The sequence below is a fragment of the Leuresthes tenuis genome, unplaced genomic scaffold (assembly GCF_036924035.1).
Source record: "Leuresthes tenuis unplaced genomic scaffold, fLeuTen1.0.hap1 SCAF_5, whole genome shotgun sequence".
In the NCBI taxonomy this organism is placed as follows: domain Eukaryota; kingdom Metazoa; phylum Chordata; class Actinopteri; order Atheriniformes; family Atherinopsidae; genus Leuresthes; species Leuresthes tenuis.
This window is the reverse complement of record NW_027325359.1, coordinates 217018-498657: the sequence shown is the minus strand read 5'-3', so window position 1 is coordinate 498657 and position 281640 is coordinate 217018. Positions and strand designations below refer to the sequence as shown.

Genomic DNA, 281640 nt, shown 5'->3' with positions numbered 1-281640 from the left:
TCACCTCATCATCTTTGGGCTGAATAACAAGCTGAGGCATCTTCAGACCCAGTCCCGACACGAACCAGTCGACCACGCTGTGGAGAGACGACACAATGAGCTGAAAGAGCTCAGCAGGGGAGCTTTGAGCTTTATTCTCCTCCTCACTTTATTTCATGGAGTCCTGGATGAATGTTTGAAGGGTGGTAATAGAGTTTATTATCTCCTTAAAGATGCTTCTGTTGTTTGTAACAGATATAAAAGCCTCTCTATGGGCTTTTAAAGCACAAGGAGGCTGATTTATTCACTGATATTATCGCCAATATGATCTCCTTGCAATTAAACATGAGAAAATAGTCTGTTTTAAGCTGCCAGACTCCTCCTTCAACACCGAAATTCTGCAATAATGATTAAAGAGATGCATTTATAGATCTGGGACCCTGATATTTCCAGGTTTCCAAGGTGATGCAAATCCAAAATGACCCAATGGCCCTCAAACAGACATACCCAGAGGTTTTGCTGTCAGTGTCCAGTGCGATTCCACTGAGAGATTCAGGTGGTGGAGATAAAACTGCAATGAAGAGAACGACTTTCAACATTAGTGTAAATATAGCGCTAAACATGCATGCTCAAAAAAAAAAAAAGTCCTTGGTGCAACTGCAATGGTTGGGCTTTTTGTACTTTTCTCCAGAGAAGAGCAGGTGGCTTTGGGTTGTGGTTCTATGGGTACGGCACCAGGGGGCAGTATCACCGGCTGAGGGATTATGTGCTTAATCCAGTTCACCACACTGCAACAAAGACGGAGAAAGGTCAGAGTTTGCATGCTCGCTGGACGTTTAATTCCATGAACTGGTGTTTGTGCGTTTCTTAGAGTCAGTGAGTGAAGCGAGGCATGAAAACTCAAGCTTTAGCTGCCGTAAAAGAGGTTTTCAGCAGGGAAGGCTGTTTAAACTCACTTGGGAGGAAACTGTGGCGTCGCAGTCTCCACTTCTGACGCTTCGTCCTCTGAAACCATCTCCACCACCGGGATGTGTGGAAGGGGGTCATAGTCTGGACAAATAAACCAACCATTTCATCTCTGCCTGTGATTTAAGGTGAAATATTCACTCTTTATGAAAAGGTGAGACACATTTGATGAGTTAAAAAGCCTACCTGGTATTGCTGCTACCTCGTACACCTGTGAGCACAAAAAAAGTGACTTTTTTATCCTTTTTCTCCATTAAAAACAGAAATAGACTGTTGCTTTTGACTAAATGCATTGCCTCTTTAACAAACCACCCCCCCCAACAGATGAAGATACTCAATTATCCTCCTTAGAAACGTTTAACATCGATCAGAACTGATCAGAACTGATCAGAACAGGCAGCATCAAAGCCTCCAGGAGGGATGGTTGTCCTGCTCAGAACCTGCTTTGTGAAGCAGTAAAGTTTGTGGAGGGGTTTAACGTGGATAAGCCCCCCCTCTAAATGCCTTTACAGGCTTAATCCTTACACATGATTAGCATTATAAGCCTTTGGAACCGTATTAAGTTGCTGCAGTCAAGCATCACAGGGCAGAGATGTAGATTCTCCTGATGATTAAACGGCCGGTTGCTCTTATTCTGGAGGATAACTCTCACCTCTGTGTGTTCCTCTGTGATGACGGTGGTGGAAGTGTTGGCCACGTTGTTGGTGTCAGTAGCTTCTTTGTATTTCTCGTCAGGCTGAGGCAGCACTTTGGTCAGACCCTGAGTGACCCAGCCCATCACTCCAGTCCTGGCAGAACAAAGTCTGTGAATTTACCCTCATGGTGCACAGCTTTAAATATTCACCAGTTGTGTGATGCTGTACCTTTCTCCATCCTCTCCTGACTGCATGTTTGGGTGGGGGGGGGGAAGAGAAATCACTTTATATGTTAGCAACAACAGTGATAATTAAGCGTTCAGTATGGATGTTTTTGTTGAGGAATTTAAACTCATTTAACTTGACTGTTAATTTGAAGAATAACGTCCCTCAAAGGTCCAGCTCAGAAATGAGAAACTTTGAGAATCTGCTAAACTTTTCCAAACACGTAGCCTCGGTGCTTTTATTGATTTCTACCAGATAGGCAGCCGTTTCCTAGGAAACAGCCTCCTAGATGCTTAGAGACTGTTGTCAGGGGAAAAAAACCTGATATTCTGTCAAAGCTCTTGATTTGAAACACATGCTAGATCAGTGCAGAGGTTTTTAGACTCACCCTGGCGTCAGAGTTGGCCCTGGCGAGTCGAGGGGAGCCAGGAGGCTGCGGCAGGGCGCTGACGAACCCGTTGGACAGCCAGCCGATCACGCCACTCTGGGCCTGGCTGTAGAGGAAGTGAACGCAGACAGACGGACGTCAGCATCTCGAAGAAACACTTCCACTCATTCAAATCAAGTGGATGGTTAACTAAAGGCTTTACCTTTCCTCTGAAACCTCCTCTGGGTTTGTCTCTATGTTGCACTTTGCTGTAAGAAATCATTCAAGATATTAAAATCATTCATGATATTAAGACAAATAAACTATCAGCAGATATGAGGCACATATCTATCTGTCACAAATCATCTCACCTTCTTTAGCTGCAGTGATCTTGGTGCCTTCAACAGTCCCAGAAGCTTCAATGGGTTGAGGAACCACTTTCACCACCCAGTTAAACATCCTGCTGGGCAAACACACACATGGACAACCTCTTAAAAAGCCCTTCATCGCTAATAATGCTGCTGATAATAATGATAATAATAATAACTCATTTCCAGGGTCCTCATCAAAGCAGCCACTTCATATGTCAGACAGAGGGCCCTTATCTGGAGCTAATGATGTCTGATGGAGGACACTCACCTGCTTCATTTATGCTTTCATCTCTTATGAGAAAACTTTTGGTTCAACCTATTTTTTTGCATCCTCATCTTGCAAAAAATCCTCAAGTTGTCACTCAAACAATGAACTTAAAGCAGGGATGTCAAACTCCGGTCCTCGAGGGCCACTGTCCTGCAGGTTTTCGATGTTTCCCTGCAGGTTTTAGATGTTTCCCTGCAGGTTTTAGATGTTTCCCTGCTTCAACGCAGCTGAATCAGATCAATGCATCTTTAGCCGGCTGCTGCAGAACTTAATCTTTTGAGAGATCCATTTAATCTGAATCAGGTGCTTTGAAGCAGGGAAACATCTAAAACCTGCAGGAAACATCTAAAACCTGCAGTGAAACATCTAAAACCTGCAGGAAAACATCTAAAACCTGCAGGGAAACATCTAAAACCTGCAGGAAAACATCTAAAACCTGCAGGGAAACATCTAAAACCTGCAGGAAAACATCTAAAACCTGCAGGAAACATCTAAAACCTGCAGGGAAACATCTAAAACCCGCAGTGAAACATCTAAAACCTGCAGGGAAACATCTAAAACCTGCAGGGAAACATCTAAAACCTGCAGGGAAACATCTAAAACCTGCAGGAAAACATCTAAAACCTGCAGGAAAACATCTAAAACCTGCAGGGAAACATCTAAAACCTGCAGGGAAACATCTAAAACCTGCAGGGAAACATCTAAAACCTGCAGGGAAACATCTAAAACCTGCAGGGAAACATCTAAAACCCGCAGTGAAACATCTAAAACCTGCAGGGAAACATCTAAAACCTGCAGGGAAACATCTAAAACCTGCAGGAAAACATCTAAAACCTGCAGGAAAACATCTAAAACCTGCAGGAAACATCTAAAACCTGCAGGGAAACATCTAAAACCTGCAGGAAAACATCTAAAACCTGCAGGAAAACATCTAAAACCTGCAGGAAACATCTAAAACCTGCAGGAAAACATCTAAAACCTGCAGGGAAACATCTAAAACCTGCAGGGAAACATCTAAAACCTGCAGGAAACATCTAAAACCTGCAGGGAAACATCTAAAACCTGCAGGGAAACATCTAAAACCTGCAGGACAGCGGCCCTCCAGGACCGGAGTTTGACATCCCTGGTATAAGATAAATAAGACGTTCAAAATCTATAATCTTAAGGTTCTCACATTGGGATTTGTTCATCTCATTCGGAGCCTGATGTCTAGAAAAAAAACCTTGTTTGAGATGTTTCCCAGCATCAATACACCTGATTCAGATCAATGCCTCATTTTATGGTTTGTGCAGAATTCAACAATCTTTTGAAGCTATTTAATCTGAATCAGGTGTGTTGAAGCAGGAAAACATCTAAAACCTGCAGGAAAACATCTAAAACCTGCAGGACAGCGGCCCTCCAGGACCGGAGTTTGACATATGTGGTTTAACTAATGCAACATCAGGCCAAATGACAGCAGAAATGCAGATCTTTGATGTATTTTTAGGTGGAAAGTTGCAATATTTAGCTGTTTTTCACAGGGCGATAAGGGTCCCAGGTTTACCCGGACCTTCGGTAACATGGGCATCATTAGCAGGCTGCTGCAGAACTTAACAATCTTTCAAAGAGATCCATTTAATCTGAATCAGGTGTGTTGAAGCAGGGAATCATCTAAAACCTGCAGGAAAACATCTAAAACCTGCAGGGAAACGTCTAAAACCTGCAGGACAGCTGCCCTCGAGGACCGGACTTAAAGTAAAGACATACAAACCGCAAACAGATGTCAAAAGTTAGAGGCCACACGAAGGCAGAGATTTAAGCTCAGATACGGAGCAGTAAGCTTCTTTACCAAGAGGCACTCCAGGTGGGGCTCAATCAGTTAAATCAGTGGCCAATGCACAGGAAGAGGACCAAGCTCTGCACCCTGCCTCAAGACAGAGGGCCACTCGTCTGACTTAATCTCAAATGTGCATATTATCCTCTGAGAGTTCATCATGGCATTGAGATAATCTGCTTCAGCAAAGGGACAAAGAGCCGATGAACCTGCAAGACGTCCTGCAGCTTCATCTGACCAGAGATGATCGTATTCAGGCTGAAAAACCAAGAAGTCTGCCTGTTAGATTGAACCGATGCACTACTTCCTAAAGACAGACTAACAACTCAGAGGGTAACTGAAGGAAGTAAATGTAAAGGAAGGTCGTGTTAGAGTCGAGGTGCAGGTTCTGACAGAAGTTTCATGGTTATCTGTGAGGGATCCTCTCTCCGATAATCCAAATACAAAACAGAGATTATCTTAATCACATATTTCTGGTATGGGATTAAATCGTTCAGCTCTGCCCCATCAACTAATCAACATTTATTCTCACTGCTTATGAGCTGGATTAGCTTTTAACACATGCTCTCCTCAGATATTTTCATTCATTTAGCAAATACAAAACCAGAGGAGGACATCAAAACTAATTAATGGAAGGCTTCTGTTCCCCTGTCCTTAAAAAAAACCTCAAATACTTCTGTATTTCTGATCTAAATTGCTTGATTCTGCAGAAGCTTCACCATCCTCCCCACAAGCTTGTTTTCCTTACCTGCCGTCTACAGGTGGTTCTGCATGCCGGTGGCGTAGAGCTCCAGAGTGTGGCTCAGCCAGCACAGATCTGTGGAGATTTTCACAGCGGCTGCCTGCAGCTAACAGGATTAACCTGCAGCACCTGAAGGTCAGGGCACAATCCCGTGCTGTGAGCAATTAACAGCTTAACTGTGGAGAAATGCCTCGTGGAAGAAAGTGAAATCTCTCTCTGTTTCTGGCAGGTTGCACCTGACCGAACCTGCAGGGGATCCAGTGATGAAATGCTATGTCCATCCATAGAAAATGGAAGATTCAAACCAACTCTCAGGGAGGTGATCGCCGTTTGTAGCTTTCTGTTTTCAGACTTTCAGCATTTATTGAAATCAAACCATGTGAGGACATCAGAAGCCAAAAAGGTCAGAAACCACCGGTTTAGCCAGTGTTTTACATTTGGATTTCCATCCAATCTCAGGACTAAAAGTAATTAAAGCTGTTGAATTAGAGTAGAAAGTAAATAACTTTAACCCTCAGTTAAAGTGAAAAGAAGAATAAAATGGAAAAGGTTCAGCTCTTAATTAGAGACACGACCACTGGTTAGAGGTGAGGAAAGAGGGATGAGGAGGAGAAGAGGCGTGGCCTGATGCCAGGGAGTGATTAAGGATTTAGGGCGGGCCTTTAGTGGTAAACAGGATTTGGCGTATTTGCCGTTGCTTTGCGAACCTGCAGGTAAAAGCAAATATCTGCTATAGTGAAAGTTTGGTGAGACGCTAACGAGCAACAACAGGTAGATGCAGACAGAACCAGCAGGTGGACACGGGCCACAGGTGGGTGGGAAACCATGAGGCAGATCGCTCCACTCATGGTGGGGCCTGCGGCTGGATTTGAGAATCGAGAACAATTTCTGGTTGCTGAGGAGGCAGGAGGCAGTGGGCAGATCCCATTATCAGCTCAGCGCAGGATAAGCTGAGAGAACAGGTTGGTGACACAGACCCGTGGGCCTTGGCTGGAATATGGCAGCACGACGCTGGCCTCAATCCTGACTCAACATCTGGATAAAAGCTGCCGACGGGCGCAGGTAAAAGAGAAGGAAACTGAACACAAGCCGTCTCCAGATGTTGGGAGACTGTGCCGTAAAAACACCTCATGAATCATTTAATATATTTAAATGTTACCAACGAGAATGAGCTGCGTGGGAGAGATTCAAGAGAAGCTGAAAGAGAAGAAGGTAGAAGATTCAAGAGAAGAAGAGGTAGAAGATTCAAGAGAAGAAGAGGTAGAAGATTCAAGAGAAGAAGCTGAAAGAGAAGAAGCTGAAAGAGAAGAAGAAGAAGCTGAAAGAGAAGAAGTAGAAGCTGAAAGAGAAGAAGAGGTAGAAGCTGAAAGAGAAGAAGAAGAAGCTGAAAGAGAAGAAGTAGAAGCTGAAAGAGAAGAAGAGGTAGAAGCTGAAAGAGAAGAGGTAGAAGCTGAAAGAGAAAGCGGGCTGCAGTGGATGATCTGTGATGGAGGCTAATCCTGATTACCTTCGACATAAAGACCAGCAGAAGGCTGCTCTCACTCACTCACTCACAGCAGGCTGTAAAAGTTATGTGATAAAAATCAGCCTTTAAACAGACCAAAGATTACAGATTACTGTAGCTAGAGCTGATAAATCACTTCATCCACTGTCTGATTCAATCATTTCTCATAACACAAAGACATTTATTGATTGGAGTCATAATTATTAACTTAAGCTGTGAATAAAAGCAGGAAAAACAACTTGAGATGAGTTCGGTTGCACAGAAGAACAAAATGCTAACGCTAATGCTAATGCTAATCTAATTTAGTCTCCGTGCATTCAGCACAATACACAGCAGATTTCAAATGATGCAATCCAGATGTGACTGGGCTTTATTTAAAGGTTATTAACTCAAATGTTGATTCAGTTGTTTCCAGGAACTTTTCTAAACAGATTAAATGCGATCAGACAACTGTCTGAGGAGCAGTTTCACAGCCAGGTGTCTTCTTCTTATTTTCTGACACGATAAAACATCTGGAGTGAATCCCGAGGGTCCAAACTCTCGCTATGCAGTCCAAAGAAATGTTGATGCAAGTGTGGAGGCTGAAAAACACAAGGCAGACCTACCAATAGAGAAAGCAGATCATTCAAGAGTCGCCATTTGGTGCCTTTATTAAAAGGAGAGAACGGCAGGGAGCTCAGCAGCATCAGGAGGCCTGAAATAAGACGGCCAACATGGGCCTTCTGAGGGTGAAAATCACCTTTAGACCCAGCTCAGTCAGAACATCCTCCATGAGGTCATGGTATCATGGACATAGACAGTCAAGAGACACACTGACATCTGTAAATACAAAGTATTTTGAGTCTCATCTGCTGCATCGGTGATGGCACGGAGCGACATGTGACCGCTGATAAAAGAAAAAAGGTGAATTATGAGGTCATTTCTGCTCATTATTCAGTCAAAAACTGATTAGAAAGTAACCTGGGGAATGTTTTAAAGAGTGTTTTTAAAAGCCGGAGTCAAAGAAGCATGCAGCAACACAGCAGCTGCACAAAAGGCCTGACAAAGACCTCAAAGCATTTGGTGATTTCCACAGTTTCCAGACTTTTGGCAGTCCCTGAGAAAGAAATTTCAAAATAATAAATGCAACATTAAACGCTGAAAGTCACATAAAAAACAATGCATTGGTGAACAAAGGCTAAGCAGCAGAGGTTTTATTCTTCTCCACATTCTCACGGACCTTTATTTCTTCTGCTTTACTTAATTTTACTCTCATTCTGTGGTTTGTTTGAAGTTGGTTTTCAATATTCCCGAAGCAACGACTCCCCCTTGTGGTCAAAAGTGGAATCAACTCCTGAACCGTGCCAGAGTGAAAACATGAAACTAAGACAAAGAAGATTTCATCTGTGAGTTTTATTGTGAAACCTATAAAGTACTCTACACAAGAGTGCACAGGCCTTACAGAACATGCCCTGCATGCATCAACATTTTCATTATAATCTACTGCTCCTCTTAAAAAGAATCAACGGAAACAAAATGTACAAAATTAAAGTTATAAGTAGAGTAAGAAAGGCAAGTAAAAGATTTGTAAAAACTTTTCCTAATGCTATTTATTATAAAGAATGATCACAGAAAAAAGAGAAACTGTAACTTATTAATACAATTTTACAGAGAGAAGCAAAGTAAAGACAGACTGACAGATAGTGGAATGCCCTACAGAGAAATATACAATAAGTCCAGAACAAATCACATCCTGTAGATGTTTCTTTGCATCCATTATCTTTAAAATGCTTGAGCAGACTCTCTGCAGAAGGGGGAGGAAAAAATTAACACTGAAACACAGCAAGGTACAGCAAGAAAAGCAGAAAAACACAGGAAACAAAGGGAAGAAGAAGGCTGGAGGAAAAGCACAGAGAGGAAGAAAGAATAGCCAAGGAAGTCACCTCCAGCTCATGACAACAAGCAGAAAAACTAGAGCTGAGGAGGAGAAATGGACTCAGTGGCCCAATCTAGGTCAGGAGGCACAATGCCAGCATTGCCCCTCCTCAAAATCCTTCCATCCTCCCCTTTTCCTTTCTTCCTTCCTTCCCTCGCTCCTCCTTTTCGTCAGAATTCTGCACCTCCTTCTCTCTCATTTCCCCTTTTCTCCTTATTACCATGCTTTTTTTTTTTAAAAAGCCTCCTCCCTCCTCCTCTCATGCCTGACACTATTAAATCAGCAACATGTGGGCTTAATGGAAACCAGACCTTGACCCATTCTTCTGCAGCCTACACTCTTTTCCCTGCTACTTATAATTAGCTTAAACTCTATTTATTTCATATACAGAGAGGTGATTCTGTCAGGATGCTGTTTTCAACCCAGTAACAAAGCAGAGATTTTGAAAACTCTTCTTGATTCTTGTCATAAAAAGGGGAATAATTGCCAGAACTGGCACCGGTCGTATATCAATATGCCTCCGCTGGGATTGTGTTTTTAGTGTTTTTGAGCAGTTAGCATGGATGTGGTGGGAGGAGGGGGGGCTGGAGCCTGAGTGTCTGTGCACCAAAGCTCTATGTGCCTCTGTAAGGCTCACATGTGGACATGTATGCACAAATGAGTACAGAAAGGGGCTTTTTGGGATCATGTGACGCAAAAGCAGGGGTGGGGGGGGGCATAAAGGGCTCAGTGGGAGACGGACAGTCGCAGCTGTCCAGCATTCCTGCACTAGATGGAGCTTCACTGCAAGAGCTCTGCTTTGCACATGCATGACTGCAGAGAGGCAACAGCAGCACAAAGGCAACAAAAACAGAATTAAAAAGTGCAAATTATCTGTTCTAAACAGAGTAAAAAGAGTCACGATTGGTTGAAGCACCTTAGTCAAACATATGGAAGACTTGCTCATATTAACATGGACTAATTCTAATGTGTCTGTGTGTATGTGCTCCATCGACTTTGTCTGCAATTGTGCTACAAAAAATGAAAAAAAACGACCCTCCTGTCATACTAGAATTGATAAAACGGACATTTCAAGTGTTTACAGTACACCCAAAGTCAGTAAAAGATCATACTTCCATGATGTGATGGATATACAGTCACTGGAAAAAGGTACACCCTCTATCAGCTGTAGGTTTGACGTATCTGGACATTAAAAACTAACAAAAAGGTCTTAAAATGGGTAAATCCAACCTAAGATGAACAACAACAAATGATTTATTGCAATATGTCATCATTTGTTTAACAGAAACTGTGCCAAAGTGTAAAAGCTGCATGTGGAAAAACGTAGTCCAGCAATACTACTTCCTGGAATTAGGAGGAAAAGGAGCAGCCAAGGAGCTGCTGATCCAATACGTTTGATTCATTTACCATCAGGAAGAATGAGCACCTCCATAAAAACAGATGTTTCTGCTCATCTGGAGCAATCAGGAGTGTTTAAGGCAGATTATTCACCAGGTTTACATTCACTTTCCTTTTCAAACTCTCTCTTTTATTTAGAAGTCTCATTTTTCTGTCCTTTTTTGCTTCATCATAGAAGACAGCAGGGATGTTCTGGTTCTTTTAGTCTGAACTGAAACAATCATCGTAAGAAACTAACAACTTACAGTGAGATAAGAGTGGGCTGGTTTAAGTCTTACTGCTGGTCATGAACTCAGATGCCTTCACATGTGCACACTTATGTTGAGCTGAGTTTCTGTACGACATAAGCTGCAGCCACAGTGGGACCGATACAAGCTTTTCACTTATCGGTTCAGAAGAAGAGCTACAAGTTCTGCTAAATTAGCAATGCTGCTATCAGTCTTTATCAGGCTGTTTTCAGACTATCTGGAGTAGATTCTGTTGCCAATCTTCCCAGGAGTGGAAGTCCCCAGAGCTACATCTCAGACTCTACAGGCCTCAGTTAGCATGTTAAAGGTTAAAGGTCACCCCAAGGTGAAAAAGCCAAGAGCTACATCTCAGACTCTACAGGCCTCAGTTAGCATGCTAAAGGTTAAAGTTCACCCCAAGGTGAAAAAGCCCAGAGCTACATCTCAGACTCTACAGGCCTCAGTTAGCATGTTAAAGGTTAAAGGTCACCACAAGGTGAAAAAGCCCAGAGCTACATCTCAGACTCTACAGGCCTCAGTTAGCATGTTAAAGGTTAAAGGTCACCCCAAGGTGAAGAAGCCCAGAGCTACATCTCAGACTCTACAGGCCTCAGTTAGCATGCTAAAGGTTAAAGGTCACCACAAGGTGAAAAAGCCCAGAGCTACATCTCAGACTCTACAGGCCTCAGTTAGCATGTTAAAGGTTAAAGGTCACCCCAAGGTGAAGAAGCCCAGAGCTACATCTCAGACTCTGCAGGCCTCAGTTAGCATGCTAAAGGTTAAAGTTCACCCCAAGGTGAAAAAGCCCAGAGCTACATCTCAGACTCCACAGGCCTCAGTTAGCATGTTAAAGGTTAAAGGTCATGACAGCACAGTTAGAAAAAGACTGAACAAGGATGGCTTGTTTGGAAGGGCTGCAGGAGAAAGCCTCTTCTCTCTAAAAAGAACATGGCAGCACAGCTTAGGTTTGCAAAGCTGCATCTGAACAAAGCTCAAGACTTCTGGAACAATGTCCTTTGGACAGACCAGAGCAAAGTGGAGATGTTTGGTCCTAATGCACAGCAGCACGTTTGGAGGAAACCAAACACAGCATATCAGCACAAACACCTCATACCAGCTGTCAAGCACGGTGGTGGAGGGCTGATGATCTGGGCTGGTTCTGCAGCCACAGGGAAAGTCCAGACCTTAAACATGCTGTGGTGGGACCTTAAGAGAGCTGTGCAGAAAAGACTGATAACGTCTTCAAGTTAATGCTGCAAAACACGGTTTTATGATGAGGTTTTCTAGTTTTTCACACACTGCTTCCATGTTTTGGCTCAGATTTAGAATAGAAATGAATAAGGTCACGGTGTCATTGTTCATTTACAGACCTGGAATGGACCGGATCATCGTTAGCCGCCCTGATACGTAAAAACTTAGACCTGAATGAGGGTTTTCCTTCTTTTCCATGACTGTTTTCATAAGAAAAGACTGCTTCAGACATTTGGAAGGCACAGAAAAAACAAAAAAAAAAACTTGGCAAAGCTACATTCAAGGGCAGAATGAGGGAAACTTTGGCCCCACAGACGCTGACTTCACCACTTTTTAGCATTTCACATGAGCAATAAAAACTCTCACAACGAATAACAAGGCCCACAACATTGAGGTAACTCATCATCAGCTTTCTGAAGCCCCAGCATTGTGTAAATCTTCCTTAAGTAGGAATCCGACTGACCCAGACAAATGATGAATACCCGTTCTATCTCTTCTAATTCTACGCCTCACACCCAGTCCTGCATTGACCGTTTGCAGTGCACCAGGGCCCTGGGAGTCTCTTTGTTCTGCAGAGTCCTGAGGATCACATAGATGAGCACCAGGATGCACAGGATGAGCACCAGAGGAACAGTCACCATGATCAGAGTCATGACTTTCGACTCGCTGTCGGCCACGGTTACGACCACATTCACCTCCTTGTCCTCCTCTTCCTCCGTGCTGTCAGGCTCAGCGGTTTTCTCCTCCTCCGACTTGGTGTCTTTGTCTGGCTTCTTGCCTCGGTCTGAGGGGTCGACTGGTTTATCCTCAGGCTGCTGCTCAGGGTCGATGTCGGGCTTTGGGTCGGGGGCCCCCACACAGCCCATGAAATCCTTCAGGATAGAACGAGGATAGCCTTTGTCTGCTTCTTTTCTGCGGTTGTCAAACCTCCAATAATTGGCACCTTTGTAGAAATATGTGTAAGCTGCAAGCAAGGAAGATGCAAAAGGTTATAGAGATCGAGTAAATTTAAATATAGAGCATGTGCAGCATTAAAAAGTCCATATTATTCTCATTTGTGGCGGTTAATTCTATTTCTGGTGTCTTATACAGTAAAATTACTTTATTTTCCTCATCCTGTGCATTCCTGCAGCTTCTTTTTTCTCTGTTGGGTTTGAAATTGGCCCCATTTTAGTGTTTAAATCTGTTAAATCTGTTTAACACTGAACTTTGACAAAGATAAGTGTTGATATTAGACAGACAAATTCGGTAAAATCCACTAAATTCGTCTTTCGATGCTGGTTTGCTATTTTTGGAAAAAGGTCTTCAAGGTGCAAAACCAAGATAATAACTAACAGACCTCAAAACACTAAATTAAACTCCTTGTTAAATTAAAAGCTGTTTTGTGAGAGGATTTAAAACTAAATCATATCAGTCTTTTAAACTTAAGCTATTAGCTTATTTAGCTTATTTTAGCTAAAAGGAGTGAAAACAAGAGGATACAGCAAGTCTGGTTCTGCTCAAAGATACAGAAATATACCTACGAGCAGCTTTACAACTAGATTTATTCATACATATTAAACTTATATCTGTGTCTAAACTATAGTTTTAGATGTGCAGGCACCTGGGATCTGGTTTCCCCCAGTTTCTGCTCTTTATGCTAAACTAATTTAGCTTCTCAGGCATCGGTCATCAGCGAAGTTCCTTCAAAACTTCCTCATTTACTAAACTACATGTAGTTATTATTCAAACAAATAGCACTGAAAGGTTTCTTTAGAGAGTGGTTTAGCCTTCTCACCCACGACTTTTGTTAAAGTCAGACATTACACCACACATTTGTCTATATAAAACCATAAAATTGTCACAAAAGCCTTCATGCTGCCAGTGTGAAGCAGCTAAAACCCACTCTTTGTGAGGTAAATTCTGCCTGAACACATGGTTCTGCGGTGGAAACCGGCTGCTTGCAGAGACAGTTTGGGTGGAGATGAGATCTGACTGCTACTGAGTGCATTTAGAACAGCTCTGCTTCAAATCTAATTTCCAAAGGAAGGACGGGCCAACCCTCAAACCAGAGCTCTCATTCCACTCTATCCGTCTCACCCTTCTTGCTTCAGCCTAACTCGCCTCCTGTGGGTTTTATTTACTTCTTTACACATTTTATTTACTTCTTTAATATTATATAATAAAATATATAATAATAAAATAATATATAATAATATATAATAATAATATAGTATATAATAATAATAATAATATAATATTATATAATAATAATAATATAATAGTTGTGGTTTTATTCATAAAAAAATTAACCTAAAGTGCTTCATATTCCCATTTTTGAACAGTTTAATTCACCTGTAATCATCATAAACAGCAGCTTTTCCTGCTTTACTCTAAAACTCGCCTAATTTTATTATAACATCATATAATAAAATATTATATAATAGTAATATCATAAAATATAATAATGATATATAATAAAAAATATATAATAATAATAAAATAATATAATAAAATAATAATACAATAATATTATATATAATAATAATATCATATGATAAAATAATATATAATAATTATAATATTATATAATAAAGAAAAATATTTTACTCCTAAATAATCAGGTTAAAGTAACTTTATTGAACTAATTATGGTTTTATTCATAAAAAAAATGAACCTAAAGTGCTTCATATTCCCATTTTTGAACAGTTTAATTCACCTGTAATCATCATAAACAGCAGCTTTTCCTGCTTTACTCTAAAACTCGCCTAATTTTATTATAACATCATATAATAAAATATTATATAATAGTAATAATATCATAAAATATAATAATGATATATAATAAAAAATATATAATAATAATAAAATAATAAAACAATAATATATATAATAATAATATCATATGATAAAATAATATATAATAATTATAAAATAATATTATATAATAAAGAAAAATATTTTACTCCTAAATAATCAGGTTAAAGTAACTTTATTGAAATAAAAAAATGAACCTAAAGTGCTTCATATTCCCATTTTTGGACAGTTTAATTCACCTGTAATCATAACAAACAGCAGCTTTGTCGCTGCGCTGCTTTTCCTGCTTTACTCTAAAACTCCTCACCATGTCTCGGTCCCCCGCGGTGCTGCTCTGATGCCCCCTTCTCCAAAATAAGGGCCCTAAACTGCTCAGTTTAAAGGGATTACGTACCACCGTCATCACTGAGGAAGGCTCCCTTGGGCGAGGGAGGGATCCTCCCCCATTTGCTGATTGATTGGGGGAAGTTGCTGTCTGCAGTCCGAGTTTTCTCATTATAACTCCAGTACCTGCAAACAAGATTCATCAAGAAGTCTTCTAATAAATCTAAAAAGCTCTAAAGAAAACTATCTTTCTGTTCCTCATATCTTGTTTCCAGATTATTATACCTGTCTCCTGTGAAGAAGTACGAGTATCCATTGGGCTCCCACCAGATAGCTGTATCGATCTTATGTGTAGGAAGTCCTCGTCCATATTCATACAAGGGCTGAGGGTACCCTGGCAGCACATCAGCCTCCCTGAACACCCAGTATCTATCATCTGTGGTGGCAAAGAGACGGTTACTGCTCTAATGAGACAAACCAGCCCAAATAGGGAAGAAATGGGTAATAAATACAAGACAAAACGAAATAAGTAAGAAAAAGCAAGCCCAGATGAAAGAAAGTAACAGCCAGAACACATTTATGTGTCATTGGGTTTATTCACTCCAGAGGAAAAAGAAAAAAGAGTGAATTGGTAGGAATAAGACAAATTTTCCAAGATTTCCTTATGTGAAAGCTAATTTCTCCCCTAAAGCTAACCTTTGGACACACTTTCAGCCACTTTCCACTTCCACTGCCAACAGACTGCAAAATGCTGAACTGAACCTCTGCTGATAGGAGTTAGAAAACAGGATCTAAAAGCCTCTAAAAAAGGTAGAAGCATGCATTTGTTGCATTGAGTTTGAATGGTTTAATCAGCTTTTTACGTCAGGTGATGCAAGTTTAGAAGCTTGATAAAAGCTCAGGTTCCTCAAACTTTGTGCAAATAATCAACAGCAAGAAGCTCCTCCAAGAATGTGACTGAGAAACAGCGGTTAACAGAAATGGTAGAGGTCAAGCTGAGGTCTGGGAGAATGGAAAAACTGCTCATGGGATCAATTAAAAGGCTAATTAAAGGCCTTGTTCAACCCGAAGGACGATAAGGATCATTTAGCAGAGTCTGGAGAGGTGGTGCTGTGTTCCAATCAGCAGCAACACCAACAAAAATCAGCATCTTAAAGCCATAACTACAGCAAAAGATGTTTGCGAATCAACTTTTAAACAAGAAACATGGATTTTTGCCAACTGGTCACTTGGATTTATGAAATTAAAGACAAAAAAGGGATGTCTGGAGATAAATATGAGCATGCTTTTATGTTAATGAGCTCATGAGCCAGAAGTGACCATATTTGGACATAAGAATTAACTTTATGCATCTCTGAGGTCCAGCATCTACTTTAATTGTGAATCATTTTAAAAACAGGGAATCTAGTTCATGACTTAATACATAAAGGACCATCTTATATTTAGTTTAAAAGTGGATTGATTGTGTTGTTATGCTCTGAATAATAGTAGAAGGAATAATGGCTTCAATACCACCGAGTGACAACCAAGAGTTAAGTTAAATGAGAGCTAACCAATAGATAATGTTTTGGTACCTAAGTCTTATGAATTCAGGTTATGCCGTTAATTAATCACATTTTGGTCTTGCTTTGGTCGTGCTGCAGCCAGTGGTTTGGGGAACATTTCCCTAGAAGAAGGAAGAATAGATTAAGTACCAGGAAAGTCTCAAAGTGACACTAATAAAAAGCTCTGACCCCGACCTAAACAGAGCTTCACAGTCTTAACCCGTAGAGCTTCACAGTCTTAACCCGTAGAGCTTCACAGTCTTAACCCATAGAGCTTCACAGTCTTAACCCATAGAGCTTCACAGTCTTAACCCATAGAGCTTCAGTCTTAACCCATAGAGCTTCACAGTCTTAACCCATAGAGCTTCACAGTCTTAACCCATAGAGCTTCACAGTCTTAACCCATAGAGCTTCAGTCTTAACCCATAGAGCTTCAGTCTTAACCCATAGAGCTTCACAGTCTTAACCCATAGAGCTTCACAGTCTTAACCCATAGAGCTTCACAGTCTTAACCCATAGAGCTTCAGTCTTAACCCATAGAGCTTCAGTCTTAACCCATAGAGCTTCAGTCTTAACCCATAGAGCTTCAGTCTTAACCCATAGAGCTTCACAGTCTTAACCCATAGAGCTTCACAGTCTTAACCCGTAGAGCTTCACAGTCTTAACCCGTAGAGCTTCACAGTCTTAACCCGTAGAGCTTCAGTCTTAACCCATAGAGCTTCAGTCTTAACCCATAGAGCTTCAGTCTTAACCCATAGAGCTTCAGTCTTAACCCATAGAGCTTCACAGTCTTAACCCATAGAGCTTCACAGTCTTAACCCGTAGAGCTTCACAGTCTTAACCCGTAGAGCTTCACAGTCTTAACCCATAGAGCTTCACAGTCTTAACCCATAGAGCTTCACAGTCTTAACCCATAGAGCTTCACAGTCTTAACCCATAGAGCTTCACAGTCTTAACCCATAGAGCTTCAGTCTTAACCCATAGAGCTTCAGTCTTAACCCATAGAGCTTCACAGTCTTAACCCATAGAGCTTCACAGTCTTAACCCGTAGAGCTTCACAGTCTTAACCCGTAGAGCTTCACAGTCTTAACCCGTAGAGCTTCACAGTCTTAACCCATAGAGCTTCACAGTCTTAACCCATAGAGCTTCACAGTCTTAACCCATAGAGCTTCACAGTCTTAACCCATAGAGCTTCAGTCTTAACCCATAGAGCTTCAGTCTTAACCCATAGAGCTTCAGTCTTAACCCATAGAGCTTCACAGTCTTAACCCATAGAGCTTCACAGTCTTAACCCGTAGAGCTTCACAGTCTTAACCCGTAGAGCTTCACAGTCTTAACCCGTAGAGCTTCACAGTCTTAACCCATAGAGCTTCAGTCTTAACCCATAGAGCTTCAGTCTTAACCCATAGAGCTTCAGTCTTAACCCATAGAGCTTCACAGTCTTAACCCATAGAGCTTCACAGTCTTAACCCGTAGAGCTTCACAGTCTTAACCCGTAGAGCTTCACAGTCTTAACCCGTAGAGCTTCACAGTCTTAACCCGTAGAGCTTCACAGTCTTAACCCATAGAGCTTCACAGTCTTAACCCATAGAGCTTCAGTCTTAACCCATAGAGCTTCAGTCTTAACCCATAGAGCTTCACAGTCTTAACCCATAGAGCTTCACAGTCTTAACCCATAGAGCTTCACAGTCTTAACCCATAGAGCTTCAGTCTTAACCCATAGAGCTTCAGTCTTAACCCATAGAGCTTCAGTCTTAACCCATAGAGCTTCACAGTCTTAACCCATAGAGCTTCACAGTCTTAACCCATAGAGCTTCACAGTCTTAAGTAACCCGTAGAGCTTCTTTATTGATGCGATCCCCTTTCAGAGTGATTTTCTGTTCTACCTTTCCGATAGTCATAGATTTAACTTGTGTGTTTTTTCGTTTATATCCTTAAAGTTTACAGAAACTCCATTAGAAAGAGTCTCTTTCTGTTTTTGTCTTGTTAAACTTCCATAGCGCCTCCGTCGGTTCGGAGAGCGGAAAGTTTAAATTGTAAAATTTCTACAGCTTTTTCTACAGTTTTTTCCTCCTGGCGTGGAGAGAATTTTTCATTTGATAAGTTTTATAGTCACACTCTCCTCTTCATAGATATTAAGGAGAGAGTGTTTTAGGAATTTATAGCCCGTTGTTTTGCTCTGAAAAAGAGAATATCAGTGATTATTGTATAAATAAAATACTTTAAATAGAATAAAATGCTTTGCAGCTCCACTGGAAGCCTATCACTAGAAGCCTTTTAAGGGAAGAATGGATAAGAATCCTCTGAGCTGTGCACAAAGAGCGTTTACAAAGCATGATGCTTGCTAAATGTCCTTAAAAATCAACTTCAGCTCCTTTTAAACCCCTCAAGAATGTGACCAAACCACAAAAGCAGGTATCAGGTAACAGTATAACTCTTCCACGGCTCAGTGAGTTTAAATCTGTGATCAAAAGCTCCAGAAATCTCCACAAAGCATGACAAATAAGCGTGAGGCCTTGGTGTAAAAGAATAAGCAGCCCAGCTGTTTGCATCTGGAGCAGAGAAGGCTGATGCAATCCTCCTCCTTCCTCATGAAGCCTTCTGGGGCTCAGCTGGAGCGCACTGGGCCAACAACAGCTGCCACGTTCATGACACCCAGGGACCCCGTAAACACATTAAAACGCACAAAAGTCGTGATGCAAACACACACAAACATAAAACTACCTCTAAATCTGCAGCTGGAGTGTCATAATGTTTAAACAGTGAATCACTGGGCAAAAGGGAGCGTTTTTATTCTTTTTCATAGCACTTTTAATGCTTCAGACATTTCTGTGGGTCTCTGTCAGATATGAAAAACTGTAGCTGTGCTGAATTATTACCATTTCCTCATAAATCAAGCTGTGTGGTGAAAAAATGCAGCTTTCTATCTGACCAGCTTAAATCAAAGCACAGGCTTGTGTTTCCCTCCTCATGTTGTGTTTATAGCTGTGACGGCTGCACCTACAGCTAAATTCATATCATTTTGTTTGCATATTTGTTTAAACTAAGTTGAAATCCATTATTTCTGTTTGTCAGCGCGCACATTTAGATCTAATTGTATTTTCAACTTTGTTAAACTTGTTTTATATGTTAAATCTGTTTTCTTTTCTTCTATCGGTGCTGGGGGGGGGATATGAGAGCTGGGGGGGGGCAAAAGTGCACAGGAAGTGCAATGAGCCTGTACCAAGGCAGCTTCATCAGGGGGGGAGACATGGTGTAGTTTACATCCTTTAGATGTTAAGATGTATTCCTTTAGATTTAAAAGTAATTTGTTTATTTAGTTAAGTCTTTGTTTGAGTGATTATTAACTGTTAGGTTCTGTTTCTTTATTTGTTAGTATGTGTTCAAACTTGGTCTGATCAGCCAGTATTTAAGTTCTCCTTTGTTTCCTGTTTGTTAGGTTAGCGCCGTTTCTGCGTCACGTCAGCACGGTTTCTGCGCCAAGTTTCTTATCATTTGAACAGTTGGTTTGAAGTTATTATGACTTTACTTTATTTTGTTCATTTGACCTCTTTTAAGGGCCCTGATATTATGTTCTTTGGGTAAATAAAACCCGTTTCTTTTTGAATCTATCTGGGTCCTCGTGCTCGACCAGCTCGGTCCCTCACAGTAGGTTAAAGCAATAGTGCCTTTCAGCGAGGGGCTTTATTATCAGAGAGGTTAAATCTGGGGGTGCTGTGCTTGTGAACTGACAGATTTTATTGGTAAAAAACAGTCGTGACATACCTTTAAAGAAGACAAATTTGCCATCGTGGCGTTCGTAGGCTGCGTCAATGTCACTGGGGAGACCGATCCAGAAGACCGATATCGGCATTGGGTAATTATCCAGGACTCGGTTCCTACGAACCCGCCAGAACCAGCGACTCTGTAAAAGCCAGCAAGATAATGAGGTCTGGAATTCTAAGCAGTCTGAGGAGCTTTTCCTGCTTTATTCACCTTGAAAACAAACATCTCCCCCCTCAGCATGGTCACTGTGTCAAAGTCTCCATCACAGATGTTCGGGGGCTGGTTGTCCGGCAGCTTGGGAGGCCTGGGTGGAGGAGGGGTGTCCTTTCTGACGGGCGGGGTGACAGGTTCTGGCTCAGGCTGCGAGTCGGTGGGGGTGGAGGTGGGGAGGGAAGGAGGTGAGGTGGGGCTCGGTTCTCCTGGGGGATCCAGGCTGCCCTCAGTGGGCAGATCAGCTGGAGGGTCGGTGGGTGAGGAGGAGGTGGGCTCACCTTCAGGAGCAGGGGGGGAGGCGGGGGGGTCATCATTGGGTGCGTCGTCAGGGGCGAGAGGAGAAGTGGGTGAAGCATCAGTGATTAGTGGAGGACCTGAGAAAGAAAAGATGGGGGGTGCAGACTGAAGCTCACAGTTACAGCCAAAAACAGCTCCATTCTGAATGAAAGAATCCCTGCAGGCTGGCTGTGGAACTTAATTAATCATTTCTTTTATACTCTTGTCCCTTTCCCTCACAATATCCCCTCTATCAAAGCGAGCCCAATGCTCCATTTTGTGGAGTGACTTAAAGCTCATTTGACTGACTGTCACTGGAAAAAACCCCAGCTCTGCTGGTTGCTAGGAGAAGAAAACACACAGATACAGCCGGTTGCATAACATGTGTGGACAGCTGATGGGCTTGAAGGTGTATTGTGTTACACTGAGGCAAAAATATAGCAAGGAATAAATCAAAGTCAATCTTGGCCAGCAACTATCACTGAATTTCAGCCTTTGCAGCACTTTAGTCTTAATTTTTGGACAGCAATAGTGTTCATGATGTTTTTATTTCCAAGAGTCCTCATTTTCCAGTGACTTCTTCGCATCTTAAAGTGTCACAATGTGCATTAAAGTGTTCAAATAACTTTTTATAGTCCCTAATCTCACTTGAAATGTCCATTTTTTTGGTTAATTACTGAAATCTTGGTTGTATTCGACTTGCTGGATACACACACACAAAGGAATTTTTGTATAAACTAAATAGTTTAGATGCCTTGGAAAAGATCCCAAAGGGATGAAGTGATGGCAGAATATATCCATCACAGACAAAGGAGATGTGTCAGTGGCTCACAGTGGAAGTTGGTCATCGTTTCCATACAAAGAAAGAACCTGCTTATGTTTCAGTGTCAGAAAGTCTACAATCCAAACACCACAAATGCACATCAGTCCAATTCATTTCATCTAAACTTTGGGGAAAAAGGGAAAATCTGTTGAGAGGACACCGAATATGTTCTAATAAACTTGACTGACACATAAATGTGTCAGAAACAGGACATTAGCATGAGTTAGTTACAGTAAGTAGGGTCAGTGTGACTTGGTTAACACTGAGCATGTGCAGAAATACCCATTTCTGGACTGTGGACCATTTTCTAAGTGTTCTGCATTACTAAGAACAAATAGGAGCCTGAAGCCCACAGTTGGCCTGTGTTTCTTGTCCAGGGGAAAATATCCGTCTCATCAGCAGCTAAATGCTTCAAGATATCCAACAGTTAGCTGCTTGCTTCATCTGCCTCTTGTTTGGGGCTGTGAAAGGTGGGGAAAGCTAGCTAGCTGCTAACAGCAGCCATGCGATGGGTGAAAAACGGCCGATGACAGGAGGGAGAGAAGCAAGAAGGTAGCCAAAGTGTTCTGTAGAGGTGAGACAACAACTGCATTTTGTATTTTATGGGGATTTATTACAGTTGTTTGAGCCTTTTTTTGTGTTAAAGTTGCTGAACTTTGTTTCTACTTGATTTCTGAAATGTTTTAAATCTAGTTCTACATATAATTCTGGTGCATTTACATGGCTCCTGTTTCAGGGAACCATCACTTATCTGGAATATGCAAACTGTTCCCAGTAAATCTGATTTGTAGGTAAGCAGATGAGTTGTTTACAAAGGAAAACTGATCCGGTCGGCAGAAAACAGCAAAGCTTTTGGTTCCTCTGTGAAGAACTTCTACAGAAAAACCCAAATGTTTATTTCCACCAATAAAGTTTACGTCAGTTTCTATTTACAGCCATCAGAGCCTTGGCTCTCCCAGTCATGGATTTCCTCCATCAGACTGCATTAGATCTGTTTAATAAAGGAAACTACTGCATGATTTCAGGGAAAACGCTTGCTTCCTGATATTCTCCTTTGCCAGAACTCAGTTTTATTCTGATGCAACTGTAAGTATTGATGAGCCAGAACTGTGTGGGTGTGGAAAGATCTCCGTTAAAACTAAGGAAACATTCCCAAACTGAAGACTTTTGGGCCTAATATTTAGACCGAGTTGTGACCAGAACAAAGCAGCGTGCAGTTAAAAGGAAAAGGAGCGACACAAAGGAAACATGAACCCAAATCTGAAATCTGAAACATGCAAAACACTCACAAATATCTCATGTGTTAATTAACAATAGCATCCATTCAGAGGGAAAAGATGAGTGCATGTCAGCAGCATGCATGACATGAGTGAGGTCCACTGTCTGCTGCAGATGCTCATGTGAACAAAGCTTCTTTTCAAACCTTCTCGTCTTCATTTGACAAATTTCCAGATGTAATATACAAGTATGAGTTTGACGCCCCCCCCCAGAACTACAGCTGACAGTCTGCCCTCTGACCTCCCAGTGGTTTCACAGCCAAAGAGTCTCGAGTGCGAAGCCAAAACGTGGCGTTTGTTTTCTCTTCTTTGTTCTGCCGTCTGTCCCCTGCAGGCAGGGTGAGGCTTTTTGTGTGACCCTGCAGAAAAATGGCTGCGGGACGGTTCCAGTGGTTGAAAAGGCTGTTGTTGAGCCGATTGAATTGATCTTAAATGTTAATCATGACTGATAAAATTAGATCTGAATAATGAGAACAGAAAAAGGCAAACGCAACGTGTTGTTTTCATGGAAGTTCCAGTCTGAGTCCAACAGGTGGCATGGCAACGTTTCAGCCAGATAGCATCAGTCAAAGTTAATAAAAGTGTTCAGATGGAAAGAAATCCCAACAAAAATGTTACTCATACTGAGCAGTGCCAGAATGCTTTTGTAACACCAAAAAAAAAACACACTGGAAAGTTGCACAAGCACATTTTACCATGAGAATAATGAGCTGAATTTGATGAAAACTTGGCTCCTGATGAACACAGGCTAATAAATTTACATCAGTTAGTATGTCCACAATGTGACCAATGTGGCTCCTCTCATTCCACAGAGCAAGAGGAATATTTCTGCAATGCATCATTTAAAACATGGTCCTGAATGAAATGGATTGTATTAATATAGAGCTCTTATGGTTTAATGGACCACCTAATGTGTTTCATTCGTTCTCTACAGAAATACAGAACTCTTTCTATCACAAACACCCACACAGCAGAGGCACTTTAAGGGTTCAGCATCTTAACCAAGAACAGTTCAACATATCCACAGGAGTTAATGGATGATCCGCTCTGCCTCTTAAGCCCAAACTCTGGTGGTAGAACATTATGTGCTTCTCACCATATATGTACTGTATTCCTCTGATGTCGTCATCATGCAGTGTGAAGTTTTGTATGTGAATCCACTGGTAAAAAGGAGCCATGGTGGCGCTGGGGTTATCAGAGTGCTCCAGACCCAGAGCATGACCGAGCTCATGGACCGCAACCAGGAAGAGGTCAATACCTGCGAGACAAGAGAGGCTTGAACCAAAGAGTCAAAGAGTTCTGTGCATTTCCTGCACAGATACTGTAAAAACATGCCCAACAAAGAGAACGTTTCAGTTAAATCATGGGAATAACTTATGCAAACACAGTCAGATCACGTCAGCAAGAGAAGCTGCAGCTGCAGAAGAATTACATCTGTTCAGAAAACCTTTTAGGCTGCAGCACAGTTAATCAAAAAGAAACAGAGCAAATAATGACAAAAACAGAAAAATGAGCCCACTGACCCTCTGGATTCTCATTGTCCAGTGTCCACGGCTCATCAGCATCAAAGTGTGTATCCCCACCTATTCCTGGTCCAGGATAGTAAGCATGGGCCAGCGACCCGCCCTCACCGTCAAACAGTGACATATCACCATGGAAACCAGAGGCAAACAGCATCAGGATGTCGCTGAGCTCCGCCTGGCTGCCATTGACGTTGCTTTCAGCGGGCAGCTCCTTGAAGGTGAGCGGCGTGACCCGTCTCCACATTTCGAAGGCCCTGCGGATCGCATCGTGGGTCCGCTCCTCTCCCAGCGAGGAGGGCATGCGTTGGTTCATGATGCTGGAACCAGAAGAGCAAACCTATCAGAGCTGGAACGGGAAACCTTCTGCTTAACGGTCGTTTTACGTCTCTGTGACAGCGTCAGAAACCTGTAAGTGATGTGATCTTTGTCCCACTGCTTCCCGGTGAGGGCGTAGCGCTTCTTCCTCGATGCACGAAACATGGCCGCTGGGTTTCGGTCAGGGAGGCCACAGCGAGGCCTACGCATCGCCCTGCGTGGCACAAACAGGCTATTAAATGCAAGGCAGGTCACTTCCATTCATGCAGCTTTGGTCAAAGCAGAACAGACACAAGTAGATCTGATGTTATTCTTTAAAAAAGACAGCAGCCATAATGATACAATAACAAACTACACATATATATACATAACTACCAGGAACCAAACCGTGTGGAGAGAGAACTGTTCCTTTTACTTTTACTTTGTTTCTCAGCTCCCTAAAAACCTCACATGCACCAGAAAATAACATTTAGCCAAAATATAAGATGACACAAAACAAAAATGACTGCAGTTATTGCTGAGATTGATTCTGTTTGAGTCCTAAAATGTGTCTGATTACTTATTTCTTCTTTTTTTTGTCCAAACGGTTAATGAGTTTGGGAAACAAGTTGATTTCCAGATGTCTCACATGTCTATACAGCAAATACAGCATAAAACCATCACCAGGCAGCTGCTTAGCTGAGCTTGAGTGAGGCTGGTTCCTGTCCAAAGGTGTTAATTAAGCAGTTTTTTAAGCATGGACAACAGAGAATGTCCAGATAATAACGTCCATACTTTGTTGGCAGCAGGCAGTTCACACGGGTTCTAAAATGCAGCATATTGTTAGTGTGAGATGCGATATCTCTCCTCTAACTACTCCGCAGGCATCAGGGTACAAGAGGAATGTTTGCTGCAGAAATCGCAGTATTTTGCTGTTAATATCAGTATTGTATGAATCTTTTAAACAACTTTTTGCTCTATTGACAGAAGCCCATGCGGATCTATATTCTGGACTTCAAACTAACAAGCTAACAGGCTAAAACAGCTAGGCTAAACTCCACACAATGCTTGGTCTCTCATGCTAACACCAGATGATGTCCAGACAGTTTCATGGCTGCTTTGCACCAGTGAGAGCAGCTTCAGTGAGTTTTAGGGTGGCGGTAGGTTTTGTTACCTTTATTTCCAACTGTTTCCAGCCTTGATGCTAAATGCTAAATGATGAAGCTAAAGCAACTAGCTCATATTAGCCTAGCTTGGTGTATTCTGTACAGGCTCAAGAGGGAGTGAGCTCAATATTTGCATCTAACGCTCCACATTAAAACAACAAAGCATATTTCACAAACTTTATTTCAATTTTACAAGCTAGTTATAGTAGTATGGAAGCAAAACCTCATAAACAAAAAAATTATGCAAAGATATGGCAAAATCGTCTCATCGGTGATACAGATGTGATATACCCAAAGTGAGACCTTATCGCAACAAAAATATTCCTATAATCTGAGACCATTTCTATAAAAACACAATTTAATGAGATGGAAGACTCATTAAATGTTGGTACAGATCTTTTAGAGGGGAGCACTTCCCTTGGCTCCTCTCAGTTTGGTATCATTACCATGTGTCGGGGGGGAATTACTCCAAGACATTTAGCTGGGATTCATTGCTCTGTATTCTCAAAGCTTAAATCAATCATCCCTGAATTTGCACAATAAAATGAGAAAGATGAGTTTTAACTATGAGAATAATTTGTACAAGTTTTCAAACACTCTTCAGCATCCATTGATTCTCTTTTTTTTTCCAAATTTAAATGGATTATTATGATTTTTTAGAAGTAGGAAAGTGATCAACTTTGGCTTGAATGATGGCATCTGTTGGGTGCTGATCTAAATAGCAGCTGGTCTGAATTGTACTTTGTTTTATTTTGATTTCCTGGATAAATCAGGGATTATTTTTCTATAATATTAGTAGAAACATGCGTGGACATCACATTTCCCCTCTCTGAGAGGGAAACAACGCAGCAACCGAGGGAGGTGAGACTTACGCGATAGTAGCAGGGTTCATCTCACCAGTCACCTCCAGCCCGTAGACACGCTGCATGTCGCTGATGGCTTTAGACAGAATCTGAGCCGACTGCATGGTGGACATCTGTCTGCTCGCCTGGGACAGGTAGCCGAACTGCCGAAGCCACGCCTGTGTGGTCAGAGGGATACTTTTACATCAGCAAGTGATGCAAATGCATGAGTCTGACAGTAACAGAAGCATTTATTTAACCAGGAAATAAAAACTCTGGAGATTTAGAAGCATTTTTCCACGACTGGCCAAGATAAAAAGCAGAATAAATCTATGGAGATAATACAATATACAGAAAAATACATGCAAATATCACCAAAAAGGAACCAAACATCAAAATGTAACACATGAAAAGCTTCCAAATAGTTAAATCACAATATCATTGCAGGCCAAGCATTTTTCAACCAGACATATGTTTAAAATCAGCTTAAATTCATCCAGCGAAACCTTTGGATTCAGTTAGTTCTGCTCCTGAATCCAAGCAGAGAGAGCGACATGAACTTAAAAACGTCTCTAATTCAGTACAGGCATTAGAGATGGATCAAAAGAAGACTTCAGAACAAAGTCAATCGTTTCCAGGACTTGTTAGAAGGATGTGGGTCTGGAGATGGCTTTTTTACAGCAATGTTTGAGTCTATGGGACAACAAAGAAGACCATTTCATTCCTAGATATATGCTGTTATCTAAAGACTCACATATCCCAGAATAATGATAACAGACAGAAGAATTCAGTGCTTTGCTCTTGCATTTGAGAACATTGTGAGTTTTGTTTTGCTGGCATTCAAAACAGGTTTTAAATCACACAAAGTAGGCTGAACAGGGTCGAAAACTCTTTGCAGCTGACAGAGAGTCTTAATGGTTTAGTTGCAGCACAGAAGAGCAAAAAAATGAAAATACGTGGTCCCAGGACTAAGCCTTGAGGTACACCCTCAGAAGTAATAACTTTTACACTGAGCTGGAACTCTACATTCAGACAGTCCTAGGCTGATTATATTTCGTTATATTAGTTACTAGAAACTCATTTGTTCACCAACAAGTGATTCAAGAGAAGGACAGACAACTTGTAGATGGACCTATTGTTGTTTAGCTCTCCAGGAGAGAAAAAGGGAAGATTTCCACAAAGAAAAATACTTGTTTGCGAGTCAGTACGGCTCCAGATTAACTGGACCTGCTGCCTTTGTAATATCCAGGAGTTTGAGCGCTTTATGCACCTCTGAACTGAGAGAAAGAGTGACTCACATGTGGATCATCTAAGCGAGGACCTCATGGGTAACAATGAGAGACTCAAACAAGAAACCACATGCAATAAAAAGGCTTGTTAAAGCAACCAAGCATCTCGGCTTTATTACAAATGTTTGGTGAGTGCTTAACAATACAGGCTGGAAGCTCCAACATTATTATGTCCAGAGAACCATTTAATCGTTTTTCCAAATTTAAAAGGATTATTATGATTTTTTTAGAAGTAGGAAAGTGATCAACTTTGGCTTGAATGATGGCATCTGTTGGGTACTGATCTAAAAAGCAGCTGGTCTGAATTGTACTTTGTTTCCTTTTGTTTTCCTGGATAAATCAGGGATTATTTTTCTATAATATCAGTAGAGACATGCGTGGACATCACATTTTGGGTTAAATTACCACAGTAGTTAATTCTGCTTAACTGTAGTTTCTCTAAAACTACATCATATCAAAAGATGATGCTTAGCTTTTATACTTCTGAGGTTCCAATAAGCAAAGAGAAACAAAAAAATAATATGAAACAAGAGCTCAGGTCCATCTTTCTGGAGTCTATCCCAGCCATCAGGGACCAAACAGACAGTTACTTAGGATTAGATCAATTAACGTTATGATTACCCAGAAATAAGCTCTGGTCTAATAACATAAGAGCATCTTAGGAGTTAAAACAAAAGAGAAAGAGGAGATATAAAACAGATGGCTTGCATTAACATTACGACATTCCTGCTCCTTCATTCCTGCACTGACAGCCAAGATGAGGAGAAGATGGAAACTGGAAAACTAAAAGCTTCTTCACCATTTTTAAGATAAATGCGAGTCTGTGGTATAAAAGACAAACACGCAGCTCTGCTGTCACAAAACACACAGAAACGTGTTGAAACGTCCCTCATTCCGAGCGTTTAGAGCCACGATGGCTCCTGGGGGGGAAGGAATCTGTCAAGTGTTAATATCTGCCCTTAAAGAAACCTCAGCTGCAGAGCTGGAAAACAACACCGCAGGCTGTTTCTCACAGCTGGATCTCCAACTTTCATGTATGAACACACATGTAACACAGACCTGCGCACGCAAAGGAAGAAAAGCCTGGGAGATGTTTCAGAAAGTCTAAAACTGACGTGAGAGAAGGTTTACTGAGACAAGAAGGCGGTAGAACACCTTTATAAAGAAGGACAATGCTAAATACATACACTTAAATACTATATTATGGCCCCAAAATTACATAAATACTGTAAAACACGGTATTCAATCGATAAAAACAACTATTAAAACTTTAAATCCTTCCACTATCGTGTTTTTTTTACATTTTCTTTTCACTTTCTAAGTAACCAACAGCTGTCAGATGCTTCTTAAATTCCACGAACAAGCCTTTTGTCTCTGTCTTTGTGACAGTCAGAGTTTTAAAGGTTCACCTTTAGTTCTCCACACAGGGTGAAAAACCGAGAAGTCTGCAGGAAAAACGTGTTAATGTGCAGCAACGGAGCTGGAAGCAACCAAAGGAGGTCGATAAGGGTTCATAGTAAACATTTTGATGGTCCAGACCTGACAACAAGTCCAAAGTCTGATCTTTAGATGCGAAACAGACATCATTTCTATCATTTCCTCTTAGACAACAGGTTTTATACTGACTTATATTGAAATGGAGCTGAAACATGACTAATTTGTGGCAAAAAACACAAAGAAACACGACTTTACCTCAGCTTTGTAGCCTTCCTCCACATCCGACACCAAGCCGCAGACCACCGGGGAAAAGAAATAAACTGCGGGGATGAGGATCTGAATCCACATCTTTCCTCTGACCACAGATGAAGATGAAGGTGATAAACACACCAAGTGCGGAAGAGTTTCTCGTCTCCTCCTCCTGTATTTATTCACAAACTGAGCTTTAAACTCATGTCTCGAAGATGTCCGACAATAAAGAGAAAGCGACGCACTAAAGTGCAATAAGAAAGATAAAGAACATCCAAGGGATTGTTGGTCGCAGCAGCCTCGTGGCTCATCCAAACTTTCACACCACCGTTTCTCTCGTGCACGCAGAGAACGCAGCTGGCACGTGAAGAAGTCCTTTCCTTTCCTTTCTCTGCGGCTCCACAATGGCTGATCAGCCGCAGAAAGCAGTTAGAAATCCTGCTTCTGCAACCGCAAGCATCCGAGCTCAGGAATTAACCACGAAAACTTTATTAAGTTGCCGCAAAAACGCAAGAAATGTGACATCTGAAGCGCACGAGGCAAATATCAGGCTTTTCCCCGCGGTGTCGCGCACAGAAAGCCCCCCTAAGCCTTTAAAAAGAAGACCGAAAAGCACTCCGAGGCCATCAGGAAACCCGCTGAACAGTTACAGGATCCTTCTGTAAAAGACTCCCAGTGAGGAGGGCGTCCTCCCCCCGATATTAGAGGGCCAGATAAGGCGAAGCCATCTGCTGTTTATGACGGAAAACTGCAGCTGGATTTTAAAAATACATCTTTAAAAATAGTTTAACCCTCCTTAAAACAGGTGAAGTTGCTTTAATGCTTAAAAATCAAATGTGATGTAGAGGTGGGGGTGGAAGGAGTCAGAGGGCAAGGTGACCCACCCTCTGTATCCTGGCAACCGTGCACTTTTATTGTCACGTGACCATTCATTATGGAAGCATCCGTAACAGCACGTGCGAGGAGTGATGAGCGCCTTTATTTAAAAGATAAATGTTTCTCCGGATCTATTTATTCTATTTAAGTATTTATTTATGATCTATTAGTTTAATTCCAGTTATTTAAATTGATAAGACATCCTGAGATTTGATTTGAGGCTTTCTTTTTACATTTTTTCTCATCTTGAGGCCCACAATAAGTGAAAATATTACCCTGTGGCTCTGGTGTAAGATTATTTTTCCTTTAAAGCTTGGAAAACGTCACTATTTCAAATGCAATATTCTGGACTAATTTATGTTAACGACTTCTTTCAGACAACAGAAGAGAAAAATATCTAAATCATATCGGTGTAAACTTTGCTTATTCAGCCAATCAAGTCATTCCTAATTTGTCTATTTGATAAAACTCTAAGGTTTCCTCTTAATAAAAACTGAAAACATGATTCTTTTAAGGGCCTCTTTGTTCCTTTTCTGACTTTCATAGATTAATAGACTTCCTGCTTTTCATCATGTCTTATGAAACAAAATGCCTCAGAGTTGGGATCTGAGTATTACTCATCATGTACAATTTAGTTTTCCCTGCTTCAATGCAGCTGAATCAGATCAATGCATCATTAGCAGGCTGCTGCAGAACTTAATCTTTCAAAAGGATCAATTTCATCTGAATCAGCTGCTTTGAAGCAGGGAAACATCTAAAACCTGCAGGAAAACGTCTAAAACCTGCAGGGAAACGTCTAAAACCTGCAGGGAAACGTCTAAAACCTGCAGGGAAACGTCTAAAACCTGCAGGGAAACGTCTAAAACCTGCAGGGAAACGTCTAAAACCTGCAGGGAAACGTCTAAAACCTGCAGGGAAACGTCTAAAACCTGCAGGGAAACATCTAAAACCTGCAGGGAAACATCTAAAACCTGCAGGGAAACATCTAAAACCTGCAGGGAAACATCTAAAACCTGCAGGGAAACATCTAAAACCTGCAGGGAAACATCTAAAACCTGCAGGGAAACATCTAAAACCTGCAGGGAAACATCTAAAACCTGCAGGGAAACATCTAAAACCTGCAGGGAAACATCTAAAACCTGCAGGGAAACATCTAAAACCTGCAGGGAAACATCTAAAACCTGCAGGGAAACATCTAAAACCTGCAGGGAAACATCTAAAACCTGCAGGGAAACATCTAAAACCTGCAGGGAAACATCTAAAACCTGCAGGGAAACATCTAAAACCTGCAGGGAAACATCTAAAACCTGCAGGGAAACATCTAAAACCTGCAGGGAAACATCTAAAACCTGCAGGGAAACATCTAAAACCTGCAGGGAAACATCTAAAACCTGCAGGGAAACATCTAAAACCTGCAGGGAAACATCTAAAACCTGCAGGGAAACATCTAAAACCTGCAGGGAAACATCTAAAACCTGCAGGGAAACATCTAAAACCTGCAGGGAAACATCTAAAACCTGCAGGGAAACATCTAAAACCTGCAGGGAAACATCTAAAACCTGCAGGGAAACATCTAAAACCTGCAGGGAAACATCTAAAACCTGCAGGGAAACATCTAAAACCTGCAGGGAAACATCTAAAACCTGCAGGAAAACATCTAAAACCTGCAGAGAAACATCTAAAACCTGCAGGGAAACATCTAAAACCTGCAGGAAAACATCTAAAACCTGCAGGGAAACATCTAAAACCTGCAGGAGTTTGACATCCCTGCTATAAGATAAATAAGACGTTCAAAATCTGTAATCTTAAGGTTCTCACATTAGGATTTGTAGAAAAAAAACTGGTGCAATTTGACTTTTTCCTGGATTTTCAGAATAAAACGTTTGCAACTCGAGTAAAAAATAAACAAAAATAACTTTTTGCCTGCTGTACGACTGAATATCTTCTTTAAAATGTGTAAAAACAGTCAACATGAAACTGAGCTGGATTAAAATAAAACTCCATTATTTAAAAAGGAGAACTTATGTTTTAGTAAAAGTCTCCTAACTTTGCCCACTTTAGAGTCTACAAACCAAGTCTATTTGAGGAAACTCCATCCAGGGTGAGAAACACAGAGGGGAGTTTTCATTGATTAAAGGTTTATTAACGCTGCCAATAGCAGCTTCCTGGGGTCAGTGCTCCTCCATCTTTACGGTCCTCCTGCTGCCTGCCTTGGCCACAGCGATGAGGACGGTGAGGAAGAAGCCCACAGTGCAGACTCCGGCTATCGGCAGCACCACTGCCGTCAGTATGCCTGAAACAAAGGTTCAAAGACGATGTAGTGGCAGCTGGAAAGCCTGAAACAACATCTGTGGTCATATCAGGGCAGGAAGAGAAAGAAAAGCATGGAGCAGGCCTCACTGGACTGGGGTCTGGGAGGCATTTCGATCCTGATGGGCCCATAAGACAGGAGGCCCTGGCTGGGACCTGCCCTCACTGCCTCCCTCTTACTGATCGAGTTGCAGTTCTGGGAAGAAATGTACAAAAATCCATGTTGGAATACTTCAAAAAGCAAATATAAAAAAGGTCTTAATAGTTATTAGTCAAGACTTGACCAACAGGGAGTGTAAAGCTCACAGGAACGCAGGACTGCTGGTCCTCTGGCTCACACAGCTGCACAGTGCAGTGCAGATAAAGCTCGTGAGGGTCGGTGGTGAAGCGAAACATGTCGAAGGTGTAGCGAACGGTGGAGCTCTGGCCGTTATATTTGGACTTCCCCTGATCCACGCCGAGGAAGGAAACGGTGTGGTCGTCCACACACCTGGGAGTTTAGAGGTGGAGGGACAGGTGTGAGTGGAGAGCAGAGTACAGACTGATTTAAGGGTAAAAAACACAGTTCAGACCGATTTAAGGGTAAAAAAAAACACAGTTCAGACTGATTTAAGGGTAAAAAGAGCAGAGTTCAGACTGATTTAAGGGTAAAAAGAGCAGAGTTCAGACCCATTTAAGGGTAAAAAGAGCAGAGTTCAGACATATTTAAGGGTAAAAAGAGCAGAGTTCAGACATATTTAAGGGTAAAAAGCACAGTTCAGACGGATTTAAGGGTAAAAAGAGCAGAGTTCAGACCCATTTAAGGGTAAAAAACACAGTTCAGACCGATTTAAGGGTAAAAAACACAGTTCAGACTGATTTAAGGGTAAAAAGAGCAGAGTTCAGACATATTTAAGGGTAAAAAGAGCAGAGTTCAGACATATTTAAGGGTAAAAAGCACAGTTCAGACGGATTTAAGGGTAAAAAGAGCAGAGTTCAGACCCATTTAAGGGTAAAAAACACAGTTCAGACCGATTTAAGGGTAAAAAACACAGTTCAGACTGATTTAAGGGTAAAAAGAGCAGAGTTCAGACCCATTTAAGGGTAAAAAGAGCAGAGTTCAGAGCGATTTAAGGGTAAAAAGCACACAGTTCAGACTGATTTAAGGGTAAAAAGAGCAGAGTTCAGAGCGATTTAAGGGTAAAAAGAGCAGAGTTCAGACCGATTTAAGGGTAAAAAGAGCAGAGTTCAGACCGATTTAAGGGTAAAAAACACAGTTCAGAGCGATTTAAGGGTAAAAAGAGCAGAGTTCAGACTGATTTAAGGGTAAAAAGAGCAGAGTTCAGACCGATTTAAGGGTAAAAAGAGCAAAGTTCAGACCGATTTAAGGGTAAAAAGAGCAGAGTTCAGAGCGATTTAAGGGTAAAAAACACAGTTCAGAGCGATTTAAGGGTAAAAAGAGCACAGTTCAGATCGATTTAAGGGTAAAAAGAGCAGAGTTCAGAGCGATTTAAGGGTAAAAAGAGCACAGTTCAGACCCAATTAAGGGTAAAAAACATGGTTCAGACCGATTTAAGGGTAAAAAACACAGTTCAGACCGATTTAAGGGTAAAAAACACAGTTCAGACCGATTTAAGGGTAAAAAACAGTTCAGACCGATTTAAGGGTAAAAAACACAGTTCAGACCGATTTAAGGGTAAAAAACACAGTTCAGACCGATTTAAGGGTAAAAAACACAGTTCAGACCGATTTAAGGGTAAAAAACACAGTTCAGACTGATTTAAGGGTAAAAAACACAGTTCAGACTGATTTAAGGGTAAAAAACACAGTTCAGACTGATTTAAGGGTAAAAAACAAAGTTCAGACCCATTTAAGTGTAAAAAGCAAAGTTCAGACCCATTTAAGTGTAAAAAGCAAAGTTCAGACCCATTTAAGTGTAAAAAGCAAAGTTCAGACCCATTTAAGTGTAAAAAGCAAAGTTCAGACTGATTTAAGGGTAAAAAACACAGTTCAGACTGATTTAAGGGTAAAAAGCACAGTTCAGACCAATTTAAGGGTAAAAAGTGCACAGTTCAGACCGATTTAAGGGTAAAAAGCGCACAGTTCAGACCAATTTAAGGGTAAAAAGCACACAGTTCAGACCAATTTAAGGGTAAAAAGCACACAGTTCAGACCAATTTAAGGGTAAAAAGCACACAGTTCAGACCAATTTAAGGGTAAAAAGCACACAGTTCAGACCAATTTAAGGGTAAAAAGCGTACATTTCAGACGGATTTAAGGGTAAAAAGAGATGTTCTCACCCATTATGAATCAGAGTGTGGACTAATCCCTCTGTAGAGTTGGGCTGAGGAGTCTGTGTGGCCCAACACTCATTAACCCGAAGCAGGAAGTAATCCTCCGGCTCGGTCACAGTCAGCTCCACGTGAACCTACAGAAAAACTGGTTCAGGTCCTTCAGGCCGACATGGAGTCATGACACCAAGTTACAACTCATTCATCTACTTAGATCCTTACAAAAGGCAGAAAACAGACCTGAGTGAAGTCATTTCTAAACAGCACAACAAGGCGCTTTACATCTTAAACAAGGGAAAGAAGATGAAATATTACATCACTGAGTTTGTTTCATTCAGCATAAAGAGGGTAGAAAACGGTGAGATTTTACAGGCTTTCTGCAGATTCAGTTTCTTCTTTCTGCAGCTGGTTGTCTTCTCATTCCAGCCATACCTTCAGGATGTGTGCTTCCTGTTATTTTACACTTTTTAAGATGATATCTGCACATATCATTTGAGTATTTCAGGTCTTAGCATTTCCTTATTGACGTATTGTTTTCTCAGCTGTGGAGTTCAGGTCCAATACTAATCAAATGCTTCTATTGACATTTCTTTATATATCAGTGATGTTTGGGGCATTTGAGAAGAGAAAATCAGAGGGTGTTACATCTTTATAGCTCCCCTGTTTGATTCTATGACTGTTGAAAGTAGATTTCTTTAGAAATGCCTTGTATATTTGCAGAAAACCTGATTAAATTAGAGCAAAAACAAAAATTAGAGCTTAAAAGCTGAAGAATACAGTCAGGAAATTGTTGTGTTTTACATGTAATCCGTTTTAGTTTAACTATATAGAATCTCAACACAAATGTTCAGCGAATAGACAATCAGTGTAAAGTCGATAAATTGATGTTTTATTAGTATATTCGATCATTTTTCATGTGAAAATGACATTTTCTGCTCAAGCTTCTCAAATGTGAGGATTTACAACTGTTCACTGTCATGATATAAGTTGTATATAACGGAGGTGGAGCCGATTTCTTTGGAAATGGCTTGTATATTTGCAGAAAACCTGATTAAATTAGAGCAAAAACATCTAACTGATGATGACCTTGAGGATGTGTGCTTCCTGTTATAGTTTGTTTTTTATATATATATATATATATATATATATATATATATACTGTTTTATCATGATTTTTAAGTTGCTTTGGGTAAAATCGTCTGATAAATACATAAAAACCAAACTGAAACAATGCAACTTTTCAGATTAAAATACATAACACTTTTTTTTCTTCCAATAGATAAAAACAGCTGACCACATATTTTAGTTTCAGTCTTTTTGGTCTTGGTTCACTAACATTTTGCATCTTATTTTGTCCCATTTTATCTCTTTTTTTAGGTTGTTTTGTGCCCATTTGCACATATTTGTCCCATGTTTTTAATTCCTTGCTCATTATCTCATTTGTTTCATTTTATCTCCTTTTTTTTAATCTCCATTTCATATTATCCAATTTGTTTGTGCTGACTGTTTTGACCCGTTTCATCTCAGCCGACCACACATTTAGAAACAACCAAAAGGTGCAGATTTAATTGAAAAATGTCTCATTTGGACCAGTCAGCGGGCCCTGGCCTACCTTGTCTCTGAGCTCTATGGTCGGAGCGCTGGTGAAGGGCTTTGAATATGTGAGGTCTGAGTACAGCATCATCTGCACGGTGGCATCCATTTCATCTGCATGCATCACCATCTCACTGTCCGCACACAGCAGAGAACACTGCTTTAAAAGGTTTTCACCCACATATCAGAGAGTAAAGGACGCAATAACAAGCTATTTATCATTTTAATTCATATTTTCCTACCTGGAAATGGGGAGAACTGGAAAAGGCAAACTGACCGTCCTGACGTAAGGATAAATGCAGGTGAAGTCCATCTTAATGGCTGAATTTCTGATGATGTTTCCCGTTCCCTGAGGGTCTGATTTCACACTCAGGGAATATGCAAAGTGAGTGGAATTCTTCTGGAAGGGGAGAACAGAGAGATTTGAAAGCTTTGCAGAGTTTTAGACCAACCTGGAGACACTGAGCTGTACCTTGAGCGGTTTCCCTCCACACATCAGATACTTCTCTTTGGAGATCCTGAACATGTAGTAGGGCACGCCGTCGATGATCTCCCTCTCAGCTCGACACTGTTTGTTGGGCAAATGCAGGGACTCCAGCGGCACTTTATGATACTTGAAAAAATCTTCCGAGGCTCTGATGGCGATGTAGTCACTGCCACACATGACTCTGACCTGTGCACCTGCAGGAAAAGAGAAGAGAGGTTCCCTTTTATCATTTCTGACTGTTACGGCCTCAAAAAATACAAATATTACAACATATTAGGGCGCCACACAATGTTTGCAAAAAAATTTATTAAGGGGAAAGAAAAGTTAATGGTTAACCCATGAAGTTATGAACCAAAACGAGATGGAGACCAGGGCCGTGGCACCCTGCGTTTTCCCCACTTACTGAAGAAAAAACCCAAATATAACCTGAAAAACAGGTCAAAACAGGACGACCGGCAGTCTCCAACTGTCTCAAACTCACATAAAAACATAAAAACAAACTGTCATCTAAGACAGAAGAATAATAAGAAGAAAGAAAACAAGGGTTAACTATTAAATCAGAAGAAAGAAAACCATCAGTGTAGCTGCTGCCCCCAGAGTGAGACCCCAGCCTTCCTCTTTATCCTCCACCTGATTACCGATTGGCTATTAGCCTGTGGGGGAAGGAGAGGGGGGGGAGACACTCCAGGTGTGCCATTACCTGGCCACACATGACTCTGACCTGTGCACCTGCAGGAAAAAGAAAAGGAATGTTCCCTTTTATCATTTCTGACTGTTACGGCAAAATAGAAATAATTCATAGGCTCAATGAGACCATAAGATATGAGGGCGCCACACAATGTTTGCAAAAAAAGGAACAATATTTATAATTTATTAAGGGGAAAGAAAAGTTAATGGTTAACCCATGAAGTTATGAACCAAAACGAGATGGAGACAAAAGGGGGAAACAGGGCCGTGGCACCCTGCGTTTTCCCCACTTACTGAAGAAAAAACCCAAATATAACCTGAAAAACAGGTCAAAACAGGACGACCGGCAGTCTCCAACTGTCTCAAACTCACATAAAAACATAAAAACAAACTGTCATCTAAGACAGAAGAATAATAAGAAGAAAGAAAACAAGGGTTAACTATTAAATCAGAAGAAAGAAAACCATCAGTGTAGCTGCTGCCCCCAGAGTGAGACCCCAGCCTTCCTCTTTATCCTCCACCTGATTACCGATTGGCTATTAGCCTGTGGGGGAAGGAGAGGGGGGGGAGACACTCCAGGTGTGCCATTACCTGGCCACACATGACTCTGACCTGTGCACCTGCAGGAAAAAGAAAAGGAATGTTCCCTTTTATCATTTCTGACTGTTACGGCAAAATAGAAATAATTCATAGGCTCAATGAGACCATAAGATATGAGGGCGCCACACAATGTTTGCAAAAAAAGGAACAATATTTATAATTTATTAAGGGGAAAGAAAAGTTAATGGTTAACCCATGAAGTTATGAACCAAAACGAGATGGAGACAAAAGGGGGAAACAGGGCCGTGGCACCCTGCGTTTTCCCCACTTACTGAAGAAAAAACCCAAATATAACCTGAAAAACAGGTCAAAACAGGACGACCGGCAGTCTCAAACTGTCTCAAACTCACATAAAAACAAACTGTCATCTAAGACAGAAGAATAATAAGAAGAAAGAACACAAGGGTTAACTATTAAATCAGAAGAAAGAAAACCATCAGTGTAGCTGCTGCCCCCAGAGTGAGACCCCGGCCTTCCTCTTTATCCCTCTTTATCCTCCACCTGATTACCGATTGGCTACTGGCCTGTGGGGGAAGGAGAGGGGGGGGGGGGGCACTCCAGGTGTGCCAGTACCTGGCCACACATAACAGTAACAACAACAGACTAAATAACAGATAAATCAGCTTCTTCCTCTCTAATAATCTCACTCATGAGCAGCATTCCTCTCTTCCTTCTCCACCTGATTTCAGAGGAAGACGACATCAATATCAGCTGCAGACTTTAGATTAATGAGACTCACAATCTGAAGAATAAAGCCACAGTAAACTGTTGCTAGTTTCAAAGATTTGCTTTTTTTCCTTCTTCCTTCTTATTAAAAGCTCCAAATATGCTAATTTTCCAGTTGTGGTCCCATTTAAAACAAAAGCATGATGAAGCAGGGTCTGAATAAGCACAGTTTCTTTGCTCAAATGACACAAATCACAACATAAATGATCAAAAGAGCAAGACGGCGACTTTCAGAATTCAAAACTGTAAACAGTCCATCTTATTTATGGTCTAAAAATGAGGCACTGCTTTGAAAATCTACCTGTCGGCTGCAAACAAAGGCCTCTGCTCAGCTTCTGCATGATCCCACCAGCTTATGTGCAGCTGGAGGTCATAAAAGAAGGTTTTCCTTGAGTTTTGTCCCTTTGTTTGACAAAGCTTGCCCTGTTGAAGTGACTTGCAGCTATTTTTAATCGTTAGAAATAGAAATATACACCGAGTTTGCATGAGAAAAGCATTGATTTTACTGCCCTTCACAAAATGAGGCTGTTTCAGCATCACATCCAAGCTCCGTTCACAGAGAAGAATCAGAAATATGAGATCATGGTTCAATATCTGCAGCAGCTACAGAGAAGCTTGCATGGACATCAGCCAGAAAGACCCTTCCACTGACATGTGGTCAAACCTGTGGCTGTTTGGCTCCGAATCAACTCCATGCAGATGGAAAACTCTAGTTTGCATTTTTATGAAGGCACACAGCAGCAGGAAAAGTCCAAAACCAGCTCAAAATGTCACAGGAATCATTTTAAAACCAAACAGTCTGTCATAGACTTTTTAAATGGAGCACTTTTAGATAAAGGAGGAGTCCCCACATGTTAAATAAAGTTAATTAAATTAAACACAATCAGTTTCACTCAAGCTACTAAACCAAAGCTAACAAAGACCTTTAATAAAAAGGTGAAACTTTACAGATTATACATCTTTTTGATCTTAAAGTCCAGAAACAGGGATATTTATTTGGTCTTTCAGCCAGAATCAAACGGTAAAATCATTCTTAAAGACCTACTTTTGTCACACTGGGGGGAATAAAACCCGGCGGCACACTTGCAGCTTTTCTGGTCTTCAGACAGGACGCATCTCATGGGGTCAGAACAATGCTCCACACTGCAGGTTCCTACGAATAAACCACAGAGAAGAACTAAATCACGGCCCAAACGACCACAAACACAACATTTAATCGCTCTCTTCTTACCTTCTACGCTGCGGCACGTGACACCGAAGAAAAGCACGAGGACCAGCTGATTTGAGGAATGAATGTTTCTATTTAAGCTTTTTTTAGGCTAATGACACAGAAAAAGAACCTCTACAACAACTACACCCACCTTCAAGTCGATTAGGCTCATTTCCGTAAAATATAAATTCATATATCTGGACTTTAAATGTAATTTATTTAAAAGTCAAACGGGACTCTGGCCTCCGTCCTCGTCTTTTTCAACACCTGCAGCTTTCCAATCAGTAACACCTGTGGTGGTTTTTCAAGGCCACGAGGAGCTTCTCATATACAGATTCTGATTGGCTGGATAAAAAGGAACATTTCACTGTTTTTATGGAAGGTAAACCGCCTTAAACCAGGTCCAGGTGAAAAACCACAATACTTAGGCTGCTCTAATCTGACCCAGTTTATCATATCTTTACTAAATACCTTTTTAATGGCTTTTTAATGGCACATCTAGCACATTTTACTCCATATTCTGATCAAAAACCAGTGTTAGACGGGTCAGTCAGGACTATCCCACAGAATAAACTCATAAAAAAAGAGATAATGGTTTGTGAAACCAGTTCTAATCTAGTCCAGATTTGACAGGTCCAAGCTGGTCTGAATGCTATAATAAAGGAGTTAAAAATCCATATCCCACCTAAGATATTCTAGCTCATAACTGACCTATCAATGTGTTGTTGTTCTTAAACTGGACCTGGTCTAAAGTGCTTTATATGCCCGAAAAGCAGTGAAATTGTCTGTTTTTTGCATTGTAAAAAGAGATAAAATGTCTCACAAAGCTCAAAGTATTTAGCATTAGCATTAGCATAGTAATGTAGTTCAGACTGAATTATATATACAAATACATATTCATTTTCGATTAATTTATTTTCTGCAGCTTGGTATGGACAGTTAAATGTGATATTTATAGATGCATTTCCTTTTTAACCTGATCTAAAAGCTCTGGATCCACTTCTATGAATGACTATTTAATCAAAAAGAACTCATCTTGAGTGATTTTAACATTTTTTTCACAGTTTTCTGACATTTTAATGACAATTTATTCAAATGAAATCAGTTCTATTGTAGTCTTCTTTAAATTAGCTTTTTATTATCTTTTTTTTAAATGATTTCCAGCATAGACTGATTAATAAACAACATAATAAACTTGCTTCACCTGTTTCAGCACCAGCTCTGTCTGTAATGCCAACATTTCCCCACCAGGTGTCACTATTGTCACCTGAAAGTGATTCAGTGCTTCCTAAAGGTCACCGAAGCATCTTTTAGTCTAATATAACAACCCTAAAAATCAATCAGGGGCAATATTTATAATAAAGATCAACTACAGTAGAAACTAAACCTGCAACCAGGTCTGAAAAAACCACTGCTAAACACTTCAATCCCATTTTAAAAACCACTAATGCAAAGATAAGAAAGGAGTCGGGGCATTTAAATGTCAGCAGGTCAGAACAGTGTGTGTGTGGGGGGGGGGGTTTGTTCTCTTTTCATGGGTCCATAGAGGGAATTTAGTGTCTTGTGGGAATTCCATAAGTAGGTCACTGTATTCTCTCTGTGCCAAATCATCACACCCAGAGGGTGGAGTCCATTTTTCTCCAGCATCCCTCTTCTATCAGAGCGAGGACCATCTGCTTTAGAGGAGGCTGAGCAGAGCCAGAGCGCCAAATGATGAGGAGTTCATTTCTGATGTGCATCCTCCTTCTTTAATAGACAAACTCCCATGTGATAAAGAGCTGGAAGCACAAGAGGTAACAATGGCTGAGGTGCCAAATCACTTACTGATATCTTACACAGCATCAAAAATGTTAAATTATTGGGAGTAAAAGTCAAGCTGCACCACTGGCCTTCAGAAAACTACAACTTTAAGCTGTAATATATTGGCTAAAATAACAATTAAAATATCCAAACCTCCACTTTTGTGATGCTGAATAGCAGAAATACTGGGAAAAAGGAGAGGAAAACCACCTCCAAGCACAGCAAAATGTTTCAAATCTTTGTTGAAAGCCATCAGATGGTAAATGGACTTGTACTTGTACAGCGCTTTTCTAGTCTAGCTGACCACTCAAACGCTCAAAGCGAGATCTGCTGCAGGTTAACGCCTGATAACACCTCATAAAGCTCAGTTATTTACATCTTTAAAGATGAGATAATTCAACTTTTTTAAAACCAGGAGCTCAGGAGAGCCTCACACCAAAGTTCCAGTTCTTGTTTTATAAAGTAAATCTGTGAAATGAAGCGGAAACATTTGAATAAAAGGACATTTTTAAGGAGCCAGAACGTGAGAAAACTGTTGTAAAATTTACTTTAATGAGCTGCTGCAACTCAACCCAAAAACCAGCACAAATCTACAGGGAAAATCCAGGTAATATAGTTTATTAACACATTAGTAAGAGAAAAAAAAGAAGTTTGTGCTTCAGAGACTGCAGGAATCATTAAAAATAACCTGAAAACGTAGTTAGTTTCTGTCCTGGAGTCCAAAATAAACTGATTTCTGTTAATTCAAGTGGAAAAAATACAGAAAAGATCAAGAAGCACAGAAAGCTCAGTTATTTACATCTTTAAAGATGAGATAATTCTACTTTTTTAAAACCAGGAGCTCAGGAGAGCCTCACACCAAAGTTCCAGTCTTGTTTTATAAAGTAAATCTGTGAAATGAAGCGGAAACATTTGAATAAAAGGACATTTTTAAGGAGCCAGAACGTGAGAAAACTGTTGTAAGATTTACTTTCATGAGTGTTGAGGAGCTTCTGTGTTCAAGCTTAAAGATTTGAGCTGGATTTAATCAGATTTGAAACTGTTAAACCTCATTTCATGACCTCTGCTGATGCTTTGGTTCTGTTTTCTGCAGCCCAATCATTTCAAATCATCATCATAGTCATTCTTTCATTGATCTGCTGCAACTCAACCCAAAAAAACAGCACAAATCTACAGGGAAAATCCAGGTAATATAGTTTATTAACACATTAGTAAGAGAAAAAAAGAAGTTTGTGCTTCAGAGACTGCAGGAATCATTAAAAATAACCTGAAAACGTAGTTAGTTTCTGTCCTGGAGTCCAAAATAAACTGATTTCTGTTCATTCAAGTGGAAAAAAATACAGAAAAGATCAAGAAGCACAGAAAGCTCAGTTATTTACATCTTTAAAGATGAGATAATTCTACTTTTTTAAAACCAGGAGCTCAGGAGAGCCTCACACCAAAGTTCCAGTTCTTGTTTATTTCTGTCCTGGAGTCCAAAATAAACTGATTTCTGTTCATTCAAGAGGAAAAAGAACAGAAAAGATCAAGAAGCACAGAAAGAAAAGGTAGAAACCCTGTTTCCTCGTCTCTTCGGGGCTCGTCAGTCCTGATGTCAGTGGGGCGGTGCCACCCTGGTGTTGTGAAATAGCCGGCTTATAGAAGGTGTTTGTCATCGGCCTGATTCACAACACCAGCTGCGGCACACACACCGAGGTCTGCTGCTGCTGCTGGAAATCAGATTTACTCCATCTAAGGACAAATGCCTGTCAAATAATAAGAATAAGGATTAAAAAATAAATAAATCAGCAACAATTTGACCGGTGACTGAGACACTTTGACAACTTAAAGCAACATGCCTGAAAAAAGACGAATAAGACAAAATGGAGGCCTTTAGTAGAGCTAAACCTGAATGAGCCTCCATCTGAGGGAGAGTGAGTGGGCCTGAGGGGGGGGGTTTCTATTAAACTTCAGCTGAGAAATGAAGGACCAGCTGTTAATCCTCTGCTTCAGGTGGGCTGGGGGGGGGTAGCTTCCTGTAAATGGCTGCTGAAGCGTGGCCAGATAACTGGGATGTGTGGCGGCTGTGAGCTGAAAGGACTTTTCTAAATTAAACTTCAAGACAAATGTGTGACAAAGTTCAGGGGGGGGGGGGGGGGGGGGGGGGGTTAGATCTTATTCTACAAAGTCAAACACTGTGGAACCTAATATGACCGTTTCTATTAAAAAATAACATCTCAGCCGCCCTGCACCTCCTGGCACAAAGGCAGAAATTGCCCCCCAGTCCAACCATCTGCCCCCTCACAGACAGCACCGCCTGCAGCCCTGAAATATTGAGCAACGTCCATGTTGTCTGAGCTGAAAAACAGGTTTCATCCCACTTTCTGCCCCCAGAAACACAAAAAATGGCTCAAAAACACATTTTAACCAGAATATTGAGGGTTTTTTTGTATGTAGCTCATGTAATTTCTGTCTAAATCCTATTAATAGTTCATTCTTCAGCCCTTATATGCAGAGAAAATAACCCAGTCATGGGAAGAAATGATGCAAAGCACACAAATTAATGAGAGAAATCAGTCTGACGGTCTTCTGAGTCACGATCTTTGGTGTTTAAAGCTTTAAAACTTATATATATGCGTATAAAAAGCTCCAGATTGAGCCAACGAACCCGAACAAATGCAGAATTATGTGAAAACACAAATGTTTCTGATGTTTCAAAGCATCGAGGACAGCAAAAAGAACACAAGGTCAAATGAAAATGTGATGGATGTTTCAAAGGAAATAAAAAGACAACTGAAAAGTAAACCTATTCTTTTTTATTCAAATCATTAAAAAGGTACAAATATGAAACAACAAAAAGGAAAAAGAAGGCAGACCGACAGGTGACAGGAACTCAGAGGATGGAACAACGAAGCAGCAGCTTCTACGAGACAAAATGAGTCCAAACCCAGACGGGTCGGTGTGTTTTAGGCGTTTCTAGTTCATCAACAGCTCCATCTGCACCAGGCGAGCGTTGGTGTCCCCCGCCATGTTGTACGGGATCATGCCGGCGAAGGTGATCAGGGCTCTGGCCTGGCTGCGCAGCTCCTGTTTGCAGCAGAAGAAGAAGAAGAAGAAGAAGAGCGTTAAAACCCTGCCCTGTGACCCTGGCAGGCTTCGGGGGACGCTTTAAGCTGCGAGTCGCCGTGGAAACGGCTGTAAGAGACGCCGTCCATGTGGGCGATTTATGGAGAAACCGTGATTTGCATCTTTTTAAATCTTATATGTCGAAGTATTGTTGCAACCAGAGTTAAATACTATGTTTCTGTCTGTGTTTGATCTAAATAACGTGTTAAAAGTGCAGTTTATGAGCTTTAAAGCAGATGGAACCGAGTAAAATGGCACGTTTCCAGCGTTTTACCTGCACCTGAGGTGACATGAACCATCGTTTCCAGAGAGTAAACACGGCCTGTGCTTGGCTGGAGAGATTAAACTAAGACAGATGCATCAAACTGCTGAAAAACACTAAGGATTAAAGGATATGTGGGGCGACATTTAAAAAAATCTGCTTAAATTAAAACAAGTTAGAATAAACTGCAGCTCAACGAACCAATTTAGCTAATTTACTCAGTTTCAAGGACAAAACCTCACCTAAAAATATTATATAATAAAATTATATTATATTATAATAATAATATTATATATTAATATATAATAATAATAATAACATCATATAATAGAATAATATTAAATAATAATAATTATAATATCATATAATTTAATAATATTAAATAATAATAAAATAATATCATATAATAATAATAATAAAAAAATATATAATATTAAAATAATATTATATAATAATAAAATAATATTATATACAATAATAATATGATATAATAAAATAATATTATATAATAGTAATAATATCATAAAATATAATAATATATAATAATAAAAAATATTATATATAATAATAATAATATCATATAATAAAATAATATAATAATAATAATATAATAAAAGAATAATATTTTACTCCTAAATAATCAGGTTAAAGTAACTTTATTGAACTAATTATGGTTTTATTCATAAAAATTAACCTAAAGTGCTTCATATTCCCATTTTTGGACAGTTTAATTCACCTGTAATCGTCACAAACAGCAGCTTTTCCTGCTTTACTCTAAAACTCCTCACCATGTCTCGGTCCTCCGCGGCCCGCTGTGGCCGCCCGGCTGTGCCCGCCGGCGCCCCCTTCAGGCGCTTGTGCTGGGTGAACAGGATGTTCATGGTGGCCAGCAGGATTTCCGACAGGTTGTGCCGCACCTAGAGGCAGAGAGAAAAGGTCCAAATCCAGCGTTTTTACACAGATTTGACAGAAAAGCGTCTCCAGAGGACCTTCACCTCGTCGCTGAAGTTCCTGAAAGCGGCCACTCTCTCCTCCACGCCGTCCTGACTGAGAGGAAGCAGCTTTAATCGCTCCATCACCTGTCAGAGAACCAGAAATAACCACCAGCACCAAAACAAGCCCCTCCCCCTCCCACAGCGCAGCCGCACTCACATCATAGGCTCTGTCCACGTGGCCGGCGTGGTACTCGTCAAAGAAGGTCATCAGGTCCAAAAGCAGGTAGAAGGTACCGTCCACCGACTTCTCTCCGGCGACGCCCTGAGAGCGATACCTGCGGCGGAGACAGGCTTTAATGAGCAGCTCTTAGCCGGGGGAGCCGGGCGCCGGCGTGCGTTTACCTCTCAGCGATGGCCACGGCTGTGGCTTTGAGCCTCTCCTTGTTGGACTGAGGCGCGCTGACCTGGGCAATGACCGGACTCAGCAGCCTGTTCATCAGCTCCAGCACCTTATCTGGGCTCTGAGCAGGTGAAGAGACAACGAGAGGCTCTAAAACCCGCAGCTCTGCAGGGAACGGAGCAGCGGAAAGAAGCAAAGAGGCCAGCTCACCTTGGCCAGCTCGTAGAGTCGCACCGCCTCCTCAAACAGGCCTTTGTTCTCAGCCTCTAAAGCCACTTTACTGATGATTATTCTGGTGTCGCCGGCAAATTTATCAATGACTCCGGGCTGGGGAAGAGATAAGAGATGAGAGAGAGTATTTATCCGTTTCTAAGAGCCAGATACAGATGAAAAGTAAGTATTTATCTGTTTCTAAGAGCCAGATACAGATGAAAAGTAAGTATTTATCTGTTTCTAAGAGCCAGATACAGATGAAAAGTAAGTATTTATCTGTTTCTAAGAGCCAGATACAGATGAAAAGTAAGTATTTATCTGTTTCTAAGAGCCAGATACAGATGAAAAGTAAGTATTTATCTGTTTCTAAGAGCCAGATACAGATGAAAAGTAAGTATTTATCTGTTTCTAAGAGCCAGATACAGATGAAAAGTAAGTATTTATTTGTTTCTAAGAGCCAGATACAGATGAAAAGTAAGTATTTATCTGTTTCTAAGAGCTTTAAGTGAGCTTTCAGACACACTTTAGGTGAAAGAATTACAGATCTATGAAAGAGAAGAGGGCAGCGGACCCATTATTGGTTTAATTCTATCATTTTTTAAAGAAAATACAGTTTTAATAAGAATCTGCACCGGCAGCCATTTTAACTGCCTTCAGTTTTTTTTTTTAAATTAATTTTTTTATCTATTGTTGAGGTGCAAAAGAAACAAAGAAAGAGGGGAAATGGAAGCAATCAGGAGGCTTTTCCTACTGTTTCCTTCAAAGTATCAGTAATAAGATGCTAAACACCCATCAGTTAAGGGACTTTTGCTCCTTTACAAACACACTTTACTCCTTCTTTTCCTTTTATCTCGTCTTCTATGTGTATATTTAGTGATAAAACCTCCCTGAAAACCTGAATATACACATATATTCTTCTTTTACAGCAAATAAAACTGTAAAACCTTCCATTAGACGGCATGCAGGTGCCTCGCAGCATCTCTGAATGCATGAAACAGAGTGATCTGAGCCTCAAACGGATGTGAGAAAAGTAAAGAAACTGAATCAGGAGGAGGTTTCTGATGCGTGGCGGCTGAGCGGCGCTGCTTAACAGGGCGTGTTGGAACATGTAAGGAAGACAAAGAGTGAGAAGAGGAAAGGAGCAGAAAGGTGAAGAGGATGAAGAGGAAGACCAGGGGAAATGGAGAGTCTTCTTACCTTCCTGCTGCCGTCCTTCTCTAACCTTCCCAACAGCATGTCAAACTGCAGGAAACAACGTCAAAAACACGTTAAATATACGCTGAAATGTCAAATAAATACAACCCAGACAGATATCTAACCTGGTTCCAGGATTATTTCTCATGCAAATCCAATAAAAACACCTGAAACAGTTTATTCAAGTTAATATTTTACATAATTACTGTCAAACTGCAGGAAACAACGCCAAAAACACGTCAAATATACGCTGAAATGTCAAATAAATACAACCCAGACATAGATATAACCTGGTTCCAGGATCATTTCTCATGCATATCCAATAAAAACACCTGAAACAGTTTATTCAAGTTAATATTTTACATAATTACTGTCAAACTGCAAGAAACGACGCCAAAAACACGTCAAATATACGCTGAAATGTCAAATAAATACAACCCAGACATATATCTAACCTGGTTCCAGGATTATTTCTCATGCAAATCCCATAAAAACACCTGAAACAGTTTATTCAAGTTAATATTTTACATAATTACTGTCAAACTGCAGGAAACAACGCCAAAAACACGTTAAATATACGCTGAAATGGCAAATAAATACAACCCAGACATATATCTAACCTGGTTCCAGGATTATTTCTCATGCAAATCCCATAAAAACACCTGAAACAGTTTATTCAAGTTAATATTTTACATAATTACTGTCAAACTGCAGGAAACAACGCCAAAAACACGTCAAATATACGCTGAAATGTCAAATAAATACAACCCAGACATATATCTAACCTGGTTCCAGGATTATTTCTCATGCAAATCCCATAAAAACACCTGAAACAGTTTATTCAAGTTAATATTTTACATAATTACTGTCAAACTGCAGGAAACAACGCCAAAAACACGTCAAATATACGCTGAAATGTCAAATAAATACAACCCAGACAGATATCTAACCTGGTTCCAGGATTATTTCTCATGCAAATCCAATAAAAACACCTGAAACAGTTTATTCAAGTTAATATTTTACATAATTACTGTCAAACTGCAGGAAACAACGCCAAAAACACGTCAAATATACGCTGAAATGTCAAATAAATACAACCCAGACATATATCTAACCTGGTTCCAGGATTATTTCTCATGCAAATCCAATAAAAACACCTGAAACAGTTTATTCAAGTTAATATTTCACATAATTACTGTCAAACTGCAGGAAACAACGCCAAAAACACGTTAAATATACGCTGAAATGTCAAATAAATACAACCCAGACATATATCTAACCTGGTTCCAGGATTATTTCTCATGCAAATCCAATAAAAACACCTAAAACAGTTTATTCAAGTTAATATTTTACATAATTACTGTCAAACTGCAGGAAACAACGCCAAAAACACGTTAAATATACGCTGAAATGTCAAATAAATACAACCCAGACATAGATCTAACCTGGTTCCAGGATTATTTCTCATGCAAATCCAATAAAAACACCTGAAACAGTTTATTCAAGTTAATATTTCACATAATTACTGTCAAACTGCAGGAAACAACGCCAAAAACACGTTAAATATACGCTGAAATGTCAAATAAATACAACCCAGACATATATCTAACCTGGTTCCAGGATTATTTCTCATGCAAATCCAATAAAAACACCTAAAACAGTTTATTCAAGTTAATATTTTACATAATTACTGTCAAACTGCAGGAAACAACGCCAAAAACACGTTAAATATACGCTGAAATGTCAAATAAATACAACCCAGACATATATCTAACCTGGTTCCAGGATTATTTCTCATGCAAATCCAATAAAAACACCTGAAACAGTTTATTCAAGTTAATATTTCACATAATTACTGTCAAACTGCAGGAAACAACGCCAAAAACACGTTAAATATACGCTGAAATGTCAAATAAATACAACCCAGACATATATCTAACCTGGTTCCAGGATTATTTCTCATGCAAATCCAATCAAAACACCTGAAACAGTTTATTCAAGTTAATATTTTACATAATTACTGTCAAACTGCAGGAAACAACGCCAAAAACACGTCAAATATACGCTGAAATGTCAAATAAATACAACCCAGACAGATATCCAACCTGGTTACAGGATTATTTCTCATGCAAATCCCATAAAAACACCTGAAACAGTTTATTCAAGTTAATATTTTACATAATTACTGTCAAACTGCAGGAAACAACGCCAAAAACACGTTAAATATACGCTGAAATGTCAAATAAATACAACCCAGACATAGATCTAACCTGGTTCCAGGATTATTTCTCATGCAAATCCCATAAAAACACCTGAAACAGTTTATTCAAGTTAATATTTTACATAATTACTGTCAAACTGCAGGAAACAACGCCAAAAACACGTTAAATATAAGCTGAAATGGCAAATAAATACAACCCAGACATAGATCTAACCTGGTTCCAGGATTATTTCTCATGCAAATCCAATAAAAAGACCTAAAACAGTTTATTCAAGTTAATATTTTACATAATTACTGTCAAACTGCAGGAAACAACGCCAAAAACACGTTAAATATACGTTGAAATGTCAAATAAATACAACCCAGACAGATATCTAACCTGGTTCCAGGATTATTTCTCATGCAAATCCAATAAAAAAACCTAAAACAGTTTATTCAAGTTAATATTTTACATAATTACTGTCAAACTGCAGGAAACAACGCCAAAAACACGTTAAATATACGCTGAAATGGCAAATAAATACAACCCAGACATAGATCTAACCTGGTTCCAGGATTATTTCTCATGCAAATCCAATAAAAAGACCTGAAACAGTTTATTCAAGTTAATATTTTACATAATTACTGTCAAACTGCAGGAAACAACGCCAAAAACACGTCAAATATACGCTGAAATGTCAAATAAATACAACCCAGACATAGATCTAACCTGGTTCCAGGATTATTTCTCATGCAAATCCAATAAAAACACCTGAAACAGTTTATTCAAGTTAATATTTTACATAATTACTGTCAAACTGCAGGAAACAACGCCAAAAACACGTCAAATATACGCTGAAATGTCAAATAAATACAACCCAGACATATATCTAACCTGGTTCCAGGATTATTTCTCATGCAAATCCCATAAAAACACCTGAAACAGTTTATTCAAGTTAATATTTTACATAATTACTGTCAAACTGCAGGAAACAACGCCAAAAACACGTCAAATATACGCTGAAATGTCAAATAAATACAACCCAGACATAGATCTAACCTGGTTCCAGGATTATTTCTCATGCAAATCCAATAAAAACACCTGAAACAGTTTATTCAAGTTAATATTTTACATAATTACTGTCAAACTGCAGGAAACAACGCCAAAAACACGTCAAATATACGCTGAAATGTCAAATAAATACAACCCAGACATAGATCTAACCTGGTTCCAGGATTATTTCTCATGCAAATCCAATAAAAACACCTGAAACAGTTTATTCAAGTTAATATTTTACATAATTACTGTCAAACTGCAGGAAACAACGCCAAAAACACGTCAAATATACGCTGAAATGTCAAATAAATACAACCCAGACATAGATCTAACCTGGTTACAGGATTATTTCTCATGCAAATCCCATAAAAACACCTGAAAATGTTTATTCAAGTTAATATTTTACATAATTACTGTCAAACTGCAGGAAACAACACCAAAAACACGTTAAATATACGCTGAAATGTCAAATAAATACAACCCAGACATAGATCTAACCTGGTTCCAGGATTATTTCTCATGCAAATCCAATAAAAACACCTAAAACAGTTTATTCAAGTTAATATTTCACATAATTACGCAGCATAAGATGCGTTTTACCTTCTCAGTCTTATAAAAACCTCATAAAAATGCTCCTTAATGTAATAAATTAGCTTTGCACAGCAATTCTTAATCATTGCAGAGTTCTGATGAACCAAAAGGGATGAAGAGCCCAATTTAATGTGCTGCTTTGACCCTTTTTAAAGGACCAAAGCTCTCCAAAGTATTAAACCCAGCTGTATTAACTGTGCTGCGAGGCCTTTTCTGCAGGCCTCACACTGAAAGCGGGTCACTCACCTCTCGACTCTCGATAACGAGTTCACTGACGCAGCGCAGGAACATGTTCTCTCCCTGGCTGTCCTTCTCATTCCTGCAGAGCGACACGGAGCAGGAGGTGGATTACAGTAATTAGCATCTAAGTTTAGTGAGGAAATGACCCAATGGGGCGTGGCTCGGTGAGTTAAGGTGTTTACCGGAGGAAGTAGAAGTACTGCAGAGCTTCCCGGGGATCGGTGGACTCAAACTTCCGGGTGTAAAGCATCAGCAGACGGATGAAGTTGAGGCGGCGCACCATAGGAGGGTCGCCAGGCTCCTGACTCACTGTAAAGCAAACGCAGATTTAACTGGAATCTCTCAGGGCTCTGGAACGTGGGTCAGCAGGTAAAACGAAGGCGATTAGACTCACAGAGCTGAGCGCTTTGACCTGAGGACTTCAGCAGCAGCCGCAGCTCGTAGAGGACCAACGCCACGTGAACGGCGTGGCTGCGAAGCCTCTCCACCCGAAACAGGAACGCCACCGCCGCCTCAAACTGAGCCGTCAGGAACAGCACCTGGAAGTACAGGAAGGGCTGCTGGCTGGCAGAGAAATGGGACTCACCTGTGGAGAAGGAAGATTACAGCAGGTTAAGGACAAGAAGTTAAGGAGATCTGACCAGTTTCACCTCCAGGATCACCTAAACCTGTCAGTAAACTCAGGAAGAAGTCACTCTCCAGCTGTTTCTGCTTAAATTTGACCAGTTTCACCTCCAGGATCACCTAAACCTGTCAGTAAACTCAGGAAGAAGTCACTCTCCAGCTGTTTCTGCTTAAATTTGACCAGGATCACCTCCAGGATCACCTAAACCTGTCAGTAAACTCAGGAAGAAGTCACTCTCCAGCTGTTTCTGCTTAAATTTGACCAGTTTCACCTCCAGGATCACCTAAACCTGTCAGTAAACTCAGGAAGAAGTCCCTCTCCAGCTGTTTCTGCTTAAATTTGACCAGTTTCACCTCAAGGATCACCTAAACCTGTCAGTAAACTCAGGAAGAAGTCACTCTCCAGCTGTTTCTGCTTAAATTTGACCAGTTTCACCTCCAGGATCACCTAAACCTGTCAGTAAACTCAGGAAGAAGTCACTCTCCAGCTGTTTCTGCTTAAATTTGACCAGTTTCACCTCCAGGATCACCTAAACCTGTCAGTAAACTCAGGAAGAAGTCACTCTCCAGCTGTTTCTGCTTAAATTTGACCAGTTTCACCTCCAGGATCACCTAAACCTGTCAGTAAACTCAGGAAGAAGCCACTCTCCAGCTGTTTCTGCTTAAATTTGACCAGTTTCACCCCCAGGATCACCTAAACCTGTCAGTAAACTCAGGAAGAGTCACTCTCCAGCTGTTTCTGCTTAAATTTGACCAGTTTCACCTCCAGGATCACCTAAACCTGTCAGTAAACTCAGGAAGAAGTCACTCTCCAGCTGTTTCTGCTTAAATTTGACCAGTTTCACCCCCAGGATCATCTAAACCTGTCAGTAAACCCAGGAAGAAGTCTCACTCCAGCTGTTTCTGCTTAAATTTGACCAGTTTCACCTCCAGGATCACCTAAACCTGTCAGTAAACTCAAGAAGAAGCCACTCTCCAGCTGTTTCTGCTTAAATTTGACCAGTTTCACCTCCAGGATCACCTAAACCTGTCAGTAAACTCAAGAAGAAGTCACTCTCCAGCTGTTTCTGCTTAAATTTGACCAGTTTCACCTCCAGGATCACCTAAAGCTGTCAGTAAACTCAGGAAGAAGTCACTCTCCAGCTGTTTCTGCTTAAATTTGACCAGTTTCACCTCCAGGATCACCTAAACCTGTCAGTAAACTCAGGAAGAAGTCACTCTCCAGCTGTTTCTGCTTAAATTTGACCAGGATCACCTCCAGGATCACCTAAAGCTGTCAGTAAACTCAGGAAGAAGTCACTCTCCAGCTGTTTCTGCTTAAATTTGACCAGTTTCACCTCCAGGATCACCTAAACCTGTCAGTAAACTCAGGAAGAAGTCACTCTCCAGCTGTTTCTGCTTAAATTTGACCAGTTTCACCTCCAGGATCACCTAAACCTGTCAGTAAACTCAGGAAGAAGTCACTCTCCAGCTGTTTCTGCTTAAATTTGACCAGTTTCACCTCCAGGATCACCTAAACCTGTAATTAAACTCAGGAAGAAGTCACTCTCCAGCTGTTTCTGCTTAAATTTGACCAGTTTCACCTCCAGGATCACCTAAACCTGTCAGTAAACTCAGGAAGAAGTCACTCTCCAGCTGTTTCTGCTTAAATTTGACCAGTTTCACCTCCAGGATCACCTAAACCTGTCAGTAAACTCAGGAAGAAGTCACTCTCCAGCTGTTTCTGCTTAAATTTGACCAGGATCACCTCCAGGATCACCTAAAGCTGTCAGTAAACTCAGGAAGAAGTCACTCTCCAGCTGTTTCTGCTTAAATTTGACCAGTTTCACCTCCAGGATCACCTAAACCTGTCAGTAAACTCAGGAAGAAGTCACTCTCCAGCTGTTTCTGCTTAAATTTGACCAGTTTCACCTCCAGGATCACCTAAACCTGTCAGTAAACTCAGGAAGAAGTCACTCTCCAGCTGTTTCTGCTTAAATTTGACCAGTTTCACCTCCAGGATCACCTAAACCTGTCAGTAAACCCAGGAAGAAGTCACTCTCCAGCTGTTTCTGCTTAAATTTGACCAGTTTCACCTCCAGGATCACCTAAACCTGTCAGTAAACTCAGGAAGAAGTCACTCTCCAGCTGTTTCTGCTTAAATTTGACCAGTTTCACCTCCAGGATCACCTAAACCTGTCAGTAAACTCAGGAAGAAGTCACCCTCCAGCTGTTTCTGCTTAAATTTGACCAGTTTCACCTCCAGGATCACCTAAACCTGTCAGTAAACTCAGGAAGAAGTCACTCTCCAGCTGTTTCTGCTTAAATTTGACCAGTTAAATGTAATTTTCAGTCGATAAAGGTGGCTGTGAAACATTTAGAGCAGCATCTCAGGCCCTAAGAGGCCGATGGCAAAGGTTTGTCCAGATTAAACATGCAATAAACTAACATTAACAAACTATTAAAATGTATAAAATGTAAAAAAGTAACAAACGCTACTTCTCCTGGGGACAAAAGTTTGATTATTGATCTGAAAAGAGTACGAATATTTGCCAAAATCAAACCCAAACCACCAGGAAATCCACAGAAAGTGACTGTAAATACTTTACTTCAACTAAAACCATCCCCGTTTAAACGCTGTTTCGCAGGTTTGCTCCTTAAATATCAGCTTTTCTTTGTCCCTCCTTCATCTACTATGCTTTAATGTCTCCTGAGCAGAGCGCTGGCGCCACTTTCCATTCATCTTCCATTCATTTGACTTCTAAAAGCAGAGCGATCACATCTCGGCACTCGGCAAACATCACAACAGGACTGTGGACAGTTTTACCAAGAATAATGGCATCAAATGATCAAAAGACAACATTTTTAATCACAGTTATCTAAATTTAACTAAATGAAAGCCGAAGCCTCGACTTCTCTCAGACTCTGACATCACAGCTCATTAAAAGCTACTTTAAAGAGTCTTTAAAGGACCTGGAATCTGATTAGATCTCTGCTTTAAGTTCAATTTGAGCTGAAACTCAAGTGAACTGAACAAACTTCATGAGCTGCAGGTAAAAGTAAAGATAAATGTGTGAGTTTTTAAACCCGAATAGATTTAACTGGGAGAAATTCAGCATTCTGCAACTTAAAAGAAAGTGATTTTATTCAACAGCGGACGCTTATAGACCCAGTTTTACCCAAGGTCTGAATAGGTTTTGTTGTTCTTTTTTCCCCCAAGAAATCAGAGGAAAAAGTGCAGGTACTTAGTCATCAAGTTTACTTTTTAATTACAATTCTTAATCCTCTTGTTGGCTGAAAGTTTGAGGAGCAGAGCAGGGTGGACCATGTCAGCCATTTTATAGCCTTATCTCAGACTTACAGCGTTTTAGTTCAAAAAGCGAGAGCGCATGAGGGAGAGGGAGCGATGAAGAGAAGAAAAAAGGATGGAGGAGGCGAGATAGGAGTGTGGGGGAGGGAGGGAGGGAGGCTGCAGCCCGGTGTGCAACAAGAACCGACAAAGAAATGCAAGGAGAGCACGTTAAAGAGGACAAGAATCTGTGGGAGGGAAAAGGGACGAGAAAGAAAGAAAGAGGGATGAAATAGAAAAGGATGCAGCAAAGGAGGAGGCTGGTTTTTAGGCTTTATATCCTGCTGCGAAGCAAGATGGAGGACAACAAAGAACACTGCGCCAGACACCCGAACGAGCCGAGCAGCAGAGAGGAAACAGAACGAGGCTTCGGGCAGAGCGGCGAGAGTCCGACAGTCGGCTGCCTTATCTGAAGGAGGCAGCCTCGGCCCACAGAGGGGGCAACACTCGGGAGAAAACGGCTCTTTTCTCAGCCTCCAGGAGCCCCAATGCTCCCACACTCCTGTGCTAGTGCATCAGGGGTTGTTTCTGCTTTGTTTTTGTATTTTTAATTGATTTTGGTTGAAGAATCAAAGTCTGTCGGATAGTTTGAGGCTTAGATAAGCTAAGCCTGTTTATAGCTTAGAAAGCTGCTGGAGATGCTGAGATGAGATGCTTAAACTCTCTTCTCAGCTCTCATGCAACTACCTCCAACAACATGTCCAACACCAAGAGATGCCCTGTGGGAGGATGCATCTGAAAGTGTGCCCTTAGTCCCTTTTTGTAATATTCATTGCTCTGAGACATGAAGGAGAGAGATTAGGGCCGCAGCGGGATGCAGCCGGGAGGTTTGCATTGTATGACCTGGTTTTATCCTCTCAGTTACTCCTACTTCCCAGCAGTTAACTGAAGAAAATGGAGGGGATTGTTTCATTTTCTGCTGACGGCAGGTGACCGACTGCTGCAAAAATAAAAGATAACTCGAGACCTATAAAGGACGAGCAGCTCTGTGTCAGAATGAGTTAGCAGCTGAGGAAAATCCATTATTCCACAGACACCAGAACTTTTGTTCCAGCCGACTATGACAAACCTCTGAGTCACACTTGGCTGGGTGTCCATAGCAACGGCTGCTGAGGTTCACGGGTACTGTAGTATCTGAAGCTGTAAACTACGCCAAAGTGAAGCAAATGTTCAGAAACAAAGTTGAAATATTCATCCTGCATTTCTCTGAAAGTTACCCAGAGAAGAGTTTGTAAAATGAAAAAATTAACAACTGCTGACGCATCCTGCTGCTTTGCTTCTGGAATTTGGGAGAATACGACGTAGCATTTTGGGAATATGAATAATTCAAGCTAAGAGTGAGTAAAATGCACCAATACAGCAGACAGGTGAAGCTGTAACCGGGGCTCACACCAAAAGCATCGTGAGCGGCCAGCTGCCGTTCATTTTCAATGTAAGCTGGCGTTGTGAGCTTCAAGAGCTTCAAGAGGTGAGAAAGACTCAACTTTATGCAAATGAGCAGTGATGCGACGCGACGACAGCCAATTAGGGCCGATCTGGATTCCGAAGGCGGAAAAAAGGCGGGAAAAAGGCTAAAAAAAAAAGGTGGAAAAAGGCGGGAAAAAAGGTGAAAAAAGGCGGAAAAAAGGTGGAAAAAAAGGTGAAAAAAGGCGAAAAAAGGTGGAAAAAAGGCTAAAAAAAGGTGGAAAAAGGCGGAAAAAAAGCGAAAAAAAGGTGGAAAAAGGCGGGAAAAAAGGCGGAAAACGGCAGAGCGCAAACACAAAGAAACACAAAGAAGGCTGCCAAGAGTACGATCCATGGTGAAAGAGGGAACCGATGTATGGATGGATTATTATATATATATGCTAGTTGCTATACATATATGCCCCGCCCCTTTGGACGCTTCCGGCGGCAGAAGAAGTACAAGCGGCGGGTTGTGAGTGTCGTGAGCGGCAAGCTGCCATTCATTTTCAATGTAAGCTGGCGTTGTGAGCTTCAAGAGGTGAGAAAGGCTCAACTTTATGCAAATGAGCAGTGATGCTACGCGACAACAGCCAATTAGGGCCGATCTGGATTCCAAAGGCGGAAAAAAGGCGGAAAAAAAGGGAAAAAAGAGGAAAACGGCAGAGCGCAAACACAAAGAAACACAAAGAAGGCTGCCAAGAGTACGATCCATGGTGAAAGAAGGAACCGATGTATGGATGGATTATTATATATATATGCTAGTTGCTATACATATAAGCCCCGCCCCTTTGGCCGCTTCCGGCGGCAGAAGAAGTACAAGCGGCGGGTTGTGAGCTTTTGGTGTGAGCCCCCGGTTAGCTAAATAAGTGAACCATAACATAGGCTCGAATGATGTGGCTGATCCAGTTTTCCTGTCAATCCACTGAATCCTGCTGCTTTGCTTCTGGAATTTGGGAGAATACGACGTAGCATTTTGGGAATATGAATGATTCAAGCTTAGAGTGAGTAAAATGCACCAATACAGCAGACAGGTATGTGAAGCTGTAAGCTAAATAAGTGAACCATAACATAAGCTCAAATGATGTGGCTGATCCAGTTTTCCTGTCAGTTGAGGTCGTGAAACACCTCCTCAGGAGATAAAACGCTGCATCGGTCTGTTCTTAAACAATTTAGAAGAAAGATGCAACGGAAATCTGGAAAAAGGACGCTATTTTCTATGTGTTTCTATTTGAACTCTTACTGGAATCATCTTGCAGAAGGTTGAAGGCTTACAGCAATAAGTAGAATGTGAGGAAATGAGTGAAACAAAGCCCAGTAAAGCCCAGGCATAGCATGAAAAGAGGAAGGCGATCAGCATCCATCACAGAAGCTTTAACTGATATGTTTGCAGTTGCATACCATAGTCTTCCAGCAGCTGTTTCTGTAACTGTGGCAGAGTGAGCCTGTCCTGAGGAGAGCTGCTGCCGTCATCATCAAAGCACACCTGGTTGAGCTGCAGGGAGGAAACAAGGCAAAATATCAGGCTGTAAATATTCAACAGAGCCAGAAGGAAGGCAAAGAGGGACGCCATTAAAGATTGAAGACCGACTTCTGCCAAAGCTAGAAATAACACAGAAAGAATCAGGTGGAGCACCTTCAGCCAGAGGTAGTCTTCGGTTTTGTCTGCCACCTCGCCGTGGTTATCGTTGATGTCGCACTTTCCGATCAGGCAGTAGACGGCTCTCTTGTACGGGTCGGCGCTGTTCCTCAGCACTCTGCGGTAGTGAAGCCGGAGTTTGTTCTCTGAGGTCGGGGAGAGGCTGAAGGGATGAAGGAGGCAGATATTAGCGACGGCATTTTTAAGTGTGCACAAACCGATGTGAGGCGTTCTCACCGCCTGTCGGGGCTGTTCATGTACTCCTGAAACCAGGTCTTGAAGTCTCCCAGCTGGTACTGGACTCGGTTCACGACCTGCATGGCTGCATTCAGATCACCGCAGCGCAGGCAGTAGTAGATCACTGCCCACACAGGGTGGCCCTCTATCTCTCCATCCTATTGCAAACACATTTAATACACTTATTTAACTGAGGTTTATTAATGTTTCAGCAAAGATTTCAATCAGGATTCTGCCCCCATATTGAAAGCACTTCCAGTGCATCCAGCCTTTTTGTTGAATGCATATAAGCATGTGTGCATGTTTTATTTAGACCAGGGGGGTCAAACTCAAATACACAGTGGGCCGAAATTTTAAATTGAACAAAGCAAATTAACCTTTTAATATGGAACCCAACAAGTTGAACAATGAATACTGAACCAGCAAGGCTTAACTTTAAAGTCCAGGGGGGCAAAACTGCTAATAATAACAATAATAAAAACATATCAATGGCATATTAAATTAAAATTAAAATTTAATGCCTCCTTTCTGTTTGCAGCCTTCTGATTTATGTCAAAATTAGCTTCTTTCACAGGCTAATAAATTTGAAAATAAAATAACATAAACCTCTTTTCATCTCCTTTACTTTCTGGCTCCTTTGAGCTGTGTTCAGGTCCTTATATTTGTCCTGGTGTTTCGTTTCATAGTGTCGTCTGATATTATGTCCTTAGTTACTCCTTAGTTACTCCTTAGTTACTCCTTAGTTACTGTCGCGGTGGCTCCACAAACAGGACAAACAGGTCTGTCTTTTACATAAACAGATATTCTGTCTCCCACCTGTCCAGAAAAGTTCTATTTTCTGCCTTTCTTTTGGCCATTTTTAGCTAGGGTAACAGTGACAGCTGTGGTTTGAGGTCGAAGTCGGATCTGGGGGAGAAGCACGGGGCTTTCAGACGAAGGAGTGCGCAAGAAGACCGCTAGCATAGATGCTAATGACACGAAGGAGGGGGCGTGTCTGCCTCTGTTCTAATTGACGCGCCAAAACAACAGCAAAGCATTATGGGATTTGTAGTATAAGCGGTGAATGCGCTGCCGCCGTATAATACTGGCGGGCCAACTCTAATATTAATTTAAATTGCCTCGCGGGCCAAATATAATTACACTGCGGGCCAGAGTTTGACACCTATGATTTAGACCCTGATTGTGCCCCTCATGCAGGTTTCTGATCCTTTTTGGAAATTAAATGTAAATGTAAATGTAATTTATTTCTACAGCCCTTTACAACAATCCATTTCGGTACCAAAGTGCTTTACATCAGATAATAAATAAAGAAAAGAATAAGTACAAAACAATAAAATAACAGTAAATGCAATCAAATAAAATACAGCAAAATTGAATAAGATAATATAAACATATTAACACCAACGCAAGGCTTAAATCAACTCATATGGGATCTTAATAACTAATCACTAGTTCCAGGTCATGTTGTCTTTTAGCACTGAGTGAGTGAGTGTTACCTGCATGCCAGGTAGGGGCCCGGGTAGTTTGATGTTAAGGAAACTGCGAACGAGTTGGTATGTTCCAGGCACACCTCCAAGTTGGGCCTGATGGAGGTTCCCAAAGACGGTCACCATGGTGTAGTTCTTATAGCTGCAAACGAGGAGTTTAGCACGGTTTAGCAAAACCTGACCAACTGCACCTTCATTTCAGGCCACAGCTTTCAAGTTTGATATACAGAGCAGGCATTGGGAGACCCGAGGCCCGGTTACCTGTTCTCAAGGAAGTTGAGCGCCTGACGTACGAAGGCCATTTGCATTTCCACTGAGGTGCGGCTCTTGATGGTGTCTTTGGCTGGAACCAGCAACACGTCTGTCATCTGCTTCACCATCAGCCACAAGTCTGATACGTTCTGGGGGCCAGAGAGCGCGATTCGTGGATTAACAGGCTGCCAAATGGCTTCCCCGACTTATCAAACACCAAATATATATGATCAAGTAAAACATTTAAGACTTTGGAAAAGTCATTTTCATTCACAATAATCAGATTTTCCCATTTTTTTCCATCTAAATTTCAAAACAGCTGTTTGCCGCTGGATTTCAAGTGAAAAGGACAATAATATGCAGTTTTAACTGTATTATCAACTGCTTTCCTGCATGTATAAATCAACCGTTTAGTAAAAGATGGCTTGATGTCTGCCTGCTCAAACCAAAAAAAAGTGGAAATATTTCGCTTAATGGTGCATTTCTGAAACAGTGCAGACATTCCCTTCTCAAATCATCCATAAGACATAAGTCATGTGTTGCTATAAACTAAAACTGAAGCCCAGAATGATCTTTTTTTTACCAGGAATTTACTCAAAAGGATCAAATTATGTGCCAACAGCTACAGAAATACAGGTTTAAACACAGCAAAACGTCACATGGAGACTCAGTTTCCAGTTTTATTACAGACAAGAAAAAGAAAGCTTTCATTAAATGGTTTTGAAAAAGGTTTTTCCTGCCTGTGTGCAGATAAAAAAGTGCTACATATGAAGCTAACAGCACACATGACAGATCAATGTTCTTACCTTATCATCCAGACTTTCTGCCACTGAAGCACATAAATCTCCCAGATTAGGCTGAATGTGCCCGTTCACTATCTTCTCGTTGAAAATGTAGATCTAAAGGAGGCAGAAGTGATGAAAAAAGTAAGAAAAACACTAATAATTCTCAGTTTTCGAGGCTCCATCTGCATCCTCGGCTTCCAAAAGGTAAAAGCAGGACTTATGTCCACCGAGTGAGATGATTCACGATGAAAAACAGCACAAAAAGAATCAAAACATTCAAAAGGTCATCAAAGAAGACGACGAAAATCAGACAAACGACGCCACACGCGATGTGTCGACACATGGTGGGAAAGGAGGCACCGAGAGGCAAATCAGAGGCAAAACAGGGTGGAAAAGAGAAGGTCAGACAGGATGGAGAGGGGAGCTTTACCCTCGCTACAGCCCAGGAATCAATATCTTTGATCTGCCATTTCCTGGCTCTTTTGACCTGGTTTCAACCAAACGATTTGGCTGACGGCTTCACAGACTCCAACTGGGCTCAACAAAACCGACAGAAAGGGATTTTTATCTAATTCCACAGTTATTAGAAAAAGAAATGCGAAAAAAGGCCAAACTGCCAAAGACAATTACTTTAAATAAGATGGATTTCTCTGGTAAAAACGTACGATAATACTGTGGAACTGATGCAAATCAAACTAGATAATAATTACAAAAACATGTCTTAGTATTCTGTCTGCCAATAAGTAAAAAATGGTAATAAAAACCATAATAAAGCTTATTAAAATCATTCATTTAGGACACTGCAATGCTTTTTGTAACAGTCAGAAAACAATAATAAAGCTTATTTAAAATAATTTATTTTTAGGACACTGCAATCCTTTTTGTAACATTCAGAAAACCATAATAAAGCTTATTTAAAATCATTTATTTAGGACACTGCAATGCTTTTTGTAACATTCAGAAAACCATAATAAAGCTTATTTAAAATCATTTATTTAGGACACTGCAATGCTTTTTGTAACATTCAGAAAACCATAATAAAGCTTATTTAAAATCATTTATTTAGGACACTGCAATGCTTTTTGTAACATTCAGAAAACCATAATAAAGCTTATTAAAACCTTTCATTTAGGACACTGCAATGCTTTTTGTAACATTCAGAAAACCATAATAAAGCTTATTAAAATAATTTATTTTTAGGACACTGCAATGCTTTTTGTAACATTCAGAAAACCATAATAAAGCTTATTAAACTCATTTATTTTTAGGACACTGCAATGCTTTTTGTAACATTCAGAAAACCATAATAAAGCTTATTTAAAATCATTTATTTTTAGGACACCGCAATGCTTTTTGTAACATTCAGAAAACCATAATAAAGCTTATTAAAATCATTTATTTTTAGGACACTGCAATGCTTTTTGTAACATTCAGAAAACCATAATAAAGCTTATTAAAATCATTCATTTAGGACACTGCAATGCTTTTTGTAACATTCAGAAAACCATAATAAAGCTTATTTAAATAATTTATTTTTAGGACACTGCAATGCTTTTTGTAACATTCAGAAAACCATAATAAAGCTTATTAAAATCATTTATTTTTAGGACACTGCAATGCTTTTTGTAACAGTCAGAAAACCATAATAAAGCTTATTAAAATCATTCATTTAGGACACTGCAATGCTTTTTGTAACATTCAGAAAACCATAATAAAGCTTATTTAAAATCATTCATTTAGGACACTGCAATGCTTTTTGTAACATTCAGAAAACCATAATAAAGCTTATTAAAATAATTTATTTTTAGGACACTGCAATGCTTTTTGTAACATTCAGAAAACCATAATAAAGCTTATTAAACTCATTTATTTTTAGGACACTGCAATGCTTTTTGTAACATTCAGAAAACCATAATAAAGCTTATTAAAATAATTTATTTTTAGGACACTGCAATGCTTTTTGTAACATTCAGAAAACCATAATAAAGCTTATTAAAATCATTCATTTTTAGGACACTGCAAAGCTTTTTGTAACATTCAGAAAACCATAATAAAGCTTATTAAAACCTTTCATTTAGGACACTGCAATGCTTTTTGTAACATTCAGAAAACCATAATAAAGCTTATTAAAATAATTTATTTTTAGGACACTGCAATGCTTTTTGTAACATTCAGAAAACCATAATAAAGCTTATTAAACTCATTTATTTTTAGGACACTGCAATGCTTTTTGTAACATTCAGAAAACCATAATAAAGCTTATTTAAAATCATTTATTTTTAGGACACCGCAAAGCTTTTTGTAACATTCAGAAAACCATAATAAAGCTTATTAAAACCTTTCATTTAGGACACTGCAATGCTTTTTGTAACATTCAGAAAACCATAATAAAGCTTATTAAAATAATTTATTTTTAGGACACTGCAATGCTTTTTGTAACATTCAGAAAACCATAATAAAGCTTATTAAAATCATTCATTTAGGACACTGCAATGCTTTTTGTAACATTCAGAAAACCATAATAAAGCTTATTTAAAATCATTAATTTAGGACACTGCAATGCTTTTTGTAACATTCAGAAAACCATAATAAAGCTTATTAAACTCGATCTGATGCCGACTCACCTGCCGTCCGTAGGCCACCTCCACACTGTCCAAAGCACTCCGCCCTGGAGCCGTCACTTCACTCACAAAGCTGGGCTGGAACAGAGAAGAGAGACTTAGCAGCTGCCCTGAACTCAGCCGAACGGCTTTAAACCGCCTGCATGCAAGTCATGTCCTGCAGGAGCCGTCAGCTGACTCTACAGCATCTTTCCTGCATCTTTCCTGCATCTTTCCTGCATCTTTCCCCTGCTAAATAATCTGTATTTTCAGAATCCAGCCCAAGTAGAAGGTCACCTCAATCAGCGAGTTTACGTGGCTTTTGCCAAATGCATGCTGGGATATCTCCCGTGGGACGACACGCAGGATGAAAGGCTTATTTTACACACAGCGAGCACAAAAATAGCATCTGTGAGTCTTAGATGAAACTGCTATTTTGGTTAGTTTAGACGAGTTGGCGCAGAGTTAAAAGTACGCAGTGACAGGAGATCTATCTGAAAGATTTGAGCAGACATATTCAGCCCAAGTGTGATACAAAATGGATGCTTTTCGAGTGACTCAATAAGTCCTTTCTACAGTTTACAGCTAAAGTCACTCAAATTAGATCAATATTACTGAAAAACAGTAGAGTTTTTAAAACATCAGACAGGAAACAGCTGATTTTTTTGTTATTAAAAGCTTGAAACAGGTGGAATTAAGTCTTTCTGTAAGGAAACCTGCAGTGATTGAGGATGTAATTAACAAAAAAACAGCCATAAATTCCAAAGTCTGAGCAAAATCAGCGTTTTTATTGAGCAAAACTGTGATATTTGAGGTCTCAAACAGCCTGAGACAGCATGTCATCTGGATAAAAAGCCTCCTTTGAAGCAGCTCTCTTACCTCCACATCCTGGCTGAAGTCCAGAGCATCTTCTCCGGCTCCGAGGAGCGTGTGCAGCACTCGCTGCTTCACCTGCTCCCACTGAACCAACATGGACTCACGGTGGTACTCTTCAGCCAGCAGGAAGGTCTGAAGCGTGTGTGATGGAGGGAAGAAAGGTTCACATGGACACTTAGAACAGCTGTTTTCACAGGCTGACACCATTTCCTGACGTCTTACTTTGGTCAAAGCAACAGAGAGACAATGCAGCAACTCATATTTCTTATAATTGGACTCTATTCCGCCCTTCTGTGGATCTGTAGCTCCTAAAAACTCTGAGGTAGCCGGAGAGCTCAGAACAAACCCCAAAATGAACAAAAAATACTTTAAATTTGACTAAAACACTTTTATTTCCCTTAGACCATCGACAGCTGATTGGCTACTTCTTTTAGTCTCTTAGTATATCATGTTGAATGGCCCAAATCGTTAGAATAATAGCTGTTTAATTGGTTAATAATCTTCCATCACATATTGATCCATAAGCTTTGGATTACAGTGTTTTATTAAAGCATTTTAGCAATATTTTGGGCAATAATTCACCAGTTAAGTTAACTGGATTTCCTTATCAGGGTAAAAAGAACTGTTGGAGTGTTATTAGCTCAGAAACTATACAACTAATCATAAGATTTTATGTTAAACGAGTTTAAACGAGTTTATGATGAGAAACTGGGTTGGATAAAGTTTTCCCTGCAAATCTGAGGGGACAGCGAACGCCACAATGTCTGATATCATGTTGAATGGCCCAAATCGTTAGAATAATAGCTGTTTAATTGGTTAATAACTCTTCCATCACATATTGAGTCCATAAGCTTTGGATTCCAGTGTTTTCTTAAAGCATTTTAGCGATATTTTGGGCAATAATTCACCAGTTAAGTTCACTGGTTTTCCTTATCAGGGTAGAAAGCTCTACAAAGTACTGTTGGAGTGTTTTTAGCTCAGAAACTATGAAACTAATCATAAGATTTTATGTTAAAAGAGTTTAAACGAGTTTAAAAGAGTTTAAAAGAGTTTATGATGAGAAACTGGGTTGGATAAAGTTTTCCCTGCAAATCTGAGGGGACAGCGAACGCCACAATGTCAGATATCATGTTGAATGGCCCAAATCGTTAGAATAATAGCTGTTTAATTGGTTAATAACTCTTCCATCACATATCGATCCATAAGCTTTGGATTACAGTGTTTTATTAAAGCATTTTAGCAATATTTTGGGCAATAATTCACCAGTTAAGTTAACTGGATTTCCTTATCAGTGTAGAAAGCTCTACAAAGAACTGTTGGAGTGTTATTAGCTCAGAAACTATATAACTAATCATTTTATAAAAGATTTTATGTTAAAAGAGTTTAAACGAGTTTATGATGAGAAACTGGGTTGGATAAAGTTTTCCCTGCAAATCTGAGGGGACAGCGAACGCCACAATGTCAGATATCATGTTGAATGGCCCAAATCGTTAGAATAATAGCTGTTTAATTGGTTAATAACTCTTCCATCACATATTGATCCATAAGCTTTGGATTACAGTGTTTTATTAAAGCATTTTAGCAATATTTTGGGCAATAATTCACCAGTTAAGTTAACTGGATTTCCTTATCAGGGTAAAAAGAACTGTTGGAGTGTTATTAGCTCAGAAACTATGAAACTAATCATAAGATTTTATGTTAAAAAAAGAGTTTAAACGAGTTTAAAAGAGTTTATGATGAGAAACTGGGTTGGATAAAGTTTTCCCTGCAAATCTGAGGGGACAGCGAACGCCACAATGTCAGATATCATGTTGAATGGCCCAAATCGTTAGAATAATAGCTGTTTAATTGGTTAATAACTCTTCCATCACATATTGAGTCATAAGCTTTGGATTACAGTGTTTTATTAAAGCATTTTAGCAATATTTTGGGCAATAATTCACCAGTTAAGTTAACTGGATTTCCTTATCAGGGTAGAAAGCTCTAAAAAGAACTGTTGGGAGTGTTATTAGCTCAGAAACTATTAAACTAATCATTTAATAAAAGATTTTATGTTAAACGAGTTTAAAAGAGTTTATGATGAGAAACTGGGCTGAATAAAGTTTTCCCTGCAAATCTGAGGGGACAGCGAACGCCACAATGTCAGATATCATGTTGAATGGCCCAAATCGTTAGAATAATAGCTGTTTAATTGGTTAATAACTCTTCCATCACATATTGATCCATAAGCTTTGGATTCCAGTGTTTTATTAAAGCATTTTAGCAATATTTTGGGCAATAATTCACCAGTTAAGTTAACTGGATTTCCTTATCAGTGTAGAAAGCTCTACAAAGTACTGTTTGGAGTGTTTTTAGCTCAGAAACTATATAACTAATCATTTAATCAAAGATTTTATGTTAAACGAGTTTAAAAGAGCTTATGATGAGAAACTGGGCTGGATAAAGTTTTCCCTGCAAATCTGAGGGGACAGCGAACGCCACAATGTCAGATATCATGTTGAATGGCCCAAATCGTTAGAATAATAGCTGTTTAATTGGTTAATAACTCTTCCATCACATGTTGAGTCCATAAGCTTTGGATTCCAGTGTTTTATTAAAGCATTTTAGCATTTTATTAACAGAAAATAAGCTATTTCTCCATATGACCTCCTTCAGTTACTGGAACGGCAAAGAGGGAAGCCATTTATGTGTAAAAAAGTCTCATTTATAGGCCAGTTGTATTAACCTGTTATCGTTTAACCTACATGAGCCAAAGTCAAGGTAAAAGCACTAAACCGCCTTAGACACACACCGGATTTAGCAGCAGACCCCCGTGAAGATTGCTGTACTCCACCAGGACACGGCCAAGTCTATTTTAACCTTCCACAGAGAATAAAGTGAGATAATGGGAACGCGAGATAATTGAATCTCCAGCTCTGGGAGACACGAATCTAGACTGAAGACTTAAAAATAAAAGCTTTTTAAACTTTTCTGAGCTTTAAAATCACGGTGCAAAAAGGAAAATTCCCACAGATGAATTAGGGTTAAGCAAGAAAACAAGATTATGTTTCTTTTAAGGAGCAGAGATCATCGACAGTTTTTATAAAAACGAAAACAGCGAGAGGAAGGCGGCTCAATTATGACGAACATTTCCTGTTAAGCTAAAGCAGTCGGATAGAAATCTGTGAGAACATCTGCTTTCTTTTTAATCCCCAACGCTTTTGTTTTTCCACCCTTGCACAGGCGTCTTTTCTGCCTCTCAGAAGGGGAGATAATGGGACTGGCAGCTAATTAAACTCAGGGCCTATTAACTCCGCACATCAGGGAGGCCGCTTCAAAACCGTTCCCAAAAGGCTCGCACCAGAAGGACTTTCAGATCACAGCGAGCGTGAACTCCTAAAAAGTGAAGTGAAGTGCTGATCTTCACACACGGTCAAGTGTTCAAAAGGCACGAATTTGTAAAACTGAACAAGGAAACGCGAGTAATAACTGCATCCTGCCCTTGGTTCTGTAACTTATCCATTTTCGGCTGAACAGAACGGGTTTGCAGGCCTTCCTCACTCCAGAGGCACCCCTGAACTGGTTTCCGACACAGCAGGAATCAAATTAAGTTGCTCTTTTTTGAGCCGAGCGGTAATCAGACCGGGCAGATACTGACCCTGCGGCGAGACTCCTCGATGGCTGACAGGAGGGCGTTGTCCCTCTCGTTCTTCAAGAAGCCCTGAGAACGAGGCAGAGGCAGACAAACAAGGAAGGAGAAAAGACAGAGATGGAAATCAGAGATATTATCTCCACCAGTTTGGTGCAACATCATTTGTCCCTCTGGAGACAGTCGCTGCCTCTCAATTTTCCCTCTTATTTATTCAGCCCTCGTCAGTCATATTTAGTACAGTTGCTTTCTTATATGGATGCAGCGTGCATGCAGAGGTGTGCATGCTCTTTGCAGGCAATTCTGCAAAGAAACAGCAGCCGACATGGCCTCCATTTTGGTTTAAACTCAAGATGGCTGCTGCTGCTGCTGCTGTAAAAATACGCACCCTGTTCCATGAGAAAGATCATCTTAAAAGACTACTTTCACAGGATGTGAGAGTAGGAAAAAACACACAGTTTACAGGTGAGAACGTGGCAAAAGTCAAACTTTACAGAGCATTAGAATATGTTCAGAAAGCATCTGAGCAGCCATCTCTTTTTAACACTCAATAAAAATCAATCTAATGCTATTAAAATGTGTTTATGGGGAGGAAAACCAGCCAAAATTGCATGTCCTCCTCTGGGAATATTGAAAAAAAAGGCAGAATATCCATTTTCTTTCTGCAGAAAGAAGACTTAACTGTGTAAGATGCACTGTTTTAGCTGCAGTAGAATATCAGAGAGCTTTGAGGTCAACACCCCAGCCCCAAACTGCCGAGTCCTGCCACTCGGTATCATACAGCAGCTACAGTTTAGCCTCTTAAGTTGGAGAAAGGTTGTCCCCCTGTCAGTTGATGGCATATTAATCTACTGAGGACAGTTCTGGCAGCTTGTGCTGCTGGTTAGAGGCGTAGCTTTCACCACAGCCAGCCTGAGACTGCACTGCCCTGCAGGGGTGTGGGTGCACTCTCCTCCTTTTATTTCCTTTGTGCATCCATGTTGTAGCGCCTGCTTCAGCCTGATTTCTACCTCGTCTTTTCTTCCCGAGCCCTCAGACTTCACCTGTCCGTCACAGAGTTCCTTTCATCCTCTTTCACTCGTCTCTCTGAACTGACTAAATGAGAGCAAACTGGGGCCACAAAGGGTTCCCGCTGAGAATGAATAACATCGTGGAAAAGAGGTTAATTACGGCATTAGAAAACATGTGAAAAGCTCACACTTATTCTTCAGAAAGAACAACATGATCTCGCTTAGTCAACGTGGAATTTAGACATTTAGCCTGAAAATGACGAGAATAAATGATCGATTGTGTGTTTGAATGCTAAAGTCAGCTGGTATTTTCATGGGAAAGCCTTCTGTTGTGTTCAGTCCAGCTCACACCACTACAGGAGCAGGCTGGTGAACAGAGACTGGATGCATAAAGCAAATATGGTGGAGTGTCTATGACTTCTGTGTCTTTATTGCACTCAAATTCCTCTCTGAAATCACTAAAGGGGATCACTAAAGGACTCCAGGAGAAGCCGTCCGAAAGGAGAGGAAGTCAAAGTACAACCGGCTGGGTTTGACACACAATCCTTGGCCCACGCTCCAGAAAATAGGACAGAAATGTCTTCTGCTGCAGCACAATTGCTCCAGTTGTTTGAGTTCATGTAAAGAATAAAAAATGAAGACTGGCTGGTGGTGAATTTGGTTTTGTGCTGCACTCGTTTGGCCATAGAGGACACCACCCTGCGAGCTGGAAACCGTGCAGATAACGCGGCGCTCTTTTCGTAAAACAAAGAAAGACGAGACCAGTCAGGCATCCTTACATTGTGGAATAAAGTGAAAGCATTGTTTTATTGGTATATAATGAAAAATAATACAATAAAACCAGCCCCTTTACCCTTAGCTCTCCTCCACCTGCTCTGTCCCTTTTATTCTTCACCACACAGAGATTAGGTCTATATTTAACCACTCAAACCAAAGAGGAGCTCAGGTCAACGCTCACTGGAAATATGAGAAGAGAGGAGAAGAGAAGGGGTTAATCTTACTATCAGGAGGCTGTATTAGTCATGGCAAAGCTCTCACCGTTCCAGTAAATTGGAGAAAGGGAGATGAGACTGACATCTTTTCCAGAAAAAGCCAGGAGGTGGGGAGGAGCTGCTCTTTTCAAAGCCAGATAAACCAGTGGAGGCACTAGACCTCTGAGAAGTTGCCTCAGCATTTTTGTCATTTTGTTGCCCAGTGGCAGCTGAATTTCTGCCGATACACAGATTTTACAGACAACTTGGCTGATAGCCGTGGCCAAAACTCCGCAAATACTTCTCAATTTAAATTAAAATGTCTTTCTGGCACCTTAGGATTACCAGAACTTTACGGACATTTTCTACCTCAAAGAAGACAGTTTTATTAATTCTTTCTTCTCAAGCAAGAACTACATTTTTGTTGCCAAGATACCGGTTCCAGACTGTTTTTTTTTGCTAGCATTAAACAGCTGACAGACTTGCTATATTTGTCAAGAGACACCAGCAATTCCCACAGACTAAACACTGCCAGCGTTTCAATTCCTCCCAAAAAGGTAAAAATAAAGGCGTCAACAGCCACATTACAGCATTCATACCAAATATTTCCGATCGGGCTGCTTGGTCATCACCCTCAGAGATCAATCCAGCGCTGGGAAATTGGTCTAGATGTACATTTTAGTTGCCCCACCCCTGTATTGTGTATCCTGAGAGATCTGCAACCCACTGTGAAAACCTCCAGCCTGCCGGCCAGACAGCCCAGAAGCTTCTCCAGAAATAAGAACAACCACATGAATTTATGTTGGATATTTTAGGAAATGCAAATAATTACTGATGACAGCGATTAGCAGACGTTAAACTGGAGAGAAAGATGGAAACGAATGAAAATACAGCTGATATATATATAAATAAATACAAAAAAAGGTTCGGTATCACGAAAAATGACACATAATTAAAGTTTTTCAGGAGAATCCCATAAAATTGATCCTTAAAATGAATATTTCTTTTTGATGTGCGTGTGAAAATGTATAAATACACCCCTTTTCTGTGTTTGCATTCTTTCCATTACCCTTCGTCAATATACTCGCCCGAATCCAAGCAATTTTATTACATTTTCAGGTATTTGGAGCATCATTCGGAGCCTGGAATCTTGAAGTTGCGTCAGGATAAAGCCACAAAGTAGTGAAAAAGGTAAAGGGAAGGAGTCCTGCTAGCTTTGCAGGTCATTGTCAATGCAAAAGTAGGAGGTTTCTGGCATAAACTGAGTGCATATGTGTAAGAGAAACCCCACCCTTCCATCTTTCACTTCCTGCGTAGCTTCCAGAAAACACTCCCCACATATCAAATCTTCACATAAATTCATTCGGGATCATCAGAGCAATGTCTAACCGGCATAAATGACTCATGTCCAGTGTTGCATCGTACGATAAGCTGAAGTGAGACAGACAGGTGAGGAGAGAGAGTGACGGACATGTGAGTGATACTCACTCAAGCAGGGAGCCTTCATGCCTGCGTGGCAGACAGATGTGAGGTTTAAAAAACAAAAAAACCTGGGCTTTGACAGTCTGGGAGACCTGCGGCGCCCTCCGTCCGACTGCGTCCCCGTGGCAGAGGCCGCCATGCCGGGGCGTGTTCCCCGTGGAGCCGGCATGGCGGCCGGGTTGCAGCCTCCCTTCATGCGACGGCAGGCCGGAGGCGCTTGTGTTCGAGCTGGAAAACCGAGTGAAAGTGCCACATCAAGACTAACTGGAGGTGGTTTTATTGTGGGAGGGCTGTACCAACTGAGAGCTCAGACACGGGGGGGATCCATGAGAAGAAGTATAGATTCATATAGAATATCCGTTCATACCACCAGTCGTCACCCCCCCTGTTCTCAGCCATCATCCTCCCTCTCTCTCCCTTACTCTCCTTCCTTCACTCCAGTCCTTCTGACTCCCTCTGCCTCCCCCCTCCCTCAGTCCCAATCATTTTCTTCCTTTTTTATCCATCCATGTATCCTTCGTTTCTTCCATCCTTTTCTCCTCCCTCCCTCAGCTCAATGCAATTATAGTAATGGATTTTTCCCCCCTCGGATGATGGCTTCCGACATCCTGTCTTGAAATGAGGCTAATCATGCTCTTAAGGGTCATGTTTAGTTAATGAAGGCTTTGGGAGGCACATAGGGGAGGTTGGAGGGTGGAGGGCATTCCTATATGAAGACACACTCAAAACGGCGTCATATAGCTGCAGTTTTCGTGTTCAGGCCAACTGAGACGAGGACGCTGGCAGCCACGTGCACAAATGCACGCCACGCACTCATAAGCACAGGCTGCGATCAATAGCAACCGCCACAGACATGCAAACACACCACAACACACACGCTTACCCTGTGAAGCTATGTCAGGAGCGTTCATTTATCTCAGCAGATGCTCTGGGCTCAGCCAACTGCATCCGCCAAATGCAAGCCATTACTGCTGAGAGATATGTGTGCGAGCAAGAGGCAGAAGAATGGGACGAGGGCAGAGAATTGCAGAGGCAGGAGAGGCAGCATAATGTTAAAGAGAAAGGAGTTGAAAGAGAGGTTAGGAAAAGGGGAGAAACAATGACGGGTAGAGCGAGATGAAGAGTGAGATGAGGACATGAAGGTGGAAAAAAAACACAGTCGGTCGCCATTTTTCCACCGGTGCTGCTTCTCTACGGCTTCATTTCTCTGTTCATCTCATAAAATCCCCTTTTTCACGCTCTCATATGTCTGATTCATGCATTCATCTCTCTGCACATGTGCCACAACAACAGATAACACAGAAAGACATAAAGTACAAATGGAAAGATCAGGAAATGTAAATGCAAACTCAGCTCCCAGCAAAAATGTGGTTAGGATGTGTGCAACTAGCCCTTTTTCTGCCCTTTTATTCTTTTTTTAGTCTAATCTTCCTTAATAAAAGAGCTTTATGAAATGCCGTGTTTTGGTATTAACATATTTAACATGTTTTTCTTCCTTCTAACCAACAAACAACCCTGTAAAATGTGCCGGATTATAACTTCCTAATCAGTAGAATATAATTGTGTGCTGTTCCTGTGGCTGGGAAATTATCTCCAGCAACATTATCTGAAATGTTCACTGTACAAACCCTCAAAAAATCTTGCATATTCACTCCTCATTACACCAACAGACTAATTGAACCTCACACGATATTATCAGCCCGATATCTTCAGATTTAAATAAGCAGCCCTATAATAATCCTCTCTAAATGGCACTCAACCATACATACAGGCATCATTCACCCACTGAAGGCATGTGCTTGTGTGGAGGCATGCATCAGCTCACTCATTCATAAATTAAAGCTGCACGTTTGCATTTATTTTGCCCCGTTTATCAACCTCAAACCCAAAGGCATCCAGGAGTTACACCAAAATTAAACCAGTCACTGCAGACTGAGGCAGAGCTAAGACACTGTGCACGTGAGGAGGGTGCACGCCAATCTGATAAGCTGCATCAGTGCTGGTCCCAAAGCCTTATTAAGCGGATCAGTTTTCATCCAGATATGACAGATGCACAGAGAATAGAGGCTCTGTGTCCCATGCACTCTAATATTTACCTTATTAAATCATGGTTGACAGTTTTTATCACCCCAGAATGTGGGATATGCCAAATTTAAACGTGCACAATAAGGGTTAATAAATATGAGTTAATAATAGTGGATTCAAGGGAAAAAAAAAATCTAAAAATGTTAGGATAAGATGATGCAAAAATTTAAACGTGGACAATAAGGGTTAAATATGAGTTAATAATAGTAGATTCAAGGGAAAAAATCTAAAAATGTTAGAATAAGATGACGCAAAAATTTAAACGTGGACAATAAGGGTTAAATATTAGTTAATAATAGCGGATTCAAGGGAAAAAATCTAAAAATGTTAGAATAAGATGATAAAAAATTTAAACGTGGACAATAAGGGTTAAATATGAGTTAATAATAGTGGATTCAAGGGAAAAAAATCTAAAAATGTTAGAATAAGATGACGCAAAAACTTAAACGTGGACAATAAGGGTTAAATATGAGTTAATAATAGTGGATTCAAGGTAAAAAATAAAAAAATGTTAGAATAAGATGACGCAAAAATTTAAACGTGCAAAATAAGGGTTAATAAATATGAGTTAATAATAGCGGATTCAAGGGAAAAAATCTAAAAATGTTAGAATAAGATGACGCAAAAATTTAAACGTGGACAATAAGGGTTAAATATGAGTTAATAATAGAGGATTCAAGGGAAAAAATCTAAAAATGTTAGAATAAGATGATGCAAAATAGCTTATCTTAAATAATTCTTCATGCAACATAAGTATAAATAGAGAAAATAAATCTGTGCTGAGGTTTCAATCTCCCCATCAAACATTTGCAGCTTCACTTCTTTTCAGGTGTTTCACACTAAGTTAAAAGCACAAAAAACACAATATTTCCAAAAGAGACTCATTAACTCTCCGAGTCAATGTTAAATCAGAGCTGCGGCCGCTTCGGTGTACCGTTAAGCTGCGTTTGCACGCTCTGCCTGACCTGCAGTGCGTTCCCTTCTCCTGAAGTCACAGGACTCCAAAGAGCAGCCAGAGAGGCAGGCATCTGGCTCAGATACAGGGAGGTCTCGCCTTTTTGCAGATGATGTTGCCCTTCTGGTTCGGCAACAGAAGCTCTGGTTTCAGGGGTTCACAGCAGGGAGCGGTGCTGCCAGACAGCAAATCAGCATCTTTAAATCTGAGGCCACCGTTGCAAAAAAGATTGCAAGAGTTTACCTCAGATAGAGGAGCTCAAGCAAATGTTCCTTTGCTCAGGAGTAAAGGAAAACGGGTCTTGGGGTAAAAAAGGAGCCGAGCCATCAGACACAGCTCTTAAGAAACCTTCTCCAATAACTAATGAACTCGGGGTGATGAGCAAAAGATCAAAATCCCCAAAAATCAAGTGGCTGAAAATCATTTTCCGCGCAGCAGGACTGGGTTCTGAATTTTTAAGTTCAAGAGGAGTTCAGAGACGTCCTGCTGCTCCTCATCACTGACAGAAGCCAGTTGTGATGGTTTGGGCTCCAGGAAAATGCCTCCAGGGCGCCTCCTTTAAGCCATTTAGTCTAACAGGCACATCAGTTGCCCCGGGCTCAACTTTGGACCGACTCCAGGGATTTTTTTACTTCCCAGCTGCCATAAGAGCATCTGGGGAAGCCTCACAGAATAGAATAGAACTTTATTCATCCCAAATAAAATAAAATGAGGAGGTAAGAGTAAGTTGTTGCAAACAGGAAGGCCTGGGATTCTTTTCTTCTTGCTGCTTCCACAGCCGGACATGGACTAAGTGTTTGGAAGATGGAGAGTTTGGTTAAACTGAGTTCAGTGTGGAGCAAAGGAGACGATTTGTGAGAGGAGTGAATGTGTCCTGATAGAAATGAAGGAGAAGTGCATCCTCATTCATTCTTTACAGTCTTCTTCTTCTTCTACAGTTCTACTTCTTTAGAAATCGTCTTCTATACAGTCTTCTTCTACAGTTCTACTTCTTTAGAGATCGTCTTCTTTACAGTCTTTTTCTTCTTCTACAGTTCTACTTCTTTAGAGATAGTCTTCTTTACAGTCTTCTTCTTCTTCTACAGTTCTACTTCTTTAGAGATAGTCTTCTTTACAGTCTTCTTCTTCTTCTACAGTTCTACTTCTTTAGAGATCGTCTTCTTCTTCTACAGTTCTACTTCTTTAGAGATCGTCTTCTTTACAGTCTTCTTCTTCTACAGTTCTACTTCTTTAGAGATTGTCTTCTTTACAGTCTTTTTCTTCTTCTACAGTTCTACTTCTTTAGAGATCGTCTTCTTTACAGTCTTTTTCTTCTTCTACAGTTCTACTTCTTTAGGGATCGTCTTCTTTACAGTCTTTTTCTTCTTCTACAGTTCTACTTCTTTAGAAATCGTCTTCTATATAGTCTTCTTCTACAGTTCTACTTCTTTAGAGATCGTCTTCTTTACAGTCTTTTTCTTCTTCTACAGTTCTACTTCTTTAGAGATAGTCTTCTTTACAGTCTTCTTCTTCTTCTACAGTTCTACTTCTTTAGAGATCGTCTTCTTCTTCTACAGTTCTACTTCTTTAGAGATCGTCTTCTTCTACAGTTCTACTTCTTTAGAGATCGTCTTCTTTACAGTCTTTTTCTTCTTCTACAGTTCTACTTCTTTAGAGATCGTCTTCTTCTACAGTTCTACTTCTTTAGAGATCGTCTTCTTTACAGTCTTGCTGAATGTAATTTCTAACACCAGATCTGCATTTTCACATCTTTAATAAACAAAGAAGAACATTTCTCCCTGATAAGTCGTTTATTCGCCTGGTTGCTCTCCTGATGGCATCCATCAGTATGATTCAGCACTTCACCTTTTATCTCTAACATTCCACCATCACAGCGTTATCTAACAGGAGCCATTTTGGAGGCAGGTTAATATTTCTGTAACACGTCTTGTTTTTACATGAAGCATCACTTTAATGCAGCTACTGTCTTAATTTCAGCACAAAATGTCCTCTTTTCTTTCCACGGCGTAGCTGATTTTGTTAAGTGACTCAGACTTTCCCAGCAGGACATTTAATAGAGATCTGGGGGGGGGGGGGGGGACTTGTTTTGTTAATTCTGGCTGAATGAGCATCTTGACTCTGATTTATTTTTTGGCTCCTTGTCATTGAGCCAAACACAAACAGTTAGATTCGACTCACAATTAGGAATTACAGCCAACAGTGTGCAAATGATCTCATGATCTTCATTAAAATATTATTCCCAACACAGTTTTAGAAAGCCTATTAAGTGACTAATCACCACTGCCTGGCCAGCGAGTTTTAATATACTGACAGTAATGAGAAAAGCATCACTTTTTTATTTGTTTTGACTTATAGATTTTCATAATGACATTTACATTTACCTCCACAGTCACTGGAACATTCTCACTTAGGCTAAATACAAATATTCTAAAGAGCAACCAAAGCCTGAATTAAAGCATGCAATGGATTCAGCTTATTTTATTAGCTGTATGTGCAAGAAAAACAACAATAAAGACGACTGTGCAGTTAATTCTTCTATAAGAATTACTCATAAACAGCGCTGTTGAACACAGGGTGTGCACAACAGAGCTGGCTGTTTAAATGGAGCTGGAGCTCTGAAATACCAGTGGGATTATTCTATCAAATTTCTTCTGAAATGCAACTCTGCAGAGCTCTCTGTCTTCTTATAGACCAATAAGGGGAAACGAACCAGGGCTGAGAGGCAGAGGGAGTGCGTGTTCACCAACTCTGAGAGAAGCTAAGTGCTCTTCCAGTCAGTCTGTCAAACCCACCCAGACCGGCTCACATCCGGCTGACCGAGAAGAATAAAAGGACTGTCCATTAGACGGAGAAGTAGCAGCAAAAGAAGGAGAAAAACAGGACTGTAGAGGATATGGTGTTAAACTAGTGGCACAGCAATGGATAAACAGGATAGAGCAGTGAGGAGATGCAGAAAGATGAATGACAGATGCAAAAAGGGGGTTAAGCAGGACATAAAAGGGGGATGAAGAGAGCCGGGAGCCGAGTGTTATGAACCATTTGTAATTCAGTAACCAACTGAGCTGATTTAATATTGTACGTTTACAATATTTTAAGACTCACAGCTGACTGGAACGTTTGCAGCTGGACTAAATATATATATATATATAGATAGATAGATTATATATACACATGTACTGGATAGTAGTTGTATGATTGCCACCTTTCATGTGGGTGACCTGGGTTAAAATCCCCTGCATGAAAGGTACAAATACCTCCAGTAGGGGTCCTTAGGCAAGGCCCTATCTGCCTACCTTTAAGTCGCTTTGGATAAAAGCTAAATGCAGAAACATAAACATAAATGTTAAGCTCATAACTTTGTATCCTAAAAGACAAGCAAACCAAAGACAGTTTAAGAAAGTAAAGCTAATTCAGTAACCAACTGAGCTGATTTAATATTGTACTTTTACAATATTTTAAGAGTCACAGACTGGAACCTATGCAGCTGGACTAAATATATATATGTATATATATATATATATAGATAGATTATATATACATGTATATGTTAAGCTCAGAACTTTGTACCCTAAAAGACAAGCAAACCAAAGACAGTTTAAGACAGTAAAGCTGCATCTATTTTCCATGAGAACAACCAACACAATGCTATGCTTTCTCACCTATTAGAGCTGTTTGATAGCCACTCTTTTGGAATGTATGCAGCTGGACTAAATATAGATAGATAGATAGATAGATAGATAGATAGATAGATAAATAGATAGATTATATATACACATGTACTGGATAGTAGTGGTACGATTGCCACCTTTCATGTGGGTGACCTGGGTTAAAATCCCCTGCATGAAAGGTACAAATACCTCCAGTAGGGGTCCTTAGGCAAGACCCTATCTGCCTACCTGTAAGTCGCTTTGGATAAAAGCTAAATGCAGAAACATAAATGTTAAGCTCAGAACTTTGTATCCTAAAAGACAAGCAAACCAAAGACAGTTTAAGACAGTAAAGCTGCATCTATTTTCCATGAGAACAACCAACACAATGCTGTGCTTTCTCACCTATTACCTGTTTGATAGCCACTCTTTCTCCTACAAACCACCAGTAACATGTTCTAATCACCTCCAGCTCTTAAAAGAGCACACCTTGTAGGAAATGTTTGTCCGTGTCGGGCTCTGCCCGTCGGGAGGCGACGTACAGATGTTATCATCTATCTTTCTCAACAATCAATACTCCACAATGACAAAGCAAAACAGGCTGAAAAACAGAAGACTGACATTTAAAATTGGAATAAATACTGAACATTAACATTCTTCTTGTTTTTTTAATTACTTAGTGTGACCCAAAACCTCCTAAAAGCAGGTTCTTGCACATCTTCAGCTGAGGCTCGTGGCCATTTAAACGGATATTAAACAGTATCCAACTGGAAAAATAGGCTGGTCAGAGATAATCTTTGCCTGAGGGCATTAAACAACATCTCTTCTGTAGCACTGAAGCTCGCCACATACCAGCATACTTTCTTATCCTCTGATAGACTCCAAATCCATTTCACAGTTTATATGTCTGCAGGCACGGACAGAAAATATCACAGATATCCAAGTGAATGAATTAAAGAGTTCCAGGGCATGGTTTCTAAACAGAGAGTACAGATTAACATGCTTTTTCCCCCCGCTTTGACCGGGAGGAAGCGGTTAAACTCACACTTCTAAGATGTAAAACGCTTTAAATACTGCAGCATAACTAACATTTATGCCTTTTTTTTTTGCTTTGTAAACAACAAATAAAGAAAAGAAGAGAAGACACCATCTCAAGAGCATCAACTCTATCAATGACTCAGCTGTCAAACAGTGGAAAATACAAGTGAATAACAACAATTTAGCAAAATGATCCCAATCATATTGAACAATTGCTATTATACAGTCATTATATAACTGTAACAGGCCTAAAATAACCACTCTACACACACAGTAACTCACAGAAGATCAGTGGATCTCACTCATGTTGAGAGGATGCATAAGACACTTATTTTCTAATACATTCAGAAAACACTCCAAAGGCCAGTTTTAGCTCCTTCTTTGTGGATTTCTGTGTAAATATATATATGAAGAGGAGTCTGAAAGCTATATAATCCTACTGAATGTGTACATACTGAGAGCTGAGGCACAGTATGTGTCATAACCTTGCATTAGCAGCTTGCTAGCAGCTGCCACAGTCCTTATTATTTAATTCATACCTGAATGTCAGTGTCTTTGACCGGCTCCAGGGGCTCAAAGGTGGTGGCAGCACTAAGACTTTCCAGTCTCTGAGAAATGTGGAAGATGTCTAAACCTCTGGAGCCGAGGAGGATAGATCTGACAGAGAAGCAGAAAGGTTGTTTAAGAACCTGAGATCATAAGTGACAGAAAGCAGGGATTCCGCTTCATTACCACTAGGAGGCACAAGAGTATTGGCCATTTTTATAGTATAATAATAATCTGAAAAACCTTTTTAAGCATTTAGGAAAAAATAACAGAAACTAGATGAATGAATCTCGGCTTATTTCTTAAGCAAAAACCGCAGGTGCTGATATTTTCACAATTAAGCAAATAACATTTAATCATGGGGCCAAGTTAAGACTACTTATTTATGTCAAAAATAATGTTTATTAAGCATAAAGTGCCATAATCTGAGGAAATGCAGGAGATCTAGAACACACAAGTTAAGTCCTTACGCTTTTACGTCTGCTGCATCTTGGGAGGTGCGGGTCAAGGTGCGGGATCGAAGCCTCTCCCCGGCCTGCTGGATCTCCTGGAGGTTCCTTTCAACGTGCGGCAGCTCAGACACAGCTTCTGTCTCAGCAGCCAGCTGTTCGGCCTGCTGCAGAAGCTCCCCGAAACCTTCTGCATCCATACCGCTGCGTGGAGACAGAAGAACACGACAGATGGAACTCTGGTGCAATTAGATCTGCGAGATGTCAGCAGTTCACTGTGATAGTTTCTGCTGCTTCGGCTCGGTTTCATGACAAACTGGATTTAGTTAAGTTAAGCAATTACTATGAGAGTTTATTTCCAGGAAAATGGGAAATTAGTCCATTGATTTTTTGAGATGTGCAGACATTAAACTAAATTAAGGTATAAGACGCAAAAACAGAGTTTGTACAGTTCTAACGAGCATCCCAAAGCTCTTCTTTAAAAGTACTATCAAAGGATGAATAAAATGAGTCAAAACAGTCATCCAGCACTTGTGCCTGGTTCTGCTGACACCTGAACTGAGCCAAACATTAAAAATCATGAAACATAAACCCAGAATCTGAGGCAGAAACAAAGTTTTTTATCAGTTCTCAGCAGCTTTAAAGTGAATCTCTGGTCTGAGCTCCTTTATTCTCCAACACAGCCTGAACCCTCTGAGACAAGCTTTCTGTCATTTCTTTAAGGAGTCTTCAGGAATAGTTCTCCAGGCTTCTTGAAGGACATCCCAAAGCTCTTCTTTGGATGTGGGCTGCCTTTTGTTCCGTTCTCTGTCAGATGATCCCACACTGCTTCAATAATGTTGAGGTCCGGGCTCTGGGGAGGATTCATCCCTCCATAAGACCTGTTGCCACTGATTTTCAGTCCACTTCTTGTGTCATTTGGCACAGCTCAGCCTTTTCTCCCTGTTTCCCTTCCTTAAGAACGGCTTCTTGACAGCCACCCTTCCATGGAGACCATTTCTGATGAGGCTTGGGCCAACAGTAGATGGATCAGCTGAAGGTCCAGATGCATCTCTCAGGTCCTGTCAGGTCACAGCTGGATTTTTTCCTCTTTCTTAAGGACATCACTTTCAGAAACTTTCAGGGTTTTTTTTGGCCTTAGCATGTCTTTTTAGTCCTCTGAGATAATAAACATTGTTTAATAAAATATAATTTATACTTCTACAAAAGTATAAACCAAATGTTTGTGATGCAATTGAGGAGCTAATAAAAATCAGTCAATCGGAAAAGTAGCTGTTTTCCAAATGGATGAAAACCTCAGGACATACCATTTGAATCTGTTGGAGATTGGATATAGAAATAAACATTGAACCACATAATCATGATCAGATAAATATTGGACTAAACAGATCTAATTGGAAGCCTGATGAGAAGGCTTGCTGTCTGAAAACATCTGTTTTAGGCTATTCCTTTCACTATAAGTGTCACTATATCACAGCTAGCGTAAATGTTCAAAAACAGTCATTTTCTGGTACATACACCCAAATAAATATGTATTCAGATGTCTAAATGACACACAGGTATCCCATGACAGGTGACATATCAACAAACAGTTACAGCCCGCGCATGGAGTGCTGCTGTTAGCTTAGCTTTAGTATAAAGCTAACAAGTAAGACACTTGTTAGCGACAACGAGAAAATACCATTTGAGAAGTTAATTCAGTAACTTACAATCACAGAAACCATTATAAACACATGTTTGGACTATTTTCTCGGTGCTACCCTCCCGGCCTAGTTCTTTTAGCATGCTACAAGTTACCCACCAATACAAATGAATGAACGGCGGTGCTATAGTGCTAACTAGCAAGCTACGATGCTAACGGTCCCTCACATGCTTGCATTTTAGCTAACGTCAAAAGCTTTATTTCTCGTTATTGGAGTAGGACAAACGTCATACCTGTTGTGAAAGGTAGATAAAAGTATGCTCCTTATTGTTCTCCTCGGGTGAGTGCCTGTGTTCTATTACCACCTAGTTTCGTTCAGAATAAAAATATAGTCCATAGAAAGTATATTATTTGCCCCGGTATTTCTGAACTCGATGGTGATTGGTTGTTACCCGACCGGAACCGGAAGTACTTCTTCCTTAGACTATACGTTAAATGAATATGTTGACACCTGTTGAACAGGAGGGAAAGAAAATTATATTGCTGCAGTATAAATCATTGTTATACTATGCTATTGTTTAATAAAGATTTTTAAAAAAATTGTGTATCAAATGTGTCAAAAAATATATAATAGCCTAATTCTTTTTATGTTTACATGTTGCATTTAATGATTACTACTTGACTAAGAGTAGAAGGACTGAGTATCCGTAGGTGTGATGTTATCACTTCATCAGCTTGCATTAAATTTATTTAAATTTAGGGAAACTCCGCTCGTTTGAGAGTTTGACACACAAATTCACTATAAAACTGGTGATTAATTTTTACACATTAGATACCAAAACTCTTCATGTAAGACAACAGCCTCGTAGTCTCATTACTTACTGAGTTTAGTAAAAAGTTAGTTAGGGAATGAGCATCTCTGCTGAATAGAAATTGTCTGCAGGCAATCAGTACCCTTTAAAGATTGAAATTTTGTTAATCTCGTGTCAGATTTCTCATCCCAATATGCTATGATGAGAGAATAAACCACCATTGCCTTCCTGTATTTTTAAAAATGGGTGTGAAATTACAGATTTACAGCTCTGCATTGTCTTGTAAGTTAAAACTCTTATTGATTTAGATTGAAATACCAATGAAACATTTTAAGACTGGAGGCCTTAAAAGTTTTACATTTTTCCAATACGGCTTCAACTAATTTAACTTATTTAAGTCACGTAAAAGATATTGTGGAAACACGTGGAAACAATGCATCTCTGGCTCTTCTCAACATTATCAGTTCAACTTAATATAAACTATTCAGCATATCACAATCCGCTGTGTGATCGAGATCAGGTCAGTTGTCTTTGCAGAGAGAGAAGGTCAGTCAGACATCAATATGGGGAAAATAATTCACATATGTTTAGCTTTTTTTGTTTCTCTCTCCATTGTTTCATGTGAGGAAACCTCTGGCAGAAGTTTGAATCACAAAGACCAGATGATTGATGAATGCCTGTTTCCAGGCTTCAGTCTGTTGCACTGACCTGGTCATGTGGAGCACAAGCCCCCAAACTACGTTGTTATATAATACAAAATGTCAGACTGTTCCCTGAGTTGTACGGTAGAGAGAGTGGAGGTAGAAGCAGTGCTTGTTTGTCTGTTTACAACAAATCACAGACATCTTCACCAAACCTGCTCTACTTTTGGTTCCAGGGGCTTTTCTATGGCCAGTTAACCCTGTGATGAGTTTCAGTGGGAGTGTTTCCATAGCACCAAACTGGAAATGGAAACATAAACACTTAACAAAGGTTTGCACATTTCTAACTGGAGATTTGGTTGTAAAATAGGAGCAGATAACGCCTGGCAATAAAAGGTGATCTAATTCCCCAAAATCAAGCTTTACAGATTCCAATTTAGCATGAAAACACGGGACTAAATACACAAGTGTAACGAGGTACCTCTCACACGTTTAACATGTGACTGAAAGCCTAAAAGCAATGAGCTTTTAGGCTCATTTTGCTTTGCAATGAGCTTTTAGGCATTGTTAGTTTGTTTTCCAAATTTCCCATTTCTTATATCCTTTTTCTTTTACCTCGAAGTAAAACAATCTAACAAAGTTCAGCTCTTTACAGACAGAAAGCTGCAATCCTGGCTTGTGTTTCTATCAGATGTGGTTGCTGTGATCCAGTCTATGAAGCACATTGTTCTCTTTTTTGTGACCTACTTTGAGGGGTTTGACCTGCTGTTTATACACTGTCCTACTTTCCCAATTATCTCATGAATCATTATATGACACAGAAAAAAATGAAAAGGTTATTCTTACATTGTGAACGCCATTTTTCTGACTAAATTACAAACTATTTCTGAAAAAGTAGAGATGCTGTGTAAAAATGTAACATAAAAACTGATCAGCAAACATTTAAAATTCAATATTTAATAGAAAAATGTTACAAAAAGAAAGCATCAAATCCTGGAACTTGGCTTGTTAGTGTTTTTTGTTTGTTTTAAAAGCTGCTTAAAAAATCTGGAACAGTTTTAAGTTTAAGTTTTTTTACATTCTCTTTTGCTGTATTTTTGTGTTACAGAGCATCAAATGTTTTAGTAGATCTCAGGTCTACAAAATGTCATTTTGCATGAAATAACAAAGACCTGAAATGAAAAACACATCATCTGGGCAGCGAAATGCTGCTCCAAAACCTCATTCAGTATTTATGGTGCAAGGTTGTCGTGCTCTAATGCACCCCCACAGCATCACGGATGCTGCTTTAACTGCATGGATTCAGCTTCAATGATTTCTAAAAAGATTCTGAATTGTTTTCTTCTTCTGGCCACATGTTCTGTGGTTTTCCACTTCATCTCAGTCCATCTGAAGCATGAGAAGAAGGTGGCGACATTTATGGATCTTCCTAACACTCAGCTTCTCAGGTCCAGAATGAGCTGCTTTGTATAGTTTAAATGGTTTGCAAATCACAGCATTCTGATCCTTCATGATTGTCTTCGAATAAATTGTGATGAGAAATGATCTTGAAAAAATGTCTCCCAGAAATAGCAGATAATTTATTTGCTTATTTGAAGATTAATCTTACAGTTTTTCTGTAAAACAAAGTGACTCACCGCTTTTCTCACTACACTTGGGTGAGCTTACGGTTAAGACCATCAAAAACCTTCCAGTCACCGCTTCAAACAGGCGAAGACTTCAGCCTCCCAGACATTTATGACGCAACAAATGCTTTTAAGAAAAATACCTCACATTTATTTGGCCTTTGTCATAGAAAATAACATTACAAACAGGCTTAAATATCTGTCGCCTCATTCTAAAACCTAAATAAACAACAGTTAGCCCTGTTTTTTGCATCTGTCCCACTCAGACTACATTCAGTCTATTTGAACTGGTTATCGATGAGCGTGCCCTTCATCTTCGCCTTCTTGGCCTCCAGCTCCGCCAGCTCCTGCAGCCTCCTCTTGCTCATGCCCTTCCTCTCCAGCTGCTTCTCGATCACCTTTGCATTTTGGGCGTACGAGTCCGCCACCTCCCTGGCCTCGATCTCCTCCTCCTCCTCGTCGATGGTGGAAACGGTGACGGAGCTGAACTTGCCCATGTCTTTGGTCCTCTTGGTCATCATCACACGCACCTTCTTGGGAGCCTCCGGTTGCTTCTGACTGTAGACGCTGGTGTTGCCAAAGCCCTGACCGAACTTGACGACGGCTCCGTCCACGATGAAGGTGGCCGGATTGTTCTTCTCCTGGTGCTGGTAGAAGAGCAGCAGGCCGCACTTTCCGCACTTCTTGCGGCATTGCTTTTCGATGCCATCGGCTCTCTTGATGTAGGTGTTTTCGTCGACCTCCACGTTGCAGAACTTGTGAGCGTGTTTGGCCGCATCAATCACCCTGGCTCGGTCCCGGGGCCTCATGGGCAACTTTTCCAGCTGGCAGTCCAGAACCAAAACCATCTGACCGCACAGGCAGTAATAGACATGAAGAGGCTTCTCTCCGTCGTCGTACTCCTCCCGATCCCTGGTGTCCGAACACACCACACTCCTGGACACGACCTTAGGCATGTCCGGACACTGGAAAGTGTTTTAACTTAACTGTTTTAAGTTAACTGTGTCACATAAGCGCCGCAGCCACAAACAAACCTCTGCTTCTGTTAATAATTTCAACCCCGGAAGCAACGCAGCAGTTCCGGTGTGCGTCGCTGCTACTGTTCCCTACAGAAACACGCGCGTTTTATTTAGTTCCGCAGGGCCACGATCAATTTTGTGCCGAATATGAAAATAGTCAGTATCCTGACTTTAAAAGATGCTACAATAGTACCGTTTAACATCTTTTCCCTTTAAGGTTTAACCCCCTGGAATATCCGAGTCAGTACGGGGATATGTTTGTTTAAACCCGAGACAGTCCAACAGTTAATCCCGTTTTCTTATTTTTTAAGGTTAAGTCTCTTCCGGACTGTGGCCTTTCAAATAATAAAGGGAAATAGAGTCCTTGGGAGGTTCAGCTTTGTCCTTGCTTCCTGCGGTAGAGTCACTGATCAAATAACGCTGCAGTAGCAGTTCCGAGCTACCCAGATATCATTTTTCCACGCCAATATTAACGCTGCTTTTCATCTTCACTCCAAAAAACACCACAAGACCCAACTCGTGCATTAAATCACATGTTTATTTCAACACCTTGGGCAATTACAAAATTTCATTTTCCAGCCCTGTGCAACGTGCAAAAGCATTCACTTTTTAGAGGCTCCATTGGAATGTGGAGGCTGCAGGCTCCTCACTGGCAGCAACTCTTGTCGCAGGTCTTGCCTTTGCAGACGCAGCCGGAGGCACATTTACTGCAGCCGGATGGGCAGCAAGGGCAGCAGCCTGCAAACAGAGAGGCATTTAGTGATGTGCAGCATCCCCAATATACATCCTCTGAAGAGGGACACTGAAGCTCAAGAAGTAGTCGGTTTGTTTAACTCGTAGCATTAACATTTCTAACGCAAAGCGTTAATTAAACCAATTAGAGCCACCTGTGCAACACATGATTACAAGGTCGTGACGTCAAGACTGAATTATTAAGAGATTCACGGTGATTTTATTAGCAAGAACGCTTAGTCTACAGGCTGGAGATCTATACTTGCTTGGTTAGAAGCATAATTAGAAGGTAACTGAGGGAGAGTTGAGCTTACTCTTCTTGCAGGTCTTGCATGAGCAGTTGGTGCACGTGCAGGATCCTCCGCAGTTGCAGGTTCCAGCTAAGACACAAACAAGCCACATCACTTTCATGCAGGAACAGTGGAGAAGCAGCCTCCCACAACCGTGAACAACGTCCCCAACCAAATAAACCAGAACAAGACACTTACTCTTGGAGCAATCGCAAGGGTCCATCTTTCAGCGGGTGAATCGTTCGTCTTCAGACAGATAGGATGGTTAGTCGTATGTTTTCTCAGAGAGAAGTCGTGTTGTGAATGATAGCGAAGGGGCGGCTCTTTTATAGCCCTCTGAGTACAACAGAACCGGGTGCAAAACACGCCTGTCACGCTACACGCAGGCCAGTGGCTGATGATTACAAAGAGGTTTGTGCACACGATTTTATTTTATTAACCACTGTGCAGCGACAACACATTTCCATGCGGGGACGCCTTGTCTGAGCATTATGTAAGACAACCGAGTCCGTTTTCTCTCTGGACAAATATAAAATCGAAATAATGAACATACACAAGAGTTCAGAGCTCCGTCCTGCTTATAAATATTCACCAGTTTGATTTTTAGATGTTTTGGGGCACTATATTTCGCACGAATGTGGGAAAAAGTTAGTCGATACAGATCAACTTTAATAATATTGGAAAAGTAAGAGCGTACAAATCAATTCGGCCAAACATAAAGTAAAAACTGCGCTATTTAATAAAAAAAAATCATTAGTCCTTTATTTCAATCCACATTACATTAGCTACTTTGTATGAATTAGTCGGTGTTGGAAACAAACCCCTGGATTTTTAATTTAAAAGTTTCAAGATGGCGTAAACTGCATCTTCATGCTATTTAGTTTTTATGATATAAATCTTAACTTTAATACTAATTTCGAGATAAATAGATATTTTAAAACAGCATCTAAAACAGCTTCCCTGTGTCTGTGCACACGGTACAGACAAACTGTCATCCGCTGGCCTCGCGCCGCTCTGCACGCGGCAGCTTCTTCACACTGCGCTGTTTAGCAAACAGGCTATTGTAAAGTGCTGCCTTCACGGACCGTGTGCTGTCGAAACATAAATAACCGGGTGGGCTGAGCGCAAATCTCACGTGAGATCACGCTCGATGCCGCACGGGCCACCCAAATCTATTTATTTATATATATATATATTTAAAGTCAAACTTTAATCGTCACGTGTTAATGTGCCTTTAGCTCCGAAGAGCTCAGAGAAAGTCACCGTAAAGTTTGAAGATGTTTGTGAGATCATTTGCTATTAATTATCCTGAAATGTCAAAAATAGACAACATACTTTTGGTTAAAGTACAATCAAAAGCTCATAGAATTCTGGTTAATTAATCGCTCTTTATTCGAGTACTTTTTCTTTTTTTTTTACTATTAAATATCTACATTCGCAGTTCTTGGAACACCTTGTCATGGGACCTGAAGGCAGCATTGTCCTTTTTTGCACCCGCCACTGTCCGGATGCACATGACAGTTTTCCCATTCTGTTAATTTCCAGTATTGGCTTATCGCAATGAGCTGTGTCATTGGGAAGTGTGCTTATTGTAAACCACAATGTGACGAGCTTTGATAGGGCTTTAATCACATTACTCATGGTGACATTAAATTACACTGACAAGCATTGAAATTAGTATTTTAACACGAGAAGGTCTGAAACCCTCAATAGACATTATGTTATTTAGAAAAGTGTCAAAGTGACACTAATATCAGTGTAATTTGCTAAATCTAACCACAAAAGGTTTGCCCAACTTCCTTAGAGAATACAGCCCTGTTTCCAAAAAAAGTAGAAAATGAACATACAAATTAGAATAGAATTTCAAATTTCTATTCTAAACTAGTACATTGACATTGTATTAATTAATAATAAAAAACTCTTAATATATGCCCCTTTTTAATAGTTCATAATCTAGTGAACACAATGCCATTAAATGGTTCAGAGAATCCAAAAAGTAAACCTGGGATGAGGCCAAAAATAGCTGTGGGATTGCTGTGGTTTTCAGGAGCACCATAAAAAGCTCAATAGATTTCAAAACCATAGCGATTAGTGTCCTTTTTTTCCCAAACATAGCATTGTAAAGAGATGACACAACTTTTTTTTATCTAAAACAATCTGTTGATTACATTCAGTTTGTTATAAGTGGCTTTGTTCTTAGACATTATGTATTCATATTCTGTATTTCACTAAACAATCTATGTTCCTATTTTGTACTTGTACACTCTGCTCATACTACTCCAGACTTTAAGATAGCATAACTGGGTCAGATGAAGCTTTTCAGATAGGTCTGGTGTCACCAATAACTGGCCAATTATACTTGTGTGTGAATACAACCTCTGTAAGATAAATATTTCCAGATATTGGGGCTCGGGCTGATGGATTTCCTGCAGCAGCAGCTGCACAGTCACATGATAAAGATCCATGCTGGACTTGGTTAGGTTTTAAATAAAAAGGCTTCTGTGAATGAATTGTCTCAACTCTCTTGAAAAGAAGCAATATCTGCTTCCATGTATGTATGCTCAGCAGAGAGCAGTGCATCTTAATATGGTTAAATGTTCTTTACAGAGTAAATAACTTGAAAAACAGGTCAAAATGCAATTAAGATGCAATTAATTATCTGGTACTGAAGCAACACAGTGTTGGAAGTTATGAGATGATTTCTACATTCATCTGAATACAAGCATTTTGTTTTCCATAAATATCAATATGTCCCATCTAAAGTGTCTTTAGATATCTTTGTCTTTAGTGTCTTCTTTTGTGTATACACACATGTAACGTGTACACTGACATATTTCAGTTTTTCAAAATGGAAACTAATGGTGCGTTTATTTTTCCTGAAAAAGTTCATTTCCAAATAATTTTTTAAAAGAGTTTAATTTAAAATATAGTGTTGTGTAGCATCAGAACAGCAGGTCAGGATCTGGATGCTATGAACATGATAACAGTGCACAAAATGTGGTGTTTACAAGAATTAAAGTAACATTTTTATATTTCAGGGCTTAAATTAACGTGTTAATTAATGTGTTTTATACACAGGATTCTAAAGATACAGATAAAGATGGGATGGGTTTGTCCTGTGGCTCACTACTCAGCAGATATGTACAGCTTATAAATAGTGTAAGAAGGCACTCTTCCTTAAGTCCTATCGGGACATCTAGTGGTCACAAATCATAAAAATAGCTTGACTGGAATGCCTGAAACATGGTGACATTTCAGAGACTTCAGTTACCTTCTCTAAATATACACTAGAACCCCAGTGCTGCTCATCCCTGAATGAGCAGCATCATGATCACATATAATGCAGCCACAAAGTAAATGGGATTACAGGAAATAGTTTTAGGAGCTTTTTTTCCTGAGAATAAACACACGCTTCATAAATAATGAGGGAGGGGGGGGATCTGAAGCCTATCCCAGCTGACATTGGTTGAGATGCAGGGTAAACCCTGGATAGGTGTGTCGAAAACAACTAACTTGTCTCAAACTTGGGTTTGAGATGTTTATTCATCTGATGCCACACTGCTTCGATTTATTATCACAGTTTCACAAAATGAGAACAAGGTTTTTCTTTTAAGATTGATGGATAACAAGCGAGTTTAAAATAACATTGTGCTGACAGAAAATAGTTACATTCAAATCATTTAATACAGAGCATCAAAATGCTTTCAAATCAGCCAAAACTAATCCTAAAAGGCGATGAAATACTGAACCCATACTGTCCATATACGCGTGTATTTTGTTCTTCAGTCCAGTTTACTCTTTCAGCTTCCAGTACTCGGTGTGTTTTCATGCAGGCTCTGCAGGGCAAGGTCTGTCCACTTCATCTCCTGTTCTTTCACAGATTCTGTTGAACCGCCGTTGTCCTGCTCCGCCTCAGGAAGCTCGCTCTGAAAAAAGAATAGAGTGGACAAAATGACCAAAACAGCTGAAATATGTTTTTTCTTCTTCTTTCTAAAAGCTGCTTAGGCAGGAGAAAACAGCTGTTCACTGTTGACGCAACTAATAACGGTGAAGAATGGAAATTTAGATTTTTTATAGCACCAACTGCGCCAATAAATGTGTTCAGTATTGTTTCAAATCACTGTATGAAAGCCTTTACTGTAATTCACTTGCTTTGGACACTTCACATCAAAATATTCTATAGACTTACATTGTTTACGTTTGTTTCTTAAAATTCTGTGCTTATAAATCAGCAAATTAAAAGAAAATATTTTCATTTTGTTTGAAGACCTAATTATCAACCTAATTACATGTGATATTACTGAATCTTAATGAAGTAGCATGTGTTGGATTGACAGAAAACTGTGATAAAATTGACTGTGACTCAGTCCTGTAAAGCTTAAATCCTGTGATGCTTGAGCTCATTTTGATGACAGCATTTACCAAAGGGACGGTAACATCTTCATACGGTAGCCTGTCTTCCCTCCAGGCATCATCAGTGAGATCCAGAACCCTTCCATCTCGTTGGATTTCGCTGTCCATCCTCCTTTGAGGAAGATCCCGAATTTAGGCGCTGTTGTGGTTGTAACACCTTGCAGAAAAAACGTACCAACGGGTACTTAGCAACTTCTGCTAGCCACAGAAATTTATTAACTACCCTCACAAAACATAAAAGGACACCGGTAACAAACTTTACCAAAATAAATGTGAAACACAGCCTGACTTCAACTGCTTTCTTCCGTTTGAGAAAGTGGCCGCGGGAATAATGCGTAGACTGTGTCGCTTTGTGATGACGTCACCAAACGTGTATCTGATTGTATTTCTGTGGGTTTCATACTAATTTCTCATTCTTTTCCTTTATAAGATAAGCACAGATGTATATCAAAATACTGCCTACATCAAGTAACAACAGGAGCTTTAAAAACTGTGAACAGGTGCTCCAAGTTGTTTTAATTTGATTTGTATTTATTAATTTATGTATATCTCTTTATTTATTGGAAAGATTCTTTACAGTTTTTGTTAATGATTTTTACTTTGTCGTCTTTGAGTTATGTTTGCCCTTTGTTAAAACAGCCCATGTTGTCTTTAAATTTGTTCATGTGCTCCCTCTAAGTTCGTGACTTTACTTTTACTTCCTGCATATTTATATCTCTGTTGAATTGTACTTGTTTCGTTGGTTAGCAACAAGCATTGAGGTTAATTGAATTAGTGCATTAAACAGTTTGGCCTTAAAAGCCAAAAAAAAACAAAAAAAAAAACATTTTATTCATTCACTTTTTGGTGCAATTGAACTTATTTTACTTATATATCCCGCCTGTTTAGCTACTTTATACATAGTTCTTTGTGTGTCATTTCACTAATATAGACATGTTCTTCTTTAAGTAAAGTTTTCTTTTTCTTTTTAATGTTTCCTTTTATTTGGAGCAAACCATTGGTAAATACAGTCACAAGTGGTTGAAAAGTCACAAACTATTCCATCGGTCTTACTGTGTCGTGGTTTCCATGGTAACCGGACGCTGTGGACAGGCTAACCAGATCAAAACAACGCGGCTTGTTTCGTTCGTTTTTTTGGCATTTTAAGGTAAATGAACTGATAGTATATTTTGAAAAGAGGCTCCCACGGACAGTTTTTAAGTAGCTAAACAATAAAACTGGACATATAACGCGAACTAACGTTCATCGGTGGTAGGTTAGCAAGACTTTATAGGACAGCATAGACTTACAAAAACCCATTTATACGCAGAAACAAGACGCTGGGACTTAATAAAATACAGATATTTAGCTTTTAGAGTGTTTTGTGAAGTCTTTTGCTATTGTCTTGAGTCATTTAGCATCTTTTTGTCATTGTTTTCTGTCTCTGTGATGGTTTAAATGACTAATAACGAATGAGGGGCCACTGACTCATTGGCCCCGGGGGCTGTGTTCAGTCATCCTTCCATGAGCGTACACATCTTTGATTAATATCCTACATAAGTAAGACAAGAACACTTATATAAAACTTTTTCTTTTAAAAACACATGTCTAATTGTTTTACAGGCACTGTGATGGCGTCCCACTCCCAAACGCAGCAGGCAGACGATACAAATCCCTGCGTCAACCCTGGAAATCCAGTTTTCTCCTGCATGATCAACCCCAAAGTTAAAGGTGTGGAATTAATGGCGGTACCAAAGCCCCAGAGTGTCTTCTACAGGACGACATCCAGTGACTATGGTCTTCATCCTCCCACCTACGAGAGCTCACCCTGTTCATACTACCCAAAATCACAGAGATTCTCAAAAGACCTGAGCCGGGGTGGGATGTATTGTGACAACTGCTTCAATACATCTCTTGACAGAAGCAGGGTGTATGACTTACCCAATTTACAGCACACCATCTAAATGTGTGCCTCACCTATGTAAATCCCACATGTTTTAAAGCTGGATGTACCCAGCTTTTCCCTGAGCTCTAACTCAAAGCTATCAAATCATATTTTACCACAGTCTGAAACATGTGCTGCAAGAGTTAACTGTATTATTCCCTACTCAAGAATAACTTTAATTACTATTGTTGTGTTGGTGTTAATAAATATGGTCTCTTGACAACAATTGTCCTCAATTTCAACTTCTTTTAGACACTCATTTGTAAGTCGCTTTGGATAAAAGCGTCTGCTAAATACATAAACAGAAACTCTTGATCTAGATCTCTCTCTTTACATTTCTTAAAAGCTAGCTTTAATATAAAATATATCTATATTGTGGGATGATATCTTGTTCTCCTGGGATATCATTGGAACATGTATAGACTTAAGTTTTCAGTTATAAAACAACATCTTTTACAGGTACAATTCTGAATTTGAAACATGTTCTGCCTTTCTTTTGCTCTTGTTTTTATTCTGTGACTTTTGCAGATTGTAGTCTGACTTTTCCACGTAGTTTTTACAGCTTTCACCCAAGTTTGGTTAAAGTGTTGCAGAGGAGAAATTGTAGTTCATGCAATCTTACGAACACAACGCTCTTTTACCCTTTTCTTTCTTTCTTTAATTGTTTTATTTCATGGTAGGACCGATCATAAAGGGTGGCGAGATGGACACAAAACAAACGGGAAACTGTTTCTAGATTCAACAGGCTATAGATTAATCACGGATACTGAAAGAACGAGACAAGGGATTATTAGAGCAGAAAATAAGGTGACTTTCTTGTCTTTTTTTGGTAGAATTATTCAGACGCCCCCCTTCTTCCTCCCTCCTCTTTTACCTTCGCCTCCACATTCACAGCTGATGATGACCAACCTTTTAGCTGCCAACGCTACGGAACTTAGCACGCAGCTAGCGTAGTGGCAGCGTCGTTAAAATGTGTAACCATCTGTTAGCCGTGACTGTGCCGCTTTACAGTTCAGCATAGGTCTGTTGCGGAACATAGACGGGCTGTGTAGATGTATCCCAATACTACGCTGAGGTCTGAGTACCACGTTTACTTTGTTGCTATTCACTTGTGTTGTCTGACAGGGGAACCAAAGGTGTGTTTAGCTAGGCTAGCAGCTAGCACGTTAGCTCCAACACAACGTAACTGCTCAGTTCGCTCTGTGTTGTGTTAACTACTTCTGTCTGAATTGACAGCGTATTAATGCTGTTGCTGTTGAAGTGGGAGCACCGTGAGTATGCTTTTATGTTACAACTGAATCAGTATACAGCGATAGTTTAGTGACAAGTGCGAGTTAGTTAAACTTGGCTTTCTTTTGGTAACGGCACAGTACTGCTTTGTGGGTGGCTAGCTTGCTAGCCAGCTAACTAAAAAAAATCTGCTGTTTGTCAACATCACTGCAATGTGTCCTTATTGATAATTCTACACTGACCTCATTGTTGATGCACTGCTTATGCAAAACAATACTGTTGAAGACGAATGAGGACTATATTTTCCTTTTAGAGGTGTTAGTTTATTTTGTATTAATCAAGGTGTAAAAACTAATCCTTTATGTGGATATTTCCCTCTATCAGTACATTTGGACGATGTCGAAGGTCAAAAGATGGGAAACGGAACTGTTTTGTTAAGGACGTTTGTGACACTAAATTCTGTCGGTTGTGTAAAATCCTCACAACAGTAGCAAGTAGCTAAAACTGTCAATTAATGTGGTGTAGGATGTAATCTGTCCACACTTCCCCTGTCAGCTGGAGTAGATTTGAAGCATAAAATGCCACTAAACTGAATTACTCAAGTAAACTGCAAGTACTATGAAACTGTAATGAGTTACAGCACTTAAGCTAAATACTTTTTTACTTTTTGCTACTGATTGACAAACAATTTAAAAGAGGGAAACCTGCAAATCGTCTTTTTAGTAGTTTTCACCTGTTTATTCCTGACATATCTGTACATTTACCTGTTTATTCCTGACATATCTGGACATTTACCTGTTTATTCCTGACATATCTGTACATTTACCTGTTTATTCCTGACATATCTGGACATTTACCTGTTTATTCCTGACATATCTGGACTTTTACCTGTTTATTCCTGACATATCTGGACATTTACCTGTTTATTCCTGACATATCTGGACTTTTACCTGTTTATTCCTGACATATCTGGACATTTACCTGTTTATTCCTGACGTATCTGGACATTTACCTGTTTATTCCTGACGTATCTGGGCATTTACCTGTTTATTCCTGACATATCTGGACATTTAGCTGTTTATTCCTGATATATCTGGACATTTACCTGTTTATTCCTGACGTATCTGGACATTTACCTGTTTATTCCTGACGTATCTGGACATTTACCTGTTTATTCCTGACCTATCTGGACATTTACCTGTTTATTCCTGACATATCTGGACATTTACCTGTTTATTCCTGACGTATCTGGACATTTAGCTGTTTATTCCTGACGTATCTGGACATTTACCTGTTTATTCCTGACCTATCTGGACATTTACCTGTTTATTCCTGACATATCGTGACATTTACCTGTTTATTCCTGACCTATCTGGACATTTACCTGTTTATTCCTGACGTATCTGGACATTTAGCTGTTTATTCCTGACGTATCGGGACATTTAGCTGTTTATTCCTGACGTATCTGGACATTTACCTGTTTATTCCTGACATATCTGGACATTTACCTGTTTATTCCTGACATATCGTGACATTTACCTGTTTATTCCTGACCTATCTGGACATTTACCTGTTTATTCCTGACGTATCTGGACATTTAGCTGTTTATTCCTGACGTATCTGGACATTTACCTGTTTATTCCTGACCTATCTGGACATTTACCTGTTTATTCCTGACGTATCTGGACATTTACCTGTTTATTCCTGACGTATCGGGACATTTAGCTGTTTATTCCTGACGTATCTGGACATTTACCTGTTTATTCCTGACATATCTGGACATTTACCTGTTTATTCCTGACATATCGTGACATTTACCTGTTTATTCCTGACCTATCTGGACATTTACCTGTTTATTCCTGACGTATCTGGACATTTAGCTGTTTATTCCTGACGTATCTGGACATTTACCTGTTTATTCCTGACCTATCTGGACATTTACCTGTTTATTCCTGACGTATCTGGACATTTACCTGTTTATTCCTGACCTATCTGGACATTTACCTGTTTATTCCTGACGTATCAGGACATTTACCTGTTTATTCCTGACATATCAGGACATTTAGCTGTTTATTCCTGACGTATCTGGACATTTAGCTGTTTATTCCTGACATATCTGGACATTTACCTGTTTATTCCTGACGTATCTGGACATTTAGCTGTTTATTCCTGACGTATCTGGACATTTAGCTGTTTATTCCTGACATATCTGGACATTTACCTGTTTATTCCTGACGTATCTGGACATTTACCTGTTTATTCCTGACGTATCTGGACATTTACCTGTTTATTCCTGACGTATCTGGACATTTACCTGTTTATTCCTGACGTATCAGGACATTTACCTGTTTATTCCTGACCTATCTGGACATTTACCTGTTTATTCCTGACCTATCTGGACATTTACCTGTTTATTCCTGACCTATCTGGACATTTACCTGTTTATTCCTGACGTATCTGGACATTTACCTGTTTATTCCTGACATATCTGGACATTTACCTGTTTATTCCTGACATATCAGGACATTTAGCTGTTTATTCCTGACGTATCTGGACATTTAGCTGTTTATTCCTGACATATCTGGACATTTACCTGTTTATTCCTGACGTATCTGGACATTTAGCTGTTTATTCCTGACGTATCTGGACATTTACCTGTTTATTCCTGACGTATCTGGACATTTAGCTGTTTATTCCTGACATATCTGGACATTTACCTGTTTATTCCTGACGTATCTGGACATTTACCTGTTTATTCCTGACGTATCTGGACATTTACCTGTTTATTCCTGACGTATCTGGACATTTACCTGTTTATTCCTGACGTATCAGGACATTTACCTGTTTATTCCTGACGTATCAGGACATTTACCTGTTTATTCCTGACGTATCTGGACATTTACCTGTTTATTCCTGACATATCAGGACATTTACCTGTTTATTCCTGACCTATCTGGACATTTACCTGTTTATTCCTGACGTATCTGGACATTTACCTGTTTATTCCTGACATATCAGGACATTTAGCTGTTTATTCCTGACGTATCTGGACATTTAGCTGTTTATTCCTGACATATCTGGACATTTACCTGTTTATTCCTGACGTATCTGGACATTTAGCTGTTTATTCCTGACGTATCTGGACATTTACCTGTTTATTCCTGACGTATCTGGACATTTAGCTGTTTATTCCTGACATATCTGGACATTTACCTGTTTATTCCTGACGTATCTGGACATTTACCTGTTTATTCCTGACGTATCTGGACATTTACCTGTTTATTCCTGACGTATCTGGACATTTACCTGTTTATTCCTGACGTATCAGGACATTTACCTGTTTATTCCTGACGTATCAGGACATTTACCTGTTTATTCCTGACATATCTGGACATTTACCTGTTTATTCCTGACATATCTGGACATTTACCTGTTTATTCCTGACGTATCGGGACTTTTACCTCTTTATTCCTGACGTATTTATCTCAGCGGGTGAATCATTCCAGCAGGTTTTAACAGCAAACTGATGCCGAAACACAATCCGGTGTTGCACAATGTAATTTCCAGCTCTGACAGACTTAACCCCTGAGGCAGAGTTTCACATTTTCTGTTCTCTTTCTGTTGCTTTTACAGCTATGCGAGCCCTAGATGAGAGCTTGACCTGAACCTGGGGTTGCAGCACCTGACCCCCACTGATCCGTTTAACCAGCCAAACATTGTTACTCCCAAGCAAATCTCCTCTTGGCAACATTATGATAATTTATGTTGACCCCACACAGCCGACAGGGACAAGAATCCCCCAAAACCAACTTCTCCAAATGATATGATAGTAGCTGCCTGGATCGCTTTCTGTGCCTGCAGGAGCCTTGCACAGGTTCTGCTCTTCCTCTCCTCCTCAAACTCCCTTCCTCCATTCTGGGAGGCCCTTGCTAGTGTGGTCTCCGGCACCGGAACCATGGGTAACAGCTGTGTGTGCCGGGAGGATAGCGACTTGGAGGACCATCATCATGGGTCGTCGAGGGCGACTCGAGGGCAAGCCAGACGAGTGGATCAGAGCACAGCTGTTGATGCCGGAGAGGCGCGAAGCAGTCGGCCAAGAGACCCGGTGAGGCCGCCACGCAGAGGGCGAGGGCCGCATGAGCCCAGGCGGAAGAAGCAGAATGTGGATGGCCTGGTGCTGGACACGCTGGCTGTCATCAGGACGCTTGTAGACAAGTAAGTCTGTTCAGGAAATGAACGATTCAAGAGTGAAAATGGGTCGAATAATCAGTTTATGAATGAAAGTCTGGTGGATTTATGTATTCTATCTCTCTCTCTGTGCTGTCCTTTTAAGACACAATATCATTCCCTTTGGTTCATGTTACTGCAGTGGTGTTTGGCTTATTATATCATGTTTTATTTGTGCTTATGTTTGTTTGTTTATGTTTGTTTGTTTATGTTTGTTCGTTTATGTTTGTTCGTTCATGTTTGCTTGTTTGTTTAGGTTTATGTTTGTTTGTTTATAGTTATGTTTGTTTGTTTGTTTATGTTTATGTTTGTTTGCTTGTTTATGTTTGTTTATTTATGGTTACGTTTGTTTGTTTATGTTTATGTTTGTTTGTTTATGTTAGTTTATTTATGTTTATGTTTGTTTGTTTGTTTATTTATGGTTACGTTTGTTTGCTTGTTTATGTTTGTTTATTTATGGCATATTCATGCCCCTCTCAGACATTTTCACTTCAGAAACACACCAGTAACAGAAAACACTAGCATCTTTGTTGCTTGAGGTCGTCTTTTTGTACTTTTAGATGAGTAATTGTTACATTTTCAAGGAAACCACGATTCCTTGAAGCCAGATTTAATCTGCAGAATATCACGAGTAAAGTGCCTCAAGCAGCAGCTGAAGGCGTAGAGTCATTACCTCTGGCTTTACAGCAGCTAAACTTTCAAGAGAAAACTTTATGCTGCTCTCTTTCCTGTTACATTTCCTTTTTTAATGCAGTTTTAATGAGTTGCTGTAATGATTTAGCTAAATTTGTGTCGCCTGTGCTGATGCTGGATCTTCCTTTTCTGTTTTTTCATTATCTCCAAAGAAAAGCTCTTCACCTTGGAACAATATAACGCATTTATGATGACTTTTTGGTACTTTTTGGATGACATTATCCTAAATGTGTTAACCTGAGCCCATGTAATTTGGTGATTATTTGTTTGAATGCAGCAGTCGGGTCGTATTCTCTGACTTTCATTGTGCTTTTATACCTCTGTGTCATTTTGTTGTTTAAAGCAGTTTCAGCTTAAGTTCCTTTCAAAGTCCTTAAGTCACAAGACTATTGGCTTTTTGTCCCTGAAACATGATTTTGCAGATTTTTCTTGAGGTGAAAGTCGATGCAGCCATTATGCAGTTAAAAGAAAACCTTCAACACTTACATAGGTTCGATTAGCAGTGTTTTCTCACACAGATCAGCTATAATTTAAATCTTTAGAAGAATAAATGGTGAACTGAGGAGACACCAGGCCCAGAAGTTGACCCACTGGCTTCTCAAGTAGGCAATTAGTGAGTGCAGATGAGAGAAGGTGTTAAATATTAAAGCTCATTTCTACCTTAATGTCAACTTGATGCCAGATGTGTGACTGGAGTAAGTTCATGCTTCATAGGGCTGCATGCTGAAGACTTGTGACTATCCCACACAGTTCTGTTGGGCTTTCTGCTCTAAAACTCTCAGAATAAGCAGGCAGATGACTGTCACACACAGTTCTGTTGGGCTTTCTGCTCTAAAACTCTCAGAATAAGCAGGCAGATGACTGTCCCACACAGTTCTGTTGGGCTTTCTGCTCTAAAACTCTCAGAATAAGCAGGCAGATGACTGTCTCACACAGTTCTGTTGGGCTTTCTGCTCTAAAACTCTCAGAATAAGCAGGCAGATGACTGTCCCACACAGTTCTGTTGGGCTTTCTGCTCTAAAACTCTCAGAATAAGCAGGCAGATGACTGTCTCACACAGTTCTGTTGGGCTTTCTGCTTTGAAACTCTCAGAATAAGCAGGCAGATGACTGTCCCACACAGTTCTGTTGGGCTTTCTGCTCTAAAACTCTCAGAATAAGCAGGCAGATGACTGTCTCACACAGTTCTGTTGGGCTTTCTGCTTTGAAACTCTCAGAATAAGCAGGCAGATGACTGTCACACACAGTTCTGTTGGGCTTTCTGCTCTAAAACTCTCAGAATAAGCAGGCAGATGACTGTCTCACACAGTTCTGTTGGGCTTTCTGCTTTGAAACTCTCAGAATAAGCAGGCAGATGACTGTCCCACACAGTTCTGTTGGGCTTTCTGCTCTAAAACTCTTAGAATAAGCAGGCAGATGACTGTCCCACACAGTTCTGTTGGGCTTTCTGCTCTAAAACTCTCAGAATAAGCAGGCAGATGACTGTCCCACACAGTTCTGTTGGGCTTTCTGCTCTAAAACTCTCAGAATAAGCAGGCAGATGACTGTCCCACACAGTTCTGTTGGGCTTTCTGCTTTAAAACTCTCAGAATAAGCAGGCAGATGACTGTCCCACACAGTTCTGTTGGGCTTTCTGCTCTAAAACTCTCAGAATAAGCAGGCAGATGACTGTCCCACACAGTTCTGTTGGGTTTTCTGCTTTGAAACTCTCAGAATAAGCAGGCAGATGACTGTCCCACACAGTTCTGTTGGGCTTTCTGCTTTGAAACTGTCAGAATAAGCAGGCAGATGACTGTCCCACACAGTTCTGTTGGGCTTTCTGCTTTGAAACTGTCAGAATAAGCAGGCAGATGACTGTCCCACACAGTTCTGTTGGGCTTTCTGCTCTAAAACTCTCAGAATAAGCAGGCAGATGACTGTCCCACACAGTTCTGTTGGGTTTTCTGCTTTGAAACTCTCAGAATAAGCAGGCAGATGACTGTCCCACACAGTTCTGTTGGGCTTTCTGCTTTGAAACTGTCAGAATAAGCAGGCAGATGACTGTCCCACACAGTTCTGTTGGGCTTTCTGCTTTGAAACTGTCAGAATAAGCAGGCAGATGACTGTCCCACACAGTTCTGTTGGGCTTTCTGCTTTGAAACTGTCAGAATAAGCAGGCAGATGACTGTCCCACACAGTTCTGTTGGGCTTTCTGCTCTAAAACTCTCAGAATAAGCAGGCAGATGACTGTCCCACACAGTTCTGTTGGGCTTTCTGCTCTAAAACTCTCAGAATAAGCAGGCAGATGACTGTCCCACACAGTTCTGTTGGGCTTTCTGCTCTAAAACTCTCAGAATAAGCAGGCAGATGACTGTCCCACACAGTTCTGTTGGGCTTTCTGCTCTAAAACTCTCAGAATAAGCAGGCAGAAAATGGAAAAAACTGACCATAAGTTGCAATTTGATCCAGCTCGCTCCAGAAATGTCTACCTTTGCCAACCTTCAGTTTAACTCTTTATGAGATGAATTTTACATCAGTATGAATTAAAATCTCAATATTCATTTAAAGGAATAAGATGATGTTGTGTTTTAACCAGATGTTAAAGTGTTAAAGTGGTTAGATTTGATTTCTCACACAGTAAAGATGTGCCTTTCCATCACTGTTGATACAGTTTGAGTATGTACTGTCATAACTCTTTATGAGACTGTAAATTTTGTGATGATACATGAATTTTACATCAGTATGAATTCAAATCTCAATATTAATTTTAAGATTTCACACAAAGGAATGAGATGATGTTGTTTTAACCAGATGTTAAAGTGTTAAAGTGGTTAGATTTGATTTCTCTCACAGTAACAGTCACAGTATTGGTGGTTTTCAGGCCATAACAAGCAGCAGTAACAGCAGCGTGCACGTCTGTCACCGTGCGCTTGCCTCAGCCTTTCCACAGCATTCATTACTGAACATGACTAAACACATAAGGCTGGGAATCAGGTTTTTGCAACACCACTGATGCATAAATCACAGTCATAACCACTCTTTTTACTGGAAAACATGCAGAAAAACAGATAAATCTGACATTCGGGTGAAGTGACTCAGCTTTTATAATGTTCTGTGCAATCTGTGCTTCTCTGTTTCAGCGACCAAGAGCCGCCTTACTCCATGATCACCCTGCATGAGATGGCAGAGACGGGTAACTTTAACACCGAGAGCGTTGACCTCAGAGCCAAAAGTCTCTTAGTGAACTCACAAAGCAACGAAACGCACAAAAGTGCTTCTGATGTGTTTAATCACAAATTATCAAGGGGATCTGTGAGTTCCACAGACTGGGGATAGTTCCAGGATTGGGGCTTGTTGAAATGTGAAGTGAAAGTAGGACTGGAAGCGGTTCAGGATTTTTAGTTTTCTTATAACTGGATAGTTTGACGCCTTATTGGCACCAGTTGGACTCCTGTAAGATTTCCTTCTCAACACCTGTGATGCAGTCTGTGTCTGCATAAAAATATGCTGTTGAAATGCTTCCTTGTTTCGCTTTGATCTGGTTTCTTTCTGCACATTGCTTAGAAGAGTTGGCTTTAAGTTTGGTGCATCCAAGGCCAACATTATCAGTGCTACCTGAAGCTTTTGTTGGCTTAGGAATAAGGAGCGTTAAGTGGCTGAAAGCTAATCGCTAATCGTAGCTTGACCATCTCAGAATATTGTCTGGACTTTCCCACATCCAGATAATCTCACCCGATACAGATAAGATGGAAACTTCAGTTTTTGAATCATGCAGGATTAAAAACATTGAAAGATCCCTCATAAAGGAGATGGTTGGATTCGAGAGGCTTACATGAAGCAGAAGAAGAGGCAGAAACATCTCCGGCCTGCTGCTGTTACAGTTTGGATCACGACTTACACGATATGCATGATGGGTAAACTGCTCCATATTATGAAGGGATTAAATGTTAGAATATTTCCACGTTTGTGCAGCAAGTGAAGGAAGCTTTGATGGTTTCTTCTGTGCATTTTGGATGTGTTGTGCCTGGGATTTCTTTTGCACCTCGATGCCCTGAAGCTGGGCGCGTTTTCACACTTTCAGACTTTGAATTCCCGTGTTTCGGCCTTGTGTCACGGATGGATGGCGTTTGACGCTCACGGGGCACAGCGTTGTGTGGCCTGACAGCAGCCAGGTTGGGCATTGACTTGCAGACGCCGAACCTCGAAGGTAGCCAAGCAGCAAGTCAGTCAGTCAAGCAGCAATTCACTTTCAGTTTGAGCTGCAGCGTTGCATTATTCAGAGGCCTGTTGGCTCGCATCAGAGAGCGAGAAGGAGAGGGTTATTATTTTTAAAGAGTCCCCTTAATGGACAGGAATCTGCATCAAGCTGCTCACAAAGTCAGGAGCTAAAGAAGTCGGGATAGTTCACTTTCTGTCAGTTATCTGGTGTTATTATCACAGCAACATGTGAAGAACATAAACAGGTAAAATGTAAAGAAAGCATTTATATGGAAGAAATAAAAGTGTCACAGAATTATGAAGAATCCACGGAGGCTTTTGTCAAAAACTTGTCTTTTTAAATGGTTTTAGTTTTAAGAACTGTGAGAAATCCTTTTTTAAAGCACTTAAATACAACCTTGTTATTAAAATGAAAGCTTTCTTAATGTCTTCTGGAGCCAGGCACAGTTTGTTGTGAGTTTCCTTGTGAACTCAGTCCTGTTTCTCTCTCCCTTAGATGACGGTTGGTTGGAGGTTGTGCAGTCTTTGATACGAGTGATCCCCCTGGATGATCCTCTGGGCCCTGCGGTCATCACACTTTTACTGGATGAGTGCCCTCTCCCAACCAAGGTCTGCCCTTTAACCCCTGGGAACCTCCCGTTTTTGTATTCTGATGCCTGTGTTTGAACTCGAGCTGTTTCTCCTCCTTCCTCACAAACTAACTCATCCAGTTTTAGTTCAGCCTGGAAGAATAATGAGTTCCACTGTCTGCATTTTCTTTAACTCTAGATGCAAACATGCGGTTCTTTCATGCATTACAAGATAAACAGCTTCTGTTTTGTGTGCTTTTCATCTTTTAAGAGGGTTTTAAACCCCTTAACCCTTAAAACACGAGCGTGTTAACACTGATATCCTGCTCTCCTGGCCTTTGCTTTCCGCTCTCTCCCCAGCTGATTTATTTATTTCGGTTTAATTTTGGCACAAAGCAGGATGACCCACCTTCCCGACTGACACTCTGAGCAGAATAAACCTTGATTCAATTCTCCTCACTGCCGTTTCACATGAATCTTTGAGATTTTATTGGATTCTGGTGACCTTATTCAGCTCTGAGACAGGCATGCTGCACAGTGCACTTCAGGTTAGGACTTGAATGCGGGCCGACTGCAGGGAGGACTTCCTCCTCCTCAGTTTAACCACTTGACTTTACTCCTATGTGCACAGCCTCTTCCATCAGAATCATGCATGAATACTTTACCGTGTCCGTGTTTTCTCTCCAGGACGCTCTCCAGAAGCTCTCTGACATGTTGATGCTGAGCTCGGCTGTTGCACGACAGGATGCTCTGAACCCTGCTAAACACAGAAACACCACAGCTGTCCTGGGATGCCTGGCTGAGAAACTGGCAGGTACAGTCCACATTTACAGCTTCCACACATGCAGTTTGGTTGTAATAAAGCTACCAGGTTAGATTAGCTTTGTGCAGTGAGTCTGCTTTCCTGTAATCAAGGCCAGGAACACACTGATGTTTATACCTTTTGTCTTTATGTGTTATAGCAACTTCTTCTTTGAATAAATAGTCTTTTTCTGTCATTTTACATCTGTTTTGTAGGTCCTGCCAGTATTGGATTGTTGAGCCCTGGAACCCTTGAGTATCTCCTCGAGAGTCTGGTGAGCAAACACTGATGCCTGGTTTCTAACTGAGGGATATGTTGCATCCATTTTAAAACTTTAGACCTTCTGAGGCATTATGTGCTCATTTGATGAGATGACAGCTCGAGTTTTTCAGCTGTGTAATCGGCAAAAAAACGTGCAAGTGCAGCTTTAAAGGTTGGATTTACCTGAAATGCATGAATGCTGCTAACTTTACCAGATTGATTGGCTCCAAACAATATTGGTGAAAAGGGTTAAATTGAATAGATATGAGCTTCAGTTTTCTTTTTCCCAGCTGATATTTCTTTGTTTGTCTCACTGTGAAATGAGAAGGGTCCACAGACTGATTTATACCATTTATTCCTGCTTTTTTTTTGGTTTATCCCTCGGCCTCCAGAGCTCTGAGGCCCACCCGACTGTCATGCTGTTTGCTCTCATCGCTCTGGAGAAGTTCTCCCAGACAAGTAGGTTCACGACTCAGCTTGTTATTTACCGTTTCCACGGCAGCAAGTCTTTAGTGTTACTCTCTCTCACTTTTCTTATACTTGTGTTGCAATTGTACTTGGTTGTGGGTGGAATATAAATGATGAAGTTTGTGTGTTCAGTCAGAAAAAGCACAAGTATTTGAACGTCTTAGCATCCCCACAACTGCAGCTCTTGTGGGATACTCTCGGTCTGCAGTGGTTGGGATCAACCAAAGTTCTCCAGGGAAGGCTGGCCCATACTAACCAGTCCAAAAGAAGAACTTCTGTTGCTCACATTGCTGAAAAAGCTCATTCTGCATCCATGCATTGGGAAGAACTGAAGCCTGCAGGCGTGCCACAGCAGGGGCTCCTTTCAGCAGGATAAAGGCACCTCGCCACCCTGCAGAAATGGTTCAGGAAAGAGTTGAGGAACACAGCAACAGTTTGATGTGTTGACTTGGCCTCCAGGTTCTGTGTAAGGCCTGACTGCCTGATCCGTGCAGGCCTCACCTCGCAGCTTACAGGGCTTAAAGGATCTGCTGCTGAGGCCTTGCTGTGAGGTCCCACTGCAGAGGTTTAGTGGAGGCCGTGTCTCAGTGGGTCAGGACTGTTCAGGCTCAGCTCATAATGTTGCTGCTGATTGACGAGTGCTTTTATGTCATTTCTTTGATTTAATCAGCTCGGTTTTCAGTACAGACCACTGAAGACTTGTTATTTACAGCGCTGTGGTGGGACATGATCTGTGGAGTCTCTTTATTTGTGCCTGAATGCCTGCTGTGCCGTGAGGAGTAAACACAGAAGCTGCTACTGCTGACATGCTTCTGATGCCAAGCCTCCTCCGAGTCTGTTTCCTGTTCACAACTGAGTCTTCCTGCTTTCAGGCGAGAACAAACTGACTGTGTCTGAGTCGTCTATCAGCAATCGGCTCTCTGTCCTGGAGTCCTGGGCAGACCATCCCGACTATCTGAAGAGGCAGGTTGGCTTTTGTTCACAGTGGAGCCTTGACAACCTGTGTGAGTAGATGTCCATTTTAACCAAGCCTGTGCACCACTGGGCTTAAAGAAAGTCCTTTTTTTATATTCGGTGCATCTTTGAGCCTCTTAGTGACAGAAAGTGATGTTTCTCCTGTTTTCTTCTGCCCAGTCTTAAAGGAGGGTCGTCAGTTTACTTATGAGAAAGTTAACCTCACCAATATCAATGCCATGCTCAACAGCAACGATGTCAGCGAATACCTCAAAATCTCCCCAACTGGGCTGGAGGTAAGTCTGCGTTCAGCTGCAGCCTTTCTAGCATGAAGGCTTTGATAATAATAATAAAATAACATTTCTACTCTCTCTTTTGCTCTTCAGGCACGATGTGATGCCTCCTCTTTTGAGAGTGTGCGCTGTACGTTCTGCGTGGATTCGGGTGTTTGGTACTATGAGGTGACAGTTATCACATCTGGGGTGATGCAGATCGGCTGGGCCACCAAGGACAGCAAGTTCCTGAACCACGTAGGCACCAGGGTTTTTACTGCTCTGCTGATCCACTTTTTATCCCGACTGTGCTGCTTATTCACAGGCACCTTCTCCCTTCTCCCACAGGAGGGGTATGGCATAGGAGACGATGAATATTCATGTGCGTACGATGGCTGCAGGCAGCTCATCTGGTACAACGCTCGCAGTAAACCTCATTCTCACCCCTGCTGGAAGGAGGGTAGGTGCTACTTATCCATGCACCTGCAAACTTACAGCTTCATGTAGTTTTCTTCATTTTTTTTCCCCAAGAAATTCAGAAATCATGTGCGTCAGCTGGAAAAAAGAGGGGGGGACACCTGATTTTAAATGTTGGACCCATTTGGTTTCATAATGCACTGTTTTTGAGTGTTTTTGGGATGTAAACATCCACCTTCTCTCAGCACCAGCAGCCAAGCCTCGACTTAACTCCCACGTGGAGTGAAAATAGTTCTGACAACATGCCGGTGCCTCATTCTTTTTTCATTTATGCGTCCTCTTCAGGAGATGCCATTGGCTTCCTGTTGGACCTCAGCAAAAAGCAGATGATCTTTTATCTTAATGGACACCCGCTGCCTCCAGAGAAACAGGTCTTCTCATCAGCCACGTAGGTTCAGGCACACAGAAACCACTTCTGCCACTCGCTGTGTGGGTTGAGAAGCTCTTTTATTCATCGTCTCCTTTTCGTCTGTCCTCATTTCCACCTCCGCTTCTCTTCTGCTGTGCCTCCCTCTTTTCAGGTCTGGCTTCTTCGCGGCAGCCAGCTTCATGTCATACCAGCAGTGCGAGTTCAACTTTGGGGCCAAGCCTTTCCGTCACCCCCCTTCTGTCAAGTTCAGCACCTTCAACGACTTCGCCTCGCTGCTGCCCAGTGAGAAGATCATCCTGCCGAGGTAAGAGCAGAAAGGCAGGCTGTGATCTGCTGTCTTACCCAACTGTCCTCTGCCTGGTGACTCATGTGTTTGAACACAGTGTTCGGTGCGTAGGTGTGGCAGCAATCATCAGACATGACTCATCATTTCACGTTGCAGCACTTTTCCTGGTTAGATAAAGGTTGACAGTTTAAAATCACATCAAACCTTTCTCAGGGTCATTGGTAGTTATGGTTTTATTCACTCATTTCCCAGCTGTGTGATAAATGATTCTGTACCAGCAGAACCTTGTTCTTTGTAATTGGATCGTTACGTCTCTAACTAAATAAATAAATAATAAATGCTGGATAGTGATATATGATTGCCACCTTCCATGTGGGAGATCTGGGTTTAAATCCCCTGCATCACTCCAGTAGGGGTCCTTAGGCAAGGCCCCCTTACCCTACCTGTAAGTTGCTTTGGATAAAAGAATCTGCTAAATGCAGGAACAGAAAGATAAATATCAAGAAAACCTGAACGCTCTAATTATTAACCCCTCAGAGGTTTTGCTGAAGTGTGTGTATTTATTTATTTATGGATTTAACTGGTTTACCTTTTGTGATCAATCTGAAATAGGAAAAGAAGTTAAAGCGTTTCACTCGCTCTACTTAGTGCGCTTTGAGCTGAGAATTTTGAGTAAACGAAGGGATTATTTTTGCAATAAAACCATGAAGAACAGAATCCTTTTTTAGAACATATTTGTTAAAGAACTGATTGTGAACTGATACTAACAGGACAGTTACCCTGTGAGTGCTATACATCTGTATCAGTTTGTTAAAGATTTGATTTTTAATTGGTAACTGGAATAAAAATGTATTAAAATAAACAGACCTTCTGTCATTTTAAGCAGTTCAGTGATTAAATACCAGGTGATAAGTAGTTAAATTACTGCAGATGAATTGTGAAACTCTTGCTTTAAATAATCAGACGCATTTTTTCCTCCATCCTGCAAACGTCAGCAGCAGCAATGTAAGGTTCAATTTCATGCCACAACCTTCTGAAACTCACAAAATAAAGTCCCACCACCTGAAGGAATTGCATGAATTAGACTGAATAATCTGGATTTTGACTAAAGTGACCCGGTGCTGAAGTTTTCTTGACGCCACCTCTGTCTTCCTGTGAATTTTTTGGATGTATGCATCGGTTTCCAGGCGTTTTGTTGTGCCGTAATGCATCGTTGGAAACCTCTTTGCTCTGTGTGTGTTTCCCAGACACCGGCGTCTGGCCTTACTGAAGCAGGTTAGCATCCGAGACAACTGCTGCACGCTGTGTTGTGACGTGATGGCCGACACAGAGCTGCGGCCCTGTGGACATGGGTACGTGACTGCAGCTTGTCCCACTGAGTCCTGTCTGGCATCTTCTATGAAAGGATGATGAGATTTTCCTGTCTTTCTCCTACCTTCTTGCAGCGGTATGTGTATGGAGTGTGCCTTACAGTTGGAGACGTGTCCTCTGTGCCGCCAAGACATCCAGACGCGTGTCAGACTCATCGCACATGTCTCCTGACACACTTTCTGCCCTTCCTCCTTTAAAGAGAGACACACAAGGCCTACAGGTTCCTCCACTTCCTCTTATCCCTTCTCACCCAACAGGACTGCGAGGAAGGTGCCACAATTTTGCGATGACAGCAGAGCAGTAAGTTCTGGTCAGAGGAGGCGGCGATGGAGGGCTCCAGAGAATAAAGACAGGAGATGTGAGGAGGAGGAACTCATTTGCCTAAATCTCCTCTTTTGTATCCTTCTGACAACTCGTAGCAGAAGCTGCGCCAAGAATCAACAACTTTCTACTAACATTTTCCAGACAAAAAGCGTGGAAGCAGAGACGATTCGCCCAGATTACAGACCCAACCAACTTCTCATTTGTGTAAAATTATAATGTAACATCCTCCCAGATCTGAGGATTCCCACTGCGCATTCAGTCAAGAGGCTCCTTCTATTTAATCCCATCGCCATCGTGCACGTGTCTGCATTTGTTAGGGCTGGGTGCACAAAACGCAGCCTGTGTTAGTACAGTATTAAACCCAAGGTACTGATAAATCTAAGATGTCTCATTTTCTTGTTTTTGGCTATAGATATATGCGAAGTATTGTACTCTCAAGGTAGCATTTCCACTCTTCTCCAGGACCTATATTTGGGCAGCTTTACTGTCTGTATTGATTTGTAGCCCACAATTTCAGTTTCTTAGAGGTAACGCTGTCAGGGAAAATATCAGATTTTGCTATTGAAAAGTTGAAAAGATGTTTAAAATCAATCAGCTGTCTTAAATGAGCGAAGTTAACGTGACGTTATTAATGTTAAACAACCGGAAAAGGAGAAAGCTACGCTCTTCAGTGTGTATTGGACTGATTTTCATTGTGATCCTTCTGCTTTCTGTGCTTGGTCTTGCCTCAGATGTTGGTCTTTCTTCAGTCTAAATCATTTAAAGCAGCAAACAGGGATTCAGACTCGCATAAATTTCATGTGTAACAGATACCAAATTCAGAGTTTTATATTTAGATGTTAAATTTCCACCTGGATTTATTTACCTGGCATTCTTCGGTGCTAATGATTTGGCAGCAGTCTGTAATTTAGCTCCACGGCGAGTAGAGCTAAATGTCAGGGGTTGCATTAGTAACTATGTCTTAATTTTTTTGTTTGACAAACACATGCGTCTGAGTAAAGATGGCGATTTTCAGTCCTCGAGATGTGATTGAATTTTTTCTTACAAATCAGGAGTTGTTGACTGGAAGTACTGTTATTTTGTTGTTTTTTTTTTTCTCTCCTTCAGACTGACATTGTTTTATGAACTGAGTCGAACAGTAAATCGCTTGAAGCAAATGTGAAATGTTTTAGTTGTTTTTCCTCTCTTTTCAGGGTCATCCTTAAAGTTTGTATGATATTAGGCTCTGATTTGGCGAAGGAAAACGTGACAAATCAGGAAAAATATTCAAAAAGCACCACATCAGTGATGTTATGTGGGCTTTATTTTTTTACTGAGGGATTTCTTCCATACACTTTTTGTTTTTTCAGTTGACTGGGTCAGACTGAGAACATCTGATTTCCCTCTTCGTGCTCTGAACACGACGTGCGCCCCTTTCACAGCTCCTCCATCTTTTCCACTCTGTCTGCAGCCTTGTGTTTTCTGTTTATTCTTTACTTGAAGCATCTCTGGGTTTACTGAACTGTATTTTGGAAACGGGTGACAAAACTAATGTATGAGAGATCGTGATTCAGAAAAAGTGTTTGTACAAGTTGAGCTCAATTGCTTTTGAAATTTCAACTCTGAATAATTATAGATGTATCACTATTTATCAAAGAGTCCCTTCTCAGCCAAATAGCATGAGCAGAATATATGAAATCATTCAGATTATACTCTGAAATAACACGCATATCTCAGTTCAACAGATGACTGGTCAACGTTGTTACCTTGTATTTCCTGGAGCACCTTACACAGAGAGACACAAGTTGTGTCTGTGGTTGGAGATGAAGTTCAGGATTGTAAAGAATAAGTTGTGAGTTGTATTTAAAACTTCTATAAAGGAAATATGCCCCAGAGTTCCCAAAGATGTGATTTATTGAATTGTTGTTTCCTTATTTTTTTTTGTGATATTTGTAATAAATGTATGTTAATGTGGTTCTTTTGTTTGACCGCTTGGTGCAATTTTTAATGCTTTGTCTCACACTCGAGTGATAATGGGAGCCACTGACTTGATAACAAAAGGTGTGGAAATGTTAACACATACCTTGAAATAACTGCTGATAGTTGTATTTTAAGTATCAAAGACATTAAAGGTTACATTTAAGCTATTTAAGTGATGCTCCAGCATCATAAACTCAAAAGTCCTCGTAATATAACGGATTTGAGTTTTGTATCATTGATCGTTGTCAGATAGGAACCAAAGCGCAGTTATTTTGTTCTACCGGACGGGACATAATGCGGCACATGTAATCGCTGTTTCCCTGGCAACAACTTTACGTTCGCTTTTAAGCATCCAACGACTTAACCTTTTAATTGTTACGATATGGACGTCCAGGAAAGAAGTAAGTGACTCTGTGTAGCTTAAGAAATGTGTAAATATTTAAAATAGGAAAATCTATCCGATAGCTCGCGTTTAATTGAATAAAATCAGGAAACGTTAGCAAGCCCGTCACTAGCAGCGACACCTAAGAAACGTTATTATTCAGCAACGACGGAAGAAGTAAATTTAGCCTGACTGAGTGGTTGGTGCTGGAGTGTTAATATAACCTGTATTGTTTAATGTAAGCCGTTTTATTTTAGAGCTCCGGTGTTGTCTCTTCTCTCTCAACAGGTGTCCAAAGCTGTGCGGAAAACATCGTGGAAATGGTCGATGTCAACGAAGAACTCTTTGCTGCCTCCAGGTGAGTTTTCCGGTGCTGCTTTTGAGCACTTTGGGGTGAGTCCAGGTCTGTTGACCATATTATCTTCCTGTAGCTTTAATGCTTTAAGGCTTTAATGTTTTAAGGCATTCTCATTATAGTTTTCCTGTTTCTCTTTATTATTATTATTCCGTACGCTTTTTACACTTAACTAGTCCTACAATCTTTCACTGATTTCTACTAATTTGGTATCAAAACGTTCAGCTCGTTCAGGAGATTACGGCTTTTACTTCTGGTGTTTATAACTTTTATACTTTTTTAACTATTTAACTTGTATTTAAATTTCCCCGTCATTCAAATGAATGGGAAATGCTTTAAACTCTTCCTCCTCTTTCCAACCTAACCTGCAACATACGTTCAGCTAGAGACACCATTCAAACTTTAAAATGTCCACAAGACATTCAGCTATTACCAAATGATTCAGCTTTTTAAAATATTAAGCCAATTTTGAAATATGACAGTTTAAAAAACACGAAATTTTTGCTCCTTGATTTTTATGAATGAGAAGATTAGAGTGGCAGACTGATCATTTTCAGCTTTTTCTGATATTCAAACAAATTCCTCTAACTTTCATGCTGTTTAACTCAGACAAACAAATTATACCTTAAAATGTAGGTACACTTGTCCTCTTTCAGCTGATGTAACTACTAAAGAGCTCACATTTACAGAATTTCAGCTATGAGCCTTGAAGCCAGAGAAACCTTTCAATTTCTCTCACTAACTCCAATGGAAACTTGGTCTGACACCAGAGACAGGTTCAACTGTGTTCAACTAGCTGCCGTTTAAATTTTTTTCACTCCATTGAAATAAAAACTACATTGCCGCGTTCCTCCAAGCCTTCTGCTTCTTACGGTCTTCAAATTATTTTCCTCGCTCTTCCGGTTTTCTCACAGGAGGTCATAGTATCCAAAAAAGCCATTTCTGCAGGTTAATCCGTGAAGCCGCAGCTGTTTACAAACATTCCTGTCACTGATGACGTCACTGATGACATCACTGATGACATCACTCTTCCACTCCCTGCTGTATATTACACTGAAGCCATTTTAACTATTAATCACTTGATTTCTGCTAAATTTTCACTATTTTCAGCTTTTTGAGCATGTTAAACTAATCCCATTCAACTTAAAAAGAATTCTCACTTTTATCTAGTTTACAGCCATTTAAGCTTTTGCCCAATCAAAATGAATACCGGGTATTGATAAGGTATTGGAACTTATTTTCCTATCGGGCCTTTCAAGACTTAGTTATCCATCCATTTTCTATAGCTGCTTACTGCAGTTCAGGGTCGTGGGGGGTGAGAGCCGGGGTCACCAGTCCATCACACCTTGATAAACAACCATCCACACTCACCCTTACGGTCAGTTTAGAGACACCAATGAACCTAACATGCATGTTTTTGGATGGTGGGAGGAAGCCAGAGTACCCGGAGAGAACAGTGTGGACATACAAACTCCACCCTGCAGGGTTTTATGGTGTCCTGGGGCTCAGTAAAGGCACCTCACACCACCAGTATCACTTAAACTCCTCATATTGGTACAGATTATTTTCTGGGTGGGTTAAATACTCCGCTACAGACTCAGATAGCAGCTAGACTTTGATTAGACTTTGTTTCTGCTTTCTCTGTTCAGTTCCTCAGCTGCAGACACGGCTTTCGATGCCGTTATTGGCTGCATAGAAGACATCATCATGGGTAGGATTACTGATTATTTCAGTCCTGCTACTAGGTGTGAGTAAACTACAATTTCCTTGCATGTATTATGCAGATTAATTAAGATTTGGGTTCAGAATAACTGAATCTGAGGCATGTGAAGGAAAATAAAGCACATTAAGTTAGAAATGCACGGCACAGAAAATGCTTCTATAGTAAATATAAAATACATATTTTCATTAAATTAATAGACAGCATAGAAATCTTCAGTGTGTCACCGGTAAATAGTGAAGTTATGCATTATTCCACATCTTAGAGGAAGAGTTCCAGCAGCTTCAGCAGGGTTTCATGGACAAACACTACCTGGAGTTCGATGACTCCGATGAGAACAAGCTCTGCTACACTCCCATCTTTAACGAATACGTGAGTGGCTGACCATCCCAACCAGCTCCAGTTATGCACCTTCTAGTCTTTAAAATGTCTCCTACAGTGAGGAGGTAAATGTGAAGGCTTGGCTTGTGCAGGTAGAGCTGCTGGAGAAACACCTGGAGCAGCATCTGATGGAGAGGATCGTCGGCTTCAACATGAACACCTTCATCGAGCTTCTCATGTAAGCTGTGACAACACAAGCTGTTTCCCTCTCCGAACACCTCAGTCATATAGATTTATTTAGTGAGACAAAATGGTGTCATTGACGGCCGCTGATTGGTTTATGCACCTGTTGCTCACGAGAAGTGTTATTTCCCAAGTGGCCACTAGGGGGCACACATTCACAGAAAATGAAATTGCGTCCATTTGAATAGTGTTTTTCACTTATTATTCACTTATTTTCACAATTAGGAAGGTTCCTAATGGGGGGAAATCACCCATAAATACCTAAATGGGAGCCACAATGAGAGCTGGTTGAATTTTTATCCTTACATGCTAAGGAAATAAGCTTTAATGCTTCTTTTATTAGCTTCTTTAGCAAAGAAACACTGGAGTCCTTTCGAAGATTGAAGGAGATAATTCTGTCCAACAAAATCTTTTGGCCTGAACAGTTAAAGTGACATTCAACTGTTTTCATGCTGATGGGATGTATGTAGTACAGCTGCCATGAAACAACATGATAACAAAGCACAGGGGGCTGTATTTAATGCACGGTTTGTAGAATTTCCTCTTGTCTCCTTCCTCTGCAGGCAGCACAAAGACGAAGTCTCGGGGGACATCTTTGACATGCTGCTGACGTTCACAGACTTCATGGCCTTCAAAGAGATGTTTCTAGAATACAGAGCTGTGAGTATACGGTTAAAAGATGACACAAGTCTGAGTCTGATAGGTTAGTTTCTTTGTTATACGTCAGCCTGAGATCAATCTTGAGTAATTATTGGCTGAATTAAGCTGATATCGAACCAATAAAACTGTAATTATTGGTTCTATTTGATCACCACTTTAACCCAGACACATTAAACTGAGTTCCTGTCCTGCATGATACCAAAAGAAGGTTTTTAGACTCTTTTTCATCTTATATTAACTGCTTGTTTTTCTTAATTTAAACACAATACTTCATAAACATATAACTTGAGTGTATTTTGATGGACTCTGACACTCTGGTCCCATCGATGGTCGTCTTCTATAACTTGGCTGGAGCTCAGAGACGCCTAATATCTGATTAACTGGACCTGCAGTAAGGCACAGAGCTGTGTTTGTACAAATGAAAACCTACACATTAGATACAGAAAACTGTCCACTGAAGAAGCTTCATGTCTGGCACAGATCTGAGAAAGAATACAGGAACATTTAAGTTCTTTATTACGCTCAGATGGAGGTAGCTGGCTAACAGCAGGCTTTATGGGTCTGTTTGCCCAGTTAAATGAAACAATTGGGGCAAAAAAAAGTATCAAAAAGACGACTGAATGAGCCAAATTCACAAGGACTTCTTGGAGATAACAGAAGTTGTGCATCATGCAATTATTCAGGTCAGCAGATGGAGGCCTTTCCTCTGTAAGACCTCGAAGGTTGAGCTATTTGTTTTCAAACTGGGACGTTTTTCTGCAGCAGGAACTGTGAGGCTAACGTATGAAACCGTCCTGAACCTAAATGTTTCCAAAGTTCTGCTCCTGCTGCCACCAGAAGACCTTCAACCGGCACAAAGTGACGGGTCTGAAGGCCTCAGAACATCCCAGAAACCTGTTTCTGTGCAGGAATGAGGGTCTAAGAGCTTTCACTGCATGTGTGTGTCGTACTTTGGTCTAATTCTGGCTGCTTTAACCTTTCTCTCCAGTCCAAAGAAGGCCGGGGGCTGGACCTGAGTCAGGGGCTGGTGGTCACATCTCTGATCCCTGCAGGCTGCAAACACGCCGGCGCCACTCACAGCCAGTGAGTTACGGTCCGGATCCGAGCCGCTGTGCAGTTATTACTGTCAGATGAAAGGTTTTAGGCTTTTTCTAAGAAACATCCAAACAATTCCATATAAAAACAACATTTGTTCAACTGGGATTTGCACGAGACTCGGTGTGAATCCTGACTTTCATCCTCTGAGTCGCCTGTAATCCAATAATAAGACTTTTCCTTCTTTCCTTTTGGTGCATCGAAGCACATCAACAAATCCCTTTAAAGCAGGTTTAAAATCTCTTTTTGTCAATAGTAGAATTAATATATGGAATATGGACCTTTAATGTAAATATTCTGCTTATATATGTGTCTAAAATTACTTTTCAGTCCCGTGTCAAGGTGGTTTTTTTTACTGTAACTTTGCATATTTCATTCTTTTAAAACGGTTTACGTCAGCGGTGAAATGCTGTTTTTGTCATGATGTTTGTAAAGAAAAATAATTTTCCAATAAACAAATAAAATCCTCACATTGAAGCCTTTTATCTTTTCATTAGGAGGGCCTGAAATCTGTTGGGAGCCGGACTCCATCCTCCATCAAAAACCCTACAAACGAGCCTTTTAAATGCTTTTAATCGATATTTTCATCACTTTGTCACACTGGGAGTCAATGATTTCCCTCCAAAGACTGAAGGAGCTTCACTCAGGGACACTTGTGTCAAAAAAACTTAGCATTTATTGAAAATGGTGGCTGTAAACAAAAAAAATACAACTTAAACACATTTTGAGTCCACATAACATCCAAGTCCTTGAAGTGTAAATTCAAAGAAGTTTTAAATGAGTTCCAGTAACCGGAGGCTTGAATTCACCCCCCCACCCACTCAAAGTTTCATTTCAGGGTGCAAATGTGATGTTTTTGCTCTTTAATTCCCTTTTAGTTTTCTAACCCACATTCATTGTTTGGATTTCTGAACATTTTACCATCTTTGGAAGATAAAAATCAACTTGAACTTGCTTTCAGGCAGAAGTTTGTTTGTTTTTCAGACTTAAATGTGAAGATTTCTGCCTCTTATCAGTGAAACAAAGACGATAAATTCAACCTACCAGCACCTCTCGTTTGTCTTATCTGCAGTAAAACCAGGTTGTAATTTTACAGGATATTTACCAGCTTTGTTCCTGGGACAAGCCTCCAGGAGGCAGAAGTTTTCTCAGCACTTAACGCCTCGTAAAACACCAACTTCTGCTCTAACAGCTTAATAAGAGAGTTTTTAAGGGTTTTTATTCACCTTTCTGTCCAGTTTTCATTCTAAGCCACGAAGCTGCCTCCAAATATCTCCATTTAAGGGGAATTTTAAGACTTTTATCTAACTATTGCTTAACCAAAGATTATTAAAGGCCACAGAGAAGAGTCCCCTGCATTGACTTTGGCATTGACATCGTGTTTGTTGATGCTGTCATTCAGCTAAGATGGAGGTTTGGTTTGCAGAGTATTGATGGTCAACGCTGAACTGTTCTTCCAGGAGCGGCACGGTGGCTTCTGCAGAGTCCTAGGTCGGCACTGTGCTGGTGGCGGCGTTTCCTCCATCGCCGTTCCAGTCCAAATAGGAGAAATATGCACTGGCACCATACACCAGAGTCACCACAGCGCCAAAGAACTGAGGAGAAAAGGCACAAAGAGGACGTTACGGCTCTTATTTTACACCCGGAAGCAGAGAAAAAGTCATAAATCACAGATATATTAGATCTTTGTGCTCTCATATCTATTTACGCTTCCAGTTCCTTGTGATTTGAAAGCGTTTAACCATCAGCTAATGAGTCTTTATCTCCAGGAAAATGTTAGCGTCTCTCAATTTTTGTGCCTCGGAGACAGTAAAATCTGACAAGAGAAGCTGAGATATGAAGGGGTCCAGGGCTGTGGGTGTAGCTAAATGCTAAAAGCTGTAAATCAGGTGGACTTCAGTCTGAAAAAGCACATTAGTTGGTTTCCTCCATCCACCTGACTGTGGATGACTCTGTCTTAAAGTTTCTTTGTTATATCTGTGAATAACTCAACTTTAATTGGATATTTTTAGTCGTACTCTGTCTCTCACATGCTTTTATTTCAGGTGTCTGCAGCTGCTGAAGCTCAGATGAGCAGAAACACGCCCCACCACCAGTTAAAACTATGATGGATGACTGTTTTCTGCTTTGTTTGTCTGTTACAGGTTCATTATCTGACTGTTTTCTGCTTTGTTTGTCTGTTACAGGTTCATTATCGGACTGTTTTCTGCTTTGTTTGTCTGTTACAGGTTCATTATCTGACTGTTTTCTGCTTTGTTTGTCTGTTACAGGTTCATTATCTGACTGTTTTCTGCTTTGTTTGTCTGTTACAGGTTCATTATCTGACTGTTTTCTGCTTTGTTTGTCTGTTACAGGTTCATTATCTGACTGTTTTCTGCTTTGTTTGTCTGTTACAGGTTCATTATCTGACTGTTTTCTGCTTTGTTTGTCTGTTACAGGTTCATTATCTGACTGTTTTCTGCTTTGTTTGTCTGTTACAGGTTCATTATCTGACTGTTTTCTGCTTTGTTTGTCTGTTACAGGTTCATTATCTGACTGTTTTCTGCTTTGTTTGTCTGTTACAGGTTCATTATCTGACTGTTTTCTGCTTTGTTTGTCTGTTACAGGTTCATTATCTGACTGTTTTCTGCTTTGTTTGTCTGTTACAGGTTCATTATCTGACTGTTTTCTGCTTTGTTTGTCTGTTACAGGTTCATTATCTGACTGTTTTCTGCTTTGTTTGTCTGTTACAGGTTCATTATCTGACTGTTTTCTGCTTTGTTTGTCTGTTACAGGTTCATTATCTGACTGTTTTCTGCTTTGTTTGTCTGTTACAGGTTCATTATCTGACTGTTTTCTGCTTTGTTTGTCTGTTACAGGTTCATTATCTGACTGTTTTCTGCTTTGTTTGTCTGTTACAGGTTCATTATCTGACTGTTTTCTGCTTTGTTTGTCTGTTACAGGTTCATTATCTGACTGTTTTCTGCTTTGTTTGTCTGTTACAGGTTCATTATCCGACTGTTTTCTGCTTTGTTTGTCTGTTACAGGTTCATTATATGACTGTTTTCTGCTTTGTTTGTCTGTTACAGGTTCATTATCTGACTGTTTTCTGCTTTGTTTGTCTGTTACAGGTTCATTATCCGACTGTTTTCTGCTTTGTTTGTCTGTTACAGGTTCATTATCTGACTGTTTTCTGCTTTGTTTGTCTGTTACAGGTTCATTATCTGACTGTTTTCTGCTTTGTTTGTCTGTTACAGGTTCATTATCTGACTGTTTAATGCTTTGTTTGTCTGTTACAGGTTAATTATCTGACTGTTTTCTGCTTTGTTTGTCTGTTACAGGTTCGTTATCTGACTGTTTTCTGCTTTGTTTGTCTGTTACAGGTTCATTATCCGACTGTTTTCTGCTTTGTTTGTCTGTTACAGGTTCATTATCTGACTGTTTTCTGCTTTGTTTGTCTGTTACAGGTTCATTATCCGACTGTTTTCTGCTTTGTTTGTCTGTTACAGGTTCATTATCCGACTGTTTTCTGCTTTGTTTGTCTGTTACAGGTTCATTATCTGACTGTTTTCTGCTTTGTTTGTCTGTTACAGGTTCATTATCTGACTGTTTTTGCCTGTTTAACCTCTTTCTGTGGGTGAGTTGGTGTGAGAGGTGTTGGCTTCTTACCGAAGCGGCTGCTATGTGTCCGTAGAAATAAGCAAAGTGCCTCACAGTAGCTGCGTTAGTCAGGAAAGCGGTGAGATAGAGAACCGTGGCGACGCCATTATACACCATCACCTATCAGAAGAGGAGAAACACACACATTAGGTCACATCTTTTATTCTTTTCCACTTTTACAAATCCTTCGGGTTTTGATGCCTCCCAAGTTGAGTTATATTCAAATCATTATTGTTCTCTGATAGTAAAAATGTTCTTCTGTGTTCATGCACCATATTTCAGATGCACAATGACTTAAATTCCAGTTACATCTCATGAAAGAAGACTTTATTCTCCCTTCCAGCTCATCACACATTGACATTTTCTCTATTTCAAGCCAAACTATGAGTTTAATGTTAACAACCAACCAAACAACAAGTTAAAATGGGATAAAACAACTCGTATCCATGTCAATTTTTAGTTTAAAGTAAGCTCTTGGCTGGTAGCAGTTAATAAACCTGCAGGAATCTATTGTAAGTTGATTTAATAACTGTCACGATCTACATTCTGTTCCATGTCGTGTCGTCATTTCCTGTTTTATTTTGAAAAATCACTGACTTTCTCCTCCCGTGTCAGGCGTCTCATCGTCTTCCCTGATTCCCAGGTGTTTCCACCTGTTCCCTTTGGTCCCTCATGTGTTCAAATAGTCTGTGTTTCCCTTTTGTTTGTAGTTTTTTCCATAGCCACAGTTTATTTATTGTGGAAGGTAAGTTTCATAGAGCCTGTTTTGGAAGAGCGTCTTTTGTTTTATTCCGCCTCATTAGGAGAGTTTTGCTAACTATTCATAGCCTTTCTGTTTTCCTCCCAGCGTGGAGAGTTTTATGTCTTGTAAATTTCAGAGCTGCTCTCCTTCTCCACCACAGATACGGAGGAGAGCTCTTAGGGGTTTCATAGCCTTTTATTTATTTTTATTTTGGCTCGTCATTTCCTGTTTTATTTTGAAAAATCACCGACCTTCTCCTCTCGTTTCCGGTATCTTGCTCTTCCTCTCGTGTCATTCGTCTGATTGTCTTCCCTGATTCAAAGTGTTTCCACCTGTTCCCCTCGGTCCCTCATGTGTTTAAATAGTCTGTTTCCCTTGTCTTGTCGCCAGTATTTTGTCTCTTTTGAGTTTCACTACCAGCCATCTGTCTGTCCTCATGTTCCACAGAAACCAGGAGCCTGCAGCGAGCATTTCTCCTTTATTTTTGTATTTGTTAACCTTCAGAGCTCATTTTTTTGCCTCCTTTCAGTTGTTTCATGCCTCTTTGGGGTAATTTTATGTCTCATACATGTTTTTTTGTGTCTCTTGTGTCATCAGTGTGTGAATTTTAGTTGTTATTTTGTTCTAGTGTGAATGATTTGTCTCACGTTTGTCCATAGCCACAGTTTATCTATTGTAAGTTTCATAGCCTTGTGTGTTCCTCCATTTTTAAGGAGAGATTTTTGTTCTAACCTGTCATAGTTGCCCCCGTTAAAGGTGTGTTTTTAAGTTAAAGTTTCATAGAGTCTCTGTTTTGGAAGAGTGCCTCTTTTGTTTTATTCCGCCTCATTAGGAGAGTTTTGTTAACTATTCATAGCCTTTCTGCTTTCCTCCCAGCGTGGAGAGTTTTATCTCTTGTAAATTTCAGAGCTGCTCTCCTTCTCCACCACAGATACGGAGGAGAGCGCTTAGGGCTTTCATGGCCTTTTATTTTGTGTTCTTATAATAAAACCTTCTGAACCCAGAGACCCTGCATCTGTGTCCTAAGTCCCTCGAGGTACCTGACATACATATTGACATTTTCTCTATTTCAAGCCAAACTATGAGTTTAATGTTAACAACCAACCAAACAACAAGTTAAAATGGGATAAAACAACTCGTATCCATGTCAGTTTTTCTTTTTTAAAACTGTTTTAATTAAACGACAGTTTTTTTTTCCTACCGTCATCAACCAGGGGACAAAAACCAGCCTCCGTGGGACGTTGAACAGGATCATGAAGAAGAGGATGGTGGTGAGGAGCCACAGAGTAACGGCCACAAACATCACCCAGCCATAGGCTGGCACCCTGGTGTAGTCTGAGCCGGCTATCAGCGCCCAGTGGAGCAACCCCAGCAGCTAAAGAGGTGAGACAGACCAAGTAAGGTGGAAAAGCAGCATTAAAGACATTTTAAAACACAGTGGGGTGAGGATACGAACTGATCCCCTTTACCTCAGACAACTGCATGCTAATAAAAAGCATTCCTGCATCCTAAAGCAATATTATCACATATGATCGGTACTTATATAGTGCCTATAAGAACATTTATTGTCCTCTTTCTGTGGAAAAGAGCAAAAGCACACTGCAAAAACTAGCTGATGCAGTGTTTATTATTATTGGGAGCTTATAATACGTTTAAATATTCATGATAAGTCTTCATAAGCTGATTTACTGCTGTTCTTAAAGTGCTAAAGAGCTAAATATTTCTTTAAGAATAGGAGCTCATCTTAAATTTCAAGGCAGCAACACATCTTAAAAAAGTCCAGCAAGAAAAAGCTATAAAGAAGCAAGAAGAGGAACGTTTTTAAGCCAACTGGTTGGAAACAGATCAGTAAAGAGCACCTCAGAGAGGCAGAGTCTCTCAGAGGCTCAGCAATCTGCAAAAATATGCGTCTACAATGAGGTTTGTAACAGAATTATAAAGAATACAGTACATATTATCACTCAAAAAATCTAAATTTGAGTTAAACACTGCAATATGAGTCAGATTACAAAGATTTTTGTGCTTTATGAAGAAAGTAGAGACAATATGAATAGAAAGAATAGCTAAAAAGTCCTGAAATGTTCCTTTAACTCAGTCAGTTTTATTGTTATTGTCTGCATAACCTTAGAATAAAATGTCACCACAACAGACTGAGAGACTCAGACTGAAGCCACACAGGGCTTCTCCATTTTCCTCCATGCTTCAGGCCTGAAAGAACAGTCCATCATGTATGCAGAGCTCCTGTTTCACTTTGATACGAACACAGTGGGCTTTTAAAGATGACCTTTATAAGGCATCTATCTTAATAAGAGTGCCTGTTCTGCACAGCAGGAACAGCAGATTAAAAAAGTTAATATGAAACTGTTATAAACAGATTATCGTCATGCTTTAAACCTGCTAAAGTTTTTAAAAACCAATTAGGACTCAGTGGACTCTGAACAACAGATATGACCAACCTTTTACTGCTTTGTGCCATAAAACAGTCTCAAGTGGGTGAAACGCTGAGTGAGATAAGCCTTGAATTCCAACGTTTGTCCCAGTTTGCAGGTGGATTTTATGACTTATGACTGATGAATATTACATGAGGAGCTGGAGGACTGAAACTGGAGACTAATCGCTGTTTCACGAATTAAACACTGAAGGCAAACGACTGCATGTAGATAAAAAGACACTTTTGGTCTCTTTGTTCTGTACTTTTGTATTTAAATGATTTATCTTTTGGCTACAGGATGCAAATAAACAGTTTATTACTGTTAAATTGTACACAATACAGTTAATTCTGTAATTTCTTGATATAATTTGCATGTTTTACTCTTCAGATTGTTGTAAGTTTGTCATTTTGCACTTATATTGAGCTGCTTTGTACTGTAAAAACCTGGCATCATAAACAGTTTCCGAGCTGGATTTATATGATTGAGACACACTGAGTGAAGCATCCACACCTTTCCCTTTTATTTCATCCAGTTAAAGGTGTTGGAATAGATTTAGCACTTATATACCAGGGTTTCTTCCTGTTGTTACTTTGAATAAAAGCTTCTGCTGAATGACTAAATACAGAGAAAATGTACTGGTGCTGCTAAGTAATTAAGCCCAAATAATGGAGGAAATTTAGTTGATAAACCCTTTAATTCTGCCCCATAGGTCACATGGAACAGAGCGGCTGCATTTAAACCGATGGAGGATGCCTGAGAGGATTTATATCGATGCTCATCTACACCAAAGGTCAAAGGTCAGGAGCCAGAAAGTTTGAATAATGACGGCAGCACTTAGAAATAATCTCTCAAAAGCAAAACTCTGCTATAATAATCTTTATTATTTAGCTTTATCATCCATCAGGTGCTTTTCTTAAAGAGACCCACACTCTTACAGGAGCATTCAGCTGTTAAAGAGACCAAAACAGAGCTAAAACAGGCTGAATATCAGACTTGGTTTGGTCAGGTTTCCAGAAACTTGAATCCAAATGAATTCTGCAGCAGCTCCAGGTGTGAAACTTGCCTCCATTTTACTTTTATTTTATTCCTCATACAGCGTTGAGTTGATTTACATCCAAGTCGCCAACGTAAAACTGCAGATTTAGGAAGCTAATAAAGGCAGAGGTCAGAGTTCATTCTCTTTTATGGCCCTGAGGCCTAACCCTAAGCCTGTTTAAATTACTCACTAACTTGTTTTACAGTCATGAGGTAATATTCACTTCCTATTAACCTTTTGGACAGTGTGAGTCCATTATATCTGCTTCAGAGTAACAAATAAACTCCTATTTAAGTTGATAAGGTGCCACCTGTTCTTGCCATTTGTAAAACAGCTGTTTAAAAATGACTAAATTAAGCTTAAATAAGCCCTGCAAATAGATACAACCCTGGATACAACGAATATAAAGATCCTTTTCATGAAAGTTCTGTAAATTACAACAAAAATTGAAGTAAACACGAGTTCAAAGCAAATTACTTTTGATGTATTTACAAAAATTAGACAAATCTACAGAATATAAAAGCAGAAACACGTAAGAAAGTTCAGAAAGAGGCAAAGAAAGTTTATGGAATAAACAAGCAGCACCGAAGTGGTCCAGGTGAAGGTGTCTGGGTGTAAAGGGGGGGGGGTTTCCACTGAAGGCTTGCTGCTTTGGACCAAACTCTTTGAGGGGATTATCGATCAGTTGAATAAAAATGATTATATACCTATATGCAAAGCTGAAAAGGAGCCTTTCAGCAGCTACTGAGCACAATAAAGTGAGAAGATTAGGAGAGTTTAGGTAAATCTCACTGTGATGGGGAACCTCTGAGGCCTCAGGTGGTGATAAATATAAGCACATATGAGCCAGAGGTATGAAAGGCTGCTGTCAGTTAAAGGCACAGGTGCTGAAGCCATCTATTGATCCATTATCTGAGACTTATCCTGGACCAGGTCAGAGGTCACCAGCTCCCCATCCACCTCCAGCTCCTTCACAGGACTGTGGAGACTGGATAGTTTGGTGTGATTTCCACCTTTTGTGTGGGAAATCTGGGTTCAAATCCCCTGAATGATAGATACTGTCTCCAGTAGGGGTCCTTAGGCCAGACCCCCTTCCCCTCTCTTCATATCTGTAAGTCATTTTGGATAAAAGCGTCTTAAATACATAAAAACATAACTGCTGAGCTGCTCTAAAGTCAGCCAGGATATAACTCCTGGGCCTGCAGAAACCATCTGAAGGCTGTATTTACAGCTCATTTACAGCTCATTCCCTCAGTCACTACTCAAAGCTGGTGACCATAAGTGAGGGCTGTAAAATAAATCAACAACTTCGTCCCTTTACAACAGACTGGTTCAGCAGTGATGCATTCAAGGACCTTTTTAAGGAGAGACACGTGTTCCCAGTGCTTTCGGTCCATATCGATCTCCCACTTTTCCTCTAAACTATGTTCAATTTTTCATATATAAATAAAGAATTGTAGATAATGCACTCAACAATTTTGTTTTTCTTGGACCCCCCCCCATGTCTAAACCATGGTTACGCCCTTGGATCTCCCTCTTAAAATGTGTGGAGTAGAATCAGCTCGAATGGACCCAGATTCCTCTTATAAAACTGGAGGAAACTGTGTCCAAAACAGTTCAAAAGTCTGATTTAAAAGAGATATAACAAGCTTTTCTAATTAGAACGGAGTTCTGAGGAGACTGAAAACCATTTCAAAGGCTCAAACGAATTAATAATACGTTTAAGTTTGTGTTGCAGCTTGGAAAACTTTCCCGTAAATCAGGTTTGTAAAATGGGTTTGAATCTTATCTCGGTGGTTAAACAAAGCGCTGCTATCGGCACATAAAACAGGGTCAGCTGACAGCCGGGTGACAGCCGGGTGGTGCACGCTGAACATTAACTACAGCAGCTGTAGTCTGTCCTGGAAGCCTGAGCTGGAGCAGCTTTAGTGTAATAATGGGAGGGAACGGCGGGTCACGTGTCCTCTGTGTGGACCACAGCGAATGCATCTCTGCAGAGGGGAAACCCGGACAAAACGCTGCTCTTTGCTGCTTATATCCTGCTGCTTCCAGCCTCTTTTTCTTTATTTAACGATAGATAAACTGACATTAAAGGTGCAAAAAGACGGCTTGTTGACACACATTCAAATTCCGTATCACCAGAGGAAGAGTGCAAATATTTTTATGGCAGCCATATACCTGATAGGAAGGCTTAATATAAAGTGTAGCCTCCCTTTAAATAAGGAAAGGATCACCTGGATGACAGATTCTCTTTATAACAGTTAAATATGACATTAAAGTTAGATTAAAAACTATCAGTGAACCAAATATGATATGAATTTAGTTTTATTTTGGGGTTTATCAGCAAAAATGTGTTCAATACTCATTATTTATCTGATAATCCTGCATTATTTCAGCATCTCTTTTCCCCTTCTGTCTGATTTTGTCTCTTTTTTTCTTTAAATAAACATAAACGCATACGCCCAGCCGGCTCTGATTGGTCAATAAGCTCCAGAATAAATTAATCAAATTCATTTTTAGACTTTGTAGAAACAAAATGGCCACTTTTAGTTATCATACTGCACAAAAGACTAGATTCTGATTCACCTCAAAGACTTCTGAGGAAATATCGGACAATTTTAGTCAATTAAGAGGGTTTTTAAAGAAGAACTGAGGCAAATCGGAGCCCAATTTTGATGTTTTCACACCAATATGCACCATAAACGAGTCAATGGCCTGATTTTATACAGACTAACAGTTTAATAAAGGTTTTATTTCCAATCCTACTTTGACTCAGTGCTCTTCTTCTTGGTTTAATGAAGGTTATTTTAGTTGAAATCATGAATCTAACTATAAATTCACTACATTTTATTGATAGAAATTAGGAAAAAAGGAAATATATCTCAATTGGGCTCAAATAAGACCAAAAACAAGGATAAAGATATGGATTTAAATGTTTTTAGCTCCAACTCAACCAGATCAAAGGTAATTAAAGGATCACCTGGATGACAGATTCTCTTTATAACAGTTAAATATGACATTAAAGTTAGATTAAAAACTATCAGTGAACCAAATATGATATGAATTTAGTTTTATTTTGGGGTTTATTAGCAAAAATGTGTTCAATACTCATTATTTATCTGATAATCATGCATTATTTCAGCATCTCTTTCCCCTTCTGTCTGATTTTGTCTCTTTTTTTTCTTTAAATAAACATAAACACATACGCCCAGCCTGCTCTGATTGGTCAATAAGCTCCAGAATAAATGAATCAAATTCATTTTTAGACTTTTTAGAAACAAAAGGGCCACTTTTAGTTATCATACTGCTCAAAAGACTAGATTCTGATTCACCTCAAAGACTTCTGAGGAAATATCAGACAATTTTAGTCAATTAAGAGGGTTTTTAAAGAAGAACTGAGGCAAATCGGAGCCCAATTTTGATGTTTTCACACCAATATGCACCATAAACGAGTCAATGTCCTGCTTTTATACAGACTAACAGTTTAATAAAGGTTTTATTTCCAATCCTACTTTGACTCAGTGCTCTTCTTCTTGGTTTAATGAAGGTTATTTTAGTTGAAATCATGAATCTAACTATAAATTCACTACATTTTATTGATAGAAATTAGGAAGAAAGGAAATATATCTCAATTGGGCTCAAATAAGACCAAAAACAAGGATAAAGACATGGATTTAAATGTTTTTAGCTCCAACTCAACCAGATCGAAGGTAATTACAGGATCTGCTTTGTTCTCAAAGATTTATGACCTCACAGCTTGGTTTAGAGCACCAACTTTGGTCATATTATATACAGCAAAGTCCATGAAAGGCCTATTAAATGTGTTATAAAGTCACAAAAATACTTTTTTATTTCCCTGAATGATTTGTTATTAACAGACAACTGAACTGCATTTTAAAGTATTTGAATTACACCAACCTTCTTGTGTCTTAATACGTATTAAACTGAAGAGAACCACACAAATCCATCCCAAACATTCATTTAGCACAGTTTGTAATTTGCCATTTATGATGAGAAACTTTCAGCTTCCAGTCTCTACATTAAATATAAACAAAAGGCTTCAAGGTTCAAAGAGTAAAGCCGATTCAGAAGAGTCTTAAAGAGTCTTAAACCTACATTTTTGGATGAATCCAATTCTTTATATTCGGTTTATGGCCATAAAACCAGATTCTGTGAGAACTGCTGGTTTAACTCAGGAGTTTATCTATAAGTTTAAACCAGAATCTGACCCAGAAAAAAAGACTTCTTTCTATCTCACTGGGATTAAAACGTAGCGTAAATAGAAGTTTGACATCTCTCCGGCCAAAGGGAAAACAAATAAAGATAAAGTTTGGCCTAATTAGCTGCACAGCATGCAGATACTTTCTATTTTTGGAAGAGAAATCCACTAAATGAATGAAAACCAAAACATTTCAGGCTCCAGCTGAAGCTGCTTGTATTCCCTCTTGGATCTGGAAACTTAACCTTAACTTAACTTAAACTTAAACTGACTTTTTCAGGTGTTAATATGTGTAACCCTGAGAAAAACTACAGAAATACAGCCTTTTGGGCAGCTTGGAAGCAGTGTTTGCTGTGGTAAAGAACCGACTCTTTGGACTTTGTAACCTCCGCTTCACCCACATAAAACACACTGAAAGAACGGTTTCTCATGCTCGAAACGGTGGAAAACACATCAATTCGAGACAGTTTATGCAGAGTTATGCACTTTAGAGCAGCTGAAACTACACCTCAGTTACTTCTATTCGCGCCACATTTGCTAAAAACTCGAGTTTTTAAACTCATCGAGTGTTTTTTCCTCTTTAAAATGACCGTATTCTATAAAGGTTTGAGTGTTTTTGGGTTTTTGAACGAGAGAAGAAGGCAGAAAACAGCTGGAGTAGAGACAGAAGCTTTAACAGTGAAGGTGGAACATACTATTTCAATCATCATGAGGATGGCGGGGACGCTGCGGATAAAGGACATGTCCATCATGGTGGTGGCGTTGGCAGCCATCCCGCGGAGTCTGCTTCCCCCGTGCTGGGAGCTCTGGGAGCTGGGGGAGCTGGTCTCTGTCGTGACCTTGGACGGGAAGTCTGCCATGATCCCACAGCTGATCCCAAGGCGATTCTCTCAGAAACGGCAACGACAAACTCCTCAAGGCAAGGATTCGGCCTCGGAGTAAAAGGTTTTCACGACTCTTAATCTTCTAATTCTAGTTAAAGTCGCTTCCAAAGTCCTAAATAAGGAAAAAGCAGGAGATCCTTGTGGTTAGACCTCAGATGTCCATCTGCCAGTCCTCCCACCTGCACTGACAGATGTCTAATGGTGGCGTTGAGTCTCTCCTTCCTTCACTCCCCCCCCCACACATATATGAAGTGTTTCATTATCTCCTCCCTGGCCACCGGTACTTCGGTCTCTCTCTGTTTCACCGTCTCTGGCACCTCCCATAAAGCTCTGAGGCCGCTCACCTGGGTGACTCAGTAACATATCTGACAACTGGGAGGACAAACCGAGGTAAAACCGAGTCAGTGGCGCCCTCTGGCTGTAAGAGACTCACTTTGGGAATTAACTGCGTTGTTTCAAAGTAAAACTTCCTTTATCCTCATTTCTTTTCTTCTGTAAAGCTTTAAAGTACTTTGGGTCGACTGTGTTGAGTGTTAAAGGCTAAATGAGCAGTGCTGTGATGAGTTAAATCTTATATGGATCATTTGAAGGCAAAAGAAAATGTAGAAATCGAAAGTAACCATTTAATCGTGTGAAAATAAACCCTCTTTCAGTGATAAGAACTCATCTGGTCCTCACAAGATCTTACAATTTAGATAAATAAAACCGAACTGATAAATTTCCTGCAAATGTTTCGATAAACTCACGACAGCTGCTCTATTTAGAGAAGAAAGTAGCATGAAAATAATATTATTTCTGCATATTTTATCATTTATACGGTTTCTACAAGGTTATTTTTCAGGTTTTTGTTAAACATTAGTTTGAAATTGACCATCTTTTATCCTCATCCTGTCTTGGAGGTGACCTGATTCACTTTTACTCCAGTAGGAATGAGTTAGAATAGCCTAGAACGGCCTTTTATTGTCTTTTCACTGGAGGAAGGTGCTCCTGCAGAGCCGTCCTGCACCACTGTGGTGGGAGAGGATTCAGGGATGTTTGGAGGCAGGGTGTGAGGGTCTCCTGGTTTTCCTGAGGCAGCAGGAGGTGGAGAAACAGGATTTAAACCCACACCTCCACCCTGGAGGAACACAGCAACTTGAATATGACACTTTTACCCGCTTAACTATCCTGGGGTACAGTAAAATAAAAGATTATCGTCTTTTCCTAAACTCTTTGACCTTGTTGGAAAGCATCATGGGTGCAAGAAGTCCAGCCTATGACTTTTCCTGTTGCTGTGATGTGGGTTTTCAGCTCTAAAGCTACAAATGTGCAACAAACATTAAGCAAAAATGGCTTTGGATGCTTTGGAAAAAGTGTTTTAAAAAAAAAAAAGATCTTTTCTTTTATATTTTAGAGGATTTGAAGAACTCTGCTCAGAAACTTCTGGTGCATTTCTCTTAATTAGGAATCTTCCTGAGCAAAAAAGCCTATTAAACCGGATCCCTGAACTCTTTAATTTGGTTCCTATGCATGCTGGACACAAACTGGAGCTGCGTATCTGCAGATTTTCAGCTCGGCCCCTGCTGTTTTCAGCCAGAACCTGAAGGCTCCATGTTAAGAAGCAGCTTTTAACTTAAGAAGTGAAAAGAAAAAGGCAAATTTACATCAAGCACACTTTATTCAGGACTCAGTTCAGGACAAAGTCTCAGAGGAATTAAGGAAGATCTATAAACACGATCCACTCTCATTTAAATATCGGAAACATTCTCATCGGATCTCATTAAATCAGATTTCACCTTCAAATAAAAACATTGAAAACAAAATGATGGTGAAACAACAGCAGAAACGGCTCCCAGTGCCATCCTCAACATGTCAAATAAAGCATGAATTCAAGCATTCACAAGCTCCCTGGCAGCAGAAACGGCTCACTGCAACGCAGCAAAGTGATTACGCCACTTAAAAGATGCTTTTATTTTGAAAATAAATACCATCCGTGTAACACGATGCAGTTTGATTACAGGTTGAATGCGGACTTATGCTGGCTGTCTGGGTAGAAAACAGTAGATTTCTCTCTAATATTTCCACACCTGGGAAAATATCAATGCCATAAAAGGTTTTTTAAATTCTAAATAAATAGTATTTCTAGGTAACATTAGATTATTGCCATTTTTTTGATGCATTACTAGCTGGAAAGCCTCAGACTGCAGGTCCTTTAATAAGCATCGTACAGGTGGACAGGTGAGGCCTCAGGAGTAGAACTTGCTGTTGTTTAACTTCTTCACTTTTGTCCTGCGGTGAAAAGAAACCACAGAAGAAATATTATTTAAACACATATTTCACATTATATAGCCTTTAATTGTCTGTGGAGCTGCAAAAGTGTTAATTGTGAAATATCAACCCATTAAGACCTGATGCAACACTGGCAACTATCTCCCTGTCAGACCTGGAGATGCTTTTTCTTTTTATTCATAGTTTCTTCAGTGCTTTTAAAGGGCAGTGACATTAAAAAGACTTTTGTTCAGCAAATTCTCTGATTTTAGGAGCCAGAGGAGACAAGATATGAGAGAAATTAGAGAAATTAATGCATGATATATAATATTTGTTTCGTTTATATTCCAGGACGCCTAGTTTTATTATATTTGTAAGTATTTTTTTCTTTTATTTATACATAAATTGTTTCGGGCAGATCAGAGACACAGATATTAATATTCACTTTGTTCAGTTTCAGCCCAAAAGGAAGTTGTCAGAAGTGGGATTCGAACCCACGCCTCCAGAGGAGACTGCGACCTGAACGCAGCGCCTTAGACCGCTCGGCCATCCTGACTGAAAAACTACACATCTAACAGCAAGAAAGCTTTCTGGAGCTCAAGATAGGAGAAGAAAACTACAGTAATTTCAGTTATAAGAGAGAAAAAGTCATATATATATATATATATATATGTATCCTAAATGGTATTTCTGAGATTGGAGACATTTCGTGGAAAAAAGCTTAAAGATATCCACAACTCATCCTCGGCGTTCCCATTCCCAGTTCAGAGAAAATATACAATCCTTCCATCAAGTTCTGGGTCTGCCTCAGGTTCTCCTCCAGGTTGGATGTGCCTAAAAATCCTCCACAGGGAGGTGACCAGGAGGCATTTTAATCAGATGCCTGAACCACCTCAGCTGACTCCTTTCAATGCAGAGGAGCAGCGGCTCTACTCTGAGCTTCCCAAGGATTTAAAAGCCCCCCCCCCCCGCCCCCCCCCCCCCCCCCCCCCCCCCCCCCCGCCCCCCCCCCCCCCCCCCCTATCTTTAAGGCTCCGAAAGAAGCTCATTTCAGCCGCTTGTATCCACGATCTTATTCTTTCGGTCACTGCCTGAATCTCGTATAACTGAGGAACAAAGATGGGCCGGTAGAGCCCAAGCTTCACCTTTTGGCTCAAACAGGACAAACAGACTGATCTTTACCCAAGTGGAGCTGCACGGGATCAACCAGTCTACAAGTGTTTATGGATGTGTTAATCAGGGGAAACTGTGTGGGTCCTAAAGCCACCGCTGCAGGCTTTTAGGTATAAACTGTATAAACCAAACTAGAGCTGTGTCCACATCCTTGGTACAAAGTCTAAGGTTTACAAGCTCCCAGTTCATGGAGACCCTAGACCACATATGTCAAAGTCCGGTCCTGGAGGGCCGCTGTCCTGCAGGTTTTAGATGTTTCCCTGCAGGTTTTAGATGTTTTCCTGCAGGTTTTAGATGTTTTCCTGCAGGTTTTAGATGTTTCCCTGCAGGTTTTAGACGTTTCCCTGCTTCAACACACCTGATTCAGATGAAATGGATCTCTTTGAAAGATTGTTAAGTTCTGCAGCAGCCTGCTGATGATGCATTGATCTGAATCAGGTGCGTTGGAGCAGGGAAACGTCTAAAACCTGCAGGACAGCGACCCTCCAGGACCGGAGTTTGACATCCCTGGTATAAGATAAATAAGACATTCAAAATCTATAATCTTAAGGTTCTCACATTGGGATTTGTTCATCTCATTCGGAGCCTGATGTCTAGAAAAAAACCTTCTTTGAGATGTTTCCCAGCATCAATACACCTGATTCAGATCAATGCCTCATTTTATGGTTTGTGCAGAATTCAACAATCTTTCGAAGAGATCCATTTAATCTGAATCAGGTGTGTTGGAGCAGGGAAACATCTAAAACCTGGAGGGAAACATCTAAAACCTGCAGGGAAACATCTAAAACCTGCAGGAAAACATCTAAAACCTGCAGGGAAACATCTAAAACCTGCAGGAAAACATCTAAAACCTGCAGGGAAACATCTAAAACCTGCAGGAAAACATCTAAAACCTGCAGGGAAACATCTAAAACCTGCAGGAAAACATCTAAAACCTGCAGGGAAACATCTAAAACCTGCAGGGAAACATCTAAAACCTGCAGGGAAACATCTAAAACTTGCAGGGAAACATCTAAAACCTGCAGGGAAACATCTAAAACTTGCAGGGAAACATCTAAAACCTGCAGTGAAACATCTAAAACCTGCAGTGAAACATCTAAAACCTGCAGGAAAACATCTAAAACCTGCAGGAAAACATCTAAAACCTGCAGGGAAACATCTAAAACCTGCAGGGAAACATCTAAAACCTGCAGGGAAACATCTAAAACCTGCAGGGAAACATATAAAACCTGCAGGAAACATCTAAAACCTGCAGGAAAACATCTAAAACCTGCAGGGAAACATCTAAAACCTGCAGGAAAACATCTAAAACCTGCAGGGAAACATCTAAAACCTGCAGGGAAACGTCTAAAACCTGCAGGGAAACGTCTAAAACCTGCAGGGAAACATCTAAAACCTGCAGGGATACATCTAAAACCTGCAGGGAAACATCTAAAACCTGCAGGGAAACGTCTAAAACCTGCAGGAAAACATCTAAAACCTGCAGGGAAACATCTAAAACCTGCAGGACAGCGGCCCTCCAGGACCAGAGTTTGACATCCCTGCTTTAGACAATGAAAGGGGGCTTTGAAATTAAAAAAAGAAGCTCAAAGTAGCATAAGGAAATGTAAAAATACTATTCTTAAAATCAATAATCGCATTAAAAGGTGCTGCTATGAAATTGTCAGTGGCGTCACATCAGTGTAATTCAGACAAAGTGACTTTTAGAAACGTAGAAGCCAAACTGTGCCTCTTCTCGCTGGACTCCCTCATGAGGTTGTTCTGCTGCCGAGGCAGAGTGGAGCGCTGGATGTTGCTGTGCGTGTCGTACAGGAAGGGCTCGCTGTGCTGGGCCTGCGTCTTCTTCAGCTGGCTGGAGGACGAGTACAGGTCCTCCTCTGGTTTCTGAAACGCACAGGTGAGTCACACAAATAGCTCTGAAACCCGACACTGAGGCGCTCAGAGTGCGTCCGCTCACCCCCGCCGGCTGCACATTAATGTAGACCAGCAGCGACGCCAGCTCCAAGTCTTCATTGTAGCCGTTCTTCAGAGGAACGGAGCGGTAGCCTGGGGAGAAAACAGATAATGACACAAGTTAAGCTACACTGAAACGAACAATTTCTAGATTTTCAAGCTTTTCAGCAGTGATGCTGAGCTGAAACATTCAGAACTAAATGAATACATGAAGAAAATCATGTAGAGAAACTGTGATAAAAGCATTTAACCATCCTTAGTTTTACTGTTTTCATAATTTACTGAATAACTTTATTTATACCGTCTGTTTCACGCACCTCTTTCAATATAATATTGTGACTTTTCATCTTGTCATGAAACTTTCTTATTTTATGTGTTTACTTCCCTTTCAGTTCGTCATAATTCACAGTCCCTGAACGTCTCATTCAGACACTTTAAAAGAGACATAAAGAGACAAAACCAGTACAAAACCCGGCTATAGTTTACTCAAAAAGCATGTAATATAACCGTAACAATTAGCATTAGTCTGCCTACAGCTCAGGGGCGTATAAAGCAGCAGAGATGGATGGAAGCAGCTGAAAGAATCACTTTTCTACATGTTTATGTTTATGCATTCAGCATAAGTTTGCCTTTTCCAGTTCTCCCCATTTCCAGGTAGGAAAATATGAATTAAAATGATAAATAGCTTGTTATTTCGTCCTTTACTCTCTGATATGTGGGTGAAAACCTTCTTAAAGCAGTGTTCTCTGCTGTGTGCGGACAGTGAGATGGTGATGCATGCAGATGAAATGGATGCCACCGTGCAGTTGATGCTGTACTCAGACCTCACATATTCAAAGCCCTTCACCAGCGCTCCGACCATAGAGCTCAGAGACAAGGTAGGCCAGGGCCCGCTGACTGGTCCAAATGAGACATTTTTCATTTAAATCTGCACTTTTTGGTTGTTTCGAAATGTGTGGTCAGCTGTTTTTATCTATTGGAAGAAAAAAAAGTGTATATGTTTATGTATTTTAATCTGAAAAGTTGCATTGTTTCAGTTTGGTTTCTGTATTTATCAGACTATTTTATCCAAAGCGACTTACAAATGAAGATATAACAGCTATATAAAAAGCTAACAATAAGCTAACGATAAGCTAACAAAAAGCTAACAATAAGCTAACAATAAGCTAACGATAAGCTAACAAAAAGCTAACAATAAGCTAACGATAAGCTAACAAAAAGCTAACAATAAGCTAACAAAAAGCTAACAATAAGCTAACAAAAAGCTAACAAAAAGCTAACAATAAGCTAACAATAAGCTAACAAAAAGCTAACAATAAGCTCCATAGAAGGAACCCAGGAGTCCGACTCTGTCAGAGGGGACAGAGTAGAGATAGGGTGCAGGCATAGAAGGAAGTGCAGAAAGATAAAGTGCAGAGATAGAGGGGGGAGGGAAGTACAAGGTAAGTGCTGGGATAGGAGATGCTCTCTGAAGAGCTGGGTTTTCAGGAGCTTCTTGAAGATAGACAGGGACGCCCCTGTTCTGGTAGCGCTCGGTAGGTCATTCCACCATCGTGGGACGACACATGAACAGAGTTTGGATTGTCTTAGGCGTGGTGTAGGAGCTGCTAGACGACAATCCTGGGACCAACGGAGGGACCCAGTTGGGACAGAAGCCTTTGCAAGAGCATTCAAGTAGATGGAGCCGTTCCATTAAGCTCTTTGTAGCTAACATCAGGGACTTGGATCTGATGCTAAGGGCAGCCAGAGGAGTTCAATGAACAGAGGGGGGACGTGAGGCCATATTGAACAGGTTCTACTCATGAGGGTGGAGTTGAGCTACAGACTCTATAAGGAGACAGAGCAGCTCTGCCTCTGTGTGTGTTTGTGTAGCTCCACCTGAGCGGATGCCTTTGACAGGAAACGTGGCCTGAGCCAGGAAGTTGGGGTCTGAGAACATGTCCTCCTCGTTGACCACGAAGCGTAGAAAGGTGAGTTCAGGCTCCCACACGGTAAACTCCAGAGTCTCTGCCTGGGATTTCCACGTGGGGTTCAGACCATTGTCACCTGCAGCCATCAGACGCAATCAAAGATTTAGAAAAAGAGTTAGTCCGGCCTAGAAAACAGTCCCCCAACCTTCAGGTTCTAACAACCACAGCAGCCTGAGGGGTTTAAAAGACACACCATGGATTAACACCACAATTTCCCTTCAAAAACCGTTGGTTCAGTGATAGAATTTACACAATTTATTGATATTTAGCACTTTAATCAATGCTGAGCGCATATTTTTGCGTGCAACTACCCTTGGCGTCTGTCCTGTTTTCTCTGAAAACATGCAGCTCAATTTAACAAGCTGCAATAAAAAAAAAGGTGTGAATGTGAGTGTGAATGTTTATCTGCATTTGGGTTTTTTTTCCTGGCAGCAGCAGGTGGTTTTGGGTGTGCAACAGTGATGGATTCTAAAAAAAGTTAGCATAAATGCTGCAGTAGCATCAGTTGAGCCAGAGCTGCAGAGTATTTTCTCATGGAAAGAAGAAGAAAGAGCAACACTGAAGGCTTTTTCAAGGAAACAAAGGTGGTATTTGCTCTTCTCCTGATTGGCTGCAGTGTATAAACAGATAACTATGGTGTTAGATAGTGATAGAAACATAAATCCTACAGTTAGCCCTCGTAAAATATTAGCCGTAAGGCATCAGAAAAAATGTTTTGAAGGCTTTTACCGTCCAGCAGTCCCAGAACAGTTTTATCTAACATCTACTGTACTGCTGCACCCTCTCCCCCCCGATCCCCTTACGATAGACGGTAGTCTTGAACTTCTCCTCTGAGTGCCCACACAGCTCGATCTCCACAAATGGGCTGGCGATGCTGCGCCCCGGTTTGGGAAGATGTCTCGCAGCAATCACCTGCGGACAATTCAATTCAATTCAATTTTATTTATAAAGCGCCAGATTACAACAAATGTCATCATCTCAAGGCACTTAAGTAATAAAGTCCGATTGGAATTCAATTCATTGTAATCATATAAGATAAGAACTCTTCTAATCAGGCAGCATGTCAGCTGGTAATACAGTTTCCACAGTACGTTACCTCATGCCTATGTTTAAAAGCTAAGTACCTTGACTTTAATGTTGTACTGGATCATCTTCTTCTCCTGATGGGGATCATAGCTATCGGAGCGCATGAACTCGGGCTGCAGCATGTAACCAGTGCGTCCATTCAGACTGAAGAGGGCGCTGTTCAGCTGGGTGTATTTATCTGGGTGGAAAGGCACGCATTATTAAACCACCACGTTACATGTAGTTTTACCACTCTGTTATCGGATATTTCCCTTGTTGTGAAGTACCTGAACAGTTATAATACACCTTTAAGCCTCTTTAACTAAAAATGTTTGTGGATTTTTTGCTTAGAAGAAGTAATACTCAGAAGTTGCTTTAGGTTAAATTCATTTTTAAGTGGCGCAATGTGAGGTTAAATGTGAGAAAATGAAAAGTGTGAAAAGAAATGGAGGCCACAGAAACAGACACACATAAAAAACAACTTCCCCACCTCATTGCTCTGTATAGCTATAAAAAAACACAAATCAGCCATATTTTTTTTTCTTTTGCTGTCAGGAGGTAAACTTTCAGTTTTAAAACAAGTCGACTGCCTTCACATTAATTTTAGAGCAAATTTGGGACCAATTGGGTCCAATATTATGCAGCTGTCTGCAGAATTTCTCCTGCATTGAGGAGCAGAAATGGTACAAACACACCCTATGAAAAAAGTTGCCTTCTTTATAAATGTTTTAATAAATTAATTAATCTATTTCCTGTCCAGCATTATGGCAGCAGAATTCTAATCTGAATGCAGTTTTATGCCAAACACATTTGCTTTGAGAAGAGAAGCTTTATGAATGTAAAAAAACTGTTTATTTATTGACTTTTGTTGCAATACTTTATATATATTAGTGCTGAACCTGACGGGGAAAGAGGGAAAGAGGGAGGGGAAAGAAAAAGAAAGAGAAACGAGACAAAGATAGAAAGAAATGATCGGAGAAGACAACGAAAAACAAGACAAAACCAAACAACGAGCTGCTATATCTGCTAAAACCAGAAAGTACAGCCTCTGTGGGGAAACCAGGCGGAAAATCATCAGGAACATCTGCAAGTTGACTAATGGAAAAGAAAAAAGCACAAGCAGCAACAACACCAGAAGCAAGAACATATAACTGTGGATACAGATGGTTTGAAACCACAGAACGACGCAGCAACTGCATGATAAGAGTGTGACTGAGTGAATGTGTGAACATGCTAAATATATGGTACAGGTTTTAAATGAATTGGGCTCAGTTATGAGTGCAATGCCCCTAAGATTAAACCTAAAGAATAAACTAAACTTGTATTGGTCCTAATGTATGTATTGTAAGTATTACTGAGCTGAGCCCCTAAGATAAAGTTGTACCTGCAGTCTGGAAGTTGAGAGCCACCATGTGACAGCCGACAGCCCACAGGGGGTAAGGGTCGTAGTTGGAGGACTCCACACGCTGGCCTTTTGGATAGATCCGACTCAGAGCTTTGCGGTTGTACTGCAGGAAGTCCTTGGTGCGGCTCTTTCCCGGTATCTTGTTCTCCCCAAAGGAGCGGATCTCCTTGTAGTTGTAATTCTCTACAGAGACAGGAAGGAGCAGACGTCAGCTTGCCAATAAACTGGAGAGAACGGGTCACTCCACCCACCTTTAATGCTTGTTAAATTGAGGTAGTTTGGTAGTTTTGGTTAGTAGATTGCTGGGTAAAGCATGTTCTTAGGCTGTTACAAACTGATGATGTTATCTGATGACAGAAGTAAATGCTCTTTGCTTCTGTGGTCCATCAGTTACTAAGCTAATAGTAAAGTTAATAAGCAGAATATTAGTTCTCTCTGTGTATCCAGATGTTGTCATTCAGATCATTTTCTGATATCAGACAGAATTGTCAACTTAATACACTCTTTCTGCTATTGGAGTAAAGGAATGAACTGGCACTAAAGTCTGGAAAAAGTCTTTTAAGTTTATGAAACTTCAAAAAGTAACTCCTCAGAGAGCTTTTCAGGGTTAAACTATCAGCCTGGAGTTTAGTTTTTAGAGTAATGTGGGGGAAAAGCTGGGCACCTTGTAACTAAACAAGCTAAAGAAATATTAGGTCAGTATTAGACCCAGTTTGAGTTAATCTATTAGCGTGAATTCAACCCACTGAGTTAAAAGTTAACAGGTGTTTTATTTTTATTTTTTAAATCCAATGTGTGCCAATCATTTTCTACGAATCAGCTGGCAGATTATTGTTGTTCACCCAGATAGCTTGAAAGGTAATTTGAGCTAAGATAAGAAGATTTATTCACATATTAACATTGTCATTAAGGAAATATCATTATTTTTTCTGTCACATTGTTTAATTCATAGACTCCATTAATGCTCCATTAAGCAAAGTTATTATTTTTCAAGTTGACATATCATAAAGTATCTTTGCACTACTGTCCCTTGTAAATACTAGTAGTTAGTTTATTCCTTAATCACTTTGTCTTTTCTTTCTTTATGCTTGTACAGAGAGCAAACCGGTGTCACATTCCTTGTATATGTGCACCTGGGCAAAAAAGTTGGTTCTGATTATAGGTATTCTCCAAATACTTTTAGATGTAGCAGGTTATTTTTTCTTTCAGATAAACAATGATTAGCTCAGCTATCAGAATGTACTGTAACACACTCTGGGATAACCCTGTTAGGGCTAACTAACCCTGTTAGGGCTAACTAACCCTGTTTGGGCTCACTAGCCCTGTTAGGGCTAACTAACCCTGTTAGGGCTCGCTAACCCTGTTAGGGCTCACTAACCCTGTTAAGGCTAACTAACCCTGTTAGGGCTCGCTAACCCTGTTAGGGCTAGCTAATCCTGTTAGGGCCAGATAACCCTGTTAGGACTAACTAACCCTGTTAGGACTAGCTAACCCTGTTAGGGCTCGCTAATCCTGTTGGGGCTAGCTAACCCTGTTAGGACTAGCTAACCCTGTTAGGGCTAACTAATCCTGTTAGGGCTAACTAACCCTGTTAGGACTAGCTAACCCTGTTAGGGCTAACTAACCCTGTTAGGGCTAACTAACCCTGTTAGGGCTAGCTAATCCTGTTAGGACTCGCTAACCCTGTTAGGGCTCGCTAACCCTGTTAGGGCTAGCTAACCCTGTTAGGACTAGCTAATTCCGTTAGGGCTAGCTAACCCGGTTAGGACTAGCTAATCCTGTTAGGACTAACTAACCCTGTTAGGGCTAGCTAACCCTGTTAGGACTAGCTAATCCTGTTAGGACTAACTAACCCTGTTAGGACTAGCTAATCCTGTTAGGACTAACTAACCCTGTTAGGACTAGCTAACCCTGTTAGGGCTCGCTAACCCTGTTAGGACTAGCTAACCCTGTTAGGGCTAACTAACCCTGTTAGGGCTAGCTAACCCTGTTAGGACTAGCTAACCCTGTTAGAGCCTGAGAGAGCCCACTTAAGAGTCAAAAGATGAGTTAAATATGATTTTTTTTTATTGCTACACTTTACAAAATTCACCACTGGATGTGTATTAACACTTTAGACTTAGAATGCTCTTTATTTCCTAAGAAACTGAAATATTTGACATCACAATGGATATGTACTCTGATGTAGGTTACATAAAGATTTGCATTGCCACGTCTGACAGGAAACCGTCTGGTCTTTAGATCTTTTCCTTTGGCCACGTCCTGTTTTCTGAACAACTTGTGGTGTAGAAAAGCAATACCAGCCCCTCTTTGAATGAACTGAGATGACTGACTTACAAGCTTTAAGACTTTCCATTGCGGTAAACAACTGCAGCTGCACAGTATGCTGGAACCAATGAGTGTACCGGTCTGCATTTCCACAAAGCACTTTCAGAATCTCACAAGATCTTTTCAACCCTTCACCAGTCAACAGAAAAAACCCTCCAGCTTTCTTTATGCTCATTAGGATGCAAATTATGGTTACTTCTCAGTTATAATATGAAGTTTTTCTGTCCTAAATCATATTAAATGTAATGTAATTCTCTTTAACTTGCCTTAAACATTAAGGAGAGGTCCGACCTCTGTTAGGTTTTTGAAACATAAACTTAATTTAGTCTCCTGCTGTCCTCTCTATCTTCATCCCAAAATCAAAGTTCTTTAAAATAAAACAACTTAGAATGAAAGCAACTTCTTGCTAATTGAAATAATTAATTAATAAATTATTATTATCCATTAAGCAAAGTTTTTATTAAATTATTATTAAATTATTCTTATCCATTAAGCAAAGTTTTTATTAAATTATTATTAAATTATTCTTATCCATTAAGCAAAGTTTTTATTAAATTATTATTAAATTATTATTATCCATTAAGCAAAGTTTTTATTAAATTATTATTAAATTATTCTTATCCATTAAGCAAAGTTTTTATTAAATTATTATTAAATTATTATTATCCATTAAGCAAAGTTTTTATTAAATTATTATTAAATTATTATTATCCATTAAGCAAAGTTTTTATTAAATTATTATTAAATTATTCTTATCCATTAAGCAAAGTTTTTATTAAATTATTATTATTATCCATTAAGCAAAGTTTTTATTAAATTATTATTAAATTATTCTTATCCATTAAGCAAAGTTTTTATTAAATTATTATTATTATCCATTAAGCAAAGTTTTTATTAAATTATTATTAAATTATTATTATCAACTTGCTAATTGAAAAGGCGGAGGAGTAAAATTAAGTCAAACTTTAGCGTGTAACATAATTTAAATGACGAATCATGGTAGTATATGTAATAATCTTGCCATGTTCTGCTTGAAAACCTCGTGTGGATCCACCTAAACTCTGGATCTGCTGCCTGTCACCGTGTGACTCTGAACAAACACAATAACCGGCAGCAGCTATTAATATTGTGGCTGCTGTGGCCAAATAATTCAAATGTTTTCTTTCATAAGTGGGCGGTTCAGAGGTTTGTGGTTCAAGTACAAAGCTTTTGTTCGTTTACATGAACAATAAGATCCCGTTTTAATTTAGAGCATCAAAGAGACCTTCTGTTTCATTTTAAAGTGAGCCCCTGAAATCCTGGAGAACGAGCTGCTTACGTTCCCCTTGGTGTACAGTATGAGCATCTGGATGAGTTTACCGAAGCGGTCCTTCTCCTTGCTGCGGGGCTGACAGTAGACCACCAGGTCTGACATCTCCATGGCAACCTCTGCCTTCTTCTCCACTTCCTCCTGCTGTCTCATCTGAGATTGGACAGAAAAACAGCCACTTCCTGTTTGCACAGTGATGCTAACAGACCACCAGTCAAACAACTCTCTGTGGTTCAGCAACACCAGCTCTGTTTCCAACTCTCTGTTGCCGACTTGTTACAAAGACTGTGTGCTGACAGAAATATCTGTCTTTATCAGGTCTTTATCAGGTCTTTATCAGGTCTTTATCAGGTCTTTATCAGGTCTTTATCAGGTCTTTATCAGGTCTTTATCAGGTCTTTATCAGGTCTTTATCAGGTCTTTATCAGGTCTGTATCAGGTCTTTATCAGGTCTTTATCAGGTCTGTATCAGGTCTTTATCAGGTCTTTATCAGGTCTGTATCAGGTCTTTATCAGGTCTTTATCAGGTCTTTATCAGGTCTTTATCAGGTCTGTATCAGGTCTTTATCAGGTCTTTATCAGGTCTTTATCAGGTCTGTATCAGGTCTTTATCAGGTCTTTATCAGGTCTTTATCAGGTCTTTATCAGGTCTTTATCAGGTCTTTATCAGGTCTTTATCAGGTCTGTATCAGGTCTTTATCAGGTCTTTATCAGGTCTTTATCAGGTCTTTATCAGGTCTTACATCCTCATGGATGGATTATGAGATGGTGGGACCCTTGGCTTCACCATGTAAATGTAAATATAATTTATTTATAAAGCCATTTCGGTACCAAAGTGCTTTACAGCAGATAATAAATAAAGAAAAGAATAAGTACAAAACAATAAAATAACAGTAAAAGCAATAAAATACAGCAAAATTGAATAAGATAATATAAAAGTGTCACCATACTACTGGGTATTAAAAGCCATCTGAAATAAGTATGTTTTTAGCCTAAATATACTGTTAATGCTCCATTAAGCAAAGTTTTTATTAAATTATTATTAAATTATTCTTATCCATTAAGCAACGTTTTTATTAAATTATTCTTATCCATTAAGCAAAGTTTTTATTAAATTATTAATAAATTATTATTATCCATTAAGCAAAGTTTTTATCAAATTATTATTAAATTATTATTATCCATTAAGCAAAGTTTTTAGCCTAGATTTAAAGATTTTAATGGTCCGATCAGTGTTCTTATAGCCTCTTTTTTAGTCATTTTAGACTAATTATTCAAAATTTCTTCCATTTACTGTTTTTTAATGCAGTCAACTTGCACATCATTGATGTTATTTTGCGTCTTGCAGTCACTTTATTTCTTTTTGCTGATGGTTTGTCTCTCATTGGACTCATCCTGCATATATTTTAAGCATTTGTGCCACTCCACAGTCTCTTTATAGTCTCTCTGCAGTCCTTTTGTGATTCTTTGGGGTTTTCTTCATCCCTGTAATATTTTTTTCATTCGCTTACAGTTTGGATTCATCTGTTTTCTCTTTTCTTAGCAGTTGTTTGGTGTGTTTCTTTTAATTTTGTGTTCCTCTGCTGACATTTTTTAAAGATTATTACATTATTTAGTCTCTGAAGTTGCTTTTTTGGTTTCTTTTTTCAGATGTTTTCTGTCTTTGTTATAATTTCGATTCATGTGCCACTTTTTTGGGTCTTTATTATAATAATTCTGTTTCCCTGTAGTTTTTTTGTTTTTTTGCTGTTTTCAGCTGTTGTTCTGAGTCTCTTTCTGTTACAGTTTGGTGAAGCTGGACGTTTTTATGCTGCTATCAGTAGGAAACATTAAACATAAAATGGCCGCTATCTGTGATATTTGTGATACTATATATTTGAGTATTTTAAATACTGGCTTGTGCCCAATAGTCCGACTCAATAATCCATCCATGAAGACATTTCTGTGTTAAAGCCTCTAAGTTTTTGAATTACTGACGAAGGCATGAGATGCTGACCTCTTGTTCCCGGTTGTACTGCTTGCTCATCTCTCTCTGAGTAATGTCCCAGGCCACCTGGTACCATTCAAACAGCTCCTCCAGAGTGTCTGTGGCGAGGTCAAACTGCACACTGTCCTGCTCTACGTCCTGCAGGGCTAACACATGGGGCTTCCCATTTTTACCGCTCCGCACTACAAGTAAGAAGTGAAAGAGGCGCAGTGAGGCAAAGAGGGATGCACAGCTCTTAAATTTGGTGTCAAACAATCACAACTCCACACTACGAGTTGATATAGACAGCAGGTAAATGAGATCAAAGCCCAGTGATTACACATTAGGTGAGAAATTAGTTGACAATAGTATGAATACACTCATATCTGGAAATGTAAAGACATGTAAAAAGACCACAAAGACGTGTAAAAAGACTACAAAGACGTGTAAAAAGACCACAAAGATATGTAAAAAGACCACAAAGACGTGTAAAAAGACCACAAAGACATGTAAATAGACCACAAATATATGTAAAAAGACCACAAAGACGTGTAAAAAGACCACAAAGACGTGTAAAAAGACTACAGAGACATGTAAAAAGACTACAGAGACATGTAAAAAGACCACAAAGACGTGTAAAAAGACCACAAAGACATGTAAAAAGACCACAAAGACGTGTAAAAAGACTACAGAGACATGTAAAAAGACCACAGAGACGTGTAAAAAGACCACAAAGACGTGTAAAAAGACCACAAAGACATGTAAAAAGACCACAGAGACATGTAAAAAGACCACAGAGACGTGTAAAAAGACCACAAAGACATGTAAAAAGACCACAAAGACATGTAAAAAGACCACACTATGAGTTGATATAGACAGCAGGTAAATGAGATAAAAGCCCAGTGATTACACATTAGGTGAGAAATTAGTTGACGATAGTATGAATACACTCAAAATCATATCTGGAAATTACACCTTGACAGGATTTCATTATTTAAGAGAGAAACAAATAAGGTTTCAGATTTCAAATGATAATTTATCTTTGATAAAGTTTTAGGGGACACCCAGCTGCAGTTTTATTGTTTGAGAGCAACATTAATACAGCGAGGAGTTAAAAACTCTGCAAAACACTTCACTGTAAAATAACTCACAGTTTTGAATGTTGCACTTGGAGATATCCACAACACCCTTACATAGCTCCCCAAGAGGATTGTCTTCCATGTCCTGTTTTAAAGCACATCACAAACATAGAAACATGTTATTTAAACTTATTCTACCTCCAGTTTAAATGTAACCTGAGCTCTGAACTGCACCTGTGATCGAGTGTCAGGGAGGGTGCTGTTGGACACTTCCTCTACGTAGTTTGCAGGAAAGAACAGCTGTATCTTTCCACCATAGTCACCCTTCCACCTAGAATGATAAGAATCAGAGGAAAAGGTGAATAGCTGCTTGTTCTGTGAGTGTCTGCAACAGACCAAACTCAAAAGAATCAGATCGCCCCAGAGCAGTGTCTTTATGTATGTAACATGTATGTTTTTGGGCGGTGGGAGGAAGCCGGAGAACCGGAGAGAACCCAGGAAAACACGGGGAGAACATGCAGCCTCCACACAGAAAGAACCAGACTCCAGACAACTGAATAATGACAGTGAGGCAAAGAATATCCATAAACAGATAGAACAACAGAAGACACGCAAAAGAAGGCAAGACTGCTAAGAAATGCATTATGCTAACAAAAAAAATGCAACAAACAGACACAACCACTGCGGAGAAAAAGGACACCGCATAAAAATGAACAGGACAAATATACAGAGTCCCAAAGTGGCAACAGGATGCAACATGACTACAAAGACATGTAAAAAGACCACAAAGACATGTAAAAAAGACCACAGAGATGTGTAAAAAGACCACAAAGACGTGTAAAAAGACCACAAAGACATGTAAAAAGACCACAAAGACATGTAAAAAAAGACCACAGAGACGTGTAAAAAAGACCACAGAGACGTGTAAAAAGACCACAAATACATGTAAAAAAGACCACAGAGACGTGTAAAAAAGACCAGAGACGTGTAAAAAGGCCACAAAGACGTGTAAAAAGACCACAAAGACGTGTAAAAAGACCACAGAGGCGTGTAAAAAGACCAGAGACGTGTAAAAAGACCACATAGACGTGTAAAAAGACCACAGAGACGTGTAAAAAGACCACATAGACGTGTAAAAAGACCACATAGACGTGTAAAAAGACCACAGAGGCGTGTAAAAAGACCACATAGACGTGTAAAAAGACCACAGAGGCGTGTAAAAAGACCAGAGACGTGTAAAAAGACCACAAAGACGTGTAAAAAGACCACAAAGACGTGTAAAAAGACCACAAAGACGTGTAAAAAGACCACAAAGACATGTAAAAAGACCACAAAGACATGTAAAAAAGACCACAGAGACGTGTAAAAAAGACCACAGAGACGTGTAAAAAGACCACAAAGACGTGTAAAAAGACCACAAATACATGTAAAAAAGACCACAAAGACGTGTAAAAAGACCACAAAGACGTGTAAAAAGACCACTGAGACATGTAAAAAGACCTCAAAGACGTGTAAAAAGACCACAAAGATGTGTAAAAAGACCACAAAGACGTGTAAAAAGACCACAAAGACATGTAAAAAAGACCACAGAGACGTGTAAAAAGACCACAAAGACGTGTAAATAGACCTCAAAGACGTGTAAAAAGACCACAAAGACGTGTAAAAAGACCACAAAGACGTGTAAAAAGACCACAAAGACATGTAAAAAGACCTCAAAGACGTGTAAAAAGACCACAAAGACGTGTAAAAAGACCACTGAGACATGTAAAAAGACCTCAAAGACGTGTAAAAAGACCACAAAGACGTGTAAAAAGACCACAAAGACGTGTAAAAAGACCACAAAGACGTGTAAAAAGACCACAAAGACGTGTAAAAAGACCACAAAGACATGTAAAAAAGACCACAAAGACGTGTAAAAAGACCACACAGACGTGTAAAAAGACCAAAGAGACATGTAAAAAGACCACAAAGACGTGTAAAAAGACCACAAAGACATGTAAAAAGACCACAAAGAAATGTAAAAAGACCACAAAGACGTGTAAAAAGACCACAAAGACGTGTAAAAAGACCACAAAGATATGTAAAAAGACCACAGAGACAGCTGACTGTGTGTCAGTGTCTTATTTCTCGGTAGGAAAGTCGAGAAGCAAACACAGTTCTGTGAATATGTGTCATTACCATCCATTGCACACACAGATATAACGATATAAAACTATATCAGATATAAAGAGGTGTGCACACACCATCCATCGACCTCTTTGGACACGTTGTGTATCAAAGCTCCTTTGGTGAAGCTGAGCTCATCCACCCTCTTTGCCTGGTAGCTGTATAAAGCCCGAACTGTATTCTGAGGCTAAAACAGACAAAGTCAAGCTGTCAGTAAAAAGCTCTCAGGAAACAGCAGGAGTTTAGCTGCATACACACCGGTGAGGGTTCGATCTCATTGGGCTCCACGTATGTCTTCGCCTCATACAGAGAAGCACAGTTCTTCTCCTGAGAAGCACAGTCCACTGTTAGCATGAACCTTTAATATCAGCAGTGGTATTAAAGCAATGAGCAAAATAAAGACACTTCAGTGGCTAATTTCCAGGTGAAAACGCTTCAGATTGAGCCGTTCTTTACATTTATTTCTATCTGCAGGAGTTGCTGATAAAAAAAGGATAATCCAGAGATGTATAAACACATAAAAGAGCTGCTAAAGCAGCAGTTTCCTCTGATCTTCACCACGAAACTCACTGCGCTGAAGCGGTCAACCAGCTCCGGGGTCACCGGGTAGCGTAGCTTCAGCTTGCGATACAGAGGCTTCTTCTTGAAGTAGTTGACCAGCTCCACCAGGCTCTCAAACTCTGTCGTGGTGCCCAGCAGGTACATGTTGCCCTCCTTCTGGATCCGGCAGTGCTTTACTTTACCGTCACCTCTGAAGGAGAGAAGCTGGTTAAGCGTCACTCTCCAAAAGCACAAATCATCATATCAGTGAGCGAAACAGCCCATAGACTGAAGATAAGTCATTTTAATGCAATATTATGTGTCTGTAACACTACAGTTTATGTTTTATGTCTTGAAACTACAAAGAAAGGCTTCTAGAGCTTGAAATTCTGAAATAAGACAGTCATTTGTTGCATATAATCTGATTGTAAGCAGTGGAGAGGCTGTCTGGTGCTGCTATGATTAAAATAAATCATCAAAAGTCATCAAATGTGGCAGAGCTGCAGTTAAAAACCTTTAGAGGATATGCGTCTCCGTGTCACTCAGGTCTGGTGCTGGTGGACTTATCTTTTTAAACTGAATTGTTGTTCATTTTGGCTTCATGTTGCAGAGCCGTTATCCACTGAATTACAGTGTTTTGAGCCTTTAACTCCACCAGAGTCCCTCTTATTGCACTTGAGTAGTTGGATAAAGTTAAATTCCCTTCAATTAAATGAAGTAAATACAGAAAATAAAGAATAAAAGTAGCTTGTAGCTTTACTTGACTCAGTCCTGACCTTTAACAGCTGTGACCAAATCAGCTTTTTATCATCTTAAACAAATATCAAGAGTCAAAGATTTACAGAGGCTGCTTTAATGCTCTTTTCTCTGGTTTTCCCTAAAAGTATCTTCAGCTCCTTCAGAAAGCTGCTGCAGGTCTAACCAGAACCAGGAAACTGAGCGCTTCACTTCCAGTTACCTGCAGAAGACACTTTAAATCGTCTTCAGGGGTCATTCAGGGTGAAAATGCATTGAGCTGCTATGGATTAAACTTCCTGTTGATATTAAATATGCTCCAACTATAGCAGCTTTTAAGGTTAAACTGAAAACTGTTATTTTGCCTTTGTTTAAATCTAAAGTGGTGAAGTTTGGAAGTGGAGGGCTTCTGATTTGGGAACCTCAGGGTCGCATTTCTGCTTTTAGCGCATGATATTGATCTGTTGGCTTCTTTAAACCCCCGGCCTCAGGGGGAGGAGTTTAAGTATCTCTGGACCTCCTTCAGAGATACTTTTCAGGGTGATATCAGGTTGGAGTGAGAGACGGACAGATGGACTGGGCTTCATCAGCAGTAATGAGGGTGAAGAGGGAGGTGAGGTGGAGGCCAAACTGTTCACTTTACCGGCCCATCTTTGGTCACTGGATCTGGGTAGTGACTCAAAGAAGGAGGCTACTGAAATGAGTTTCAGCAGCAGAGATAGTAGAGTAGAACCGCTGCTCCTCTACATCGAAAGGAGTCAGCTGAGGTGGTTCAGGCACCTAATTAGGAGGAGGCCAGCTGGCAGGACTGTTGGAGGGATTATATGTCCCTTCAGGCCTGGGAACAACCTCAGGATCCCCCAGGAGGAGGAGGATGTCTGAGTTTCTCTCCTGAACCTGTTGCCTCCAACAGGTCCAGCCCAACTTCAACCCAACTTCAACCCAACTTCAGCCCAACTTCAGCCCAACTTCAGCCCAACTCCAGCCCAACTTCAGTCCAACTTCAGCCCAACTCCAGCCCAACTTCAGCCCAACTTCAGCCCAACTTCAGCCCAACTTCAGATAAGGCAAGACAACGGATGGATGGATTTATTGTTCTTAAACACCTACCGTGTGTTTAAAAGCATCTTAATGCCTTTTGTACGGCACTTTAAGTTGCCTTTGTGCATGTGAGCTATTCAAATAAAGGAAAAACATTACCGATGACCTTTTATTTGACCCAGATCAGACCGCAGCTACCAGCATTAGTCATACAAAAGCTAAACAATCAGTGAAGAGGAAACATTTTTATCAGTCATAGATGCTCTACATCTCTCGTTTGGCAGATGCTAATAGACCTGTGCAGATTGTTCCTGGGAAACCTGACTTTCCTTTTATTAGTGTGCTGTGAAACCTCTGCAGATGGTCCAGAACGCGGCGGTGCGTCTGGTCTTGGATCAGCCTAAAAGAACACGCCCCCCCTCTGTTCATTGAGCTCCTCTGGCTGCCCTTAGCCGTCCGCCTCAGATCCAAGTCCCTGATGTTAGCTACAAAGAGCTTAATGGAACGGCTCCATCTACTTGAAGGCTCTTGCAAAGGCTTCTGTCCCAACTGGGTCCCTCCGTTGGTCCCAGGATTGTCGTCTAGCAGCTCCTACACCACGCCTAAGACAATCCAAACTCTGTTCATGTGTCGTCCCACGATGGTGGAATGACCTACCGAGCTCTACCAGAACAGGGGCGTCCCTGTCTATCTTCAAGAAGCTCCTGAAAACCCAGCTCTTCAGAGAGCATCTCCTATCCCAGCACTTACCTTGTACTTCCCTCCCCCCTCTATCTCTGCTCTTTATCTTTCTGCACTTCCTTCTATGCCTGCACCCTATCTCTACTCTGTCCCCTCTGACAGAGTCGGACTCCTGGGTTCCTTCTATGGAGCTTATTGTTAGCTTATTGTTAGCTTATTGTTAGCTTATTGTTAGCTTTTTGTTAGCTTTTTGTTAGCTTATTGTTAGCTTTTTGTTAGCTTATTGTTAGCTTTTTGTTAGCTTTTTGTTAGCTTATTGTTAGCTTATTGTTAGCTTTTATAAAGCTGTTATATCTTCATTTGTAAGTCGCTTTGGATAAAAGCGTCTGATAAATACAGAAACAGAAACCTGAATGTAATGGCGAAGGAGTCCAGCTCTCCTTCTCTCTGTCGGATGAGGAAAGCTCCATCTCTGGGGATCCTCAGCAGGTAATCCTCTGCTTGACCTCTGCTCAGGTTGCTGTAGAACCACCTGCACAACAAGGACAGTTATATCATGTATCCACGCTCTTGGTTACAGAATTAACTCAGTTATACGACTGAAATGCAAAAGCAAAGTGTTTTCCTTTCATGGAAAACATGATTAAATGGAACAGATACCAGATTTCTGCTGGTGTGTAGAAGTGAAAGTGTGAAAATGAAAGTGAAAACATGCGGTTGATTGAAATGAGTGTTAAAAAAGCTTCACTGAGCAAATATCAGTGACTTAAATGTTCATGAATAGGTCATATATTCGATGATTGTGCAGTAATTTTCAAGCTAAAAGCCCATGATTTGTTCTTTGTGTCCTGGGACAAACCCTTCTTGCAGATGAGGGTCAGGCTTAGGCACAGCATCAGTGAGGCGCATCTCGAAGTCCTGGCAGCGCAGCGGGCTTTCTCTGTAGTGCTGGATCAGAGAGTAGACGCTGGGAAAGTGCAGGTTTGGGGTCAGGAAGAAGTAAGTGTGTGGCCCCTCCGAACCGGAGCGAATACGACAGTGTTGGACTCTCCCACTGCGCCTGAAGGAGGCGAGATTTAAAACCTCGGTTACAAAGCACGAAAAGCAAGAAACGAGCAAAAACAAGACAGGAGGAAGCTCTCCGGCAGATTAAAATGGATTAAAACTCCTTGTGCTCTCAGAGGAGAGTGAGGAGCAACTCGTAGATCTTTTTGAGGGGACCTTAGATGTCAATATTAAGAGTTTAAAGTCCAGTTCTGTATTTTGTAGGCTGAAGTTTCATAAACAGGGTTTTGAATGGCCACCTGAATCTGGCTGGAAACCACTGAAGTCAGCTCAGACAGGAATAAACAGGGCTGCATTCGTCTTGTTAATCTGAATCAGGTGTGTTGAAGCAGAAAAACATCTAAAACCTGCAGGACAACGGCCCTCGAGGACCAGCTTTGGACCAGCTTTGGACCAGCTTTGGACATCCCTGTCTGTCTGATATTTGGAGATGAGTCCCGGGAGCCTTTACCAGAAGGAGAGGGTGAAGTCCGTGACATATCTGTCGCTCCCCCGGACCAAGAAGGTGCCATCTTGTCCTCCTGTCTCTGCGCAGAAGTCATGGATCAGTCGCTCAGCCATTTGTCTGCCCTCCTTCATGCGGCCGTGGAACCAGGGCTCTGCACAGTGCAGCTCCTGATACTGAGAAAACAACACATGCATGTTTCAGCACGGCTCAGCTAGTATCAGTTAGCTCAGCTAACAGATACAGGGGATGTGTAGACTGAGTTCTTTTGCTTTTACTTCTTTCAGTACATACTCCTGATGATGATTATTCCTGAATTACTCCGATTACTCAACATTTAAAGGATCCGAATGGCTAAACATGACCATTTTAACTTTACCTTCCTGGGATCTTCCTCTTCCTCTTCGTACTCCTCTGCGTAGTACAGCTTGTCTTCAGAGATCACACAGTAGTGCTTGTTCCACCGCTGACAGAAAAAAAGGACATTTTCTCACAAAACGAGCCACATTTTCCCAAAGAAGTTCAAATTTTTAACTACATCATGGAAGCTTCACCAAATGGGCCTTCTGGTAACAGACCCAGGGCCCATTTGGTGCCTTTTATTACTACAGAGACACAAAAAAACTACAACGAGATGAAAAAAATAACCACAAAGAAACACAAAATGACTACATGGAGACAGAAAATAGCTAAAAAGACACCACACATATAGAAACTAAACCACAATTAAACGTAGAACCATAAAAACTAAAAATATATCCAAAGAAAACAGAGAAACTACAGATAAAATAACTGCAAAATTATCTCAAAAGCCAAATAAGTCAACTAATTCACAGCCTTTGATCCAATTATGATCAAAAATAAAGATTTGATGTGAAATCGTTGCTGTAATTAACACTTTAATGGAGCTGATTAGCTCTTGTATCGCCTCTTATTTGTAATCCAACTCTTTTTTCTTACCTCCACAGGGTCTTTTGCTCTGAAATTGCACATTTTTGGCAAAAATTGAGCTTCTTCTTGGCTTTTATTGTCATTTCTATGTAGTTGTGGTGCAAATGGAAAATGTTCTTATATGCAGTAGAAACCAGGCCTAAATCTAATGGAAAGATGCACATTTCTATCTGTTTTAGTTGTGAAACCACAATTTTATGTTCTCAGGAACATTTTAGAGCTCAAACTCTCATTACACCAGATGGAGCGTATCGTAGAGAACAGCTGGTAAGGTTTTAGATTCAGATTGGTCACATAGTCCCACCTGGGGTCATATTTAGTTAATTAAACATAGAACCATAAAAACTAAAAATATATCCAAAGAAAACAGAGAAACTACAGATAAAATAACTGCAAAATTATCTCAAAAGCCAAATAAGTCAACTAATTCACAGCCTTTGATACAATTATGATTAAAATTAAAGATTTGATGTGAAATCGTTGCTGTAATTAACACTTTAATGGATAATCCCATCTGGGGTCATATTTAGTTAATTAAACATAGAACCATAAAAACTAAAAATATATCCAAAGAAAACAGAGAAACTACAGATAAAATATCTGCAAAATTATCTCAAAAACCAAATAAATCAACTAATTCACAGCCTTTGATCCAATTATCATCACATTTAGTTAGCTGGTGGACAAAAACTAGTCATATCGATGTGTTTTAAGCTAAAATATTACTTTAAGTGCCTCAAATTCTTGCAAAGCACTAAATACACGAGAGGACAGCATGATTCTGAATAGTTCTGCACTTTTTCTGTGGACTTTCACAGCTGTATTGAATTATTACTGCATCTACCAGTACAGAAAATAACAGTTTGGCTGTTATTTAGGTTCCAAACCTTCATTTCCAACATGTTCTGACTCTACCTGGTCCACAGGATCCCAGATCTCCAGGTCTCCCTGTTTCTGGCCCTTCCTGAAGTCTTTACTGGTCCCACATCCCTCCACACTGAGCTTCTTGTGCTGCTCGAGGACGACAGGAGAGTCATCGTATCTCACAGATTAAACACCTTCCTCTGACGCAGCAGCACGGTCAGATGCTGTACCTTGAGTATGATCTTTCCCTTCAGCTGTGTGGGTGAAGGCAGCTGCTCAGCCATGTGCTCCACAGGTTCGGTCAGGAGTTTGTCTCCAAACACGTCCTTGAAGATCCGAGCCATCTGCCGTTGCTGCTCTATGGGACAGTGCTCCTCTATGGACAGGATCACCGGGAACCTGGCATGGAAGATGACAGAATCAAGATGTGTTTCAGGAAAAATGACAGTAAGTGGATGTTAAATTTTTAAAGACTTAATGCTGATATATAATGTGTGAAAATATTCTGATAATATTTCATTTAGAATACATTTATAGAAGTTTTGGGGGGTTTTTTTGCCTATAAAATTCTTATTTAATCATAAAGGAAAAGTATAAATGCCTTAAAATAATTTAGTTTTTAATGTTTAATCCTGATCTGTAGTTTTTGGGTTGTAGAAAAACTGAATCCATCGATCAGTGGCCCCCGATCTAGAGCCTTTAAAGGATCACAAAAAGACACAAAACAAGCACAATGTGGCACAAAATGGCAACTACAAGAAGACATGAAACAAATGTGAGAGAAATCACTTACACTAGAACAAAATAAGAACTAAAATTCACACAAGAGACAAAAAAAAACATGTATGAGACATAAAATTACCCCAAAGAGGCAATAATCCACAAAGAAAACAAGACAACACACAAGCTAAAGGGGACAAACGACACATTTTACCACAAAGAGCCATGAAACAACTGAAAGGAGGCAAAAAATGAGCTCTAAAGGTGAACAAATACAAAAATAAATGAACTGCTGCAGTGACACAAACAGCAACTATGAAAAAAAGACACAAAACAACTGAAAATAAACCCCTAAAATATATAAATCAACTACGAGGAGAAAAGCAAGAAGGCAAAGATCTCTGAGCTTCTGCCACCAAACGACTCGATCATCTGCTCGAAAGGCAACATTTTGTGAGACAAAGACAGCAGCCGCTTGATTCTTACTCTGAGGTGACAAAAGCGTGTTCGTTTATGGCTTTGACCACATCCTCAAACTTGATCTTGGTTGTTCTGGTCCAGCCGTGGTAGATGATGGGCTCCCCAGGGCCTTCCCAGCAGTCCACTTTATAGATTTTAACAGCACATAAAACCATAAATTTAGCCTGGACTCCACTGAACAATCAAGCCAAAATGGTGTAAAAGTGCAGAAGCTTTGTACTAACGCTCCACACAGCGGCATCCCAGCCGTAGGCAGCGAACGTAGGCCTCTGTGGACGACTCGCTGCGAAGCTGATCGCCTGTCAGGTAGCTGCCGAGGGACAAAATGCAGATTAGTTAGATTTACAGTAGATTATTTGCTTGTTTGGTCACAAAGAAATTCATTATTATGTCTTCCTAAAGAGAAAAAAAGAGAAAAATGCAAAAATATGGCCTGACTTGCATCAAAAGTGTCTTTCCATTCATCTTCATGGGTCGTAATGCTGCCTTAACTGAGTTAATTTAGTCTTTTTAACGCTTTTCTTTAAAGGTTTCCGCCCCAAAGTGACAACAAACACACACAAAATAAGAATAACAGGAATATGAGACAAGAAGTGACTGCAGGTAATGTAACAGCAACACAACAAATCACCACATAGATGTAGAAATGAACCTAAATTAGATGCCACTGACCACAAAGCCTCAAATGAGTCAAAAAGCAACCCTCAATGCACAGTGTGACACTAATTCAAAGGGTTTGTGAGGAGCCAAACTGACGTGTTGTGCGAGGAGTTGATCCAGTAGTGGGACAAAGGGTTGTTCATGTCCAAGTTGCCTCTTATTTGTAATCCAACTCTTTTTTTCTTACCTCCACTGGGTCTTTTGCTCTGAAATTGCACATTTTTGGTAAAAATTGTGCTTCTTCTTGGCTTTCATTGTCAGTTCTATGTAGTTCTATTTAGCCTCATTTAGCTGCTCTTAGTGCTCTGCCCTGAAAAAATGCCCTAAAACCAAAGAGTGTTTCAAAAATAACTTTCTTTTAGCTGATAGTTATATTCTGGTTCTGACAAAGCTGCTCATCAAAGGGGAAAGTTGGAAGGATCTATCTGTAGGATGCTGCTCGGGAGTTTGGGGAAACGTTTCAGTGATTCTGAAGTTCTGCTCTGACAATAAATACAAAACTTCCAGCTCTTATCTGCAGATTGGGTGCTTGGGATTAAGATAATGAAGCAGCAAAGCACCCATTTTCATGCCTAAAGGTGCCTAAAGGTGCCTAAAAGTGCCTAAAGGTGCCTAAAGGTGCCTAAAGGTGCCTAAAGGTGCCTAAAAGTGCCTAAAGGTGCCTAAAAGTGCCTAAAGGTGCCTAAAAGTGCCTAAAGGTGCCTAAAAGTGCCTAAAGGTGCCTAAAGGTGCCTAAAAGTGCCTAAAGGTGCCTAAAGGTGCCTAAAGGTGCCTAAAAGTGCCTAAAGGTGCCTAAAGGTGCCTAAAGGTGCCTAAAGGTGCCTAAAAGTGCCTAAAGGTGCCTAAAGGTGCCTAAAAGTGCCTAAAGGTGCCTAAAGATGCCTAAAGGTGCCTAAAGGTGCCTAAAAGTGCCTAAAAGTGCCTAAAAGTGCCTAAAGGTGCCTAAAAGTGCCTAAAGGTGCCTAAAGGTGCCTAAATGTGCCTAAAGGTGCCTAAAGGTGCCTAAAAGTGCCTAAAAGTGCCTAAAGGTGCCTAAAAGTGCCTAAAGGTGCCTAAAGGTGCCTAAAAGTGCCTAAAGGTGCCTAAAGGTGCCTAAAAGTGCCTAAAGGTGCCTAAAGGTGCCTAAAACTGCCTAAAGGTGCCTAAAGGCAACATAACAAATCACCACATAGATGTAGAAATGAACCTAAATTAGATGCCACTGACCACAAAGCCTCAAATGAGTCAAAAAGCAACCCTCAATGCACAGTGTGACACTAATTCAAAGGGTTTGTGAGGAGCCAAACTGACGTGTTGTGCGAGGAGTTGATCCAGTAGTGGGACAAAGGGTTGTTCATGTCCAAGTTGCTGATCTCCGAGTGCTTCTCGTCCCAAATAGAATTCTCCTTCGAAAACAGGAAACCGAGGAACTAGAAGAAGAAAAGAGGCTTCGGATTCATTTTGGACGGGAGATTTCGGTGCAATCTGTTGGTTTCTGTAGCTCGGATATTGTTTTTGAATTGGCTCTACATGAATTAATTGGGTTATTTGGACATTAATTAACTGGATTTCATTGGATTATGATTGATTGAATTGGACGATATTATTTAAGTGCCTTCAGATGACATTTGTTGTAATTTGGAGCTTTATAAATACCGTATTTTCACGACCATAAGGCGCATATAAAAGTTTTAGATTGTCTTCAAAATGTGCAGCGCGCCCTGTGTGTTGTTGTAAGGCGGAAGTAGTAGAGAACACCATGAGAACGTTAAAGGGTGAAGTGGGAGCGTTGATTGTATATAAAAGAACAGTTATGCAGAACATCTGTTTTAACAACCCTGAAAATGGCAAAGAGGCACGCTTATGAAGCACAGTTTAAACTGAAGGCCATCAGCTACGCGAGAGAATTTAAGATCAACGAATCGATGGTTCGCAAGTGGAGGAAGCTGGAAAACGAGCTCCGACAGGTGAAGAAGACGCAGCTGAGTTTCCGCGGAAATAAGGCGAGGAGTTGGAGGAAAGACTCGAGCAGTGGATCATAACGTGTCTGCTAGCACTGTTGCAAAAGCCGGCATCATTTCCGAGGAGCCACACGGCTTTTACAGTGAACCTGGCATGTTTGGTGGAGATTTAGCCCAGCTGTTCAATGCAGAAACAGAAGATGGGTTCGAGTTCTGACGCACACTTGCTTGTTCAACCGTGTGTTTTAAATAAAGCACAAACAAACTCAGTTTAGCTCCCGATCTATTTTTAAATACAAAAACTTGTATGATTGTGTGGATTGTATATAAAACTCGCGCCTTATGTGTAAAAACACAGTAACGGCACACATAACTGAGACTGCGCCTTTCAGTACGGTGCGCCGCATGGTCGTGAAAATACGGTAAACTGAATCTAAATGAATTTAACTGAATTAAGGCTGTTTCCACCTTTAAAAACGCGCTCTGGCCTGTGACAAATGTCTCATTTATAGAGCCAAAGGTCTCTGGCTGTGGCTATTAGCTGACAGACTCGGCTCAGACTGCTGCAGCATCAAATTATTCAAATGAAAATCTGTTTTGATGGAAAACCCCAACGAATCAGCCACGAACCTCGCTGACTGTGAACTCGGGATCGTTGGTTTTTCTCATGGTGTCGTCAATAAAAATGGTCATCAGTTCTCTGACCTTGTTCAGATCGTTCGCCCAGGGCTCCTGAAAAAGAAAAATACAACAAATCAACCCTCTGTAAGATATTTACAGACATTATCACACATCTGTTTGCCCCACTCTTAGTGCTCTGCCCTGAGAAAATGCCCGAAAACCAAAGAGTGTTTCAAAAATACTTTCTTTTAGCTGATAGTTATATTCTGGTTCTGACAAAGCTCCTGTTATAATTGGCTTTGATCTTAGACATTATGTATTCATATTCTGTATTTTCCTAGCTGGTACTTTTCCACTCTGCTGCCTAAAGGTGCCTAAAAGTGCCTAAAGGTGCCTAAAGGTGCCTAAAGGTGCCTAAAAGTGCCTAAAGGTGCCTAAAGGTGCCTAAAAGTGCCTAAAGGTGCCTAAAAGTGCCTAAAGGTGCCTAAAGGTGCCTAAAAGTGCCTAAAGGTGCCTAAAGGTGCCTAAAGGTGCCTAAAAGTGCCTAAAGGTGCCTAAAGGTGCCTAAAAGTGCCTAAAGGTGCCTAAAGGTGCCTAAAAGTGCCTTAAGGTGCCTAATTCCTCTTGTAAGACCTCTTTTCAGGACATATTGTGACAGCCAATCAAAAACCTTTCCAACATTCAAGGCTCATTTGGGTTGTTTTGCTGTGTTTTACGAGCTGAAAGTGACAAAGAGAAGTTAAATAAGTGGAAATGCAAACTGAAAAAAGAACTGCTCTTTAAAATGTCTGATTGAAACATGTAGAATAATTAAATTAGGGTTTCTTCTCCTGTAAATCAGGAATTCTGTCATGATTCAGTGACTGTTTCATGGTTTTATATCATATCTTTATACATATTTACGTTTCTTATATAGTACAATATTTTTTATAGTAAATAATTTTTGCAATTCCTGTTTTTCTGGTTCAGTTCTTTATAAAATACTTAATTCCTTTGTTATTTGTCCATTTATGTCTCGACTGTTTTTCAGTGCAATCAGTTAGAAATGAATAGCTACAATTTATAAGACATTTTTGGTCATAATCCTGCTTTAAAACATGCAAATAACAAATCCCTGCAGCTTTAAACTTTTACCTTTTGATCGAATATGAGAAATCGCTGGAAATCATGCAGCAGAACAGCTGAGGCATCAGGTTTATCTGTGTTACTGCATGATGGGAGAGGAAAGAATCAGTCAAAATATCTAAAATATCTAAAACCATGGAGGTTTGTTGAGCTCAAACGATGATAAGTAAGAGGACCTCACCCCAGAATGAAAGAACACGCTTCCTTTTTGAACTCATCCAGGATCTGTGTTTAAAGGAATCAGCCTTAATGAAATGCAGCACGAACATAATGATAATTATCTACATTTATCCATTTTAACCACTCAGACTCACTTCATTCTGCTCAAACATTATCAGGTTATAAAACCGATGAAACTGCTCAAAATCAAGCCGGTCTTTCTTTGCACCCACTTCCTGTGAAGGCAGAACGGAATCAATACAATCGATCAGTACAGCAGAAACCAAATCAAATGCAGAGACGCTTCTCATGGTTTAAGCAGTAAAAATAGACGAGAGTACCAGCAATTTGTCTTTGAGAGTTCGAGAGTTGGGGGCCTTGTAGTTGAGCATCGGAAGCAGAGCCTTCAGTTCCTTTACGGTGATGCTGCGAAGGAAACAAACACATAGTGTGCGTCACCCGGCTGGGAACCACTTAAAAATATATCAAAAAGAGGTTTTATGATTAAAGCTGCAGCAACAAAAGAGAAGATATTCAGCCAAATGATGAATATCACTGATTTAATCTGAAAAATGTGAGGTTGCATGATATTTTCTGCATCCTTCATGTATAAATGAGAATTAAGTTGGCAAATAATTGGTGAGTGGTTGAAATATTAAGTGTTATAAACAGTTTAAATAATATAAATATATATAAATTATATATATATAAATAATATAAACAATTTATTTAAATAAATTTAAATAATAGCAGAATTGTAGTCTGAATACCTTTGATGCCAAACAGATTTGCTTTGCCAAGGGAAGTTTTATAAATGTAAAGCTCCCCTTGATGCCCATTTATTTATTTTTATTTACAATATTTAACATGTAATAGAACCGGACCGGACCGGGGGACAAGGAAAGAAGAAGAGGAAACAGAACAAAAATAGAAAGAAAAAACCAGACAACCAGCTGCTGCATCTGTTTAAATAATATCTAATAGTTAGAGAAAAAAAATGGTGAAAATGATCAGAAGTTATGGACAAATTGGTTTAGGTTTAACAGTTAAAACAGCTAAAATGTTTCAGCAAAAAGAGGTTTTTTGATTAAAATGATGGTTTTATGATCAGCCAAATGATGAATATCAGTGATTTAACCTAAAAGATGTGTTGTACTGCATGAGTTTGCACGATATTTTCTGCATCCTTCACGTATAAACGAGAATTAAGTTGGCAAATAATTGGTGAGTGGTTGAAATATTAAGTGTTATAAACAGTTTAAATAATATCTAATAGTTAGAGAGAAAGAAAATGGTGAAAATGATCAGAAGTTATGGACAAATTGACTTAGGTTTAACAGTTAAATCAGCTAAAATGTTTCAGCAAAACCCACATTTGCAGGTAGATAATAACCGCCTTGAATGAGCACATTTGAACTGGGCAGTGGGGGGGTCTCAGGCTAATTAAGTAGGCTGAATTTGTCCAGAATTAATGGTATAATCATACCAATCCCAAACAGTAAGCAGGTAATATCCACGTGCACGTACCTGTTTGTCTTGGTTTGATTGACAGAATACATCTGCTTCCTTAGCCAGCTGCAGGGATGACAGCAAACAGATCAATAACAGGATCAATGACAGGATCAGTCGCTGACTGTGTGTGTATTAATGTGTTCAACAGGGAAGTCTCCGTTATTTTAGCTGCAGAATTAGTTTAAAGTAAGCTCTTGGCTGGTAGCAGTTAGTAAACCTGCAGGAATCTATTGTAAGTTGATTTAATAACTGTCACGATCTACGTTCTGTTCCATGTTTCGTCATTTCCTGTTTTATTTTGAAAAATCACTGACTTTCTCCTCCCGTGTCATTCGTCTGATTGTCTTCCCTGATTCCCAAAGTGCTTCCACCTGTTCCCTTTGGTCCCTCATGTGTTTAAATAGTCTGTGTTTCCCTTTTGTTTGTAGTTTTTTCCATAGCCATAGTTTATTTATTGTGTAAGGTAAGTTTCATAGAGCCTCGGTTTTGGAAGAGTGCCTCTTTCGTTTTGCTCCGCCTCATTAGGAGAGCGAGTCTTTGCTTTGTCTTTATAGCTTTTCTGTTTTCCTCCCAGCCTGGAGAGTTTTATGTCTTGTAAATTTCAGAGCTGCGCTCCTTCTCCACCACGATAGATACAGAGGAGAGCGCTTAGGGGTTTCATAGCCTTTTATTTTGCGCCCTGCAGTGCCCTGTGTGGTTATATAATAAAACCTTCTGAACCCAGAGGTCCACTACAGGGAAGTCTCTGTTATTTTAGCTGCAGAATTAGTTTAAAGTAAGCTCTTGGCTGGTAGCAGTTAGTAAACCTGCAGGAATCTATTGTAAGTTGATTTAATAACTGTCACGATCTACGTTCTGTTCCATGTTTCGTCATTTCCTGTTTTATTTTGAAAAATCACTGACTTTCTCCTCCCGTGTCAGGCGTCTGATCGTCTTCCCTGATTCCCAAAGTGTTTCCACCTGTTCCCTTTGGTCCCTCATGTGTTTAAATAGTCTGCATTTCCCTTTTGTTTGTAGTTTTTTCCATAGCCACAGTTTATTTATTGTGGAAGGTACGTTTCATAGAGCCTCGGTTTTGGAAGAGCGTCTTTCGTTTTATTCCGCCTCATTAGGAGAGTTTTGTTAACTATTCATAGCTTTTCTGTTTTCCTCCCAGCGTGGAGAGTTTTAAGTTTTGTAACTTTCATAGCTGCTCTCCTTCTCCACCACAGATACGGAGGAGAGCGCTTAGGGGTTTCATATCCTTATATTTTGCGCTGCCGGGAGGTCGCCCTGCAGTGCCCTGTGTGGTTATATAATAAAACCTTCTGAACCCAGAGGTCCACAACAGGGAAGTCTCCGTTATTTTAGCTGCAGAATTAGTTTAAAGTAAGCTCTTGGCTGGTAGCAGTTAGTAAACCTGCAGGAATCTATTGTAAGTTGATTTAATAACTGTCACGATCTACATTCTGTTCCATGCCTCGTCATTTCCTGTTTTATTTTGAAAAATCACTGATCTTGTCCTCTCGTTTCAGGTAACTTGCCCTTCCTCCCGTGTCAAGCGTCACGGGAGGAACCCACAAGGCTATAAAACTTACCTTACACAATAAATAAACTGTGGCTATGGAAAAAACTACAAACAAAACAGCACTGCAGGAGAAACGCTCGCTGCAGGCTCCTGGTTTCTGTGGGACAAGGCAGGTGGCTGGTAATGAAACTCAAAAGAGACAAAATACTGGTGACGAGACAAGGGAAACAGACTATTTAAACACATGAGGGACCAAGAGGAACAGGTGGAAACACCTGGGAATCAGGGAAGACAATCAGACGAATGACACGGGAGGAAGGGCAAGATACCTGAAACAAGAGGAGAAGGTTAGTGGTTTTTCAAAATAAAACAGGAAATGACACGACATGGAACAGAATGTAGATCGTGACAATAACAATGGAAACAGAACTTTCTGTCAGTGTTTCCTGCTTTGATGAAACCTTCCTCTGCTCTGCGGTTAAAAGGTGAATCCCAATAATGATAAATAATAAAGGTAATAGTTGAGTTTAAATGAGTAAATGTTGGATGGAAACACATCTCTGTGTGTCTACCTCTCTATGAAAACTGGAGTCGGAGCCGCCAGAGTCTCTTCCCTCAGCAGTTCAAGACCTATCAGCCATTTCTGTGCCTCCTCCATAGAATCAGCTGGAAAAAGATGTAAAAACAGACATTTATATCTTTAAAAGCAGGCATTTAGCACCGTGTGAGGTCATCATATCATTCTGACCCACAGACTTCTTGCTGTTTATCCCTAAAACAAATGAAGGTGATAACCTCAGCGGCATTGTCTACTTCCTGGAACACCACTTGGATAATCTACGCTGTAATGAAACACTTGACATGAACTCACAGGAATATGCAAATGATTTAGGCAAATTTACTCAAATATCATCTTTGAGAGTGTTGTACAGCAGAAACAGATGAGAAAATCAAGCTTTCACCTCCCAGACTGAGGGTGTTGAGGACAAACTGTGAGCCGTAGAAGATGGTGAAGCATGTGTTCTCATCGTGTTTGTCCTTCCCGTCTTTAAAGCGCTCGAAGTCCTTGGAGTTTCTCCCTGGACGAACTTCCCTGATCTCAAACAGGTCCACTGAAACAAAGCCGCCAGTTTGGGATTATCATGTGAGAAAGAGTTGATTTGTGCATCATCATCTATGTGGAAAAGTGACAGTTTCACATATTTCTGCGCCTTATGAGCCATTTTGGGACTGTTTTTCTATGTTTTGTGCCTGTTTCTGCAGTAAAAATGTTTTCCTCTCACTTTGTGTACTTTAATTACAGCTTAAAGCCATTTTATTTGATGTTTTCTTGGCCTTTTAGAGCAACTTTAACTGTATTTATATATGATTAAATGATGTCACATCAGCAGCAAACTGAGCAGTTTTCTCCTTGTTTTCTTCCACAAAAAGTAGTGATTTTTTGTGCTAAAAGTCGACATATCTATCATTAACTGCCTTGTTGTCGATTTGCCTTTTGTGCATCATCATCTATGTGGAAAAGTGACAGTTTCACATATTTCTGCGTCTTATGAGCCATTTTGGGACTGTTTTTCTATGTTTTGTGCCTGTTTCTGCAGTAGTTTCACCTCTAATATGTTTTCCTCTCACTTTGTGTACTTTAATTACAGCTTAAAGCCATTTTATTTGATGTTTTCTTGGCCTTTTAGAGCAACTTTAACTGTATTTATATATGAAACGATCAGCAGCTAACTGAGCAGCTAACTTGTTGTTTTCTTCCACAAAAAGTAGTGATTTTTTGTGCTAAAAGTTGACATATCTATTATTAACTGCCTTGTTGTCGATTTGCCTTTTGTGCATCATCATCTATGTGGAAAAGTGATAGTTTCACATATTTCTGCGTCTTATGAGCCATTTTGGGACTGTTTTTCTATGTTTTGTGCCTGTTTCTGCAGTAGTTTCACCTCTAATATGTTTTCGTCTCACTTTGTGTACTTTAAATACAGCTTAAAGCCATTTTATTTGATGTTTTCTTGGCCTTTTAGAGCAACTTTAACTGTATTTATATATGAAACGACCGCTCAAAGAGGAAAATTAAATCAGCAGCTAACTGAGCAGCTAACTTGTTGTTTTCTTCCACAAAAAGTAGTGATTTTTTGTGCTAAAAGTCGACATATCTATTATTAACTGCCTTGTTTAAAAAAAAGCTAGCATCAAAGTCATTAAACTGCCAACAATGAGGAGAAGTTGTGATTTCAATGGGCTTTAAGAGGGATATAAACAGCTTTCAGAGGAAAAAGGCTGTTGAATGCTAACTATTGGCACAAAACACATGTTTTTCTATGTTTTGTGCCTGTTTCTGCAGTAGTTTCACTGTTTATTTTCTAAAACTGTCTTTATTTCATTGACTTACAGTTGAAACGTGCATTTAAAACAAACCCTCTGACCCCTGCACCTGCAGCAAGTAAAGTCACTGATCCTCCCATGACTTCCACTGGTGCTCTTTAGGGAACCAGTAACAGAAATTCAAAATAGTTTCCTCTGAATTTACATCCCCACATGTCCCCTGCAGCCAAAAAGGACGACAACACAAAATCTGAAAGCTGTGCGACATGCAGTTAAACGCAGTTACATTTTCCATCTATTCCTCAGCTCAAATTCACACGAAGCAAACCTGTCTGCTATGAAAACGTGGTTTATGAAGATTTAGCTTATCTGACTTAATTCTTACGCAGCTTTTGAGACATTTTCTGTGTTTTTTCATACTTAATTTTTATGGCTAATTCACAACAAAAGTAATCTCACGGTAATGATTCCCTCTGAGCAAATGCTGAGTGAAAAATGGCCTTTTTAACTAAAAGAAACCCACAAAAGAACCAGACTTTTTGACTGAAGGGACTAGAATAAAGATAAATACCTGCAGAAAGGTTTCTAAGTACCCCAGAAGTCCTGAATATGACCAACAATCTGTCAGAGAAGGGACCAAATATTTCCCGTCAGAAGTTTTCTAATTTGGGGCAAGTTGTGAAACTATGGTTTATTGGAAGTGACGCAGGGGAAGAACCTGAATATTTTAATCAGTCTAGATTTGGAGCAGTGAAATTTCTGCAGCACTTTTATGAGCCAGCAGAGCAAGTGTGGATGGAAGTCTCCAAACTCACCTTCACAATGGCTTATTCAGACAGTATCAAGTGTATCTGGGCCTTTATTTATAGAGTATTTAATTTCTGTAATAAAGTCTTTGCTTTCTGCCTTCTGTCAAACAGCATCAGGCCTCAAAATATGTTTTCCTCTCACTTTGTGTACTTTAATTACATCTTAAAGCCATTTTATTTGATGTTTTCTTGGCCTTTTAGAGCAACTTTAACTGTATTTATATATGATTAAATGATGTCACATCAGCAGCAAACTGAGCAGTTTTCTCCTTGTTTTCTTCAACAAAAAGTAGTGATTTTTTGTGCTAAAAGTCGACATATCTATCATTAACTGCCTTGTTGTCGATTTGCCTTTTGTGCATCATCATCTATGTGGAAAAGTGACAGTTTCACATATTTCTGCGTCTTATGAGCCATTTTGGGACTGTTTTTCTATATTTTGTGCCTGTTTCTGCAGTAGTTTCACCTCTAATATGTTTTCCTCTCACTTTGTGTACTTTAATTACAGCTTAAAGCCATTTCATTTGATGTTTTCTTGGCTGAAATGTGGCCTTTGAGAGCAACTTTAACTGTATTTATATATGAAACGATCGCTCAAAGAGAAAATTAAAAGATAACTGAGCAGTTTTCTCCTTGTTTTCTTCCACAAAAAGTAGTGATTTTTTGTGCTAAAAGTCAACATATCTATTATTAACTGCCTTGTTGTCGATTTGCCTTTTGTGCATCATCATCTATGTGGAAAAGTGACAGTTTCACATATTTCTGCGTCTTATGAGCCATTTTGGGACTGTTTTTCTATATTTTGTGCCTGTTTCTGCAGTAGTTTCACCTCTAATATGTTTTCCTCTCACTTTGTGTACTTTAATTACAGCTTAAAGCCATTTTATTTGATGTTTTCTTGGCTGAAATGTGGCCTTTTAGAGCAACTTTAACTGTATTTATATATGAAACGATCAGCAGCTAACTGAGCAGCTAACTTGTTGTTTTCTTCCACAAAAAGTAGTGATTTTTTGTGCTAAAAGTCGACATATCTATCATTAACTGCCTTGTTTTAAAAAAAGCTAGCATCAAAGTCATTAAACTGCCAACAATGAGGAGAAGTTGTGATTTCAATGGGCTTTAAGAGGGATATAAACTCAGCTTTTAGAGGAAAAAGGCTGTTGAATGCTAACTATTGGCACAAAACACATTTTCTTGAATGAATCTTATTTGAAAAGATATCAGCTTAAATCCAAATTCTGCTACCGCCGCAGAGTCATTTCAACTGATTTCAACTCATTATTGAACATAAAAGCCCTAACTTTACACTTTTGGTCTTCTAAATCTATACCCCCCCCACCCAGAGAGACTTTTCTGTTCTAATTATGTCTCCTGTGTTTGTATTTTAGCCAAAAATGGTCTAAAAAAAGGTCTAATTTGACAGAAATACTCCTTTTTTATGACCACTGAGGGCCAGTTTAAGAAAATGAAGTTGGCTGAAGGGTAAAAATAATGACTCTCTTTGCTGTGTGACCACAGCAGACAGGAGAAAGGGAAAGGAAGGAGTTTTTGTGCCTTAGAATGTAAGTTTATAAGTAATCGATGTGTTAGAACTCATGTTAGATATGAGGTGCTGAAAAACAAAGAATAACAACTGCTCCAACTTAAAGTTTGGAGCTAATGTGGAGGTTAAAGATGAGTTAAAACACTAAAAGCCTGACAAACACCACCCGGGGGAAATTAAACTGAAGAAATAAGCACAAACAGCCTCAGTATTTCACAGTATTTTGGAAAATTAAAGCTCCAAATGAAGGGAGGAACAGGAAGTCCAGAACTTAGAGCAGATAAATGGGGGGTGGAGTTAATAAAAGGGGCTGGAAGGCTCATTTGGGCCTTTCCTCCTGCACTGAAACACCTGGGAGCAGCTGAGCTGGTAGGCTCTACTTTTTAGATGTTTGAAAGCATGATTTTAATATTACTTTATCACTGGAGAATAACCATGTGGGTGTTTATCTGTGGTGTGAATTCTGTGTTGGGAGGGGACTGATCTATTGAATTATTGTTTAAAGACTTCAGCCAAGAAGGCTTAAGCAGTGCTGAGATATTTTAAAATAGATTTTATTCTTTCTACAACTAAACTAACGTGATTCTCTCTGAATGTTGCCCCCAGTCACCTGCATGCCTGGAATGAAGGTTTTCAATGGATTTGTGTCTAAAAAAAAGCCAAAAACTGCTTTTTTTCCAGGTTTATTTGAGTTTGTTTTTAATTTATCATTTGGGCTGGTTATATTTTTGGGAGTTTTCTGCCATCTTTAAGGGGGGGGCTTTGCATGTGTGCTTTATTGTGTGGTTTGTCCCTTTAAGATTGGTATTTCAGTCATAAATTTCCATGTGTTTGTGATGTTTTCTCTTGCTGTGCATAACTTCAGAAGCCCCCCCCCCTGCAGTCTAATCCCAGGGTTGTTTTCTTTTTAACCATCTCATGTTTGGTTTTATTGTATTTTTTGTCTTTTTATAATTTAATCACTCTAGAGGTTAGTATTTTATCAAAAAATACATTAATAAAATGTATATTTTTTGTATAGCAGCCTCTGGTTCCAGTTTATTCTGAGTCTGTGCCGTTAATATCACTTGGTCACAATTATTATATATTATATTATTATATATCCCTTGTATATCTCTCTGGTTTCTATAACCTGGCTGTTAATTCCAGCACCTCACAGTTGCTATTTAGCCTTGTTTATCTCTTAGTATGTCTGTGAAGGCAGTTTTTCTATCAAAAATGGAAATAATTGCTCAATCTGCAACTGATTTTTAAGCAGTTTAACACCAGATGTGTAGTTAAGATTCGAGGCTAATTTCTTGGATTAAAGAATCATGTTTTGGGAAAGATTTTTGATCAAATATCATCATCTCCTGCAGCGTTTCTCTGCTTCTGCTGCAAAAACTACTAAACTGTAATGTGTGATCAGCAGCTACACTTTCATATACTCACAGACGCCATCGGTCTTGTCCGCAGTGCGAGTCCAGGCCACCTGCCGGGTCTCCATGATGACCTGCACAGTGAGCCGCTCCACCTTCTGCCGAAACACCGTCATGACCACCCCCATCTCCATGTCCCGTTTGATCAGGATCTTCTTGTACTCCGTCATCTCGCCCTGCTGCCCTGAGTGAGCCATCTCTGCAGCTGAGACAAAAACAGCGAGGTTTGCTCACAAAAGGCGCACATTACGAGGTATTCACAGCATTTCAAAGGCCCTGATGCAGTTCCATCTAAAGGTGCTTTCATCTTCCAAATTAGATTAAAAAACATAGAACTTTAAATGTAAATGTAGTTTATTTCTACAGCCCTTTACAACAATCTATTTTGGTACCAAAGTGCTTTACAGCAGGTAATAAATAAAGAAAAGAATAAGTACAAAACAATAAAATAACAGTAAAAGCAATAAAATAACAGTAAAAATCAATAAAATACAGCAAAATTGAGTAAGATAATATAAAAGTGTCACCATACTACTGGGTATTAAAAGCCATCTGAAATAAGTATGTTTTTAGCCCTGATTTAAAGAGGCCCAGGTCAGAAATAAGATGCATCTGGGGGGGGGGGGCTTATTCCAGAGTCTGGGGGCACCCCAGGGCTTGTATTTGGACCTGAACACTTCCAGCTAAAGTTGATTTGTTGACCTCAGAGCTCTGCCAGGGTTACAGTTAAAAGCTCAGATAAATACGATGGGGTGAGGCCGTTAAGAGCTTTAAAACCAAACTTTAAAAGGTTAAAATCAGTTCTATAAAGGACAGGAAGCCAATGAAGGGAGTTAAGAACAGGAGTGATGTGCACAGGTCTGTTAGTGTTGGTTAAAGACGGGCAGCAGCAGCATTTTGCACCAGCTGAAGGCGACTGAGAGAAGTCTGGGAGACACCGACATAAAGTCCATTGCTGTAGTCTCACCTTGAACTTATCAGGGCAGGGAGGCTTAAAAACATTTTAACTTTGGCCAGGAGACGCAGCTGGAAAAAACTAGTCCTGACAACATTGTTAATTTGTCTGTCAAAGGTCAAAGGTCACTCCCAGATTTCTGACAGTTGAACTGAGCTTTGAAGACAAGGTGCTAAAGTCAGCCGTCAGTTTCCCCAAACACAATAAATTCAGTTTTATCATCATTTAAATGTAGAAAATGTTGGGCAAACCATTGCTTAATGTCAGCAACACAATCAAACAAAGAAGCTTGGCTGAAATGTGGCCTTAAAGCTTTAAAAACAAACTTTAAAAGTTTAAAATCAGTTCTATGAAGGACAGGAAGCCAGTGAAGGGAGTTAAGAACAGGAGTGATGTGCACAGGTCTGTTAGTGTTGGTTAAAGACGGGCAGCAGCAGCATTTTGCACCAGCTGAAGGCGACTGAGAGAAGTTAAAGAGGCACGATGTCCTGATTTTAACCCTCCTGCTCACCCATGGAGCTGCTTTTCATCCTAAAACCTTTTGCAATAAGTTAAAGTTGCTGCGTTTCCATCTAAATCTTTGCAGGTGTCACAGCTGCTTCTCTGCAGGTTTCCTGAAAAAGCAGAAGTTATGGTTGGTTGGTCTGACCAGCCGTCACCCAACAGTCCACTCTGCTGAAATAAGGAAAGTAAGGAAGCATTTCACTGGAGGAAACACTAGAGTACGCCTCTGAGTGAGTGTAGCAGAGAGGAAGGTGGGTTCAGGTATCCAGATAACTCCTTTAATGCCTTTTTAACGCCTTTAATGCACTGTGGTGTTGAGTTTGAGCCGATAACTAAGCCAGTGGTTCAATATCTGGGGTTCAGAGATGCTCCTTCATGCTCTTGCTGCTCTGTCAGCAGCCTCTTTCTGTCTATATGGACTGAAGATGGAGGCTTTGGCTGTAATATGTTCCTGGAGCCACGTCTCAGTGGAACACATAATACTTTTATGCGTTTTATTTTGGAAAAAGGTTTAAATTTCTTGCCCCACATCCTAAACATCTCCCTGTCATCCCGTCTGGATTTAGGGTGTTTTTAAGGCATTATTTGATTTTTCCAAAGCTCAATCAGCTGCCCCTGCATGTAAATAAGGTCCCTCATGATGTTAGAAACTGTCAGAAATACCAGGCCTTTTAATCCAAATATAAACAGGAGTTGATTTTCCAGTCGGTGTCATTAAACCACAGAAGAAGAACTGAGACACACAGCTCCAGTCAAAGTTCAAATGGTGAGAAAGAAATAAGCAAACAGGATGGAAACATTTTGAAGCTGCAGATATTCGGTCTGTTTCCATGGTTATTCGTCACATTTTGCCACATTTTCATCTTTCTTTTGGCCTTCATTCATAGGTTTTCATGCAGATGGAAATACACCCTCTTCTTCAAAGTCAGACTCTTTTAAACCTGCTCTGAGCCTCAGGATGTTTTGTGATCTTCACAGAGATGTAACCACAGAAAATCTGACTCTACAGGTTATAGAGCTCCAGGCTGAGCCCCGAGAACCAGAGGAACCCTTTGAACGACGAAAACCACCAGTCACTTTACAGAAATCACTTTAAAATCATCCTGCAGGGACCTTTTTATGGATGCTGCAGTGAGATTAAAGAAAAAACCACAAACTATCTGCAGCTCAGGAGACACTAAACCTTTCTGGTCCTGGTCTGAGCTGCACTTCTGTGAAGGAAGCATCTTATTTCATCAGAGCTTCATCATTAATGTCGACTTCTCTACAGCCTGCTGCAGAGGGAAGATGTTTAAGTGTTCAAGCCACTTAAATGTGTTCAATAACATCTTTTAAACTCCTTTTTTCTGGGCAGACACTGCTTTCACTTTTCTAAAGATGCCACTTTCCAGTGCAGCAACTTGTGGGTAACAACTTGCAGAAATAGGCTTTAGACACTTAGTTCCTTTTCTAATCTACAAACAAATTCTTCAGAATGTTATGCAAAATTTGCACAATTTGAGGAAGGACAGCGTGAACACGTAGAGCCGAATAACAGGATCTATGTGTACGTTTTCTGATGGATCACCTGTTAGAAAGAACTGTTTTCAACACTAAGATGATAGTTCAGTTAGTTTAAAGAGGCCAGAAACTGAGGCACGCTTCCAATGACCGACATTACGTGAAGTTATGAGTAATAAACTCACCAACTTCCTTTAAAGGCCTCAGCTCGTCATACTCAGTCTCTCACCTGGAGCCGAGAGAAGCTAACAAAACCTGATTTTCTCTGAAATGTGACTGACAAATAGAGGAAAAAGTGAATTCTACAAGTTGCAGATCTAAGAAAATCAGCGACTTTTACTTTTTCATCTCTAACCTGAAGAAGGTAATTCCCTTTATTTAATTCTTCACTGTATCCTTTACGCAAAAAATCATTTTAAAGTGGTAGTTTTCAAATGTTCTTCATTAAATTCCACCTTTTGAGAGGAAAAACTGTGAATATACAACAAGGCAAAGAACATTTGGACAAATAGGGGCCAAAAAAACAGAAAGAAACATAAAAACGCAAAATAAATTGACACAAAATGACCAAAAAGAGAAACAAATAGCTAAAATTAGACTAAAAAGGTTGCATCAAGATACACACAGGCGACAAATGGGTGAAAGACGCTCATAAAGAACCACAAAACAACTACAGAAAGCCATTGCTTTCCCAGTTTTAATAATGTCGGCTGGCATCTACTCGCTGATCACCATTCAGGGTGCTTCAGGTTGTAAGAATCTCACACAATGCATGTGAATGAGGCCTAAAAACAGAGGAGGAAGTTTCAAAGTCGAGCAGAAATCTGGAGAAAATCATCTGAGTATTTAAAAGAGGGGAACAGGTGCCACATTTAAAGAGGGGGGGGCATCGAGACTGGACTTGTTAGTAGAACATATGTTAAATGAGAAAGCTTATCTAAAAGAGACGGAACAATCAGCTGATTGGAAAGGTAAATATTCATTGAAATTCCCTGTAATGCAGGATATTAAGCATTAAGCATTTGATGCTGAGTATGTCTTTTTGGACCCCCCCCCGCCCTGCACTTAAAGCCCAGAGAAACAAAGTTGAATAGTTCTCTGTTACCATCTTTGCTGCTTCTCGTTTTCCTTCAAAATGCAGGCAGGCAGCTGACCTCACCCTTAAATACTCTCATCACAGACTTCTTCACACCAGCATTTCTATTCCTTCTTTCCTTTTATGGCTCAGTCTCTTTCAGAGAGAATGAACAGCATCTCTTTCTCAGAATGAACAGCATCTCTTTCTCAGAATGAACAGCATCTCTTTCTCAGAATGAACAGCATCTCTTTCAGAGAATGAACAGCATCTTCATTGATAAGTTAGAGTGTAACAATCACTGAGAAAATTCAATTCCACGGCTGTTTTCCTTTTCTGTGACCAGCTCCAAAAAGATCAAATAAGCACCAGCTGAAGCTTGGCTGATGCAATTCTTCAGGGTTCTGGTTCTGGTTCTGCTGGAGTTTTCCTCACTCTGCAGCTCAGGCATTGCATCAAAGAGAAGAATCGATCTGATTCATTGGTTTCTTTAGCAGCTTTTTAGAAACTAGCATTAATTGAATTTGATTGAACTGGATTTTATCTTTGAAGTGTCTTGATGTTTCTTTTCTTGTGTCCTGCTGCTAAAATACTGAATTTAAACTTAATGTTAAACCTTTTCAAACTGATTTGAATCTAAAGGCGACTCGGTTGAGTTTCTCCACCCGTTCTACGTGTGTTTTTGAAGAAAACTGGGTTTAGAAGGCTCATATCATGGCACCAAACACCTTATAGTTTCAGTAACTCCACCATGGCTGCTTTGCACCTTTCAGTATGAGGAAAATCTAATTTTTAATGCCACCCATCTCCTGGCACAAGCCGTGGTTATCCCTCACCTGGACCCTGACACTCATTTTAAGCAGGTTTCCCCTATAAATGGTCCAGAATGTGAGGTTTTGTTGCTTCTGGAAGAGAAAAACAGTCTCTTTCTTTGGAGTTTAGCAGAATATTCAGTTTGTGCTCCTCTGATTCACCTCTTTGCTTTTTAATGCTGTTCTATTAAGATGTTAATGTTGCAACCTCCAAATTCAAGGCCATGGTTCTCTAATGGAGAGCTTTGGAAGGAGTTGCTGCCCCAGGCGAAGATACTGAAGCATCTCAGAGTCCTTTGGGGGCTAAAGCAGAGCTAAAGTGAGATCTGCAGGTTGAGAGTTATCAGCGGATCAATCTGTGTCAAAACCCTCATTCAAAGGAGATCTGAAGCGAGTTAAATGTCTTCTCTCTCTGGGAAAGACCTCAGGATCCCCCGGGGGTGCGAGAAAATGGCCCTCAGGCCCTTTTCCACTGTGGACAGACTGTGGATGAGTGACAAACCACAAAATTATGATTTACATGCATTCATGGACACAATAGCACTTCTTTAGGCAAGTTAATGAGTAAAGTTGGTGGAGTTCTGCTATGAAAATCCAAATATTTTCCTCCCAAACAAAAGCTGCATCTGTGTCACATGCAAATGTTAGAAATCAGATGGAGAACTTCCCTTGGTCCATTTCATTAATGTCAGTCTTTTAATCTCTTTAGAACACATTTATCTGACGTTTTCTGTGCTTATTGTACAGTTTAATATAGTTTGGAGTTTGGAGTTTATTCAGAAACGAATCTCGACTGGACTGAAATGAGTGGAAATTACTTAGAAACTCATTTTAGCTTCTTTAATGTGGAGTTTATTCAGAAATCCTGGACTGAACTGAGTGGAAATGACTTGGAAACTCATTTTAGCTTCTTTAATGTGGAGTTTATTGAGAAATCCTGAACTGAACTGAGTGGAAATGACTTGGAAACTCATTTTAGCTTCTTTAATGTGGAGTTTATTCAGAAATCCTGGACTGAACTGAGTGGAAATGACTTGGAAACTCATTTTAGCTTCTTTAATGTGGAGTTTATTGAGAAATCCTGGACTGAACTGAGTGGAAATGACTTGGAAACTCATTTTAGCTTCTTTAATGTGGAGTTTATTCAGAAATCCTGGACTGAACTGAGTGGAAATGACTTACAAACTCATTTTAGCTTCTTTAATGTGGAGTTTATTCAGAAATCCTGGACTTAACTGAGTGGAAATGACTTGGAAACTCATTTTAGCTTCTTTAATGTGGAGTTTATTGAGAAATCCTGAACTGAACTGAGTGGAAATGACTTGGAAACTCATTTTAGCTTCTTTAATGTGGAGTTTATTCAGAAATCCTGGACTGAACTGAGTGGAAATGACTTGGAAACTCATTTTAGCTTCTTTAATGTGGAGTTTATTCAGAAATCCTGGACTGAACTGAGTGGAAATGACTTAGAAACTCATTTTAGCTTCTTTAATGTGGAGTTTATTCAGAAATCCTGGACTGAACTGAGTGGAAATGACTTAGAAACTCATTTTAGCTTCTTTAATGTGGAGTTTATTCAGAAATCCTGGACTGAACTGAGTGGAAATGACTTAGAAACTCATTTTAGCTTCTTTAATGTGGAGTTTATTCAGAAATCCTGGACTGAACTGAGTGGAAATTACTTAGAAACTCATTTTAGCTTCTTTAATGTGGAGTTTATTCAGAAATCCTGGACTGAACTGAGTGGAAATGACTTGGAAACTCATTTTAGCTTCTTTAATGTGGAGTTTATTCAGAAATCCTGGACTGAACTGAGTGGAAATGACTTAGAAACTCATTTTAGCTTCTTTAATGTGGAGTTTATTCAGAAATCCTGGACTGAACTGAGTGGAAATGACTTAGAAACTCATTTTAGCTTCTTTTAATGTGGAGTTTATTCAGAAATCCTGGACTGAACTGAGTGGAAATGACTTAGAAACTCATTTTAGCTTCTTTAATGTGGAGTTTATTCAGAAATCCTGGACTGAACTGAGTGGAAATGACTTGGAAACTCATTTTAGCTTCTTTAATGTGGAGTTTATTCAGAAATCCTGGACTGAACTGAGTGGAAATGACTTGGAAACTCATTTTAGCTTCTTTAATGTGGAGTTTATTCAGAAATCCTGGACTGAACTGAGTGGAAATGACTTGGAAACTCATTTTAGCTTCTTTAATGTGGAGTTTATTCAGAAATCCTGGACTGAACTGAGTGGAAATGACTTAGAAACTCATTTTAGCTTCTTTAATGTGGAGTTTATTCAGAAATCCTGGACTGAACTGAGTGGAAATGACTTGGAAACTCATTTTAGCTTCTTTAATGTGGAGTTTATTCAGAAATCCTGGACTGAGCTGAGTGGAAATGACTTGGAAACTCATTTTAGCTTCTTTAATGTGGAGTTTATTCAGAAATCCTGGACTGAACTAAGTGGAAATTACTTGGAAACTCATTTTAGCTTCTTTAATGTGGAGTTTATTCAGAAATCCTGGACTGAACTGAGTGGAAATGACTTGGAAACTCATTTTAGCTTCTTTAATGTGGAGTTTATTCAGAAATCTTGGACTGAACTTAGTGGAAATGACTTAGAAACTCATTTTTAGCTTCTTTAATGTGGAGTTTATTCAGAAATCCTGGACTAAACTGAGTGGAAATGACTTAGAAACTCATTTTAGCTTCTTTAATGTGGAGTTTATTCAGAAATCCTGGACTGAACTGAGTGGAAATGACTTAGAAACTCATTTTAGCTTCTTTAATGTGGAGTTTATTCAGAAATCCTGGACTAAACTGAGTGGAAATTACTTAGAAACTCATTTTAGCTTCTTTAATGTGGAGTTTATTCAGAAATCCTGGACTGAACTGAGTGGAAATGACTTAGAAACTCATTTTAGCTTCTTTAATGTGGAGTTTATTCAGAAATCCTGGACTGAACTGAGTGGAAATGACTTGGAAACTCATTTTAGCTTCTTTAATGTGGAGTTTATTCAGAAATCCTGGACTGAACTGAGTGGAAATGACTTAGAAACTCATTTTAGCTTCTTTAATGTGGAGTTTATTCAGAAATCCTGGACTGAACTGAGTGGAAATGACTTAGAAACTCATTTTAGCTTCTTTTAATGTGGAGTTTATTCAGAAATCCTGGACTGAACTGAGTGGAAATGACTTGGAAACTCATTTTAGCTTCTTTAATGTGGAGTTTATTCAGAAATCCTGGACTGAACTGAGTGGAAATGACTTAAAAACTCATTTTAGCTTCTTTAATGTGGAGTTTATTGAGAAATCCTGAACTGAACTGAGTGGAAATGACTTGGAAACTCATTTTAGCTTCTTTAATGTGGAGTTTATTGAGAAATCCTGGACTGAACTGAGTGGAAATGACTTGGAAACTCATTTTAGCTTCTTTAATGTGGAGTTTATTCAGAAATCCTGGACTGAACTGAGTGGAAATGACTTAGAAACTCATTTTAGCTTCTTTAATGTGGAGTTTATTCAGAAATCCTGAACTGAACTGAGTGGAAATGACTTGGAAACTCATTTTAGCTTCTTTAATGTGGAGTTTATTCAGAAATCCTGGACTGAACTGAGTGGAAATGACTTGGAAACTCATTTTAGCTTCTTTAATGTGGAGTTTATTCAGAAATCCTGGACTGAACTGAGTGGAAATGACTTGGAAACTCATTTTAGCTTCTTTAATGTGGAGTTTATTCAGAAATCCTGGACTGAACTGAGTGGAAATGACTTAGAAACTCATTTTTAGCTTCTTTAATGTGGAGTTTATTCAGAAATCCTGAACTGAACTGAGTGGAAATGACTTAGAAACTCATTTTAGCTTCTTTAATGTGGAGTTTATTCAGAAATCCTGGACTGAACTGAGTGGAAATGACTTAGAAACTCATTTTAGCTTCTTTAATGTGGAGTTTATTGAGAAATCCTGAACTGAACTGAGTGGAAATGACTTGGAAACTCATTTTAGCTTCTTTAATGTGGAGTTTATTGAGAAATCCTGGACTGAACTGAGTGGAAATGACTTGGAAACTCATTTTAGCTTCTTTAATGTGGAGTTTATTCAGAAATCCTGGACTGAACTGAGTGGAAATGACTTGGAAACTCATTTTAGCTTCTTTAATGTGGAGTTTATTCAGAAATCCTGGACTGAACTGAGTGGAAATGACTTAGAAACTCATTTTAGCTTCTTTAATGTGGAGTTTATTCAGAAATCCTGGACTGAACTGAGTGGAAATGACTTAGAAACTCATTTTAGCTTCTTTAATGTGGAGTTTATTCAGAAATCCTGGACTGAACTGAGTGGAAATGACTTAGAAACTCATTTTAGCTTCTTTAATGTGGAGTTTATTCAGAAATCCTGGACTGAACTGAGTGGAAATGATTTAGAAACTCATTTTAGCTTCTTTAATGTGGAGTTTATTCAGAAATCCTGGACTGAACTGAGTGGAAATGACTTGGAAACTCATTTTAGCTTCTTTAATGTGGAGTTTATTCAGAAATCCTGGACTGAACTGAGTGGAAATGACTTAGAAACTCATTTTAGCTTCTTTAATGTGGAGTTTATTCAGAAATCCTGGACTGAACTGAGTGGAAATGACTTGGAAACTCATTTTAGCTTCTTTAATGTGGAGTTTATTCAGAAATCCTGAACTGAACTGAGTGGAAATTACTTAGAAACTCATTTTAGCTTCTTTAATGTGGAGTTTATTCAGAAATCCTGGACTGAACTGAGTGGAAATGACTTAGAAACTCATTTTAGCTTCTTTAATGTAGAGTTTATTCAGAAATCCTGGACTGAACTGAGTGGAAATGACTTGGAAACTCATTTTAGCTTCTTTTAATGTGGAGTTTATTCAGAAATCCTGGACTGAACTGAGTGGAAATGACTTGGAAACTCATTTTAGCTTCTTTTAATGTGGAGTTTATTCAGAAATCCTGGACTGAACTGAGTGGAAATGACTTGGAAACTCATTTTAGCTTCTTTAATGTGGAGTTTATTCAGAAATCCTGGACTGAACTGAGTGGAAATGACTTGGAAACTCATTTTAGCTTCTTTAATGTGGAGTTTATTCAGAAATCCTGGACTGAACTGAGTGGAAATGACTTGGAAACTCATTTTAGCTTCTTTAATGTGGAGTTTATTCAGAAATCCTGGACTGAACTGAGTGGAAATGACTTAGAAACTCATTTTAGCTTCTTTAATGTAGAGTTTATTCAGAAATCCTGGACTGAACTGAGTGGAAATGACTTAGAAACTCATTTTAGCTTCTTTAATGTGGAGTTTATTCAGAAATCCTGGACTGAATTGAGTGGAAATGACTTGGAAACTCATTTTAGCTTCTTTAATGTGGAGTTTATTCAGAAATCCTGGACTGAACTGAGTGGAAATGACTTAGAAACTCATTTTAGCTTCTTTAATGTGGAGTTTATTCAGAAATCCTGGACTGAACTGAGTGGAAATTATTCAGAAACTCATTTTAGCTTCTTTAATGTGGAGTTTATTCAGAAATCCTGGACTGAACTGAGTGGAAATTACTTAGAAACTCATTTTAGCTTCTTTAATGTGGAGTTTATTCAGAAATCCTGGACTGAACTGAGTGGAAATGACTTAGAAACTCATTTTAGCTTCTTTAATGTGGAGTTTATTCAGAAATCCTGGACTGAACTGAGTGGAAATGACTTGGAAACTCATTTTAGCTTCTTTAATGTGGAGTTTATTCAGAAATCCTGGACTGAACTGAGTGGAAATGACTTAGAAACTCATTTTAGCTTCTTTAATGTGGAGTTTATTCAGAAATCCTGGACTGAACTGAGTGGAAATTATTTAGAAACTCATTTTAGCTTCTTTTAATGTGGAGTCTATTCAGAAATCCTGGACTGAACTGAGTGGAAATGACTTAGAAACTCATTTTAGCTTCTTTAATGTGGAGTTTATTCAGAAATCCTGGACTGAACTGAGTGGAAATTACTTGGAAACTCATTTTAGCTTCTTTAATGTGGAGTTTATTCAGAAATCCTGGACTGAACTGAGTGGAAATGACTTGGAAACTCATTTTAGCTTCTTTAATGTGGAGTTTATTCAGAAATCCTGGACTGAACTGAGTGGAAATGACTTGGAAACTCATTTTAGCTTCTTTAATGTGGAGTTTATTCAGAAATCCTGGACTGAACTGAGTGGAAATGACTTAGAAACTCATTTTAGCTTCTTTAATGTGGAGTTTATTCAGAAATCCTGGATTGAACTGAGTGGAAATGACTTAGAAACTCATTTTAGCTTCTTTAATGTGGAGTTTATTCAGAAATCCTGGACTGAACTGAGTGGAAATGACTTGGAAACTCATTTTAGCTTCTTTAATGTGGAGTTTATTCAGAAATCCTGGACTGAACTGAGTGGAAATGACTTAGAAACTCATTTTAGCTTCTTTAATGTGGAGTTTATTCAGAAATCCTGGACTTAACTGAGTGGAAATGACTTGGAAACTCATTTTAGCTTCTTTAATGTGGAGTTTATTCAGAAATCCTGAACTGAGTGGAAATGACTTGGAAACTCATTTTAGCTTCTTTAATGTGGAGTTTATTCAGAAATCCTGGACTGAACTGAGTGGAAATGACTTAGAAACTCATTTTAGCTTCTTTAATGTGGAGTTTATTCAGAAATCCTGGATTGAACTGAGTGGAAATGACTTAGAAACTCATTTTAGCTTCTTTAATGTGGAGTTTATTCAGAAATCCTGGACTGAACTGAGTGGAAATGACTTGGAAACTCATTTTAGCTTCTTTAATGTGGAGTTTATTCAGAAATCCTGGACTGAACTGAGTGGAAATGACTTAGAAACTCATTTTAGCTTCTTTAATGTGGAGTTTATTCAGAAATCCTGGATTGAACTGAGTGGAAATGACTTAGAAACTCATTTTAGCTTCTTTAATGTGGAGTTTATTCAGAAATCCTGGACTGAACTGAGTGGAAATGACTTGGAAACTCATTTTAGCTTCTTTAATGTGGAGTTTATTCAGAAATCCTGGATTGAACTGAGTGGAAATGACTTAGAAACTCATTTTAGCTTCTTTAATGTGGAGTTTACTCAGAAATCCTGGACTGAACTGAGTGGAAATGACTTGGAAACTCATTTTAGCTTCTTTAATGTGGAGTTTATTCAGAAATCCTGGATTGAACTGAGTGGAAATGACTTAGAAACTCATTTTAGCTTCTTTAATGTGGAGTTTATTCAGAAATCCTGGACTGAACTGAGTGGAAATGACTTGGAAACTCATTTTAGCTTCTTTAATGTGGAGTTTATTCAGAAATCCTGGACTGAACTGAGTGGAAATGACTTGGAAACTCATTTTAGCTTCTTTAATGTGGAGTTTATTCAGAAATCCTGGACTGAACTGAGTGGAAATGACTTAGAAACTCATTTTAGCTTCTTTAATGTAGAGTTTATTCAGAAATCCTGGACTGAACTGAGTGGAAATGACTTGGAAACTCATTTTAGCTTCTTTTAATGTGGAGTTTATTCAGAAATCCTGGACTGAACTGAGTGGAAATGACTTGGAAACTCAATTTAGCTTCTTTAATGTGGAGTTTATTCAGAAATCCTGGACTGAACTGAGTGGAAATGACTTAGAAACTCATTTTAGCTTCTTTAATGTGGAGTTTATTCAGAAATCCTGGACTGAACTGAGTGGAAATGACTTGGAAACTCATTTTAGCTTCTTTTAATGTGGAGTTTATTCAGAAATCCTGGACTGAACTGAGTGGAAATGACTTGGAAACTCATTTTAGCTTCTTTAATGTGGAGTTTATTCAGAAATCCTGGACTGAACTGAGTGGAAATGACTTGGAAACTCATTTTAGCTTCTTTAATGTGGAGTTTATTCAGAAATCCTGGACTGAATTGAGTGGAAATGACTTGGAAACTCATTTTAGCTTCTTTAATGTGGAGTTTATTCAGAAATCCTGGACTGAACTGAGTGGAAATGACTTAGAAACTCATTTTAGCTTCTTTAATGTGGAGTTTATTCAGAAATCCTGGACTGAACTGAGTGGAAATGACTTGGAAACTCATTTTAGCTTCTTTAATGTGGAGTTTATTCAGAAATCCTGGACTGAACTGAGTGGAAATTATTCAGAAACTCATTTTAGCTTCTTTAATGTGGAGTTTATTCAGAAATCCTGGACTGAACTGAGTGGAAATTACTTAGAAACTCATTTTAGCTTCTTTAATGTGGAGTTTATTCAGAAATCCTGGACTGAACTGAGTGGAAATGACTTAGAAACTCATTTTAGCTTCTTTAATGTGGAGTTTATTCAGAAATCCTGGACTGAACTGAGTGGAAATGACTTGGAAACTCATTTTAGCTTCTTTAATGTGGAGTTTATTCAGAAATCCTGGACTGAACTGAGTGGAAATGACTTAGAAACTCATTTTAGCTTCTTTAATGTGGAGTTTATTCAGAAATCCTGGACTGAACTGAGTGGATATGACTTGGAAACTCATTTTAGCTTCTTTAATGTGGAGTTTATTCAGAAATCCTGGACTGAACTGAGTGGAAATGACTTAGAAACTCATTTTAGCTTCTTTAATGTGGAGTTTATTCAGAAATCCTGGACTGAACTGAGTGGAAATTATTTAGAAACTCATTTTAGCTTCTTTTAATGTGGAGTTTATTCAGAAATCCTGGACTGAACTGAGTGGAAATGACTTAGAAACTCATTTTAGCTTCTTTAATGTGGAGTTTATTCAGAAATCCTGGACTGAACTGAGTGGAAATTACTTGGAAACTCATTTTAGCTTCTTTAATGTGGAGTTTATTCAGAAATCCTGGACTGAACTGAGTGGAAATGACTTGGAAACTCATTTTAGCTTCTTTAATGTGGAGTTTATTCAGAAATCCTGGATTGAACTGAGTAGAAATGACTTGGAAACTCATTTTAGCTTCTTCTAATGTGGAGTTTATTCAGAAATCCTGGATTGAACTGAGTGGAAATGACTTAGAAACTCATTTTAGCTTCTTTAATGTGGAGTTTATTCAGAAATCCTGGATTGAACTGAGTGGAAATGACTTAGAAACTCATTTTAGCTTCTTTAATGTGGAGTTTATTCAGAAATCCTGGACTGAACTGAGTGGAAATGACTTAGAAACTCATTTTAGCTTCTTTAATGTGGAGTTTATTCAGAAATCCTGGATTGAACTGAGTGGAAATGACTTGGAAACTCATTTTAGCTTCTTTAATGTGGAGTTTATTCAGAAATCCTGGACTGAACTGAGTGGAAATGACTTGGAAACTCATTTTAGCTTCTTTAATGTGGAGTTTATTCAGAAATCCTGGACTGAACTGAGTGGAAATGACTTAGAAACTCATTTTAGCTTCTTTAATGTGGAGTTTATTCAGAAATCCTGGACTTAACTGAGTGGAAATGACTTGGAAACTCATTTTAGCTTCTTTAATGTGGAGTTTATTCAGAAATCCTGGACTGAACTGAGTGGAAATTACTTAGAAACTCATTTTAGCTTCTTTAATGTGGAGTTTATTCAGAAATCCTGGACTGAACTGAGTGGAAATGACTTAGAAACTCATTTTAGCTTCTTTAATGTGGAGTTTATTCAGAAATCCTGGACTGAACTGAGTGGAAATGACTTAGAAACTCATTTTAGCTTCTTTAATGTGGAGTTTATTCAGAAATCCTGGACTTAACTGAGTGGAAATGACTTGGAAACTCATTTTAGCTTCTTTAATGTGGAGTTTATTCAGAAATCCTGGACTGAACTGAGTGGAAATTACTTAGAAACTCATTTTAGCTTCTTTAATGTGGAGTTTATTCAGAAATCCTGGACTGAACTGAGTGGAAATGACTTAGAAACTCATTTTAGCTTCTTTAATGTGGAGTTTATTCAGAAATCCTGGATTGAACTGAGTGGAAATGACTTAGAAACTCATTTTAGCTTCTTTAATGTGGAGTTTATTCAGAAATCCTGGACTGAACTGAGTGGAAATGACTTGGAAACTCATTTTAGCTTCTTTAATGTGGAGTTTATTCAGAAATCCTGGACTGAACTGAGTGGAAATGACTTGGAAACTCATTTTAGCTTCTTTAATGTGGAGTTTATTCAGAAATCCTGGACTGAACTGAGTGGAAATGACTTAGAAACTCATTTTAGCTTCTTTAATGTGGAGTTTATTCAGAAATCCTGGATTGAACTGAGTGGAAATGACTTAGAAACTCATTTTAGCTTCTTTAATGTGGAGTTTATTCAGAAATCCTGGACTGAACTGAGTGGAAATGACTTGGAAACTCATTTTAGCTTCTTTAATGTGGAGTTTATTCAGAAATCCTGGATTGAACTGAGTGGAAATGACTTGGAAACTCATTTTAGCTTCTTTAATGTGGAGTTTATTGAGAAATCCTGGACTGAACTGAGTGGAAATGACTTAGAAACTCATTTTAGCTTCTTTTAATGTGGAGTTTATTCAGAAATCCTGGATTGAACTGAGTGGAAATGACTTAGAAACTCATTTTAGCTTCTTTAATGTGGAGTTTATTCAGAAATCCTGGATTGAACTGAGTAGAAATGACTTGGAAACTCATTTTAGCTTCTTCTAATGTGGAGTTTATTCAGAAATCCTGGATTGAACTGAGTGGAAATGACTTAGAAACTCATTTTAGCTTCTTTAATGTGGAGTTTATTCAGAAATCCTGGATTGAACTGAGTAGAAATGACTTGGAAACTCATTTTAGCTTCTTCTAATGTGGAGTTTATTCAGAAATCCTGGACTGAACTGAGTGGAAATGACTTAGAAACTCATTTTAGCTTCTTTAATGTGGAGTTTATTCAGAAATCCTGGACTGAACTGAGTGGAAATTACTTGGAAACTCATTTTAGCTTCTTTAATGTGGCGTTTATTCAGAAATCCTGGACTGAACTGAGTGGAAATGACTTAGAAACTCATTTTAGCTTCTTTAATGTGGAGTTTATTCAGAAATCCTGGACTGAACTGAGTGGAAATGACTTAGAAACTCATTTTAGCTTCTTCTAATGTGGAGTTTATTCAGAAATCCTGGATTGAACTGAGTGGAAATGACTTAGAAACTCATTTTAGCTTCTTTAATGTGGAGTTTATTCAGAAATCCTGGATTGAACTGAGTAGAAATGACTTGGAAACTCATTTTAGCTTCTTCTAATGTGGAGTTTATTCAGAAATCCTGGATTGAACTGAGTGGAAATGACTTAGAAACTCATTTTAGCTTCTTTAATGTGGAGTTTATTCAGAAATCCTGGACTGAACTGAGTGGAAATTACTTGGAAACTCATTTTAGCTTCTTTAATGTGGCGTTTATTCAGAAATCCTGGACTGAACTGAGTGGAAATGACTTGGAAACTCATTTTAGCTTCTTTAATGTGGAGTTTATTCAGAAATCCTGGACTGAACTGAGTGGAAATGACTTAGAAACTCATTTTAGCTTCTTTAATGTGGAGTTTATTCAGAAATCCTGGACTGAACTGAGTGGAAATGACTTAGAAACTCATTTTAGCTTCTTTAATGTGGAGTTTATTCAGAAATCCTGGACTGAACTGAGTGGAAATTACTTAGAAACTCATTTTAGCTTCTTTAATGTGGAGTTTATTCAGAAATCCTGGACTGAACTGAGTGGAAATGACTTGGAAACTCATTTTAGCTTCTTTAATGTGGAGTTTATTGAGAAATCCTGGACTGAACTGAGTGGAAATGACTTGGAAACTCATTTTAGCTTCTTTAATGTGGAGTTTATTCAGAAATCCTGGACTGAACTGAGTGGAAATGACTTAGAAACTCATTTTAGCTTCTTTAATGTGGAGTTTATTCAGAAATCCTGGACTGAACTGAGTGGAAATGACTTGGAAACTCATTTTAGCTTCTTTAATGTGGAGTTTATTCAGAAATCCTGGACTGAACTGAGTGGAAATGACTTAGAAACTCATTTTAGCTTCTTTAATGTGGAGTTTATTCAGAAATCCTGGACTGAACTGAGTGGAAATGACTTAGAAACTCATTTTAGCTTCTTTAATGTGGAGTTTATTCAGAAATCCTGGACTGAACTGAGTGGAAATGACTTGGAAACTCATTTTAGCTTCTTTAATGTGGAGTTTATTCAGAAATCCTGGACTGAACTGAGTGGAAATGACTTAGAAACTCATTTTAGCTTCTTTAATGTGGAGTTTATTCAGAAATCCTGGACTGAACTGAGTGGAAATGACTTAGAAATGTTCTCTACTCATTCTTCTTTAATGTGGACGTCCCGCTGTCTTTGACAAATATGAAACCGTATGACGGCTAACCAGTTGGTCATTAGATACACTGTTTTCATATTGAATTACAGCCTCATATTTAACTTGCAAATGATCAGCAGCATCAGAACAAAACAGCAAACGAAAGTAGGCTATAAAATATTATTCAAAAGGAAACTGCAACAGGTAGCATCATAATGGGCAAAAAGGGTCAAAGCTACGGCGAAATGCTTAAAATATTAAACAGAAATCATTGTTTTAATATTTGCAGACACAAAACCTCGTCTGTTCCGTGTTTTAATTAAAAAGCTACGACGGGGGCAGCTGCCAAGTTAATAATTAGCTCTGTTCCCTGCAGAAACCTTTACCCTAAGTGAAGGGACTGTCCCCACAGCATAAAGGCTCAATACAGCCTTAGTTAGACTAACAAATGTCCTCATATGGAGGCAGAAACCACAGAAACCGGGCCCATAGTTGTACTTAAAAGGCTTTGTGGGGAAAAGGCCTTCCAGAGAAGGAAGAATAATACGTTTCTCAGTAAATTCAAGAGGGGCTCAAAACAAAATGAGCCCAAATTCAATCAGTTCTGCTGCAAAGCCTTTGTCTGGGTGACTGTAACATGTAAAAAAAAAGTGATGCCTTTCAGTCTATACATTTGTTCAATAATCAGCCCAAAAACAAGCAAAAAAGCAAATAATATTAATAAATTTGATGATATACAACTTATATCATGACAGTGAACAGTTGTAAATCCTCACATTTGAGAAGCTTGAGCAGAAAATGTCATTTTCACATGAAAAATGATCGAATATACTAATAAAACATTAATTTATCGACTTTACACTGATTGTCTATTCGCTGAACATTTGTGTTAATATTCTATATAGTTAAACTAAAACAGATTACATGTAAAACAATTTCCTCCTGACTGTATTCCTCAGCTTTTAAGCTCTAATTTTTGTTTTTGCTCTAATTTAATCAGGTTTTCTGCAAATATACAAGGCATTTCTAAAGAAATCTATTTTCAACAGTCATAGAATCAAACAGGGGAGCTATAAAGATGTAACACCCTCTGATTTTCTCTTCTCAAATGCCCCAAACATCACTGATATATAAAGAAATGTCAATAGAAGCATTTGATTAGTATTGGACCTGAACTCTACAGCTGAGAAAACAATACGTCAATAAGGAAATGCTAAGACCTGAAATACTCAAATGATATGTGCAGATATCATCTTAAAAAGTGTAAAATAACAGGAAGCACACATCCTGAAGGTATGGCTGGAAGGAGAAGACAACCAGCTGCAGAAAGAAGAAACTGAATCTGCAGAAAGCCTGTAAAATCTGACCGTTTTCTGCCCTCTTTATGCTGAATGAACGGCTCCACCTCAGGTTTGTCAGTGGAAAAAAACACTTTTGCAAATAACTACAAAGAAATATTCACTATATAACGATTGTTTTGGAATATTAAATTCTTTAGAGGGATAATGAGACATCAGCCCATCAGTTTTGTCTCTTACTGCAGACTCTGTGCATCTATTCTCTGTTTCAGTGGGACCATTTTCCATCTTTATCTGTTTATTTCGTGCTTTTCTTTTGTATCGTCGCCATCATTTGGTTCTCTTTTGAATTTTTTCAAATGATAAGGTCGTTTTTACTCTAGACATCGGTGTCTTTATTGGACTGATTTGCATCATTTAAAGCCATTTAAAATGTTTCTGTATTTATCAGACACTTTTATCCAAAGCGACTTACAAATGAAGATATAACAGCTATATAAAAAGCTAACAATAAGCTAACAATAAGCTAACAATAAGCTCCATAGAAGGAACCCAGGAGTCCGACTCTGTCAGAGGGGACAGAGCAGAGATAGGGTGCAGGCATAGAAGGAAGTGCAGAAAGATAAAGTGCAGAGATAGAGGGGGGAGGGAAGTACAAGGTAAGTGCTGGGATAGGAGATGCTCTCTGAAGAGCTGGGTTTTCAGGAGCTTCTTGAAGATAGACAGGGACGCCCCTGTTCTGGTAGCGCTCGGTAGGTCATTCCACCATCGTGGGACGACACATGAACAGAGTTTGGATTGTCTTAGGCGTGGTGTAGGAGCTGCTAGACGACAATCCTGGGACCAACGGAGGGACCCAGTTGGGACAGAAGCCTTTGCAAGAGCATTCAAGTAGATGGAGCCGTTCCATTAAGCTCTTTGTAGCTAACATCAGGGACTTGGATCTGATGCGGGCGGCTAAGGGCAGCCAGAGGAGCTCAATGAACAGAGGGGGGGCGTGTTCTTTTAGGCTGATCCAAGACCAGACGCACCGCCGCGTTCTGGACCATCTGCAGAGGTTTCACAGGCTGGAGACCAGTTAGGAGACCAGTTAGGAAACCAGTTAGGAGACCAGTTAGGAAACCAGTTAGGAGACCGGTAAGGAGACCAGTTAGGAGACCAGTTAGGAGACCAGTTAGGAGACCAGTTAGGAAACCAGTTAGGAGACCAGTTAGGAGACCAGTTAGGAAACCAGTTCCCCAAGTGGAAGGTCAGCTGTGTGATTCTCAGACATTAATTGTCCTTAGTCCCTTCAAACTGAGGCTCATTCCTTGGTAGAAAGATGCTTTAGATATTTATGGAAGGAGCCAGTTCTCACTTTAAATGTGTTTCCCTCCATATTTCAGGTTAAATGAAGCTTAATTGGTTAATTGCAGTTAACTGATTACAGCTGGGGTCATGTTCAGAATGTTTTATGAGGATTAGTATGTGTTAAGGTTCTGGTTGGGCTCAGATTTTGCTGAGATGAAACCGGTCAAAACAGAATCCTTTTGTTAGTCAGCACAAACAAATTGGATAATATAAAATGGAGATGAAAAAAAAAAGGGAGATGCAATGAAAAAAATGAGATAATGACCAAGGAAAAGATTAAAAACATGGGACAAATGTGTGCAAAGGGGCACAAAACAACCTAAAAAAAGAGACAAAATGGGGCAAAATAAGATGCAAAATGTAAGTGAACCAAAAGGACCAAAAAGACTGAAAGACTGAAACTAAAAGTTGAATCACAACAAAGATTTGAATCTGCTTCAGAGACACGAAACAATCAAAATGCATTAAATGACCTCAAAGCAGTGAAAAAAGATGAGAAAATTACCAATGAGAACAAACTGTTTTCTAACACAATTAATGCCAGCAACACGCTCAAGAAAATAAATGCTGGGAGAGAAGCAAAAGAAGAAAAGTCTCAGATATAAACCATTAGGGTTTATATTCAGGTTCCAGGATTGGACCAAAGGAAACGTCCACCAAAAGATTCAGACCAAGGAGGGTTCAAGCCTCACCACTTTGTCACAAACTCCAGCAGAGAATCATCGATCCTTTATAAAAAAATGATTTCTACATGCCTTTGGTGCTTTAATATCTAAGCATCTATGGTGCATTAAATGCTGAAAAGATTCAGGGACTGAGAGGAAGTTTATCTGCATAAATGCCAAAGATGGAAGGCACTGTTGGACACTTTGAGTCCTCAGGCATGAGAAGCTGTCCTCACTGTTAGCAACAAAGCTAACCGTGGCTTTGAGAACTCCCTGCATCCAGAAATCTAACCTGAAGCTGTCCATAAGTCAGCTGAGTGCAGAAATGCTGCTTCTCTGGGAACGAGCTCATCTCAGATGCTCTTTAGTGGCACATTTCAGTGGATTTAGCAGAAATCTGGTGCTAAGAATGAGGAAAATCATCCAGGCTTTTATACATGAAAGACAGAAGAACGGTCTGTGGTAGTATGGCCGGCTTCGGTCTCTTCTCAGGAGGTTTGCAGTTACTTCAGCAGGACCTCACTCTGAATTATTTCCAGCAGCATGTCCTTCACTGGCCTCCCCAAACCCAGATCTGCCTCCTTCTGAAACTGTCTGAAGAGCAGAACCAGAAAACAACAAGAGCTGCTGGAAACCTCTGAAAAACAGCAACATTTAGTCCTTTTTCTCCTTATCTGAGTGCCTTACTGGCATCAAATTCGAGCTATATTCATATTTTAATGGATGATGGCATGTGAACAAATTATAGCCATAAGTTTTATTTCATTTTAGAAAAACCTTAACTCAATATATGAGTTGAGCTTGAAGTGTTTGGAAGATTAAAATAGTTCCTGAAGGTGATCTCATTGAGCAGAAACGGGAAAAAGGGGGGGCGGTGAAAGCTATAAATAAAGCGCTTTATATGTAAAGCTGCATATAAAGTGCAGTGTTAGTCCAGAAAGCCTCTTTTCTGAGTCTCCTTTTCTTTAGGGACCTCGGGATGTGGTGACCGGTGGCTGCCTGAGAACCTGCGGCCGGTCCAACTTCCTCCCTGAGCTGCATGAAGCCGCCTTCTGCAGCGCAGCAGATACCCAGCCAGCAAAAAGCGGACTTCCCTTCCTCTCACTCTGCAGCGGCTTTAAAACCAACTTTAAAAGCAATTCCACACAAATAAAACACCCCGCTTACCTTCCGTGTGAAATCGCTTCTTCTCGGCACCGAAAAGTCGTCGCTTGTCGTCTATCTAATCATGATTTGAGGGTTATGAAATGAGGCAGGAGAGGATGTAGAGTGTTGACAAAAGGCCACCCGCACAACGGTCAGTTCCTCTATCCGCGTGTGTGTACAAGGAAGTAAAAGTTAACTTGCATTATGGGCACAGCATGCAAGTTATATGAAAAAAAAAAAGAAGTCCGGAAGCTCGAACCGTATCTATGCAAAGTAAGAGAAGCTCAGAGCTGCTGCTTTGACCTGCAGGCTGTCGATTAGGCGCAAATCAAACCCTTCAGAACGAGCTTCACAGTGCATGTCATCCCATGTAACTGTCATTAATTACAGTAATACAGGAAATAATGGGAATAGAATAGTAGAAAAAGAGCTTCTTTACTCTGGCTGAACACATTCCAGCCATAATTTGACATTTCTCTGCTTGTCACAAGGGATTTAAACTGTTTCTAAGTCCATAGAAAAGAGAATTTATTAAAAAAAAACAGCAAACTGAGGTGGAAAACCTCGTCTTTGCAACAGCATGACATAGAATTTGCTATTTAAACCAGCTCCACCTGCTCTTATCTTAGCATCTCCCAACATTTCCATAACAACAGCAACTGGAAGCAGGCATTAATTTGCATTTTCTTGTGTCTCAAAACTCCATTTGTGTGACACTTTGATTAAAAACCAGCTGCTAACTGGACAAAGGTTTAAAGGTTTGTGTATCTGTGGAAAAACTCCAGCATCCCGGGCTAAATCTAGCACACGTGACCAGTTTCAGGACCGCTGGGGTAGATGCTGAACTAGTTTAAATGGCCTTGATGTTGAAAAGCAGGGAAATGGGTTTAATGTTTTACCCTGAATGTCTAACAGGATGCTTTTATGACCATTAAAGGTAGAACCGGCCGTTCTGTGTAACATTTCCATTAATGATTTAGAAGCCAAACTCTGCTTCTTGCAGCCTTTTATAGAGTATTTATAAAATACTCTATAAGCTTAGCATCGCTTAGCATCGCTTAGCATCGCTTAGCATCAAAACCTGTGATATGACACAAGAATGATGAAGCTAACATATGTAATGATGGAGAAAACTAACCAACCGATCACACATTGACTTCCTGGATTGTCCAGAAGATAGAACTGATCCCTTTTTGTCTTATACTCACATTTGAGTGGAATTAAATAACATTTTCACAGCTTAAGCACGTCTTAATTTGGTTATTGCGCTAATAAGGTGATCCTGAAATGTTCTCCCACCTCTGGGGATGAAATAAAGGTATAATTCTCATACTTAAAGGTAAATACTGACAACAATACGTCATTCTTCATGGGTATAACAGCTGAACCCGTCGTACTGTGTAAAATGCTTTCTGAAATATGACATTTGCATGAGTAACTTGGCTCAGTTATTTGCATGATAGCAGAGGAGGAGGAGGAGGGGATGGATGAAAACAAGGCTGCCTTTCAGCCTCTGAACAGGTGTTTGTATGCCTGTAATTCTGTGTTTATGGTGACATGTTGCAGCACATCTAATTAATCATCATTTAAGACCAGAAACAGGCAAAGTGGAAGGCAGAAAGATGCCAGAAAACAGCGCTGTGCAGCTTCTTTCCAACTTTAATTCAGGCAAATTGACAGATTAATAACACAATTACACAATATGTCACATTATTACATATTCAGAGCACACAAAGCACATTATCCACTGCATATGTTGTGAAATACTATTCTTCCATAAAACAAATCAGGTGTTTTTTTTAGTTTTCAGCTGTAACAAAAGAGAATTCAGCCCAAGACATTCAGATCGGACTAAAAACAAACTATATCCCTTATATATCTGTGTCTTCCTAAAACAAACGCATCACACTGAAAGATTAGAAGTGTTATATATTATAAAAAAAACATTTTCCTGATTCAAGCATAAAGACAAACCGGTAAATCCATATAGATTCTATGCTTTTGGACCAAATTACTCAAAATCAACAGCTAGCAGAAAAAACTACACTAGAAATAAGTGGAAATTTAGCATAAATATGTCAAGAAAACTGAAATCTGTTGTGTGTCTGAAACCTTTTCCACAGACACTCGAGTTTCACATCAAACAACAAGTAAAGATTAGAGTTTATAAAACAGCGGAGCCCTGTAAGCGTTCATTTATTATATATATTATTATATATTTTGATGGATTACAGTTTTAAGTCGCCTTACAATTACATGTCGTCATATTTAAAGAGGTTGCTCTATATGATGGAGCTCAGCAGAGTTGAGTTGAGCTAGTTACAGCTTAACCAGCTTAACCAGTTTAACCAGCTTAACCATTTAACTGGACCACAGTTGTTGCCATGCAGGGGAGGGGACTCTGAAGCATGCTGTGGAGTCGGTGAGAAAACCTTTAAGAATAGCGATTGGTCAGAGGATGAAGTTATAAAATCAGGAAGGGATGATATGTGAGAGCCAGCAGCTTTAATATACACTCAGCAACAATTCAGCTGCATTAATTTACACTCAGCAACAATTCAGCTGCATTAATATACACTTATAATTTACCGTTTTTCCCAAAAGACGCGTCTTTGGGTGAATTTGAGTGGAGTTGGTCCTAAACATGCAGGAATGATTCAGTCCCGTCCCCCAGCACATTATCCGGGTGTGTTATTGTGGTTTTGAGAGTATTTTAGTCCAGTTTTGGTCACAGACTCTCAGACACTGATGGAGCCAGTTGATGAGGATGCAGCGGTTTTCTGCTGTTTTTACCGGACAGGCAGCGGTTTTCTGCTGTTTTTACCTGACAGGCAGCGGTTTTCTGCTGTTTTTACCGGACAGGCAGCGGTTTTCTGCTGTTTTTACCGGACAGGCAGCGGTTTTCTGCTGTTTTTACCGGACAGGCAGCGGTTTTCTGCTGTTTTTACCGGACAGGCAGCGGTTTTCTGCTGTTTTTACCGGACAGGCAGCGGTTTTCTGCTGTTTTTACCAGACAGGCAGCGGTTTTCTGCTGTTTTTACCAGACAGGCAGCGGTTTTCTGCTGTTTTTACCAGACAGGCAGCGTTTTTCTGCTGTTTTTACCAGACAGGCAGCGTTTTTCTGCTGTTTTTACCAGACAGGCAGCGGTTTTCTGCTGTTTTTACCAGACAGGCAGCGTTTTTCTGCTGTTTTTACCAGACAGGCAGCGGTTTTCTGCTCTGTTTACCGGACAGGCAGCGGTTTTCTGCTGTTTTTACCGGACAGGCAGCGGTTTTCTGCTGTTTTTACCGGACAGGCAGCGGTTTTCTGCTGTTTTTACCGGACAGGCAGCGGTTTTCTGCTGTTTTTACCGGACAGGCAGCGGTTTTCTGCTGTTTTTACCAGACAGGCAGCGGTTTTCTGCTGTTTTTACCAGACAGGCAGCGGTTTTCTGCTGTTTTTACCAGACAGGCAGCGGTTTTCTGCTGTTTTTACCGGACAGGCAGCGTTTTTCTGCTGTTTTTACCAGACAGGCAGCGTTTTTCTGCTGTTTTTACCTGACAGGCAGCGGTTTTCTGCTGTTTTTAGCGGACAGGCAGCGGTTTTCTGCTGTTTTTAGCGGACAGGCAGCGGTTTTCTGCTGTTTTTACCAGACAGGCAGCGGTTTTCTGCTGTTTTTACCAGACAGGCAGCGTTTTTCTGCTGTTTTTACCAGACAGGCAGCGGTTTTCTGCTCTGTTTACCGGACAGGCAGCGGTTTTCTGCTGTTTTTACCGGACAGGCAGCGGTTTTCTGCTGTTTTTACCGGACAGGCAGCGGTTTTCTGCTGTTTTTACCTGACAGGCAGCGGTTTTCTGCTGTTTTTACCAGACAGGCAGCGGTTTTCTGCTGTTTTTACCGGACAGGCAGCGGTTTTCTGCTGTTTTTACCAGACAGGCAGCGTTTTTCTGCTGTTTTTACCGGACAGGCAGCGGTTTTCTGCTGTTTTTACCAGACAGGCAGCGTTTTTCTGCTGTTTTTACCGGACAGGCAGCGGTTTTCTGCTGTTTTTACCAGACAGGCAGCGGTTTTCTGCTGTTTTTACCAGACAGGCAGCGGTTTTCTGCTGTTTTTACCGGACAGGCTGCGGTTTTCTGCTGTTTTTACCGGACAGGCAGCGGTTTTCTGCTGTTTTTACCTGACAGGCAGCGGTTTTCTGCTGTTTTTACCGGACAGGCAGCGGTTTTCTGCTGTTTTTACCGGACAGGCAGCGGTTTTCTGCTGTTTTTACCGGACAGGCAGCGTTTTTCTGCTGTTTTTACCGGACAGGCAGCGTTTTTCTGCTCTGTTTTTGCTTTGGTTTGACGGAACCGGAGCAAAGATAGCAGCAAAGGTGCTGGTGGTAGCTGGAGAAGCTGGTCTGATAGCATCAGAGGTTAAAATAGCTACAGGAGAGCTAAACTGATGCAGATTAAACATGAGCAGTAAAGCACAATGAGAACTTAGTGTTGCCATGAAGTTAGAAGGCATCCAAACTGTTATCCTGCAGGTTAACAGCGAGCTTAACTCACTGCTGCAGTCTGCAGAACAGCAGATTTATAGCTTTATCCGTTGCTGCTGATTAATTTAATCTGTCACAGTCGATAACATCTTAAAAGGAAAAACAAAGTAAACATGACTCATGTCTATATGGACCACAGCGTTGTCTAAAGAAGTAAAAATAAGTAAAAATAGAAGTAAAAATGGATATGAAGACATCTTTATCACATTTCAGGAGGGAAGAAGCCTCTACCCTCCCTAAGGTTGAAATTTCCCTGAATAATCTGAGCTTCTCTGACACTTAAAAGCATGAAAAATGATGTTTTCACACCTTTAAATAAATGCAGAATTATACCCACTCATCACATTAAGTTTTTTTTTAAGTTTTTCTTTTTTTTTTAATCATACTAAACACCAGTGGAGTTCAAGCATGAACCCCCCCCCCCCCCCCCCTGTCAGGCTTTCCAAAGCTCTGATCAGCTCCACTTCTGACTACATGAGATTCATAAGTCTGGTTTATTGCACTATGATGTCATCCATTTCCTGGTCCAGGTTAAAGTTGATTCCATTTAAATCAGCTGTAGTTTGTGAGTTGAAAGGTCCAAAGCAGACTGGAAAAGGCAGGAGATCTAAATGAGTGGCTACCCTTAGGCTGGTGGCCTTTGTGATGTTCAGTGAGGATGCTTTGGGTCACTGATCCTAGTCTTCTTCCGGCTCCCTGAGTCCCTCGCTGTGCAAAGTCTTCCCTGTGAGCTCCATCATGGCCTGAACCTCTGGATCCACATTCAGGATGCTCTTCTTACCCTCCCCCTCTTCACCCTGAGACAAAGAGACACAGAGGAACTGTGGGCTTAAAAGGAAACAGATGTAAAATGTAAAACAGCTGGAATGTAAATGAGTTTTTCTATTTGTGGCGGATTTAATTACACGCCTGACGTTGTGTGACACGGTGCAGGGTTTTAAAAAAGGGGAAAAGCTCAAAGGTTCCCAACAAAGACACAGAAATTACAACAGCTCTCATGGTTCCTGATGGTCCAGCTGATGCTTTGCCTCTATTATAGCAGCACAATTTATACAAATACAGAAAATAACATCAGGATCACACCTTCTGTTTCATTTTCTCCACTGATTTAATTTAGTTTCTCAAATGCTAAGACAGCAAAGATAGCATAAAGTAGCTACTCACATGCTGCAGAAGCCACATATAGATCCAAAGCTGGGCTCCAAAGTGAAAGTACTCTATCTTATCATAGAAAACTGGTAGCAATAAGAGAGTTTGAGGCTTTAAAGACTCATTTTTAATAAGTTAAACGAGGAAAAACAACCCTGAACATGTCCACTTCTTCGTTCTTCTGGCTGTACCTTTCCACTGAAGCAGCATCACGCTCAGGTGAATTTGACTGATGCATCAGAGGCTTTGCAACCTGCATCATATAAAGTTGTGTCTCAACTTTCCAGCTGAACAGTTCTGACCAGGAAGCTTCATGAAGGCAGCAAACGTGGCTTCAGCACCAAGTGAAAGCGCTGACTTCAGGTAGTAATTCTACACAAAGAAACGCTCAGTTCTGGAAGTTAAAGCTCTGCTTTCCATCACCTGTTATCACTGTGTTGTGTAATCTTTGAAGGAAATAATTTATAGTGCAGCCTAACCGCCTCCTCTGAGCGTAAATGAGTGACCACGGCACAGCCCCCCCCCTCCATTATAAGTACTGCTCTGACCTCCTCTGGTTCGGGCGGTTTCCCCACAGCCCACACCTCCATGGAGTCCAGCGTGAAGTCCTCGTCTCCTGAGAGCTGGGGGCTGCCGTAGGTCGTGCATTTGGGCCGTGCACGGCTGTGCCCGGAGCCAAACTCGCTGTCCAGCCACAGGCCGAAGTAGTCGTGCTGACCCCCCATACCCTGAAGAAGAAAATAAACAGGTTGATTTGATGTGAATTAGCAGGAAAACGTCTTTATTACTTAAAACTTTCCCCATTTAAAGTTCCCTCTTATTCCTAAAGCTGGTTAAAATATTTCTGGAGCCAAACTGCTCTCTAGTCTCTTCATTCTTAATCTTTGGTCCTTCTACATTTACTTTGCACACTTCATAACTCCAAACAGTTTGTAATTAGTTCAGGAGGAAGGGAAAGCTTGAATTCCAGGAGCTTTGCTGGGAGGAGAGGAAGAGGATGATGGTGACCTGAGAGGCTTCGAAAACACAGACCCAGACGGACGTGTTGAAGCCAGAATCTGATCCCAAATATCACAGTTAGCTGCAAAATGCAGGTTAGGGCAGGATATATACTTAAGTACCTGCAGTTAACTGCTTCTGTGTTTCATAGGGATACAGTCAGTTCATTTGAGTATAAATTCAACAGAAAGTACTCTGAGCTGCCTTTTAACTCATGTTTGTGATTAAATCCGTTCCTTCCTCTAAAGCAGGGGTCGGGAACCTATGGCTCGCGAGCCAGATGTGGCTCTTTTGATGACTGCATCTGGCTCGCAGATAAAACAAAATATTCTCACTTGTTTAAATCCATCCATCGATTTTTCATGTCCTGTTCAGGGCTGCAGGAGCAATTGTCCATTATTTTAATTGGATGATACTGGACTACGTTGGCCGTTGTAAAACAGGTAAACGCCCCCTTTTGAATCAGTCTGCTCGGTCATTAGCTCAAAGCTAACCCTTCGACGAAGAAGATGGCGAAAAGAAAAAAAGATGACGAGTATCGTACATTTCAGGCCGAATGGACTGAAGAATTCGCCTTTGTGGAGAGAGCAATTTCTGCGGTGTGTCTAATTTGCAAAGACAAAATTACATCGATGAAACGGTCGAATGTAAAGCGGCACTTCGACACGCGCCATGCTAGCTTTGCATCAAAATACCCGGCAGGAGACAGCAGAAAGAAAGCGTGCCAAGAGCTACTGAGCAGGGTACAAGCTAGAGCTACTGAGCAGGGTACAAGCTAGAGCTACTGAGCAGGGTACAAGCTAGAGCTACTGAGCAGGGTACAAGCTAGAGCTACTGAGCAGGGTACAAGCTAGAGCTACTGAGCAGGGTACAAGCTAGAGCTACTGAGCAGGGTACAAGCTAGAGCTACTGAGCAGGGTACAAGCTAGAGCTACTGAGCAGGGTACAAGCTAGAGCTACTGAGCAGGGTACAAGCTAGAGCTACTGAGCAGGGTACAAGCTAGAGCTACTGAGCAGGGTACAAGCTAGAGCTACTGAGCAGGGTACAAGCTAGAGCTACTGAGCAGGGTACAAGCAGCCAGCAGCAACCCGGCAAGGTGACTATAATTCTGCTAGCTTAGCTGGATCTTTAGCAATAGTGAGGAACGGAAAACCATTCACAGATGGCGAGTATGCTAATAAATAATATGCTAATATAATATGCTAATAAATTCAGAGGCTTATTATACTGACATTTAGTTGAATCCACTTTTAAAATATATTATATGGCTCTCATTGAAATAAATTTCCAAATTTTTTGCTTTCATGGCTCTCTTAGTGAAAAAGGTTCCCGACCCCTGGTCTAAAGTCAACAAAACACAGACATTTTAACAGTTTAATTCACTGCTTATGGCTCAGATTGGTGCCTTCTTTGGCTTTTAGCTTCAGTCTCCTCACAGATCCAGCGTGTTACTGATTCTTCTTGTTAATTGTGTGAATTAGACTCATTTTAACTAATTCGATTTCACTGGAATAGATGAGATTATCACTGGGCTGAATTGGTGCCTTGGAGCATGTAGCATCAGCTAATTGTTGTGAACTGGTGCATAAATAAGACTGAAAAGTTTGATGCTGAATGCTCTGCATCAGAAAATAAAAACTAACTCCTCGTTATCAGAAACATCTCCAAAGCTTTTAATCCTTAAAGTCTACGAACATTTTCCCTTTAAATAAAGCAATGTGCTGCAGCTCCATCATATTATTGAGTCTGGGTTTAGGTTTAGGAATCAGACATTTTCCCTTTAAATAAAGCAATGTGCTGCAGCTACATCATATTGAGTCTGGGTTTAGGTTTAGGAATCAGACATTTCCCTTTAAATAAAGCAATGTGCTGCAGCTCCATCATATTATTGAGTCTGGGTTTAGGTTTAGGAATCAGACATTTCCCTTTAAATAAAGCAATGTGCTGCAGCTCCATCATATTATTGAGTCTGGGTTTAGGTTTAGGTATCAGACATTTCCCTTTTAAATAAAGCAATGTGCTGCAGCTCCATCGTATTATTGAGTCTGGGTTTAGGTTTAGGTATCAGTTGGTCTGCTGCTGGATTGAATCAGATGTGATCAAACTCTCACCCAAACCAATCTGATCCAATCTTGTGTTGCTTTATATGACAGAACACTTCAGTTCCTACATCCCACGGGCTGTTAATGACTTTAAAAACTCAAATAATCTCATTTAAACATCAAGCTAAAGGGGAATTCTCTGTTTTGATTCAGCTGAATTAGCGGCGTCTCACCAGCCCATTGGGCATGGTCTGCTGGTGCTGGTTGAGGTACATGAAGTGTTCGTTGTATCCTGTTGCTGTGTAAACTCTCAGTCTGGGGAACACAGAGAACAGGAAGCATCTGGAGTCACCTGCACACACGCAAATATACAAATCATGAAGATCTGAGAGAAAAGTCAAGTGACAGTCCACAATATTCAAACAACTAGTATTACTTCCTTAATGTGTCATTTATCAGTGTTTTATGAGCCTCCATCTGCTGATACCACCACATTATGGCCTTTATAGCACAGCTACTGCTGAGTTTCATAAATCTTTTTCTTATTTAAATTAATTTAATTTGAGATGTTTTCAACATGCACAAAAGTGGTTCCAAAACTAGTTGAATTCTTTCTGTTTGGGTGTGTTTTACAAGCTTTTATCCGCGTTATGTGACATTTATCAGTGTTTTATGAGCCTCCATCTGCTGATACCACCACATTATGGCCTTTATAGCACAGCTACTGCTGAGTTTCATAAATCTTTTTCTTATTTAAATTCATTTAATTTGAGATGTTTTCAACAAGCACAAAAGTGGTTCCAAAACTAGTTGAATTCTTTCTGTTTGGGTGTGTTTTACAAGCTTTTATCCGCGTTATGTGACATTTATCAGTGTTTTAAGAGCCTCCATCTGCTGATACCACCACATTATGGCCTTTATAGCACAGCTACTGCTGAGTTTCATAAATCTTTTTCTTATTTAAATTCATTTAATTTGAGATGTTTTCAACAAGCACAAAAGTGGTTCCAAAACTAGTTGAATTCTTTCTGTTTGGGTGTGTTTTACAAGCTTTTATCCGCGTTATGTGACATTTATCAGTGTTTTATGAGCCTCCATCTGCTGATACCACCACATTATGGCCTTTATAGCACAGCTACTGCTGAGTTTCATAAATCTTTTTCTTATTTAAATTCATTTAATTTGAGATGTTTTCAACAAGCACAAAAGTGGTTCCAAAACTAGTTGAATTCTTTCTGTTTGGGTGTGTTTTACAAGCTTTTATCCGCGTTATGTGACATTTACGAGCTGAAATGATGCCTGAGCTCGAATGACAGCTTCTCTAACTAAGTTAAATATTTGATTAGCAGTATTTTAGGTACACCTGCTGAAAGCTACGGAGACTTATAACAGCAACAAATCAGGAGGGCTTCATGTTTAAGTTGTTGTGGCATTTACTCTGCAGCTTTATTCAGCCTCTTGTTTCCATTGTTTTTAATTCCATTCCTTTAATATAATTCATTACCAGATAAATAATAATGTGTGTCATGCAGTGAATTTCAACAATAAGCACATTCTCCAAACTTAAAACACCATAAAGACATCTCTGATGAATATAAGTAGTACTATCTGCAGATAATAACTGACATCTTAATATAGGATATGCAATCTGCTATTTCTGCTATTTTCCCACAATATGGAGCAAACTCTACTACACAAGGTGCAGAATCTCATTCATTCTTTTAATAATTACTAACCTGAACTGTATGGTTTGAAAGGCAAATATTAGGAAAACTGTCCATGTTGATAAATGTCATATTGAGCCACAAAATAACTAAATTATGGCCACAATTTGACTTGTTCTGACGTCTTAATAATGCAAAGCCAGACGATAATATTTTCCCACAGATGTAGCAAATAGAAATCCATAAAAATACAGCTGCTTCTACGCTTTTAACAAGCAGCAAATCAATAAAATAAGTACATACAGAACAGTTAATATTAACTGGACTTTGATGAATTAGTGCACTTTGGTTCTGTGGAGCTTAACTTTAAACCAGAGTTTAGGGTGAAACTAAAGTAGGGTGTTTGCTTTCACTTATACTGACAAAGAAAACTGAATTCTGCATAAAACTAAACCTTTTATGCTTAGTTAGACACATAGTTATAGTTATGAGTTTAAAGAGTTATTAAAAAAGCTAAAAACTGTTTCCTGGCGGTCTTGTTGCTAGCGGAAACCACAGATGGACTAACTTTACAGTAGTTTAACTGTGGAGGGCAGCTGATAAATGACACGTATTAAAGGAAGATGGAGCCTTCTCTCACCCTGAAACTGAGGTTTGACCTCCCAGGCTTGCGAAGCAAAGCCCCCAAACACGTGGCCCTTGGTGTCCTTGACGAGCAGCACGGTGGGTCCATGCTTCATCAGGCCTGCCACCATCTTGGTGAAGCTCTCCCCGTGCAGCACTGTGGAAAACACCAGCCTCCAGGGGGCGCTGTAGCTGTCTGGCAGCTAGAGAAATAAAGGCAGAAATAAGGAATAGTGTGAGCAGCTTGTGGCTGATTCGGACCCTACTTAAAAACACAAGAGAGGAGACGAATAAGACAAAATGTGCCTCATGTGACGCTGATTACCACAAAACAACGACTGATGCAAAAGCTTTGAAGCTTCTCTTACTGCCAAGATATTGGACAATGAAAACTGTATCTAACATTTACTCTTAGCTCTTATCTGAAGTCGGATAACAACTACAATCGGTTCAAAATGCAACGATTTGGCTCCAAAAAGTGCCAGGCATCCCAAATCTTTGCATCTGTAACAGTAAGGTTACCATGGTTACCATTGTCCTTATTGCATCACACTCTTCTTTTACTCCAATTAAAATAAAGACGCAAAACAACAACCAAAAAGAGACGTGTTTCCCTGTTCCAGCAGGTATCCTTTGAATGGTGTTATGGTGTTTTTCCCCCCTCTTTTCCCTCTTTTCTGTCTTCTCAGACCCCAGCTGGTCGAGGTGGATGGACACCCTTCCTGGTTCTGGTTCTGCCAGAGGTTTCTTCCTGGTTCTGCCAGAGGTTTCTTCCTGGTTCTGGTTCTGCCAGAGGTTTCTTCCTGGTTCTGGTTCTGCCAGAGGTTTCTTCCTGTTAAAGGGAGTCGTTCCTTTCCACAGTCCCTCAGGCTCAGGACGGGAGATTGGACTGAAGACAAGTTTCGGTCCAATCTGTTGGTTTCCTTAGCTCGGATATTATTTTTGAATTGGCTCCATATGAATTAATTGGATTATGATTACAATGAATTGAATTCCAATTGGCTTGAATTGGACTTTATTACTTAAGGGCCTTGAGATGACTGTAATTGTTGTAATCTGGCGCCATATAAATAAAGTTGAATTAATTGAATTGTTTCCTTGAAAGCCAAACAAAGAATTAGCACAAATCCTGACCTGTGGAGCCAAAAACATGAGAGTGGGCAGATCCAGCAGACAGCTCAGCTCCTCCCAGGGCACCTCCTGGCAGGGGGGCAGCAGAGCCGGGGGGGGCAGGCCGCTCAGGGAGACATTCAGGCCCTCAGCTACCAGAATCTCTAAGTACAGCGAGACCTGGGAGGTCCTGAAGATCCAGTCCTCCAAGCAAGAAACATCAGCCCTTCCATCATCTGAGGGGGGGGGGCAGGATGAGGCGTCATCAGTGACAATGTCTTCGTGTCATGGTGTCCAAAAGTGTTAAAATCAGCGGTTTACCTGAGGCTTTGAGTTCAGAACAGATCTGCTCTGCCAGGATTTTAACACCAAGGGCGCCGTCACCCATTTTCTCCGGCTTCCAGCCCTGCAGGCGCCCCCTGTGGACCAGAATCTGAACTACAGCACGAATCAGGTCTTGGAGGAACTGCAGAGACATGGAGAAGAACACATAACCACGGCCATAGAATCTGATACGTCACTTCCTGTTTATTTCAGCCTCTGCTCACCTCAACCACCTGATCACAGGTGACGGCTGCTGCTGGCCCTGCTGCATTATGGGACATGACCAGAACGAGGGGGGCCCGCTCTTCTGCAGTGCCCCGAAGGGTGTCTGCGAGGAAGACCATCAGCTGCTCCCGGGTTACGCCGGAGGTGGCGGGTCGCCCGCCCTTCCCAGGCTCCCCCAGGTCATGGTTGATGCTGCACATGCACTGAAAGACTCTGTTCACCAAGGAGTCCGAGGCCAAGCTGCCCATCGAGGCCTGAGAGAGACCAAAGGAGGGATTTATTAAAGCAAGACCAAGCTCATCTGTGAGGGAGGTTTCAGTAAAACTACAATAAAGTAACTGGGAATTCATTCATTAAGGAGAAACATTATCTTTATAATCTGATAATCGACAATAACTGGAAGAATAATCAGCTACAAAGCCACAGGTGTTGTTTCCTCTCTAAAAAATGCTGATTATTGCTTTGATTCCCACCTGAATCATCTCCAGGGTGAGAGTTTTTCCTGCCCCTGTGGCCCCTGAAAGGCCCCCAGCAGCCTGCAGCTTATCGAACACGCCCCCGACCACGGATTGCTCCTCGGGACGGAAGCGAGCCAAACGCTTCTGCACCGCCACGCTCTCCGTGTTCCCCATGCTGCCCTGGGGTCAAACGTTTAAAGGAAAGAGGCAAAATGCATGCCGTCAAAATGTTTTCATACAGCTGAGTTCAAACCTACAAAGTTTTCAGGCCCTGTTAAGTTTTCCGCGTTTTGGAATCATGTTTTCAAGCCAATTTTCATGTTTTCAAGCCATTTTTTCACATTTTCAAGCCATTTTTCATGTTTTCAAGCCATTTTTTCACGTTTTCAAGCCATTTTTTCACAGTTTCAAGCCATTTTTTCACGTTTTCAAGCAATTTTTTCACGTTTTCAAGCCATTTTTCATGTTTCAAGCCATTTTTTTCATGTTTCAAGCCAATTTTTCACATTTTCAAGTAATTTTTTCACGTTTTCAAGCCATTTTTTCACATTTTCAAGAAATTTTTTCACGTTTTCAAGCCATTTTTCATGTTTTCAAGCCATTTTTTCATGTTTTCAAGCCATTTTTTCATGTTTCAAGCCATTTTTCACGTTTTCAAGCCATTTTTCCACGTTTTCAAGCCATTTTTCCACGTTTTCAAGCCACTTTTCCACGTTTTCAAGCCATCATGTTTCAAGCCATTTTTTCATGTTTCAAGCATTTTTTCATGTTTCAAGCATTTTTTCATGTATTCTCATTATTTTTTCAAGCCATTTTTTGTGTTGTTTGTGACTACTGACCAGCCCTGACCTTTAACTGCACATAATTATGCTGCTCTAAGCCCCCATAGTTCCTGTTTTTTTCCCACTAGTACCATCGAAAGAAGGCAAATCGTGACTTTTAACGTCCACAAATGTCTTTTCGGGCGATCGCAAATGTTCACAATAAGTCCTAAACTTCTATGTCTGGACTTAGTGATCGACTAAATGTTTCATAGATGGTCTCTTCTGAAGGTCTTTAGACATCAAAAACAATACCAATCTGGACATTTGTCGAGGTGTAAAATGAGTTTCTTATCCGTCCATCACAGCTCTTTAATGGAACATTGTGGGTTCAGTATCTGGAGGTCTTTGAGCATCTAAACCCAACCCTATAATGTGATGGATGTTAAGCTTAAGCGTTCAGAAATCCTTTTAAGAAGAGAAAAATCCCTTCATGCTGACTGCTCACGAGGTGTCCTTTGAATGTTGCAGATAGATGAAAAATTCATTATCTGGGGCGGTGGTTTCCAGCCTCGTCTGGTTTGCAATCCTTTAAAATTAAGCAACAGCTCAATTAACCTCTCAACTGATCATTGACTAATGAATACACAAACCATTTAAAACCAAAGGTCGTCTCTTTGGGAGACATTTTATTTGTTTTTGTTTCCTCACAATAACTGCTTCTTTAATACTGATTTGACCCACTTCTATTTAAAACGCAGATATATATATAATACCTTTAACTCTGATAGTGTGTCGCGTTTAAAGCGCATTTCACAAACCTTTATATGAAACGTTTTCAGTGATATTCGAGCAATTGAGGCTGCAGCGCTTTTGTGTTTCCTGCAGCTCTGCAGATGTCTCCAAAATGCTTTAAGACTCTTTCTTACCAGTAATTAAAGAAGTCCTCAGATATCTTAGTCCTCGGCACGTGCTTAAAAACGATTAATATATTCCAAGGTAGCTCGTGACCTAAATTAATGCTGGAGCACAAGGTGGGGGAGGCTAATGCTAACTAGCAAAACAAAGCACTGGTTCTCTGTGTATCCCACTTCTATGAAAAACAGCGGCTGTAGCAAAAATATGCCATACACAGTATTCTTCGAAATCAAAAATGTCGCACTAACCTATTAAAAAACGCCAGGTAAGCCTTCCTTACTGCATTTATTAAAGACAGTTCCTGGTGCTGACTGGAATTACTACACCCGTTAATGACACCACCGTAGCGCCCCAAAGCCGTTGAGAGTAGTATTCCAGGGATGACAATGACAGCAGCCAATCAGATGAGCCATGTGTTCGTGCGCTTCATTCTGATTGGTCCAATTTTGAAAAGGCGGGGACAAGTTTGTGTCGTCATAAAGGGTGTGTTCAAACACACGAGATCTGTGTTGTTGTTTTGATCACGCACTGCTAAAATGTGCAGGTCTGAGAAATATAATAAAAATAAATAAATAAAATAAATCAGTTTAAGACATAATTAAAAAATCGTAATCTTTATTATACAAAGTATTGAAAACATTGTTTCACACCCTATATCTTAAGCTAAATTCATATGTATTGGTTATTTTCCATTTAGTGAGTCATTCTATCGATTTTGGTGCACATCCAAGTCACTGTTTCATGCTGTTGCGTGGGATAGCTCATATACACAGCTGGGATGTATTGAGAATATCAAAAACTATGCAAAGGTGAATATTTCTCAGATTTGATATTCTGATTATGCAAAGCAAATATTAAATTATAATTAGCATGTGGCATTAAAAAGCCTTACAAAGAGTGAAATTCAGTCACCCCAAAGTAAATTTATTGGCATTGTTTGCAAATCACAGGGCTCAGTTAAAAGATACACAACAACTATAAAAACGTGCAAAAATCAATTCCATAGTAATAGAATCCATAAATACATCCCAAATAAGTACAAACTGAGCCAAAGTGACACAAAAATAACTACAAAACAACAACAAAGTAACACAAAATGACACTAAGGACACAGAATTACACTTAAAGGACACAAAGGACACATCTATGCTTGGGAAAAATAGAAATAACACCCATGATGCCAAATGACATCAAGGACATACTTGGTTTCTACAGTCAGTAAAAGAGACAGCCAGAGACAGAGAAAGCCATGCAAAAACCAATCAAGAAACATGAAATGAGACAAAGGTGACTCACAATGATGCCATAGAAAGACAAACAAAACTCAAAATATCTCCAAAGAGAAACAAAATTAGACACAAATAGACACCAAAAAGATACAAAACAACAACAAATACATAGAAAACTGCCCAAGGAAACCTAAAAACACCAACAAAACATCAAAAAACATCCAAAGAAACACAAAATGACACTACAGTGAAAGAAAGAAAGAGGTAACACAAAAACTGTGAGACAGAAACAGATTAACTAAACAAAACTAAAAATGACACAAAAAGGGAGACAATCTCAATGCAAAAACAAGAAATGAGCCCAATATAACACAACTTGCAACGACAAATAACAGAAAGAAAGACGAAACAGCACCAAAGGTACAGAAGAGGAAGAATACGATGCCAATGACACATATATTCAGCTGAATAGAGGAAAAATGCCACTAAAGAGGCAAAATTACCACAGAGACGCAAAACAATACCAAAAGGACTAAATATAATGAAAAAAGACAACACAAAATAACCATAGTTAGAACATTTTGTTTATTAATAAGATTTCAAAGGGAAAACTTTTACTTTTCATTCTTATGTTGCTGTTTTAAAACTATTTTTATGACTATGTAATTGGCCATATATTTGGCTCATGTCATTATAACACCAATCACTCTGTGGTCAGCTGCCACTCCGGCACCAAATCTTCATCTTCACAGCTCTAGAAAATAAAATAAAAGTCCAGACACACGAGGAATTTTATTCACGTTTATGCCATCATTTATTCAGCTCAAAAGGCGTCACAATTGGCTCGTAATTGATGGTAATGGGTGGAATTATAGGTGCATTGTCATGTCATGTCCCTTCTTTTACCGCTAGAGGGCGCACGAGAGTCTTTGAACAGAGGCAGCGAAAACCATACAAAAGCAGGCAGTTGGAAAACGCCTTTTAAGGGCATGAGATTTAGCCTGTGAGCGTGCTGAGCTGGGTGTGTTGCATCGTAATGAGGTCTTACAGGACAGTGGGCTGAGTATGAAGGTGCTGCTATCTGCCCACGTCAAGTAAACAGGATACAACAATGATTCAGATAGTGTAGCACAAGAATGACTGCAGAGCAAGGAAATCAGCCCTGGAAGCTTCTGGAGTAAATACACTTATTACTCATGATAAAACTAAAAATACTGAACATAAATTCACAGTTCAGCTGCGGTGGCTTCCAGTTATGAGTTGATACTTCCTCCAAACTGAGCTGAACAGCTCTGCACTTTATGAGCTTCTAGTTTATACCAAAACAGAGACAAATGGGCATATATAATGGGTTAGTTTGTCTTTTGAAACTGATAAACCCTGCATGTTCTTTCTGTTAAACATGTATCATACTGAACTAAGTTTGTATGGCTCAACAGATGTTTTCAGATGTCCCTGAAAAGGTTTCAACAACGGAAATCAACGCCTCAGAAAAAGAAATAGATCTGTTAAGCATAAATCAAACAAAACTTCCCCAAGGGAAGTCAGGCAAGTGTTTCTGGACACAATCCAAGATGGGCTCCTTTGAAATGAATGAAAGCAGAGTGACTCAAGGCAGAGGGCAATGTTGACGTGGTACGTCTTCACATGTGACACCCATTTTTCAGCACATATTTGCATTTATTTAACAAATGTCCATGTAAATCCATTCTTATGGACTGGGTTTTATTCAGTACTGACTGCCCTTACTTCTTAATACTTTTTTTCTTGCAAATACTTCTAAAACACATTCCTTTTAATATTCAAGTAATCAGTTCGGAGATCTTTTATCCTATAATCAATCTGTTCATGCTGGTATTTTACTGTATCTGCCTCTGCTTTGTTTCTCCCAACAAACATTGTGTATCTTTCCTGCTTCTCTGCATGCAGCCACTGGGGATTTACTGCTCACTTCACTATTAAGATGGCAGAAAGAGCAGCATTTGCACTACTTTGAAATTTGGGGACAGTAAAATCCTGTTTAAATGGTTAAATGCAAAGTGCTCCTGCTGTGCATGTACTCCATATTAAAGAAGCACGTGCACACTAAGCACAGCTCCACAACAATGGTGATGCAGCTGTTGGTGCAGCCCCAATGAAGAGCTTTCAGTTTGGCCTAAGCTGCCACTCTGAGAGAAATGAATGACATCATTGCTGGTAGTACAATAGAAAATATGTTATATTATCAACAGTAGAGTCAGTATCTTTCCATAAGCTCATTAATAAAATTGCTAGAACTTGTCAGGCAGCACACAGAGAGGTAGAACAGATTATACCACGAGGTGCCTGTCAGTACATTTTTACCTTCAAATTTGGCAGCAAAATGAAGTCAATGAGCTACTTTTCTCTGGAAGTAACTTATAAAAACAATACCAGTTCATTTTTGAGGACAGTGATGCTGTAATCCAATTATTTACTTTTAAAAGCATAACCTAAAACTGGTTATTATCAGCCTTAAGAAAGTATGTTGTAGAGTTCCTGCTGGATCAAGTTGTTTAAAATGGTATTTGAATGGCAAATGGCTTCCATAACGTTACAAAGTTCAAATATAGTGATGAAAAATAAGTAAAGTAATAAAAGTAAAGTAAATAATAAAGTAATAATAAATACATTAAAAAAAGATGTTCCAGTTTGCTCTGATTGGTCAACTTGTAAAGGCCTGATCATGCTCTTAAATTAAAATCTCAGAATTTGAACAGACGTGTAATTTTTATAAATAATCAACATTTTTTCTGGGAATCATTGCAAAGCTAGAAGTCAAAACCTTGTACATACCTAAAAGAGGAAGACAAAACGCTCTTCCATGAGAACAAGTTGCTGATGGTGAAGGGAAGTTCTTCTTGCAATGTTGGTCTTTCTAAAGTTTACATTCCTCTAATGGCTATTTTAAGCTATTTTAGTGAGCTGTTGTGAGCTGGTGTCGTGATGCTGACACTGAACTCGAGAGGCTTACCCAAATTCACCAGATCCAAATCCAGTGGAACACCTTTGGGATGTATTAGAATGAGATACTGGGGGTATGAATCTGTCTAATTGGCAGAAAATATGTGATGAATCTTGGTTACATGGACCAGAACCTTAGCTCTCGAGTATGGAGGATGCTCACGAGCTAATGGGGGACCCAGTCAGTGCAGTTACATGCACAGTTGATTTCAACTGGACCAGCTTCCTTGCCACAGCATAAATGCACAGGAGTGGAATCAAGCTACCAGCTGAAATATGTCAACTGTATGAGAAAAAGTTAAAGACCATCTGCTACTTTGAGGAGAACATTGCACACATTAGCTGCTAATGTGCGGCTATGCTAACAGTTAGCATAGCCGCGCATTAGCATAGCCACATACCCACAGCACAAATTTAGTCTTTAACTTACTTTGTGACATTGTGGTTATGAAATCTGGGTTTTATTAGAGCAATGCGACAGCCTACAGCATACATGCAAGAATGATTTGATAAGATGTGCATTTTAAACGCTCAGTTTTGGTCAAACTAACAAAATAATTCATTTCTTCCTCCTCATAAGGTGCTCATGGTTAAGGATAAGCTATATATGTTTTTAAAGGCCTATCATAACCTGCTTTATTGCGTATAAATTAAACTTGTTTGCTATAAAACTGTGTTTTTGGAGAAATTTATGGTCTCAGCTAATTCCAAAAAAAGCACCAGCAATGGCGAGCAGGTTAAAATCATTGAACTTTGGGCCTTGGAACCTGTAAGTACAATTATACCAGTTTACAGTTTGCATTCTCTCTGACTTTTCTCTTTTCATTCAGTTTCAAGCAGGTACAGACAGTCCCAGCAGCACACGGTTCACTTATTTATGATGGCGCATTTAAACACATTCCAATAAAACAGCGACTTAGCTTGATTGCTATCTCTGGCAGTCACTGTACTCACTAGTCTGAACTGATTCATTTGTCAACAAGTTCAGGCTTGAGAATGAGTCATGTTACTTCTTCTTTTCTCTTCCCTTTCCCCACCCCCCCCCCCTCCTCGTCGCTGCCTCCCTATATGGTAAAAGTCTCGCTGCTGAGTGACTGCACAGGAAATCCACCATTTGAACAGCAAGTCAAAAAAGAAGAGGAAGAATATGCCACACACTTTATTTCCCTTTATAAACTCAGTTTGTCGTCTCACTTCGAGGTATTCGGGTCCGGAAAGGCTTGTCTGCACTTGTGTAAAAACAGTCCCTCACAGTCACATTTACTTTCTGTTTACACAATCTCATCATTTCATTCATTTTTTAAACAACCTCTGCAAAGAAAGACATGTAGCAACAATAATCCTTATCCACCGAGGTTTTGTCACAATGAGTCTTTCCCCACGACTCACTGTGCAAACTTTATCCTCTTCCACAGCACTTTGCATGTGTGTACCAAAGCATTTGAATTAGTTGATCTTTCCCTACAGAAAGCTTGACTGCTTCCTGTGTTTGTGTGCATTCACCACAGTGTGCCAGCTTAGACAGCAGCTCAGCATCATCTGCCTTCAAACTTCTGCAAAAATATCACTGATGCTTGTATATCCGTTAGCAGAAGGCAAGAATACCAGCAGATCTATGAAGAGTTGCAGTTCCTTCTGCCAGCTGCAGCTACGTTCAACTTCCTCATTCTCATTTCTGTCACAGTCAATTAATTTAGTGAGAAAATCACATCTTTTATGTGGGTGTTGGTGCTTCTACTTGCTGTAAGGTGCAACCTTGCAAATGAAAAAAAAAAGACATGCAGAAAGTTTTGTACCCCTTAGGTAGGGCAGCTTTCATATCTCTGAAAAGTAATGTGAGAACAGGGCTTTCAAACTCCACAAACTCACGAGTATGCAAACCTACATCATGAATGTAACAAGCTGCAGGTCCTGAAGAAACAAACATGGCCTCAGACTCGCTTACATTCAGTAACTCATGGCTTAAACAGACAGATATCTGCATATGAATATGCATATTCTGTAAAAAAGTGACATTATATTGAATCTTAGATGTTTTCTGGCGTCTGTTCGTAGTCTGCTTGCTGTGTGAAGAGTCATTAGTCTTGCCAAAATATCATTTAAAACCTTTTTATTAGCTTTTTAAATGATTCCGAGGCCCAGATATCTATTAACTCTGTATCCAGTGTTCATATCTCCTATTCACATGTCCATAAACCACATGCATTACAGATAGAGAACACAGTTTATTGTCTTAGATCATTTGATCTTGGAAAAGTCACATTTTGAACTTCTTTTGATCCAGGTCAGAGAGTTCATTCACAGGAGAGCAAAAGTAGATTTTGGTTCTTGGTTCTCAGATAGCATCAAGCTCCTCAAATCATAATCTTTGCCAGAAACTTGTCAAACAGACTGAAAGAGAAAGTTATTAATTTATTGCTAATACTTGACTGAACAGTGACTAAAAATAAAAGATGACAGTATCCTAAGAGACACTTTCAGCCCCCATGAAATTAAATTGGTTTTAAATTCATCTGCTCTGTTCTACATGTCACTGATACAGAATCTGGCCCATTAATGATAAAAATGTTGTTTTTTTCAGGTATTCTTGATGATTTTTTCTCTTCTCAGGCTGCTCGACCAGCAGTGGCCGACCACATCTGTTTCATATGAAACCCTTAAGTATGTGGAGGGAAGCAGACTCAGTCAGCTGCTGCATGGCAGGTTTAAAACATGCAACTGGCTCAATGTCACTTGCAGGGACCAGGATCTTCAGTTTAAAGTGTTGCACTGGTGGTGTAACCGCGCTGCTGCTTGGTCTGGGGCGCTTCACGGTGATTTCCAACGCATATGGAAGCGCTCTAAAGCTTCAGACTCTAGATGTTAACACATCACAGGTAGGAAGTGCCTAAAAACAGCACACAGCAGCAACAAAACAGGGATAAACATCATAACTGGGGGTGGGAATTGAAAACCAGTTATTGTGGAGATAACAGGGCAACTTGCAAAATGAATATTTCATCAAAGGGAAGAAATATTACCAACATGCAGAAACATCTGAGCACACAGTGTAATAACTATTAATAAAGGTCGCGTTTTCGATCCGCTCCGGACTAACATTAGTGAATCTCAGCGTTAGCATGTCCTCGGCTAATACAGCAGATAACTAACTAACTAACTAACTAACTAACTAACTAACTAACTAACTAACTAACTAACTAACTAACTAACTAACTAACTAACTAACTAACTAACTAACTAACTAACTAACTAACTAACTAACTAACTAAGCTAAAGCTTCAGACTCTAGATGTTAACACATCACAGGTAGGAAGTGCCTAAAAACAGCACACAGCAGCAACAAAACAGGGATAAACATCATAAATGGGGGGGTTCCCAGTGTTTCAATTCCTTGGCAAAATTGGCAAACGATTCCCTTATCGATTCCAGTGATGTCACCACGCACGTTGCGTAGCTTACGAAAGCCAAGCAGTACAAACGCTCGAAAACCCAACAACGACCCCACTGTTGTTGGGTTTGTGAGGTCATGACTCATGTTACTTCTGAACTAAACAAAGTTGATGCTAATCAACCTGTTTGTTGTCCTTTTTCCCCAAATCAGAATCAATAAGGGAATCGAACCGTTAAGCAGAATCGAAAACGGTATTGGAAAAGTAAAAATCTTATCAATTCCCATCCCTAATCATAACTGTAATAAAGAAGAAAATGAGTACATTCTTATATTAAAATACATTCCTACTTCACCCCAGACAGCAGTTTGGCATATAGAGATATTTAGAATATGAGTCTATGATTAAAAATACCCAGAAACCTAAATCAAATTTGTTAATTTGAGCATTTGTTATGGCATAAAGACACTGAACCCTAAAGTAATCTCTAACTTTAGCTGGGGAACACATTATGTGAGCACCGCGCTTTAAGAAAGTTCCTGGTTCAAATCTCGACTGACGCTTTTCTATGTGGAGTTTGTATGTTTCCCCTCTCTCTGCACTGGTTTTCTCCAGGTACTTCAGCTTCTTCCCACAATCCAAATCCAACATTAGGTTTCTAAATTGACAGGTTGGGCTGAGAGTGAGGATGAAAAGTCGTTTTTCTCAGTTCAACCCAAGTAAATCCAAGTGAATAAATGAAAAACAGAGGAAATATAGTGCAGAAATCTCAATAAAAACTCAGTAAAAGTAAGAGAAAATGTTAATTTGTATTTTAATTTTCAACATATTTGCTTTTCATCCACTATAAGTGCATCCGTGCACAGGTCTATGGCCTGTGTGACAGCAGGATAGAGACAACACATCATCTATTTACCTCAACCAGTGTTACTGAAGGCAAGCATGCAAATAAGTACGGCTCAACCACTTTTACACATTCAAATGAACGGTTTGGGCTCCTCTCAGCAGGGTTCGTGTGATTTCCTAAACAGATGAAGCCACAACTTACAGATCAGTGCCTGATTTCTCTCGGATAGCTTCACGGTTGACCTTCGCTGTGATTTACAGAAACAGTCATTGAGGGTTAAAAAGCTTTTGTAAAGAGAACGCAGGCCGTTGACCTTTCACTGTAACCAATCCGGTAAATTAATAACTATTTTAGCGGGTGTCACTGATCCATGCAAAGCGGAGTTATAGTTTAATTAAAAGGAGCGGAAAAACAGTAGATCCATGCATTAGCATGTGGGGAGCCAATAAGGACAGATAGCAGGAAGAATTATGTAAGACATTTCTTTTCTGAGGGGGAGGAGGACAGGAGATATGTGTTGCCTGAAGGTAAAACAAGGAGGAGAGGGTGAGGGGAGCTGGTGTGTAGGCTGTCGACATGTGACACGCACAAGAAGACGCTACAGAAACTATCTTCCTGATGCAACAGGGTGATATGGAAAAGGTTCTGTTGGGCGGGTCAGGGGAAAAAAGCAAGCACTGCCCCAAGGAAATGCTTTGCTTTTTCTTTTTGTTGCAAATTCCAACAAGCAGGCATACAATCCCCTTTGAAGAAAAAGGCTGCTTATACCAGGTAAACTAACCATTGAGTTAATTCATTCAACTTATATATAAATAGCTTTTATATTCTGGAAAAAGTCCACTTTTTACCCTCCCTTTAGCAGAAATAATCTCTTATGTAGATGTTTTAGCTAACAGAGGCTAATACTTTATCATTTATTCAATAATAAACATTAATTATATATGTAATATGCTTCTGTTTCCTGTTGCACCTGCTTTTTGGAGGCACCTGTTCATAAAATATACGTCCAAACATGATGAAAAACAGTCAACAGGTCCGTTTTGAAAGCCCTTGTGTTAATGTACTGGACTTTAATCAGAAAAGACCCACATTTATGTGTTTGTTTTGAATGAGAGGCACAGGGATGCAGTGCTTTGTACTGTCACCTCTGTTGTCTCTGGTCCAAAGACATGTCTGAGTGTCTCTCTGTTAGCCTTCTGATAGATGGACTGATTATCAGTCCAGGTTATGCCTAATCACCCAGTGTCAGCTGATGATTTCATCACTTCAACTTCCCCCTGAGATGTTTTCTAAGAAAGAAACCTTCTTACAGAACGCGTTGCATCAGGCTTAAGAGCGTAATCTAACATAGGACCATATCTACAGGCATGTGCCACTTTCCCATTAGCACTTATAGATGCTCAAGTTTGTCCAAAAGAACATTTTGTGTTGTGCTACGAGGTCAAAGGTCAACTGAAAAAGCAAAACATGTTTGTTTTGTATGAAAATCCCAGTTAAGTGTGTTTGCCCGTGTAGCTGAACGCACTGAAGCTCGATAAACAGACGCAAATAGACAACAAGAACAGGCAAAAAAAGAAATGACCTTCATCAGTTTGGCTATTTGCAGCACAGGAGAAACACATCCAAGACAAAAACAAGCCAAAAATAGCACAAAACTGCTATTAAAGATAAAAAGTGTGCAGAATTTCATCTAAAAAATTAGTTGATCAATCATGCTTTGGGCTTGTGTTGCAGACTTTGGGATAAGGAACAACCCTCTGCTAGAAGGAGGAATCGAGTCAGTCAACTTAATATAAAGTCTGAAAACTGACCTCAAAAGAGCAGCATATGCAAGAAAATTCACCTCAGGAAAATCTTTGGGACAAAATGTTGCTGAACAACAGTTTGCAAGCTTTTTTTACTCATCAGAGGTTTGTTATAATTACTGACACAACATTTAGCTTCAGGTCTGTTTTTATGCCATAAATGAGAAAACAAACCCCTTTTTTTTGGCTGTTTGGGTTAAATTGGCATAATGTGGATTCACCTAATTGCTTGAATTGCTCAGAATTGTGTCCCTGATGCTAATTATACCCACCAGCATCCTCTGTTTAATGACTTTTTACTGTTTTATCTGCACTTTCGGGCTGTTACACCTGCCCAGGTGAACACTATGAGCGGCCATCTTTTTTATTTATTAAGATTTTAAGATTATCATTCAAACTATGTTATAATGCTAACTTTATTAGCTGATTAGCTGTGACAGAAAAGCAGGAAGAGACTGAAGTTACAGCACACAGACCCCTCTCTGTCAGCCTGCTTTCTCAGTGTAAAACCACTCAATAAACTCGGTAAACAGATGCTCATTTGGGGTGGGAGAATGAAGCTGCCTTCAGCTCGTTAGTCTCTGACAATGGTGTCTCTGTGCCAATGCTGTGTGGCGCTGGCACACAGGAACTCCGTGGACACTCTCATTCACACTCACCCCAGCCCCCCCAGCTCCCTTTTTCACATGGAAGAATCTCAAAGGAGACCCTGCCCACCTCCCGCCACCCATTGCTTTACTCAGTCATACAAATTTCACTTTCCAAGCCCCCTTTTTCTGCCTCCCAGCAGCTATTATCTGCCTTTCTCTTGTTGGTCCCGCTGAGGTTCAGGCTTCTTTCTGGAACTACACGAGTAGAAGACTTCCCGTGACTTCATTTCTGCAACACAAACAAGCTCAGGAAACCTAAAAGAAATAGCTTCAAAGATCAGTATCTTCCATTTTTAAAGTTACCAGTCAGCATTTTTCATTTTATACAACAAAAGTCGTTTCAGGGCAATGTACCGATCAATTAAACAAGGTCAATCCAAGTTCAGTTAAAGGAAATTATAATCCAAATTAGAACAATTCTTTCCAAATCAAGTTCAATTCAGTGAAACATTGAATGTGCTGAAATGATGTAGATATATATATAGATATATATATAGATATACTGCAATATGACTTTGGAGAGACGTCTTTTTCATTAGTTTAATCAGTGCAAAGCATTTGTTTTGCTTTAACCTCCAATTTAACACAGATTATCTAAGTGATTTATGACTTTTAGTTTGTTAGAAAGACCAATAAATCATTACATTTCCAACAAGAAATCCCAGCTGGTGCATATCACTTTTAGAAAATACAGATAAAGGAAGCACAATGATGAGGTTTAACCCTCCTGGATAATGTTTTTATGTCAGCAAATATTGTAAAATTCATTATTATCTTATTATTGCGACACAGATTATAACCAAGTAACGTTTTAAGGAGAGAAAATGTAAGAAACTACTGTTTAATAGTGTATAAATCTTAAAATGGTTGACAAAAATTGCTTTTTACGACAGAAGAGACATATTGTTTTAGTCCGACCTCAACAGGACTTTTAAATCGCTTTAAAGAAGTTTCTCTGAAATCGTACAAAGTCAAGCTTCTCAGAACTGGACTAACACTCCCAGAAAGTGTGTTTGGGTGTCGAATCACTTCTGAAACGTCAAATAGACTCAAATGGGCCTTGGTGCTCCGTATATGCTGCAAACTTCCCTCTTTTTGCATCTATTTGTAAGAGTAAGTGCACCAAATCTCCAATAAAGCTACTCTCAATCACATATTTTTCTGTTTATATGCCAGGTTAAACGCATCAGAAACTGAGACTGAAAGTCAGCCTGTTGAGACGAGGTTTGACCTCTGAAACATCGCTGCTGTTAGTGATTAAATGTTAAAAAACCCTCTTCATTTGTAGGTCTCTTTGGATAAAAGCTTCTGCTAAATGCATAAACGCAACATAAAACTGGATATCAAGCACAGGTAAAGGAGATATTTGCCCTTCTTGAGCAGCTGGATCATCAATAAGAAGAGATGCCTCCTCTTTAAAAACTCAGAGGACTCCTTCTGACTCTGTTTTTGATAAGTTTTGAGCTCCTTCCCAAGAGCTGTGTCAGCATCACAGATTTGGCTCTGGGACTTAAACTTTAATGTCCCCAAGAGGCAATTAGTTTTACAGAACAATCATTGACATATAATCTCTAAACAGACATTGAACCAGACATTTACATCTATATGTCTAACACATAAACACACATCAGTTAAATATAGGACACTAAAATAGAGCTTATTGCCCTTTCCTACCAAGCCTAATGTCATAAATAAATCTACAGCCCAATTTATCTAATAACATGTATGTCAAGTACAGGAAGAAGGATATTTCACTTCCCTAAAAGGCCTAAAAAACATAAATAGGTAAGAACTACTGCTACAAATATTTGTCTAGATCAACACTATTTATGCAATACATAGCATCAGTAATCAAATACAGTAAGAAGTATATGTTGCACTTCCCTAGAAGCCTATGTGTCATAGATAAATTAAACTGCTACTAATATTGTTCTAGTCGTACTTCCCCCCCGCATCTTATTTAATTGGGTTATTTTATTGGGACCCCGCTGAGCTGTGACTCTGAATCAGTCCAAGAGGGTGATGCAGGCTGGAAGGGAACCTTTCTCATCCTCAGTCTCTGGTGACACATCACTGGTAAGAGATATTTAAATCTCTTTTTCTCTTAGCAGACATTTACAGTTTCTCCTGGTTTAAAATGAGTTTCCTTTCAGTGGTGGACGAACCCAACTGAAATACAACACTGCAGCCTAAAAGTGTGACCAGATAAACACTTTAACAGTAAAAGTAACGCCTAAATGATGCTTTAGTGTGTCCTGCTGCAGTTGGTTGAGCTCAGTCCTCCCAGAAAACATGCAACAGGTGCATTTGTCCACATATCCAATCGTAGCAGTGTCACAGTTATACTTTGGGAGATTCCACCTCCAAACTGTACCTCAGAGACAAGAAAGCAACAAAAACCTGCCCAGTGTGGAGAAATCTACCCGTTAAATACGTTGATATAGCAACAAGACCTAAGATAAATGTCATATTATAACGTTAACTGACTCAATGGGACTAACAATTCAACAATTTACATAAAATAAAAGCATTGCAGCATTAAAATATGCAAAAGAATAAACAAAGAAACAAATTAAAATGAATAAAAACAAGCAACAGTCTCCATAAGTTAAAAGACAAGCAGAAAAGTCCTCTTAAGGAGGCAGAAGAGGGTTGAATGGAGTGATTATGTGTTAGCATCAGGAGCCTCTAACACGAGACAGATGCTCAGATAGCTATCTTTCTGGTTGGGTTTAGGCAATAACATCGCTTGGTTAGGGTTAAAATAAATAAATAAATGTTCCTGTGACTTAGAGAAGCAGGAGGATGAGGACTGGCAAATACAGGCGAACAAAAGGTTTATTTAAACTAATCTAAAAGCGCTGCAAGAGCAGGAAAAACAAACTAAAGTAGAACTGAGAAGGGTCAGCTGGAGTTTCCCCTGAGCTACGAGGAAGTTAGCAGAAGAGGACACTGAGGGCAATCTGGATAGTCTAAAGGATGGATTTTTATTAGGTTAAATCAAGCAAGATGCAGGGTTTTACAGTCTTATTGCAAATATAGCTGCTGTTAACACAGACTGCACATAAAAAACTGATGTTACCGCTGGGTCTGAACAGTCCGTTCAGATCTCAGGTCCTCAGGCGCCGTCTGGATTTGGCCCAGAGCTGTTTCCCAGTCAGCAGCGACTGGTATAAAGGCTTTGCTGTGTTAAAAAGGCAGAAGCCTGATGGTTTTCTGCTTTAAGTGGCACAGGATGGTCAGCATGCAGTTTCTAAAAGAAAAATCCATGGATTCTAGGTCCCAATAACACAAATAAAATGTTCTGGATGCAGGTATTTGTGTCCTCACTGAGACCAAAGAAGTGGAGAACATCAGTCCAGCTGTGAGGTCTTTCCACCGGCTGCCGGTCCATCAGAGGATAGACTTTAAAGTTCTGCTGCCGGTCCATCAGAGGATAGACTTTAAAGTTCTGATGCCGGTCCATCAGAGGATAGACTTTAAAGTTCTGATGCTGGTCCATCAGAGGATAGACTTTAAAGTTCTGATGCTGGTCCATCAGAGGATAGACTTTAAAGTTCTGCTGCCGGTCCATCAGAGGATAGACTTTAAAGTTCTGATGCTGGTCCATCAGAGGATAGACTTTAAGGTTCTGATGCCGGTCCATCAGAGGATAGACTTTAAGGTTCTGATGCTGGTCCATCAGAGGATAGACTTTAAAGTTCTGCTGCCGCTCCATCAGAGGATAGACTTTAAAGTTCTGATGCTGGTCCATCAGAGGATAGACTTTAAAGTTCTGCTGCCGGTCCATCAGAGGATAGACTTTAAAGTTCTGATGCTGGTCCATCAGAGGATAGACTTTAAGGTTCTGATGCCGGTCCATCAGAGGATAGACTTTAAGGTTCTGATGCTGCTCCATCAGAGGATAGACTTTAAAGTTCTGATGCTGGTCCATCAGAGGATAGACTTTAAAGTTCTGATGCCGGTCCATCAGAGGATAGACTTTAAGGTTCTGCTGCCGGTCCATCAGAGGATAGACTTTAAAGTTCTGATGCTGGTCCATCAGAGGATAGACTTTAAGGTTCTGCTGCCGGTCCATCAGAGGATAGACTTTAAAGTTCTGATGCCGGTCCATCAGAGGATAGACTTTAAGGTTCTGATGCCGGTCCATCAGAGGATAGACTTTAAAGTTCTGATGCCGGTCCATCAGAGGATAGACTTTAAAGTTCTGCTGCTGGTCCATCAGAGGATAGACTTTAAAGTTCTGATGCCGGTCCATCAGAGGATAGACTTTAAAGTTCTGATGCTGGTCCATAAAGCTCTGACCTCTGACCTCCTGACCCACTATGAACCTCCCAGACCCCTCAGGTCATCTGGATCCGGTTCTTTATCAGTTCCCAGAGTCAGAACCAGACCTGGAGGAGCTGCATTCAGCTTCTATGCTCCACATGTCTGGAACAAACTCCCAGAAAGCCTCAGATCAGCTGAAACTCTCAGGATTTAAGTCCAGGTTGAAGAAACATCTATTTTCAGCTGCTTTTGAATAAGCTTGAGTTTCAAAACGGAATCAGACTTTATCTATTGTTCTTATTTCTTTCTTTTGCTTACATTTTAAATCCTGCTTTTTATTTCTTCTGTTTTAATGTCTCTGTAAAGCACCTTGTTGTTGAATTGTTCTATAAAATAAACCTGCCTTGCCTAAACATGTTAAAAAGGCAGAAGCTTGATGGTTTTCTGCTTTAAGTGGCACAGGATGGTCAACATGCAGTTTCTAAAATAAAAATGTATGGATTCTAGGTCCCAATAACACAAATAAAATGTTCTTTTTATTGTGGAAATGATCCCAACCGAAGCAGTTCTTCCCTACTTGACATGGTCTATAAGAAGAAGAACTTTTATTCTAAACATTAAAACACCAGAGAGTCAGAACAAACTGGCTGGGCTACAAGACAGTTCTTGTCTTTCTCCTCCTCTCTCACAGGGCACATGACTGGCTGTGGGCTGTGGAGCATGATGCAGGGAGAGGAGGAGGTCTCAGGAATGCTGGAAGGATCTGAGTGGTTTTGCCCTGCAGGAACTGATCTGACAGCCCTTGTTTGGACTCCCACAGGTCCTGCGTGCCAATATCCCCCCTCCCTTCAGCAAAGGGCAGATTAACCGTGATGCTGCCTGCAATCACAGTGTTAATATCAGACTTCTTGCAGAAAGGAGATTTCTGGAACTAAGTGAGTCAGTTTTTATGCGATGGACAGGAAGAATGCTTTGGAGTTGGGTCAGAAATGCATTAAAAACTATCTCTAAACTGTTTAAATGTCAGAAATGATCATGTGTCCATTCTGCTTTGATGCTACTCAAAGCTTTCTATCTGTTGTGGCATTTTTGGGCCACGTGTGCAACAACTAGACCTATTTTAGTTCCTGCTGTTGCTGGTTCTCAGCCTGAGATGGACAGTGGCCTTTTAATAGACTTAAAGACACACATTAAGTGATACTGAGTGCTTTATATCGATCACTGCTAGTGAAATCTCTTTCGAGCAGAGCCTTTATCAGCCTTCTCTGTGCAGCATCAGTTTTTTGCATCAATTCTTCCTTTTTTGAGACCTTTCCTCTCCTGGTTCAAGCCTCCTTTTTTAACCAATCAGCATCTGAGCTGAGCGTAGCAGCATCCCAGAGGGCGAGTTCACGCCAGCTCTTTGGTGGACTCCACACAAGTCAGTCTGCACTGGTTTAATCCTTCATTCTGTGGAGGGTAAAAGCAACAGAGAGGGACACATACAGATTAATGGAGCTCCATATGGATGGTCCACGCTCTGTGATGATCATGGAGGATTTGAGGAGTTGAGCGCCAAAGGAAATGGGTTTTATCAATGAGGACAGACCAGAATGACAGGAAACAACGAGCTAGATTTACAACTAATCAGAGCAAAGAGCCATGAAACGTAGCATCGGAGAAATAATGAATTAAAACACACTCTCCTGATCCAATAGGGTATTCCAAAGGGGCCGCTGCTAATTGGATCAGAAAGTGGGACAGACTGTGAGGGACTCTGCTGTGATTGAGCGTTAGGATAGGCTGAGTCCTGCAGAACTGTTGGAACAACCGGCCAAAGACTGCTCCACATCAGCGGCCGCCATCTTGGTTGTTTACAGAAGAGTTTTGTTCCTGTGGCTCAGGTGGAAACCTGTCTGAACAGCTCATAGAAACAGAGCTTTCAGAGTCAGAGTTCAGAGTTTCCTGAATTAAAATTAGCTTCATGCAGGAAAACGACCATCCTGTGCAGCACAAACTAAAGAGGTGTTAAAGTGCCGTTGAAGAAGAGATCTGATGTGGTTTTTTCAGATATATTCTATCTTTGCATACAGCAACAGCTTCGTGAGTAACTGCATTAGGCGTGATGAGTTTAACCACTTTTAAAATACATTTAAAATAAAGTTCTGTCCTGTGTTCTTTCTTAAATTGATTAAAGACACATTAAAGTAAAGTTATTGTGGATAATAGTTCTTCTAGGAGGCTCTCCCTCATTTTCTAGTGTTTCCCAAGCTGTTGTAAACTGAAAGAAATTACAATTAATCCCATTTGTAAAGGGATTAATGGCTGTTCACACACCTGCCTCAGCGAGCCTTAACTCCCACACGCTTACTCTGCAGCCTGAGCTTAAATTACGTCTGATTTCCCCACCGTTTACACAAAGCCACAGCGAGCTCTGCCATTGTGCAAGCTGCCATTAGTTCTCAGAGATCTTTGCAACCAGCCTGTCAGAAACCAACAAACACAGTCAGTCAGCAGCAGTCGTGTTTAATCAGCGGCTGAGTCATGCACACACACCATTAATCCATTCAACAGGCAGCTGTAACAGGATAATGCATGACATGCTGACAGTGTTTGGGTTTGAACAGCTGGGAGCACATCGACTGACCTGATACCGACCGGCAGCCCTCACTCAGGCGGACGGCATTTAAAGCGACAAGAGAACACGCAAAATTAGGCCTCTTCAGTGCAAATCAATACTATCTGTGGACATGTTGAGTTGCTACACAAGGGATCGATGATCATTAATGTTTTTACTTATCCTTTAAAGGAGTAGAGAGCAGTGATTCTCAGGCAGAAGCTCTTTTTACAGGTGATGCATGCAGGGATGTTCCATCCATTTATAAAGACACTAATGGGTAATTAGCTGCATATAAATGCCCATTTTTGGTGTTTTTGTAAGTCAGTGAAACCATTTATTCAATTGAAAATGACCCAAAAAAACAGTTTAAACTTAAAAGAAAGCTTTTGAATTTAATGCGAGCAGCAAGAAGTTGGAACATAGGACTACTTTTTCTACTACTTTTTCCTTTTACCTTTTCTGCTGCTGCCCCCAGGCTCTGGAATAAGCTCCCCCCCCCCCGAGATGCATCTTATTTCTGACCTGGGCCTCTTTAAATCTAAGCTAAAAACATATTTATTTCAGATGGCTTTTAATACCCAGTAGAATGGAGACTCTTTTATTTTATCTTATTCAATTTTACTGTTATTTTATTGTTTTGTACTTATTCTTTTCTTTATTTATTATCTGATGTAAAGCACTTTGGTACCAAAATGGATTGTTGTAAAGGGCTGTAGAAATAAATTACATTTACATTTACTCTGTTGTTCCACCATTTAGGAAAGCAAATCCCATCCATCCATTTTCTATACCCGCTTAATCCAACTCGAGGTCGCTGGAGTCAGGCCTCTGGACCCTGGAAGGGTCACCAGGTCATCACAATCACACTCTTAGGGTCAATTTAGAGTCACTAATTAACCGACCTTACATGTCTTTAGGTGTTGGGAGGAAGCCAAAGTACCTTGACAGTAGCCCTGGGGAGAACTCCACACAGAAATGCCCCAGGCTGTGAAGCGATGGAGCTAACCACCACACCACAGTGCAGCCCGAAATGTTTAATTTCTCATTTTTGGCTGCTAAACCGAGCCCACAGTCTTGGATTTGTAACCTGCAGAGAGCGGTTTGACCTTGTCTTGCTGAAATAAGCCCAACCTTCCAAGATGCTGATTGGACAGCAGCCGATCCTGCTCCAAAACCATTATATAGCCAACATAAGTGGTGCCTTTTCTGCAACCCAGAGGATGTGGCGCCGTGATTCAGGGCAGCAGGAACAGCAGCGTAAAGCCGCCTGAAGGCTCACAGCCACTTAGTTTGGTTTTCTGTGTTGTCCTCTGTGTGCAGAGATTTCTCCAGATTATCTTAATCTTTTAGTGATGTTTTGCACCATGAATTTGTTGTTCTTAAAGTGTTGAAATATTTGCCCACAGTGCCTCTCTCTTACAGACTGGTGAAGCTCATCTTTACTCCTTTTAGCCACTTTTATACTAACAAAACACAGTTTTTTGCCTCTTTTTACAATTTGTTACTAGTATTAAACTAAAAATTAGAGCATATTTTTTCTCTAAATATTAAAACATTTGGCGCTGTGATAATTTTTTGGATATAAAATTGATGGAAAATATTTGTAATATTAAAACGTGGTGTTGATGGTGTTAAAGTGCTTATCTGATCTATCAGGTTTGTTTAGTTTGATATCTAAAAAGGAAGAAAGGGACTCCTCTAAGCTCAACTAGGATGCCTGAGTTAATAAGTAACCTTATAGCTCAGAAGAAGTAAAACTTTATAGGTGATGTATTGATCTGTTGCAGTTTAACAAAAAGACATTTGAGAAAGAACCCAGTTGGGAACATTTCTTTCCTTCCTTCCTGTTGAGATATAAAGATTTCAGGAACTATGAGAATCCTTGAAAGACCCTTGAGCTCCTTGAAAAGGCTGTGATTTGTAGCTTTAGCCCACAAATGTTGCCAGTATCTAATACTAAAGTACAATGGTACTAAAAAAGAAGCTGATTTATTCCATCTTTAGATTAATACCTAATAATGGAAACGTGACAAATGTGCCCTAAGTTCACAAGGTCTTATGTTACCTGTATTGTTTATTCCCACGTTTAAGGAAACCTGCAGAACATGTTTCACTGCTCCCTATTTGCTTTGTACATATTGCATCTGCTATGTTTTGATGTCCTGTGGGAACTAATGCAAAGGTTAGGGTTTCAGGTGATAGCTAGCTAGCTGATAGCTGTCATAGCTAGCAACCAGTAACAGCTAATAAGTCTTTAAATGGCTAAATGTTCAATATTTGCTCAAGAGGTCACGATACTCTGCATGCACCAGTAAAAGGAGAAAACTTTCAGATCGTGAAGCTGTGAAGTGTGAATCCGTGTTTGTTCAACAGACCAAAGTGCAGCAGGATAACTCTACATGCTTGTAGATATGGGCAAAGTTTGCAGGTCTGTTTATCTTGAGTCAGCAGCTGTCTGGCTGCTAGTCAAAAAGACATTTGAGCTGTGACAGACTGGCGTTTCTGCTTAGAACTGCTTAGATTGAGAATGAACAGCATTTAGACCAGTTAAAGGGAATTAAATCCTCTAAATTAATCTATAATGTACAGTTATATAGAAAGATGGATCTGTTTGTAAGTGAAGTTGCTGAGGTGAGCTTATCTGATGACACATTAATGACACCTGAAGTCAGACGCTGCTCAGGAACAGTTAGCTGCTGGTGCTAATGCTAAATGAGTGGGACGGCGTTTGGAACGACGTTAACCAGATTAACGAAAGAGAAGTCCATCTGTTGTACCTCTCAGAGCAGAAGAGCCTCTTCTAATACCCTACAGAACCCAAGAGGAACAAAGAAGACGGCATGATGGGGAAATGTGCAAATCTGAAGCTAAATATCAGGTTCCACGGTTACAGCCAAGGTTTTTCCCCTTATTGTTGGGTTGAGTTCTGATGCTCAGAGACACACAAAAAAGACACTTTGAGAAGCAGCTTTTGGAAAAACAAAACATCAATTTTTATTTTCAAATGACTGATCTTGTGCCCATTCTGTTTTCTTTCGTTTTTGCATGATTTTCTGAAAATGTTTTTTCACCAATGTATAAGACAACAGTTCTCTTTAAAAACAAAAAGAAAACAAGTCAAATCATCAGGTAAAATAAGATTAATCTCAAAAATGAACGAAGTACAAGAGAAAAACTAATTTTTTTGTTGCTTTTTTTGCGTTTTGTCTTCATGGGGAAGGGGAGGGTTGAAACTAAATAAAAAGAGATGCTACAACCGAGAAATGGCTCCTCCTGGGATGGGATGATAAGCCTGGACCCACATCCTGTGCCATGTGAAGAAGGACAGCCAATCACAGTGTAGTGTCCACAAGCTCCCATGATGCCCCTCTCTCCATGGGAGACTAAGGCAGTCAAACACAGTAGGTTACAGTATGCGTGTGATAGTGGTTGATTGTGAGATGAGACACCAGAAGGAAAGACCTCCATTCTCAATGGATCAATACCAAACCAAAAGTGAGTTGTTTTGGGTTTCTTCCTCATTATTTGCCTTGGCTGCTCAGGAAACTGGCAACATGGAGATATTCCAGCAGAAACTGGAAGGATAAAAGGGATCCACAGATCACAGAGTAACAGCAGGATGAATTACAGTCAGAAGCTGCAATCCAAACACAGCTGTCTGGCTGGAGATGAAGAGGCGGCTAAATGTGCTCTCAGCACTATGACTCAGTCTTAAAGCTTAAGTCTGAGTCTTTTTGTTAGAAAATGGAGATCTTTCCCTCTCGGAGGAACAGTGTATCATGACTAAGAGCATGTTCTGGTGTCAAACACATGCCTGCAAGCGACATCAACTGAGTTCTTACATCGTGATCCAGTCTTATGGCATTTTCAAAGTAAAAGCCTTCAGTTTTTCACATCTTTGTTGCATTCGATTACTCCCGACAAACAGTGCTGCAGCCGTGGAGGCAACGCCGTTCTTGCTCTACTGCGGCCCAGCTGAGATGAAGATGCGAGTGAGATGACAGTTTACAGCACAGGAGATAACCAACCATGAGCTGACCGGGGAGAGGGCGGAGGGCCGGAGAGCAGAGGCCAACCCTGACACACACCTTCACTCAGGAAGTTGTAACAGAACTACTTTTGTGCCAGTTGTCAGCCAGATTTGGCCCTTAAAGGAATCCCTTCACCATCTCAGTTATGAAAGCAGATATTCGTGACATAATTTGGCCAAATTGCTCATTTCTGATGCTGCAGGCCTAAAAAAAGCTAGCTTAGCTTAGCTTAGCTTAGCTTAAAGACTGAAACTAGGGGAGAACAGCTCGATTGGATCTGATAAAAAATACACGTGTGTACCACCTCATTCATGTTCATGCATTAATATTACATCCACTATGTTTAATCTGCACAAAAACCAAAGTGTAGCAGTACTTTAACGTCATTTTTACACTTCTGTTTCAGTCCAAACCGAACAAGGAGACAAAATGTAAACTAAGGGGGCAGAGTTACGATCCAGGCCAGCTGTTTCCCCCTTTGTTCTAGTCTTTGTGCTAAGCTTAGCTAACCGAGCTGTCAGGGACTAAAGAGACGATCTTAATCTTAACTATTCCTTTAAAAAGTAGCTGTGTTTGAGTGGAAGATGTTTCAGTTTCTGTGCCCCATGAGACCCTTTAATCCTCCTCTCCTACACAAACTGATGCAAGCAAGTTTGGGTCGAAATGCAATAAATGCTGTATGTAATTCATGCAAAAGGACTTAATTATTTTTTTTTTTTGGTTCTTGGAGACGTTTCACTTCAAGAATCAAAAGAAAATCAGGTCCTGGTTCCTTCTACTGAAGCTTTTAGGATGAGATGACACTTTAGCATTGAGCTAAAGTAGCGCTACTTTAGCTCATCTGAACTTCCTCCCCTTTGACCTCCTGGGGGTTAAATTAACTGCTGAAAAGGAGACTAATCTTGTGGATTCTACTTGGATTTGAGTATTTGGTGGTGACCTGTGTCCTCTCCATCCCGCCTCACCCTCTCCCCAAGAGGTAGCAGCCCTGCCCCAACACTCCCCGCCCCTGTTTAGACCATCCAGTCTAACCACCCTCAACCCCCGACCCGGACGCTTCCAGTGGACCGCGGCACTGTCCTACTCGGCCTGAGCGTCGTAGTTAGCGCCGCCCGCCTTCTTCAGCTCCGTGCGGATGTAGTCCTCGTCCAGTTCTCGCGGGTCGCTGATCATGAACTCCTTGGCAAAGTTCTGCAAAGATAAGGTAGAGGTTGAGGTGAAGAACAGCCCAAACTGAGCGGAAACCTTTAGTTCTATAAAGATAAGGTAGAGGCTGAGGTGAAGAACAGCCCAACCTGAGCGGAAACCTTTAGTTCTATAAAGATAAGGTAGAGGTTGAGGTGAAGAACAGCCCAAACTGAGCAGAAACCTTTAGTTCTATAAAGATAAGGTAGAGGCTGAGGTGAAGAACAGCCCAACCTGAGCGGAAACCTTTAGTTCTATAAAGATAAGGTAGAGGTTGAGGTGAAGAACAGCCCAACCTGAGCAGAAACCTTTAGTTCTGATGATAAGGTAGAGGCTGAGGTGAAGAACAGCCCAACCTGAGCAGAAACCTTTAGTTCTATAAAGATAAGGTAGAGGCTGAGGTGAAGAACAGCCCAAACTGAGCAGAAACCTTTAGTTCTGCAAAGATAAGGTAGAGGCTGAGGTGAAGAACAGCCCAAACTGAGCAGAAACCTTTAGTTATATAAAGATAAGGTAGAGTCTGAGGTGAAGAACAGCCCAAACTGAGCAGAAACCTTTAGTTCTGATGATAAGGTAGAGGCTGAGGTGAAGAACAGCCCAAACTGAGCAGAAACCTTTAGTTCTATAAAGATAAGGTAGAGGCTGAGGTGAAGAACAGCCTAAACTGAGCAGAAACCTTTAGTTCTGATGATAAGGTAGAGGCTGAGGTGAAGAACAGCCCAAACTGAGCAGAAACCTTTAGTTCTGATGATAAGGTAGAGGCTGAGGTGAAGAACAGCCCAAACTGAGCAGAAACCTTTAGTTCTATAAAGATAAGGTAGAGGCTGAGGTGAAGAACAGCCCAACCTGAGCAGAAACCTTTAGTTCTATAAAGATAAGGTAGAGGCTGAGGTGAAGAACAGCCCAACCTGAGCAGAAACCTTTAGTTCTATAAAGATAAGGTAGAGGCTGAGGTGAAGAACAGCCCAAACAGAGCAGAAACCTTTAGTTCTGATGATAAGGTAGAGTCTGAGGTGAAGAACAGCCCAACCTGAGCAGAAACCTTTAGTTCTGATGATAAGGTAGAGTCTGAGGTGAAGAACAGCCCAACCTGAGCAGAAACCTTTAGTTCTGATGATAAGGTAGAGGCTGAGGTGAAGAACAGCCCAAACTGAGCAGAAACCTTTAGTTCTGATGATAAGGTAGAGGCTGAGGTGAAGAACAGCCCAAACTGAGCAGAAACCTTTAGTTCTGATGATAAGGTAGAGTCTGAGGTGAAGAACAGCCCAACCTGAGCAGAAACCTTTAGTTCTATAAAGATAAGGTAGAGGCTGAGGTGAAGAACCGCCCAAACTGAGCAGAAACATTTAGTTCTGATGATAAGGTAGAGGCTGAGGTGAAGAACAGCCCAACCTGAGCAGAAACCTTTAGTTCTATAAAGATAAGGTAGAGGCTGAGGTGAAGAACAGCCCAACCTGAGCAGAAACATTTAGTTCTGATGATAAGGTAGAGTCTGAGGTGAAGAACAGCCCAACCTGAGCAGAAACCTTTAGTTCTATAAAGATAAGGTAGAGGCTGAGGTGAAGAACAGCCCAAACTGAGCAGAAACCTTTAGTTCTGATGATAAGGTAGAGGCTGAGGTGAAGAACAGCCCAAACTGAGCAGAAACCTTTAGTTCTGATGATAAGGTAGAGGCTGAGGTGAAGAACAGCCCAACCTGAGCAGAAACCTTTAGTTCTATAAAGATAAGGTAGAGGCTGAGGTGAAGAACAGCCCAAACTGAGCAGAAACCTTTAGTTCTGATGATAAGGTAGAGTCTGAGGTGAAGAACAGCCCAACCTGAGCAGAAACCTTTAGTTCTATAAAGATAAGGTAGAGTCTGAGGTGAAGAACAGCCCAAACTGAGCAGAAACCTTTAGTTCTGATGATAAGGTAGAGGCTGAGGTGAAGAACAGCCCAAACTGAGCAGAAACCTTTAGTTCTATAAAGATAAGGTAGAGGCTGAGGTGAAGAACAGCCCAAACTGAGCAGAAACCTTTAGTTCTGATGATAAGGTAGAGGCTGAGGTGAAGAACAGCCCAAACTGAGCAGAAACCTTTAGTTCTGATGATAAGGTAGAGGCTGAGGTGAAGAACAGCCCAACCTGAGCAGAAACCTTTAGTTCTGATGATAAGGTAGAGGCTGAGGTGAAGAACAGCCCAAACTGAGCAGAAACCTTTAGTTCTGATGATAAGGTAGAGGCTGAGGTGAAGAACAGCCCAAACTGAGCAGAAACCTTTAGTTCTGATGATAAGGTAGAGTCTGAGGTGAAGAACAGCCCAACCTGAGCAGAAACCTTTAGTTCTGATGATAAGGTAGAGGCTGAGGTGAAGAACAGCCCAAACTGAGCAGAAACCTTTAGTTCTATAAAGATAAGGTAGAGTCTGAGGTGAAGAACAGCCCAACCTGAGCAGAAACCTTTAGTTCTATAAAGATAAGGTAGAGTCTGAGGTGAAGAACAGCCCAACCTGAGCGGAAACCTTTAGTTCTATAAAGATAAGGTAGAGTCTGAGGTGAAGAACAGCCCAACCTGAGCAGAAACCTTTAGTTCTGATGATAAGGTAGAGGCTGAGGTGAAGAACAGCCCAACCTGAGCAGAAACCTTTAGTTCTATAAAGATAAGGTAGAGTCTGAGGTGAAGAACAGCCCAACCTGAGCAGAAACCTTTAGTTCTGATGATAAGGTAGAGGCTGAGGTGAAGAACAGCCCAAACTGAGCAGAAACCTTTAGTTCTATAAAGATAAGGTAGAGTCTGAGGTGAAGAACAGCCCAACCTGAGCAGAAACCTTTAGTTCTATAAAGATAAGGTAGAGTCTGAGGTGAAGAACAGCCCAAACTGAGCAGAAACCTTTAGTTCTGATGATAAGGTAGAGTCTGAGGTGAAGAACAGCCCAACCTGAGCAGAAACCTTTAGTTCTGATGATAAGGTAGAGGCTGAGGTGAAGAACAGCCCAACCTGAGCAGAAACCTTTAGTTCTATAAAGATAAGGTAGAGGCTGAGGTGAAGAACAGCCCAACCTGAGCGGAAACCTTTAGTTCTGCAAAGATAAGGTAGAGTCTGAGGTGAAGAACAGCCCAACCTGAGCGGAAACCTTTAGTTCTGCAAAGATAAGGTAGAGGCTGAGGTGAAGAACAGCCCAAACTGAGCAGAAACCTTTAGTTCTGATGATAAGGTAGAGTCTGAGGTGAAGAACAGCCCAAACTGAGCAGAAACCTTTAGTTCTATAAAGATAAGGTAGAGGCTGAGGTGAAGAACAGCCCAACCTGAGCGGAAACCTTTAGTTCTATAAAGATAAGGTAGAGGCTGAGGTGAAGAACAGCCCAAACTGAGCAGAAACCTTTAGTTCTGATGATAAGGTAGAGGCTGAGGTGAAGAACAGCCCAAACTGAGCAGAAACCTTTAGTTCTATAAAGATAAGGTAGAGGCTGAGGTGAAGAACAGCCCAACCTGAGCGGAAACCTTTAGTTCTATAAAGATAAGGTAGAGGCTGAGGTGAAGAACAGCCCAAACTGAGCAGAAACCTTTAGTTCTGATGATAAGGTAGAGGCTGAGGTGAAGAACAGCCCAACCTGAGCAGAAACCTTTAGTTATATAAAGATAAGGTAGAGGCTGAGGTGAAGAACAGCCCAACCTGAGCAGAAACCTTTAGCTCTGATGATAAGGTAGAGGCTGAGGTGAAGAACAGCCCAACCTGAGCAGAAACCTTTAGTTCTATAAAGATAAGGTAGAGTCTGAGGTGAAGAACAGCCCAACCTGAGCAGAAACCTTTAGTTCTGATGATAAGGTAGAGGCTGAGGTGAAGAACAGCCCAACCTGAGCAGAAACCTTTAGTTCTATAAAGATAAGGTAGAGGCTGAGGTGAAGAACAGCCCAAACTGAGCAGAAACCTTTAGTTCTATAAAGATAAGGTAGAGGTTGAGGTGAAGAACAGCCCAAACTGAGCGGAAACCTTTAGTTCTATAAAGATAAGGTAGAGTCTGAGGTGAAGAACAGCCCAAACTGAGCAGAAACCTTTAGTTCTATAAAGATAAGGTAGAGGTTGAGGTGAAGAACAGCCCAAACTGAGCAGAAACCTTTAGTTCTATAAAGATAAGGTAGAGTCTGAGGTGAAGAACAGCCCAAACTGAGCGGAAACCTTTAGTTCTATAAAGATAAGGTAGAGGCTGAGGTGAAGAACAGCCCAACCTGAGCAGAAACCTTTAGTTCTGATGATAAGGTAGAGTCTGAGGTGAAGAACAGCCCAACCTGAGCAGAAACCTTTAGTTCTGATGATAAGGTAGAGGCTGAGGTGAAGAACAGCCCAAACTGAGCAGAAACCTTTAGTTCTGATGATAAGGTAGAGGCTGAGGTGAAGAACAGCCCAACCTGAGCAGAAACCTTTAGTTCTGATGATAAGGTAGAGGCTGAGGTGAAGAACAGCCCAACCTGAGCAGAAACCTTTAGTTCTGATGATAAGGTAGAGGCTGAGGTGAAGAACAGCCCAACCTGAGCAGAAACCTTTAGTTCTATAAAGATAAGGTAGAGGCTGAGGTGAAGAACAGCCCAACCTGAGCAGAAACCTTTAGTTCTGATGATAAGGTAGAGTCTGAGGTGAAGAACAGCCCAACCTGAGCAGAAACCTTTAGTTCTGATGATAAGGTAGAGGCTGAGGTGAAGAACAGCCCAAACTGAGCAGAAACCTTTAGTTCTGATGATAAGGTAGAGGCTGAGGTGAAGAACAGCCCAACCTGAGCAGAAACCTTTAGTTCTGATGATAAGGTAGAGGCTGAGGTGAAGAACAGCCCAACCTGAGCAGAAACCTTTAGTTCTGATGATAAGGTAGAGGCTGAGGTGAAGAACAGCCCAACCTGAGCAGAAACCTTTAGTTCTATAAAGATAAGGTAGAGTCTGAGGTGAAGAACAGCCCAAACTGAGCAGAAACCTTTAGTTCTGATGATAAGGTAGAGGCTGAGGTGAAGAACAGCCCAACCTGAGCAGAAACCTTTAGTTCTGATGATAAGGTAGAGTCTGAGGTGAAGAACAGCCCAAACTGAGCAGAAACCTTTAGTTCTGATGATAAGGTAGAGGCTGAGGTGAAGAACAGCCCAAACTGAGCAGAAACCTTTAGTTCTATAAAGATAAGGTAGAGGCTGAGGTGAAGAACAGCCCAACCTGAGCGGAAACCTTTAGTTCTGATGATAAGGTAGAGGCTGAGGTGAAGAACAGCCCAAACTGAGCAGAAACCTTTAGTTCTGATGATAAGGTAGAGGCTGAGGTGAAGAACAGCCCAACCTGAGCAGAAACCTTTAGTTCTATAAAGATAAGGTAGAGTCTGAGGTGAAGAACAGCCCAACCTGAGCAGAAACCTTTAGTTCTATAAAGATAAGGTAGAGGCTGAGGTGAAGAACAGCCCAAACTGAGCAGAAACCTTTAGTTCTATAAAGATAAGGTAGAGTCTGAGGTGAAAAACAGCCCAAACTGAGCAGAAACCTTTAGTTCTATAAAGATAAGGTAGAGGCTGAGGTGAAGAACAGCCCAACCTGAGCAGAAACCTTTAGTTCTATAAAGATAAGGTAGAGTCTGAGGTGAAGAACAGCCCAACCTGAGCAGAAACCTTTAGTTCTGATGATAAGGTAGAGGCTGAGGTGAAGAACAGCCCAAACTGAGCAGAAACCTTTAGTTCTATAAAGATAAGGTAGAGTCTGAGGTGAAGAACAGCCCAACCTGAGCAGAAACCTTTAGTTCTGATGATAAGGTAGAGGCTGAGGTGAAGAACAGCCCAAACTGAGCAGAAACCTTTAGTTCTGATGATAAGGTAGAGGCTGAGGTGAAGAACAGCCCAACCTGAGCAGAAACCTTTAGTTCTATAAAGATAAGGTAGAGGCTGAGGTGAAGAACAGCCCAACCTGAGCAGAAACCTTTAGTTCTATAAAGATAAGGTAGAGGTTGAGGTGAAGAACAGCCCAACCTGAGCAGAAACCTTTAGTTCTGATGATAAGGTAGAGGCTGAGGTGAAGAACAGCCCAACCTGAGCAGAAACCTTTAGTTCTATAAAGATAAGGTAGAGGCTGAGGTGAAGAACAGCCCAACCTGAGCAGAAACCTTTAGTTCTGATGATAAGGTAGAGGCTGAGGTGAAGAACAGCCCAACCTGAGCAGAAACCTTTAGTTCTATAAAGATAAGGTAGAGGCTGAGGTGAAGAACAGCCCAACCTGAGCAGAAACCTTTAGTTCTGATGATAAGGTAGAGGCTGAGGTGAAGAACAGCCCAACCTGAGCAGAAACCTTTAGTTCTATAAAGATAAGGTAGAGGCTGAGGTGAAGAACAGCCCAACCTGAGCAGAAACCTTTAGTTCTATAAAGATAAGGTAGAGGCTGAGGTGAAGAACAGCCCAACCTGAGCAGAAACCTTTAGTTCTGATGATAAGGTAGAGGCTGAGGTGAAGAACAGCCCAACCTGAGCAGAAACCTTTAGTTCTATAAAGATAAGGTAGAGTCTGAGGTGAAGAACAGCCCAACCTGAGCAGAAACCTTTAGTTCTGATGATAAGGTAGAGGCTGAGGTGAAGAACAGCCCAAACTGAGCAGAAACCTTTAGTTCTATAAAGATAAGGTAGAGTCTGAGGTGAAGAACAGCCCAACCTGAGCAGAAACCTTTAGTTCTGATGATAAGGTAGAGGCTGAGGTGAAGAACAGCCCAAACTGAGCAGAAACCTTTAGTTCTGATGATAAGGTAGAGGCTGAGGTGAAGAACAGCCCAACCTGAGCAGAAACCTTTAGTTCTATAAAGATAAGGTAGAGGTTGAGGTGAAGAACAGCCCAACCTGAGCAGAAACCTTTAGTTCTGATGATAAGGTAGAGGCTGAGGTGAAGAACAGCCCAACCTGAGCAGAAACCTTTAGTTCTATAAAGATAAGGTAGAGGTTGAGGTGAAGAACAGCCCAACCTGAGCAGAAACCTTTAGTTCTGATGATAAGGTAGAGGCTGAGGTGAAGAACAGCCCAACCTGAGCAGAAACCTTTAGTTCTATAAAGATAAGGTAGAGGTTGAGGTGAAGAACAGCCCAACCTGAGCAGAAACCTTTAGTTCTGATGATAAGGTAGAGGCTGAGGTGAAGAACAGCCCAAACTGAGCAGAAACCTTTAGTTCTATAAAGATAAGGTAGAGTCTGAGGTGAAGAACAGCCCAACCTGAGCAGAAACCTTTAGTTCTGATGATAAGGTAGAGGCTGAGGTGAAGAACAGCCCAACCTGAGCAGAAACCTTTAGTTCTATAAAGATAAGGTAGAGTCTGAGGTGAAGAACAGCCCAACCTGAGCAGAAACCTTTAGTTCTATAAAGATAAGGTAGAGTCTGAGGTGAAGAACAGCCCAACCTGAGCAGAAACCTTTAGTTCTGATGATAAGGTAGAGGCTGAGGTGAAGAACAGCCCAACCTGAGCAGAAACCTTTAGTTCTGATGATAAGGTAGAGGCTGAGGTGAAGAACAGCCCAACCTGAGCAGAAACCTTTAGTTCTATAAAGATAAGGTAGAGGCTGAGGTGAAGAACAGCCCAACCTGAGCAGAAACCTTTAGTTCTGATGATAAGGTAGAGGCTGAGGTGAAGAACAGCCCAACCTGAGCAGAAACCTTTAGTTCTATAAAGATAAGGTAGAGGCTGAGGTGAAGAACAGCCCAACCTGAGCAGAAACCTTTAGTTCTGATGATAAGGTAGAGGCTGAGGTGAAGAACAGCCCAAACTGAGCAGAAACCTTTAGTTCTGATGATAAGGTAGAGTCTGAGGTGAAGAACAGCCCAACCTGAGCAGAAACCTTTAGTTCTGATGATAAGGTAGAGTCTGAGGTGAAGAACAGCCCAAACTGAGCAGAAACCTTTAGTTCTGATGATAAGGTAGAGGCTGAGGTGAAGAACAGCCCAACCTGAGCAGAAACCTTTAGTTCTATAAAGATAAGGTAGAGGCTGAGGTGAAGAACAGCCCAACCTGAGCAGAAACCTTTAGTTCTGATGATAAGGTAGAGGCTGAGGTGAAGAACAGCCCAAACTGAGCAGAAACCTTTAGTTCTATAAAGATAAGGTAGAGGCTGAGGTGAAGAACAGCCCAACCTGAGCAGAAACCTTTAGTTCTATAAAGATAAGGTAGAGGCTGAGGTGAAGAACAGCCCAACCTGAGCAGAAACCTTTAGTTCTATAAAGATAAGGTAGAGGTTGAGGTGAAGAACAGCCCAACCTGAGCAGAAACCTTTAGTTCTGATGATAAGGTAGAGGCTGAGGTGAAGAACAGCCCAACCTGAGCAGAAACCTTTAGTTCTGATGATAAGGTAGAGTCTGAGGTGAAGAACAGCCCAACCTGAGCAGAAACCTTTAGTTCTATAAAGATAAGGTAGAGTCTGAGGTGAAGAACAGCCCAACCTGAGCAGAAACCTTTAGTTCTGATGATAAGGTAGAGGCTGAGGTGAAGAACAGCCCAAACTGAGCAGAAACCTTTAGTTCTATAAAGATAAGGTAGAGTCTGAGGTGAAGAACAGCCCAAACTGAGCAGAAACCTTTAGTTCTATAAAGATAAGGTAGAGTCTGAGGTGAAGAACAGCCCAACCTGAGCAGAAACCTTTAGTTCTATAAAGATAAGGTAGAGTCTGAGGTGAAGAACAGCCCAACCTGAGCAGAAACCTTTAGTTCTATAAAGATAAGGTAGAGGCTGAGGTGAAGAACAGCCCAACCTGAGCAGAAACCTTTAGTTCTGATGATAAGGTAGAGTCTGAGGTGAAGAACAGCCCAACCTGAGCAGAAACCTTTAGTTCTATAAAGATAAGGTAGAGTCTGAGGTGAAGAACAGCCCAACCTGAGCAGAAACCTTTAGTTCTGATGATAAGGTAGAGTCTGAGGTGAAGAACAGCCCAAACTGAGCAGAAACCTTTAGTTCTATAAAGATAAGGTAGAGTCTGAGGTGAAGAACAGCCCAAACTGAGCAGAAACCTTTAGTTCTGATGATAAGGTAGAGGCTGAGGTGAAGAACAGCCCAACCTGAGCAGAAACCTTTAGTTCTGATGATAAGGTAGAGGCTGAGGTGAAGAACAGCCCAAACTGAGCAGAAACCTTTAGTTCTGATGATAAGGTAGAGTCTGAGGTGAAGAACAGCCCAACCTGAGCAGAAACCTTTAGTTCTATAAAGATAAGGTAGAGGCTGAGGTGAAGAACAGCCCAACCTGAGCAGAAACCTTTAGTTCTGATTCTGTATCTGGAGCGGGGCACTTTAAACCACCAAATCTATACTTTTGTGCTTTTATTTCTTATTCTGTGAAGCACTTTGGTCAATTTCTGTTGCTCTTAAATGTGCTTTATTAAAAAAAAGGTGACTTGACTTATTATCTCCTGATACAAACCATGCAGAACTACTTTCTGGCATCTTTATAGCTGCAGTAAGTTATTAATTTTGGTCAATATGGTGCAAAAAAAAGCCCAAAACATGGAAAATATTGCTTATTTCTTTCAGTGTTTCAACATCTATCTGACACTGAATTTGTAGCAGTATAATATATGGACTAGTGCACCTTTAATTGATGTAAACTGGATTTAAATCTACGTTAATATTCGACATGTTGATATATTTTGACTTCCAGTCACCTCATACGTTGTTTTTCTTCCTGCTAATTCGCCCGGTAACAACCAGTTTTCCCAAAGGACCCGTTACTTTAATGGCTTTGCTTTCTCCAGAGTCTCTGACCTGCACGATATCTTTGACCAGCGTCTTGTCTGTGCTGATCTTGGCGCGCTGCAGCCCGCTGATATTCTCCCCGATCCAGGTGATGAGGGTGAACTTGGCTCGTTTGCTCATGGCGTCTCCCGTCGTGATTCGGACGAAGCCGAACAGACGCGAATCGTCTGAGGAAAGACAGGAAATCACGTGAGACTCAGTGAAGATGCTGCAAATATCCCACAAAATGTCCGGGGCTTTAAACAAAGGAGGGTTACGGGAGAAGATATTTCCATTTTCACACAAAACTGTCAACTATTTGCTGGTTTAACTTCCTAAATATGCATTTTCAGTTCTCTTCCTTCTCATTTGTTATCACTAATGTCTAAAAAGCATAGCAACGGGAACAATAAGAGACATTTCAGGTGTAAAACAAGACGATTGTTTGTCATCTAACTAACATAATCTGTTAATAAAGTAAATAACCAGCAAATTAATAAGAATTTGTTTAAATTGAACTGAAAAAAGGGCCGAACACATGCAGCTTCTGGAAAAGGCAGGTTTGAGAAACCTGGACTTTGCTTTGTTATTAACATTCCTCCAGCAGCCGTTTAATCAGCTTGTCTGAAAACTGACATTTATTTCATCAACTGATTAAGGATAATCAACATTTGCACACCAGTTTCAGCCCAAAGAACATAGAATATAATATATAATATAATAACAGACAGTAGAAGGATCTGCTTTTCACTGCGGTCCAAAGAGTCCAAACTGGACCGAAGCTTTGTCAAGCTGAGAAAGTGTCTCTGTGCAACCAGGAAGTATTCAGGTCAGTAGGCTCAATGAGTAAATCTTTTGTGAGCTTTGCTGTTGTGTCACAAGCCTCCAGTGACCACGCCTGCCACTTATGTGGCGGTTAACTCCAGTCTGAGAATAATGACTGAATGCAGACAAAAAAAACAACAAAAAGAGAAGCTAAATGTTTCTGCTGCAGCTGCTTCTGTTTGAATTCCACCTCAGGCCTGCAAGTTCTGCTTAAATTTACTTAAATTCATTTAAATTCACTTAAATTCCACTTAAATGTACTTAAATTAACTTAAATGTACTTAAATTCACTTAAATTCCACTTAAATTCACTAAAATTCCACTTAAATTTACTTAAATTCACTTAAATGTACTTAAATTCACTTAAATTCTACTTAAATTCACTAAAATTCCACTTAAATTCACTAAAATTCCACTTTAATTCCATTTAAATTCACTTAAATTCCACTTAAATTCACAACAGCTTGGTTTTGCTGCAGTTTTTATGGAAGTCTGCGAAAGAAAATATCCATTTTTATCAGTTTCCAGCTTTTAAATATGAAGATTTCTTTCTTTATGTGAGGTTTTTCTTTACCATATATGATATCACATTGAATATCTGTATTTTGGGCCGTTGGTCAGACAAAATAGAGCATTCAGAGACGAAGAATCTTATTTTTGCCATCATTTGAGCTCATTGAACAATACAAACCTCTAACTCTATGGAGATGGTGCATGAAGCACCAGCTTCTCTATAAAATATATATATTTAACAACATATCCACAGATTTCTTTGACACATCTCCTTTAAAGTTGGTTCTACTTCAACAGCAAATGTTAAAACCCATTAAGTTAAGAGTTAAAGACATGCAGTTGTGCAGAAAAGCATCAAAGCTGCACAACAGAAGAATCTGGAACCATTTGTGATGTGAAAATGACTGAAATTAATATCAAAATAGATCAATCCTGTGGTCTAATCGATCGATCAACCTGTTGCTTCAGATCCATCCACTCGTCAATAAGGTCAGGACCCCAGTAACACCAAACCTGTGTGTATATATTTATATATATATATATATTTAATGTCCCCAGTAGCATCTCTAAGTATCGTTGACTGACTTTGATCATATTTTAAGCAGCTTGAAGGTGACATTTGGTTTCTGTCTGGCTTGTAAATAACAGCCATCTGAAAACATAATTTAATCATTTATTGGTCTTTTATTTATTTACCAAATCCATTGCAAACCCTGAATCTGTGAAATATGAGGCCACAGCTACCAGCAACACCTGAATCTGTCCAACTTTGACCCGTTCAGACTTCAGAACCGGCAGCACTGCGTATCGAGTTCCCTTAAAGGTGGACCCTGGCTGCAGCTGGGATGGACAAACTGCCTTTGGTTTCATCTAAATGTGTTTAATAAAGCACAGATTTCATCACTTTGTCTAAGAAATACACAACTGAAGTGTGAGGTCATGACTTTAGCCTGCTCAGGTGTGTCAGAAGCACAAAAATCCATCTAAATCCATCTAAGTCAAACATTCCTGCAGCAAAGCGACCGAACAAAAAGCTTCACGGAGACTTTCAAAGCTCCCCAGGCTGCGTTTTAAACCTGAAAGTGGGGCTGCCACAGTTTGGAGGTGCCTGGAGCTTTGTCCCTGCTGCCAGTGAGAAACAGGCTGGGAGTTCACTGCAGGGAGGTCTGGAGACGATAATATTCATCACTATTCAGTCTTTATTTAAGATCATTCTGGTTTCTGTGTGTCATCGACGTTATTTCACCAAAGTAAGCAGCAAATACACAAATAAAGCAAGTCTTTTATTTCCTCTGCTTCATATCAAAGCTGCAGAGTCATTACTGGTCGGGCCTCAGCTTGGATTCATGCACACATGGAGATTTTAGCAGTTACAGCATGCATGTGCTGTGAAATCTGCCTTTAGATTCAACTGCCGGCTCCAGAAAGACAGTCTGAGGATGAAAATCTCAGGAATCACAATCAGTTTTTAAGTATTCCCAGAGGGAGAGATCCTCAATGGATCCTTAAGATGGCCGTTCCAGGTGGCTAAAATCTGTTTCTGTTCACTCAACATGTCCAAATCTGCTTTTTCCTGGAGCCATTTGTCCAAATATACACTGTTTAGTCCAACTTTACATTTAAATTTGGTCCTGATTAAACTCTAAATGTGGAAGCTTCCAAACACACTGAAAAGGGCTCAAAAGATGACTAAAATGCTCTGGATTCTGGATCAGCTGAGCACAACGAAGGTGTCTGAAGCTGCTGTGAAAAGGTCGGCTGCATCAGTTTTAAACTTTATCATCTCTACGAACCGTTAAGAGCTCATAAAAACCTTCCTGGCAGCTCTCAGATCAGCCAACAGGAGCAGCCACTGGAGGCCTATCAGTGCAGCTGAAAGGATGCGAGCTTTAACACTTCGCTGTGAAATGAGTCACTGATTGCCTCGTTTAATTTATTCATAAATGCACCTTTTGTCTTGCCTCTTTCTGTGCTTGTCTGAGCTGCCAGAGAGGAACAGCCGACCTTCACATCACCACCCCCACTTCCTCCCTCTGCCAGACTCTTCCTGGTTTATCTTTTCCTTTAAAGACACGCTGACTCTGCACCCAACCCAGCCCTGCTGCAGAGAAACTATGACAGTGATGAGATGGCAAATCTTCCTGTGGACTCCCTCAGCCCACGCTCAGCCCCTCTGGGAGCAGCCTGGAGACCACAGCCGTCTCCTGTGGATTTAAGGTGTGGCGTGATCAACATTTTAAGTGTGTGGGAGAGCCTGAGGCCAGTGAAGTCATTCCCTCGTCCCAAAGGGTCAATTTTACCCACATTTTCATTCCTTAAGAGAGCTTCATGATCCCCTAAAGCAGGGATGTCAAACTCCGGTCCTCGAGGACCGCTGTCCTGCAGGTTTTAGACGTTTCACTGCTTCAATGCACCTGATTCAGATCAATGCATCATTAGCAGGCTGCTGCAGAACCTAACAATCTTTAAAGAGATTCATTTAATCTGAATCAGGTGTGTTGAAGCAGGGAAACATCTAAAACCTGCAGGGAAACATCTAAAACCTGCAGGAAAACATCTAAAACCTGCAGGGAAACATCTAAAACCTGCAGGAAAACATCTAAAACCTGCAGGGAAACATCTAAAACCTGCAGGGAAACATCTAAAACCTGCAGGGAAACATCTAAAACCTGCAGGGAAACATCTAAAACCTGCAGGGAAACATCTAAAACCTGCAGGGAAACATCTAAAACCTGCAGGGAAACATCTAAAACCTGCAGGGAAACGTCTAAAACCTGCAGGAAAACATCTAAAACCTGCAGGGAAACATCTAAAACCTGCAGGAAAACATCTAAAACCTGCAGGGAAACATCTAAAACCTGCAGGAAAACATCTAAAACCTGCAGGAAAACATCTAAAACCTGCAGGGAAACATCTAAAACCTGCAGGGAAACGTCTAAAACCTGCAGGGAAACGTCTAAAACCTGCAGGGAAACGTCTAAAACCTGCAGGAAAACATCTAAAACCTGCAGGAAAACATCTAAAACCTGCAGGGAAACATCTAAAACCTGCAGGGAAACATCTAAAACCTGCAGGAAACATCTAAAACCTGCAGGGAAACATCTAAAACCTGCAGGAAAACATCTAAAACCTGCAGGAAAACATCTAAAACCTGCAGGAAAACATCTAAAACCTGCAGGAAAACATCTAAAACCTACAGGGAAACATCTAAAACCTGCAGGAAAACATCTAAAACCTGCAGGAAAACATCTAAAACCTGCAGGAAAACATCTAAAACCTGCAGGGAAACATCTAAAACCTATAGGGAAACATCTAAAACCTGCAGGGAAACATCTAAAACCTGCAGGGAAACATCTAAAACCTGCAGGAAACATCTAAAACCTGCAGGGAAACGTCTAAAACCTGCAGGAAACGTCTAAAACCTGCACGAAAACATCTAAAACCTGCAGGGAAACATCTAAAACCTGCAGGGAAACATCTAAAACCTGCAGGGAAACATCTAAAACCTGCAGGGAAACATCTAAAACCTGCAGGAAAACATCTAAAACCTGCAGGGAAACATCTAAAACCTGCAGGGAAACGTCTAAAACCTGCAGGGAAACGTCTAAAACCTGCAGGGAAACGTCTAAAACCTGCAGGGAAACGTCTAAAACCTCCAGGAAAACATCTAAAACCTGCAGGGAAACGTCTAAAACCTGCAGGGAAACGTCTAAAACCTGCAGGACCGGACTTTGACATATGTGCCCTACAGGAAGAATCTTCCTGTTTTCAGTCAATCATTTCCTCTAAAGCACAACAATGAAAAGAATCGAACCGACAACCCGCCGTTCCTTTGGGATTAACCGTTTATTAACTCTCCATGAGCCAAATTTAGCGCCAATCCTTCTGATTTTTGACAATAAAACTGGAGAATGCACCAGATTTCATGCTGTTGGAATCCTGCAGGTCTGAGGAAACTGTAAAGAAACTGTCTCATGGTGAGAGGCATCTGAATCAGAACTGAATCCCTCCCACACTGTGCTGTGGAGCCCGCTTCACGTGCACGCTCAGACACTCACGTGCACGCCTCAGGTCTCAGTGGCTAAAAAACGAAAACCAGAGCACTGCGCTAAAGTGCTGTTCCTGAGGAAGTTTGAGCTCGATGTGGTGATTTAATTAGAGATAATCCTCAGGTACAGACTGCATGAAAACATGAGCAACACTTTGTTTTCAGGGCCTCTTATATCCGTGACCCAAAGGTCAGTTCAGTAAAAGAACAGAAACTTTACAAAGTAAAAGTTTTCCTGAAGATCATGAAGCTCTTGATGGTGTTTAATCCGTCTGATTGTTAGCCTCCATCTTTAGGCGGCTCTGAAACATCTGAACCAAACTTCAGGGGCTGGATAGTGTAGTTGTGTGATTCCCACCTTCCATGTGGGAAATCTGGGTTCAAATCCCCTGCATTAAAGGTATTACCTCCAGTAGGGGTCCTTAGACAAGACCCCCCCACCCTCTCTGCCTTTCTGTAAGTCGTTTTGGATAAAAGCTTCTGCTAAATGCATAAAAACATATCAAACTTCCCAACTGAGCCATCCCACAGTTTCTTAAGCGAAGAACTTGGACGTCACGGGTGGAAGTAGATGGAAAGTCCAGGAATCAGTGAAGAAGTCGCACCTCGTCCCCTGAGGATCATGAATGTGTGCCCCCCCCCTTTTTTCCTAAGTATTCAGGTAGGTTTTTGGGACGTTTAACTGAATCTGAGACAATAAAATTCATCATATATCTGAGACAAAGAACACTGAAACGTCCTAAAATGCTCATTTTGCAGCTCTGACTGATTAACTTACTGCTTTTTAGCAAATTCTGTCGCCAGAAGCTGGGTTTAAAGGAAAGAATAATCATCTATTTTCACTTTCTTCTGCTGGGAAAGTTAAAAACTAATATCGTGAATGAGTTCTCTTCCTGTGGGCCGTCTGAGCTGCATCAGCTCCTCCCACGTTTTCTGCAGAGCTTCACGGCTAAATAAGGCAAAAGAGCCTGAAGACGGAGATGAGATGTCATCTCGGAAGAGGAACCGACGCTGCAGCTGAGCTGCTGAGCAAGAAGCACCGTGATAAAGAGGCATTTCAACACAGAAATGTGAGCGGTGAGACCTCCAGAAGAGAAAGAAAAATACAAAAACATGTAGAGAAGTGCAGCTCTGAGCCTGAAAGCTTTAAAGGAAACAAGCATGAGAAACTGTTCCAGCCAACATGTGAGCGAAAGCTTAACGCTTAACTTCCATCCAGGAGTTTTTAACTAGTTCTATTTGTTCACCGAAGGTTTCTACAGCCTCAGAAACCTAATATGAGCTCCACAAAGTGTCTGAAAGAGGAAACTCTTCTATGAATTTTAACTCTAAGAACCAGAGAGACGAGGAAGTTTAAGATGAACGTCTTCCTGAAGGCACCGAAACCAAAAAAACATGCTAAAAACCAAGGGTTAAAAACTAAGGATACTGTAGGACAGATTATTCAATGCAACCCACGCGGGCTAAGATGCTTTGACAGCACAGTGCAGGGCTCGTGGCCAATGGGTGACAGAGTCTTAAAAGATTAGAGATCCACCAAGTCAAGCTGCGATATAGGCAGTCAACCCGAGTGAGCCACACATGCAACACAGTTATAGCTGTACAGTTAGAGTAATAGCTGCTCTTTACCTGTGCACAGACTCTTGAAGTCCTCATAGTCAGTCCCCTGTCCCGCGGGCACGATCCTCGCGCCCTCATACTTGAACGCAGCCCTATAGGATGCACAGATGCGTTATTACTCCGCGTCTCATGATGCGTCGATTCACAAGAATTTGCATTGTGTGCACACTAGAGCCATTTTGCAACCCGGAGCATTGCACAAAATGCCCAAGACGCCCATGCACGACAGCAGCCATGTGCAAGTGGCACCACAATAACGCTGTCCTCTGTGAATACAGGACAAAGGAAATTACTTCTGCCCTGCTGGGCCTGATAAGTGTGCAGGGTTTGACCGCTGAACACCCAGAATACAGAGCAGCCACATATCAGGGACATGCTAACGAAAGCTGGGTGCAGTTAAGCCAATATTACTGTAAGCTCTGTTTCTACAAGTTAGAAATATCAAGTGGGGAGCATTTCTCAGTCTGCCGTGCTAAGACGTTTCTGGAGACAGCAGGTGCAACTGTGTCTGAAAATCGAGCAATTTAAGGTTATCATGATTGAGGCACAAGTACATGCGAGAAAAAACTAATCTTATCCCTTTTTATCTGTCTTTGATTGTTCATAATTCATTCGGCATTCATCAAGTTAGTCAAACTGTTCTTGTTAAGGCAGCATCCATTATCCACTGAAAAAAGGCGCAGTGGGCGGTAACATGAATGAAAATTATAACTCATATTATACCGAATTAATAAACATATTCTGTCAAATTTATCAGCCGAAGACAAGAGTAGCTCATAACTACTCAAACAATATACTTACCGACATCTATCAGACATTCACTTTTGCGAAAAAATTGATTGATTTAAAATTGACCGATTCTTTAAGGGAGCCACTCACCAGCTGGTCTCCGTGGTGTCGTCTCGGACTTCGTTGTAAGCATCTCTGCAAGCCTCTTTATCGATCTGGGTTGCCATTTTTCGGGTGGACGGGAGTCAAAAAGCCGAGGAGTGTTGCACAGTAATACAGCAGCTAACTTGCACAGCTGATGCTACACATCAGATGACTATGATTAATGTTATAGAAGTGGCTTCAGCACTAAATCAGGACCAGTGCACTGCAGCGATCAGCCGGTCGGAGTCAGCGGGAACAGTCGGCTCTTCTTGTAGAGGCTCGGTTCATTTCCTGGATGTTTGCACGAAATGGGCGTTGGTGATGTTAGTCAATCAGGCTGCCAGCAGACACAGAGAAGTCCCCCAGACGCTGCGTTCACCTCCTCCTGGTCGGTGATCGTCTCTGAGGGCCGTTAACAAGCGCGGCGGGTTATGCGCATGCGTCTTCCGTAAGGAGCTTTCAAAATAAAAGCAAGGCAAGTTTATTTTATAGCGACAAGCTGATTCAAAGTGATTTACAGAGACATTAAAACAGAAGAAATAAAAAGCATGATTTAAAATTTAAGCAAAAGAAAGAAATAAGAACAATAGATAAAATCAGGAGTTAAAGTCTGATTCCGTTTTGAAACTCAAGCTTATTCAAATGCAGCTGAAAATAGATGTTTCTTCAGCCTGGACTTAAATACTGAGTGTTTCAGCTGATCTGAGGCTTTCTGGGAGTTTGTTCCAGACATGTGGAGCATAGAAGCTGAATGCAGCTTCTCCAGGTCTGGTTCTGACTCTGGGAACTGATAAAGAACCGGATCCAGATGACCTGAGGGGTCTGGGAGGTTCAGAGTGGGTCAGGAGGTCACTGATGCATTTTGGACCATTCAGAGCTTTATAGACCAGCATCAGAACTTTAAAGTCTATCCTCTGATGGAGCAGCATCAGAACTTTAAAGTCTATCCTCTGATGGACCAGCAGCCGGTGGAAAGATAAACTCAAATAGAACAGAAATATGATGGTTTGACCCTGGAAAAATGATGATTAATTGAGTTTGATCAATATACTAATATCAATAATATTAGTGTGCAATAAGAAAAGCAACTGTTCCTCCCAAAAGCCTCACTCACTAAATAAAAGAGTCACAAAAGTAATGAATATCAAGTGATTTTATTTGTTTTAACTGTCTTTAAATCTCACTTTTTAATGTATTGAAATAACAGTGAATTGATTAAACTTGTAGTTATTGTTAAAAACTCTAAGATAATAGATCAGATTTTGTCTCACTCAGCAATAAGACACCTCAGAAACTTGTTTATTACCATAAATTTTGGTCTGTTTCACAGATTAAAGCAGCAGTGGAGCAGAATCTCCAGGAATAACCCACAGTAAAAATGTAAGTAAAAACATTATAAAGTTCTTCAAGTGGCAGGAGATCGAATTTTAAGACCTAATTTTACTACTTTTACCTTAAAATTCTTACTTTTTCAACAGTATTTGTTTATGAACATCAGAGACCAAACAGCTGCCAGGAAACAAGAGAAGAATCTACATACAACATAAAATAAATGACAAAATAAGAGCAACAATGCACACACAGTATCCCTTTCCATAGGATCTACAGTCTACAATACATCCAGAAGAACGACAAATACCCAGAGACACAAAGTCAAACAATCAACCCATAAATTTGTACATGAAGTTCTCCAAAACAGCGTGAAAAGTAGAAACTGATTTGTAGGAAACGTGGTTTGTGCCTCAGTCAGATCTAAAAGCACCACTGGATGCTAGCTGGTAGTTTTTGCTTTAGTATAACTGCTCCACATATACAGAGGAGCACATCAGGTCCTAAAAAGGACTATTTTAACATCATCTGTACACATGTGTGCCAGGATGGCAACACTTTGTGTCTTAGAAAGATCGTATTTCACCTCCATGACCCTGTTTGTTTCTATAAAAGGAGAAAATATATTTCTAATTCTTTCAGAATCACAGCTGCTTGACTTTGGTGCAACATCCACCCATTTTTTTCATCTAATTGAGAGTGGCCGGGGGTGTTTGAGTATATCTCAGGGCGAGAGGCGAGGTGCACACTGGACACGTCGTAGGTCCATTGCAAACAACAGTGAAGGCTCAAAATCACTTCTATGCTTGATATACGATCAATAATCAACCAAATACACGTGTGTTTGGAGGGTGGGAAGAAGCTAGAGTATGTGGAGAAAAACAGAAGAAGGGCTCCAGCTGGGATTGGAATCAGAAACCTTCTTTCTGTGAGGAGACAGCCTGCAGAAAAGGGAGCATAAGCCTCAACTGGGCTTTTATTCTGAAGGTAAAACTATTCATTTCCGGTTTTTACGTCACTAAATATCTGAACTTCACACAAATTTACACCGCAATTGCAGTAATTGAGCTTTGATAGTTTTATCAACACTTAATTTATATTCATAAGATCGGTTTATGACTGCAGTTATAAAAAAAAAGTCAAGCACGCGCCCACATGCACGACAAAGCACGCAGTTTTGGTCTTCTTTCAAATCTCATCAACAGGTACAGAAGTAGACAGACTTCTTGCAGACAAAATGCATTATTGAGTAGAGTCTGTAAGGGGGGGGGGGGGGGGGGGGGGCTGTATGTGAGCCATATAAAGGTCAGAAATCAGCAGAGAGGTCAAATCTCACTTCTTCACCAGCTTCACCAACACTAAGTTCTGGTTCTGCCCAGAGAGTCTGACCACAAACAGCCCAACATGAGCTCAGTGCTCCGGGTTGTCCCTGCTGAATCATTCTGCCACCTGCTGGTTAACAAATACCGTTTTATACGAGTATTTATGACTGTTGAACCAGCTATTCATATGTTTATAAAAGGAAAGAGTGATTACATCTATTTATGACGGTTATGATTAATAAAATCAAGATTCAAACTCCAGATATTAGACTCATATGAACACATGTTGAATAAAGAAGACTTTGGTGCTAAATTCTCTCCGATAATTGCTCCGTTTCACACAACTTTTTAATGCCCGTTTGGGAAATTTGCGTACTTTAGGTTTCTGTGTCAATAGTTGCATTTATCGGTTACTTTCAATAATTCATTAAAACATATCTATGCTTCCTCTACGTTTATATCATGCTATTTAACTGTTTTTATTCTCTATTGTCAATTATACAAAAACAAATCTTTTGATAATTCTCAGGAAATGCTGCAAAATCGTTGCATTTTACATATATATATATATATATATATATATATATATATATATATATATATATATATTTATACTTAAACTATTTCTTGACAACTTATTCTGTGCAGTTCTATTCCTTCCAGGTTCATTATCAACTCATTACCATTTCTAACGAAGTTGGATCATTTTAAAACCGTTGCTAACACTGCGTGTCTTGAATGAACTCCCAAACAGCTGATCTGATTGGTCCACTAATGACAACATCCGGTTTAAAGGTTTGACTTCAAATTAAAATGACCACAGAACCGGGTACAAGTGAAATTCTTAAAACTATTTCCCATTTAATAATTACTAATTATTATCACATCGTGAATACCGTTTCTATGCATTTCTACAGTGTCTTTATCGCTCCCGGTCGTCTTGCCGGATACGTTTTATTTCTTCATCCTATTCAAATGTTAGAAACGAATAAATAACCAAAATTAATAAAGAATGAGAGATAAAACGGGAACACCACAAAACAAACGGGTCGTGATTCCACGTAAAAATATAAAAAATGATGCACAACAAATCAAATGTAAGCTACATTGAAGTAAAACATACGGACATTGGATGGTTAATGAGATCAATACAGCGTTTTTTTTAATTATCATTATTTTTCTGAAACAGTTGGTATGAATCACCGATTTAGTTATTTTCTTTTGATAAAAAAAAGCCAAATTCAAGGCTCTGAAATAACAGGATTTGCTTATTTTTAAGTGTTTTGGTCATTATTAAAAAAAAATTTTTTCGCACATAGCTTTATTCTGAAAACCAAAACAGGAAGTGCACCTTAGCTTAGCAGGTAGCTAAGCTAGTTGTGTTTGTGCGACATGGTGTAGCTGTTTCTCCTAAAAACTACGTGTTACCGGTAATATGACTCCGAACAAAGACAATTAGCTAAAAGAGTAGCTTACAGGAAGCTGTGCGCTTTGGGTCGTCGTTGAAAAACGTTAAATTTGTATCATTTTTAGATAAAAATGCGCTCTGTGTCTCCGTGTTGTGCCGCTAAGCTGCAGTAATAAGAGAAGTTCATGTGAAACAGAGAAACCAGCTGCCCTGAAAGTAAGGACCGCTTCGTTTATGGAAGCATAGAAACTCCAGAAAGTGACGTATTTACCAACTGTTTAGCTTTTTGAGTTGTCCGTAATTTGGCTGACAAGATTTAGACCGGATGTTGGTCTGTTCTGTTGAGTTTTTATATTTATTGACCCTTCAGCTTTATGTCGTTTCCATTTATTGTTCAATAAAACATTTGGAGATGATTAGAAACTCCCCAAACAACGTAGTTAACTCCAAGATGAGCCACTCAAATGTATGTATTCTGTAAATTCAGGGAGTTTTAGGGCCAGAACTAATGATTAGATTCTTAGTTGATGAATCATTTGGTCTTTAAAGCACGAAGCTGAAGGTCATGTTGTCAGTTTTCTTTTCTTTTGGACTCTTCTTTCAGAAGATGCCTGCCTGAGGGACATAATGGACAAAGCGAGCCGGGTGTGCCGGCCCCAGAGGATCAGTGAATCATCCAAGGTCAGTGTGAGGACGCTTTATTAAAGCCCAAATCCAACAATATTCACTTTATTACAAAGAAAATCATCTAATACTTGCATTTGAATTTGAATTTGAATATTTTTCTGAAAAATTGTGATGTTTTAATCAAAATATTTGCAGCTTAATGGACTAGTTGTTGTTGCATATTGATTTTTTTTTTCTTTTTAGAAGAAGAATCTTTAGTTTCAATCTTTTTTCCACCTAAAATGAGTCTTAAGTGGCGTCTCCTGCAGGAATCCTCCAGACCTTTGTCCACCAAACTGATTAAAAACTGAAACAGAGATCAGCTCAAGTGTCTGGGTAGTAATTCTGCTTCATCTCAAGCAGGTTTTCCGCTGGGCGGAGCAGGCCGGGGAGGTGCTGCAGGGCCTCGATGAGCAGCGGCAGCACAGCCGGTTCTGTGATGTGACGCTGATGGCTGACGGCCAGCGAGTCCCGGCTCACCGCGCTCTGCTGGCCGTCTCCAGCTCTTATTTCCACGCTATGTTCACCTTGGGCATGAGGGAGGAGCACCAGCAGGAGGTGCGCAGGAGAACCCGACTGATGTCACTTTCTGTGTCCTTTCTTTCTTTACAAAGATACAAACTCATATTTTTAAGGGAATTAGGACTTTATATGATTTTGGTTGGTAATGAAGATCTAACAGGGTTGAAATTTCTCCTCTTTTCAGTCTAAAGAAGTAAATGTTTTTGTGGGATTTTGCAGACAGACTGTCGTTCTGCACTGGAACTTCAGTAAAATTATGTATAAAGCTTTAACTTTATGCTTTTAAATCCTCGTCAATGATTGAAGCATAAGGTTGATAATTATATTAGATATTTAGATGTTAGTTTTAGCTGTGAAATTATTCAGGCGAGTGCAGATGGATGGAGCCAAACTGGCAGCTGGTTCCACAGAGAGGGGCCTGATAACTGAAGGCTCTGCCTCCCATTCTGCTTTTAGGGGCCTGATAACTGAAGGCTCTGCCTCCCATTCTGCTTTTAGGGGCCTGATAACTGAAGGCTCTGCCTCCCGTTCTGCTTTTAGGGGCCTGATAACTGAAGGCTCTGCCTCCCATTCTGCTTTTAGGGGCCTGATAACTGAAGGCTCTGCCTCCCATTCTGCTTTTAGGGGCCTGATAACTGAAGGCTCTGCCTCCCATTCTGCTTTTAGGGGCCTGATAACTGAAGGCTCTGCCTCCCATTCTGCTTTTAGGGGCCTGATAACTGAAGGCTCTGCCTCCCATTCTGCTTTTAGGGGCCTGATAACTGAAGGCTCTGCCTCCCATTCTGCTTTTAGGGGCCTGATAACTGAAGGCTCTGCCTCCCATTCTGCTTTTAGGGGCCTGATAACTGAAGGCTCTGCCTCCCATTCTGCTTTTAGGGGCCTGATAACTGAAGGCTCTGCCTCCCATTCTGCTTTTAGGGGCCTGATAACTGAAGGCTCTGCCTCCCATTCTGCTTTTAGGGGCCTGATAACTGAAGGCTCTGCCTCCCATTCTGCTTTTAGGGGCCTGATAACTGAAGGCTCTGCCTCCCATTCTGCTTTTAGGGGCCTGATAACTGAAGGCTCTGCCTCCCATTCTGCTTTTAGGGGCCTGATAACTGAAGGCTCTGCCTCCCATTCTGCTTTTAGGGGCCTGATAACTGAAGGCTCTGCCTCCCATTCTGCTTTTAGGGGCCTGATAACTGAAGGCTCTGCCTCCCATTCTGCTTTTAGGGGCCTGATAACTGAAGGCTCTGCCTCCCGTTCTGCTTTTAGGGGCCTGATAACTGAAGGCTCTGCCTCCCATTCTGCTTTTAGGGGCCTGATAACTGAAGGCTCTGCCTCCCATTCTGCTTTTAGGGGCCTGATAACTGAAGGCTCTGCCTCCCATTCTGCTTTTAGGGGCCTGATAACTGAAGGCTCTGCCTCCCATTCTGCTTTTAGGGGCCTGATAACTGAAGGCTCTGCCTCCCATTCTGCTTTTAGGGGCCTGATAACTGAAGGCTCTGCCTCCCATTCTGCTTTTAGAAACTCTGGGAACCACAAGGAAACCTGCAGCCTGAGAGCAAAGTGCTCTGTTGGGGAAATATCCAACTGTGAGATCTTTAAGATATGATGGAGCTCGGTCATTAAGAGCTTTATATGTGAGGAGAAGAAGCTTAAATTCTATTCTGAATCTAACAGGGAGCCAATGAAGAGAAGCTAAAACTGGAGAAACATGATCTCTGCTGTTAGATCTCATCAGAACTCTGGCTGCAGGGTTTTGGATCAGCTGGAGGCTTTTCAGAGAATCTGTGGGACAGAACAATAATAAGGAATTACAGTAGTTCAGTCCTGAAGGAACAGATGCATGGAGCAGTTTCTCTGAGACAGGATGTTCCTGATTTATTACGAAGGTAAAAGAAGGCAGAAACCTGTTCCTGGTTCCTGGATGGAGTGCACACCTTATTCTCTCCATCCTGTGCAGGTGGAGCTGGTCGGGATGTCCCACATCGGCCTGAAGGCTGTGGTGGACTTCCTGTACAGTGGGGAGCTGTCGCTGGACGGAGGAAACATTGACTACGTGCTGGAGGCTGCACACCTGCTGCAGGTAAGGAGCTGGAGCAGCTCTGATTCCACTAAATGAACTGATCAGAGGCTGCTCTGCTGCGGCTGAAGTTGCAGATCCAAAGAAAGTCTGAGAGTGAGGAGAAGCTGTTTGTATTTAAGCTGTAGAGAGGTCCTGTGTAAAGGGAAATGACTGCAGCGGGTCGTCTGTTTGTGGCACAGCTGAGAAGATATAAAGAGGGAAATATCAGACAAAGAGAGACAAACGTTTAGAAACAGCCATTTTTAAGCTGTTGTTTTCAGATGTGAACAAAACACAACTTGGTAAAGCATAAGAACTAAATTAATCCACAGATAATAATCCTTTCTGTGCATAGTGTTGGAAAAGTTGGTTTTAAAATACATTTTCATGGTAATAAACGCTGCAAATATCACAGCTGCAGCATGCAGTAGATATTTAAAGACGTTTATTATGGTAATAACACATTTAAAGTGTATTAAAAAGCAGTGTTAATGAAACTGTTGGAACTCAAACTGATCAAAGTTGGTACATGGAGTTGTTTATTGATCGAATAAATGGTTTTAACTGTTGTTTTAGTTATTTTTCTTTCAAAAATTAAAATCCTTCCCACATCTCAAAGTTAAACGTTCCCTTTGATTATTCTTATTTATCTTTTCTGTGACCATGTTAAGTTTAGGTTCCAGTCGACTAAATGATCAAGATATAATCAGCAAATTGCTGTATTCTGGTATCAATAAGCTGAAAAAGTGTAATGCTTCTTTTTTTATATCGGTCATCGGGGACATTTATCTGGTTTTATCTGCATGATTCTGCTTGTAAAGGTGTTTTTATGCTGTTTAAGTCTGAATTCTTCCTGCATCTGTGAATGTGAAAGTCTGCATTACTGTCGTTTCCTCACAGAAAGCAACATAACTGACTCTGATAGATGCAAAACTGTAATATATATCTATATAAACGGTGATATGAGCTCTTTCTATGATTCAGAATACTGTCGTTTCACCTGTTTCATCACAGAAAAGCAACATAACTGACTCTGATAGATGCAAAACTATAATATATATCTATATAAACTGTGATATGAGCTCTTTTATGATTCAGAATACTGTCGTTTCACCTGTTTCATCACAGAAAAACAACATAACTGACTCTGATAGATGCAAAACTATAATATATATCTATATAAACTGTGATATGAGCTCTTTCTATGGTTCAGAATACTGTCGTTTCACCTGTTTCATCACAGAAAAGCAACATAACTGACTCTGATAGATGCAAAACTATAATATATATCTATATAAACTGTCATATGAGCTCTTTCTATGGTTCAGAATACTGTCGTTTCACCTGTTTCATCACAGAAAAACAACATAACTGACTCTGATAGATGCTAAACTGTAATATATATCTATATAAACTGTGATATGAGCTCTTTTATGATTCAGAATACTGTCGTTTCACCTGTTTCCTCACAGAAAAGCAACATAACTGACTCTGATAGATGCAAAACTGTAATATATATCTATATAAACGGTGATATGAGCTCTTTCTATGATTCAGAATACTGTCGTTTCACCTGTTTCATCACAGAAAAACAACATAACTGACTCTGATAGATGCTAAACTGTAATATATATCTATATAAACTGTGATATGAGCTCTTTTATGATTCAGAATACTGTCGTTTCACCTGTTTCATCACAGAAAAACAACATAACTGACTCTGATAGATGCTAAACTGTAATATATATCTATATAAACTGTCATATGAGCTCTTCTATGATTCAGAATACTGTCGTTTCACCTGTTTCATCACAGAAAAGCAACATAACTGACTCTGATAGATGCTAAACTGTAATATATATCTATATAAACTGTGATATGAGCTCTTTCTATGATTCAGAATACTGTCGTTTCACCTGTTTCCTCACAGAAAAGCAACATAACTGACTCTGATAGATGCAAAACTATAATATATATCTATATAAACTGAGATATGAGCTCTTCTATGATTCAGAATACTGTCGTTTCACCTGTTTCATCACAGAAAAACGACATAACTGACTCTGATAGATGCAAAACTGTAATATATATCTATATAAACGGTCATCTGAGCTCTTCTATGATTCAGAAACTGAGAGCTGTGGAAACTTGGTGTTACTCAGGTGTGGCGGGTGGTGGATTTCTGCTGCCAGTACCTGGAGAAGGAGGTGAGTGAAGACAACTACCTGTACCTGCAGGAGCTGGCTCAGCTCTACAGTCTGGAGCGACTCGACAGCTTCATCGACCGCTTCATCCTCGCACGCTTCGCCACGCTGTCGTTCACGCCGGACTTCCTTCGGAACGTTTCTCTACCCAAGCTCACCTCATACCTCTGCAGCGGCCAGGTAAAGCAACGCCTTTAACGCCCTGAGAGGGACGGTGCCTTGTTGCTGGGTGATGTCAGAGCTCTCCTCATCAGGTGCAGCATGACGGCGAGCCGGCTCTCCTGCAGGCCGCCCTGCAGTGGCTCAGCCAGAGCCCGGAGCGCCCCGCCAGCGCCGGGCAGCTGCTCTCCCACATCCGGTTCCCGCTGATGCCGGTGGAGGATCTCCTGAGCCGAGTGCTGCCCGTGGTGCGAGCTCTGCTGCCTGAGGAGGCGCGCTGCGAGGCCTTGGTGGAGGAGGCGTTGGGGTACCACGCCAGGCCGAGCGCTCAGCCGCTGCTGCAAACCGGGCGGACGGTTCTGAGGGGAGGAGTCGAGCAGCTGCTGCTCATTGGAGGAGAGGTGCTCCATACTGTTACTTTAGATATGAAGAAGTGCAGTTACTGTAGCTTTAAAGAACTGGACCTGTGACCTGTGACCTGTGACCTTAAAGAAAAAACACGTGTGCCTTGCTGCCATGACACTTTCAGACTAAAAGAATAAGATGAAATAGCCTGACTTCCCTCTAACAACAGACTGAAACGACTCGTCACAAAGAGAAACTCACTCTGTTCTCTGGACCTGTGACCTGTGACCTATGACCTTAAAGAAAAAACACATGTGCCTTGCTGCCATGACACTTTCAGACTGAAAGAATAAGATGAAATAGCCTGACTTCCCTCTAACAGCAGACTGAAACTCACTCTGTTCTCCACCCTTTGCTTTGGAGGAGAGGTGCTCCATACTGTTACTTTAGATATGAAGACAAGTGCAGTTACTGTAGCTTTAAAGAACTGGACCTGTGACCTGTGACCTGTGACCTTAAAGAAAAAACACGTGCCTTGCTGCCATGACACAAAAGAATAAGATGAAATAGCGCGACTTCCCTTTAACAGCAGACTGAAACTCACTCTGTTCTCCACCCTTTGCTTTGGAGGAGAGGTGCTCCATACTGTTACTTTAGATATGAAGACAAGTGCAGTTACTGTAGCTTTAAAGAACTGGACCTGTGACCTATGACCTGTGACCTATGACCTTAAAGAAAAAACACATGTGCCTTGCTGCCATGACACTTTCAGACTAAAAGAATAAGATGAAATAGCCTGACTTCCCTCTAACAACAGACTGAAACGACTCGTCACAAAGAGAAACTCACTCTGTTCTCTGGACCTGTGACCTGTGACCTGTGACCTGTGACCTTAAAGAAAAAACACGTGTTCCTTGCTGCCATGACACTCTGAGGGGAGGAGTCGAGCAGCTGCTGCTCATTGGAGGAGAGGTGCTCCATACTGTTACTTTAGATATGAAGAAGTGCAGTTACTGTAGCTTTAAAGAACTGGACCTGTGACCTATGACCTGTGACCTATGACCTGTGACCTATGACTTGTTAAAACACGTGCCTTGCTGCCATGACACTTTCAGACTGAAAGAATAAGATGAAATAGCCTGACTTCCCTCTAACAGCAGCCTGAAACCCACTCTGTTCTCCACCCTTTGCCTTTGGAGGTGTATGAACGCGGAGAGGAGCTGAGCGCCAACGTCTGCCGGCTGGACAGCGAGACGGGAAGCTGGGAGGTGGAGACCGAGCTGCCGGCCAAGCGGAGCCACCACTGCCTGGCGGTCTTGGGGGGCTTCATCTTCACAGCTGGCGGCAGCTCGTCCCGGGACAACGGGGGAGACGCTGCTTGTAATTTGCTTTACAGATACGACCCACGGCACAACCAGTGGACCAAGGTAGAGAAAAGCCCCTCAGCTGCCATTAGTCAGTATTTAGCTGTTTCCCTCCATGCTTGCTTGGCTCTTCTTGGCCCTTCTTGGCCCTTCTTGGCCCTTCTTGGCTCTTCTTGGCCCTTCTTGGCTCTTCTTCTTGGCTCTCTTCTTGGCCCTTCTTGGCCCTTCTTGGCCCTTCTTGGCTCTTCTTCTTGGCTCTTCTTGGCCCTTCTTGGCTCTCTTCTTGGCCCTTCTTGGCCCTTCTTGGCTCTTCTTGGCTCTTCTTGGCTCTTCTTCTTGGCTCTTCTTGGCTCTTCTTGGCTCTTCTTGGCTCTTCTTCTTGGCCCTTCTTCTTGGCCCTTCTTCTTGGCTCTTCTTCTTGGCTCTTCTTGGCCCTTCTTGGCTCTCTTCTTGGCCCTTCTTGGCCCTTCTTGGCTCTCTTCTTGGCTCTTCTTGGCGCTCTTCTTGGCTCTTCTTGGCTCTTCTTGGCTCTTCTTCTTGGCCCTTCTTGGCTCTTCTTGGTCCTTCTTGGCTCTTCTTGGCTCTTCTTCTTGGCCCTTCTTGGCCCTTCTTGGCTCTTCTTCTTGGCTCTTCTTCTTGGCCCTTCTTGGCTCTTCTTCTTGGCCCTTCTTGGCTCTTCTTGGCCCTTCTTGGCTCCTCTTGGTCCTTCTTGGCTCTTCTTGGCTCTTCTTCTTGGCTCTTCTTGGCCCTTCTTGGCTCTTCTTGGCCCTTCTTGGCTCTTCTTGGCCCTTCTTGGCTCCTCTTGGTCCTTCTTGGCTCTTCTTGGCTCTTCTTCTTGGCTCTTCTTGGCCCTTCTTGGCCCTTCTTGGCTCTTCTTGGCCCTTCTTGGCCCTTCTTGGCTCTTCTTGGCTCTTCTTGGCTCTTCTTATCTCTTCTTGGCTCTTCTTGGCTCTTCTTCTTGTCCCTTCTTGGCCCTCTTCTCGGCCCTTCTTGGCCCTTCTTGGCTCTTCTTGGCCCTTCTTGGCCCGACCCGTAACGCTGTGATGTCTCCACAGGGCGCTCCAATGAACCAGCGCAGGGTTGACTTCTATCTGGGCGCAGTGGGAGACTGTCTGATTGCTGTTGGAGGGAGGAATGACACCGGAGCCTTGTCCTCTGTGGAGGTTTACTATCCTGCTGAGGACTGCTGGTCCTACGTTGCAGAACTACCGAGGTGTAGCATCACTTCTGCTGCTGTTTGATCTCGCACGGCTTCTATTATTCTAATAACTGTTATTATAATGTAGTGGTATGATTGCCACCTTCCATGTGGGAGATCTGGGTTCAAATCCCCTGCATGAAAGGTATTACCTCCAGTAGGGGTCCTTAGGCAAGACCCCCTTTACCCTACCTGCCTACCTGTAAATCACTTTGGATAAAAGCTTCTGTTAAATGCATAAACATAACAAATCATATGTGCAAGAAGCTTCAAAGCTTTTCTTTCTTTCTGTCACACCCCAGAAATACTGAGAGTCCCTGCTTTAGAAGTTCATCATCATCGTGTCTTTTGCAGGTTCACTTACGGCCACGCTGGGACGGTCCACCGTGGCGTCGTCTACATCTCCGGTGGTCACGACTACCAGATCGGCCCGTACCGCAGAGACGTTCTGAGCTACGCTCCGTCGCGGGACGCCGATGTGTGGGTGGAGCGCCAGGCCATGTCCCTGGCCCGGGGCTGGCACTGCATGGCCTCCCTCTCTCACCTCATCTACGCCATCGGAGGCAGCGACGACCATGCGGACACCACGGAGCGCTTTGACATCCTGCAGGTGGAGTCCTACGACCCGCGCGGCGGCCAGTGGACCCGAGTGGCCCCCCTGCTTCTGCCCAACAGCGAGGCAGGGTTGGCGGTCTGGGCAGGGAGGGTCTACGTTCTCGGGGGCTACAGCTGGGAGAGCATGGCGTTCTCCAGAGTCACTCAGGTGTACGACCCCGACAAAGGCTCGTGGTCCAGAGGGCCTGACCTGCCCAAACGCATCGCCGGGGCATCAGCATGCGTCTGTACGGTAAAGCCCTCAACGCCATCCGCCTCGCCAGAGAGAAGCAAAATGGGGCGAGGGGTGAGAGGAAGGTCGCAGCCCACGTAACGGCGTGGGAGGAGGCCTTTGGCCTGACTCTGGTTTCATCTCAGACAGATGCAGCATCTTAGTGAGAGAAGAAGAGCAGGAGCGGCGCCGGATCCAGAACTTCATCATTAGCTGGACTTCCTGCAGTTACTGTAGAGTTTTACTGTGTTGGAAACTAAAAGTATGCCTTAACATTCTGGTTCTGGCAGGTCCAGCAGAACCTCTCCCAGGCCCGGGAGACGGCTCCAGTGAACACTGTCAGATAGACTGGGTGCCTGGCCTTTAGCAGAGTTAACAGTTCTAATTTTATTTCTAATAGGCTTCAACTTTACATCCTGTTAAATCCTGGTGTTTATACCTAAAATTCACATTTTATGATGACATTTCTCATGGATGCATTCAGTGCAGGACAAATGGATCTCAGATGGTTGCCCTTGGCTACAAAACCAGCTCAAATTGAATAGTTCTGCCTCTGAGACGAAGGCATTTGATCACATGACAGGCTGCAGTTACACGAGCAAGATGCTAAATATGTTTGCAGATGACTCAAAATGTGCAAATAAAAGCAGGGATTTCATAAATGTAGCCTTCATGCCAACAGATTCTAACATTACATCAAAACAGGTCGACTGTCATGTTGTAGCAGGTGAATCCCAGCATCAGGGTTCAGTATGTTGGTCTTCCTGCAGCCAACGGCACCTTAAATCCGCGAAGGTCTTGCTTTGGCTCTAAGTTGAGTGTTACCATGGTGACGGATGGCTGAACAGGTTCAGTGGGCTCAAATTTATAGATGAAAGCATCATTTTTCACCTGAAAAGACACAGAAAACTGCTACAAACTGACATACAACAAGTAAAATGGGACGAAAACACTCGAAGCAAAATGGGCAACAACATTCACAGGAGATGCAGGAACAGGCTCTTTTATATGACTCTGCTTAGTTGTTTTATGCTTGAAAGATGAGTTTCTCTGTCAGTGACATCGTTGCCACTGACTCCGATCAACACACATTTGATTGAATTATTTATTTTGTGTATATTTCGGCTGTGTGGACAGATTGGATCTGCAGAATAAACAGCTTTGTCTGATAAAACCTCTCGTAGTTATGTCCTCGATGCTTTAAATGTTTGCAGCGATATTCAGGGTATTAACAGTTATTCGTAGGAAACGATGTGCTGAGTTTCAGATGATCCTGTGTGCCGTCTTCTCTCCAGTCTGGCTCAAACAAAGGGGTAGTATGGGTGAGATTTGACCCTGAAAAATACAACAACAGTTTGATAACGGCAGAGCTGTGCAATGGACAGTCGCTACAACACCTGAGACTGTGACTTACTCATCTATTAAGCAGGCCCTCCAGCCCCGGTCCAGGCCCCTCAGGGCCGTCATGTCCTCCTCAGTCAGGCTGAAGTCAAAGATCTGTTCTCACACACATCAACAGCAGAGTTTAGAGGCAGCTTTTGGCCCATATTAACATGGCTAACTCCGTGCTAAATGAGGCAAACTCTTCATTGGTCTATGGAGAAAACATGCTCTGATATTTGGTGTTTTTACCTTGGTATTTTCAAGGATGTGATGAGACTTTTCGCTCTTCGGGATGACGACAATCCCCTGCTGCACATGATACCTGAGCAGAACCTGGGAAAACAGTGCTGTTACAGAACAAAAACGCAGGCTTATACAGTGCAGCACAGTAACTGTAGCTGACCTGCGCAGGGCTACGCTTGTGCTTCCTGCCGATATCAGCAACAACAGGGTCCTGCAGGATCTTATGTGGATCAGCATCGGCTGTTAACCTAAAAAGATCCAGAGTCCGTTAGTTCTCTGAGATTAGAATTAGCAAGAGATTACTGAACAGATACCGCAGCGGTGCAAAGTGGCTCCGAACAGTTAGAGAGTTACAGCAAGGAGCAGAAACCAACCTAAAAAGACTAATCAGTGTGAAAGAGATGCAAGATGAACACAAAACATCTGCGAAATGATGAAAAAGATGCAAAAAAACAGCACGAAAGGTGAAATTATCACAAATAAATGCAAAAAATCTGCAAAGAGACATAAAAAAAGACAAGGACCAGAAAGTCAAACACGCCACAAAAGGGGAAGAAGTGCCTCAGAACTACTGCAAAGAGTCACAACAAGATGCAAAGCAACCTTCAGCATAAAGATGTGCAAAAAACAACCAGAAAGAGGCGCAAAACGTTTGCAGAATAACCCGTTTAAAAGAGGACTGATGTAAAATAAGGGAGAAGGGTGCAGAAGAAGGGTTTTCTGCTAAATAAAGTCACATTAAATATAAATACATTCATATAAAAAAGGAAAAGCTGTGTATAATAAAAGTCTGTTGTGTTTTACCTTTTCTGTTTCCCTTAGATTTTAGGCGATGGATTAACGCTACAGCCTGTCAGATAGTTCTGTTTTTAGTGTGTTTCAGTGCTGCTGCATCTGTATCTTACATGTCTGCAGGTCTCCCAGGTGAACCAAGGGGGCTGTGGGCTGTCAGGATGATGTTCTTGGACTTACAAAACTCGATCATGTCTGCCTGGACCATGTAGGGGTGGAGCTCCACCTGTGGGAGACACAACAGTTAGCATTTAGCTGAACTGCTTTATTCTGGTGTAATAATTATTTACAGGTCATTATACAACATTTGGCCTGAGGAGCTAGAGACAAAGTGTCTAAATTAGCTTAATTAGCTAAATTAGCTGAGGTTAGCAGCTACTCTGAAGAAGCTCAAGTATAATCACTCCAGTTTAGCCATGCTGTTCTTATGAAGTTATTAAAAACATGTTTATTCTACACGAATGACTGCATCACTGGACCCGAAGAGAAGTCCAGTCTGAAGTCTGATGGCACCACTATTATTGGTTCAGATTACAAGAGGAAGTCGAGCATCTTAAAGAGCACAGAGCGCCTGCTGCTGAATGTCAGCAAAACCAAGGAGCTGCTTGTTTGTTCAAAAAAGGAGAAAATTACACCGTTTTCCACACTTTTGGAACTGAGATGAAGCAGGTGAACAGTGAAGAAACCTAAAAAACATCTAAAGTCTACAGAGGAGTGAAAGCGAGCATCCTAACTGGAAATATCAAACTTCTATTGGTTGTGAGAGATCCAGGTGATTAAAACCCCTCAAAAGACCGTCGACTCCTGTCTTCTGAGTATTAGTGACATCAGACAGGTGTCACATGGCCTAATAAATGATGATTAACCACTAATTTACTTTCCACAGGTTTGACCCACGGATTCATCCTCCAAACTCCTCCGTTTCTTTCTTTAACGCTTCTTCAATTTATCTTCTCTCTTCTATCAGTTAAATACCATCTCTGGCTTCTACACAAGCCCAGAGAAGCCAGAAAAAAATGCTGCATTTTCTAAGTCTGAGCAATGTTCTTTTGAACAGGCGATTAAAAAAAGAAAATGTCTCCTGGAACATGGAATAATATTGATATTAAGCACCTGGTTAACAGCGGGGGGAACCCTGCACAGAGCAAGGAGTCTCTCCAGCTGCAGGATGCTGAAGTTAGACACACCGATGCTCTTCACCTTCCCCGAGGCTTGCAGGGCCTCCATCCCCTAAAAGGCAACAACAGTGACGGTCAGCTGCAGTACATTCTTATCTTTAACCAAACGGCAGAGGGATATGGAGTAAAGTTTTTGTATTCTCTAAAGCTTTTTGTCTTTGTTTCTATTTCAACACAGATTCAGGTTATTTGGGTCGTTCCTTTGCAGGGGATGAACTACAAAAACCTGGGGAAGAACTACAAAAACCTGGGGAAGAACTACAAAAACCTGGGGAGGAACTACAGAAACCTGGGGAGGAACTACAAAAACCTGGGGAGGAACTACAGAAACCTGGGGAGGAACTACAAAAACCTGGGGAGGAACTACAGAAACCTGGGGAGGAACTACAGAAACCTGGGGAGGAACTACTAAAGCCTGGGGAGGAACTACAAAAACCTGGGGAGGAACTACTAAAACCTGGGGAGGAACTACTAAAACCTGGGGAGGAAATACAGAAACCTGGGGGGGAACTACTAAAGCCTGGGGAGGAACTACTAAAGCCTGGGGAGGAACTACAGAAACCTGGGGAGGAACTACAGAAACCTGGGGAGGAACTACTAAAACCTGGGGAGAAACTACTAAAGCCTGGGGAGGAACTACTAAAGCCTGGGGAGGAACTACAGAAACCTGGGGAGGAACTACTAAAACCTGGGGAGGAACTACTAAAGCCTGGGGAGGAACTACAGAAACCTGGGGAGGAACTACAAAAACCTGGGGAGGAACTACAGAAACCTGGGGAGGAACTACAGAAACCTGGGGAGGAACTACTAAAGCCTGGGGAGGAACTACTAAAACCTGGGGAGGAACTACTAAAACCTGGGGAGGAACTACAGAAACCTGGGGAGGAACTACAGAAACCTGGGGAGGAACTACAAAAGCCTGGGGAAGAACTACTAAAACCTGTGGAGGAACTACAGAAACCTGGGGAGGAACTACTAAAGCCTGGGGAGGAACTACTAAAACCTGGGGAGGAACTACTAAAACCTGGGGAGGAACTACTAAAACCTGGGGAGGAACTACAGAAACCTGGGGAGGAACTACAAAAGCCTGGGGAAGAACTACTAAAACCTGGGGAGGAACTACAGAAACCTGGGGAGGAACTACTAAAGCCTGGGGAGGAACTACTAAAACCTGGGGAGGAACTACTAAAACCTGGGGAGGAACTACAGAAACCTGGGGAGGAACTACAAAAACCTGGGGAGGAACTACTAAAGCCTGGGGAGGAACTACAGAAACCTGGGGAGGAACTACTAAAGCCTGGGGAGGAACTACAAAAACCTGGGGAGGAACTACAGAAACCTGGGGAGGAACTACTAAAACCTGGGGAGGAAATACAGAAACCTGGGGAGGAACTACTAAAGCCTGGGGAGGAACTACTAAAACCTGGGGAGGAACTACTAAAACCTGGGGAGGAACTACAGAAACCTGGGGAGGAACTACTAAAGCCTGGGGAGGAACTACAGAAACCTGGGGAGGAACTACTAAAACCTGGGGAGGAACTACAAAAACCTGGGGAGGAACTACAAAAACCTGGGGAGGAACTACAAAAACCTGGGGAGGAACTACAGAAACCTGGGGAGGAACTACAGAAACCTGGGGAGGAACTACAAAAACCTGGGGAGGAACTACAGAAACCTGGGGAGGAACTACTAAAGCCTGGGGAGGAACTACAAAAACCTGGGGAGGAACTACAGAAACCTGGGGAGGAACTACTAAAGCCTGGGGAGGAACTACAGAAACCTGGGGAGGAACTACTAAAACCTGGGGAGGAACTACTAAAGCCTGGGGAGGAACTACAGAAACCTGGGGAGGAACTACAGAAACCTGGGGAGGAACTACTAAAACCTGGGGAGGAACTACAAAACCCTGGGGAGGAACTACAGAAACCTGGGGAGGAACTACAGAAACCTGGGGAGGAACTACAGAAACCTGGGGAGGAACTACAAAAACCTGGGGAGGAACTACAAAAACCTGGGGAGGAACTACTAAAGCCTGGGGAGGAACTACTAAAGCCTGGGGAGGAACTACAGAAACCTGGGGAGGAACTACTAAAGCCTGGGGTGGAACTACTAAAACCTGGGGAGGAACTACAGAAACCTGGGGAGGAACTACTAAAGCCTGGGGAGGAACTACTAAAACCTGGGGAGGAACTACAAAAGCCTGGGGAGGAACTACAAAAGCCTGGGGAGGAACTACAAAAACCTGGGGAGGAACTACAGAAACCTGGGGAGGAACTACTAAAACCTGGGGAGGAACTACATAAACCTGGGGAGGAACTACAAAAACCTGGGGAGGAACTACAAAAACCTGGGGAGGAACTACTAAAACCTGGGGAGGAACTACAGAAACCTGGGGAGGAACTACTAAAGCCTGGGGAGGAACTACAAAAACCTGGGGAGGAACTACAGAAACCTGGAGAGGAACTACAGAAACCTGGGGAGGAACTACAGAAACCTGGGGAGGAACTACTAAAACCTGGGGAGGAACTACTAAAGCCTGGGGAGGAACTACTAAAGCCTGGGGAGGAACTACAGAAACCTGGGGAGGAACTACTAAAACCTGGGGAGGAACTACTAAAGCCTGGGGAGGAACTACTAAAACCTGGGGAGGAACTACTAAAGCCTGGGGAGGAACTACTAAAGCCTGGGGAGGAACTACAGAAACCTGGGGAGGAACTACAGAAACCTGGGGAGGAACTACAGAAACCTAGGGAGGAACTACTAAAGCCTGGGGAGGAACTACTAAAACCTGGGGAGGAACTACAGAAACCTGGGGAGGAACTACAAAAACCTGGGGAGGAACTACAGAAACCTGGGGAGGAACTACAGAAACCTGGGGAGGAACTACAGAAACCTAGGGAGGAACTACTAAAGCCTGGGGAGGAACTACAGAAACCTGGGGAGGAACTACAGAAACCTGGGGAGGAACTACAGAAACCTAGGGAGGAACTACTAAACCCTGGGGAGGAACTACTAAACCCTGGGGAGGAACTACAGAAACCTGGGGAGGAACTACAGAAACCTGGGGAGGAACTACTAAAGCCTGGGGAGGAACTACTAAAACCTGGGGAGGAACTACTAAAACCTGGGGAGGAACTACTAAAACCTGGGGAGGAACTACTAAAGCCTGGGGAGGAACTACAGAAACCTGGGGAGGAACTACTAAAGCCTGGGGAGGAACTACTAAAACCTGGGGAGGAACTACTAAAACCTGGGGAGGAACTACTAAACCCTGGGGAGGATCTACTAAAGCCTGGGGAGGAACTACTAAAGCCTGGGGAGGAACTACTAAAGCCTGGGGAGGATCTACTAAAGCCTGGGGAGGAACTACAAAAACCTGGGGAGGAACTACAAAAACCTGGGGAGGAACTACAAAAACCTGGGGAGGAACTACAGAAACCTGGGGAGGAACTACTAAAACCTGGGGAGGAAATACTAAAACCTGGGGAGGAACTACAGAAACCTGGGGAGGAACTACTAAAGCCTGGGGAAGAACTACTAAAGCCTGGGGAAGAACTACTAAAGCCTGGGGAGGAACTACTAAAGCCTGGGGAGGAACTACTAAAGCCTGGGGAGGAACTACAGAAACCTGGGGAGGAACTACTAAAACCTGGGGAGGAACTAGAAAAACCTGGGGAGGAACTAGAAAAACCTGGGGAAGAACTACTAAACCCTGGGGAGGAACTACTAAAGCCTGGGGAAGAACTACTAAAGCCTGGGGAGGAACTACTAAAGCCTGGGGAGGAACTACAGAAACCTGGGGAGGAACTACTAAAACCTGGGGAGGAACTACTAAAGCCTGGGGAGGAACTACTAAAACCTGGGGAGGAACTACTAAAACCTGGGGAGGAACTACAGAAACCTGGGGAGGAACTACTAAAGCCTGGGGAGGAACTACTAAAACCTGGGGAGGAACTACTAAAACCTGGGGAGGAACTACAGAAACCTGGGGAGGAACTACAGAAACCTGGGGAGGAACTACTAAAGCCTGGGGAGGAACTACTAAAGCCTGGGGAGGAACTACAAAAACCTGGGGAGGAACTACTAAAGCCTGGGGAGGAACTACTAAAGCCTGGGGAGGAACTACTAAAACCTGGGGAGGAACTACTAAAACCTGGGGAGGAACTACAGAAACCTGGGGAGGAACTACTGAAACCTGGGGAGGAACTACTAAAGCCTGGGGAGGAACTACAGAAACCTGGGGAGGAACTACTGAAACCTGGGGAGGAACTACTAAAGCCTGGGGAGGAACTACAGAAACCTGGGGAGGAACTACTAAAGCCTGGGGAGGAACTACAGAAACCTGGGGAGGAACTACAGAAACCTGGGGAGGAACTACTAAAGCCTGGGGAGGAACTACAGAAACCTGGGGAGGAACTACTAAAGCCTGGGGAGGAACTACAGAAACCTGGGGAGGAACTACAGAAACCTGGGGAGGAACTACTAAAGCCTGGGGAGGAACTACAGAAACCTGGGGAGGAACTACTAAAGCCTGGGGAGGAACTACAGAAACCTGGGGAGGAAGATTGAAAGGAAACAATGATATGAATGGTATTATATGGAAATATACAGCATATGGAGCTCTGCAGTGAGAAAACTAAATATCTATGAAGGTAAGTGAACTCGTCAAAGGTTATTTCAGCATTCCCATTTTCACGATTTAACTTTTTAATTAATTCCAGTTTTGAAAGAATCTTTGAGTTTAAACATTTTCCAGACCGTTGGTCCATCTGAAGTTCAGTCACAGTTAATGATTATATTTAACTTAATGTCATTCAGTAAAGAGATGCTGTGAAAACAGGCAGACTTCATGTGTCTTTACCCTCCACACGTCGACATAATCTATGTCAGAGGTCAGAACCACTCCGTCCTTTGTTGGGAAAAGCTCGTCTCCGATTTTCTGCAGAAAAAGCAAACAAACAATGCATCAAGTGACTGTTCTTCAAAGTTTAGAAAGATGTTCATCTTTCAAGGATCATTTGTAAATTTAGAAAACCTACGAATCAAGGAGATTAGAAATTAAACTGTTTTAATTTCAGTTTCTGTTTCTGTATTTATCAGACGCTTTTATCCAACTTACAAATGAAGATATAACAGCTATATAAAAAGCTAACAATAAGCTAACAAAAAGCTAACAATAAGCTAACAATAAGCTAACGATAAGCTAACGATAAGCTAACGATAAGCTAACGATAAGCTAACAAAAAGCTAACAATAAGCTACATAGAAGGAACCCAGGAGTCCGACTCTGTCAGAGGGGACAGAGTAGAGATAGGGTGCAGGCATAGAAGGAAGTGCAGAAAGATAAAGTGCAGAGATAGAGGGGGGAGGGAAGTACAAGGTAAGTGCTGGGATAGGAGATGCTCTCTGAAGAGCTGGGTTTTCAGGAGCTTCTTGAAGATAGACAGGGACGCCCCTGTTCTGGTAGCGCTCGGTAGGTCCTTCCACCATCGTGGGACGACACATGAACAGAGTTTGGATTGTCTTAGGCGTGGTGTAGGAGCTGCTAGACGACAATCCTGGGACCAACCGAGGGACCCAGTTGGGACAGAAGCCTTTGCAAGAGCATTCAAGTAGATGGAGCCGTTCCATTAAGCTCTTTGTAGCTAACATCAGGGACTTGGATCTGATGCAGGCGGCTAAGGGCAGCCAGAGGAGCTCAATGAACAGAGGGGGGGCGTGTTCTTTTAGGCTGAATTTAAAAGGAATACATTTCGGAACGATAACCAGCTAACACTGTTGTTGAAAATGGCTTTAGCTGCTATAAACCACTCTGACTAGTTCTCAACCGCCATCTTTCCTGCAGAGACCAGACTGCAGCTGACGCAAGCTTCCACGAAAACATCATACATGGCTGTTTTTCTCTTGGCTTCATGTCATACAAAAACTATTAAAATATTCTCTTTTGCAGAAAGCAGACTTTAGCTGCTATAAACTAAGTCGCTCTGACTAGAAAGCAGACTGTAGTCAGCATGGTCTGAGACCAGAGAGCTCTCCAAGCTCAGCACCAACCAAAACGAAGCTGAAACCTTAACAGACAGCTTCAGAGCATCTTTAACTGTCTCCAATGAAGCCCATCAGAGTCTAAATCTGCCTCTTCTGAGTAAGAAGCTTGATAGATTTACCCTTGATAGCGCTAACACTGATAATAGAGAATAAAGGCAGTACTGGGAGAAGTAATGCAATAATTATTCAGATACTGAACCTTTAAGCCAACAGGGAAATGCACGAGGTAAAGGTCCAGGTAGTCCAGCTGGAGATCTTTCAAGGACTTATTGAGGCACAGAGGGATGTCTTCAGGGGCATGATGGGTTTCACACAGCTTCGAAGGTAGAAAACAACAAATTATCTACGGTTTATGGTGGCAGGCGGTTTATTAAGCATAAAAGTGGGACTTCAAATACGTTTTTAACATCTTTCAACCTCACCTTGCTGACGATGAACATGTCTTCGCGCCGGATGATGTTTTGCTGCATCTTGGAGCGCAGAGCCTTCCCAACCTGCACCTCGTTGCTGTAGCTGTAGGCGGTGTCTATGTGGCGGTATCCAGCCGCAATGGCGGTCTCCACCGCCCCCTGGATTGAGGTCGGTGACAGCTCCTCGGGCTGCGAGAAGGAGAACAGTTTAGAGGAAATAAAGAGTAGCTGTCATGTGAGTCTTTGGAGAATTGGCTTCAGTAAATCAAAGGTGGAATCAGACTGAGGAGCTCAGTTTCATAACAACAATCTTTATCTGATGAGTTTGCTTCTCATCATGACCTTTATTATAACCCATTTGGGCCTCCAGCTGGACGACTCCACCCTGCCCCTCCACCCAGGAGGTAAATACGTTGGATGGAGTCAGAAATCGCTGTAGTTTAGCTTCTTGGTTGGGCTTCAAAAACGTAAACTGGTTTAAAACTGGTTTAAAATCCAAAACTACTGGTTTAGGGTTAGAAAACAACATGGTTGGAGCTAAAATCCATTATTTGTACTGCTCCACCTCTCCTTAATAAATGCTGTTTAACTTCACAGGTGAAATATTCTTGAAGATAATCACACTGTAGATCATTATCTCAAGACTCAGTCACTGTTTGGAGGAGAACAATCTAACTTCTGACTTAGATTTGTTCTTTAACTCCCAAATTAAACAGGTCCACAGGAGTCCCTTCTTTTACTTATGATTAAAGTCAGAATATTATCTAATCCAAGACTGAACAAAACAAAAATGCATCAATTACACGGAAAAAGGTGGAATTAATTGTCTGTATACTTTTGCTTATTGTTCTTCTTACTTAACTATTCACAGGAACCTCTGACCTTTGACCCAGGAGTGCCCAACTCTCACAAATGAATAATAATAATCTTGATAAATGTTTCTACACAGGTACGCTCCTATGCAAGTTGCAGTAAGCATTTGATGATCTTCTCATCTTAATTCCTATAAATTTCAAACTATTCCTCCAGGTTAGCATGTGGAGAAGGAAGTAATTCAGTCTCTAGAGTCGCCAAAGCATCAAAGTTCAGGTTATAGCGCTTCATTTAAAGGTTTTAAAGGAGAGAATAACACTTCAAACAGTAATAAAGCAAGAAAAAAACTGAAAAATGACAGCTGGATAAGCAGGACTCTTCAGTAAAGTGCAGATATGTGGATACCTTCCATGTCCCCAGACCTAGAAGTGGCATACGTGCACCATCATTCAGCTCAACGTGCACGGCCACCTGTGCGTCCTCCTCTGAGTTCATTTTGCCACATCAGGAAAGAAACAGCAGAAGAAGAAGCGCAGCTTTCCTCTTCCTCTTTTCCCTGCTGTTTCTGCTGTGTCAACGTCTTTCCTTCTTCTCTGCTGACTCTTCTCACTCTGAAGGGTTTCTGTTTCCCTCCACCTCTGTTTTTAATCCAAGTTCCTTCTTCTCTGCTGACTCTTCTCACTCTGAAGGGTTTCTGTTTCCCTCCACCTCTGTTTTTAATCCAAGTTCCTTCTTCTTTCTCACCCACGAGTTAATCATTGGACAGTGTTCAAAGTACTTCACCTCTGTGAAGTATTTATGCCTAAATACTGAGTGAGTATGGGCATGTTGCAAAGGTCACTTTCTCACATTGAGAGTTCTGCGCACACACATGCACTCACACGTGCACACACACATGCGCACAGGGTCTGCAAATGTGCTGTAATGTTCCCAGTTCAACATTAGAGGGGGATATTTTATCTCTTTTGACTTATAAATACTGTAGATTTGATTAGAATGTTATTCAGCACTAATTTCTTCTCATTTCTTAAAATACTTATATAATAATTCTTTATATTATGTATAAACTTAGCTAAGAAATAGCAAAACTTTTGCTTCACTTTGCCCCTTTTAAGAAATCATTCATCTTATTTGGTAATTTTCCAAAATAGGACAGGACAGATGCTGAAAAGGTTGATTTTTGGATATGACTTTTTTACTCTTAGCCCAGATTTCAGACTCAAATTACCCACAACTGGAAGGATTTGCTTTGCATTTTGCATGAAGCAGATAGCGGACAACCGCAAAATGCCTGCAGGGCTTATCTTTGATTGGTGTTGCAATCTAACATCAAAGAAATATATCTTCTGTTGATATTGCTCTTGAGTTAATGATTAAAGAGGCTTTATCTGGAGGCGCAGTTTTGTAAGAATATCAAATGTTTGCATGTTAAGTACGATGAAAAAGTCAATATTTCTAATAAATATGACTTGTTTTTCATAAAATCAGCCGGTGCAAGTCTGACCGTTCTGCTTTAAACACAGAACCGCGATTAGATGCTGTAAAATGCTCTTTATTGCCATCAGCAGTCTTTAATGAGCTATTTTACTGCTGTGTAAAGATTAGAGATTTTCTGCCTGATGAGGTGGACCTGAACGAGCCTCCAGAAGATGTCCTGCTGCGCTCTTTTTCCACAGCTGCCTCACTGTCTACAACTGTAAAAACAGACAGCATGCTGTATATGACAGTAAAAACCAACAGGAAGTGACTTTATGTTGTTAGTTTTAAAGAAGAGAAGCGAACCCGAGTTTGCAGATGTTCCTACATCTGGCAGAAGGGCAAAGTTAACCGACTGGAGGTTCTGCTCATCTGCTTCGCTGTTAGCATTGATGAGCAGATTATTAATGTTCTCCACAAGCATGTCTGAAGAGAGGAGGTGACAGGGAGGTTAAAAATGTACAATCAGGCGCCGTATTCAGAAGGCCGAGACTCCTCCAGTTACCGATGCAGTGTGTGATGTTGTCAGAGGTGACAGGAACCGGTTCATCGATCTCCTCTAAGAGAGCACTGATGGAAGCCGTCAGCTGGTCCACGGTCCTCTGAACACCACAGCGCTGCTCCTCCAGGGAGTCGGCCAGGTTCATGTGGTTCTCCAGCTCAGACTGAAGCACAGAAATACACAACAAGTCACTCATATTCTGTTTGATCAAGATAAAGACTTTAAAAATCTGTCAAAAATGCCCTGAACTGGTCTGTTAAAGAACATTTTCATTTGGTTCAAATACAGACTTCCCACATTGTTTTAAGACATTTTGCAGTAAATCTACCAATTAAACAGTTTTTGATTCCATCTTTTATAGATATATATTTTTATTTTTCTTCTGTCTTGATTTAATTAGAAACATTAAAGGTCTGGTATGTAGGATGACTAACATCCAGCATGGTGGGGTGCAGACGACCATCAGCATCTTCAGACTGTCTTCCTCCTTAAAAGGTGCCCGTGTGATGTTTGTTTATACAGGTAGTTATAGCTAATAGTTATAGCTAATAGTTATAGTTATAGTTATAGCTAATAGTTATAGCTAATAGTTGTAGCTAATAGTTATAGTTATAGTTATAGCTAATAGTTATAGCTATAGTTATAGCTAATAGTTATAGCTATAGTTATAGCTAATAGTTATAGCTATAGTTATAGCTAATAGTTATAGTTATAGTTATAGCTAATAGTTATAGCTAATAGTTGTAGCTAATAGTTATAGTTATAGCTAATAGTTATAGCTATAGCTATAGCTAATAGTTATAGTTATAGCTAATAGTTATAGCTAATAGTTGTAGCTAATAGTTATAGTTGTAGCTAATAGTTATAGCTATAGCTATAGCTAATAGTTATAGTTATAGCTAATAGTTATAGCTAATAGTTATAGTTATAGCTAATAGTTATAGCTAATAGTTATAGTTATAGATAATAGGTATAGCTAATAGTTCCAATCTAATATGCCACCTCTGGGCAGCCGAGGCTCAGTGGTTAGAGTGGGTCGTCCAGTAACCGGACGGTGGTTCGATTCCCACTCTCGCCACTCAAAATTTGGTGAAACTGACAGCTGGAGGGGTGTCAGTCCATCTCCTTGCCTCGGCCAAGGTGCCCTTGAGCAAGGCACCACACCCCCGTGCTCCCTGGGCGCTGTGATTAGCTGCCCACCGCTCCAGTGTGTGGCATCTGTCTCTATTAGCGTGTTCAGCAGTGGGTTAAAAGTGGAGGTGGGTTATATGTGCATGAAATTTGTTCTGATCTGATCTCTCGTGGTCGAGGGAGCATGTATGAAGGTTAAAAAAGCAGTGAGCATAAAAAGAACACACTTTAGCCCAGACCCAACCAAAGTAAAGTTACTGTCTAAACCCAACCAGGAAGTGACCAAAGTGTTATAGAACTGTGTTACCATATTATTTACTGTATGTATGTTGCTCCTTAAATGAAATATTTCATAATGACGTGTAATCTGATGTGGGAAAGCTGATATGGGTCATGTTTCCCTACTGCTGCTTGTTGGAGAGGTACTTAAGTAATACAGACATGTACAAACAACCATTATAGCTGTTAAATTGGAGGATTTGATGCTTTGGATTTAAAGCTACTGTACTTCACATTTGATTTAATTCTAATTCTAATTCTAAAAAAAGTTAGTATGGATTTTTTCCCCTGAAATTGATTCATTCCTCTGGTCAACAGAATATTTTGTGTTGTACAGTTTACTGCGCTGACAGTAAACAGACAGAAAGACACTAAGATTCACCTCTAAATCCTTGATCTGGCTCATGCCCTGCTCTTCAAGTTGTTTATTTCCTTGCTCCAATATCAGGACGTCACTCTGCAGAAGAAACTCCAGCACATCACTAAAACTGTCACTAAAATCCCTTTTAGCATGTTTATGGGATCTCCACATACCTTCATCTTGGCTATGGAGGTCTCCAGCATGTTCAGTTTGCTGTGCAGCTCAGTGATGTAGTTCATGAGAACTAAATTAGTCTGTTTATTTCGAGCAAACGTGAGGCCTATCTGACTCAGGCTGCTTTTTCCGTTGGCCTCCACCAGCACACGGTAGCACTGCCTGTACATCTCCAGCTGCTTTGTCCTCTCTGTGTTACAGATCATTAACTCATGTTTCAAAACACAAAGATGCGTTTGCAGACATAATAGAGAGAGTTTAAAAGGAGTTGGTTATCCTTCAGTTTTCTTAGTTTTTCACATAGCTGCAGGGGATTAGATCAGAGTGTAAAGTTGTGTGCAAATGTGCATGTTTCAGTTTTAAAAGTTGGTTATCAGTGTTGCCACCTAGCTGTGAATAAATTGTAGTGTTTTTGTTTAAAACGGACATATTATTCATATTAGGGATGGGAATCGAAAACTTCTAACCGGTTATCAGTGTTTCAATTCCTTGGAAACGTTTTCCAATTCCAGTGGGTCTTAAATGACGTCACCACGCAGCGACGCAGCGTGCGTGGCGGGTCGCGTGCAGCCAGCCGTCAACAGTAAACATGGCGCCAAAGCGGTACAAACGGTCGACAGTTTGGTTACACTTCACTAAAAAAGACAACAGGGCAACTTGCAAAGTGGATATTTCATCAAAGGGAAGAAATATGACTAACCTTAGTGAGTCTCAAACCAGCAGCAACGTTAGCATGTCCTCGGCTAATACAGCAGGTAACTAACTAACTAACTAGCTAGCTAACTAACTAACTAACACTGCCTGTCATGTTAGCGCCATTTGCCTCATTGTAAAACCTGCTATTAGTAACGGTTAACACTAAATTAATGCCTTCTCAGGCGTTACAGTTCGAGCCTGACTGTCTCAGAGCCAGAGGCTGGCAGCACAACCTCCAGTTCATATCTACCTCCAGCTTCTCCTTTCACCGAAGCAGGGAAGAGTAAAATGACCCAGCCCAGGAAAGACGAATGTCACAGAGCAGTGACTAAGTTTGTGGTAAAAAACTTGCACCCATTTCAATTTCGGTAGGTGAATGTGTTTCAATTCAGAGAATGTCAAAGCTGGGCCGAGCCGAGCTGGGCCGAGCCGAGCTGGGCCGCGCAAATCTGGGCTGTGGACCTCTTAAGACCCACTGTTGTTGGGTTTGTGAGGCCATGACTCATGTTACTTCTGAACTAAACAAAGTTGATGCTAATCGACCTGATTGTTGTCCTTTTTCCCCAAATCAGAATCGATAAAGAACCGAATCATTAAATAGAATTGGAATCGTATTAATCTTATCGATTCCCATCCCTAAATTTAGGTCTGAACAAGAAAACATTTGCATACTTAAAAAAAAAAATGGACACTCTCCATTTCACTTTCATTGTATTTCAGCCTTTTTCAGTCTTTTTATGGTCCACCACTAAAACAACCTCTGTTCTGATGAGTCAGCTCCTATTTAACCTAATAACCAGCTACAAACTCATTTTATTAGAGCTGCACATTCAGGGGGAGTCTAAACTCTGTTCTATTGACATTTGACATCTAGTAGTTTTGTGTTGAGTAAGACTTTGAACTAGTTAAAGTGACCCCCACAGCTTTTAGGAAGGCAGTAAGCTGGCTTTTGTCTTTGGGCATGTCTTGCTATACTTTCAAATGCTTTTGACTCTATAATTACACATTTATCTACTTTAATCTTAATTTTTTTGCATAAAAATAACATCTACTTAATGGTAAGCAAGTAACTACGAGCAGTCTGAATACAAGTTTGTTAAAAATCTTAAAACAATTACAGTTTGTATAAAATAAAAGCTATATGGCAGCAGTATAATGAAAAGAGTGGCATAGCTCTCTGAATATTAAGATAATGTGTTTAAAGAGATTTCTATGGGAGCATTGTACCTTTCTTCTTTGAGTCTTTCTCCTGGACTGAAAGGATAATTTCCTGTAATTTCGTCTTCATGAAAGTCTGCAGTTTGGTGTCATGTTCAATGAACACTCTCAGGTTCATCATTTTCTTGCTGAACTCCCTCATCTCCTCCTCAAGGCTCTCCTTCATTTCCAAGATGTGGGTCTCAGCAATCGATCTTCCGCACAAAAGGAAAAAACGTCAGGCGTTTTAAACACCGTGCTCACTGACAGATGTGTGATTTTTACCTCTGGTTGAAAGCTGCTGTGGCCCCGGCTTCCAGTTTCTCCATCATGTCTCGTTGGGCCTCCAGCTGTTGGTCAAGGGTCTGCTCGATGTTTTGTCCTGTATCCCTGAGTTTCAGCACGTGAGCAAGGTCTTTACGGCAGTCGATATTTCTTTGCATGATCACACCAAACTTAATGGTATCCTGTCAAATACAAGCACACAAAATCCCAGTTAAAGGCGTAAAGATTGAGGAAAGGTTTAAAACTATAGTGTGTACCGCTGGCTGCCTCATGTATAGAGGTTCAAATGTAAATGTAATTTATTTCTACAGCCCTTTACAACAATCCATTTCGGTACCAAAGTGCTTTACAGCAGATAATAAATGAAGAAAAGAATAAGTACAAAACAATAAAATAACAGTAAACGCAATAAAATACAGCAAAATTGAATAAGATAATATAAAAGTGTCACCATACTACTGGGTATTAAAAGCCACCTGAAATAATAAGGTTTTTAGCCCAGATTTAAAGAGGCCCAGGTCAGAAATAAGATGCATCTCGGGGGGGGGGCTTATTCCAGAGCCTGGGGGCACCCCAGGGCTTGTATTTTAACCTGAACACTTCCAACAAAAGTTGATTTGTTGACCTCAGAGCTCTGCCAGGGTTACAGTTAAAAGCTCAGATAAATACGATGGGGTGAGGCTGTTAAGAGCTTTAAAAACAAACATTAAAAGGTTAAAATCAGTTCTATAAAGGACAGGAAGCCAGTGAAGGGAGTTAAGAACAGGAGGGATGTGCACAGGTCTGTTAGTGTTGGTTAAAAGCAGCATTTTGCACCAGCTGAAGGCGACTGAGAGAAGTCTGGGAGACGCAGACATAAAGTCCATCGCAGTAGTTTAACCTTGAACTTATTAGGGCAGGGAGGCTTAAAAACATTTTAACTTTGGCCAGGAGACGCAGCTGGAAAAAACTAGTCCTGACAACATTGTTAATTTGTCTGTCAAACCTCAGATGACTGTCAAAGGTCAAAGGTCACTCCCAGATTTCTGACAGTTGAACTGAGCTTTGAAGACGAGGTGCTAAAGTCAGCCGTCACAGTTTCCCCAAACACAATAAATTCAGTTTTATCATCATTTAAATGTAGAAAATGTTGGGCCAAACATTGCTTAATGTCAGCAATACAATCAAAGAACTTTGTGTTACTATTTGGCTTCACCGGCAGATAGATTTGTAAATCGTCTGCAGAACAGTTAAAGGTCCTCGATGCAGCCAGCCCAGCTTTGAGTCTAACTTGTGGCCCAATTGTTGCAGGAAACCCCCTCTTTCTGGGCCCTTTTCTATCATTCTACTTTGAAATCAGCGACCAGTTTTGTTAGCATCTTTACCTCGTCCAGGTTCCTTAAAGAGTTCCTTTGGTAGCTGCCGAGTTTCCTCTGAAGCTGCTGGATGCCATCTTGTGCAGCTAACATCTCATTAATCTTTCTCTCTGCTGCATCTATCTGCAGACACAGGGGGGGGGGGTTATTGTTTGAGGTGTCCACAGCCATATCCATCAGGACTAATTCAAATAAACGCTCCCTTGTGCAGCACAAAAACATTTCCATACTGTTTAAAAGAAAGAAATCAGCTCTTTCATGTCCCAGTTTTCAGCTCCATGTAAGGTCCAGAGTGCTGTTGAATATCCTTATTTTATTTTAACCAAGTTACTGAGTAATGTGGTTTAAACAAACACACTCAGACCACTTTGTTACTCGGGCTGCTCTCCTCTGGACCCAGATACAGATTTTAGGACAACTGACACCTTCAGGTACTTCTTTAGCATCAGTTTCTATATATAAGGTTTCTATATATGAGGTTTCTATATATGAGGTTTCTATATATAAGGTTTCTATACATAAGGTTTCTATACGTAAGGTTTCTATACATAAGGTTTCTATATATAAGGTTTCTATACGTAAGGTTTCTATACATAAGGTTTCTATACATAAGGTTTCTATATGTAAGGTTTCTATATGTAAGGTTTCTATATATAAGGTTTCTATATATAAGGTTTCTATATATAAGGTTTCTATATATAAGGTTTCTATATATAAGGTTTCTATATGTAAGGTTTCTATATGTAAGGTTTCTATATGTAAGGTTTCTATATGTAAGGTTTCTATATGTAAGGTTTCTATATATAAGGTTTCTATACGAAAGGTTTCTATACGAAAGGTTTCTATACGAAAGGTTTCTATACGAAAGGTTTCTATACGAAAGGTTTCTATACGAAAGGTTTCTATACGTAAGGTTTCTATACGAAAGGGTTCTATACGTAAGGTTTCTATACGTAAGGTTTCTATACGTAAGGTTTCCATACGTAAGGTTTCTATACGAAAGGTTTCTATACGAAAGGTTTCTATATATAAGGTTTCTATCTGTAAGGTTTCTATCTGTAAGGTTTCTATACGTAAGGTTTCTAGATATAAGTTTCTATACGTAAGGTTTCTATACGTAAGGTTTCTATACGTAAGGTTTCTATATATATAAGGTTTCTATACGTAAGGTTTCTATACGTAAGGTTTCTATACGTAAGGTTTCTATACGTAAGGTTTCTATACGAAAGGTTTCTATATATAAGGTTTCTATCTGTAAGGTTTCTATCTGTAAGGTTTCTATACGTAAGGTTTCTAGATATAAGTTTCTATACGTAAGGTTTCTATACGTAAGGTTTCTATACGTAAGGTTTCTATATATATAAGGTTTCTATACGAAAGGTTTCTATACGTAAGGTTTCTATACGTAAGGTTTCTATACGTAAGGTTTCTATACGAAAGGTTTCTATACGAAAGGTTTCTATACGTAAGGTTTCTATACGAAAGGTTTCTATACGTAAGGTTTCTATACGTAAGGTTTCTATACGAAAGGTTTCTAGATATAAGTTTCTATATATAAGGTTTCTATCTGTAAGGTTTCTATATGTAAGGTTTCTATATATAAGGTTTCTATATATAAGGTTTCTATCTGTAAGGTTTCTATATATAAGGTTTCTATACGAAAGGTTTCTATACGAAAGGTTTCTAGATATAAGTTTCTATACGTAAGGTTTCTATATGTAAGGTTTCTATATATATAAGGTTTCTATATATATAAGGTTTCTATATATATGAGGTTTCTATATAAATAAGGTTTCTATATAAATAAGGTTTCTATATATAAGGTTTCTATATGTATACAGGTTCTATTCAATGTTGACTCAGATGATCCTGATGCATCCCATAATGCACTCTGTCTTCCCTCTACTCTCGTCTCTCTTTATGAATCCCATAATTCCATGGAAAGCTTGTCCTTGTATTTCCTGCCTGTCCCCAGTCCACAGTTACTATGACAACAGCGCTGGTTACTGTTGTCTCTGCCTGTTTGGATGTTCTTCTCTCCCCAACCTCCTCCCTTTGTCTTGTAATTACCTTGAGAAGCTTCTGTTGTTAAGTGGCTCCATACAGATAAAACTAAATTAAACTGACAGCTCTTATGAGATTACAGATAAAAATGGAAGAAATGAAATACTTTAGCATCTGCCTGGTTTACCTTCTTCTCTTCAGACGTGAGTTGTTCCCTCTGCAGGCTGATGAGCTGCTTATATTGGTTATTTTCCTCCAGAATATTTTCGTTTTCATCCTTGCAGTTGTTCATTGTCCTTTTGGTTCAGAGATCAAGGTTTGTTCGGTTCTTCCTCGCTGTTTACTTCAGTAATAAGCTGGTTCAGCATCTCATGGCAGTTCAACAGTAAACAGAAAACCCGACACAGAATGTTTATATTTGAAACCGAGTTAGCTGTTATTTAAATTAATGTAAAAAAAGTGTCATTTTACAAAAAGATAACAGAATATGTAGAATAAGCTTCCAAAAGCCAAACCTGGAATCAGCAGCAGATAAACACCAGATGCTTTCCTGCAGCTCCCCGTGAGACACAGCTTTACTTTAGT

At 40.5% G+C, this 281640-nt stretch overlaps 15 protein-coding genes and 1 non-coding gene across 20 annotated transcripts; 3 read left to right on the top strand and 13 right to left on the bottom strand.

Moving 5' to 3' along the window:
• Window positions 1-11407: 11407 nt before the first annotated feature.
• Window positions 11408-30112, bottom strand: mmp15a (matrix metallopeptidase 15a). Its single transcript, XM_072385376.1, has 10 exons — window positions 29486-30112; window positions 26535-26683; window positions 24609-24731; window positions 24203-24519; window positions 23776-23937; window positions 20301-20677; window positions 20091-20229; window positions 15067-15217; window positions 14852-14967; window positions 11408-12625 (listed from the first exon to the last, which is right to left on the bottom strand). The coding sequence occupies exons 1-10, from the start codon at window positions 29576-29578 to the stop codon at window positions 12171-12173; spliced, it is 2082 nt and encodes a 693-aa protein (XP_072241477.1). The 5' UTR covers window positions 29579-30112; the 3' UTR covers window positions 11408-12170.
• A 2414-nt stretch (window positions 30113-32526) lies between these two features.
• Window positions 32527-40410, bottom strand: zpd (zona pellucida glycoprotein d). The gene is made up of 10 exons (XM_072385117.1): window positions 40390-40410; window positions 40260-40305; window positions 40074-40181; window positions 37001-37209; window positions 36771-36928; window positions 36548-36662; window positions 34945-35072; window positions 32972-33155; window positions 32756-32861; window positions 32527-32648 (listed from the first exon to the last, which is right to left on the bottom strand). Exons 1-10 carry the CDS (start codon window positions 40408-40410, stop codon window positions 32527-32529), a joined length of 1197 nt encoding a protein of 398 aa, XP_072241218.1.
• A 4457-nt stretch (window positions 40411-44867) lies between these two features.
• Window positions 44868-83397, bottom strand: nup93 (nucleoporin 93). Of its 2 annotated transcripts, XM_072385377.1 has the most exons (22): window positions 83250-83397; window positions 81336-81518; window positions 80859-80976; window positions 69141-69203; window positions 65507-65635; window positions 64652-64726; window positions 62049-62141; window positions 61252-61391; window positions 61000-61132; window positions 59504-59661; window positions 59264-59429; window positions 59029-59122; window positions 52630-52821; window positions 52418-52544; window positions 52242-52314; window positions 48151-48195; window positions 46951-47067; window positions 46743-46861; window positions 46558-46675; window positions 46401-46484; window positions 46194-46322; window positions 44868-45104 (listed from the first exon to the last, which is right to left on the bottom strand). In XM_072385377.1, the coding sequence occupies exons 2-22, from the start codon at window positions 81512-81514 to the stop codon at window positions 44994-44996; spliced, it is 2463 nt and encodes an 820-aa protein (XP_072241478.1). In that variant the 5' UTR covers window positions 81515-81518; window positions 83250-83397; the 3' UTR covers window positions 44868-44993. The 2 variants fall into 2 exon arrangements, with proteins under 2 accessions (XP_072241478.1, XP_072241479.1); XM_072385378.1 differs by lacking the exons at window positions 80859-80976; window positions 81336-81518; window positions 83250-83397 and adding an exon at window positions 72601-72820.
• A 2767-nt stretch (window positions 83398-86164) lies between these two features.
• Window positions 86165-87098, bottom strand: steep1 (STING1 ER exit protein 1). The gene has a single exon (XM_072385160.1). The coding sequence runs from the start codon at window positions 86988-86990 to the stop codon at window positions 86313-86315; it is 678 nt and encodes a 225-aa protein (XP_072241261.1). The 5' UTR covers window positions 86991-87098; the 3' UTR covers window positions 86165-86312.
• Window positions 87099-87573: 475 nt separating this feature from the next.
• mt2 (metallothionein 2) lies at window positions 87574-88401 on the bottom strand. Its single transcript, XM_072385159.1, has 3 exons — window positions 88274-88401; window positions 88100-88165; window positions 87574-87791 (listed from the first exon to the last, which is right to left on the bottom strand). Exons 1-3 carry the CDS (start codon window positions 88296-88298, stop codon window positions 87700-87702), a joined length of 183 nt encoding a protein of 60 aa, XP_072241260.1. The 5' UTR covers window positions 88299-88401; the 3' UTR covers window positions 87574-87699.
• A 3212-nt stretch (window positions 88402-91613) lies between these two features.
• Window positions 91614-92821, bottom strand: anapc13 (anaphase promoting complex subunit 13). Its single transcript, XM_072385157.1, has 2 exons — window positions 92498-92821; window positions 91614-92001 (listed from the first exon to the last, which is right to left on the bottom strand). Exons 1-2 carry the CDS (start codon window positions 92594-92596, stop codon window positions 91876-91878), a joined length of 225 nt encoding a protein of 74 aa, XP_072241258.1. The 5' UTR covers window positions 92597-92821; the 3' UTR covers window positions 91614-91875.
• A 2489-nt stretch (window positions 92822-95310) lies between these two features.
• rspry1 (ring finger and SPRY domain containing 1) lies at window positions 95311-112865 on the top strand. The gene is made up of 15 exons (XM_072385375.1): window positions 95311-95683; window positions 99276-99857; window positions 103681-103733; window positions 105255-105367; window positions 106015-106141; window positions 106345-106403; window positions 106783-106849; window positions 107731-107862; window positions 107993-108108; window positions 108199-108342; window positions 108433-108544; window positions 108847-108949; window positions 109083-109235; window positions 110465-110569; window positions 110663-112865. The coding sequence occupies exons 2-15, from the start codon at window positions 99466-99468 to the stop codon at window positions 110757-110759; spliced, it is 1773 nt and encodes a 590-aa protein (XP_072241476.1). The 5' UTR covers window positions 95311-95683; window positions 99276-99465; the 3' UTR covers window positions 110760-112865.
• Window positions 112866-113175: 310 nt separating this feature from the next.
• Window positions 113176-118115, top strand: arl2bp (ADP-ribosylation factor-like 2 binding protein). The gene is made up of 7 exons (XM_072385156.1): window positions 113176-113272; window positions 113542-113611; window positions 115258-115319; window positions 115594-115700; window positions 115802-115887; window positions 116456-116552; window positions 117541-118115. The coding sequence occupies exons 1-7, from the start codon at window positions 113254-113256 to the stop codon at window positions 117637-117639; spliced, it is 540 nt and encodes a 179-aa protein (XP_072241257.1). The 5' UTR covers window positions 113176-113253; the 3' UTR covers window positions 117640-118115.
• Window positions 118116-118325: 210 nt separating this feature from the next.
• Window positions 118326-130883, bottom strand: pllp (plasmolipin). The gene is made up of 4 exons (XM_072385155.1): window positions 130411-130883; window positions 123230-123403; window positions 121296-121406; window positions 118326-119242 (listed from the first exon to the last, which is right to left on the bottom strand). Exons 1-4 carry the CDS (start codon window positions 130573-130575, stop codon window positions 119135-119137), a joined length of 558 nt encoding a protein of 185 aa, XP_072241256.1. The 5' UTR covers window positions 130576-130883; the 3' UTR covers window positions 118326-119134.
• Window positions 130884-133319: 2436 nt separating this feature from the next.
• Window positions 133320-133402, bottom strand: trnal-cag (transfer RNA leucine (anticodon CAG)). The gene has a single exon. It is a non-coding gene; the product is annotated as a tRNA-Leu (tRNA).
• Window positions 133403-135681: 2279 nt separating this feature from the next.
• plcg2 (phospholipase C, gamma 2) lies at window positions 135682-192217 on the bottom strand. The gene is made up of 32 exons (XM_072385374.1): window positions 192017-192217; window positions 170415-170606; window positions 165269-165418; window positions 164879-164972; window positions 162815-162862; window positions 161629-161713; window positions 161443-161523; window positions 161310-161353; window positions 161138-161210; window positions 160013-160114; window positions 158733-158851; window positions 157007-157092; window positions 156789-156906; window positions 155813-155981; window positions 155634-155729; window positions 154147-154233; window positions 153774-153943; window positions 153117-153317; window positions 152667-152789; window positions 149831-150011; window positions 149519-149587; window positions 149338-149447; window positions 147329-147425; window positions 147167-147239; window positions 146046-146218; window positions 144100-144202; window positions 140392-140595; window positions 139067-139206; window positions 138746-138854; window positions 137851-138018; window positions 135977-136065; window positions 135682-135903 (listed from the first exon to the last, which is right to left on the bottom strand). The coding sequence occupies exons 2-32, from the start codon at window positions 170596-170598 to the stop codon at window positions 135697-135699; spliced, it is 3753 nt and encodes a 1250-aa protein (XP_072241475.1). The 5' UTR covers window positions 170599-170606; window positions 192017-192217; the 3' UTR covers window positions 135682-135696.
• Window positions 192218-196207: 3990 nt separating this feature from the next.
• On the bottom strand, window positions 196208-207131 carry meak7 (MTOR associated protein, eak-7 homolog). The gene is made up of 9 exons (XM_072385368.1): window positions 206802-207131; window positions 205127-205291; window positions 204653-204907; window positions 204426-204570; window positions 204129-204340; window positions 203011-203197; window positions 200940-201058; window positions 198213-198392; window positions 196208-197312 (listed from the first exon to the last, which is right to left on the bottom strand). The coding sequence occupies exons 2-9, from the start codon at window positions 205283-205285 to the stop codon at window positions 197193-197195; spliced, it is 1377 nt and encodes a 458-aa protein (XP_072241469.1). The 5' UTR covers window positions 205286-205291; window positions 206802-207131; the 3' UTR covers window positions 196208-197192.
• Window positions 207132-227529: 20398 nt separating this feature from the next.
• Window positions 227530-247746, bottom strand: cotl1 (coactosin-like F-actin binding protein 1). The gene is made up of 4 exons (XM_072385367.1): window positions 247348-247746; window positions 246478-246560; window positions 239493-239650; window positions 227530-229782 (listed from the first exon to the last, which is right to left on the bottom strand). Exons 1-4 carry the CDS (start codon window positions 247422-247424, stop codon window positions 229672-229674), a joined length of 429 nt encoding a protein of 142 aa, XP_072241468.1. The 5' UTR covers window positions 247425-247746; the 3' UTR covers window positions 227530-229671.
• A 3599-nt stretch (window positions 247747-251345) lies between these two features.
• On the top strand, window positions 251346-260889 carry klhl36 (kelch-like family member 36). 3 transcript variants are annotated; one of them, XM_072385370.1, is made up of 9 exons: window positions 251346-251616; window positions 252008-252081; window positions 252430-252624; window positions 254534-254656; window positions 256798-257019; window positions 257094-257399; window positions 258543-258770; window positions 259763-259920; window positions 260260-260889. In XM_072385370.1, the coding sequence occupies exons 2-9, from the start codon at window positions 252028-252030 to the stop codon at window positions 260831-260833; spliced, it is 1860 nt and encodes a 619-aa protein (XP_072241471.1). In that variant the 5' UTR covers window positions 251346-251616; window positions 252008-252027; the 3' UTR covers window positions 260834-260889. The 3 variants fall into 3 exon arrangements, with proteins under 3 accessions (XP_072241471.1, XP_072241470.1, XP_072241472.1); XM_072385369.1 differs by having other exon boundaries at window positions 252005-252081; XM_072385371.1 differs by having other exon boundaries at window positions 251358-251422; window positions 252005-252081.
• On the bottom strand, window positions 259807-272389 carry LOC140306779 (aldo-keto reductase family 1 member B1). 2 transcript variants are annotated; one of them, XM_072385373.1, is made up of 11 exons: window positions 272206-272389; window positions 272001-272142; window positions 270795-270971; window positions 270572-270688; window positions 269189-269266; window positions 264263-264379; window positions 263263-263375; window positions 262518-262605; window positions 262364-262447; window positions 262146-262228; window positions 259807-262066 (listed from the first exon to the last, which is right to left on the bottom strand). In XM_072385373.1, exons 2-11 carry the CDS (start codon window positions 272088-272090, stop codon window positions 262033-262035), a joined length of 981 nt encoding a protein of 326 aa, XP_072241474.1. In that variant the 5' UTR covers window positions 272091-272142; window positions 272206-272389; the 3' UTR covers window positions 259807-262032. The 2 variants fall into 2 exon arrangements, with proteins under 2 accessions (XP_072241474.1, XP_072241473.1); XM_072385372.1 differs by having other exon boundaries at window positions 272001-272389.
• Window positions 272390-273179: 790 nt separating this feature from the next.
• Window positions 273180-281347, bottom strand: LOC140306504 (coiled-coil domain-containing protein 63-like). Its single transcript, XM_072385116.1, has 9 exons — window positions 281243-281347; window positions 279061-279174; window positions 277697-277878; window positions 277442-277626; window positions 275518-275708; window positions 275366-275440; window positions 273577-273736; window positions 273378-273497; window positions 273180-273289 (listed from the first exon to the last, which is right to left on the bottom strand). Exons 1-9 carry the CDS (start codon window positions 281345-281347, stop codon window positions 273180-273182), a joined length of 1242 nt encoding a protein of 413 aa, XP_072241217.1.
• Between the last annotated feature and the right edge of the window lie 293 nt (window positions 281348-281640).

Coding starts and splice junctions, on each gene's coding strand:
- mmp15a (XM_072385376.1), bottom strand. CDS start 29,578: ATGTGGATTCAGATCCTCATCCCCGCAGTTTATTTCTTTTCCCCGGTG. Junction 15,218..20,090: donor CAAATTTGTCTTCTTTAAAG/GTATGTCACGAC, acceptor TTGCCACCACAG/ATGATAGATACTGGGTGTTC. Junction 12,626..14,851: donor CTTCCTCAGTGATGACGGTG/GTACGTAATCCC, acceptor CCTTGCTTGCAG/CTTACACATATTTCTACAAA.
- zpd (XM_072385117.1), bottom strand. CDS start 40,410: ATGAGCCTAATCGACTTGAAG. Junction 40,182..40,259: donor CACGTGCCGCAGCGTAGAAG/GTAAGAAGAGAG, acceptor GTTTATTCGTAG/GAACCTGCAGTGTGGAGCAT. Junction 36,663..36,770: donor CCAGTTCTCCCCATTTCCAG/GTAGGAAAATAT, acceptor GTGTGCGGACAG/TGAGATGGTGATGCATGCAG.
- nup93 (XM_072385377.1), bottom strand. CDS start 81,514: ATGGATGCAGAAGGTTTCGGGGAGCTTCTGCAGCAGGCCGAACAGCTG. Junction 61,392..62,048: donor CAGAAAGTCTGGATGATAAG/GTAAGAACATTG, acceptor TCTGGCCCCCAG/AACGTATCAGACTTGTGGCT. Junction 45,105..46,193: donor CCGCGGAGGACCGAGACATG/GTGAGGAGTTTT, acceptor TGCTGCAAACAG/GAGCTGCGCAGCCAGGCCAG.
- steep1 (XM_072385160.1), bottom strand. CDS start 86,990: ATGCCTAAGGTCGTGTCCAGGAGTGTGGTGTGTTCGGACACCAGGGAT.
- mt2 (XM_072385159.1), bottom strand. CDS start 88,298: ATGGACCCTTGCGATTGCTCCAAGA. Junction 88,166..88,273: donor CCCTTGCGATTGCTCCAAGA/GTAAGTGTCTTG, acceptor TTTGTGTCTTAG/CTGGAACCTGCAACTGCGGA. Junction 87,792..88,099: donor ATGCAAGACCTGCAAGAAGA/GTAAGCTCAACT, acceptor CTCTGTTTGCAG/GCTGCTGCCCTTGCTGCCCA.
- anapc13 (XM_072385157.1), bottom strand. CDS start 92,596: ATGGACAGCGAAATCCAACGAGATGGAAGGGTTCTGGATCTCACTGAT. Junction 92,002..92,497: donor AAGATGTTACCGTCCCTTTG/GTAAATGCTGTC, acceptor TTCTTTTTTCAG/AGCGAGCTTCCTGAGGCGGA.
- rspry1 (XM_072385375.1), top strand. CDS start 99,466: ATGATAGTAGCTGCCTGGATCGCTTTCTGTGCCTGCAGGAGCCTTGCA. Junction 103,734..105,254: donor GCATGAGATGGCAGAGACGG/GTAACTTTAACA, acceptor TCTCTCCCTTAG/ATGACGGTTGGTTGGAGGTT. Junction 108,545..108,846: donor TCACCCCTGCTGGAAGGAGG/GTAGGTGCTACT, acceptor CGTCCTCTTCAG/GAGATGCCATTGGCTTCCTG.
- arl2bp (XM_072385156.1), top strand. Junction 113,612..115,257: donor GAACTCTTTGCTGCCTCCAG/GTGAGTTTTCCG, acceptor TTCTCTGTTCAG/TTCCTCAGCTGCAGACACGG. Junction 116,553..117,540: donor TGTTTCTAGAATACAGAGCT/GTGAGTATACGG, acceptor CTTTCTCTCCAG/TCCAAAGAAGGCCGGGGGCT.
- pllp (XM_072385155.1), bottom strand. CDS start 130,575: ATGGCAGACTTCCCGTCCAAGGTCACGACAGAGACCAGCTCCCCCAGC. Junction 121,407..123,229: donor TTGTCCCCTGGTTGATGACG/GTAGGAAAAAAA, acceptor CTCTTCTGATAG/GTGATGGTGTATAATGGCGT. Junction 119,243..121,295: donor GACACATAGCAGCCGCTTCG/GTAAGAAGCCAA, acceptor TTTTCTCCTCAG/TTCTTTGGCGCTGTGGTGAC.
- plcg2 (XM_072385374.1), bottom strand. CDS start 170,598: ATGGCTCACTCAGGGCAGCAGGGCGAGATGACGGAGTACAAGAAGATC. Junction 156,907..157,006: donor GGGATGCCGCTGTGTGGAGC/GTTAGTACAAAG, acceptor AAATCTATAAAG/TGGACTGCTGGGAAGGCCCT. Junction 136,066..137,850: donor TGTCAAAGGCATCCGCTCAG/GTGGAGCTACAC, acceptor TTTTCTCCCCAG/GCTACCGCTCCGTTCCTCTG.
- meak7 (XM_072385368.1), bottom strand. CDS start 205,285: ATGGGGAACACGGAGAGCGTGGCGGTGCAGAAGCGTTTGGCTCGCTTC. Junction 204,908..205,126: donor TCACCCTGGAGATGATTCAG/GTGGGAATCAAA, acceptor GGTCTCTCTCAG/GCCTCGATGGGCAGCTTGGC. Junction 201,059..203,010: donor GGTCAAACCTCAGTTTCAGG/GTGAGAGAAGGC, acceptor GCGTGTGTGCAG/GTGACTCCAGATGCTTCCTG.
- cotl1 (XM_072385367.1), bottom strand. CDS start 247,424: ATGGCAACCCAGATCGATAAAGAGGCTTGCAGAGATGCTTACAACGAA. Junction 246,561..247,347: donor GACACCACGGAGACCAGCTG/GTGAGTGGCTCC, acceptor TGCATCCTATAG/GGCTGCGTTCAAGTATGAGG. Junction 239,651..246,477: donor CTTCAAGAGTCTGTGCACAG/GTAAAGAGCAGC, acceptor GTCTTTCCTCAG/ACGATTCGCGTCTGTTCGGC.
- klhl36 (XM_072385370.1), top strand. CDS start 252,028: ATGGACAAAGCGAGCCGGGTGTGCCGGCCCCAGAGGATCAGTGAATCA. Junction 252,625..254,533: donor GGGAGGAGCACCAGCAGGAG/GTGCGCAGGAGA, acceptor CATCCTGTGCAG/GTGGAGCTGGTCGGGATGTC. Junction 257,020..257,093: donor CATACCTCTGCAGCGGCCAG/GTAAAGCAACGC, acceptor TCTCCTCATCAG/GTGCAGCATGACGGCGAGCC.
- LOC140306779 (XM_072385372.1), bottom strand. CDS start 272,090: ATGAACTCAGAGGAGGACGCACAGGTGGCCGTGCACGTTGAGCTGAAT. Junction 269,267..270,571: donor ATTTCCCTGTTGGCTTAAAG/GTTCAGTATCTG, acceptor CTTTTTCTGCAG/AAAATCGGAGACGAGCTTTT. Junction 262,067..262,145: donor AGGGCCTGCTTAATAGATGA/GTAAGTCACAGT, acceptor TGTATTTTTCAG/GGTCAAATCTCACCCATACT.
- LOC140306504 (XM_072385116.1), bottom strand. CDS start 281,347: ATGAACAACTGCAAGGATGAAAACGAAAATATTCTGGAGGAAAATAAC. Junction 277,879..279,060: donor CTTTAAGGAACCTGGACGAG/GTAAAGATGCTA, acceptor TGTATTTGACAG/GATACCATTAAGTTTGGTGT. Junction 275,709..277,441: donor GAAAGACTCAAAGAAGAAAG/GTACAATGCTCC, acceptor TCTGTAACACAG/AGAGGACAAAGCAGCTGGAG.